Source organism: Sus scrofa, chromosome 7 (genome assembly GCF_000003025.6).
Source record: "Sus scrofa isolate TJ Tabasco breed Duroc chromosome 7, Sscrofa11.1, whole genome shotgun sequence".
NCBI lineage: Eukaryota > Metazoa > Chordata > Mammalia > Artiodactyla > Suidae > Sus > Sus scrofa.
In genome coordinates, this window is record NC_010449.5 from 96,568,291 (window position 1) to 96,818,077 (window position 249,787).

The 249,787-nt window shown below is 42.7% G+C and overlaps 2 protein-coding genes across 28 annotated transcripts; one reads left to right on the forward strand and one right to left on the reverse strand.

Annotated features, from left to right (window-relative positions):
• On the forward strand, nucleotides 16,604-54,197 carry PAPLN (papilin, proteoglycan like sulfated glycoprotein). The gene is made up of 27 exons (XM_021099491.1): nucleotides 16,604-16,991; nucleotides 18,648-18,715; nucleotides 24,358-24,473; nucleotides 25,724-25,784; nucleotides 26,052-26,154; nucleotides 28,582-28,712; nucleotides 29,475-29,598; nucleotides 30,110-30,190; nucleotides 30,294-30,466; nucleotides 30,593-30,725; nucleotides 31,286-31,403; nucleotides 32,396-32,603; nucleotides 33,093-33,275; nucleotides 33,533-33,674; nucleotides 41,884-41,964; nucleotides 42,131-42,386; nucleotides 43,395-43,515; nucleotides 43,875-44,013; nucleotides 45,107-45,584; nucleotides 46,376-46,507; nucleotides 46,620-46,744; nucleotides 47,030-47,156; nucleotides 47,761-47,898; nucleotides 48,847-48,974; nucleotides 49,080-49,188; nucleotides 51,106-51,272; nucleotides 53,489-54,197. The coding sequence occupies exons 2-27, from the start codon at nucleotides 18,659-18,661 to the stop codon at nucleotides 53,767-53,769; spliced, it is 3,912 nt and encodes a 1,303-aa protein (XP_020955150.1). The 5' UTR covers nucleotides 16,604-16,991; nucleotides 18,648-18,658; the 3' UTR covers nucleotides 53,770-54,197.
• NUMB (NUMB, endocytic adaptor protein) lies at nucleotides 55,980-230,400 on the reverse strand. Of its 27 annotated transcripts, none has more exons than XM_005666343.3 (13): nucleotides 230,172-230,400; nucleotides 189,950-190,081; nucleotides 142,170-142,254; nucleotides 114,885-115,025; nucleotides 97,611-97,685; nucleotides 91,631-91,663; nucleotides 73,855-73,929; nucleotides 71,765-71,905; nucleotides 67,007-67,211; nucleotides 63,875-64,159; nucleotides 62,208-62,357; nucleotides 59,359-59,505; nucleotides 55,980-58,064 (listed from the first exon to the last, which is right to left on the reverse strand). In XM_005666343.3, exons 4-13 carry the CDS (start codon nucleotides 115,008-115,010, stop codon nucleotides 57,349-57,351), a joined length of 1,953 nt encoding a protein of 650 aa, XP_005666400.1. In that variant the 5' UTR covers nucleotides 115,011-115,025; nucleotides 142,170-142,254; nucleotides 189,950-190,081; nucleotides 230,172-230,400; the 3' UTR covers nucleotides 55,980-57,348. The 27 variants fall into 27 exon arrangements, with proteins under 27 accessions (XP_005666400.1, XP_020955128.1, XP_020955129.1 ...); XM_021099469.1 differs by having other exon boundaries at nucleotides 63,875-64,168; XM_021099470.1 differs by lacking the exon at nucleotides 142,170-142,254 and having other exon boundaries at nucleotides 63,875-64,168.

Sequence of the window (249,787 nt, forward strand, 5' to 3'; positions counted from 1 at the left end):
AGCTGCCGGCCTGCCCACAGACACAGCAACGTGGGATCCGAGCCATATCTGCAGACCACACTATGGTTCACGGCAATGCCGGATCCTTAACCCACTGAGCAAGGCCAGGGATGAACCTGCAACCTCATAGTTCCTAGTCAGATTCGTTAACCACTGAGCCACAATGGAACTCCAGGGAACTCCTGATTTTGCTTTTTTAAAAATTCCCAAAACTCAGGGTAGTAAAAACAATGGCCTCAGCTCTTCACAACCCTTGTTGAAATTGAAGAGCAGGTTGTCCCAACAAAGCCACCATCACACTCAAACACCCCAAATCATCAAACAGCATCATCAGAATAGCACTCTCCTCCAGCAGGAAACCCCTCACATTTGTACATTAAAGATCAGCCTGGTGCTGCAGTGAGCTCCCTTGAATGTCAAAGCCGTTTCCCAGGGCCTCAGACCCCTTCAGCATTGCCCTGAGGAGGGAGTTTGCTCCACCCTAGGCCCTGGAATCTGGTGTTATCACTTCAGCCTGATCTGTGGCTGGAAAGACTTCCCAGACAGCAATTTTGCTTTTAAAAAAAGTGTTGCAGTAGGACAGCTTCATACTCAACTGTGTGGAGTAGCAAGTGCAGGGTTGTTGTGTTTGCGGTGCTGGGATGTGGCTTTCAGTGGCATCAATGACCCTCATGTGTTCATCGTCTGGCTTTTGCTTCTGCAGACACTGCTGTATATGATTCAGACAGACTATGAATACATCCTTTTTTAAATACCTTTCAAATTCTTGGTAAGATAAAATTTTGATAGATGACTGCAGATTTTCCTGTATTTGCCAAATTAATAAAGACTGCATGACTCCAGCTGTGCTAGTTTTCTTACATGATAGTATTATAATGTGTAACTCTGAGAACCATCCCGTGATTATCAGGAAACAGTTTAAAGAAACGCAATATGCAGAATTTCCCTGGCGGCTCAGTGGGTAAAGGATCCAGCATTGTCACTGCTGTGGCTTGGGTTCAATCCCTGGGCCTGGAACTTCCGTATGCCTCGGGCATGACCAAAAGAAAAGAAGAAGAAGAAGAAACAAATGTATTCTTTCCATCTTTCACTCATAATACAGTGGTGTGGATTATAGCAGGCCACACTGCTAAAGGGCATGGTATTAAATCTATTTATGAAAAGTCTCAACTATTCACAGCAGTTTCTGGAAAACATTTTGTCTAGAAAAGATCTCGCTCGAATGTAAAGACTGTCAAAATAACATACAAGATTGTATGTTGTGGCACAGTGCAGATATTTTATAAGCTAGAGAGCTATCTTAAAAATTAGGTCATGTGAATGGAAAAAAAGCAGCATTACTTTTGCTGACCTGGTGGAGCACTGATTGTTCTCTTACTCTATCCCCATACTCTACAAAGTCTTTTTTTGTCTTTTTAGGTTCGCACCTGAGGTATATGGAGGTTCCCAGGCTAGTGGTCAAATTGGAGCTGTAGCCACTGGCTACACCATAGCCACAGCCATGCCAGATCCAAGCCTCATCTGTGACCAGTACCACAGCTCATGGCAATGCCAGATCCTTAACCCACTGAGCGAGGCCAGGGATCGAACCTTCATCCTCATGGATGCTAGTCAGATTGGTTTCCACTTAGCCACGACGGGAACTCCCAAAAGCCTTTTGTTTCCAGATGGTGAATTTCTACACAATGTTGGAAATTATTGGTCAAAAATAAGTTTGTGGCAGAAAAACCAGTTGGCTCATTGTCTTCAGAAGCAGCAGAGAAGCGATAGATGTGTTCTGGTTACAGTGGCCATGGGCATCAAGAAACAAAAGCAGGAGTTCCTGTTGTGGCTCAGTGGTTAACGAATCCTACTAGGAACCACGAGGTTGCAGGTTCGATTCCTGGCCTTGCTCAGTGGGTTGAGGATCTGGCGTTGCCATGAGTTGTGTGTAGGTTGCAGACGCGGCTCGGATCCAGAGTTGCTGTGGCTGTGGTGTAGGCCGGTGGCTATAGCTCCGATTAGACCCCTAGCCTGGGTACCTCCATGTGCTGTGGGAGCAGCTGTAGAAAAGGCAAAAAGACAAAAAAAAGAAGCAAAAGTGTTCTTTCCCTCCTTTGGAAATCAGAAGCATCATTTTCTTTTATGAATCTTGTAGGCAGTGTCACTAGAGTCTGACAGAGAAGCATCATGATTTGTCCTCATCAGCTGGGAGAGGTATCTGATTATTAGGGGCCCTGGCCATGGTGCTCTTGATGAGATGAAAAATGTCCTTGAGCTGATTGATAAGAAATGAGGTTGGATTTCCTGCATCACTAGGTAAGTACCACAGCTTTGTGTAGCCTCACTCTTCTGGAGATTCTTCTATATGCCAAAGTTGGGGGACGCCTTGCCCACGGATACCTTAGGATTTGATTAAAGTGAAATGGCAGCATGGCCGAGTACAACCAAGGGCAATGTTGACTCATTGCACGATGGGGATGCAGAGTAAAGGAGGGGGTCAAAAAAGACAGGCTTTAAAAAAAATTACTTGGAGTTCCCGTCGTGGCTCAGGGAAACAGATCTGGCTAGCATCCATGAGGACTTGGGTTCGATCCCTGGCCTCGCTCAGTGGGTTGAGGATCCAGTGTTGCCATGGCTGTGGCATAGGCCGGCAGCTACAGCTCCAATTCGACGCCTAGCCTGGGAACCTCCATATGCCACGGGTGCAGAATGAAAAAGACAAAATAAATAGATTTAACAAACATTAAAAAAAATTCTTTTAAATCAAGTGTAATTGATGTTCAATGTTGTGCCAATTCTGTTGCACAGCAAAGTGACTTAGTCACACATGTGTATGTGTGTGTATATATACACGCACACTTTTTTTTTTAATGCTTTTTATGGCCATGCCCAAGACATATAGAGGTTCCCAGGCTAGGGGTTGAATCAGAGCTGCAGCCACTGGCCTACGCCACAGCCACAGCAACACCAGATCCGAGCTGTGTCTGTGATCTGCGCCACAGCTCACAGCAAAGCCGGATCCTTAACCCACTGAGCAAGGCCAGGGATTGAGCTTGCATCCTCATGGATACTAGTCAAATTTGTTTCTGCTGAGCCACAACGGGAACTCCCCTTTTTTTATATATATTCTTTTCCATCTTGGTCTATCCCAGAAGATTGGATCTAGTTCCCTGTGCTATTACATTTAGAACTAAGGTTCTACTGGACCTCATTGTCTATCCATTCTAAATGTAAGAGTCTGCATCTGTTAACCCCAAACACCTACTCCATCCCACTCCCTTCCCCTCCTCCTTGGCAACCACAAGCCTATTCTCCCTGCCCGTGAGTCTGTTCTGTAGATAGGTGCCTTTGCACCATCTTAGGTTCCACATATAAGTGACGTGGCGTGGTAATTGTCCTCTTTCTGACTTCACTTAGGATGATAATCTCTAGTTGCATCCACGTTACTGCGCATGGCATTATTTCCTTCTAAGACAGGCTTTAAGAGCAGAGTTTTCTTCCAAGCTTGAACCAAGTGTGGGGAAAAGGGAAGAATCTGAAGTGGCAAGAAGACAAAGAATACACACTAAAAACAAAATCAGGAAGGAGGAAGTTTATGGGAGACCCCAGGGTTGGTCGGCTTTTGAATTAAGGTGATGATTTACCCAGAGGGAAATCTGCTTTGCTAACTAAACCTGTTTCCATATTTCCTTAGACTGTTCCTCCTTCATTAAATGACTTGTGGAAACCATGGAGGATGATGACCTGACCTACCACAGAGGCCTTTCAACGCAGGGCCTCTTATTGACAAAAAAGAAGAGCCTCAGAAACCAGGTGTGTGGGCGTCTCAGTTCTTGGGAGAAAGGGTGACATACTCTTGCTGCCTCTGCTTGTCTTTTTTTTTCCCCCTAAAACTTTTAATTATGTAGGAATGCAGGTCAAATCCTCCTGCAAAAGAGGAAGAGATTTTGCTACCCTTTAACACACAGAACACCTGGAGGTGGACTGCGGGTAAAATTTTGATACAATTCATTTTTTTCTGTGGTAGCAGAGCTAGTCAAGAACCACTAAAGTCAAAGATATGCACACGAGGATGATTTAAAAGTGGAAGACCAGGGAGTTCCCGTCGTGGCGCAGTGGTTAACGAATCTGACTAGGAACCATGAGGTTTCGGGTTCGATCCCTGGCCTTGCTCAGTGGGTTAAGGATCCAGCGTTGCTGTGAGCTGCGGTGTAGGTTGCAGATGAGGCTCGGATCCTGCCTTGCTGTGGCTCTGGCGTAGGCTGGTAGCTATAGCTCCAGTTGGACCTGTAGCCTGGGAACCTCCATATGCCATGGGAGTGGCCCAAGAGATGGCAAAAAGACAAAAAAAAAAAAAAAAAGTTCCCATCGTGGCTCAGCGGTTACAAAATCTGACTAGTATCCATGAGGATGCAGGTTCCATTCCTGGCCTCACTCAGGCATTGCTGTGAGCTGTGGTGTAGGTCGCAGACGCAGCTCATATCCCGTGTTGCTGTGGCTGTGGTGTAGGCTGGCAGCTGTAGTTACGATTCAACCCCTAGCCCTAACTTCCATATGCCGCGAGTGCGGCCCTAAAAAGCAAAAAAAAAAAAAATAAAAAAGTGGAAGACATTGGGAGGAGATAAACATACTACCCTAATTACCTGAAATTTTTTTTTTTTTTTTTTTTTTGTCTTTTTGCCATCTCTTGGGTTGCTCCCGTGGCATATGGAGGTTCCCAGGCTAGGGGTCGAATTGGAGCTGTAGCCACTGGCCTACACAACAGCCACAGCAATGAGGGATCTGAGCCGCGTCTGTGACCTACACCACAGCTCATGGCAACACTGGATTCTTAACCCACTGAGCAAGGCCAGGGATCGAACTGCAACCTCGTGGTTCCTAATCGGATTCGTTAGCCACTGAGCCACGACGGGAACTCCCCTAATTACCTGAATTTTAAGTGAGTTTTTTAAATGCTGGTGCAACCTCTCTGGATATGGTTATTATAGCGATGAACATGTGACCTGAAGTTTGGCACCTGCCGTCAGCCTCTCCGTGGAGTAAAACATGAGCCACTGCAGCTGCCGACTCACAGTAGCCCCAGAGTGGAGCTCAGGGTACAGACCAGAATTGTCTGTGCTCTGGGAAAACTGAAAGAGCTATCTTCAGATAGCTAGATATTGTTAGGAGAAGACTTTATGGGCCCAATTGTTGAATCTCCTAATTTCACCCCAAATAAAACTTAACTTTCAGGTTGTGTGTTTTTTTAGTCAACAGACCTATGGTCTCTCAAATACCTGCCAAGGAAACAGGAAAGATTTTCTTTAGAACTTTATCCTGCACTTAGATTTTCAGAGATTTTTATCCACCAAGAAATATATAACATCAGGAAATAATTTGGTTTTGATTATTAATCAGATTTGCCTACATCTGCCATAAGGTAGTATAAATGTTTAGTGAGGTGACTGAGTTTTAACTTGCTCGAACCAGACAGATGTGAATGCGTGATTGCTTCAGATTTTCTGAGATGTTGAAAATGACCTCTGTGCCCTGAAATCTCCTTGGGAAGTCTCGTTTCTGAGACTCCTAACCCAGCGTCCTCTGCCCCCTTTCCCTCTCCATTCGAGGGTCCTCTCTGGAATAACCCAGCCAGAAACTCCTCCAGTTTGGAAACATCGTCAGGCTTGAGTACTGTGATGTCCCATTGGGAGGAAAAGGGCTTGTCTGGGTGACCTGAGGACACCAGGAGGGGGGTCTGCTTTCACTCCCTGTCTTGCTCGTTTTAGGGCAGGGCTGGGAGAAAGAAGCTAGACTCTACTTTTGTTAATGTGGCTGCTCTGCCTCGGGTTACTTCACTGGGTGCTGGGAAGTGGATTCCAAGGCTGTTTGTTGTCTTTTTCTCTTTTTTGGTCTTTTGTCTTTTTTTTTTAGGGCCGCACCTGCGACATATGGAGGTTCCCAGGCTAGGCGTCGAATCAGAGCTACAGCTGCTGGCCTTCACCAGAGCCACAGCAATGCCAGATCCGAGCCACGTCTGCAACCTACACCATAGCTCACGGTAACGCCGGATCGTTAACCCACTGAGCAAGGCCAGGGATCGAACCCGCAATCTCATGGTTCTAGTCAGATTCATTTCCCCTGTGCCACGACGGGAACTCCTTTTCATTTGTTTGTTTTTGTTTTGTTTTTAGGGCCACACCTGTGGCATATGGAGGTTCCCAGGCTCAGGGTTGATTCAGAACTGTAGCTGCTGGCCTACACCACAGCCACAGCAACGCAGGATCTGATCAGTCTGTAACCTAGAGCACAGCTCACGGCAACACCGGATCCTTAACCCACTGAACAAGGCTAGGGATTGAACCTACGTCCTCATGGATACTAGTCAGATTTGTTTCCACTGACCCATGCCAGGAACTCTCCAAGGCCGTTTGTTAAAGGCCATTGTTGCCGGAATTCGGCCTCTGTCTGCCAGTGCCGAATAAAACACAGAGACAGAGTTTTAGGTAAAGGAGACAAAAAATAGCTTTATTGCTTTACCAGGCAAAGGAGGGTCACAGCAGGCTAATGCCTTAAAGACTGTGCCCCCCCTCCCCCCGCCACTTGGAAAGAATTGCAAGGAGTTTTATAGTAAAAAGGAGAAAAACAGGTTTTCAGATAGGAATCGTGATTGGGAAACATGCATTTTTTCCTTTGGGGGAATTCCTTTTTTTTTTTTTTCCCTGCCTTTTCTAGGGCCGCTCCTGCAGCATATGGAGGTTCCCAGGCTAGGGGTCTAATCAGAGCTATAGCCACCGGCTTACACCACAGCCACAGCAACTCAGGATCCAAGCCTCATCTGTGACCTGTGCCATAGCTCACGGCAACACTGGATCCTTAACCCAGGGGCAAGGCCAGGGATCGAGCCCGCAACCTCATGGTTCCTAGTCGGATTCATTAACCTCTGAGCCACGACGGGAACTCCTCTTTGGGGGAACCTTAGTCATCAAAGCTGGAGTCAGGTGATCTTGGCCTGATCATGATGGTGGCCTTCTGGGTTATTGCCTAGAATAACAGTACTTGCAAAAAGGGCATATTGAGAGTTTCCATCGTGGCGCAGTGGTTAACAAATCTGACTAGGAATCATGAGGTTGCGGGCTCGATCCCTGGCCTTGCTCAATGAGTCGAGGATCCGGTGTTGCCGTGAGCTGCGGTGTAGTTCGCAGACGTGGCTCAGATCCCGCGTTGTTGTGGCTCTGGTGTAGGCCGGTGGCTATGGCTCTGATTAGACCCCTAGCCTGGGAACCTCCATATGCCACGGGAGCGGCTCAAGAAAAAGGCAAAAAAAAAAAAAAAAAAAAAAAAAAAGGGGCGTATTGATCAGAGATTAATTACAACAAGCTAGGGGAGTTCCTGAAAAACATCATGTGCTAATAATCTTTAACCCAAAGGCAATTATGCTCAGGGCGCCTAATCTTTAGTTTACAGGTGATTGTGTTTCCGGTGTAACTAAGTCAGGGAGAAGGACAAGGAAGGACTCTAAGCTGTTCGATTTCAAAGTATTCATTTCAAAAAGAAGCATAAGGAATATAACTTTTCTCTTAGGGGTATGAGGCGCCTGCATCACCATCATCCTCTGGGGGAAGCTCAAGGTGCAGCCAGCCTGCCTGGGGGTTAAAGTGCTATGGGTGGCATCGCCCATTGGACTTTCTGGTGATACAGGATCCTGCCCTCTAAGCCAGGGCACCCTTTTGTCAGCAGGGCCCGTGGGATGACCTAGAGCAGCCCATCCTCAGGAGTGACAGGGACCCGGGTCTCCTCCCCGTCTCCGTCCACATGTGGCAGAGCATCTTTTGGGGAACTCTTTCTAACCAACACGGATTAGAAGTCCCCCTTTCTTCACTTGTGCAATGGATGAATTCATGATTTAAATAAGTAAATAATGAAGTCATGGATTTGTTACCAGTGATTGTGCAACTTCTGTCGTCAAGAAAATGATTCACCAAGGCACTCCAAGCATTTGCTAATTGCTGCATAAATTGATTTCTGTTTAAGTCAGATGCACCAGTGAACATTTTTGTGAGGGGAGGCAGGTGATCTGACCCAGAGAGGCCCCGTCCCACTTGGAGGCCACCTGGGAGCCACTCTGCCAGGCTGGGCTGCCATGGAGTGGCCAGCAGCCACCCAGGGCTCCCTCCCTATTGGCCCCTGGGTGCTTGGAAGGCTCTGCCCGTCTTCCAGGCAGTGCTCCAGCCTCTTGGCAGGGCCCAACCCTGGCCCCTAGGGCTGGAGACAAGCCTGGCCGCACCCCCCACCAGGAACTCATCCAACCCAGCTGTTTGCCCGCAGCCCCTCCCTGGCTCACCCCGCCTCAGCCCCACCCCCAGCCAGTTTATCACAAGGTAGGCCCCTCATGATCCTGTCTCTGGCTGTAGGGGCCGAGGACCCGCTTCCCTCCATTTCCCTGAGGTTTGATGTTCCTGTGGCTCCCCCACCCTGCCCGACACACTCCTTTGTTATTCTCAGCAAAACAGCCGTCGTCTGAGACTGGATTTCTGGACAGGGAAGCTGGCAGAGGATACTGTCCCCTTCACCCTGATGCCTCTGAGCCAGATCGATGTGGGCCCCTTCACCCAGACGGCAGAGCTGTGCTTCCCAGGTGAGGGTGTTAGGCACGAGCTGGGTGCTGCATTCACCCACCCATCCCAGGGCTCCTGGGAATTGCTGACTAAATGTTCGGTGAATAAATGAAGGGATGAGTGGATTAGGGGTCCGCAGGGGGGGATTTCCATGCAGGATGATATAAACAGGGCACATGTGTGGGAACTTGATTTAAGTTAGAACAAATATCAACCAGCGCTACCCTTGTTTACAAAGCTGTGCTGGAGATTGTGGAGCCCCGGGGTTAACTGGCCTTATGTGCTAAAGAGACCCAGTGTTTATAAATAGGTGGTCAGGAATCCAAACAGGATTCCACCCCCCAGGGCCTGTGTGTGACATCTTGAGAAATGTATGGGTTTGTGCTGGGTCTGTGTGGTCAATGCCCCCGTGTTGAATGCAGGAGGAAAGCAAGGTCATGCGATTCTTAATACTTGCACTTGGCCCTGCTTTAACCAAGGAAAGCTGCAGAGGCACACACGTGCCCCATAAAACCACCATCCATCGAGCATTTGCTGTTAACCTGCCCAGACCCCCTATACTGAGCGCATCACAGCCTTGTCTTAGGTCATCCTCACCCCACCTGTAAGGAGGGCTGTCCTCACTTTACAGGTGAGAAAACGGAAGTAAAACCGAAACACCTCTGACTCGAACCCAGCTTAAACCCAGATTGGGGCATGAACCCAGGAGTTTTTATTTTATTTTTATGTATTTATTTGGTCTTTTTGCCATTTCTAGGGCCGCTCCCACGGCATATGGAGGTTCCCAGACTAGGGGTCGAATTGGAGCTGTAGCCACTGGCCTACGCCAGAGCCACAGCAACGTGGGATCCGAGCCGAGTCTGTGACCTACACCACAGCTCACGGCAACGCAAGGGATCGAACCTGCAACCTCATGGTTCCTAGTCAAATTCGTTAACCACTGAGCCACAACAGGAACTCCCAGGATTTTTTAAATTAGAATACACATCTGGTGTCTGGACTTACTGAGGCTCAAGGTAAGAGCATGAAGTCATACTAGGGCTGGCCTGGTGCTTATTGAAAGCAGTTGAAAGGTGCTAACATGTGCCAAAATATATTGAATCATCTCAGGTTTCCGTATAAGGGGCGTCTCCTACTTTGGAAGGTCATCTTTCCCTTAAATTCCTGTCCTTGGCCCTAAGGATCTTACCTTGCTGAGCTTGCATACAGGGCTCATTTTGTCTTTCACTTAATGACTTGAGGCATGTCTTGCGCTTTTATGTATGGCTTCATAGGTAAGCCTGCTTCGGTTCATGAATGTTCTGAAGGCGTCCTTGAGCTATTATTAACGGACAGTGGTCTTCCAAAGTGCCCCAGGCTTCCCTCTCTATCTTTGGTCCCTACTGGGACTCCTACAGCTGCCTGTGTAACTATCCTACTCATCCCTATCAGAAGTCCTGACCACCCACATAGCAAGAAAGTGACAGCGGCTGCCCCAGCCCCCACAGGTCTGAGGCCAGAGCCTGTGCTTATGTCCAGGATGGGCAGGGTGAGTCGGAACACTTCTCTGCACCTCTGATTTCTCAAGTGTTCTCTGGTTTCTAAAGCTGCTCAAGCAACAGAGGAGCATGAGAGACCCTGAGGGTCTAGGGCACAGCCCAGAGTGGCAGCCACAGGCAGAGATATCTCTGGAGTTTTAGAAGGTTTTTTTTTTTTTTTTTTGGTCTTTTTGTCTTTTAGGGCCGCACCTGCGGCATATGGAGGTTCCCAGGCTAGGGTTCGAATCAGAGCTGCAGCTGCCGGCTTATACCACAGCCACAGCAACTCCAGATCCGAGCATCGTCTGTGACCTACATCACAGCTCACAGCAATGCTGGATCCTTAGCCCACTGAGCGAGGCTAGGGACCGAACCTGGTCCTCATGGGTGCTAGTCGGGTTCGCCAATCACTGAGACACAACGGGATCTCCAAGAAAAGTTTTAATTTATTTCATGGTGCACTTTGTTATTTTATTCTGGTAAAATACACACGACATAAACTTGACCATCGTAACCATTTCCTTTTCTTTTTTGGCCACTCGCAGCATACGGTGTTCACGGGCCAGGGACCAGATCTGAGCCACAGTTGAGACCTATGCCGCAGCTTTGGCAACCCCAGATCCTTTAAAGCACCGTACTGGGCCAGGTTTTGAACCTGTGTCCTAGTGCTGCAGAGATGCTGCTGATCCCATTGTGCCGTGGCAGAAACTCCTCCATCATTTTTAAATATACAGTTCTGAAACTGACTGCAGCTAATGACTTGAACTTAGCCAGAACCCAGATTGGGAATTGAATCCAGCCTAAACTCAGATTGGGACTTGAACCCATGTCCTGGGACTCGAAGCCAGCCAAAACTCAGACTGGGCTTGAACCCACATTTTTTCACTCACCCTGTGTCTGGCCTCACTGAGGTTCAGGTTCTTTGTACCTCCGCACAGGAGGAATTCAGCAAGAGACAATGTGATCGGCAAGAGACAGATTTATTAAGATAGGGCACTTGTGAGAGATGCGAGGGGGCAGGCAAGGAAGCTCTGCCCCGGGGATTAGGTGGGTCTCAGTTTTCTCATCCAAGGGGAGTGGGGGTGGGAAAAGACTGCCTCTTCCTCTTTCTTCAGGTAGTAGCTCCTCCTCGGTATCCATAAGAGAGTATTTGACCCTGTTAGGTCAAACTAGGCCTGTCCTGGTGCTTATTCCAATCAGCCGAAGGGCGGTCCTCAAACTCCTGTCCTAGGTCTGAAGCGAATGCAGGCCTCGCCCCATCCCCCACCCAATGACCCGAGGCCTATCTCAGGCCTCCACTCGTCAAGCAGGCCTGCCCTGTTCTGACGGCCCTCTTGAGCAATTCTTACCTTACAGTGATCTCCCAAAGTTCCCTCAGGCGTCCTCTCTATCTGTGGTCCTTTCCTGGGACTCCTACAACTACCTGTGTAACTATCCTACCCCATCCCTTTCAGTATTTTAATAATCACAATGTTGTGTGACTGTCACCACCATCCATCTCTGGGACTCTTTTTTTTTTTTTTTTTTTTTTTTTTTTTTTTTTTTTTAGGGCTGCACCTGCAGTGTATGTAAGTTCCTGGGCAAAGGGTCAAATTGGAGCTGCAGCTGCCAGCCTACACCACAACCACAGCAATGCCGGATCTGAGCTGCATCAGCAACCTACACCAGATCCTTTAACCCACTGAGTGAAGCCAGGGATCAAACCCGTATCCTCATGGGTACTAGTCAGATTCTTAAGCCACTGAACCACAATGGGAACACCTTTTTTTATTTTTATTTTTTTTAAAGTGAGTCAAATAAAGTGTTTATTAAGAGAAAATATTCAAGACTCTTGCAAAACAGAAACTCTATATCCGTTAAACACTAACTTCCCATTGCCACCCCCCGTGCCCCTAGCCTCTGGTGACCACCCTTCTACTTTCTCTATGAATTGTCTGCTCTAGGTAACTTATATAAGCGGAATCATATATTTGCTTTTTCGTGTCTGGTTTATTTCTCTTACCACTGTTACCAAGGTTCATCCATGCTGTATGTCTGTATGTCCGGGGTTTTTTTGTTTTTTGTTTTCCTTTTTAGGGCCACTCTCGAGGCATATGGAGATTTCCAGGCTAGGGGTCGAATTGGAGCTGTCGCTGCTGGCCACAGCCACAGCAACATCAGATCCAAGCCTCATCTGTGACCTATACCATAGGTCACGGCAACACTGGATCCTTAACCCACTGATCGAGACCAGGGATCGAACCCTCATCCTCATGGATCCTAGTCGGGTTCATTAGCCGCTGAGCCACAAAGGGAACTCCCTGTTCTTTGTCTCTAGATGTCCCTTGTGTCAGTGGGAAGGGTCAGGGAGCCTATTTCTGTCCCAGCTCTGATGATAAAACTCTCCACCAAAGCCCGGGTGCTGTGACAGCCTCTTGTCTGCCCTGCTGAGCATCGTCTCAGTCGCCTTTGAGGGCCTGACTTGGACAAGACAGCGAGAAGGAGGGAAGGGGATCGGTGGGCTGAGGGCAGACTGGCACCCAGTGTTTGAACACGCTCCTTCCCCCCAACCTAGAATGACGACATCAAGGGAAGTGGCTGGCTGTTTCGGAGGTGGGGAAAAGGTAGAGAGAGAAATGGAGAAATCCTTACATGTGAAGTATTCTTTCTTCCTTCTGGATTCCTAGTGGGCTGTAGCATAGGTTGTGACTTTTAGAGTGGAAATGTTTGAATATTCAGGCTGTAAGATTTGCTTAAATGAACACCCAAGGGTAGAATGCAGTGCCTCCTAGAAGAGAAACTCCCCAAGGGCAGGACGATCTGCGTGTTGGAGCCCACGGCTTGGGAGAGCTGTGTACCTCTGTGGCTAGTGACGTAGCTTGAAAACAGCCCTGGGGTAGTGTCACCATGGACACTGATCAACGCTACAAAGCAGTGCTCTTTCTCCTCCAGAGGCTGGTGGTTAAACGTTGACCACCACTGGGTGTTTACTCTCCCCAGCCTCAGGCAGAGGAGGCACTCAGCTGTTCAAGGGATGAATAAATGAATAAGCCACCCCCCGCCCCCCAAAGAACAGGAAGGGGAGAAGAGGTGTCCTCTAAGCGCGAGGTCGACAGCGCGAGCTGGGGCTGCAGGGAGTTTTCTGGGGTAGCCCAGCGCCTGAACTTCCCATCTGGGGAAGCTGCCCAGTCTTGTTTCTTGGGTGCAGCATGCTCCTGTTGGGGCTGGAGTCTACAGAGACTGCTGGGGGCTTTTTCTAGGGGTCACATGGGTCGGTGTTGCCTGCAGGTGGTGATGGCAGTAGTCCAGTGTCCAGAAGGATGTCCTAACCAGCTCTGTTCCTGGGCCATGACCTCTGACTGTTTCTGAGATTCCAGTGTGATTCTCCAGGCTTCCTGTCCATTCCATGGGCTCCCGATGGCCTTCCTCTGAATAACTTAGTCATGTCCTTTTCTGTGGATTGTAACCAAGAACCCTGTGTGTCACGTCGGGTTAGATGCACAAGAGGTCTACTGGGGGAAATGTGACACAGATAAACCGGAGGGAGCAGGAGCAGGGAGAGCCTTTGGAATGTGGTGTAGAGCTGAGGTGTGGCAGCTGGAGGCTGTCAGTCAACCGTGCTTCCCACACAATTCTTTTGAGGGGCAACTTCAGGGCCACCACAGACCTCTGGAACAGGGTACAGTGATGAAAAGCACACACTCTTGTTCTTGCAACGTTCACCACTTGGAGAGAGAGAGAGACAAATGCATCACTGCAGTAGTTCAAAGAGCTAGGGCGAACCCTGCACTGTGGGGCACAGGTGGGAGCCGGGAAGGCTTCCTGGAGGAGGTGCATCATGGGAGCACTGAGGCTCAGTGTTTTGCCCTCTCCCTCTTCTCTCCAGCTCTCCATCCCAACCAGCCTCACAAAGAGATCTGGCTGCTTCTTTCTTTCTTTCTTTTTTTCTTTTTTTTTTTTTTTTTTTGCTTTTTGCCATTTCTTGGGTCTCTCCTGCGGCATATGGAGGTTCCCAGGCTAGGGGTCCAATCGGAGTTGTAGCCGCCGGCCTACACCAGAGCCACAGCAACGCCAGATCTTAGCCACGTCTGCGACCTACACCACAGCTCAGGCAGATCCTTAACCCACTGAGTGAGGCCAGGGATCGAACCTGCTTCCTGATGGATACTAGTCAGGTTTGTTACTGCTAAGCCACAACAAGAACTCCTAGCAGCAGCTTTATAGAAGCCAGTTACTTCCCTACCCCACCACCCTGTGTGAGGCTCAAGTGAGCTAGCTGAGACTTAAGGAGGTGACATGACCTGAGTTCACACACAATGAGAGGCAGAGCAGGTTCCCAACCCAGTGTCTGCCTCTAAAGGCGGTGCTCCTTCTGCCACCCCGGCAGCCCTGACCCCATGTGGAAGGGAGTCTGGCGCAACCAGTGAGTGGCATAGGGGAGCGCAAGGGGAACTTACTGTGGGAGAGAGAACTTACCGTGCGCTTTTTCCTGGAATCCTCTTTCTAAAGCACCATGTTTTCATGCACACCACTTTTTTCTGAACTGGGCACTGTGCTCACCATGTCCCTCTGAGGCCGTGGGACGTGAGGCTTAAAGGCAAGTGCTTGTCGTAGCCAGAGCCCAGCAGGTGGGTCCAAGGATGCGCTGTGCGCGGGTTCTGCCTGCCTCCCCAGGCTTTGGGTCTCCTCTGCAGCTGGGGTGAGGAGTAAGAAATCACGAATTCCCGTCGTGGTGCAGGGGAAACGAATCCGACTAGGAACCATGAGGTTGTGGGTTTGATCCCTGGCCTCACTCGGTGGATTAAGAATCCGGCATTAGGAGTTCCCATTGTGGCACAGTGGTTAACGAATCCAACTAGGAACTATGAGATTGCAGGTTCGATCCCTGGCCTCACTCAGTGGGTTAAGGATCCGGCATTGCCGTGAGCTGTGGTGTAGGTTGCAGACGCGGCTTGGATCCTGCGTTGCTGTGGCTCTGGTGTAGGCTGGCGGCTACAGCTCTGATTAGACTCCTAGCCTGGGAACTCCATATGACGGGGGAGTGATCCTAGGAAAGGCAAAAAAAAAAAAAAAAAAAAAAATAGAATCCAGCATTACCATGAGCTGTGGTGTAGATCACAGATGTGGCACCGATCCCACATTGCTGCGTTCTGTGGCTGTGGCGTAGGCCGGCGGCTATAGCTCTGATGTGGCCCCTAACCTGGGAACTTCCATAGGGTGTTTTTAGGGTGCAGCCCTAAAAAGCAAAAAAAAAAAAAAGAAATCCTGAGCCTTGTTGTCTGAGAAGAAGGGATTACAGAGGAAAAACAGGACCAAATCAGGAAAGCGCCTTAGCTGCCCACCCCCTTTGGCAGCAGAGAAACAGCCACCTCCCACTTCATGGGAACCTTTGACCAAGCTCAGAAAATTTCTGGCTGAGGGGGGCAGGGAGTAGGGCTTTTTAAATGGAAGAAACTATTTTCCTTTTCTAGAGAGGATTTTGGTAATCCCGCTCCCTTTTCTCTGCCAAGCTTTATCTTTGCCTAAGAATTCACACAAATCCCCAGGGGCCCCGCTGCACAGCTGCTGCATCTCCTCTCCGCTGATTGGTAAGAAATGGGCCAGATTTAACAAGCTTATCGTTTTCTTTGCCTTTTACTTTTAGGGCCGCATGTGTGGCATATGGAAGTTCCCAGGCTAGGGGTCGAATCGGAGCTACAGCTGCCAGCCTACGCCACAGCCACGGCATCGCCAGATCCAGATCCAAGCTGTGTCTGTGACCTACACCATAGCTCAACGGCAATGCTGGAGCCTTAACCCACTGGGCAAGGCCAGGGATCAAACTGCATCCACAAGGCTACTAGTTGGGTTCATTACCGCTGAACCACCATGAGAACTCCCAAGTTTATGGTTTAATAAGCATTTTGTCTGTGCATCAGTGATAGCCCAGGGAGATGAGTTGCAGGAGCTGGATGTCTGAAGAGGGGGTGAGCTCCCCACTGGTGACTTATCTTTGCCCTAAGGAGGCCTGGGGAGAAAAGCCCAATGGCTGGGCTAGGAAAGGGCCTGAAGGTAGAAGAGGATGAGGGAAAGGGACCAACCTTAGGACCTCCCCACCTCCCACGAGCAAAGGGTCCCTGCTATGTTTCTGAGTATAGGTGATTTCCTGATCCAAAACAGATGATAGACGACCACCTTGGCTGAGAAAAAGGACAACTAGGAAGGGCAAGTTACCACATTTATTGGGTTCCTGCCTTGATCCTAACTAGTGTTTTGGACACTGGCCACAGGGAGGCAAGCTTTACCCTCAGGGACCTCCCAGCTAAGTTAGTGGGGACTTAGATTCCCAGAGTGCGATGTGCCATTGAACTACAGCAGACAGAGACGGAGACTGAGTGAGCAGGGCGCCATCGACTTTGCCTGGGGTGGGGATGGGAAGGCTTCTAAAGAAGACATTTGGCAGCAGGAATTGAGGGATGAGTAGGAGTAGAGGGGTTTTCCAGAGCGCATTCTAAGCAGGGGGAAAGGGTGGCTGGTAGGTGGGAAACAGCAGATTGTGTGTGTAAAACACTCCGTCGTGGCTGAAGCATAGAAGTCAGGCGTAGAAGAAAAGCAAGGGCTGGACACTGGGGTGTGTTGTTCCTAAAGTGGTCGTGGAGGAAGGATGGCACAGAACCAGAAGGCGTGGGTACAGAGGAGATGCCAGCACCCAAAGTGAAGGGCAAGCTAGACTCAAAGGATGAAGGCATTGGCGGTCACGGAGGATGGATGTCAGCAGGCTGAATCGGGGTAGATGGGGCGGGAGGAATCCAGCCAGCCCCGTGGGGAGAAAAAGTCCAACCTCCGCAGGCGTTCCGGGCAGCCGGGCGGACCTCCCAGACTTGGGCTGGGGCGGGCACCGACGGAGCGGCCCTGCCCACACCGCGGCTCCCCTAGACAGGTAGGAGGGACCGGAACGGGTCGGGGGGGGGGCGGCCCACCCCTGGGCTGCGGCAGGAATTTGCCCATCCGGCTCTGCTCCGGGGAAGAGCGGGGTCTAAGGAAGTTGGGGCGGGGGAGGTGACCCCTCCCCTGGCTCTCAGCCGAGGTGAGCGCGGCGCCGGGTCTCCGCTCGGCCTCGCGCGCGGGTACAAAGGAAACGCCGAGGCCTGAATGGGCTGGGTCCCGGCGGTCCGCGCCAACCTTTCCGCCTTCTCTGCCTTTCCCTCCGTCGGACCCCGTTCCGACGCGGGGACCTGGGGACAGAGCGCGCACCCTCCACGGTGCTGCTGCGGCTGTGGGCCTGGATGGCCCGAGTCCCCCCGTCTGCCCGGCTCCTCACTTCGCAAGCCGCACCTCTCCGCCTCAGGGACTGTACTGGGCGCGATCCCCCGCTGGGGGATCGATCGGAAGGGCGCGCAGGGACCCTAGACTCGCTGTCCTCCTGCTGTCTCTCCCTAAGCTGTGCTCATCCCCGCCCCGAAGGCAGTCTCTGTTTTAGAGAAGCAGCATCTTGGTCTTGAGCCCTAGAAAGAGGCTTCTCAGATACCGAGGCTTCCCCTCCTCCAAGCGGCTCTTACAGGAGGGGTCGCAGAGCAGAGGCTGGGCCGAGGCGGTACGAGCGGGAAGCGGACCGCCACGGCCCTCATCCCTCCAGCCCCGGGAACCCCCGGTTTGCAGTGAAAATGATGATTACGTGAATCACGGTTGCTGCTAAATTAACGGAGCATGTGCATCGTTAGATGTGCCAGGTTATATTTAGCTGAACTTGGCTTAGATATGCTGTTTTATTCTTGTAAACTGAAGTCGTTTTATGCTTAAAAAAATTAAAGAGAACATTGGTAGAATTACAGATTTTAAAACTTAAGCATACGAGCCAGTACTTGTTTAATGTTTTGTACTGAACGGGGCACGTTGTGTGTGTCATTCTCCAGCACGGTGACACGTACACACGCACCAGACTGAACTCAGAAACTCCGCACACACTGCACGCACACACATTGTATGCACATGCACTCAGTACAGACACTCACACACACTACATTGCAACATGCACACACTCCGCCTACTCACACACAACAATGCGCGCCCTCGGCGCACACATAAACCGCTTACGGAGCCCGCTTGCGGAGCTTCTCCAGTGCAGAGAAATGCTCGCTTGGGTTTAAAGTAAGATACAATCAACATTTTAAAAGTGGTTGAGTTTTTAAGTCTCCGAGGGACACTTTTAAAACATCTTTATTAACGAGTTTTTAAACAAACGGTGTAAATTTTTTAAAAATCTCTTGCTGAATTAAAACACTGCTTGTTTTGATTCTGAACGCCTGGACTTTCAGCAAGGAAGTATTTTTAATTGCTCTCTTTTCTCCCTCTGAAACCTACAAGAAGTTACTCTTGAACTTTTAGAAGCGGGTTGCAGACCGGGCTTCCCTCCCTCACTGTGTGAGCGGCACGGCCCCTCGGCTGCGCCCCACGGCGCTCCCTCTCACCCCTCGGAGGGTCACCTGAGGGAGGGACGGGCCGCCACCGCCGCGCCGGCCCAGGAGGCGGCGGGGAGCGTGGGCTGGGTAGGGCGGCGCCCTGTCCCCGCCCGCTCCAAACCCGGCCTCTCCCGCAGGCCAGCTCGAGATGCGGCGGCTGCTGCTGCTCGTGCCCCTGCTGCTGGCCCCGGCGCCTGGGTCCTCGGTGAGTGCGACCCTGCTCCCCACCCCGACCGGACCCTGTGGCGGAGGCGGGGGTGAGGGGAGGGCTTCGCTGCGGGCTGGGGCCGCCGGCCGTGGCGCCATCCCCAGGAGGGGCCAAGGTGCCGGTAGGTGGGGTGGAGGAGGCAGTCCCGAGCTCCTTCAAAGAGGGGAGGTGGGGGACCTTGAGCACACCTGGCTTTGGGACACAGTTTGCAGAAAGGGCCATTTCCCAGCGCACTCCCCTTTCCGAAGGTGCAGTCACTATGGAAGGTCTACCAGGCTGGAAGGAAGAGGGGGTCAGTGCTGGCACCAGCCAAGGTGCAGGCCTAGGTGACCCACCCTACCAGCTGTCTGCCACCTGCCTGAGACCAAACTCAGCTGCCCCTGGGTGGGGTGATTGGGGTGCCAGCCATTCCCCACCATCCTTGGGATTAGCATCTAGAGAAGGGATGTCCACTAGAAGCTTCTGGGATGATGGAAATATTGGGTATCTGTGCTGTCCAACAAGAGAGCCTCTCAGAGTTCTCTTCATGGCGAAGCAGGTTAAGGATCTGGCGTTGTCACTGCAGGGACTTGGGTTGCTGCTGCAACCAAGTGGTGACAGTTTCATCCTTGGCCAGGGAGCAGCCAAGAAAAAAAAAAAGATATTCACTTAGTTCATGTGGTTACTGAGCACATGAAATGTGGCTAGTGCAGCTGAAGAACTGAAACTTTTTTTTTGTCTTTTTGCCATTTCTTGGGCCACTCCCACGGCACATGGAGGTTCCCAGGCTAGGGGTCGAACTAGAGGTGCAGTCACCGGCCTACGCCAGAGCCACAGCAACGCTGGATACAAGCCGTGTCTGCAACCCACACCACAGCCCACGGCAACGCCAGATCCTCAACTGACTGAGTGAGGCCAGGGATCGAACCCGCAACCTCCTGGTTCCCAGTGGGACTCATCAACCACTGAGCCATGACAGAAACTCCTGAACTGAATCTTTTTATATGATTTTAATTAATGTAAATTTAAATAGCCATATGTGGTCAGTGGCTACCGCATGAGAGCAAACTTAGCAACTGGACAGAGGGAGCCAACTGGTGATCACGGTAGCTGTTTCATTAACAGGGGCCTGAAGGACGGGGCTCCCCAAAGAACATACTTGGGTTCTGAGGAGGTACAGGGAAACGTCTAGATTGCAGGACCCACCTTTGGGGAGGGGGCCATATGTAGAACTGGGCTTGGTCCTGGAGGCTGCTCCTGCTAAGCTTCTCCTGGTGTTGACAGATGGAAGGGACAGGGGAGACCCACAGCCCTGCCCAGCCCTCTGTCATCGGCAGGAGGGCCCCTGAGAAAGGACCCAAATTGTTTGCTGCTTGGTGGTGGGGGGCGAGGGCGGGAGGAAATGTTGGCTCTGTGCAAATGTGAGAAGATGAGAAGGGCTCCTCCAATCAGGGCTGAGAGGGGCAGGCAGGGCTAGACCATGACAGTGGGCATCAGGCACTGCTCCAAAGCCCCACAAATCCACTATTGGCCACAGAGCAGAGAGTGGGCTAGAGCCCCCTTCCTCATGTCCACTCCACCTCTTGTTGGCTCCCTGGGGTCACCTGTGCCACCCCGTGGTCCTTGGCTTCCTTCTAGTTCTTGGTTGCATGAAGGTCACAGCTCAGGTGGAGGAGCCATGGTGACAGTGTCAAGAGCCTATAGAGCTACTTTCTAACAGCTGTGTGACCCTAAGCAAATCACCAGGACTTAGATGCCTCTAAATTAGGGGGTACTAACACCCACCCACAGGTTGCATGCAGGTGAAGTGAGTCAAAGTAGCCAAGGTGCAACCTGGGGTCGTTAGGTGCTTTCTCTTTTAGAAACACCTGGGTAGCCCCCCCCCCCCTTCTGAGCTCAGTGCAGGGCAGGGGTGGGGAAGGGCTGAGAACTGTTCAAACCCCCTCCACTGTCTGGGGGAGGGTTGTGATTCGAGCTGGTTCTAGTTGTGGAGGGGGGATGGAACCCCAGTAGATCCCTGTGTTTTACAGGGATCATTCTAAGTGCTTGAGCAGAATGAGTAGCTAATTAAGGAGTAATAAAGCCGAGATGCAGCCCTGCCACCTTGCCCCTGGCCACCCCCAACCCCAGGCTGGTCAGAGAAGGTTTCAGGAGGGGGGTTTCAGTCTCCTCACCTCTGCCTCTGTTCCCACCCTCACACCCATCGGGCAGGTGATCCCCTGGGAACGGTGCAACAGGAAAGGGGGCTCCTGAGTTGCCCCAGGTGAGGTGCTGAGAGCGGGAGGAGGCAGGCAAGGACAGGCCCAGGGTGAGGGTGGACTGGACCAGCTCATTCTGGCTTCACACCACCACACAGCTCATGGCTTGGGTAATTATAGAGAAACAAGATGTGTCTGTGCGGCTCCCAGGTGAATTGCTTTCTTTTGTCAGGAAGACTAGAATACAGGGCAGGGCTGGGCTCGAGGATGCCTGCCTCACAGGTGCTGGGCGCAGCGGCCAGTGCGATGTTTGTAAGGCTTGGTACTCAGAGGGTCCTGTATTCAGGCGAGTCCTCCCCTGCCCCATCCTGATGGCATGGGGTGGCTGGGTGGCAGAGGTGTCCCTTGTTGCCTTGCCTATTCCAGTAAGGCCAGCCCAGCCCCAGGGAAGGGTGGATGGGGGAGGCTCAGGCTGTTAGGAGACTGACATCCAAACAGGCCTTGGTCAGAGGTAATTAGCAGCCAGATGGAGCCCGGCAAGATGAGAAAGCAGCAGCTCCTGTGAGCTACTTCAGGAATTCTTACAGGGTGGTGACAAGTCTGTGTAGGGTGGATGTGGGTCCTTCCTGGAAAGTTACCCTCCACTCCCAGCTACCGCTCAATATCTTCCCCTTTAAAATAGGAACTGATCCAAGTGAATTTCAGTTTAAATTTCATCGAGAGAACACTTTTCTGGTTCACTGACTTTTGGAAGCTTGGCAATTTTTGGCCCTGTTAGAACAGAAGGGTAAATGATTTGAAGAGTGAAAGCTCAAACCTTTGGTCTGGTCTGGCCCTTCCTTCTTAGTTTTGTATGTGGTTAAGCAAATGTGCATGATTTGTTCTGATTCAGGGTCCTGGTTTTACTGTAAAACAAGGATAACTAGGAGTTCCTGATGTGGCTCAGCAGTAACGAAACCAACTAGGACCCATGAGGATGTGGGATTCGATCTGTGGCCTTGCTGAGTGGGTTAAGGATCCCACATTGCTGTGGCTGTGGTGTAGGCTGACAGCTGCAGCTCCAATTCGACCCCTAGCCTGGGAACCTCCATATGCTGCAGGCGTGACCCTAAAAAGCACAGCAAAACCCAAAACCAAACAAGGATAGCTAGATGTTTGGCACCAGGTGCGGGCTGGACACGTGCTGTGAGTAATCTGCGCCTGCGCAAGTCTCTGTCCTCGCCTGAGATTGTGTGATGTGGCTGGAGGCTCACAACGGGGGGAAGAGTTTGCTTTTCCATGTTAGGACTTGAGTTCCTTCTCTGGAAAATGGGAGTGTGTTTTCTCCCCTAGAGATTCTCATATGGCAATGCCCTAAAATAAAGTCCCCTTCCAGCAAACAGGACATATTTCCAGCCCACTCTGTGCCTCCTGGCAAGAAATCAGGTCTAACACCTGTCTAGCTCCTTAGGACTCATCTAGCATCCCCTTTGGTTCTCCAGGTGAGGTTGGTGGTTACCTAGTATAAGAGCAGAGGCCTGGAGTGAAGCCAACCCGCTCTTGTTCCTACGTGGCTCCCTCTCTTAGCTCCAATTTTCTTTTCCATGCCCTGGGGTCCGACAGGTTGTTCTGATGAGTAAACGAGAGACTATATGTGTAGCATGTGGGCTTCTGATGCCAGCTGCAGGGTGTTAGATCTTTCTAGTGGGAAACTGTATCCATTAGGATTATTTTCCTGTTACAGAGTCCCAAATAACAGTTCTTCAGCAAGAAAGACCTGATCTCTTGCTCACATAAACACCCAGAATCAAAAATCCAGGGATGTTTTGTCTCATGAAGTCCACCAAGCTCCAAGATTCTTCTCTCTTTGCTTCATTGTTTGAAGCTTCTATTCCCAAATTACCTCATAGTTTAGAAGGTTGCTCCAACTCTAGCCGTCACATTTGATTTCCAGCAGGAAGGAGAACAGGAAGAAAAATGATAAATGCATATGCAAGCCATCTCTTAAGGAGATACAGGCACATCTTGTTTTATTGTGCTTTGCAGATATTACATGTTTTACAGATCGAAGGTTTGTGGCAACCCTGTGTTGAACAAGTCTATCGGTGCTATTTTTCCAACAGCATTTGCCCACTTCATGTCTCTATGTCACATTTTGGTAATTCTCACAATATCTCAGATTTTCATTATTTGTTATGGTGATCAGTGATCTTTGATGTTATAAAGATTGCAAAAAGATTACAACCTCCTGACAGTTCAGCTGATGGGGAGCATTTTTAGCAATAAAGTGCTCTTTAATTAAGGTACATACTTTAAGACAAATGCTATTGCACACTCATGAGATTACAGTGTAGTGCCAACAGTTTTCATAGGCACCAGGAAATTCCCAAATCCGAGTGACTTGCTTTATCACAATATTTCCTTTATTCTGGTGTTCTGGAACCAAACCTGCAATATCTTGAGGTTGACCTGTCCTGGAGGCTGCTGCCCGACACTCTTATTTATGTCTCACTGACAAGAATTTAGTGATAGAGGAGTTTCCATTGTGGCTCAGTGGGCTAAGAACCCGACATAGTGGCTGTGAGGATATGGATTCAATCCCTGGCCTCGCTCAGTGGGTTAAGGATCCAGCGTTGCTGCAAGCTGTGGTGTAAGTTACAGATGTGGCTCAGATCTGGTGTGGCTGCGACTGTGGCTGTGCAGTAGGCTAGCAGCTGCAGCTCCAATTCAATTCAAAAAAAGAATTTAGTGATATAGCTATAGTTAGCTGTAGGGAATCCGAGAAGTGAATTTTTGCAGGGGCAGCTAGATGTCCAGCTAAGAGCCAAAGGTTCTCTTAATGGGAGAGGAGGAGGAGGGATATTGGGGGCCTCCTGGGAGTCTCTGCCACAGATTGGCAGGAAGAAACCACACACAACACCCACCACCCACAATTAGATTAAGTTCTTATTTTAATAGGCTAGTGCTACAGAAACATGGTACTGCTCGTGGGCCATGTTCCCAGCACAGGTGGAGCCCTATTTACCTGAGAACACGCTGTTCGTCCTGCCCTCTTACATCTCCCTCCTGGAAGGATGCTCTCCGCTGGTCCCTGGGCTCCCATTTAAGGGGTTTGCAGACATCTTGGTTCTCAAATCGGCCTCTGCGCAGTCAGGGGACGTCATGGTCAGGGGAGAGGTCCTCCGCCCCAGCTTGGCGGTTTCCCCACTGCACTTGGCAAATAGCTGGGGCTGCTGGTGACAGCAGCTCTGCCGGATGAGAGGGCCGGGCTGGCTCCCAGCTCCTTATGGTGAAAGCTGGCTAATTCCACAGTTGAGTACGTTCTGGTGCCTGGTGGTGTTTTGAGACTTGAAGGACCAAGGAACAGTCTCGGGCTCCTGGCAGGGGAGAGGGTGTTTTTAGGCAGAGGGTCTTGGGGGAGCCCTTGAGTGCTGAGGTGGGGTTTGGAGGGCTGACTCCCACTTCTGATGTCTCCTCCTCCAGGTTCCCAAGGTGAAGCAGCAGAGCGACAGCTGGGGCTCCTGGGGTAACTGGAGCCCCTGCAGCCGGACCTGTGGAGGGGGCATCAGCTTCCGGGAGCGCCCCTGCCACTCCCAGAGGTAGGAAGCCAGGTATTTTTTTGTTTTTTTAATAGAGTATATTTTATTAAAAAATTTTTTTATTATAGTTGATCTACAATGTTCTGTCAATTTCTGCAGGGCCAGCCTGTTAAAAGAGGGCAGGCATGAGGGAGCAGCCGGGTCTGGTCTAGGCATCCTGGGCCAGGGCCAGGCCACACAGGCAGAACCTACCAGGCAATAGATTTTTCCTGGGAGCAGTATCAGTGGAGTATTTGTTTTTTTGTCTTTTTGCCTTCTAGAGTCGCACCCGTGGCATGTGGAGGGTCCCAGGCTAGGGATCGAATCGGAGCTACAGCTGCCGGCCACAGCCACAGCAAGTGGGGATCCGAGCTGCATCTGTGACCTACACCACGCTCACGGCAACGCCAGATCCTTAACCCACTGAGCGAGGCCAGGGATTGAACCCGCAACCTCATGGTTCCTAGTTGGATTCGTTAACCACTGAGCCACCACGGGAACTCCTCAGTGGAGTATTTGAAACCAAGTCACTTCAAATACTCACATTCTGATTACAACAACCCCCTGTTTCAGGGGAGCTGGAGCCATGCTGGCCTCACCCACCCCATGTCTCTAGCTCCTAAAGCCGTGATGGGCGTGTGGCAGGTGCAGTGAATCCTCGTTGAATTAAAATGAGTAATTTTCAACAACCCTAACCTGTGCGGTTTCTCTCCCGTCAGCCTCTGTTCTGTATAGATGATTCTCACTCTGAGTGACTTATTAAGCACCTGCTGTGTGCCCCGCCCTCTGAGAGGTATTCTAGGGAGCAAAGGAGGGGTGAGGACCCTCAGTGGGTTTAACTCACTCTTCCTGGAAACTGTGTGAAGAGGAAGAGCGAGAAGATAGAATTCCGAGTGCCCTGTACTCATTTACTCCTTAAATGGCAGAATAAGCTTACCTAGCGGGGATTTACCACATCTGACCATAGCTCCAAGGGCAGAGGTTAAATCTTCCTTGGGAATTTGCTTGAAGCGGCAGAGTGGCCCCAGGTCAGACAGACTCTAGGTTAGACTTCTGGGTCTGGTTTCTCCCAAGTACAAAGAGAGCTCATTACACCCACCTCTGGCGGTTTATGTGTGCGGACACCCCCTCTTCTCCTCACCGACTCTCTGGCCCAGCCTTGCCCACCGGGTCGCACCACGGAAGCTAAGGGACCTGATGGAGAGCCCGGGGTGGGGGAGGGGGGTGTTGGGTCGTGGGCGTCAGGTCTCCCCTGTGCTCTCGCCCTGCAGGAGAGATGGGGTCTCTGGCTGCGTGGGCCCCACGCGGAGCCACCGCACCTGCCGCACTGAGGTAAGGTGAAGTCCCCGGGGTGGGGGACAGCTTCCCGGATCCTACTGGGCTGCCCTTCTGGCCCTGGGGCGCCCTCCTGTTGATGCACAGCTGGGGCTGCTCCGGAAGCCCCTTCCTCACACCACCTGAAACGAGAGCTTTGGCCCCGCAGCTCGAAGCCCCTGGAGGGGGCGCACGGGATCCCTGGGGGCCGACGCCGCCTCCCCGGGCCCAACGGGGCGGCCGGAGCCCAGGGATGGATCCACGTGCCCCCTCCTGCCCCCGCAGAGCTGCCCGGAAGGCGCCCGAGACTTCCGGGCGGAGCAGTGCTCAGAGTTCGACGGCCAGGAGTTCCAGGGGCGGCGGTACAAGTGGCTGCCCTACTATGCGGGTGAGTGACCGAGCCCCTGGCGCCGCCCCGCCCTGCGTTGTCCAGCAGGGCCTCGTATTTGGGGCATCTCTTTTGTACATTCACTTTGTATCTCACAATTCTCATTACCATATTGGAGAGTGTTATCAAATATCTTTAAAGAAAAACCTCCCATACCCCTAGCACAGCACAACGGTGGGCGTTTTGAGGGTTTTTTCCCCCTTCCCCCCCTCTATATATTTCTCCTTTTCCTTTTTCTTTCCTTTTTCTTTTCATGGCCGCATCTGGCTTTTGGAAGTTTCCCAGCTGGGGGCCGGCCGGGGTGGGGTGCGGTGCGAATCAGAGTTAACAGCTGCTGGCCTGCTTCATAGCAATTCGGATCCGCGCTGCAACCTACACACAGCCTGCGGCAACACCAGATCCCTAACCCACCAGAGCAAGGCCAGGGCTCCATCCTCACAGAAGTTCAGAACTCCTGTATACATTTTCAAACAAAGCCATGGCTATGTCTGTGTTTTGAGCCTTGTTTTGTTTGTCGTGCTCCTGAAGCATCCCCCACGTGGCAGGAGTTGGGGTGGGGGTGCAGGATCTGTGACTGGGCAAACTGCAGGCTGGGCTTCAATGGGCTTGGTGTGTCAAGAGTGTGTTTACTCAGCATCTCTAGTGTGGGAGACTGTGCTTTGAGTAACTTTGAGGGGGGTGTAGGTCATTCATTTTTAGAGCAATATAGTTCAAGAGAAAAACACTGATATGCATGCAATGAAAACGTTTTGGATGAGTCAGAAGATACCTTAGGATAATCCTTTGGAGTATTAGTTTTCACTGCTCACTGTAAATGACTCCTGGAAGCTATGGCACTCTGGGTTCCAAATCAGTGAACATTAGATCCTGTGTGTGCTGTGGGGTGGAGGAGAGAGAGGGTCTTGGCTAGGTGGAGTGGCCCCAATGCGGTGATTTGCCCTCACTGCTCCCCCTGGATCCGGAGATGAGCGTATGTTGAAAATAAGTTAAATATATCTACATTATAGAAAAACTAGAACAGAAGAAAAGGTTAAAAAGGGTCTTAGAGGGAGTTCCCTTCATGGCTCAGCGGTTAACGAAGCCAACTAGGATCCCTGAGGATGCGGGTTCGATCCCTGGCCTCCCTCAGTGGGTTAAGGATCTGGCGATGCCGTGAGCTGTGGTGGAGGTAGCAGACACTGCTCAGATCCCGTGTTGCTGTGGTGGAGGTTGGCAGCTGTAGCTCACATTCGACCCCTAGCCTGGGAACTTCCATGTGCCACACCTATGGCCCTAAAAAGCAAAAAAAAAAAAAAAAAAAACCACCAAAAAGGGGGTGTCTTAAATGGGAGCTCCAGCTGTGGCACAGTGGGTTAATAATCCAGCATCGCCTAAGTCCCTGGCCTGGTGCAGTGGGTTAAGGATCTGGCATTTCTGCAGTTATGGCATAGTTTGCAGCTGCAGCTCGGATTTGATCCCTGGCCCAGGAACTTCTGTATGCCTCAGGTGTGGCTGAAGTTGGGGGGGGGGAGGGAGGCAAAAAAAACCCTCCACCCAAGCAAACAAAAGTCATAGAGGGATGCCTTCTTTGTGGTGGAGGTGATTATAATCCTTATACACATTGTTTAAAAAATGTGTGTGTGATATCTAGATTAATATAAAAGTTGAAACAAAGACTTAAAAAATGACTTCTTTCGTAGGATCACTGCTAGTGTTCTAGCCTTTTCCACATGACTTTCTGTTTACATATTTGTCATTACTTTGCATTCTGTGATAAACACCTTTCCATGTTACTGTCTAGTCTTCATAATCATAGTTTTAAAAATTTTTTTTCATAATCATAGTTTTTAATGGTGCAGTAGTACAGTCAATATATGTAATATTCTAGTGATAGTAATTAAAGAGTAGCTGATTATTGACCTTTGGATTGTTAAAATGCTGAGATAGACTGCTTCAAGTGTCTAGTTTTTTCTTTTTCTTCTTTTTTTTTTTTTTAGGGCCACACCTGTGGCATACAGAGGTGCCCAGGTAGGGGTCCAGTCAGAGCTGTAGCTGGTAACCTTCGCCACAGCCACAGACACGCCAGATCCAAGCTGCATCTGCAACCTCCACCACAGCTCACGGCAACACCGAATCCTTACCCCACTGAGTGAGGCCAGGGATCCAACCCACAACCTCATGTTCCTAATTGGATTTACTTCTGCTGAGCCACGACAGGAACTCCTAGTTTTTTCTTATTCTGGAATTTTTTTTTTTTCCGACTTGATTCCCGAGATGCAGCAGTTGCATGGAGCATCCCTTCTCCCTGGGATGGGGGCGGGTTGCTCTAGGCCTTTCTCTCCCAGCCACATGTGTGCTTCTGACCGCTGCCTGCGCCTCACTGTTGCTGGGATGGGCCTTGAACCTTGCACGGCCTCCCTCTCAACTTTCCCCTCTTGCCTGCTGCAGCCCCAAACAAATGTGAACTGAACTGCATTCCCAAGGGGGAGAGCTTCTACTATAAGCACAGGGAGGCTGTCGTAGACGGGACACCCTGTGAGCCTGGCAAAAGGGACATCTGTGTGGATGGCAGCTGCCGGGTGAGTTGTAACCATTCCCCCGCCTCCACCCCAGCTGGCTTGGGGCTTATGGCAGGATGTCCCCCTGTCCCACTCCAGCAGGCCCAGCGGCCCTTGTGACCTTGGTGGCTTTTCTGGTGCCTTGCATCGCAGATAACCTCACGACCCTCTTACCTTTGCCCTTTGAAAACTCTAGCCCCACGACGAAGGAACCCTCTGGGTGGCCAGTTATAGAAACCCAACTACAACTACTAATTTAATGAAAATAAAAAAAACGCTAAGGGATAGGCTGGTTGGCTGTAGCTGCCTGGAAGATGCTGTTGGAAACGTCTCTCTCCTCGCCTCCTGGTTTTCCTTCTGGGTCAGCTTAGGGTCAGGCTGGTTCTTCTGATGAGGTGTGAAGATGGCCCAGCAGCTCCTGGCTTTGGTTGTCCCAGCCTGGCAACCCCCTGGGACAGGGCGCCCTATTCCCAGGAGTTCCAGTGACCTCCGGTTGCCTCTGGTTTGTCCTGGCCTGGGGCTCCCCTGTATGCTTTGAGCAAAGCATATGACCCACTGATTGGCCCAAAGCCATTGCTGGGAGCTGTGTTCGAACCCTGCAGGAGACAGGTAGCTTCCAAAGGAAAACGAGGGGCTACTGCTGGAGGAGGGGACACAGGTGCCAAGCCACAGGCCACATCCAGGGTTGACTCGGCCCCCATGGCCAGTGACTGGTTACTGCGCCTCCGGGACCTGGCGGAGCTGTGACTCCCTCTGGTCTCTCCCTTCATGTCCGCCTGGCAGGTTGTCGGCTGTGACCATAACCTGGACTCGTCAAAGCAGGAGGACAAGTGTCTGCAGTGTGGGGGTGATGGCACCACCTGCTACCCCGTCACAGGTGTCTTTGATGCCAATGACCTCAGCAGAGGTATGGGTCCCCCCAGGGTCCACAGACAGCTGAGACAAGGATCTGTTGCGGGCCCCTTCCTTGCCTGTCTCCCATGCTGGCTGGGTGGCTCTCAGGGTGCCGAGAGGGTCTGACCTGGCACTCAGGTCCTGCCTGAGAGGCCTGAGGTCCTGCCTCAGGGTGGAGGCCAAACCCTTGCCCAGGAGCCGGTGGGCCCACGCTAGCGAGGATATCTGTCCACTTTCCCAGGGACCACCTGGATGCCTCCGTATCCCTTCCCCCACCATCCCCATTGTCCCCATCGCCCCCTTCTGTCCCCTCCCCCCTCCCAGTTTGGGTGCCAGAGCCTGCCCGCTCCTCTGGCCTTTGTAAAGCTGTTTCCCCTTCAGGAACTCCCTTTCCCAATCCCCCAGCTCTGCCAGGGTCCCACCTGTCCTTCCCTGACCGCCTCTATGCTGCCGGGCACTGAGCCTGTCCTCAGGGCCAGCGCCTGCCTGTGGCCGTGGTCCCAGAGGGTCTCTGCCCCCCTCAGGCTACAACCAGATCCTCATAGTTCCCATGGGGGCCACCAGCATCCGCATCGAGGAGGCGGCTGCCAGCAGGAATTTCCTGGGTGAGGACACACTGTGGGGCAAGGCTTGGCTGTGGCAGGGAGGCGGGTCCAGCCCTGGCAGCTGACCAGGGCACAGCTGACCAGGGTGCTGGCCCCTGCGTAGCGGTGAAGAGCGTGCATGGTGACTACTACCTCAACGGGCACTGGACCATCGAGGGCGCCCGGGCCCTGCCCGTGGCCAGCACCGTCCTGCACTATGAGCGGGGAGCTGAGGGGGACCTGGTGCCTGAGCGGCTCCATGCCCGTGGCCCCACCTCGGAGCCCCTGGTCATTGAGGTGAGCGGGGCAGGTGGGAGAGGGCCTCTGGGATGAGTGGGGGGCCTGGAGAGGAGCAGGGAGAGTGGGGGAGCAGGGAGAGCCCCCCCCCCGGCCTAAGGCCTCACTGGGGACCCTCCTGCACAGCTCATCAGCCAGGAGCCCAACCCCGGTGTCCGCTTTGAGTACCACCTGCCCCTGAGCGCTCCCCGGCCCGGCTTCAGCTGGAGCCACGGCTCCTGGGGTGACTGCAGCGCCGAGTGTGGTGGAGGTGAGGGCAGTAGCCCAAGGGAGGGGGTGGGGGGTGAGGGTGGGACGTGGACAAGTAGATGAGACATGTGCATGTCATGGAGGTCACCTTGGGGAAACCCAGGGGTCGGGGGGCTCTAGGAAGGGCCCTCAGTCTAAGCTAAGAGAACCAGAGGGCCTCTCTCGGGAGTAGCATCTCACAGGAGTCGGTATTCCTTTGGCAGGAGGGCTGGGACTGGAGCCAAGGATCAGGTATCAGAGTGGGGCTCCGTCACCCACAGATAAAACTCTCCAGAGCCTCTGTTTCCTCATCTGTCAATTGAGATGATGGCACCCACCCCAGGGGGTCCTTTGAGGCTTAATCAAGGTGATACGTGCAGAGCTCCCAGTGGCCTAGTGGTTTAAGGATCTGGTGTTGTCACTGCTGTGGTGCCAGGTTTGATCCCTGGCCCGGGAACTTCCACATGCCAAGGGCGTGGCCAAAAAAAAAAAAAAAAAAAAAGGATGACCCTTGGGATGGCCCAGCAAAGGCACTTGGCGAATGCTGCCTGACCAGCTGCCCGCTGTGGTCGGGCCTCTGCAGGTCACCAGACCGCCTGGTGTTCTGCACCATTGACAACGAGGCCTATCCTGACCACATGTGCCAGCACCAGCCACGGCCAGCTGACCGCCGCCCCTGCAGCCCTCAGCCCTGCCCACACACCAAGCGGTGAGGCCCATGCCAGCCCCTGTGCCCATGCGGGACCCAAGCTCTTGAGTGGGAAGGGAGTAGGGGTGCCTAGGCTGCTTTGGGTGTTGAGCAGAGGTTGGGGAGGGGCTCCACACAGCTGTGGCTGGAGTTGCGGGGGGCAGCTGTCAGCAGGGGGGGCAATGGGGTGGTGTAAGCATGAGACCCTGGGCTGTTACGTCCATCGTTGTGAGCCCACACAGTGCCCAGAATGTCCAGGCTGGTGGCCAGAGGGTTGGGGAGGTACCGGAGGCCCCATTTGTCTGAGCCAGCAGGGGGCTTGGCAGATGCCAAGGAGTGGACCAGGGCTTGGGCCAAGGGGCCCGAGGGCATCGGCAATGCCTTTGTTCATGCACAAAGGACTTCTTACCTGCACCGGCCCAGAGTGTGGCACCTTGCTGGGGCCCAGCGTGTGTGCGGGAACAGGTAATCCACGGGCCACAGGCTCCCTGCAGGGTCGTGCAGTCCTTCCACCCCTTGGCCCTGGTGGCAGCAGGTCTCTCGGGATGGTGGTGGTCTTGGCTTTGCATGTGCGGTAAGGATGCCCTTTCTTCCGGGTCCTTGGGTCCCAGGGCCAGGCAAGGCTGCTCTATCCATCGGTGAGCACAGCCCCTCGGGGAGATGCCTCCCAACTAAGGTCAGATTCAGAGCAGTTGGCGTCTGGCTGGGGGGTGACAGGGGACCTGAAGAGGAGGAGAAAGGCAGGTTGCAGGTGAGGACAGGAAGGCTGAGAGGGAGGCAGCCAGGCCCTGTTGTGTAGGGACCAGCTCATGGTGGTGGGAATGGGCGAGCAGGGCTGGACTTGGCCTTTGTGCAGGGCTCTTTGCCCCTCATCTGTGCGGCCTGAAGCTCAGAGAATGGGCCAGGTGGAAGTCCCCCACTCCGCTCCTGTGTGCGAGAGCTGGGGCCCCCTCGGGCCTGGTCCCTGGTGCCTGCTGCCGGGCCAGCCTCACGGCACTTCCACTCCCTGCCAGCTGGAAGACAGGGCCCTGGACGCCCTGCTCAGCCTCCTGTGGGGGTGGCTCCCAGTCCCGCTCTGTCTTCTGCATCTCATCTGACGGGGCCGGCGTTCAGGAGGCCACGGAGGATGCTGAGTGTGCAGGCCTGCCTGGGAAGCCCCCTACCACGCAGGCCTGCAACATGCAGCGCTGCGCAGTCTGGAGAACGGAGCCCTGGGGAGAGGTGAGGCCCCCGCTGGGCCGGGACCAGGCAGGGGCGGGTTGGAAGTCAAGAGCTGGTCCTGGACCCAGGTAGCAGCCGCAGGGCAGGGCTGGGAGGCTTGTCCTCCAGGGATCCTGGGAGGAAAGTGACCCCCACCGTATCATCTTGGGAGCCAAGGCTGGGGCTGGGAGCAGAGTCTTGAATCCTGCTCTAGGGCTCCTCCTGCTCTAGGGTCCCAGACAGGGTAGGAAAAAAGCCCAGCACTTTGGGGACGAGGGAAGAGAGGCTTCTGGTCCCTGCTTCCAGCACCTACAAATGTTGCAGTTGCAAGTGAGGGAATTTGGAAAACGCCCCTCAGCCTCGTGTCCGCAGCCATGGTTCAGGCCATGTGACCTCAGCCTCCTTGGGCCTGGGAACCGGACATGTCATGCCAGGCTCGAGGGCCTCCAGCTGTCCTGCCCAGCCTGGCTCCCGTGGGCTAGGCCCGTGCTGACAGCCTGATCCTTACAGTGCTCTGTCAGCTGCGGTGCCGGGGTCCGGAGGCGGAGTGTCACCTGCCAGGGTGACGAGGGGTCTCTGCTCCATGCCACAGAATGCTCCTTGGGGGACCGTCCCCCCCTCACTGAGCCCTGTGTGCGTGACGACTGTCCCCCTCTCAGTGACCAGGCCTGGCATGTAGGCGCCTGGGGTCTAGTGAGTACTTCCCTGCCCCCACCCGCACCCCCACCCCCACCCCACCCCACCCCACCTCATTCCTGCTGCCCAATCCTGGTCCCTTGGGGCTCTGACAGGAGACTGCACGTGGGCCCGTCCCTGGTCTGACGTGCAGTACCAGGCATCTTCCCCCTTCCTCCCTGCCTTGTGGGTGCCCCCCCCACCAACCCCAGCCTCAGGGTCTCTGTCCCTATGCCGGCGTGTTCTCTCTTCTCTCTCCCCCCTGGGGGCCCCAGTGCTCCCAGAGCTGCAGCTCGGGCACTCGGAGGCGCCAGGTCATCTGCGCCACAGGGCCGCCCAGCCACTGCAGGAGCCTGCAGTGGTCGAAGCCTGCGGATGTGGAGCCCTGTAACACGCAGCCCTGCCATCTTCCTCCAGGTAAGGACGGGAGGGGCGGGGCGGAGCCTGGCCCCACCTCCTTTCCTGCTGTAAACCTGGCCAGCACTTCCTGCCTCTGGGCCTTTGCCTGTGCTGTGTCAGCCGCCTGGAAACGCTTCTGGCACCTAGGTGTGTGAAGCCTTTGCCACCCGCACGGTCCAGCGTGAGGCACCCTCCCCAGCCAGCCCTGTCTTCCTGGCAGAGGAAGGTCCCTACGCCACCCCCACCCCACCCCTGTAGTTCACAGTAACTGCTGTCACTGAGGTTGATTTCTTTCTGCTTCACTGGTTGTATATGGCTTGATAGGCTTACTTGCTATAAGCTTCTTGAGAGCCAGGTCCCCACCTCCTCCTTGCCATTTCTGTCCTCCAGCCCTAGAACTTAGCTAGCCGGTGGTGTAGGTACTCAGTGTTTGTTGAATGACTGGGTGATTGAGTGCAGAGCTGGAGGTGGAAAGACTCCTCACATATTGCCTCTGGCTCTGTCTCCCCGCCCCCGCCCCTCACTCCTGTCCCGGCTGGGAGAGGTGTGGAGAGCACAGAGGCCAGCGACTTACTTGGTGAGAGGATGTGTTACTGAGGGAAGGTGTGGGTCGGGGCTGAGTTCGAGGGGTGGGTGGTCGAGGGTGGCCTTCTGATGCTGCAGAGGCGTGTTTGGCCCTGATGTGCCAATGATGGGGGTTGGGGGAAGGATTCCAGTGTGGGCATGTGGCAAGGCAGCCAGGAACCAGTGGCCTGGAGTCAACAGCTAACCTGGCTTTAAATCTCCACTCCACTGCTGATGGGTGGTGTGGCCCTGGGCACGCGTCTCTCCTCTCTGACCCTCTGTCTGCCCATCTGTACCATGGGGTTAATGAGACGACTTTCCAGGCTTGTGGTGACCTCTTTCTTGGCCCAGGCCCTGAACACAGAGTACTCGATAAGCAGAGGGTGGGTAGCAGGGGTGGGGAAGCCCTGTGGGGCCCTGGGCTGGCTTCCTGGCTTCCGAAATAGGCCCTGGCCCTTGGGGTGTGCGAGCAGCAGGATGCTTGGGTTCTTACAAGTCCAGCTCCTTGGAGCCACTCAGTATCCCAGGGCCCTGGGCACCTTCCTGGAGGAGGCGGCTCTGAGCCTGGCCCAGAGAGGCCTTTGCATAGGTAGAAAGGAAGGAAACAACTTCAGGCCAGGCTGAGTTGTAAAAGAAATAACCTTCAAAATAATGTATGTTCTTTGTGGGAAATTTGGAGAAATTAGAAAAAGTGTGTGTGTGTGTGTATAGAGACTTAAATTGCCCTTGATCCCATCTGTTATTGGGACAAATCTTTAATATACTTCTTGTATGCAAGATTTTGTATTTGCTTTTGAACATTTTCGTCTCAATTTCTCAGGCCTCCACAGAAGTCCATGGTAGGTGAGAATTTAGAATTTAGGTGGCTTTTGCTGTTTTGGGTACGTAACTAGTGCCACAGTGCTTCCCGGCAAATGGGAGAAGGACTCGAGGGTCCAGAGAGGCGGCCCCTGAGGGGTGGGTGTTTGAGTGGACCCACCGGACAGCTCTGCTTCCTCCTCCTTCTAGACTCTAGAGCAGAGCTCACCAATAGACAGGGCAAGCCCTATATGTCCCTTAAAATTTTCTAAGAATTACATTTGAAGAAGTAAAAAGGAGTTCCCGTTGTGGCATAGCGAAAATGAATCTAGCTGGTATCATGAAGACGCAGGTTCAATCCCTGGCCTCGCTCAGTGGATTGAAGGATCCAGCCTTGCTGTGAGCTGTGGTGTAGGTGGCAGACTCAGCTCAAATCTGGAGTTGCTGTGGCGCAGGCTAGCAGCTACAGCTCTGATTCAAGCCCTAGCCTGGGAGCCTCTATACGCCATGGGCGTGGCCATAAAAAGCAAAATAAATAAATGAAAAGAAACAAGTGAATTTATATATTTAATAATGTTTTATTTAACTCAAAATATTTCAACCTAAAATTGATATAAAAATTATTGGATATTTTACATTCTTTTTTCACAGTAACTAGTACAGATTTTTATTTATTTATTTATAGGGCCACACCCAAGGCATGTGGAGGTTCCCAGGCTAGGGGTCGAATCGGAGCGATAGCCGCCTACACCACAGCCAACTAGGGATCCAAGCCTCATCTACAACCTACAGCACAGCTCACAGCAACGCCTGATCCTTAACCCACTGAGCGAGGCCAGAGTTCGAACCTGCCACCTCATGGACACTAGTCTGGCTCGATACTGCTCAGCCACGATGGAAACTTCCTTCACAAGATTTTTTTTAAGTGAAATCTTCACCATCCAATGTATTGTTTATACTTAACGGTTTATTGAAAGTTATGCATAGGTTACCTAGGTGTGCAGACGGCCCTGCATGGCGTTGGAGGGGGTAGTCGGGGCCCGGCTCTGCTCACTGATGAGCAGGACTCCGCAGTGTCATCCCGCCTCCCAGGCCCTTTACCTTGTGCCCTGGGAGCGTCACCTTGGAGAAAGGGCATCCGCATGGTCAGGGGAAAAGACTGAAGATTAGATTGTAAGAAAAGAAAATAGACGTCACATTTTGAAGACGTGTATTTCAGGCGCTTCATCCGTTTGTAAGACCTGCATCCGAAGGAGCTGGCAGGTTGCTTCTTGAAAGATCTCTGAATCGTGTGCAATTACTTGGTCGAGTAGGTCAGGACCCTGTCATGTGGCAGGTGGAAGCGAAAAACCCCATCACAATAGTCTCTCCAGCAGCAAATGAGCTGCGGTGAGCAGGGGAAAATGAAGCATACCAAGTGGGGGATGTCAGTCAAAAGCCAGCAGGGCCCTGAATTTCAGTTCTCCGGCCAGGCCTCCGAGACGTGGCATATCAGTGTGTGCAAAAAGGTCCTTGAGTTTACAGGGAACGGACAGGAGGGCTGTGGTGACTACATGCATAAAAATAATGCGAGACGACAAGCAACAGCAGTTATAGCTGAGAGCATTCTGTTTCTGAGCGACCAGGTGAAAGGGAAGGCACAGAATGGACGGTTCTTCTTGGGCCATGGTTTGCTACAGTCCCATTTCCAAATCATGATTTCTAAGGACAAGAATTAAAACACTCTTCTGTAAGATGGGTGATGTTTTTCCTGAGGTCGCTCCCCCTCTCCTTGTTGAGTCATGAACCTTGGTAATAACTCCTGCTACAGTCAGTGTTCTCTACCTCTTTGTTCTTTAAGGGATGGTTTCTGTGTACAAGTGTACAAAACGGTGAACTTTCAGCTTCATCTGTGTTATGGCAAAAGGATGAATTTCCTTTGGGGAGACGCTTGTTTTTTGTGAACATTTCTGTTATAGGATCGATTTAGATATTCAGTGTTTATTATTATTATTTGTTGTCTTTTCTCTGCCCTCATCCGCGGCATATGGAGGTTCCCAGGCTAGGGGTCTAATCAGAGCTGTAGCCACCGGCCTACGCTAGAGCCACAGCAACGCAGGATCCAAGCTGCGTCTGCCACCTACACCACAGCTCACGGCAACGCCGGATCGTTAACCCACTGAGTGAGGCCAGGGATCGAACCCACAACCTCATGGTTCCTAGTCGGATTCATTTCCGCTGCGCCACGACGGGAACTCCTCAGTGTTTATTATTGAGCATTGCTGTATGTCAGGTTGTAAGTACTGATTTCCTTATCTGTTTGGTTTATAGGTTAGACTAGACTAGATCATTTATTCTATGGACTAGATTGCCTCATCTTTATTACCTGAAGACGAGGTAGTCTTCTTTGTGCACTGTATCTTGATCAGTGTTTGGCACAGAGTAGGTAATACTTGTTGACACAAGCATGATCCCAGTGGGATATTAAGCCTTACCCCTAACTGAAGGGGCTTGCTGAACAGTGGTTAGTATCTAACCTAAGTAGCTTCAAGACTAACTTACCTTCTTCACATACTTTGTTTCTGGACAGTTTTCCCAGTACCATTTATGAATAGTTTACCAGCAGTAAAGACCTAAAGTATACCTAGGAATGAAGTAGTTCATCTCCAAGTGATGACACAAGGGCTCTGGTTTTATTTACTTTTTTCATTTTTATTTTTTTGTCTTTTCTTGAGCTGCTCCCACGGCATATGGAGGTTCCCAGGCTAGGGGTCTAATCAGAGCTGTAGCCACCGGCCTACGCCAGAGCCACAGCAACGCGGGATCGAGCCGCGTCTGCAACCTACACCACAGCTCACGGCAACGCTGGATCCTTACCCCACTGAGCAAGGCCAGGGATCGAACCAGCAATCTCATGGTTCCTAGTCGGATTCATTAACCACTGCGCCACGACAGGAACTCCAGGGCTCTGGTTTTAGTAGTTCCCTTTTATTTTTCTGTGATCTCTTGATGTACATGTTGTGTACACTTGTATACACACAATTACCTTTTTTACAAGATTTTGGAAATTGCGGAGTATTTATACTTTATTAATAACGATTACATAAAATACCCCAAAATATAAACTTAAATGTATAATTTACGTCAGTTCAGACGCTAAAATGTCATTGGGGTACTTGATCCTGATTTGGATGTCATCAAGTACACAGTTGAAAAAGTAGGTGCTTCTACCCAAGTTGTTCCAGACATACTGAGGTGTTTTCCAGTATATAAATCAAGTGTCAGTGTTTAAAATGAATTCTAACTCAGTACAATTTAAAATTCAGTTTCTCGGTCGCTCTGGCCACATTTCAATGCTCAGTGACTGTGAGACCAGTAGGGTTCCAGGACTGGCCCTTGGCCCTGCTTAGGGTTGGCGATGGGTCTCTCTGGGAGGGGGTGCTTTTAGGGCTGGGGCAACGCCAAGGGCCTTGGGCCTGCGGTTACTGATTAAATTTGACTAGTAGGCCCAGGGGAGCCTTTAGAAAGTTGTGGAGCTAGAAGTGACACCATGAAAGATGTTGACAATTTGACACCTGCCTAGGGTTCAGGCTGAAGTGGAGACAGTTGGGAAGCAGCAGCCTTGTGGGGAACAGGTGGGGAGCAGGCTGCAGAAATCAAGCTCCAGGGGGAGTGATGGGATGGAGGCCCAAGGTCTGGCCCAGCAGAGCCTGAAAAGATGGCAGAGAAGAGGCAGGTGGGCCTGGCAGGATGGTGCCTTTCAGGGCAACAGAGGGACAGCAGGAATTCTCAGGCTGGCTGGGGACTGTGCATGCAGGGCCGAGTGGGGCGAGATTTTGAATCAGCCTTGTGTGAGGTTTTGTCCCAGGTGGGACAGGCAACAAAGTGCAAACAAAGGTTTACTGCATATCTGCTAGAGTTTTCCAACCCCAAATTCTTATTTTTTTTTTTTTATGGTCATATATCCAAGGTATTTTTTTTTTAATTTTTATTATTTTTTTAAATAATTTTTTTTATTTTCCCACTGTACAGCAAGGGGGTCAGGTTATCCTTACATGTATACATTACAATTACATTTTTTCCCCCACCCTTTGTTCTGTTGCAACATGAGTATCTAGACAAAGTTCTCAATGCTATTCAGCAGGATCTCCTCAAATTCTTATTTTTAAAGTACCCCCTTGGAGACTGGCAAGATGTAGTCCATATGGGAATGGAATTTTCACTTTTTTTTTTTTTTTCTTTTTAGGGCCGAACTGGAGGCATATGGAGATTCCCAGGCTAGGGGTCAAATTGGAGCTACAGCTGCTGGCCTACACCACAGCCGCAGCCACATTAGATCCAAGCCGCATCTGCGATCTATACCATAGGTCACAGCAATGCTGGATCCTTAACCCACTGAGCAAGGCCAGGGATTGAACCCGCAACCTCATGGTTCCTAGTTGGATTTGTTTCTGCTGTGCCATGATGGGAACTCCAAAATTCTTATTTTTTATAACTTGATTCTACCATAGTATATGATTATTGTGGAAAATTTGAAAAACACTAACAAATAGAAGGAAGGGACCCCCCCCCCTTCTCTAGCAAAACACACACGAAGCACTCAAACTTTTGCTGTGAGCGTCTTGGGGGTATCCTGCTAATATTCTTTCGGGTATCATCTAAAACAAAATCCTGTTGTCCTAATTTTCTCTACTCAGCCTTTTGCATTTTTTTCTAACATAATGAAAAATCTAAGAACTCTGCTTTTTGTTTTCTTTAGGGCCGCACCTGTGGCATATGGAGGTTCCCAGGCCTAGGGGTCAAATCAGAGCTGCAGCTGCTGGCCTGTATCGCAGCCACAGCAACACCAGATCTGAATGGCAACTTGCAGCAAGGCCAGGTCCTTCACCCACTGCGTGAGGCTAGGGATCGAACCCACATCCTCACAGACACTGTGTCTGGTTCTTAACCCACCAAGCCACCACTGAAAGTCCTTTCTAAGAACTTCATGGAGGTGGTTAAATACCATACACCATAAAATCCACCCATTCCAATGGTGCAGTTTCTGATTTTTTTTTAAGTAAACTTACCAGGTTGGACAATAAGATGATGAGAAATTTTAATCATACAGGAAAGTTGAAGAACTGTGTAGTGAGCAGGCTTGTGTGGCCAACTTAAATATTTTGTTTTATTTGCTTTTTCATCATCTATCTCTTTTGTTTTTATGATGGGGTTTTTTTTTCTTGAGCTGAAATAATACCGTTAATGAACCATTTTAGAGTGTACACCGTGCCATTATTTGATGTGTTCATGGTGTTGTACAGCCAGCTCTGCTCTAGTTTCAGAAATTTTCATCACCCTATAAAAGCACCCTGTATCTGCTCGTAATCACTCCCCGTTAATCCCCGTCCCTGGTAACCTGACCTGCTCCGTGATCTCTGTGGCTTTGCCAGCACTGGGTGTATCATATGCAAGCAACAGCAGCCCTTTCACACCTGGCTTCTTTCACTTAGCAGAATGTTTTTGAGGTTCATCCGAGTTGTGGCATCCATCAGGACTGCATTCCTTCTGTGGCTAAATCACGTGCAGTTATATGGATGAACTGCAGTTTGTTTATGCATTCATCTGTTTGATGGGTATTTGGGTTTTTCCACCTTTGGGCTCTAATGAATAACGCTGCTGGGGACATGTACGTATAAGTTTCCATGTGGGTGTGTGTATTCCATTCTCTTGTGTTATGTAATTAGAAGTGGAATTGCTGAATTCCCGTTGTGGCGCAGGGGAAACGAATCTGACTAGGAACCATGAGGTTGTGGGTTCGATCCCTGGCCTCTCTCAGTGGGTTAAGGATCCGCGTTGCTGTGAGCTCTGGTGTAGGTCCCAGATGTGGCTCGGATCTGGTGTTGCTGTGGTGTAGGCCAGTGGCTGAAGCTCCTATTCGACCCCTAGCCTGGGAACCTCCATATGCCACAAGTGGGGCCCTAAAAGGAAAAGGGAAAAAAAAAGTGGAATTGCCGGGCTGTGTGCTAACTCTGTTTAACTTTTGGAGGAAGTGCCCGGCTGTTTTCACAGTGGCTGCCCCACTTTACATCCTCCCCAGCAGTGCAGGAGGTTCCGGTCTGTCCACATCCCACCAGTGCTTTGCTATTTCAGTCTTTCTGATTAAAGCCACCCTGGTGCAAGCGGAGGGGTGTCTCCTCGTGGCTCTGATTTGCGTCTCCTTAATGACCGATGATGGAGAACATCTGTTCACGTGCTTGCTGGCCACCTGTAGGTTGTCTTTGGAGAAGCATATGTTGAAGTTCTTGCCCGTTTTATTTTTATATTTTTATTTTATCTTTTTGTCTTTTCTAGGGCCATACCCGCGGCATATGGAGGTTCCCAGGCTAGGGGTCGAATAGGAGCTTCAGCCGCCGGCCTACACCACCGCCACAGCAACAGCAACACCAGATCCAAGCCGCATCTGCCACCTACACCACAGCTCACGGCAACACGGATCCTTAACCCATTGAGCGAGGCCAGGGATCGAACCCACAACCTCATGGTTCCTAGTCGGATTTGTTAACCACTGAGCCACGACGGGAACTTCTCTTTGGCCATTTTAAAACTAGAGTATCTTTTCATCAATCTAATGAACACGTTTGGTGTATCATTTTTTGTTTATGTAGTTGGGATCACACATAAATGCTGATTTTACGTGTGGCTTTTCTTTTTGCTGAACGTGTAACGTGAGCATTTTTGAAGACTCTTTTGCAACCCAGGAGGGGTGTTTATGAAAACACAAGTCTGTTCCTTTTCACGTCTGTGCTCCTGGCTCCCTCGGGGCCTGCCTGAGCAGTGGGGTGGGAGCCAGTGTTGGTGGGGGGTGGCCTTTGCTCTGCATCCTGACCGCCCCGGCTCCCTGCAGAGGTCCCCAGCATCCAGGATGCGCACACCAGCCCCAGGGACCCCTGGATGTCTCTGGGCCCTCGAGAGGCCCCCGCCTCAGGTGAGCAGCTGGCTGAGAGCCCCTGACCCTGGGCCCTGGAGAGGAGGTTGAGGGTGGGGTAAGTAGTTTGGGAGGGATGGAGAGAGGCAGGTCTGATGTGGACACAGAAGGAGGGGGAGGAGCCAGGTGGACCCATCCTGTGTCTTTTGCTTCCTCTTCTTTCTAGATTTCAGAGGCCAGAGGTGGGCACCCCGGGAGCAGCCGTCAGCTCGGGGTAACCCCAGAGGAGACCAGAGTCCACACCTGTTGGCCCGGGGCCCAGCCCCATCTCTGCAGCACCCCTCGTACCGGCAGCCCCTGTGGTCGGGCTCAGGGCCCCAGGACTGCAGACACAGCCCCCACGGGTGCTGCCCTGATGGCCACACCACGTCTCTTGGGCCGCAGTGGCAAGGCTGCCCTGGGGCCTCATGTCATCAGAGCAGGTGGGTGCCTCTGCCTCCTCACAGGTCAGAGAGGGAAGGTGTGTGTTGATGGCGGATGCCTGCTGGGTGGGGCAGCGTCACTGCCCAGAGAGGGCCGGGGGTGGGTTAGCAGAGCTCAGGAATGAGCCTCCAGGGGGTGTTGTCTCTGAGCTGCCCTCCTGGTGCAAAACTCAAGCCCTTGGCTTTCTCTCGCTGGGTTCCCTAACATGCCAAGTGAGGGCAAAACCCTTGCTTTCTCTGCAGAAGTCAGCCTGTTGAGATGTAGCCTGAGGCTCTAGAAGGCACATGGGGTATGTTTCTAGCTCTCAGATCCAAGCCAGGCTCCCACTCCCTCAGGGACTTGGGTGCTAAGGGCCAGGATTCTGGGGCCAGCAGTCTGGGGGTGAACCCAGCTCAGCCACCTACCAGCTGTGTGCTGGGTGACTCGGGGCAAGTTGCTTAACCTCTCTGATCTTGGCTTCCTCTGCTGAGAATTGGGAATGATGACAGCCCCTGGCCGGGTTACTGTGAGGATGCAACAAATCACACGGTGCCAGTACCTAGAAAGTGCTTGGACACAGTCCTTCCCCTTCCTTCCCAGCTCCTGGTTGGTGGAGGTGAAAGAAGATGCGGTGGGCTCCTTTGACACCCTCTTCTGCCCCCTCTCCCAACTGTTGCCATTTTATCAAAACTCCCTGGGGACCTGGCTTTTGGGCAGGCTCAGGTGAATGCTCCCCTCCTTGGTTTTGTGGTAAAAGTGTGAGTTGAGGACTTGTCAGTCTTAGGGGTTCAGTTCTGCTCACTGTGTTCCCGTCGTCCTCCCTGGGAGTCCCTAAGTGGCCCAGGGACATAGCAGAGATGGAAATCCATGCAATGGCTCGCCATCCCTGCAGGGACACAGGTCTCCCACTCGGACCCTCACTCGGGGAGCCCCAGAGCCTGCATCCTGGGATGCTGGAAGCTCAGGGCCCCAGGTAGGGTGGGGGTCAGGGCGGGTGGTGAGGGGAGGGCTCTGTGATCTCTCTCTAGGTTTGGGTGCTGCCCTGACGGGGTGTCTGTGGCTGAGGGGCCCCATCAAGCTGGCTGCTCGAGGTCTTATGGACGTGACAACACCGGGAGCAGGCCAGGGTCAAGAGCAGTGGCTTCCACAGTGAGTGTCTGGTCCCAGGAGGGGCAGGAGTCCAGGCCCCAGTCTGGTCAGTGCCCCCGTGACCCAGGCTCTTTGCAGCTTTGGCCTTGGAGGAAGGAGGTTCCCTGAAGCCTGCTGGCCTGGGCCATCTCTGGAGGGTACAGGGCTGCAGTGACAGGCCTGGGCTGGGGCTGTGGGGTTTGTCTGACATTCTCCTGGCCCCCGAAGGGCCCCTGCCGGGGTTATGTCCCATGGGTTCACAGTCCTGTCGCTCTCTCTTCCTGCCACCCACCCCACCTCCCATGCCCATCCCCGGCAGCCTGGAGCCCCCATCGAGCCAGACCTATTTCCAGCTTCCCAACCCTGAGCCTCTTCCCCAGGCCCCCAAAGCCCGCCAGCCCCAGGCCCAGCAGAATGAGCCCAGTGAGTGTCGGGCTTCCCAGTTCGGCTGTTGCTATGACAATGTGGCCTCTGCGGCCGGCCCTCTTGGGGAAGGCTGTGTGGGCCAGCCCAGCTACGGTGAGTGGATGCCCCCACTGTCCTACCTGGTGGGTGGGCTCTTGTCGCACTGTGCCCTGCGCCCCACCCAGAGCCAAAGCCCTTCCTATTGCATCAGTTATTGGTCATGTTTTCCACAAATATTTATTGATCACCTATTAGGTACCAGGCCAGAGAACAGTGCCAGCTTATTCTCGGGTCCAACAGTCTGTGGCCACCTGGCTGCTTGTGGGAGCTGGGGGAGGGTTGTCAGTGGTGATCTGTGGAGAAGGAAAAGGAAGGTCTGTCATGCCCCTGGGGCTCAGCCCCCTCCAGAGGCAGGGCGGTCAGTGCTGGAGGGAGGGCTTTGAGGTGGGAGCACGGGGTGCAACAGGGACCATCATGGGGTCAGTCAAGCGGGGTGGGCTGGTGGGCTGAGTCTGCGGGAGGCTGAGCACCTGGATGGGCTTTAAACAGTGGCCAGTCGTGCTTACGTCTGGATATGGAGAAGCTGTTCCGGGGAGGAGGGACTTTTTAATGACAGCACCTATGGCAGGGATTGAATCTGAGCCACAGCTGTGGCATTGCCGGCTCTTTTAACCCACTTTGCCTGGCCGGGGATCAAACCCACACCTCAGCAATGATCTGAGTTGCTGCAGTGGGATTCTTAATCCACTGTGCCACAGTGGGAACTCTAGGAGGGTTATTATTACAGGCAGGCTGCGAACTAGAGAAGGTTTAGAAGCTGGTAAAGGGCCCTGGGCATCTTGGCAGGACTCTGGGGGCTCAGGGTGGGTCCTGATCATGAGCTAAGTACAGTAAGGTTTAGCCCTGGGCTTGCTCTTTGTCTGTGTGTAAGGGGCCTGGGTCAGGTGGGGAAGGGGCATGCGGGGGCCAGTCTAGGGAGCTCACTGCCCTGACTCTCTGGAGGTGGACGGGGCTGGTTCTGGAGGCTGCTGAGGTCCTAGCCCGGGGCAGGTCTGGGCAGTGAGCAGACTTCATCCCCCAGGCTGGTCAGGAGTCAGGGCAGGGATGTAGGCATGTAAGCTGGGAAGGGGCTTTGTTCCTAAGTCCTGGGCAGCATTTACAGCTTCATTGCTGGGCCCTAAGACCCACATCTTCCCTGCCCCCTCAGCATACCCTGTGCGGTGCCTGCTGCCCAGCGCCCACGGCTCCTGCACAGACTGGGCTGCCCGCTGGTACTTCATTGCCTCTGTGGGCCAGTGTAATCGGTTCTGGTACGGCGGCTGCCATGGCAACGCCAATAACTTCGCCTCGGAGGAGGCGTGCATGAATAGCTGCCGAGGACCTCAGCATGGACCCCGCCGATCTGGGCCTGGGGCCTCTGGCCAGAGCATCCACAGAGATGGCGGTGGCAGTGGTCCTGGGGGCCAGCAGGAGGCCGGCCGGCATGGGACGGGGCCCAAGGTCCAAAGGAAGCCCTTGCCTTCTGGTGGCCCCTGGTGGCGAGACCGAGAATCGGGGCTGGGGGCCGTGGACCACAGACAGGCCTTTGGAGAATGGCACCAGGGCCAGGAGCTTGGGCCCAGTGCCCCCGGACTGGGCAGCGACACAAGACGACACGTGCCACCTTCCCACAGCAACTCCTACAGGTGAGGCCCACCTTCCCCAGGTGGGACTGGGGACCAGGACCCAGGCCAGGGACTGAGCCTGTTGGAGCTAAAACCCTGAGGTCAGCTGGGCCTCTCTCCCCAGCCCTAACCTGGACTCTTCTAAACATCCCAGCCGGGAGGGCCTTGTTCCGGTCACTCTGCAGATGGGGAAGCTCAGCTTCAGAGACATGAGGCTGGCCCAGGGCTGGGCAGTCCGTGGAGGGTGGTGCCTGGATCCCGCATCCGATCTTGCTGGCACAGCCCAGAGCCTGCCTAGTTGGAAAAGCTTATGGGCTTCATGACCTTTGACAAGTCATGCAACTTCTTGAAGCCTCAGTTTCTTGACCTTTAAAATGGGTGATATGATCTCTCAGGTTTAGTGTGGGTCCCTTTTGTTGTTACTGTTGTGACTATGTCATATTAATGAGAGACTTGGGAAGATTAAAAACAAAATAAGTGAAACAAAAATTTGAATTCCAAAGGGATCAGGCATGTGTTTAGTCCCTGACATGAAGCTGGCGTGGCTGTCTCTCCCCCATCTCCGTGCCCCGGGCTCTGTGCCTACACCACACTGTCGCAGGAATAGGCTGGGGTAGCACTGCCCCGAGGTGTGGCGCAGGGAGGCCGGATTCCTGAGTCCATGGACTTTGGGAGCTTGGCTTCCTGTGGGACCCTTGGCCCTGCACGTGCCCATGATGAGATGGGCACCAAGCTTTCTGTGTGGGACACAAGGCTGGAGGGCTGGTCCCTGGTCCTGGCACTCGTGCAGACCCTCCCTCCTGCCTTGCCAGGATTGCCCTGGTGGGCTCGGAGTCCTCCCTGGTGCAGGCAGCCCTGGGGCAGGTGGTGCGGCTCTTCTGCCCTGATGACACCTCCTTGGACACCAGGTGGCAGAAGGATGGGCGGCCTGTCTCCTCTGACAGGTGGGTGTAGCCTGCTCTCCCAGAGGATCTCCTGGGATGGAGGGTGAGTGCGGGCGATGGGCTGACTGTAGCTCCCAGGAGCCCGGAGCTCAAGCCCCCTCCCTTCGTTCAGGCACAAGTTGCAGCCTGATGGCTCCCTGGTCATCAGCCCCCTGCGGGCGGAGGATGCTGGCATCTACAGCTGTGGCAGCACCAGGCCAGACCGTGACTCTGGGAAGATCCGGCTTCGCATCACAGGTCTCTGTCCCCACCGAAGCCCAGTGGGATCATGTGGGCCCCAGGGTGTGGGTCCTGGCCAGGAGGGTCTGAGCCAGGGTGGCCCCACACTGAAGGGTTAGGGTGCTCCCTTGGGCCAAGGCATCCTGGTGGCAGGGACCACGTGCTCCGGTTGGGCTGGGCCGGGGTTCTTGCCCCTTGTGGCCCTCATTTCTCCACAGGGCCCCTGCTGGCCTCATGGCCCACCCCTCCTTCCACCCCCCTTTCCCCACAGCTCACCCCTTGCTTCTCCTGGCCTCATGACAGGGGATGACATGGCCGTGCTGTCTGAGGCTGAGACAAGGCACTTCCCTCAGACGAGGGACCCCAGCCTGGAGGGGGATGCTGGGAGCCTGGGGGCCGTCTCCTCCTCGCACCCACAGCCCACGACCAGGTAACAGTGCGCAGGGCTCTCCTGCTCTCAGCCACCGCCCCCACCCCTGAGGCCCAGGGGTCAGGGAGGCCGTCTTGTGGAGGGGGGGTGGTCTCCAGGCCAGTGCGTGCTGTGCACGCTTGCTGGCCCCTGCTTGGGGCTCTGCAAGGCGAGGACTAGAGAAATACGGCTCCCTGAGCTCGGTCTCTTGAGGAGGAAGGAGACCCCTGCCCAACCTCAGGCGGTGAGGTCGGAGCAGGTGCGTGGGCCAGGCCTCAGGAGCTAAGGGAGCTGAAGAAGGGCCATTTACAGAGGGGATGCAGGAGGCTGGAGGTGCCCAAGTCAAGGACCTAGTGGTAGATGTGCAGGGCAGGGAGGGGATGGTTGGAGATTCCAGGGGTGAGGGAAGACGAGAAAGCTGGAGGTGGCTTTTAGACTTGGCCCCAGATAGTTACCGATGATGGCATCCCAGCCGGAACAAAGGGGTGATGTCAGGAAGCTGAATCTGGCCGGAGAGGAAGAAGGGGCCTATGAGGCTGCGCAGAGGTCTTGTCTCCAGGCATGACGGGTGTGGGGGAGGCAGTGGCAAGGACCCCCTCATGGCTGTGGGGTGTCTGTCCTACAGGCTGCGTCTGGATCGGAACCAGCCTCGGGTAGTGGATGCCCATCCAGGCCAGCGGACTCGGCTGACCTGTCGCGCTGAGGGCTTCCCACCTGCAGCCATTGAGTGGCAGAGAGACGGGCAGCCCCTTTCTTCTCCCAGGTTTGTTCAGCTCCTCTCCTCCCCACTGTCCTGCCTCCAGCCTCACCCCACCCCTCACATGGTTGGTGACATTAGCCAGCACTTGCTCTACTCTGATGGGAAAACAGTGAACAAGAGACTGAACTGTATCTCCCTCTATTTCCAGTAGACTCACGTTCAGCTTTCGCCCACACACACAAAAAGGGGGGTGGTGGATTTTATTAACCCTTAAAAAAAAGTTTATATATTATGGCAAAAAAAGGAACCTGAACTTAATGCCACCCATTGGGAGAGGGAGCTTCAGGCATCTCCTCTGGTCAGTTCTGAGCAAGGCTCCAGGGTGTCTTGAGCGATGGGATTGCTGGGTGTAGGGCTCCATGGACACAAAATGTTTGGGTCTCTGGGCCTTTCCAGAGGGTGGATGGTGCACACAAGTAAGAGGCCAGCAACAAAGGTGACGGCTGAGGGAGGAAAGGAGACAGACACATTTCTAGCTGTAATCATAAGAGCTGACATTTATTGAGCCTGTACTGCGGATTGAGGCTTGTTCTGCAGAAGAGCCACACTGAGGCAGCTACTACTTTATCCCCATTTGGCACACACAGAAGCTTAACACTATGCAGCTCCTAAGTGGCAGAACCAGGACTGAGCCTAGTAAACAAGTGTAGCAAAAACTAGAAACTCAAGGAGTTCCCTGGTGGCTCAGTGGGTTAAGGATCTGGTGTTGTCACTACTGAGGTGTGGATTCCATCCCTGGCCTGGGAACTTCCATGTGCTGTGGGTGCAGCCAAAGTAAAGAAGGCATCTTCCCAAGCATGCCCACAGGTGGAGGGCCTGAAGGCCCAAGACTGACCCCAATGACCAACAGGGACAGCTCAGCCTCTCATCAGGGCAGGGGAGACCCTGACCATCCCCTGCCCCTTGCTGGGCGCCTTGGGATGGAGCCACCTGACTGTGCTTGGTTCCCAGACACCAAGTGCAGCCCGATGGCTCTCTGGTCATCAGCCATGTGGCTGTGGAAGACGGCGGCTTCTACACCTGTGTCGCATTCAATGGGCAGGACCGAGACCAGCGTTGGGTCCAGCTCAGAGTTCTGGGTAAGGCGGCAGTCCCGAGTGGGAGGGCAAGTGTGGCCAGTGGCCCTGAGGTCCGATGGGGCGGGATTAGCAGAGTGGTTGATGGTGCCTCCTCCTTGGGCCCAGGGGAGCTGACCATCACAGGCCTGCCCTCTACGATGACGGTGCCAGAAGGTGACACGGCCAGGCTGCTGTGTGTGGTGGCAGGAGAAAGTGTGAACATCAGATGGTCCAGGTAAGGGTCTGTTCCCGGCAGTTTGCCTCCAGGCCACTGAGGTTGTACAGCCCGAACAGAGATGGTCCACCTTTCTGCAGGAGCTCACGGTCAACACCACCTTCATCCTACTCCCGCCAGGGAGGGGCTGCAGAACCCTCATCCGCAGCCATCCCTACCCCATGGGATGGCTCTCTTCTGCGCTGGTCGGGCTCCACCAGGGTGTCTCAACCTCAGCCCTGGTGACATTGCGGATCTGACAACTTTGGGTTGTTGGGTGCACTGCAGGACGTTTAGCGACATCCAGGCCATCTGTCCACTAGATGCCAGGAGCATGTCCTCCCACGTCATGGCAACAAAACATGTCTCCAGATGTGCCAAATGTCCCCTGGGTGACAAGGCTCTCTGCTGGGCTTGAGAACTGCTGGGACTCCTTGCAGCTTTGGGGACCTCAGTGGTCTTTTACCTCAAATCTGTGGTTTTTTGCCCCCTTCCTCCTTGCAATGTGTCAGGACTAGGCTGGGCTCTGGGGAATCCTGGGAGGCAGTGATCTGAGCCCTCCAGAAACTCCCAGGCAGGGGACGGGCCCATGTCCCCCAAGCCCCGGAGGAGGTTTGCCCTAAGCATGTCTGTGCATAGAGGGCTGAGGCTGCTTCCCGTCTGGGAGAGTCAAGGAAGGGGTGGCCTTGCATCTGAGGGAAGGAAGGATATTCTCGATCCAGCCTCAAGGGTGAGGACTGGAGAGATGCTACCAGGGTGGGATGGAGGGAGGTGGCCGCCTCGGTGTGGCTTTGAAAGCGGGGGAAGCAGCGGGAGCCTCTGCTGCTTCTCAGCTGGTGCTGAGCCCCACCCTGACCAGGCCTGGGTCTGCCCGAGGCAGACATGTTCAGGACACCCCTCTTCAAGACAAACATAGAACCACTCTCCTCTGACCCGGGGTCCCCCCTGCAGAGCCCGGCCTCACAGCGCGTGGCCCCTCCTCAGCCCTCGTCCTGGGGCCTCACATCCAGCCCCCACCGTCCCACGCCTCCCGCGTCTCCTTCCTGCCTCCCTGGCCGCTGCGTCTGTTTCCCTGGCCCACTCCCCTCCTCACCCTTGTCCCCGACAGGCCGGTCTACTCGAGGACTGTCCCTGGGCCTCAGTTTGTCTTGCTCTGACTTCCCCTTGGACAGCCGCATAGACATGGAGTTTCTGGGACCCTCAGTGCTGAGACACTGCCTGGGTCCAGACCTCAAACCCGATGCCTCCTGGCATCTCACAGGCACCCCACCCCTCACCCCGGCCCTGGCTCCCCCTGGGGGGGAGGCCGCCACCATTGCCCAGGAAGCCAAGCTAGAAACCTGTTACCTTGGTTTCTTCTTCTCCCTGACCTGTGACCCTCGCTCCAGCGCCTCGTGGTGCCGCCTGTGTCGTCCTCCCGCCTGCGCTCAGGCAGCAGCCGGCCTCGGCCTCCAGGCTTCCGCTGCCCCGCCCAGACCAGTGAGCCTTTCCGAGTGCTTAGCTCACGTTCCTCCATCACCCCCAGGACCCGGTCCGGACTCCCACCCAGAGCTGAGCACGCTTCCTCCCTCACCCACTCTCCTGGCTCTGGCCGTGGCCTTCCTTCAAGCCCCCAAGTCCCCCCACCTCCCCGTCAGCCAGGCCTTGGCCAGCCGTCTTCCTCAGGAAACGTCCTTAAAAGACCTTTGCTGATGAGTGGGGCTCCTATGGGGAAAAGGGGCAAACCTGTAACCACTTAGATCAGTTGATGTGAGTTCACCTCACCTTTGCGCTATTTTGCTTTGACATTATTTTACCGCTTTGGTACCCAGGCCCCTTTCTTCCTTAAGGTGAGGGGCCATGAAGAGGGAGTCATTGGCTCTGGAATGGTCCTGGGTTCCCTCCTCTCCCTGGCCTTGGGAGGGCCAGCACAGCTTCCCAGCGTCCTCTCCCCTCTAGGAACGGGCTGCCGGTGTGGGCCGATGGCCACCGTGTCCACCAGTCCCCAGATGGCACACTGCTCATCCACAACCTGCAGGCCAGGGACGCGGGCTCCTACACATGCAGCGCCTACCGTGGAAACCAAGCTGTCAGCCGCAGCACCGAGGTGAAGGTGGTCCCGCCGGGTAAGTAAAGGCCTCTGCTTGCCCTTGAGAGCTGGCTGTGTGCCGCAGAGCACAGAGGTACAGGCTCTGCATCTGGGGAACTCTCATCCGTACCGTGCCTCACTCCGCCACTTGCTGGTTGTGTGACTTGGGCAAGCCAGTTGTCATGGGGCCTGAAATAGCCCTGGGAGAGAATTGCCAGGGCCTTCTTCCTGTGCTGGCCAGCCTGCAGCCAGGGCTGTAGCACACCAGAGCCTGTTACACGGAGGGTGTCAGTTCAGGCCTGGCTGCTTCCCGTCTGCTGGGCTGAGGGTGGAACTGGCCAGGCTTGAAGTCTGGTAGAAACGTCGCTTAGTGAGTGGGACTGACAATGGGCTTTTGGTCTGTGAGCTCCTTGAGACTGTGACTGTGGCTCACGTTCCGGGGCCCAGCCCAGTGCTCAGCCTCACCAGGGGCTCAGGTTCTCAGTGACTCAGTGCAGGTGTGCGTGAAGGCGTCCCCTTGGCAAGAGCGCCATCCTGCAGGGCGTCTAGCAAACAGACCGCTTGTCTACATACTTCCCAAACTCGTGAGACTTGAGACAGGCCAGGATGCAGACTTAGGTGAAAGAGAGCTGTGAGGAGGACCCAGATAGGCCTGTGGGTGATTAGCTATAGACATGCCTAGCCGGGAGGCCTGCTGTAATCAGAAACTTGGTTGCTGCTGAAGTCTGGTAGGGCTCCTGATGGAGTGGTGTGATGTGACCTGCCTCCGGGACACGACACTCACGGGCTCGGTCCGACCACCTTTCTCCCACCCCGTTGGATGAGTGTTGTTAATCTTTTTTTGGGGGGGGCACCCTTCTTGACTAGAGGCTGTCTCCCTCCCCTCTTTAACCGTGTTCGATCTGTTGATTGGGCTGCAGCTATCTGCTCTCACCCGTTTAAGCTTTTTGCAGTGTGTCACTGCTTGAGGCTGCCTCCCTGTGCCCTGTTCATGGTTTGGTGGTGTGTTGGAATCAGTGTTAGCGTCACTCTGGTGTAAGGGACATACTGCCACTGTGAGGATCTCTCAAGCTTTCTGCCTAAAAGCTTTTGGTGAGAAAGTATTGTAGGTAAAACATAAAGGGTCACTCACTTTTCTAGATGAGCAGGAATGAGGGAGGCTCTGGGGCCGGTTAAGTGCCCTTATTTTAGCCATGGTTACTACATCCCAGCTCCTTTTATCATCTCCATTTCAATGAGGAAACCAAGGCACGGAGAGCTAAGTGACAATTTGTCCAAAGTCCCCCAGCTGTTAGTGTGAGAGCCAGGATGCCACTCAGCACGCCCAATGTCGGTGTGAGAAGCCCAGGGGCTGCAGCGGCTGAGATCAAGTTGATACCAAAGCTATGATTTTTAATTAAAAATAAGCATAAATGGCTTTCTTACTCTTTAGGTAAATGTTGGTCGTTTGTACTCTTGTCATACTGTATGTATCAAGCCTTTGTAAAACCGTTCGCTGGTTTGGTATGGTCTTTTAGTTGTATTTGGGGAGGGAGCGTGGAGTAGGCTTTGCCCAGTCCCATGAGGTCTGATTTTCAGGGAGGTGCTGCTCAGGCCTGAGTCAAGCTGTCATAAGAGCCCCTTCTAGAAAGAAGAGGGAGGGTAACTAGCCATGGCAGTCCTAAGATGAAGCAGCAGAATGAAACTCACAGGGATTTATAAGATACAGAAGAAGCTCCTAGTAAGTAAATTCAGAGCAGAAGGCAGCCGGTGTTTTGTGCTCTACGCAGTGTCAGGTTGTCTTCCTATGACCTCACTGCTTTCCCCGGGGGAAGTGTTGGGGCTGTCAAAGGCACAGAACTCTTGAGGCTGGAGGAAACCAGCAGTGAGAGAGAAGACAGCTCAGAAATGTGTGTAGGAATGATCCTACTCTCTCCTCTTCCCAACCCAGAGGCCAAGGCAGTTGTCCAGCTCTTTAGGTCTCAATGGTCAGGGCAGGGAGTTAACGTCCAGAGATGTTTAATCACCCAGTCAGTCACTGTTTTGGAATCTGAGAGCACCGGGTGGAAGCTGCCTGCTGAAGCAAGGCCAGCTGCGGGTGAAGGGATCCCCCTGGGGGTATACTTACAGGTGTTAAAGGGTTAGAGGAACTGCACCCTTCTCGGAAGCCGGCAGTTACAGTGCTGCTTTCCTTGTAGGAAATGAGATTGTAGGTGAGAGTTTTCTTCAGCACACACGGCTTTCTTACCACCCACTCCCCTCACTGTCTTGCAGCACTGGCCACCCAGCCGAAGGACCCCAGTAGGGACTGCGTCGACCAGCCAGAGCTGGCCAACTGCGACTTGATCCTGCAGGCCCAGCTCTGCGGCAATGAATACTACTCCAGCTTCTGCTGTGCCAGCTGCTCTCGTTTCCAGCCTCCCGCTCAGCCCATCTGGCAGCGAGGACGAAGGCTTGCTGCAGCCCCAGTTCCGAGACAACGTCTAGGGCTAGGAGCGCGGGAGACCGGCTCTCGCTCTCCCCCGTCTGGCTGGCAGAGGCAGTTATCCTCCTGATAACTGGCCTGTCCAAAGCTGCTCCAGCTGTTGGGCAGTCCTCAGCAGGGTCTGCTTCCCTGACTTAATAACCATAGCTGCCTGCTGAGTTGTCAAGAATCTATTTGGATAATTTCCCTCCAGAATTTCAGTTATATAGAATCAATTCACTGTGTTTGAAAGCAAACCAGGGTTCTCACTTCATTTATAAAGCTAGGTGGTGGTGGGGTTTAATGATCTCAAAGTTAATTCCTATCTCATACAGGAACACTAGCTCCTGTTGTGTCAAAGAAGCATTCTTTGCTAGACTAGATCTCATGTGGGGTCCAAAGAGCAATTCATTGCTCAATCTCTCCCGGCCTTCTAGGTAGTACAGCAACCAGCTTCCAATCTCACCTGTGCGGCACCATTACCAGCTTGGTGGGTGTGAAAGCTCTTGGCAAAGGGGATACAATGAAAGGCTCAGGATGGGGATCCAGGATGAAAGAGCAACTGGTGCATCACCAGCTGAATATGAAGAACTAGAAAAGCTCTTTCCTTTCACCAGGAGGCTGAAGCCCTCCTCCCGAGGCTGACAAGCCGGGCCATGGGAGCTGGGCCCGCTCCGCGCAGGGACCGAGGAGCCTCTCCTCCTTAAGCAGGAATCTGTGATGCAAGGTACCTGCTGCCAGATAAAAACCAGTCTATTATTTAAAACAGCACCAGGGAGTTCCTGTCATTGGCTCAGTGGAAATGAATCCCACTAGTATCCATGAGGATGTGGGTTCAATCCCTGCCCTTGCTCAGTGGGTTAAGGATCCAGTGTTAGCATGAGCTGTGGTATAGGTCGCAGAGGCAGCTTGGATCCCACATTGCTGCGGCTGTGGTGTAGGCTGGCAGCTGTAGCTCAGATTCAGCCCTTAGCTTGGGAACTTCCATATGCTGTAGGTGCAGCCCTAAAAGGCAAAAAACCAAAAAAAACTAAAACAGCACCAGCAGGATGGGGGGTACCAATGGAGGGGAGGATGATGTAGTAACAGGGAAGTAGTTTCTGAAATGGTCCGAGTTGGAAGAAGTCATTCTTCCTCTCTCAGAGCCTCTTAATGCTTTGCTGCTAAAACAAGAGGCCCAGTTTCAATGAGCCCCTGAGTTCCTTTCCACTTTAACCTTGTTCAAGTCTTCCAGAGGACTGGCCAGGCCTAGTAGCAGAGGTCATTCTGGGACTCAGGAAAGATTGGCATTACAGGGGAAGGTGACTTTTATTACCAGCACACTGACTAGAAAAGAGATCCTGAGTCATGGGCAAGTGATATTTCTTGGTCTACCTCTCATTTAACAAAAGAAACGGGCCAGGGCACAGACCTTTTTTCCATTTAAAAAAATGGAGTTCCCGTTGTGGTGCAAGCAGAAATGAATCTAACTAGGAACCATGAGGGTTGTTGGTTTGATTCCCGGCCTCTTTCCACGGTTTAAGGATCTGGCGTTGCTGTGGCTGTGGTGTAGGCTGGCAGTAGCTCCAATTAGACCCCTAGGCTGGGAACCTCTATATGCTGCGAAAAAAAATGGAGGCCTGTTTTCACTTACCATGGCTGGTTTTGCTATACAACTTGGAAAAATAAGGGCTGCTTTCTTGCAGTCCCCTCTTCTCTAGTTAAAACTAGTATTTGGCCAATTGGTAACATCTCAGAAGGAAGTGTGAAGTTACTTAGCTCTTTGTAGAACGAGTCACAGGGTCATAGGCTGAAGTTAGAGTAGAACTCAATCTAGACCAGAGGTTTTCAACCCACTTCCAATACTGGGAGCTTTTTAAAAAGTGAACCTGGGGTTCTACTCCCCCGATTTTTATTTAGTTGGTCTGGAGTATGGGCTGGGCATGAGGACTTTGAAAGCTCCCAGATGATTATAACATGCATCCAAGGTTGCAAATCACTGCTTCGACTCCAGACTTCTCAGAATGTGAATCTTGTTCCAATGCAGATTCTGACTGCTAAGTTTGGGTGGGGCTGAGGTTCTGGATCGCTAACCAGCTGCTCCATACTTTGAGCAGCAAGAATCTGCCATTAGAGATGCACTTAGGAACAACCAAAGCCTAAAGTATGAATTGAAGAATATGGTAGTCCAACAAAAGATTTTCCAGCCATTAAACTAGAGATCTGTGGCAGCCGTGATGGAGAGAGAACAAGACCAAAAAGAACCAAAACTCACTTGCTAATAAAGAAAAGGGGAAAGAATAGCTCTTCATGGCCAAAAGCTTCTACCACGAACATTTATTTTTGTTAAAGCAGATTATAAATTCTCATCAGTACAAATATATATAACTTACATTTGATTGTAAGGCCAACGTTCAAAAGTAAAAATGAGATGGGATCTCATGTTACCAGAGGTCAAGTGGCTGCAACTGGCAATGGGATGTTCTGCTCGCCACAGGGGAGAGGGGTGGGGAGGGACACACACACACACACACAGTGCGAATAAAACCAGAATCTCCATCCCTACAACACTCATGGGAACAAAACAAAGGACAAAACAAAATCCACCAACACCTACAGGACAAACCAACACAGTAACCTGTGTTCCCCTCTGTGGATATGATTATGTCATTGTCACTAGTGTTAAAGGATTAACAGAAGGAAACTGCAGCAATATGTAAAAGAAAATACATATTCTCTAGAGAGTAGATTGATTCCATTAAAATAATGACATTAGAATTTCATTATAGGTTTAAAACCAGGACAATACTGCTCGCTCTTTATTTAAAACTACAACCTAGTGACTGTATTGGTCAAAAGCGTGATTGTTGTTGCAATGTGCTACTTACAGTGAATGATACCAAGCCAGCCAGGGATCCCGTCTGCAACTTCCAGCCCTTCCTCTTTTTACTTCAATAGGCATCAGTGATAAATCAATCTTATATACAATTTCTTACAGCTAACCCTTTTACCTTTGGCAAGATTACTTACAACTCATACAACTTTTTAATATTGAGAACTATTTAAAATATTCTAAATGCATAAAAATAAAGATTTTGGCTTTTCGATATATATTTATAATATTTATTTTTACTCAAAATGGAAGCTCAACTTTACCCCAAAAATATAGCTCTGCTGGGCAGCTACTGATGTGCCTTCCTGGGAATTCTGGCAGCACAGGCTGCCTCTCATTCCCAGCCCAAGCACAGGCCACTCTGTTCTTGATCTGTAAGAAGAGTCTAGTATTGAGAGAGGAAGCAGGTGAATGGCCTGAAATTTGAACAAAGGGAGGTCATTTTGCTTCCCGTTGTGTTTTATATTCCAGTAAATGTGCTTTGAATACAGATTCCTGTTCAGATACTTCTGCCTCTCTGCTGCCAGAGATTTATAAGGGGCTGAAGGATGAGGGGGACAAAGGGTAACATTTCCTTGACTTCTTTAGTCTAATTGCAAGAAGCTCTTCTCTAGGAATGGTTTTCTCCACTTTCACCAATCGCCTCCCTCAGCATTCTATGTCTGGACATGCTCCTTGGGACCTTTGGGATCAGTGGAAAGTGTACTGGTTGGGAACGCAAAGTTCCCTTGGCTCCTCTGACCTCCATGCCCCTCCCTTACCTAAGTAAGGACAAAATACATAAGCCATAAGGACTGCTTAAAGTTCAATTTCGAAAGTCTTCTGTAAGTCACTGGAGAAAGGGTTGGTGGGGGAGGGGTTAGTACGCTGCTTGGACTTGCTTTCTAATGCAGCCCACTGGGCTTCGAAAGGATCCACGGGACAGGTGCCTGCAGGCACCTCTGTGCGCTTGTCTCCTGAAGCCAACCTGCCATCGTCTACACCATTGAAAGCTGCAGAACCGTTGAGGTGCTGAGCAGGTGGCTTAAAGAAGGGACTGGCAGTAGCACTGCTTGTCTCGTACTGTGGGAATGTCTGCTGCTTGACCAGGCTGGGAGACTGATGGGGCTGGGCAGCCTGGGGGTGGCCTGCAGTGCCAAACACGTTGGCAACCATCTGGGAGGGAGTGATGCCTACCACAGGCACATTAGGGGCTGGATAGGGCATCCCATTAGCCACAGGATAGGACTGGGCAGGGACAAAGGCTGGCTGCAGGGGTGGGACCACACCCACTGGCATGGGCTGAGAGGTGAGGAATGCATTTCCTTGGAAAGGTGGCGCTGGCTGGGAGATGGCGGTAGGTGGAGGAGGCTGGAGAACTGGCTGCAGAGGGGCAGCTGAGGCCTGGGGCTGCTGAGCCCGGACGCTCTTGGATACCTCTTCCAACCAGCGGTCAGCCTCAGAGGGAGTGCGTCTGTGACCAGCCTGGAAGAGACCTGAAGAGACAGCACCAGAAGATTGACCCCACTCAGTCCCTGGAAAAAACAAGAGGAAGACAGAGGAAGGAATCAGAGTCTTTAGGGGCTTCTTTCTTCACCTGATAACCTTGGTTATTTGAATGATCCTAAGCTGTGGAAGGAACAAGCCTCCCGATGGGATATTTTGAGGATTTGGTAGGTGGGAGGAAAGCCTCTTATTACCAGCTGAGGAGAGGACGAGCTATGGCTCAACTGCATCGAACCAAGGTAGCTGGCTGGCATCAGAACCCCACCCCCCAAGCCCCTCTGCTGTGGCTCATTCATAGTCTAGAAGCCAGCTTGCACATACTCTAAAGGGCCCGAGTAATTCACCTTCTGCTCTGATAGGAGGAAAAGAAAATAACCAGTGACTTGGTGTTGTACTTTGTGGCCCCTGCCTGGCTTCCAGACACATGCTGTCTTTCTGGTGAACTGCCTTTTTTTTTTTTTTTTTTTTTTTGGTAATAAATGTTGATTATAGAAAAACTAGAAAGTACCAAAAAGCAAATATAAGGCTTTTTTGTAGGCCTGCCATTGCAGGAGGCAGGGTCCTGTCTTCCTATAGGTATGTCCGCAGATCCAAATCCAGGGACAGACACTCTTGAGGCAGGGCCTAGGAATCTGTATTTTATGAAAACTCTATGGGAGGTTCTGTAGTCCTAAAAACTGTCAATCTAGTCTCCTTAGTTCCTTCACCATCCCTTCTTTCTTCCCCCTACCTTTTTTTCTTTTCACGGCCGTACCTGTGGCACATGGAAGCTCCTGGTCTAGGGGTTGAATCTCGGCTGCCAGGCCACAACTTGCAGCAACACCAGATCCTTAGCCCACTGAGCGAGGCCAGGGATTGAACCCACATCCTCATGGACAGTATGTCAAGTTCTTAACCCACTGGGCCACAATGGGAACTCACATCTTTTTTGTCTTTTTAGGGCCGCAGATGAGGCATATGGAAGTTCCCAGGCTAGGGGTCGAATTGGAGCTGTAGCCGCTGGCCTACACCACAGCCACAGCAATGCAGGATCCAAGCTGCGTCTGTGACCTACACCACAGCTCACAGCAACGCCAGATCCTTAACCCACTGAGCGAGGCCGGAGATCGAACCCACATCCTCATGGATACTAGTTGGATTCGTTTCCACTGCGCCACGACGGGAACTCCCTCTCCTCTTTTCTTAATAGTTTATTTCCAAGAGGGCACACTCTTTTCCTAAAAGGACTCCTCCCTGATTTCCACTTAAGTAAATGGCTGATTTTTCGAACCAGGGTCACTTATCTGATCCCAGAATCCTCACCACCATCTGTGGCCACCTTACCCGAACATGTGGCTGCAATTCCCTTGTTAGCAGCATCAGGGGCATAGGCCCAAGGGTTGGTTTCACGCACAGGCATTGCTACGGGTGCTAGAGCAGTATGGGCTGGCTTAGCAGCAAGCACATGGAAGGCTGAGTCAGTGCCATTAGCTACAATGGGAGCAGACAACATCAATGGAGTTAATTCATGCAGGGTGTACAGGTGACCCTCGGGAGCTGGGTCAGTCAGGCCACTGTGCAAAACTGATGGAACAGATAAGACAGAAAAGTTTGTGTTGGGAGAACCATGCAATTTGGAATGGATACAGAAACCTTTTAGCAAAGAGGTAATAAGAGTTTATAATTAAAATGGCTGTGCTGATAAAATTTAATGACTTTTTAAGGAAAATATGTGTTCGGGAGAGAGGAAATGAAGACTAGAGAAACAATTTCAAATTAAGTTAAACAGAGTTGCTTTGTCTTACAAGTAGAAAAATCTATTCTACATATACCTTAGTCTTTGACACAAAGACACAGATCGAAGTATTTCTTCTTCCACTTTTCCAAAAGATCAAATTACGCCAATAATAACAATGGTGACAATCATTCCTCATTATGTGCCAGACACTATGCTAACAGTGCTTTAGTGTGCATCACCTAATTTAATTCTTTCAAAAACCCTATAAGGCTGGTATTATTCCCATATTACAGACGAGAAATTAAACTTGGTATGTTTTCATTTGCTTCACAGTTTTATAATTTGTTACAGGATTATCTCTTTTTAAAAAGACCTTTTCACCCTTGGTAATGTTTGCAGTATCTCAAGGCAGCTACTATTCTTTCCTCTCTTCCTTTACTAAATCTGCTAACCCTTGCTCCTTTACTCCAGACTTCGATTCCATCTGCTTCTACTCCTTACCCCAGCTCTTGAGATTTAGTATGCGGCAGACAAGTAGAGCCCTTCCCCTGCCCTACATCATACTCATCCCCTCTTTAGGATTCGGTAACTATGCTTCTGGCATTGGTACTGTTACCTAGGGCTCGTCTAAAAGACTCGCTCACCCACAGACTGAGAATCCCCTAAAGGCAGGGAGAGGACAATCCTCAGTTTTGTACACCCATTTCCCTGCCCTGTAAACAAGGAGAGTCGGTAGAATATAACAGGAACTATATCCAGAAAGACCTGCGTTTAAGTCCTCTGTGATCTGGGCTCCTTCACCTCTCTGAGCTCCTTTTCCTTATCTGTGATGCTTACCTCAAAAGGCTGTTTGAGAATTAGATGAGATGAGAAAATGTATGAGTCCTTACCATGATGCCTGTGGTGCTAAGTGTCCAATAAATTGTGCCTATCGTTATTAGTACAAACCTTTGTTGGATGAAATGAAAAGCCACTTGTACACATGGCTATTAGAGTTGTTTATTTTTATTTTATTTTATTTTATTTATTTTTGTTTTTTTTTGTCTTTTTGCCATTTCTTGGGCCGCTCCAGCAGCATATGGAGGTTCCCAGGCTAGGGGTCGAATCGGAGCTGTAGCCACCGGCCTACGCCACAGCTCACAGCAACGCTGGATCCTTAACTCACTGAGCGAGGCCAGGGATCGAACCTGCAACCTCATGGATCTCAGTCGGATTCGTTAACCACTGAGCCACGAAGGGAACTCCTGTTTATTTGTTTTAAAGAGATTTCCTCTTAGAGAAAAAGGATGTTCCAATTTCCTCCAATAGGAGCAGGGTACTGTCTCCAAAGCAAAACTTTTTCTGAGTTCTCTCCCCAAAGAAATGAAGAAACAGCAATTATAGAAGCTGAAATTCTAAAAGTCTGTAATTTAAGACATGTAGACTCTTTGCTGATCTTTGAGTCAATACCAACTATTAATTCATTATCTCTAAAAACAACTTTTAGTATATCTTCAATGCCATAAAGGCTAATTTTAGGATACTTGTTATAGAGGATGAAATGAACTAAGTCAAAAGAAGTACCTTTTTCTTTTTTTTTGTCTTTTTGCTATTTCTTGGGCTGCTCCCGCGGCACATGGAGATTCCCAGGCTAGGGGTCTAATCGGAGCCATAGCCACCAGCCTACACCAGAGCCACAGCAACGCGGGATCCGAGCCGCGTCTGCAACCTACACCACAGCTCAAGGCAACGCCAGATCCTTAACCCACTGAGCAAGGGCAGGGACCGAACCCGCAACCTCATGGTTCCTAGTCGGATTTGTTAACCACTGCGCCACGACAGGACTCCGAGAAGTACCTTTTTCTTTACGGGCCTCTCAATCTTGGCAACACTGATACTTGTGGCAGACAGTCCTTTGCTGTGAGGCTGGCTACTGTGTACACTGATGGGACGCTGACTGGCATCCCTCGCCTCTAGCCCGGTGTCAGCAATAACCACCCCCACAAACTACAAAACTTAAAAAATGTCTCTAGACAATGAATGCTGAATTTTCCCTGGAGGCAAAAATCACCCTAGGTTGAGAACCATTATGCTAAAAAAAAAAAAAAAAAAAAGCATAAGGCTAGAACCAATTCTAATGACTGCTGTTTTTGGAAAACAGGCTGGATACTCTGCTTTTAACAGTTAAGTAGCAAATAAAGCCGTGGATTGGGACTGTGGAAGCTCCTGATAGAATGGGATGAAAGACAGCTAGGTACGTGCAAAATGACAACTGCAGACATCTCAGGAAATGGTAAGGGGAATAAAGCACGAAGACATTGTCAAGTAAGGAAATCAAGGATTCTAAGACAAATTCAGAGAAAGTGAGTCTGACCAGCTCTTGGGAAGCTCAGGATGCCAACTTACAGTTAGTGAGCAGTGTCATAAAAGTACCAGTTTCAAAGAGAACAGCTGAGCAGGCTAGGTGGGCACCAACCTTGAAAGGCAGGAGACTGTGGTGCCACCACTGTCACTGGTTTGGTCATTGGAGCGGATGAAAAAGGGTCCTCGGAGGGTGTGCTGAAGGCATTGGTGATCTGCGAGCACAAGGAGCTGATACTCTCCGCTTCCCCTTCTACCTCTGGCACTGCAAGACAAACAGAAGGTGGCTCCAGACAGGATAGCAATTGAACAATCCTAAAACAGAACAGGAGATGCAAGGTGGCATTTGACACCGCATCTTTTATTTGTGGAAGGAAAAGTCTCAACTGTCAAGAGGGGCTAAAAAAGCAGCTTCAAAAAATTTACTGACCACTGTTCACTGGCTTTTCACATGAGAAGGTATAAAATGATAACAATTCCTTACTAAGGTCTATCTTCCTCTCTTGCAAATCCCCGGATTTCTTTATTTCCTCTCCTGTGTGACTCTGTTGAGAACTTGCTGTACTCTTTTTGTGTCAAGATGTTCAGTTAGTGAGATTTTTCTGAAAGGTATCTGTAACCTGTTTGTCTTCTGACCAGGTCTCAAGGCTGTGGTCTGAGTTAAGCTCTGGAGCCCTTCAGAAACTCTTGTCAGAAAATGGGTTAAAGTCAGGGGCACCAGTGTGTGCTCAGTACTTTTCTCTGTAATCAACTATGACAATGTCATCACTCTCATTTTTTCTCCAAAGTACCAGGTATATGAGCTGTGACAACATGAAAAATGTCTATAACATGAGTTCCAACTGTGAAAAAAGAATAGTGGTTTTTGTTTCCCTTCTGCTCCAGAGTGAAACTAAAAATGAGGTACTTGAAGCAACTGGAGTTTCGTTTTTTACAGGGGTTGAGAGGTGGAAAGACTCAGTGGTCATCTAGTCCAACTATTCTTTAGGTCTAGTTTTATCCATCAAAGAACTTAACTCTCTGTACCTCTGTACCACCACCAGTGGGAGTGCTCTATTGAGGCAGAGCTTCCTCATATTCTGTTACAGCCCCGGCTCAACATGTCTCAGAGTGAAGTAAAATAGGTTCCAATAAAAGCACTGACCAGACCTGACACTTTAGCTCCGAATCTTATGATGAGGATAGAGCTACAGGGGCTGGCTCAGCTGTATAGAGGCCACACAAAGGCCCGTGTGGCAGTTGTGAAAGGTAATGACTCTCTGTGAGCAAGCCCACTGTCTCTGATGAACAACAGGTCTTAGATTTACACAGGAGATCGTTTAGAGTTTCTTCCCTGTGGAGCCAACCAGCCACAAGGACAATGAGAACGTATCCATTTCTTTTGGTACATCCTACGGTAATGCTATTTAACTGGATATGTTTCCAAAGTCTTTCAAATTAATTCCCTGCTGGGTCCCAAATGACAGAACAAGAATGGAAACTTAAGACCCTTGATGTCTGGAAACAGGTAGACTTTCATCAGGACAAGCCACAAACCTTGCAGCTCGGGCTAGGAATTCCCATCATGACCCTGATACCTATTTATTTACAAGAAATGTACGATTCACGCCTCTCCCCATGAACCTCAGTTTTCTCCCAAAGGGAAATGATACAAGATAGGTTCAACCATCAACCAGCCTCAGAAGGAGGGGTGGCTAGTTTGAGGGGATCAGGGTTTGCTGGAAGTGATGATAATGAATTCAGTGCCAGAGCACCCAGTGAGTTAGGCGGATGCTGCATTACCTGCATTTTTTATTGGGAAGTCAGTCTTCCTCTGCATAGTGGAAGGCAACTCATTGATGCGCAGGGATAGCTGGCGTTTAAAGGGTGACATCTTCTGGCTAAGAGCAGGAAATCCTCGGAAAGAGCCTTGGCGGGCAAGTTGTTCAATTGGTGCGTGCCGGCGTGGGATGGCGTGAGGGTTGTTCATCTCCAGAGAGGCAGTGGCATCCAAAGTGGGAGAGGTGGGGGAGGATGGGGATGGGGTAGTGTTGCCAGGGGCCACTGATGAACCAACAACTGTCTTATCTGTTTCAGCTCAAGAAAGTCAAGAGAAAGAGGACCTTAGCAATGTCTTCAAATAATTTGAGCTTATACTGCTGAGGAACTCAAAACCCCTCCCAGGTCCTTTTACACATTTCCTTCCCTATGTCTTTTAAAGGACAGGTTAGAAGCAGGGCTCAAATCTATTTTTCAGACAAAAAAAAGTTTAATAATCTACAACATGTGACATGGTACATCCACTAAGACATAAATATTAGATCTTCGATTCCCATGCAGTTATTTAACTTAAGACTCTGAACAAGATAAAAAAAAAAACAAAAACAAAAAAACAGCAAAAAACAAACAAACAAAAAAAACCCCAAAACAACTCAGTACCTATGAATTCCTAATGTGAGGTCCTTTAAAGAATAACTGTTCAGGAATTCCTGTCGTGGTTCAGTGGAGACGAATCTGACTAGCATCCATGAGGACACAGGTTCGATCCCTGGCCTCGCTCAGTGGGTTAAGGATTTGGCATTGCTGTGGCTATGGTGTAGGCTGGCAGCTACAGCTCTAATTCGACCCCTAGCCTGGGAACCTCCATATGCCATGGGTGTGGCCACCCTAAAAAGACAAAAAAAAAAAAAAAAAAAAAGAAAAAGAAAAAAAAAAGAATAATTGTTCACAGTTTTCAGTCTTTTTGTGTTTGGGGGACAGGTCGTTAGGAGTGGCAGAGTCAGAAAGGTCTAAACAAGCATAAGTTTGATATCAAAGAATGTCATAAAGCAGTCTTTAAATCATGGGCAAGATGCATTTGTGGCTCATTTGAATAAAAGTATACAGAAGTAAAATTTTATTTTTATTTTATTTTACTTATTTATTGTCTTTTTAGGACCACACCTAAGGCATATGGAAGTTCCCAGGATATGAGTTGAATCAGAGCTGCAGGTGCTGGCCTATGCCAGAGGCACAGCAACGCAGGATCTGAGCCACGTCTATGACCTACACCACAGCTCAAGGCAATGCCAGATCCTTAACCCACTGAGCAAGGCCAGGGATTGAACCTGCAACCTCTTGGTTCCTCACTGCGCCACAGTGGGAACTACCCTAAGTAAAATTTTAAAATGGAGCAAACTTAGATACAAGATTATTTCCACATGAGTACCAGCTGCGTCCCACTCTGACTGAGGTAAATCTCTGCTCTCCTCCCCTCATGATCCTCTCTGTAGATGCTAGGATGCAACCATTTTGGCAGTTGCTGTGTGTAGCAAAAAATACTATTTCGTGGCATTAAAGAACATGCTTCCAGTCTGAAAATCACTGAAACACATTAAATAAGAGCTATACATATTAAATTTTCTAATTAAAATAGCATGGTATTTTTTTCTTTGGTATCCTGGCCCAATATTTATAAGAGATGAAAAAAATCACAATCAATAATTTAATTTTGAATAAAAATTTGTATCCTCTTTTTTGGCTTAAAAATAAGAGCTATTTGGGTCAGTATTAGATTAACGTGTTATTTACTTATTTTCTTTCTTTCTTTTTACAGCTGTAGCTGCGGCACATGGAAGTTCTCGGGTGGAATTGGAGCAGCAGCTGCAGGCCTACACCATAGCCACAGCAACACAGGATCTGAGCTGCATTTTCAACCTATGTTGCAACTTGCAGCAAACACTGGATCCTTAACCCACTGAGCAGGGCCAGGGATTGAACCCATATCCTCATGGAAACTATGTTGGGTTTTTACACTGCTGAGCCACAACAGGAACTCCCAGATTAATGATATTCTCTAAAATGGCTGGTTTAGAATGAAAAGAATATAGTAAAAAAACAGCAAAATTAATGTATATTAAACTAACTGTTTGATTCCAAAACCTTCCTTATTGGCTTCAACCCTAGTTATACACAATAATGCAAAGCATTTTCCCTTAGGCCTATGACTTAGTCCTAAAATATGCCCACTCAACTTTAGAGAACAGAACCTCCGGGTAACCTGAATGCTTACACAGGCAGTTCTGCTATGCTGCCTTGTGTACCTGAAAAAACTCAACACTCTACAAAACCACAGATTAAAATTAATGGGGCTATGGAAAAAAGAGTTAGGGGCCAGCTTCTCAAAATCTGTGGACATTTCTCCCTAAAGCACTAAATTAACAGTAATAATCTAATAAGAAGAGTAGCACCGAGAAATCTCTGCCTGCATTTACACCTGGTAGCACTGTCAGTGGGTTCTCCGCAGCTTAAAACTGGGACTTGTACTTTTTCCTTCAAGATGTAGGTGTTTTGTTTTTGTTTTTGTTTTTTTTTTTTTTGGTCTTTTTGTCTTTTCTAGGGCTGCACTCGCGGCATATGGAGGTTCCCAGGCTAGGGGTCTAATTAAAGCTGTAGCTGCCAGCCTACACCACAGCCACAGCAATGCCAGATCTGAGCTGCATCTGCGACCTACACCACAGGTCACGGCAACACCGGATCCTTGACCCACTGAGCAAGGCCAGGGATCGAACCCGAAACATCATGGTTCCTAGTCAGATTCGTTAACCACTGAGCCATGACGGGAACTCCAAGATGTAGGTTCTTGATAGCATCTGCTCCTCACAGAGATCAGATGCATCAGAATTAAAAATCTGTTACAGGATGCATGTTTTCCCAATTTTACTTTTAAATGTCTTTGCAGCTTCTTCAACTGTACTCTCAGCTTCCCTGGGTAGTTTAACATAACGGAAGCCACTCTAAAGGAAAAGACTTTGTTTAGATTTTCAGCTTTGTCCTGAAGGTCTTCATTTGCTAAGAGTTCTCTTTGTGAAAAACCTTGCCCCGATAGCTTCCAAACATTAACCTGTTGGGGAAAACTGTTTAAATAAACACACATTGTAGCAGAACAGACTGTACCTTTTTTGGCATCTTGGATTTGTTTCATAATCTCCTCTCTTTCTGCTTGTTCGGTGGCTGTTGTGACACGGAAGGATCCTTCTCTTGTGAAAGTGGTCCGACTGGCATCAAAAGTAGCTGTCACTCCACATTCTTTCTCCCGCTTCTGCTTACGTTCTAAACAGGCTGCAAAAGCACAGCCTACTGCATGGCTCAGTCTTTCACCCTGTACATAACAGGTTTAAAAAAGTTTAGAATTATGGTGTCAACAATTACAAATTATCTTGGGTCACAGATAAGTCTGTTTTCACACTGGCAAAATGTTAGGAATTCCAGCTTAAAATTAGAGTTTAGTATGTTAATATGCCGAATTAAGCTTAAACGAATGATTATATTGGGAAATGCTTATGATCCTTTATGGTAGGAGGCACTGGGTAAAGCGACCCTCAAGAACCTGTGCTTTGTGAGCAGCCACCAACACTTCCTATCAGTCAGGTCCCTTTGTCACTCACGTTAGCTCTGGCCACCTCCTTAGAAGAGATTGTTAAGGTTTCAAGCCCTAAGTCTGGACACACAAACCTCTATTTGCTTTTTAGAGGAATAGTAAGAATATTTACCAAGCATTTCTAAAAAACCACTGCAAATCCAGGACAAATATCAGGGTTTAGATATACTGTCAACACGTCTAGGGACAAAAGGCGTAAACTTAAAACTTCAGATTAATAAATACAAATCTAGTGATGAGAAGGAATGAGATAAAGGAAAGTTTAGTTTTCTCAAGCCTCCCTTTCTGTGTGCTTCCCCTCTGGCCCATTTGGGCCCTCGGTGATTGCAAGCTCTCTCCCATACCTTCTACTTTTTTTCTTTGGCTGCACCCACGGCATGTGGAAGTTCCCAGGCCTGGGATCAAACCTTCGCCACAGCAGCGACAATGCCAGATCTTTAACCCACTAAACCACAAGGGAACTCCCTTTCCTATCTTCTTCTAGCATTCTCTAACCCCAATTCTAACTCCCAACCACACAGAGGCAAGAGTTAAAAGTAGAAAGTTATCCACACTTTCTATTTATAAAGGAATTATGCAGATACATCTCATTTGTTTCTGAGTGGAAAAAGTGGAGGGCTTATATAAACTAAATATTGTTTTAAAAATATATTGGATTGCCTAGAGTAAATTTAATAAACTTGGTGGCTTATTTTTACCAGGGTTACCTGTATTTTATTTTATTTTTATTTATTTATTTATTTTTTTGCTTTTTAGGGCCACACCCACGGCATATGGAGGTTCCCAGGCTACAGGTCCAACTGGAGCTATAGCTGCTGGCCTACACCACAGCCATAGCAATGCAGGGTCTGAGCTGCATTTGCGACCAACACCACAGCTCATGGCAACGCCAGATCCTTAACCCACTGAGTGAAGCCAGGGATCAAACCCGCAACCTGATGGTTCCTAGTCAGATTCGTTTCCACTGTGCCGCGATGGGAATTCCTATATTTTAAACTTTATCCCTAATTGTGAAATTTTAAAATTTAGAGATGATCTAGTAACTGTTGGCATCTTTAACAGTGAGAAGAGATTTGAGAACAGGGAGCCCTTTGTGGAGTTTTCAAAATCACATCAGGTAAGCAGCTGCCCCTACATATGTTTCTGAGTAAGTTTACTGGACTTCAAACGCCCATATAGAGACACTGTAAGAGGAGGTAAATGTCTTCAATGTTTTTTCCCAAGACTTCATTTGACTGTAAACTGTAAGGTCTTATATGACTGCTTATTTAAAGACTGACAGACTCAATCTTTATGAATTCATATGACTTTCTGTCTAACTTCTTCGTAGGATGATAAAAAGGTAGGCATTGAAATGTGAAACAGGAGAGAGTACTGGTAGTGAAAGAATTTTAGAACTTGTCTGCATTTGAACACAGCCCTATTACAAAGACACAACTATAGGCCAAATTAGCTTATTATTTCTCCTAGGCCTTAGGGAAGAAGTTCTTGGAAACAGATCCCTTGAGCTCCATCTCAAACCTACTGAATGAAAAACTCCGCAGGTGAAAAAAAAAAAAAAAAAAAAAAAAACTACAGGTGGGACCAAGCCATCTATTTTAACAAGTTCTTAAGGTGATTCTGAAACGGGAACCACTGGCCTAGGACAGTCAAAGAGCTTGAAGAACCATGATTTGCCAACAGAACTATATTATTTGCCAAAAAATATAGGGAAAATCTTGAACTCTTTGGATTCTGTGAGTGCACTGTTAGCAAAATACCCTGCTTTGTGGCTTAAGGTCTGATAGGAAGAAAGCGTTGTTTAGTTCTTTCAACTCATTCTCAAAGCACTTGTGTCAAAACCAAGGAGGAGCAGCTCTAACAATATCAGCCACTATTCTGGAGCAGTTCCCACAGGGAGGCACTATGTTAAGAGTGTTTATACTCATGACCAAATTCAGTCTTCACACCTATTATCTCCATCTTAGAGAAGTGGATACTAAGACCTAGAAAACGCTAAATAACCTGCCCCAAATCTCACAGTTAGTAAGAACCAGAACCAGGACTGGAACCTATATCTGATTCAGAGCCTGAGTTCCTAATGTTTGTTTATATACTGCTTTAAAAAACCCTTTTAGGAGTTCCCGTCCTGGTGCAGTGGAAATGAAAATCCGACTAGGAACCATGAGGTTGCAGGTTCGATCCCTGGCTTCGCTCAGTGGCTTAGGGAATCTAGCATTGCTGTGAGCTGTGGTGTAGGTCCCAGACTCTTCTCGGATTCTGCATTGCTGTGGCTCTGGTGTAGGCCAGCAGCTGTAGCTCCAATTAGACCCTTAGCCTGGGAACCCCCATATGCCGTGGGTGAGGCCCTAGAAAATACAAAAATACAAAAAAAAAAAAAAAAAACCAAACTAAAAAAACCTTTTGGTCAGCATTGAGTATGGCCACCACTTCCCTTCTAGGTTAAACCTTGGCAAGAGTTACTTAGTTGTAGCCTCCATGAATGCAGAATGGCTATACTGCCTTATTTTGTCTGGACTTTATTTAGTTATTTTTGTTTTTTTCCTAGGGCCTCTCCTGCGGCATATGGAGGTTCCCAGGCTAGGGGTCTAATTGGAGCTGTAGCTGCTGGCCTACACCAGAGCCACAGCAACGTGGGATCCGAGCCGAGTCTGCAACCTACACCACAGCTCATGGCAATACCAGATCCTTAACCCACTGAATGAAGCCAGGGATCAAACCCAAAACCTCCTGGTTCCTAGTCGGATTCGATAACCACTGAGCCACGACAGGAACTGTCTGGACTTTAAAAATTCAGAAATTAGGAGTTCCCATCATGGCGCCGTGGAAACAAATCCGACTAGGAACCATGAGGTTGCGGGTTCAATCCCTGCCCTTGCTCAGTGGGTTAGGATCTGGCGTTGTGTAAGCTGTGGTGCAGGTCGCAGATGCGGCTTGGACCCTGCATTGCTGTGGCTGTGGTATAGGCCGGCAGCTGTAGCTCTTATTGGACCCTTAGCCTGGGAATCTCCATATGCTGTGGGTGAAGCCCTAAAAAACAAATAAACAAAAGGCAAAAAAAAATTCAGAAATTACATTCTTAATGCTATAGCATAGTTAATTAAGATCATCATCTAAGAGACTTGTCTTTCATGTCAGAATTTTGGGTAATTCATATGAAGGATGATAGAATTGATTATTCTCTATTTTTAAATAAAACCAAAGATTTCTACTCCATAACAATTTCCAGCATAGTCCACTGTACTGTACTTTAGTATTTCTATTTTTTTTTATTTTTATTTTATTTATTTATTTATTTATTTATTTTTTTTGTCTTTTGTCTTTTTGTTGTTGTTGTTGTTGTTGCTATTTCTTGGGCTGCTCCCTCGGCATATGGAGGTTCCCAGGCTAGGGGTTGAATCGGAGCTGTAGCCACCGGCCTACGCCAGAGCCACAGCAACGCGGGATCCGAGCCGCATCTGCAACCTACACCACAGCTCACGGCAACGCCGGATCGTTAACCCACTGAGCAAGGGCAGGGACCGAACCTGCAACCTCATGGTTCCTAGTCGGATTCGTTAACCACTGCGCCACGACGGGAACTCCTAGTATTTCTATTTTTTAATTAATTGAAAATATACTCCGAATATTGCAGTAGAGTGTCTTTGCAAATGAATTTATAAGCAGCTTTCGAATGCCAGTATTTTCTATCCAGATGAATCAGCAAACAAATACACGTAAGATAGTTCTAATAATTAAAAGTTTCAAATTAAAAATTTTCTTTTTGTCTTTTTAGGGCCACACCAGAGGCATATGGAAATTCCCAGGCTAGGGGTCGAATTGGAGCTATAGCTGCCAGCCTATGCTCCAGCCACAGCAATGCAGGATCTGAGCTGAGTCACCACAGCTCACGGCAATGCCGGATCCTTAACCCACTGAGCGAGGCCAGGGATCAAACCTGCGTCCTCATGGATCCTAGTCAGGTTTGTTATCACTTAGCCACACGGGAATTCCTCAAATAAAATTTAGTAGCCACCATCACCAGAGCACTTTTACTTTCCTTTAATGACCTTGGATCTTAGTCAATCACCTTGCTCTGAGAGCAGTAGGGTCTCACCACAAATGTGAACTACTTGAATAAAAGGAGTGAAAGCAGACTAGTTTAGGCTCTTCTAAGTGCTGTAACATCACTTAACTTGATAAAAACGTAGTGGAAACTTGCTTGGCTGAGCCAATCTGGATAGAGTATGGTGAACTGAGGCTAGTCATGATGAAATCCATGCTGTTAGACTCACCGTGTCCTTGACAGCCATGAAGCAATGACAGATCCAGCGCCGAGTTGTGCCATCACGACATATGTAAGAGAAGGCTCTATCAAAGTTCCTATCTGGGGCACAGAAAGAAACTTTTTCTATTGTCTGGTCAACTATGAGGTCCTAGAAAAAGGGAAGCACAAAGGAACAGAGGCCTTATGAGATTATTCAAACTTCTCAGAAGAAACACAGGATGCACATTTCATAGCTCAATCTGAGCCAGAGGTCTGAATACTAAGAATCTGACCTAGGAGAGATCCCAAGAGGCACTTTGCCCAGATGCTTCCCTCACCTCATCTTCATGTTCCAAAATATAGGCTTGCTGACTCCAGATTTATCATGGTAAATTCCATGTTCAATTTTCAACATATGTAAGTCAATAAATTTAATCCAATTCCCATATAACATTGATATTACATTCAATAACATCATTTCTGGAACAGTTCTGTGCATTTATTAACTTACTGATCATTTAATTTTGAGTATGACTATGCTTTTATACTTGCTGAATGGCATAGCATATACAAAGTATAAACATCATACAAAATATTCTTTAAAATCTTGAGGCTCTGAGGCTCTTCTGTGTGATAAGATATTCTAGTGGCTTAAAATCCCTAGATGCTGAGGTAGGGGCTGTAAATGCTAAAACATACAAACAAAATGGCTTTTATGAAGCATAACTATGAGAATTCCTGTTGCTCCACAACCTTTCTGGTCAATTTTTTAGAGTTTTGCAATTCTGGTGGCTCATTATATTTTGCATAATCTTGACTGCTATGAATTTCCTCTTCAGTAAAGTGATCCTTCAAGTATTTTGGATTGTCTGTCATTTTTCTTTTGATATATAAGAGTCATTTATATATTCTAAATATGAGCTCTTTATAAGCTATACACATAGCAAAATTTATTTTCTGCTCACAATGGGTCCCAGGGTGATTACTGAAAATGGGAAATAGAAATACTAAACCAATTAATGCCAGTGTTATAAGTAGCCACCAGGGGGCAGTATCACTTTCTAACTATTGTGTAAAACAATTAAAAATAAAGCCTCTACACACAACAAATTTCATCCAAAGCATTAATGAAAACTACACAAATTCTGGAGTTCTCTTGTGGCACAATGGATTAAAGACCTGGCATTGTCACTGCAGAGGTGTGGGTCACAGCTGTGGCATGGGTTCAATCCCTAACCCAGGAATTTTCACATGCCAAAGGTAGCAAAAAAAAAAAAAAAAAAAAAGATATGTTCTCCTCCTTTCAATGACATCTGAGGTTTTTGGGTCTTTTCTGAAAATTGCCTTCTTGTTAAAATTCTTACAGATTTTTGGTCTCTTAGAAAATTTTAATTAATGATTAAATGGACTTATATAAATAACACCTTATGCTCTCTAAGTGCAGGGTCTATGTCTTGTCTTATCTAGGCATGTAGGATCATGCCCTTTCAAATGCAAAATGCTACTGGTTATTTGAGATAATGTGTGGATTCTGAGTAATGTTAACCAAAGAGCCATTTACTAGTTCTTAAGATTTCACCTGAGTTTTCAGTTAATAGCAGGTTAATCAGTTCAAATATCACTTTCTGAAAATACAGTATTTTATGAAGGAACAAGAAGAAATTTCATATGTGGCCCATCATTTTTTAAAAAAATTTTTAATGGTGGTAAAAGTTCTATCATCTTTCACATCGAACTTATGGTGGTAAACATTTTTTTTAAAAAATGTCTAAGAACAAAAATAGAACTAAGATCTTTTTTTAAGTTTATATGACTTTTTAATTTTTTCCATTATAGTTGATTTATAGAACTCAGACCTTACATAAAGTATAATACGCAGTAGGCTAAACATGCTGCGCCATGCAGAGCAAAATGCTGAGAGAATTCTCTTCTATTTTTCATAAGGTAAATGAGTAACTAAATTGGTTTTCTGAATATTAAACTAGTCTCTCAGAAGGTCGTACTTTGGACAAAGTGGAAGGATACAGAGTAACTGCAACAGCTTAATGGCATTATATTTGATCATCAGGGATAGAAAAAACATGAGTGATAACATTTAAGCTTATATGGAAGTTTTACCTTAGTTTTTTCATCCACAACTCTGAGTCCATCTGCTGATACCCACAGGACTGCTTTAACCGCTTTCTTTCCAGTCTTTTAGGAGAAACCAAAAAGGAAAGGGGGAGACACACACATATACAATATTAAAAAAAAAAAAGTCATCTTCCACAGACAACATTGACTTCTGCCTTCCAAAAGTCACAAGTACAGATGGAGACCAAGTTCAGGAAAGTGCCCAAAGCCAGATATGCAAACCAAACTGCAGAAACATTCAGGAAAAAACAAGCCAAAGCCATTATTTTAGAAACACAATGCGAAACAATAAGATAAAATTAAGGGGACAGATGGAATAAAACCCAAGATATCACATTCCATAAAGGGCAAAGAATAAGTAGATTCTTTACCTATTTTGAAACTCAATCACAAAAACCAAGAGTTAGATAAATACTAAAACATAAGGAGTTACACCACAAGTAGCTTCTATGAGTGTATCTAGAGTAGAAAGTAATAAAGTCTAAATTGAGATGCTGACCATTCTACTATCCTTTGAGGCCAATGTATTTAGCAAGACCCTGAAATTTTCATCTTAAAAACCCACGATGTCTTCATCACTCCTTAAATAATCTTTAAAAACCATTATTTCTTCTCTCAGGATTAGAAGAAACTGAACTGGTTAGAGCAGAGCTAGTTTAGTTTTTAATTTGACATTAAATGCATAGAGACAGTTTGGGGACATAGGAGGATTAAAAAACTGTTGGAAAATTATTATCCTTATAAGATAAATTCTTTTTACTGGCTAAGAAGACTTTGGGCACACAAAATCACATGAGAACAAGCTGATGTATGATTTCTCCTGTGATGGAAAGAAAATGGGACAGTGGGCATTTCTAATAGTAATTTATCAGCTTCATTTCTACTACTCCAAGGATACAAGCAAAATAAAATAAAAGCAAAGTGAAGGCTGAGAATAGGTATCAGAATATCAAAAAAAGTATAGATCAAAAGGAATCTGGTACTAAAAGTTGGAGCAGCAGCCTCTAGAAGGGACAAAGAAGGATAAAGAAATGTCTACCATTCTCCACTGTACATGCCCAAACCCAGCATAGAAGGCATGGCTTTATTTAAGTGAAAGTGTTTGTGTAATCCACTCCAGGCTTCATCTCCACCACTGCAACTTTTCTGATGAGAGCCTATTACATGCCAGGCAGCAGAAATACTTGAAGAGTTCACCGTCCACTGAAAGGTGATGCTCAGATAAACAAAAATTAATACAGTAATGAGTGCTGGAGTAGAACCAAAAACAGTGTATAACAATGTCAAGAAGGAGGCATGGTCAAATCTATATGTGGAACTTGGGGAAGGTTATTCAAAAGAAAAGATTGAACTGGGTACTAAAATAATGCTTCTAGATGCCCCAGGTAGGAAGGCAAGGAAGCAGTGGAGGTAGAGGACATTCCAGTGTGGCCTGAAAATAGGGTGGGTCGGTGAGGCATAGTGGGAGATAAAGAGCAGGAAAGGCCTAGCCATAGAGGGCCGGGGATACCTGCTAAAGAATTCTATCTTAATTCTGTGGGCAATTAGGAGCTACTTGCAAAGAATTTTAAATACAATTAAACAGATTTGTATTTTTAAAAAATATCACTTCAGCAGCAGGGCGGCAGAGCAGAGGAGTTGGAAAGAGACTGACAGGAGGTAGAAAGTCCACGACAAGATTCCAAGTGAGAGAAAATGAGGGTTTAGCTCTCTTGGCTGAGACAGAGAGAGATGAGAAAGTCTTAAATGGTAAATGTAAGAGAGAAGGTGAAGACTCCTCTCTGGTTCCCAGCTTTGCTAACTGGGTGGAGAGGGTACCACTAACTAAGATAGAGAACAGATGCAAAAGCAAGTTTGGGAGGTGAAGAATAGGATTTCAGTTTTAGACAAGCGAAGTTTGTGATGTCTGTGCAATACTGAAACAATTGAATATATAGATCTAAAGCTCAGTAGAGAATTCTAAGATGAAATTTTAGTTTTGGGAGACATCAATCATGGGAGTAATAAGAAGGCCAAGCCAGGAGAGAATATCAATAATTAAGGAACTGGGAGATGGGCAGTGAAATAGCAAAAAAACCCACTGTGACGCAATGGGCTAATGATACAGCTTTTCTCTATGGTGTTTCTGGTTCTATCCCTGGCCTGGTGCAGTGGTTTAAGGATCTGGCATTGCCTCAGCTGAGGCATAGGTCGAAGATGTGGCTCAGATTCAGGCTCTGGCCAGGGAACTTACATATGCCTCAGGTGTGGCCAAAAAGGGGATTAAAAAAAAGGAACAGCCAGTGGGACAGAAGAATGAAGAGAGAGTAGGGTCATTGAAACGAAAGGAGAATGGTTTTGAGAAGAAATTGGTTCAAAATGTCAAATGTTGCAAAATGACCACGGAAGGAAAGATGTAAAATGTGCCCATTGGACTTAGCAACGAGTAAGACAAGACAGAGTGACAGGGGTTGTGGTGGTTACTTTTATCTGTCAGACTGGCTAAGCTATGGTTGTCTAGTTGTTTGATCAAACACTAGTCTACAGGTTGCTATAAAGGCATTACATCAATTGACTTTAGGTAAAAGAAATTACCCTTGATAATATAGGTGGGCCTCGTACAATCAGTTAAAGGCCTTAAGGATTAAAAACTGAGGTTCCCCCCAAGAAGAATTCCACCTTAAGTCTGTAACGTAGAAATTCTCCCTGAATTTCCAGTCTGCTGGTCTGCCTACAGATTTCAGGCTTGCTAGACCCTATAATCACATGCATGAATTCTAAAATAAATCCTTCCCTTCATATACATATATGTATATACACACACATATGTATAGATAGAAAGAGATATCTAAAAACAGAGAGAGAGAAACAGATGGTGATTCTGTTTCTCTGCAGGATTTGACTAATAAAAAAGTGAAGTCAGACTATAATGGGTTGAGAAGTAAATGAAAGGCAAGAAGAGTCTACACATATTAAATGCTCTCTTTAAAAAAGCTTTTTTTTTTGGGAGTTCGCAATGTGGCACAGCAGAAACAAATCCGATTAGGAATCATGAGGTTGTGGGTTTGATCCCTCACTCAGTGAATTAAAGATCTGGCATTTCTGTGAGCTGTGGTGTAGGTCGCAGATGCAGCTTGGATCTGGCGTTGCTGTGGCTCTGGTGTAGGCCAGCAGCTACAGCTTCGATTAGACCCCTAGCCTGGGAACCTCCATATGCCTCGAGTGCGGCTCTAAAAAGACAAAAAGAGCTATAAGGCAAGGGGGGACAGGTAGAGGATCAAGGGAGGTCCTTTTAGAATTGTGGTAAATTAGCATGATATACTAGAAACGGAATGGATTTTGGAGTAAGACAAATATAAGCCTGAATTCAATGCCACTATTTATAAGCTAAGCAAGTTATGTAATCCTCTGAGCTTCTATTTCTTTATCTGTAAAGTACTGAGACTGCAGGCCCAAGAAAGGGAAGAGTAATATATAGAACACAGTCCTCCAGGAGGCAAAATAGGATGAGGCTAGAATACAAGTTTTAGATGGGAAGAGGGTTGTCCCTTCCTTGAAATGGAGGGATGGAGTAAAGATAGATTTGTAAAGGAGTGAGTGACAAACTGAGGAAGTTCACTCCAGAGAGCCACAAATTCATCTGTAAAGGAGATGAGATCACCTACTTTACTTTGCTAGGGAGAAAAAGGTAAAGAGGCAGAGTAAGAAAGTAAAGATTTATGGAGTTCCCGTTGTGGTACAGTGGAAATGAATCCGACTAGGAACCATGAGGTTGCAGGTGCGATCCCTGGCTTTGCTCAGTGGATCTGGTGTTGCCGTGAGCTGTGGTGTAGGTCACAGATGCGGCTTGGACCCCAGTGGCTGTGGCTTTGGCGTTGGCCGGCGGGTACGTCTCTGATTAGACCCCTAGCCTGGGAACCTCCATATGCTGCAAATGCGGCCCTAAAAAGCAAAAAAAAAAAAAAAAAAAGTAAAGATTTACAATAGCAGTATTGGGACAGTATATCGTATAGTGACTCAGCAAAACTCTGGGACCAGGCTGGTGTTTGGGTTTGAATTCTGGTTCTGCCACTTACTAGTATGACCAACAACAAATTACTTAACTTCTCCATGCCTCAGCTTCTACATCTGCACAATGACACCTCCAACATAATGTCATATACCTTGTGGGATTATTATAGGGATTCAATAATATATACTGTCCAAAAAGGGACTCCTTTGAAAGTAAAAGGAGGCATTATTAAAGCCCAGAAACAGCTGTTATACTGGGGCTGTTCAGGCAAACTGGGATAATAGTCACTCTATCAACAACAGTAACTGCTCATATTTAATAAACACTTAAGTAACCTTTAGTATTTTGCAGGAAGGTGAGCTCCACGAGGGCAGGGTTTTTTCCATACGTAATGCTATATTCTCAGTGCTTAGCATAATGCCTGGTACAGAGAAGGAGTTTAATAAGTATTTGTTGAAGTAACAAATTTGCTAAATATTTGCTGTAGGGAATAGGAGACAGTTAATCAATGACTGCCAGATGGCACTGAAAATCCATGTAAGAAATTTAAATTTGCAGTTTTCTCAACATGCTCATTGGACAACTACAGCCTATAGAGTTCAGCACTGGAGGCAATAAGTAAAACTACTTCAAGGTTGGGAGACTTGAAGGTGGGAAAAATAAAAGTCATTTAACCACGTCTGCCCCTCAGCGGTGCTCTGACCACGGCAATGACATCAGATCCTTAACTTGCTAGGCCACCAAGGAACTCCAAAAGGTCATTTTAGAATGAGACTGTCCCTCGTCTAGTCTCCTTATCATATACAGCGAAATATTTTCTTAGCCCAATTAGACTATTACACAAACATCTTTTTGAGGTATATCTTTAAAATAATTTTAATGGTGTTGTACTAAAATATCAACCAGGCATTGTAACCATCATACTTCATAGCATCTGACCTCGAAATAGGGTAATAAAACAGATTAATATGAGTTCTTCCCCCGGTTCATAAATTTGAGTGCTAGTTCTTGGATGTCACTATAATTTTCCATGTTACAATTACTTCAATCAGGTACTGAGCTATTAACACTCAGACACCTGCAACTAAAATTACATTCAGACGTCCTCTCACAAATTCTATAGTGGTAAAGCTTTTGTACTATAAACTTCAGAGTTTTCATTCTGATAATATAAACTAAGATTCCTAAGCACTTCTGAGAAAATGATAAAAGTCATAGATAGAAGATCAAAGTTTTCCTAAAACTGTCTACTTAGCCAATAACTTAGGATGATAAGGCCAAAGTTAGCAAACCACAGGACCAAAAAAAGAGATAATTTAGAGTAAGTATGAAATGTAAAATTTACAGCTATCTTAGTAACACAAACACCCCTTTAAAAAAAAAGACTACATAATACCTCAGACTAATCCAAATGTGGTAGACGTAAGGTACATGTAAGATATTAAGCTTTTTTTTTATTTGTTTTGTTTTGGTCTTTTTGCCTTTTCTAGGGCTGCTGCCCACGGCATATGGAGGTTCCCAGGCTAGGGGTCAAATTGGAGCTATAGCAACCAGCCTACACCACAGCCACAGCAACATGGGATCCAAGCCGCATCTGCGACCTACACAACTCACGGCAACGCCAGATCCTTGACCCACTGAGCAAGGCCAGGGATTGAACCCGCAACCTCATGGTTCCTATTTGGATTCGTTAACCACTGAGCCACGACAGGAACTCCAAGAATTCTTTTATCACTATTGTTCCAACACTTTCTATTTTAATAATAATTTCAAGGTTATAGGTAGAATTCATACTGACTAGTGTCAATGTATGAAAATGCTTTACAACAAAGAAAAAACTGCTTATTCTTCAGGAAAGAAAATGGGTCTAACATTAACAGAACTGCAGTAAACTCTGAGAAGGATCAAGCTACCCTATGAATAAAAACTGTCAAATAAAGTATAATTTTCAGGTGACCACTCAGCTCTCTAAATATTCAAATTAGAATTTTAAAACTAATATTTCCCTCAAACATCTTTCATTATGGGTAGATATAAACCAATACGGAAATTAAGCAGACTCGGACCCTGGAGAAGATGATGGCAGGTAGTGGGTCTATTATAAATTACTAATCAATAAACTTGAACTGCAAGTAGAAAAAATGTATAGGTAATCTGAACATGAAAATGCCAGTGAAGAAACACCAAACCGCTGCAAAAGTGACATGGAATAGTAACTAAACAAGCTCAGTACACTGTAAGATCATTTCCCCCCAAATGTAAAAGGCAATGAAATAACTAATCACGTAAAGAACTGCCATCTACCTACCTATTTATCTCCAGAAGGTTTTTTTTTGCTTTTTCGGAGTAGTTCCCACTTAAAAATTTTTTTAAAGGATGGAGATCACAAGGTGGTAATAGTCTCAGTATGCTGACAGAGCCTTACAGTCACTCTTTTATTTTACACATTGGTGTTATCTGAGGAAGTACTTCAGATTCCCAGTCGAAAAAGTAAGTTTCTAAACTGTTTAAATGAGGGATTGGCAAGCTTTTTTTTGGTGAAAGACCAAATATCAAAGGCTTTGCAGGCCCTATGGTCTATGTCACAACTACTCAACTTGGCCCTGCAGTACAGAAGCAGCCACAGACAATACGTAAACAAATGGACATTAATTCGTTCCAATAAAACTTTATTTACAAAAACAGGTAGTGGGCCATACCATAATTTGATGACCTCTGATACAAATCATCAGAAGCCCTGGAAAGCAATCATTACTTAAACCTGTTTTGAAAAGACAAATCATTATACTGAAATGTTAGACCTGTTTGGAATTGTCTCTGAATTTTTTTCCTTTTTTTAAAATGTGCTTACACTATTTCAAACTGAGACCCAAATTTCAGGTGCAGTCCAACTCTAAAGTTCTATGATTCCTAAGACCAGCAATAAGAACATGCAATTAATAAAGATAGAAGTGCTATTTGGAGGCAAGACAATTGTACTGGGCATATGATAGATGACAGCAAAAAAGTGTTCTAATGGAAGCTAAAGCAAAGAAATGCTCTAAAGACACACAGAAGCACAATTTGGCATAGCTATGAAGTGTTAAGAAGCAACAGCAGCAAACAGACCAATTTGGGCAGGAAAGGTAGAACAAGTCATTCTTTCTGAGCAAGTGATTTGCCATGATATTGTGCAGAGTTCTTTCTGCTACACACCAAAGAGGCCTTCAAAGGTACCCAATGTATAAAGAATCTCTGGTCAGTCTTTCTATCACACCTACACACACAGAGATAACCTAGTCATTATGGAATAATAACAACATATTAGCAGGCAACCATGACACAGTGTGCCTGTAACAAATAAACAGAGACTTCTTTCACAGGAAACTTGGCTTCATTTTTTTAAAAAAATCTGATTTTAAGGGCCTTAAAATCTATTATTTGATGACATTTGAATTTCTGAACAGAACTGAACAAATTTTTATGTTCAAATTTAATGAACAAATTTTCTCTTATAATTCCAGGATAAAAGTCTGTACTTCCGAAGGACAAGACAATGAAGGAGAAAACACAACTTTCTATAGGATTTGAAACTGATACTACCTCCAATGGCTGCTTTGTAAAAAAAAAAAAAAAAAAAAAAAGTACAGTAACTTTTAACCTGTACTTTCTTAAGTGGGAAGGGCCTTTAAATGCTTTTCGGAAAAGATAAAGGATGGTAGCAGGTCATGAACCAAACAGCAAAGGTGAGATTTTTGGAGGCAATTTAGCTCTTCTAGTTTGCAAATCACTTTTAAGGGAAGGAGGGAACCTAGAAACTATTCTAATATTAAGCTCTTATTTCAAATGTATATATTAACAAAAATAAAAATTCCACAGGGATCTCAAATCCAACCTAATCAAAACCAAATCATTTTATACACCTCTTCTCATAGTGAAGGATTCCGCCATGCCTTGGTCATCTGTAGCATAAACTTGGGTCTTATCTTTTGTCTCCTTCTGTATGTCCCCAGATCGAATGAGTGAATGAGTTAGAGCAGGTTCTCTCTCACCCTAGTGGTCCTGTTAATGCTGTTCCTTCTCTCTGAAATGCTTTTCTCCTCTAATTGAATTTAACTGGAACTTAACAGTCTAAAATCTCAGCCTTAGGTATCATCTCCTCTCAGAAGCCTTAATCACAATCTCTCACATTTATTCTCCCTCTCTGCTCCAGCAGTACCTGTTATTATTCCACAATTTGGTGACCTTTTTTTTTTAACCTGTTTTTTCCCACTACACGGTGAACTTGAAAGCAGTGCATATGTCACTCACCAACTCAGACATTTTGGAGCAGCTACTATGGAGCACATACTATTCCAGGCATTGAAGATTTCAGCACTGAACAAAATAGGTGAAGATCTCTGTCCACAGAAAGCTTATGTTTTAGTGAGGAAGAGATAAATAAGTAAAATGAATGCTATGACAAATGGTGATGACTCCTATCAGAGGAAAATAAAGCTAGGAAGGGAATAGTGAGTGTGTCTATATGGAAGAGGGTGGCATTTGACATTTTTTTTCTTTTTAGGGCTGCACCCTAAAAAGGGAGCTTCCCAGGCTAGGGGTCGAATTGGAGCTATAGCTGCCAGCCTACGCCACAGCCACAGCAATGCTGGATCCAAGCCACGTCTGCAACCTACACCACAGCTCACAGCAATGCCAGATCCTAACCCACTGAGCAAGGCCAGGGATTGAACCTGCAACCTCATGGCTCCTAGTCGGATTTGTTTCCGCTGCGCCACGATGGGAACTCCGCATTTGAAATTTAAAATAAGGTTCTCTCAGTGACTGCCTCACTGAAAATGGGGCTTTTGAGAAAAGAATGGAAAGAGATGAAGAAGTGAGTCATGCATATATCTGGATGATGCATGTTCCAGATTAGAGGTTATAGCAAGTGCAAAGGTCTTGAGATGGAAGCAAACCTGGTCTAGGCATAGCAAGGAGGCTAGTGTGGCTGGAACAGAGGAAGCAAGAGGAGAAGATAGGAAAAAGGTCAGAAAAAAAGACTTCAGTTTTTACTCTGAGTAGGTCAGGAAGCTACTGGAGGATCTGGGGCAGTGGGGCAACACATCAGACCTGTTCTAAAAAAAAATCACTCAGGGTAATACCTTGAGAACAGATGGCAGGGGGATAATCATTAAAGCAGGTGGAAGGGAACACTAATGCAATGATTCAGGGGAGAGGAGAAGCTGGACCAGGGCAGTTGTGGTGGAGGTGGTAAGACAGGAACTGCTGATAGGACGGACAGGAAAGGATGAAACTGAGAGTTTCAGAATTTGGTTTGTGACGTGTTAGTGTGAGATACCTAGTATGAAGTATTTAATGATGATGATGATGATGATACCTGGTATTTATCCAAATGGCAGCCTGTTCTGTATACTTGGCTTACATTTATCATTTAATCTTCACAACAATCACATGAGGTTGGAATCAGTATTATCCTTTTCTAATAGATGTGGAAGCTGAGGTACAGAATGGTTAAGAACCTCTCCCAAGGACATAAAGCTAAGAAGTGGCTGAGCCAGGGTTAAATACAATCAATCTAGATCCCAAGAGTCTGTGTCCATGACCCTTATGTTATACTGCTTCTAAGATGGAAATACCACTACAGAGTTCAGGAGAGATGTCTGGAGATAGAAATGTCTAATTTCTCAGCACAGAGGTGGTATTTAATCCCATACCACTGGAAGAGATCATCAAAGGAGAGGTGTAGGTAGAGCAGAGTCCAACGTCTGAGAAGTAGGCAGCATCGTAAAGGAAAATCAAGAGAGTATGACCCCTGAACTCTCAATCAACAGTGTTTCAAGAAGCGGGAGGGATGGGCTATGTCAAATGCTGCGGATGGTTGAGAAAATTGATAGGACCACTGGAACAATCATACGATGACTTGACAACTACTGAGGGGAGAAGTCTGATTAAATTGAGTTTAACAGAGCAAAGGAGAACAGAAACTGAAGGCACCAAGAAGAAACCTTTTTAAAAAAAGATGGTTTGTTTCCATGCTAATGAATGATCCACTAGAGAAAGAAAAACTGATTATGGAGGAGAGAGATGGTAGCATTATCAGAGTAAATAAGAGCTGGAATAAGAATCTAGGAATTGGCCTCAGCTAGAAGCACAGACAGCTCATCTCTTGAATAGGAGGGAACAGGGTATATGTGCATGAATGCACATAGGAGAGTAGATGTGGTGTCATATTTGAGTTTTCTTCTGATTAATTCTACTTTTTCAGTGAAGTAGGAAGCAAGGTCATCAGCTGCAAGAGAACAGAGTAAGAAATTCTAGAGTTTTAAGGAAAAGGAAAGAGGAGTCAAACAGTCATCTAAAAATGAGAGTAAATGGACTAAAAAAAGATTTTCTTGCTTAGCTTTGATCTGGATAGCCTAGTACAGTTCCTAGTATGTTTTAGACATTAACTGTGACTTGAGGCTTAAGAACTACTGAACTTTATTTTTTGAATTTATCCTTTTAAATGTGTAGTTATGCATTTTTTCCCTCTTTTTGGCCATACTCGCATATGGACGTTCACAGGCCAGGGATCGAACTCACACCACAGCAGTGACAATGCCAGATCCATAACCTGCTGAGCCACCAGGAAACTCTTCATGAATACAAAATAAAAAAGATAACTCCAAAGGTTAACACCTTTTTTTTTTTTAATCTAGAAAAGGCCAGTGACCAGGGCATTTGACATATTAATTGATCATGTCATAGCAAATACTGATGCTAAGGATCAGTGGAAATCTTCTGATTACGTTTGGGATTGTCCCTTTTCTTCTTCGGCAATCTGCTATAACGCACTTCAAAAGGAAAAATAAACCAAAACCTAGAAGATGAATCTAATAAACTATAAGAGAAGGTAAAATTTATAGAAAGGCATGGAAATTTAAAAAGCAAAAAGGAAGCAGAGAAAAGGGGCAAGAGATATTCCCTCACTTCTAAGGGAAAGAATCTGGAATGAAGATAAGCACTAAATACAATTTGTCAAAGAAAAAATTGGGGAAATCTAAATAGAAAGTAGATGTAAGTACACTGATTTAACAGTGGTCATAAATACCGTGAAATGTTTTACTCTTGAGAATTAGGTGAAAACAATACATGCATTACTTTTCAACTATGTATTCTCTAAAACATAACTATTTCTAATGATGCCACTGCAATTGTGACAGCATAAAAACTTGAAAAATGCACTTGGCAGGAGTTCCCGTTGTGATGTAGCAGAAAGGAATCCGACTAGGAACCATGAGATTTTGGGTTCGGTCCCTGGCCTCGTTCAGTGGGTTAGGGATCTGGCGTTGTGGTGAGCTGTGGTGTAGGTTGCAGACGCGGCTCGGATCTGACACTGCTGTGGCTGTGGCGTAGGCTGGCAGCTGTAGCTCCGGTTCGACCCCTAGCCTAGGAACCTCCCTATGCTGGGAGTGCAGACCTAAAGAGCAAAAAAAAAAAAAAAAAAAAAAAAAGAAAAAAGTACACTTGGCAATACATTAACAGTATCTGTTAGAACAGATATTATAATATTTTAGGTGATTTTTTACAATTAGAAGTGGTTCCCCCTCAGTCAAATAATAGCCCAGGGATGAGTTTGCAAACTCAAATGCCGACAGGGTTAAAAGCAGATAACAAAATGAGTGAAGCAGGCTGAGTAAGGACAGTAGAGAGATGCAGGGATTGTGGCAAACAGGTGACCAAAGGGTACAACTGATACTCAGCAACCCATTGTTGCTGCATAGAAAGTATGCCATTTTGCCAGATCTTCCAATTCTTAAGAGAGATATCCCAGCTTTTATATGAAGTTTTTCAATGTTTGAAATACTGGCAAATGATTCAAATTTACAAACTGTGCACAGACCATACAATGCACGTTTGTGGGAAGCATTCAGGCCCTTGGGCTGTCTAGGGTCCACTGCATCCAACCCTTCTCCTTTCACTATAATCAAGGCCCACCTTTAATGAGAAAACATCAATGTGGGCTGGATGAAAGAACTCTGCAGGAAGTTTCAGAAAACCTTGCTTTCAGGGTAGGCACTGCCATTTACTACTAGCTGGGTGACCTCTTTGAGCTTGTTTATTCATTTGTAAAAATGTAGTTTCATGAACTATCATGTCTAATTTACTGAGCTGCTATGAGTAGCAAGTCAGGAAGTAGGTCAAAGCCCAACACAAACCATAAAGCTCTATATAAATACAAGTAAATGGCTGAGAGATGGTAGAAAATATATATTGGTCTCTGCCTGGTCCTGGAATAGAGCTCCTGAAATTCTTGTAATTTCCTAAGTGATAAGAGCCCCAAGAGCACCTTTTATCCTGATATTTGGTCTTTGACCCCACTCCCATGTCTTAAAAAACCCTTGTAAATTCCTAAGTGATAAGAGCGTCTTTTGTTCAGAAACAACCCTAGGGTGGGGCTGGGGGCTGCGGGGGAGGCTCCTGGATGAGGGTGGGTCACCGGGGATTTTCAGCCTCATCCCCCACCCTCTAAAGAGGGAAGAGGGGCTGGAATTGGAATTAATAATCAATCATGCCTTTGTGAGGAAGCCTCCACAAAACTCCAGTAGCACAAGGTTCAGAGAGCTTCCAGGTTAGCAAACACATCCACACGGAGAGGGTGACATACTCCAATTTCAAAGGGACAGAAGCTCCTGCACTTGGGACACTCCCAGACCTTGTCCTACTACATATCTCTTCATCTGGCTCATCTCTATCTTTCATCATATCCTTTAATAAAGTGGTAAACATAAGTGTTTCCTTGAATTCCGTGAGCAAATTAATCAAAACTGAGGAGGAGGAGGAGCTCCAATTTGTCACCAAATTAAAAAGAAGTTACAGGGAACCTGGGGACCTACTACCTGCAAGTGGCATCTGAAGTGGGTGAGCAGTCTTGTGAGACCGAGTCCTTATATCTATGGGATCTGACACTCTCCAGGTATACAGTGTTAGAATTGAGTTAAATTGTAGGAAATCCAGATGGTGTCACAGAGAACCGTTTGGTGTAAGGGAGAAATCTCTACACATTTGATGACCAGAGTTGAAGTGTTTTGTGTCAGCAGTAAGAGAGACAGATAGGAGAAAGATTCACAGAAGGTAGACCGAACTGAGTTTTTCTAATACGATGGCTTTAAAAAGAGACCTAATAGAGATATAAAATATTCTTAGGCCACCCTATGTTCAGTCAGTTCCTCATAAAATGGTAATATAGATTACTCAGTTCATGAATTTCCTTAAATACATTAAAATTAGAAGATCCTTTTCAAATGTTAAGTGCCACATAATTGCTTGGTATTTGCCCAGTATGCTAAATACACTAGCAGCTGCATATAATACTTCCTAAAAAGTTGAGCATATTCTTGGCTTTCCTAAAACAATGAGCAATTTTATGTAGCTAAGTTTAAAAAAAGGTATTTCAAACTCTGCTATAGAATGCAGGGAACTACATCTATTCACTTGTGATAGAACATGATGGAAGATAATATGAGGAAAAGAGTGTGTGAGTGTGTGTGTCTGGGCCACTTTGCTGTACAGCAGAAATTGACACAACATTGTAAATCAACTATGAAAACAAGGTGTTTCAGGGTCTCAGGGCTTTTTTCCTCCCTTCTCTTTTAGGATTTGTATACTCTTACAAAGGGTTAATAATACAGCCCTGTAACATATCCAGGTTTATCTGTTCCTCACTGCTAAATCTTCTGGAGGCATTGCCCGTTAACTGGAGGAACAGGGAGGTCAGGCCCCCGGCAGGATTCAGACAGGGTGATAAGGTCCAAGACACAACTTAGGGAAAAGCAGCAGCAGTTCTGGCCATGATTCAGAATCAAGGCAAATAATTCTTCCATCTACCCACTTTTATGCAAATATGTTTGATGAAATACTTCTTGGTAACTGTTAGTTGTTTCTTTATCTTGGACCATTAAACTACACATGATATGAAGGCTAAGAAAGTATCAAAATTATGAGGAAGTGCACTAGATAAAAATTCCCTACCATATACTGTTCCATGAGATTCTTCATTTTTTAGCTTTCATCAAAACACAACTGACTAGCAAACTCAACAAGCCAAATCTCTTCCACTAGACTACCTTTTTTTTTTGGGGGGTCTTTTTGCCTTTTCAGGGCCACTCCCACGCAGCATGTGGAGGTTCCCAGGCTAGGGGTCGAATCGGAGCTGTAGCCGCCGGCCTACACCACAGCCACAGCAATGCGGGATCTGAGCCACCTCTGCGACCTACACCACAGCTCATAACACTGGATCCTTAATCCACTGATCGAGGCCAGGGATCGAACCTGCAATCTCATGGTTCCTAGTCAGATTCGTTAACCACTGCGCCACAACAGGAACTCCTAGACTACTTCTTATAGATTAGTGTGAGTGTGAGTTTAATGATGGCAACTTAGAAGATTTAAAAGGCTCCAAATTAAAGTTTTTCATTTAAAAGCACATTTCTAGAAAGATTATGAGTGATGCTTTTTCCTCCCTTGGTTTTCAAAGTCTTTGAATGACTTACTGTAAATTAAAAAAACTGAATATAAATAAAATGCTTTGCCTTTTTATAAAGAATTCTTCCCACAATAACATAAGAATTCTGCATTACATCTCTATCAGATGATGAATGTTCATTAAACTTATTGTAGTAATCATTTCATGACGTATGAAGTCGAATCATTATGCTGAGCCACAACTGATTTAGTGCTGTATGTCAATTATATCTCAAGAAAACTAGAAGGAAAAAAGAATTCTGAAAGTCATACTTGTTCACATTACAGAATTGCTTAGTATCTTTTAAGGAAATCCTATAGGAGTCTAACTCACTAGTATGATTTAAATATCTCCAAATAAATAAAATGTTAGTTTGAACCACTGGAAAAGATTCTTTAAAGCTTTAACTAATAAAAAAATAAACTGACCAGAGATAAAATCCAAAATTAAATTACTACCTTTAAAGAAGAAAGATAGAGGATAAACAAGGTCCTACTGTATAGCACAGTGAACTATATCCAATATCCTACGATAAACCATAATGGAAAATTTTTTTTTTTTTTTTTTTTGCCTTTTTGCCATTTCTTGGGCCGCTCCTGTGGCATATGGAGGTTCCCAGGCTAGGGGTCGAATTGGAGCTGTAGTCGCTGGCCTACACCAGAGCCACAGCAACTCAGGATCCGAGCCGTGTCTGCGACCTACACCACAGCTCACGGCAACGCCGGATCGTTAACCCACTGAGCAAGGGCAGGGATCGAACCCGCAACCTCATGGTTCCTAGTCGGATTCGTTAACCACTGCGCCACGATGGGAACTCCCGGAAAATATTTTTTTAAGGTACATACACACACATACATAACTGAATCAATTTGCTGTACAGTAAAAATTAACATAACATTGTAAATCTTCTATACTTAAATAAAAACAAAAAAGATAGGAAAAGAAATAAGTTAGAAAGTGGAGTTCCCGTCGTGGCTCAGTGGTTTAATGAACTGGACCTGGCATCCATGAGGACACGGGTTCAATCCCTCACCTCACTTAGTGGGTTGAGGATCTGGCGTTGCCATGAGCTGTGGTGTAGGTTGCAGATGTGGCTCAAATCTGGTGTTGCTATGGCTGTGGTGTAGGCAGGTAGCTGAAGCTCTGATTCAACCCCTAGCCTGGGAACCTCCATATGCTGTAGGTGTGGCCCTAAAAAGCAAAAAAAAAAAAAAAAAAAAGAGAGAGAGAAAATGCAAACCCTGGAGTCAGATTATTTGGGTTCAAATCCTAGCTACTACCCCTTATTATATCTGCGATTTCAGGCAAATCACTTAACCTCTGTAAACTTTAGTTTTGTTACTGTAAAACAGGGAAGAATAATCATTTCAGGGTTATTTTTAAGAATTGAGATAATTCATAGTTTTCTCTCTCGCCATATAAATTTACCATGTAACAAGATGCAGCAAAAACAGCTAAGAAGCCAGTGTGACCCAGTTCAGTGATACTGTAGATGCACCATGACCTAATTATATACAGCAATGAATACTGCCACCTTGGAACTGATTCTCAAGTGCAAACTATCTTCGTTTTCTAAAATCATGTTAAAACCTTTTAAAAATTAACGTGTTTTTTCTATAAACCAAATCAATATTTTCTACAACCTAGGCTTCAGAAACAAGAAAGACTGTTTTATTAAGTAGACAAATTAAAAACCGATCACTTAGAAGACAACTAAAATTGCATTTGTATTTTAATTGTGGTGATGTGAAATTGCTTTGAGAAATTCTATTTGGAAAAGAATGAGTGCTCCACAAAAAAATCTGCTTAACAATTATAGTGGCTATTTATAACGATTCAAGTGTCTACAGGATTATTTCTTTCTAGATATAGATCTCACATTCCATGGTCCTGTTAATTTAACTCAAGCTCAAAATAGCTACTAAAATTTTTTTTGTAAAAATAAAAAATATGTCTAAAAAATTTTTCTTTGTGACAGATGTGGGTAAATTACACAACTTTTAATTTCACATTGATAGAAGTTACTGAATTAAACTACTCAATCTAAAATCCTTCAAACTTATTTACGTTAGTATAAAGGTGACCTAAACAAGAACATGTAAAAAAAAAAATGGGTTATGACTAAAATATTTACTTGAGGAGGAAATGGGAACTAATCATTCTTTAAAACAAATTTCCAAAGTAACAAAACCACCCAGTGGAAAACCAACTGCGATAGGATTTTTATAAACAAACTTTTAGTAATGTATACTCAGTTATTCAATGAGAGTAGTTTTTTTTTTTTTTTTTTTTTTTTCTTTTTAGGGCCACACATACAGCATATGGAAGTTCCCAGGCTAGGGGTGAATCAGAGCTACAGCTGCCAGCCTATACCACATCCACAGCAATGTGGGATTGGAGCTGCGTCTGCAACCTATACCAAAGCTCATGGCAATGCCAGATCCTTAATCCACTGAGTGAAGTCAGGGATCAAACTCTCATCCTCATGGATACCAGTCAGGTTTCTTACTGTTGAGCCACAATGGGAAGTCCCAAGAGTAGTTTTTTTAAAAATACTGTCTCAGTCTAAATTATTTTGCAGCACTTCCTCAAAACTAAACAATGATAAATTTAGACACAAAAATGTTAGAAATGTATTTATTTTTGTATTGTCATCCTATATATTCTTAATTCTAAGGAAATCTGAACACTGAACAATCATTCTTTGAAAAATATCTACATAAAGAACATTCCATATATGACAGATATTTGGTAGACTATTCATTAAGACAGTTTTTCTCAGACTAGCATTCCAAGTTAAAAGTCATAGGATCCCCAGAGATAAGTTTATGTACTTTTACTTACTTGCCCTGAAATTTAATTTTAGTTGAGAAAAAGTAAGAGCAATGAATGTAAAATTTGGGATACATTTAATTTTCACTTTAATTTCTTCCCATTTCTCTGTCAATACTGAGCACTTAGTAAAACTAACTTGTTAAAAAACTCAATATGCTAATATGAACAATTTTGCAAGATCAAATTAAATTTCTTTTAATGCCTCGTCTTGAAGAGGCAATTCTTTTTTAACCTACTTGATGTATTTACTGGACTTTCCTATGTATCATCATATTTAGGTAACATTATAGATAGCAGCTTTCCAATTCACTAAATTCCACAGTCAGATCAATTCCTGTATTATAAAGAAACCGAAGATGTAGTCCTTAAAAAAAAAAAAAAAAAATGTCAGTGCTATACTAGGGGTGTAACTCCTTATAAAGCAAGCACGAATGTGGCATCAAACTTACTTTTCCAAAGAAGCCTTTGAAGAACTTCCTTTCCTGGAGGAACAGGGGGACAAGTCGAGCGCTATTATTGTATGGGCTAAATGTCCCAGAGTTTCAGAGCAATAAGCACATAGAGAGTTTGGATAAAGGGCAAAGTAGAAGGGGAGGGAGTGAGAGTTTTAAAGAGTTATCCATATAAGGAGTGACAGGGGGAAAGGAAGGGTGTGTGAAAATGCAATGAAACATACTGTATGGCCTAAGAAGTCAAGGAGAATGAGTAGAAACCAGAACCTGTATCCATGCAGAGAAAGTAATTAGTTCAGTATTCTCTATTTACTTTAAAACAGAGATTATTCAAATTTGGCAGCAGAAAAAAAGATTAGGACATACTGGTTTGATGGGATTTGCATTTAAAATTTCCTAATAGTGAATGATGGTAAATAGATTGGTTCCACATATATTTTCAATTTGAAATCAGTGGTCAAATATGTGGAAGTCACTAATTAAAAAAACAGTCCACATTCAAATGACCACATAGTAACATTAAAAAATGCCACATATAAAATTAAATTAGGAGTGTGCAGGAAGGGTCCTTGTCAGACTTTTTTCTTGTTGAGGCCAAAATGTCACTTAGAGAATCCTTATTTATGTGTAAGGATTGATTTGTATGTATGTGTGTGTTGACCAATTTCACAATAATCATGAGGAAATAATAGATATGTTCTACTTGAAACACAGAATAAATCTCATTGTGTGGATCAATGGGTTTGGCAGCATCTCTGGAGTGCTGGGACGCAGGTTCCATCCCTGGCCCGGGACAGTAGGTTAAGATGCAGTGCAGGTTTGCAACTGTGGCTTGGATCTGATCCCTGGCCTGGGAACTCCACATACCACCGGGCAGCCAAAAAAGAGGAAAACGAAAAAGAAAAAAAAAAAAAGGAACACAAGGCCAATGCTTTCATTGGAGCTGAGAAAACAAATACATCTAAGAACCAAATCACACCTGTGAACCACAACTGAGATTTGAGCAACTGAATGGTTTTCTTTTTAAATGCTGTTTTAGAATAAAGAAATTTGCATTGCCAGTTAACAAGCATACAATTGTGAAACTATGTAGGTAAGAGAGACAACTATTTATGGTCCCAGCACCAATTTGTAAGCATATACGAACTTTGAAAACTGACCACCATTTAATATCTGAAGAACTTATGCAAAGTAGATGAGTTCTAACTCACCCACGCTAGCTTAACTTTAACACTTCCTATTGGTTGAATAATACTTTAAGACTTTACCTTTTATAATCCTTTTTTTTTTTTTTCTTTTTGGGGCTGCACCGGCAGCATATGGAGGTTCCCAGGCTAGGGATCAAATTAGAGCTGCAGCCGCTGGCCTACCCCACAGCCACAGCAACCTGGGATCCAAGCCACATATGCAGCCTACATCACAGCTCATGGCAACGTCAGATCCTTGATCTCTGAGCAAGGCCAGGGATTGAACCCGCATCCTCATGGATCCTAGTCGGTTGGCTAACTGCTGAGCCATGAAGGAAACTCCTATAATCCATTTTTAATATTGAATAAATGTCTAGAAAGAGATAACTATAGAAATTTGACTCCCTCAGATATTTTATAAACTCATTCAATACTCTGAAACACTGAATAATTTGTTTCCTTTCTAGGTTTTGAAAATCACAAACAGCATCGAATGTTTCCAAAAAAAACGTTTCGAACTTAAGGTAGAAATATAATAAAGTAATTGGGGTAGACTAAGCTTATTTCTGCTGCCAAGTTTGGTGAGCCTAGTTTTGTTAGACTTCTACCTAACCACCAATTTTTAAAGATGCAGCCAAAGTTAAAAGATTCACCATTGTTTAGAGACATGGAGGTGAGGGAAGGAGATCCGTTAGTAATTAACTTAGCTCCCAGGAAAGCTCTAGTTAAACATGGAGTTTTGCTTTCTTTTCACAAAAGATCTCAGCTGTTAATGAAAAAAAAGTTGATGTGCAAGATGCATAAAAAGACAGTTATTAGGTTAGAGAATAACATTAATTTTTTTAAAAGAAAAAATTTTGTTATGATTCTTTTACCTGCTAAAACAAGAACATATATTAAAACAAATATCGAATAGTGAATAAAAAAACCAACATATTAGAAACTGATTGTATAATGAACTAGTCTAAAACCAAGACAGAGATGGCAAGACAATTACAGAAATAATGGGAAGAAAAGACCTTTTAAAAAGAAAGACATCTTGGACCAGTGTCAAGCAAGATAACCAAAGGCCTGATACACTTTTTATAAAAGAGAATGATAAATGTCAGTACTCCTCACCATGCAACCATAAAGGCACTGAAAATGGGCAACAATCTAAGTCCTTAAGTGGCTAATTCATAAAATTATGCCACAAAGTAAATGAATTGAAAATAGCTATAACAAATTTTATGCATATAAAGTAAAAAAAAAAAAATTCTCTGAGAAGTATGTGTTGTTTAGTAATAATACCTTTTCATTTGAGAATATTAAGTATGCTGATACATTCTAACTGAACTTAAAGTAATCCTAAATTGTAAGGGACTACTTTGAGGAAAAAAAATAAGACTTGCGAATTATTCTGCTTTCTCAATCCCCTATAAATTTTAAAAAATACTAGAATTTTACATTTTTAGTTCAAAGATCATTTAAGTGACAGGTTTAAGATGTTTGTTTCTGTACTTAACTAGCACATATAAACTATATAGTTCTTTAAATTTTAAACCTTTTTTGGCATTCAAACTTGCTTCAGATATGCTATTTTTTAATCTGAAGGCATGCAAACTTTTGCTTTCATTGATTTGAAATTCTAAGAGAAAGATCTATATATAAGAATAAACAAACATAGCTTCTTCATACAGCATTAGAAAGGGTTTTGATAGAAGTTTCATTGAGTATAATAAATAGGAGACTGGCACTAGCCTCCCAAAAATTCAATCTCATTTTTAAAAGTATGTGTTTACCTATGCAAAATTATTATGGAACACTTGCTCCAAATCTCTTGGCTAGGGTTAGTCTGAAAAATTTCAAAAGAACTTCCTGAATCAAAAGTTCAGAGATGGGGAGTCCCCATCGTGGTGCAGCGAAAACGAATTCGACTAGGAACCATGAGGTTGCAGGTTTGATCCCCGGCCTCGCTCAGTGGGTTAAGGATCCAGCACTGCCGTGAGCGGTGGTGTAGGTCGAAAACTTGGCTGGGATCTGACATGGCTGTAGCTGTGGTGTAGGCTGGTGGCTACAGCTCTGACTCAACCCCTAGCCTGGGAACCTCAAAGTGCAAAAATTTAAGAATGTCCAGAAAAGCAATCAATAAATATAAAATTTCATTTCAGTCAAAAAAGACCACAAGAAGGAGTTACCATCGTGTCTCAGTGGAAACAAACCTGACTGGTATTCATGACGATGCAGGTTTGATCCCTGGCCCTGCTCAGTGGGTTAAGGATCCAGCATTGCCAAGAGCTGTGGTGTAGGTTGCAGACATGGCTTGGATCTGGCATCGCTGTGGCTGTGGTGTGGGCCAGCAGGTGTAGCTCCGATTCCACCCCTATCCTGGGAACTTCCATATGCCTCAGTGGGGCCCTAAAAAAAGCAAAAATTAAAAAAAAATTTCACTCAATTAAAGAATCAATATAAACACTACAGACAGTGATGGAGTTTCTGCTGTGATGCAGTAGGTTAAGAATCCAACTGTAGCAGCTCAGGTCACTGTGGAGGTGCAGGTTCCATCCCTGGCCCCGGCGCAGTGGGTTAAAGGATCCAGGGTTGCCACAACTGTGGTATAGGTCACAGCTATAGCTCAGATTCAATCCCTGGCCCAGGAACTTCCATGTTGAGAGTAAAGCCATAATCCCCCCCCAATTAAACAGTGAATAGGGGCTATCTCTGGGGTTGCAAGAGATTTTCATGTACTATTTTTATTTGTATTTTGTATAATGAACTATGAAGACGGTAAACAGATGTTTTTCATAAAAAGTAGGATAAAGGAAAACCAGACAGTTAAGAAGACTGTTCATTAAGCAACTAAATACCACTTCTTAATTATCTTCTGGGCCAACTGAAACCATCCCTAGCTTTTCCTTATTTAAAGAATAAACATGAAGCCATACCCTGAATTAAAAGACTTTCTAAAGGCTCATTCCACAGCGACCTTCTGAATGTTCACTTATGTATGCTTTAAGATTTTAACAACTAAAGTTTGTTTCAGGTCAATCTAGTCTATTCATTGATTCATCTAATGTTTTCAGTCATTATTATTATTATTGTTATTATTTTTTTTTTTTGTCTTTTTTTTGCTATTTCTTGGGCCGCTCCCGCGGCATATGGAGTTTCCCAGGCTAGGGGTCTAATCGGAGCCGTAGCCACCAGCCTACGCCAGAGCCATAGCAATGCAGGATCTGAGCCACGTCTGCAACCTACACCACAGCTCACGGCAATGCCAGATTGTTAATCCACTGAGCAAGGGCAGGGACCGAACCTGCAACCTCATGGTTCCTAGTCAGATTCGTTAACCACTGTGCCACGATGGGAACTCCCATTAGTATTATGTTTAAAATATTCTTTAATGACTAGTTGGGCAAATCATTGTATTACTTTAAAAAATGTTCTTAGATAATCTTATATTCCTAGTGAACTTAGAATTATTTTGTTAAAGAAGAGACTGAATTTAAATTTCTAGGAAAATTATATTATCTGAGGCTATATTTAACTGGGGAATACTTCAGGTAGACATGGCTAGTCTATAAATTAAAAAGTTCCTTTAATATTAATGATGATTAAAAGGAGAGTACAAATAGACTAAGAAGGGCTTCAATCATTTAAGAATTTAAATGACCCAAATCTGAGGTAAAGGGTATATGTATGCACATGTGTCTATACATTATTTTTTTTTTTTTAGTTTTTTGTATACTATACTCAGTTATTTTTTTACCTCCTTTCCCTTCTATAACAGATTCAGACATTCATTCAAAAATATAATCCACTTCTCTGAGTTGGTTATTTCCTTTATTTTGTAGCTTTTATATTGAGGACTTATATAAGAGGTCATATAGAATGTACCAAGAAGCAGAAAAGTTTTGATTATGAAGCAAATTGAGGGGAAAAAAAAAAAAAAGCACTCATTAGTAGCCAAACCTGTGGCAGCCCACTATACCAGCAAACCCAAAGCAACATGTATTTAATGCTGTTTGGGGCAAGGGCATGCAGAAGTAATGCTTAAAGCTTTTAAAGCTTTCACAGAAAGGGGGAAAAGGCCACACACTGGAGAGAAGGAAGACTGTAAAGAGGGCTGTCAGAGTTTATGAAATATTCTTCAAACCTATCCAAAACATGAATTTAACACTTTAATCTGAACCCATCATCCTCTCCTTGACATGTGCCTGGAGGTGTACTATGACATAATTGGCAAAGTAAACATTCATTCTGCAAAAGAATTCTCCATTTCAAGTATGCTGAAGTTTGTGCAAAAGACAGAGGAACATATTTTTTATGTTACAGGGGTGTGGAAAAGGAAATTGGGGAATAGCAGTCATGATAAGTCTTCACAAAATACAAATCTTACAGCCATCAACACAGATATGTCTATTTTCTACTTTTTCCTGGAAAGCTATTTCTTAGAGTGGACTTAAAATCAGTAATTTATAACCAAATTATCACAGTTAGGTTAAGACACTAACTATAACAGTTTTATCCTGGTTTTAGCATACTATTCATCTATAAGAACTCATACCATTTGTTTACTATGGGTTCTAAATTCAAAGTATCTTTTAGATCATAGCAGGCCTAAATTTTTGTCTTTTAAACCTATATCTTTGGATGGACAACATGAGATGCTCTTTATTAGTGAGCCCACATCTTCTGCCTTAAGAGAAACATTGTTCTTACTGGATAGTGGGTCACCAAAATTTACTGAGCACTATCTTTTGAGAAAATATTTATAGCATATAGATCAACACTGGCAACTATCAAATACATACAGCTTTTAATCTTTTTACAGCATCTTCACAGATGTGCATTCCTCTTGATTCATCAACTTCTACATGGCCAAGGTACTGTAGAAAGAAGAGAAAAGTTAGGGTTATTGCTATGATTACTGAGCAGCTAATACATATATGGTTGGTATTACATGGTAGAAAATTGAGTATTAAAATTCTTGCACTAAAGAAACTCATAGCCATTTTAGAAGAGTTAAGGTAATGTGACTTTACTTATGCTCATCATCCTCATATGAATGAGATTTGGAATAAACATCTCAAAGAATTGTTACAGAGGAGTAGGTGAAAAAGTACATGCTAAACACCAAATGTTACCTGAATCTACTGGACCTGAGGCATAATAGCCTGTACTAAACACAGTTACTATGTCTCTAGACACAAAAAAATCCTAAAACAAAGTGTGTGTGTGTATACTGAAAAAGGCACAAATAAAAATAACAGTTACTTAAGAGCTGAAGAGATCACGTATTCCTGTTATGGAAAAAACATTAGGAGTTCCCGTCGTGGCGCAGTGGTTAACGAATTCGACTAGGAACCATGAGGTTGCGGGTTCGGTCCCTGCCCTTGCTCAGTGGGTTAAGGATCCGGCGTTGCCGTGAGCTGTGGTGTAGGTTGCAGACGCGGCTTGGATCCCGCGTTACTGTGGCTCTGGCGTAGGCCGGTGGCTGCAGCTCCGATTCGACCTCTAGCCTGGGAACCTCCATATGCCGCGGGAGCGGCCCAAGAAATAGCTAAAAAAAAAAAAGCAAAACATTAGGGGAGGACAGAAAACTAAAATGAATTTTAAAGTAGTACATCTGAGCTTTAAAAGATGTGTAGAATTTGTTTTTTTGTTTTGTTTTGTCTTTTTGCCTTTTCTAGGGCTGTTCCCTCGACATATGGAGGTTCCCAGGCTAGGGGTTGAATCAGAGCTGCAGGTTGCCGGCCTACGCCATAGCCACAGCCACAGCCATGTGGGATCCGAGCCACGTCTGCGACCTACACCACAGCTCACGGCAACACCTGATCCTTAACCCACTGAGCAAGGCCAGGGATCGAATTCGAAACCTCATGGTTCCTAGTTGGATTCGTTAGCCACTGAGCCACAATGGGAACTCCAAAAGGATGTGTAGAATTTGAAGTAGAAATGGAAAGGTCGGGAAATTTTAGTTAGGTATAATTTAACAAAAGCTACAGGTGTGGAACAGAATAACTATATATCAGCAAGTATTCCTTCTGGGTAGAATAAGAGGCATATGCAGCTGGGAATCTGAACACTGGAATGAGGCAATGGAGAACTAACCAAGCCTTTTTTTTTTTTTTTTTTTTTGGCAAGTAGTAATATGATTCAAGTTTTACCTTTGTATGGGAAATGTTGAATGGACTTTCAATTAATTCTTTGGTTGATTCAGCTTTAGAAAGTATTCTTTCATGTTCTGTTGAAATTTGGCTTTTTTCAAAGCATATTACACATTGTCTTTTTTGGTCACACCCGTGGCATTAATAATACATTCTTAATTTACTGGTTCAATGAGTACAAAAAAAAGTACTGGGAAATAGTAAAATTTCAGTTCTGATATTTTAAAAAATTCTGACATCTCATTCTGGGCGCCTTGCCATATATACTGTCGATTTTTAAAAATTTGTTACTTTTTAAATTTATTCTCTATCCTTGAACACTGACTCAATGCTAAATTTTTTAAAAATTATGTTACCCTGCACTTTCTTTTTGTTCTACTGATACTTCTATTTTGATAAATGCTATATTGATCACTGCAGTTTAAGAATATATTTTAGTATCTGTTTGGGGCATGACCACTTGCACTAATTTTTATTCCACAAAATTTTCCTGGTTATTTCCCACATTTATTCTTTGGAATCAACCTTGAAATAATTTTGTTCAGTTTCTGCCCAATAAAACCTTTGGAATTTTAATTAAGATTACCTTAAATTCACTGGTTAATTTGAGAAAACCTGACATAATACTGACCCATTCCATCTAACATTATTATTATTTTTTTTTTTTTTTGTCTTCTAGGGTGGCACATGGAGTTCCCAGGCTGGGGGTCGAATTGGAGCTGTAGCCGGCGGCCTACATGCCAGCCACAGCAATGCCAGATCCGAGCCGTGTCTGCAGCCTGTACCATAGCTCACAGCAATGCTGGATCCTTAATTCACTGAGTGAGGCCAGGGATCCAACTGGCATCCTCATGGATGCTAGTCGGGTTCGTTAATCTAATACTATTTATTCAAGTTTTTTATGTCTCTGAAGTTTTGTGGTAGCCTTAAAATACACTCTTGTACATTTCTTTCTAGAGTAATATAAAGTATTTAATAATTGTTGTTATACCATGAACTGGTTTTGCCCATTATTTATGTATATATATGTGTATATATATATTTTTTTGATAGACTTTACTTTTTAGAGCAGTTTTAGGTTCATATAAAGACTGAGCAGAAAGTACACAGAGTTCCCATACACCCTCTGCCTTCCCTAGGTTCCCCCACCATCTAAATTCCACACCAGAGTGGTACATTTGTTTATCCATAGTTTACTAAATAAGGGTTTACTTTTGGTGTTATAAATTCTATGGGTTTTGACAGATTTATAATGACATGTATCCATCACTGTAGTACCATAAAGAAGAATTTCACTGTCTTAAAGATCCTGTGCTTCACCCATCATCTCTTCCTCTCCCCTAACTTCTGGCAACCACTGATCATTTTACTGCCTCCACAGTTTGCCTTCTCCACAACTGTCATAGAGTTGGAATCATACAACATGTAACCCTTCCAGATTTGCTTTTCTCATTTAATAATACACATTTAAGGACCCCCCCTTTTTAAAAAATCTTTATTTTTTCTTTTATAGTTGATTTACAATATTGTCAATTTCTGCTGTACAGCAAAGTGACCCAGTCATACATACATACATTTTTTTCTCACATTACCCTCCATTATGTTCTCTCACAAGTGACTAGATCCCTGTATTTTTTCATAGCTTGATTGCTCATTCAGTTTTAGCACTGAAAAATATCCCATTGTCTTGACATATCAGTTTATTTTTCCATTTATCTACTGACACCTTCCCTGCTTCCAGATTTTGGCAATTATTAATAGAGTGGCTATAAACATCAGTGTGAAGGTTTTTGTGTGGACATACGTTTTCAACTCATTTGGTTTGAGTGTGATTGCTGGGTCATTTGGTTACAGTGTGCTTAGTTTTTAAAGAAATATTCTAGTCTTCTGAACTGGCTGTCTATTTTGCATTCATACCAGCAATGAATGAGAGTTTTGCTTTCTTCACAATCTTACCAGCATTTGGTGTGGTCAGGATTCTGGATTTCAGTGATTCTAATAGGTGTGTAATTCACTATATTTTTATTTGTGTATAATTTTTCTTTTCCTCTCTGGTTGCTTTCATGATTTTCTTAGTTTTTGATATTTGCAGTTTCATTCATGTGTTTGAGAAAGACTACTTTTCTTTAGATTTATTGAGATATAATTTATGTACCTTATAATTCACTCTAAGTGTACCCTTGAATCATTTTTGGTATAAACATTAATTTTTAAAAATTGTGATAAAATACATATAAAACTTGCCACTTAAACCATTAAATATATAATTCAGTGGTATTAATTATATTCATAATATTGTATAATTATTACCTCTACCTATTTCCTGAACTTTTTCTTCATTGCAAACAAACTCTGAAACTATTAAGCAATGAATCCCAAGGTCTCCTTTCTCTCAGCTCCTGGTAATCTCTATGAAATTGCCTATTCTAGATATATCATATAAGTGGAATCATACAATATTTGTCCTTTCCTATATAGATTATTTCACTTAGTATGTTTTCAAGGATCACCCATATTGGAGCATGTATCAAAACTTCATTCTATTTCATGATGGAATAATATTCCATTGTATCTATATACCACATTTTGTTCATCCATTCACCTGTTGAAGACACTTGGGTTATTATGAACAATGGTTCAATGAATGCTGATATATAAATATCTACTTGAGCCCCTGCTTTCAATTCCTTTAGGTATATGCCTAAGAGTAGAAATGCTGGGTCATATGGGAGTAATTACGTTTAGCTTTGTGAAGAACTGACAATTGTTTTCCACAGTGTTGTACCAATTTACATTCCTATCGAAACAATTCCAGTTCCTCCATATGCTCATCAGCACTTCATTTTTCCTTTTTCTTTTTATGGCCACACTCACAGCATATGGAAGTTCCCAGGACAGGAGTCAAATTGGAACTATAGCTGCCAGCCTAAGCCACAACCACAGCAACGCCAGATCTGACCCGCATCTGTGACTTATACCGGAGCTTGTGGCAGCACCAGATACTTAACCTGAGTGAGGCCAGGGATCAAACCTGCATCCTCAGGGATACTAGTTGGATTCTTAACCCACTGAGCCACAATGAGAACTCTTATTTTTCTTTTTCCTTTTTTTAAATTATACCACTCTAATAGGTATGAAGTGGTATCTCTTGATTTTGTTTTGCATATCCCTAATGAGTCATGATGCTGAGCATCTATCTTTTCACATACTAGTTGGCTATTTGTTTATTTTCTTTGGAAAATATCCAGTTAAATACTTTGCTCATTTTTAAAATTGGGTTTTAGTCTTTAAATTACTGAATTATAAGGGTTGTTATATATTCTGAATATAAAAACTTTAGATATATGACCTTCAAATATTTTCTGCTATTCTTTGGGTTGTCTTTTCACTTTATTTTGATGCATAATTTTTTTTTAAGTGGCCGCACCTGTAGCATATGAAAGTTCCCAGAATAGGGGTCGAACAAGAGGTACAGCTGCCAGCCTACACCACAGCCATGGCAATGCCAGATCCGAGCCACATCTGTGAACTATGCTGGAGCTTGTGGCAATGCTGGATCCTCAACCCACTGAGTGAGGCCAGGGATCAAACCCACATCTTCATGGACACTATCTTGGGTTTTAATCTGCTGAGCCACAGCAGGAATTCCCTGGACTTTCAAATTTGTTCATCCATGTTTCCTCACCTCTTTTACATGTTTTTCTTTATCACCTGTGCTGCGTCCTGGGTAACATCATCAAATTTATCTTCCAGTTTACCAACTGCCTTTTCAGGTAGGTCAAATCCACTATTCAATCTATCTACTATGTTCAATTTCTTTTTTTTTTGTTTGCCTTTTTGCTATTTCTTGGGCCGCTCCCGCGGCATATGGAGGTTCCCAAGCTAGAGGTTGAATCGGAGCTGTAGCTGCCGGCCTACGCCAGAGCCACAGCAACGCAGGATCTGAGCCGCGTCTGCAACCTACACCACAGCTCACAGCAATGCCGGATCGTTAACCCACTGAGCAAGGGCAGGGATCGAACCTGCAACCTCATGGTTCCTAGTCGGATTCGTTAACCACTGCGCCACGACGGGAACTCCTACTATGTTCAATTTCAATAGCATATTTTTCATTTTTAGAAGCTCAGATTTGATTTTTTTTGTCAAATCTGCCCATTCCTTTTTTCCCAGTTTAATTTTTTTCTTATGGTTTGAATTCATTTTTTATGTCTCTTTTTTTTTTTTTTTTTTTGGTCTTTCTGCCATTTCTTGGGCCGCTCCCACGGCATATGGAGGTACCCAGGCTAAGGGCTGAATCGGAGCTGTAGCTGCCAGCCTACACCAGAGCCTCAGCAATGAGGGATCCGAGCCGCATCTGCAACCTACACCACAGCTCACAGCAACTCTGGATCGTTAATCCACTGAGCAAGGGCAGGGATTGAATCTGCAACCTCATGGTTTCTAGTCGGATTGGTTAACCACTGAGCCATGATGGGAATTCCCTGTCTCTAATAATTTTATACATACACATATTATAGTCTACTCTATAGTCTATTATTTCAAGTTGACCTACTATATATTAAAGATTCTTACAAATGCAGGTTATAGTGTATGAAGTCTAATCCATCGTTTCAGTTTTTCCTGGGAGACTTCCTTCCTCACCCAAGGTGAGTAAAGGCAAGCTCCGTTTTTTCGCTTTTTTTTTTTTTTTAGCTTTTCCTTCTTGTTCTCTATTTCATTGATTGTAGAGCCCAGTGAAGGTTCTGGTTCCATGCTGGGTTCACAGTCCTAATACTCTGCTTTTTATAAGTCTAGGATCTTCAAAATGAATGTTAAAACCAAAGGCTCTAACCTTTTAGGCTGCTCCATCAGCTAACATGATTTCTGCCTTGTTCTCAAATTCTCTCAATTTCTGGTAACTGGAGAGATCTGTCTTTATCGAAAGCTCAGCTATGATTTAAGAGAAAAAGTTTATTTGAAAATGTAATTAGCATTTCTAGATATCTGTATTGGGAGTATTTCTATGTTAGCCTAATCCACATTCTGCCAGGATCAGAAGACCTATAATATTTCCCAACTAAACTAATTACTGATTTTAGTCCATCTTATAAGAGCCAAAATGCTAAAAATTTCTATCATTTGAAGCAGTTTTTTGGTTGATTCTCTTGGGTTTTTCAGATAGACATCATCTGCAGAAATGAAAAAGAAAATGTTGTCTGGGGAGTTCTTGTTGTGGCTCAGCAGCTTAATAACCCAACTAAGTGTCCATGAGGATGCGGATTTAATCCCTGGCCTTGCTCAGTGGGTTAAGGATCTGGCACTGCAGCAAGCTGTGGTGTAGGTCGCAAACGCAGCTCAGATCCGGTGTTACCATGGCTGTGGTGCAGGCTGGCAGCTGCAGCTCTGTTTTGACCCCTATTCTGGGAACTTCCATATGCCACAGGTGTGGCTATAAAAAGAAAAAAGAAAATGTTGTCTGGATTTCCCACATTTACAGTTTTTATTTAGTTCCTTATCGAAAGCTATTTATTACATTTCTAAATCAGTGTTGACCTGCATTCTCATGGTTACCAGTCGGGATTATTACCACTGAGCCACAACAGGAACTCCCAGAATTGAATAATATTTTTAATGCTTCTTTTTTATTTAGATATAATCAACATCATATAAAATGAATGATTTTAAAGTGAATAATACAGTGGCAGTATATTCACAATGTTGTACAATCACCACCTTTATCTAGTTCCAAAATATTTTATTTACCCCAAAAGAGGGTACCTATTAAGCATTTGCTTCCCATTACCCCTCCCCGCAGCCCCTAACAATCACTCTGCCTAAATGGATTTACCTATTTCGGGTATTTCATATAAATGGAATCATATGATGTGACTTTCTGTGTCTGACTTATTAGCATACTGTTTTTGAGATCACCACATTGCAGTATGTATGAGTACTTTATTGCTTTTTATAGCTGAGTAATATGTATTTCCATAGTTTGTTCCAGCCTTCCATTGAAGGGCATTTAGGCTGTTTCCACCTTTTGGTTATTGTGAATAGTGGTGCTACAGACATGAGTGTACATGTATTTATCTGAGTAACCGTTTTTGATTCTTTTGAGTGTATACCTAGCAGTGGAAGTGCTGAGTCATACGGTAATTCTATGTTTTGCTGTTTGAGAAGCCACTGAATTGTCTTTCACAGAAGTTGAACCATTTTCCATTCCCACTGGCAATATAAGAGGGTTTTAGTTTCTTCCTCAACACTTGTTTTCCTTTTTGTTTTTTGTTTTTCAGTATAGGCATCAAAGTGGGTGTTCCACTGTGTTTTTGATGTGTATTTCCTTAATGACTAATGATGCTGTGTATCTTTTCATGTACTTGTTGGTCATTTGTATATCTTCTTTGGAGAAATTTCTAATCAAGTCCTTTGCCCATTTTAAAATTAAGTTCTTTCATATATTCTGGATACTAGATTCTTAAGATTTCCAAATATTTTTTTCCCCAGACTATAGCTATCTTTTCAGTTCCTTGATAACATCCTTTGATGCACAAAAAGTTTTTAATTTCAATGAAATCTATTTCATCTATTTTTTTCTTTTTTTGCTCATGCTTTTAGTGTCCTAAGAAGGGCATGAAGATTTACCCCAGTTTTCTTCTAAGAGTTTTATGGTTTTTACTCTTATATTTAGGTTGCTGATCCATTTTGAATTAATTTTTGTATATGGTCCAGTTTCATTTTTTTTTTCCATGTGGAAATCCAGCTGTCCCATCACCATTTGCTGAAGATACTATTCTTTCTCCATTGAATGGTCTTGGTATTCTTATCAGAAATCAACTGGACATAGACGTTTAGGTTTATTTCTCTACTCTCAATTCTATTGCTCTATATGTCTGTCCTTATGCCAATACTACAATGTTTTGATTAATAGAGCTTTGTATTACGTTTTGAAATCAAGAACTATGAGTCCTTCAACTTTGCTTTCACTGCAATTGATAAAGTCCTTTTCTTCCTAGGCCTATCAATGTGATGAATGACATCAAATTTCCTAATACAGAAGTTGCCGTTGTGGCACAGTGGTTAATGAATCCGACTAGGAACCGTGAGGTTGTGGGTTCGATCCCTGGCCTCGCTCAGTGGGTTAAGGATCCGGCGTTGCCGTGAGCTGTGGTGTAGGCTGCAGACGCGGCTCAGATCCTGAGTTGCTGTGGCTCTGGTGTAGGCTGGCAGCTTCAGCTCCGATTCAACCCCTAGCCTGGGAACCTCCATATGCCGTGGGAGCGGCCCAAAAAATGGCAAAAAGACAAAAAAAAAAAAAAAAAAAAAGTCCTAATACTGAATCACTTGTGGATTCCTGAGTTAAACCCTATTTGATCTTTAGTATATGTATCTTTAGATCCTATTTGTTCTATTTTTCTGCCTACTTTTTCATCTATATTCTTCAGTGGAGTTGGTCTATGATTTTTTGTTTTTATGCCATCCTTGTTAGGCAACCTTATCAGGCCTTTGTTAATGCCATTAAGAAAATCTGGGGAGTTCCCATTGTGGCTCAGTGGTAATTAACCTGACTAGCATCCATGAGGATGCAGGTTAGATCCCAGGCCTCACTTAGTGGGTTAAGGATCCAGCATTGCTGTGAGCTGCAGTGTAGGTTGCAGACGTGGCTTGAATCTGGTGTTGCTGCGGCTGCTGAGCAGGCTGGCAGCTGCAGCACTGATTTGACCCTTAGCCTGGGAACTTCCACATGCCTCAGGTGTAGCCCTAAAAAAGGAAAAAAAAAAAAAAAAAAAAATTGGAACCTGTCCCCCACCCCCATATGCTCTGGTATAGTTAAATAACATAAGAGTTATTCTTCAAGGTTGTGAAAGAAAACTGACCTGTGAAGTCATCTATACACATTCTTTTTGGGGAGATAATTTTGAAATTTTAATAACTTTTCTTTATGGTTGGGGGGTCTATTCAACTTTTACACTTCTACTTTAGCTAATTTTAAAAATGCCTATTTCCTAGAATATTTTTTTTTCTTGTTAGGGGCAAATGTGCCTTATGGAAATTCCCAGGCGGGGGTTCGAATTGGAGCTGTAGCTGGCAGCCTACGCCACAGTAATGCAGGATCCGGGCAGCCTCTGTAACCTATGACACAGCTCATGGCAACACTGGATATTTAACCCACTGAGCAAGGCCAGGGATTGAACCCATTATCATCATGGATACTAACTAGTCTGGTTCGTTACTGTGGAGCCACAATGAGAATTCCTCTTAGAATATTCTTAATCTAAATTTTCAAATTTATCAGCATAAACTATATAGTATTCACATACTTAGTCTATGATTAGGCCTACTCCCTTTCTTATTTCTAGTATTTATCTGTGTTTTCTTTCTTGTTCTTTACTGATGTTCATTCCTAATACTACCTCCAAGTTGTTTTAATCTCTCCATTTCCATTTTGTGTTAATAATAAAATGAGAAAGTAGGGTTTTATGATCTCTGATTTACCTTCAGGTACAGAGAAATGAACAGAGGTTTCAAAGTGTTCCCAAGAGATTTTAATCTATCATCTTAATCAGTTCAACCAGTTACATATGGGTATTTATGCCAGGAAAAAAAAAAGAAGGGAAGACTTGGTGGAAAGAAGAGAACAAAAATATCACATGTATGGACTGACACTTAGACCTAAATCTATTTTATTTATTTATTTATTTTTACATTCTACTTTTTTATTTTTTATTTGGTCATTTTTATTTTTATTTCTTTTGTCTTTTTGCCTTTTCTAGGGCTGCTCCCATGGCATATGGAGGTTCCCAGGCTAGGGGTCCAATCGGAGCTGTAGCCGCAGGCCTACACCATAGCCACAGCAACACCAGATCTGAGCCGTGTCTGCGACCTACACCACAACTCATGGCAATGCCAGATACTTAACCCACTGAGCGAGGCCAGGGATCGAACCTGCAACCTCACGGTTCCTAGTTGAATTGGTTTCCACTTCGCCACAACAGGAGCTCCCCATAATCTATTTTAGAAATGTGGAGATGGAAATCAGCCTTGTGCCTTATTAAGACTATGAAAAAACATGCCAATTGAAAAAAAAAAAAAAAAACCATTACTAAAGAGGTCTCTTTTCTTCTGAGACACTATCTCACTGAAGAACTGCAGCTGATTTATGCTTTAATGGCTAAAATATTCGACACTGGGACTTTTGTCTGTGTGCCTTTTCCAAATTCCCTCTGAGTAAGGGACTTTTATTCACAAAAATGTAGTTCAGAAAAACCAGTATGAGGAATTTCATTCTTGGATGAATTAAGCCATTTTTCCTTTTCTTGAAAAAAGTTATTTAAAAAGTAGATTTCCCTCTGCTTTGGTACTGTTATCCATGAGAAGAACTGCAGAGCTCTGATGTGAGAGACTGTACAGTCAGCAGTTCCCAACATTAATAAAAAGTGGCATAATCATTAATTTATAAGGAGCTATAAGGCACACTGTCACAAACACAGTGCCCATATTATACAGCAAATACAGGATGCAGATGTGCAAAATACAACATCAAAACTTGTTTGGAGTCCTAAATCAAAAAGGAGTAGTTAAATTAAAATGGACGATTCTGGAGTTCCCGTCGTGGCGCAGTGGTTAACGAATCCGACTAGGAACCATGAGGTTGCAGGTTCGGTCCCTGCCCTTGCTCAGTGGGTTAACGATCCGGCGTTGCCGTGAGCTGTGGTGTAGGTCGCAGACGCGGCTCGGATCCTGTGTTGCTGTGTCTCTGGCGTAGGCCGGTGGCTACAGCTCCGATTCAACCCCTAGCCTGGGAACCTCCATATGCCGAGGGAGCGGCCCAAGAAATAGCAACAACAACAACAACAACAAAAGACAAAAGACAAAAGACAAAAAAAAAAAAAAAAAAATGGACGATTCTATGAGTCTGGAGCACAATTACATTTTTTTTTTTTTTTTTTTTTTGGTCTTTTTGCTATTTCTTGGGCCGCTCCCGAGGCATGTGGAGGTTCCCAGGTTAGAGGTCGAATCGGGGCTGTAGCTGCCAGCCTATACCAGAGCCACGGCAACTCGGGATCCAAGCCACATCTGCAACTTACACCACAGCTCACGGCAATCCCGGATTCTTAACCCACTGAGCAAGGCCAGGGATTGAACCCGCAACCTCATAGTTCCTAGTCGGATTCGTTAACCACTGAGCCACGATGGGAACTCCATCCTGTTGGCTTTATTTCTTAATTATCTTTCAATTTACTTTATTTCTTTTCATCTCCATAGTCACCACACTAATCCAGTCTCCCACTTTCTCTTCTCTGGATTAGTAATCTTTCACCAGACTCCTTATAACCACTATGGGCTACCTCCAAATAACTGCTAACCTTGTTTGGGAAGATGAAAAAATTCTGGACAGTGCTAATGATTACAGAACAGTATGAATATTTTTTTTTTTTTGTCTTTTTTGTCTTTTTTTTTGTCTTTTGTTGTTGTTGTTGTTGTTGCTATTTCTTGGGCCGCTCCCACGGCATATGGAGGTTCCCAGGCTAGGGGTTGAATCGGAGCTGTAGCCACCGGCCTACGCCAGAGCCACAGCAACGCAGGATCCAAGCCGCGTCTGCAACCTACACCACAGCTCACGGCAACGCCGGATCGTTAACCCACTGAGCAAGGGCAGGGACCGAACCTGCAACCTCATGGTTCCTAGTCGGATTCGTTAACCACTGCGCCACGACGGGAACTCCATGAATATTATTAATAAATTTTATTATATATATATTTTACAAGAATTAAACAAAGAAGGGGGAGGGGGGAAGAGAAGGAGAAAGAAAGAAAAGAAAAGAAGAGAAGAGGAAGGAGAAGAAAAGGAAGGACAAACACTCCATTTAATGGATTACCATTATTTGAAAAGTCCAAAATTCTTAGCTTGGCTCTATTTCTTTCCAGGTTCATCTCATATAGCTTAGACTACAGCCTTTCTTTAGCTCCTTGATGTCATTCTTTTCTTCCACCCCCAGGGCCTGTGTACACATAATTCACTTTTCATATATATATTTTTTTGTCTTTTGAGGGCTGCACCCGCAACATACGAAGGTTCCCAGGCTAGGGGTCTAATCAGAGCTGTTGCCGCCGGCCTATACAACAGCCACAGCAACGCCAGATCCTTGACCCACTGGATGTGGCCAGAGATCGAACCCAAAACCTCATGGTTCCTAGTCGGATTTGTTTCTGCTTCACCATGACAGGAACTCCACTTTTCATAATTTTGAGATGCTCTGCCTATCTTTGCACCTAATTCACTCCTACTCAATCCTTAAATATCCGGTCAAACTTTACTCTCTCAATGAGGAGGCCTTCCCTGATCCTCTAGTCTAGGTCAAGTCTTCTTTGTTACATGCTCTTACAAAACCAGATTCCCTTTTTAAAAAGTAATTATCCTGATTTGTAATCATATATTATTAATACAAATACCTAATTAAAGTCTGTCTCTCCCACAAGAAGACTATAAACCCTACAAGAGTAAGAACTATGTCTTATTTGGTTACCCCTTAGCATCTGTCTGGCACACAGCATGTATTCGAAACAATTTACCAAATACGTGAATATAGATCTACCTTCTGTTTTTAATAGTGGCAGATAATTCCACTAAATGGATACCATAATTTCTTTATCCAATCCAGAAGGACAGCATTTAGCCTGTTTTCAGGTTTTTGCTATTACAAGCAATGCTAGAATGATTACTTGTGCCAGTATATATCTGTGAATATACTTGAATGTACTTCTTAAATGTAAAATTGCAAGTCAAATGAAATGTGCACTTAAAATTTTAACTGATATTTCTACACTGCCCTCCTATGAGGTTGCAATGTATACTCCAAGCAATCAGCAATGTATAAGAGTACCCACTTTCACATACTTAATGTTTCATTAATACTTAATAATCACAATTAACCTACTATTTGGCTGGCAGTTGGGGTAGTAGAGAAGAGTGTTAGGTTTTATGTAAGAGAGGTCTTTTTTGCTTTTCATATTTTAATATCATACTAAAGAGTTAAAATTAAGTATTTAAATTTATTATTCCTATAAAAGAAGTTTCTGCAGATGAGGTGAATAGACAAAGCTAACTGATTAAGAAAATATTTAGTCATTGACAGGCTGTGGAAAATTTGTGTATTTTAAAAATCATGTTATCAATTTAACCTAGAGAGTCTAAAAATCTCTTAATTACCACAAAAAGACACACACACACAAAGAATATTCACACATAAAGATGTACAAAAAACATTGAGAACTATGTCTAGATACTTATATTGTAACAGAATGAAGGGTGGGGAAAAAATGTATACATGTAAGTGTATCTTGGCCCCCATGCTGTACAGCGGAAAAATAAATTAATTAATTAAAAAAAAAAGATCCAAGAGAATACCTTATACTTGTGATTTCAGAAGACCTGAGAAACATGGACCTATGTATCTATTCCCTCTAACACTGAGGCGATGCTGTTTTAACAAGTACTTATTTAAAGGCCCTTTGGATAGGAAGGAAAAGCAACAATAACACCAAACTAAAATCCAAGTTTTGACCTCATCCTTCTTGGCCTATGATAGCTTTCCTGCTGTTCTACACTGGAGAATATTTGTGCATGATTGTAAAGCTTGCGGCTCCCAATTAAATTTCAAGGTCTGAAAGCAACAGAAATAAAAGCAAAAATAAACCAATGGGACCTAATCAAACTGACAAGCTTTTGCACAGCAAAGGAAACTAAAAAGAAAACAAAAAGAAAACTTACAGAATGGGAGAAAATAGTTTGAAATGATGCAACTGACAAGGGCTGAATCGCTAGAATATACAAGCAACTTACACAACTCCACAGCAAAACAGCCAACAACTCAATTGAAAGATGGGCAAAAGACCTGAATAGACATTTCTCCAAGGAAGATGTACAGATGGCTAACAAGCACATGAAAAAATGCTCAACATCACTGATTAATTATTAAAGAAATGAAATAAAAACTACCATGAGATACCACCTCACACCAGTCAGAATGGTCATCACCAATAAGTCCACAAATAACAAATGTTGGAGAGGGTCTGGAGAAAAGGGAACTCTCCTGCACTGTTGGTGGGAATGTAAGCTGGTACAACCACTATGGAGATCAGTATGGAGGTACCTTAAAAAACTGTACATAGAACTATCATATGACCCAGCAATCCCACTCTTGGGCATATAGCAGGACAAAACTTTCCTTAAAAAAGACACATGCACCCGTATGTTCATTGCAGCACTATTCACAATAGCCAAGACATGAAAACAACCCAAATGTCCATCGAAAGACGATTGGATTAGGAAGATGTGGTGTATATATACACTTTGGAATACTACTCAGCCATAAAAAAGAACAAAATAACGCCATTTGCAGCAACATGGATGGAATTAGAGATTCTTATACTAAGTGAATTAACTCAGAAAGACAAATACCATATATCACTTATATCTGGAATCTAATATACAGCACAAATGAACCTTTCCACAGAAAAGAATATCATGGACTTAGAAAATAGACTTGCGGTTGCAGAGGTGGAGGGGGAGGGAGTGGGGTGGATTGGGAGCTTGGGGTTAATAGATGCAAACTATTGCCTTTGCAATGGATTAGCAATGAGATCCTGCTGTGTAGCACTGGGAACTATGTCTGGTCACTTGTGATGGAGCATGATAATATGAGAAAACAGAATGTATACATGTATGTGTAACTGGGTCACCATGCTGTACAGTAGAAAAAAAAATTTGTATTGGGGAAATAACAATTAAAAAAATAAAATCAAAAATTAAAAAGAGATGTACAAAAAAAGAAAGAAAAATACTAATACTTTATTTTATTTTATTTTTTTTATTGATTTATTTTTGTCTTTTGTCCTTTTAGGGCCACGCCCACGGCATATGGAGGTTCCCAGGCTAGGGATCTAATTGGAGATATAGCCGCTGGCCTATGCCACAGCCATAACAACATCAGATCCAAGCCACATCTGCAACCACCACAGCTCACGGCAATGCCAGATCCTCAAACCACTGAGCAAGGTCAGGGATTGAACCTGTAACCTCATGGTTCCTAGTTGTATTCGTCTCTGCTGCGCCACAATGGGAACTCCAACACTTTAAACTAAATTTTTTTTCTTCAAGATATTATTAACATTTTGGTCTGGTTCCTTCTATTTTTTGTCCTCATACTTACCTTACAGCATGCTTATATAACAAAAAATTACTTCTTTTCACTAAACAGCTTGGTACGTACATTTCTTCCATGACCTTAAACAGGGCCCCTTCTTCAGGCTCATGTAGCAATAACAAAAAGCACCTACATGGCACTCCCTTCTCTAGATCTTCACTATGTTCTTAACCTCTATAAGCTTCCAGTTTCTGATCTGACAAATGAAGGCATTAAACAACCTCTACCTATAAAGGTCACAAGATCGAAGAGAAAAATCCCTCTTGACTTAACTCTTTTGATTTAAGATTTTCTAAACACACCTGTATTTAAGAAAGCAGAGTCCTGCTGCCTCTGCCCCACCACTTAGCATATCTCACTAAAAATAATTTGATTCTTGTGATTCTTTCTTTTTTTTTTTTTAATTTTACGGTTGTACCTATGGCACATGAAAATTCTCAGGCCAGGGACTGAATCCGAGCCACAGATGCCATCTATGTCCCAGCCAACTGTAGCAAAACTGGATACTTAACCCAATGCACCAGACCAAGGATAGAAATCACACCTCTGCAGCAACCTGAGCTGTTACAGTTGGATTCTTTTTTTTTTTTTTTTTTGTCTTTTTCTCTTTTTAGGGTTGCACCCACAGCATATGGAGATTCCCAGGCTAGGGGTCTAATCAGAGCTACAGCTGCCAGCCTATGTCACAGCCACAGCAACTCGGGATCCAAGCCACATCTGCAACCTAAACCACAGCTCACGGCAATGCCAGATCCTTGACCAGATGAGCAAGGCCAGGGATCGAACCCAAAACCTCATAGTTCCTAGTTGGATCCGTTTTCACTGCACCACCATGGGAACTCCTACATTTGGATTCTTTTTTTTTTTTTTTTTTTTTTTTGGTCTTTTTGTCTTTTTGCTATTTCTTGGGCCGCTCCTGAGGCATATGGAGATTCCCAGGCTAGGGGTCTAATCGGAGCCGTAGCCACCAGCCTATGCCAGAGCCACAGCAACACGGGATCCAAGCTGCGTCTGCAACCTACACCACAGCTCACAGCAACACCAGATCGTTAACCCACTGAGCAAGGGCAGGGACCAAACCTGCAACCTCATGGTTCCTAGTCAGATTTGTTAACCACTGCGCCACGACGGGAACTCCTACAGTTGGATTCTTAATCTCCTGTGCCACAATGGGAGCTCCTGATTCTTGTGGTTCCCTTTATTTATTTTTTTGTCTTTTTAGGGTCACACCTGTTGCATATGGAGGTTCCCAGGCTAGGGGCTGAATCAAAGCTGTAGCTGCTGGCCTCCACCACAGCCAGATCTGAGCCACGTCTTCGACCTATACCATAGATCATGGCAATGCTGGATCCTTAACCCACTGAGCGAGGCCACGGATTGAACTTGGGTCTTCATGGGTAACAGTCAGATTCATTTCCACTGAGCCACAACAAGAACTCCTCTTGTGATTCTTGATAATTCAGGATTTTTAGGTATTTTAGGATTGGTATTCTCATTAGAAGTGATCTTATTTGTAGTGATTTCAGATTACTATACCAGAAATTTTTATTTAAATAGAAAGAGAAAAATCATCAATTGTAATCTATTTTCCTTCTTATTAATTCTACCATTGAAGCAAAATATAAAGGAATTAGCTCTTAGAGAGTTCTCTTTTAGCTGAAATTGATGGAATTTCACACACAATAAGCTATCAATTCTTTTCCAAATCTAGATCTACAGAAACACAAGCTCTTACCTTAACTGGGAAGCTACATTTTCCAGTACGAACTCCTTCTTCATCTGTCTGCCACTGATGTGGACGACTGGCCTCTGGAACATAAACATCTTTCTTTCTCCTAAAGCTTTGCCGTAGTTTATTCATTTTAATTTTTACAATCTGTAGACAGAGTAAAAGAAATATGAAAAAAGTTGTTATCTTGTCACATATTTAAAGTTTGGATTGCCATCCTAATAAAAACTACCATCCCAAATTAAAGATTTTGTTTTAGGGGGAAATGAGCAGTTAACATATTTCCTCTTAGAATAGCTCTAAGTTCAAGCAAACAAATCATTTCACTTTTTTTTTTTTAGGGCTGCACCCAGGCTAGGGGTTGGATCAGAGCTGTAGCTACCAGCCTATGCCACAGCCACAGCAATGCCAGATCTAAGCTGCGTGTGTGACCTACATGGCAGCTCATAGCAACACCTGATCCTTAATCGAGTGAGCAGGGCCAGTGATCAAACCCGCATCCTCATGGATACTACTCAGGTTTGTTACCTCTAAGCCACAATGGGAACTCTTCATTTCATTTTTTGAAAAGACAATTATAGGAGTTCCTGCTTTTACTCTTTCTCTTGGCAATAAGTCTGATTTTATCTCCTTAGTGTATCTTGAATTAACTTAGCTCACATACCGCATTAGTTCTACTACCTTTATTTTTGCTTAAATCACTGGAAAAGCCTAATAACTTAATGGTCTCTGCTTCCCAGAGGTCCATTTCAATCTGTTCTGACTACTGCCAGAGAGCTTTCTAAAAACAAATCTGACCATGCAATTATTCTGCTTAAAATCCTTTAATTGCTTCACACTACTTTCAAGATAAAGTCCAAATTCCTAAGCATGGCAAGCACAGTCCTTTTTCATCAGGCTTTACTCATGAACCCCATTCACATGCTAAACTCTAGTCAGACTAAACTGCTTACAGTTCTCCAAATAAGGCACGCTCTCTTGCAGAGCCTCTGAACATGTTCCTCTGCTGAGAAAAACTTTTTCTATTTGCTCTGGATTAAAGTCTACTCATCTTTAAAGAGTCAGCTCAGAGTCTTCATAGAAGCTAGCATGTTTTCTGGCAAGCCCCTATCTGGTCTGGTTCTGTCCATTTCAATTCATTCCCACCCTCTGCTTACTTCTATTACTGTACTCAAACTTTGCAGCAATTTTCTATTTTCTTTATGGTAGGCTGTACTTCATTTGTTTAAGATCCTGCATCCTAAAACAGTGTCTGACATATAAAGGGCATACTACAGATCTGAAGACATGAAAGATAAAATAGATTCTATCATATTAGATGATATTTACTAAATAGGATAAATGTAGACATATAAGGCCAGAGAATCATCAATGTTCGAAGAGACTCCATTTAATAGTAGGCCAATATCCCACTGACAAAGGAACCACTGACAACTTTCCTTAAAGAAAGATATCCAATCTCTGTTCAAATAGCTCTAGTACAAGTTTATTTGCTCTTTGAGCAGCTATTTATTGTTGTACCATTTTACTGACCAATAAGAGAAGTGACTGGAAGTGTGAACCAATTTGGGGGGGGTCCTAAATACCATGTCACTTTCAGTACAAAAATGGTTTGCTATTAGCATTTCTACCAAAAGTATTACATATCAGTGATTCTTTTTTTTTTTTTTTTGTCTTTTTGCCATTTCTAGCAAAAGTATTACATATCAGTGATTCTCTCTCTCTCTTTCTCTCTCTCTTTTTTTTTTTTTTTTGTCTTTTTGCCATTTCTAGGGCCGCTACCAAGGCATATGGAGGTTCCTAGGCTAGGGGTCTAATCGGAGCTGTAGCCACCAGCCTACACCACAGCCACAGCAACACGGGATCCGAGCCTCGTCTGTGACCTACACCACAGCTCACAGCAACACTGGATCCTTAACCCACTGAGCAAGGCCAAGGATCGACCCCAACCTCATGGTTCCTAGTTGGATTCGTTAACCACTGAGCCACGACGGGAACTGCCCCATATCAGTGATTCTTGAACTATGTTTTAGGTAGCTCTTAGGATTTCTATAGAGGAGACCCAGGGATCACCAGTTGTTTGGGAGGAAAGAGGAGGTTAGAAGACTTGGCACAACTCTCAGGAGGGGCTTCAGGTCCCTGTCACAGTTTTAAACAGACAAGGTCCACTTTCTCTGACTTAATGTTAGGGTTCCGTGTAAAAGTTTAAAGAAAGTGTTTCGATGCTGGAAATTTTTTGAAAATTACTGATATAACACTAACAGTTCTAGGAGTTCTTGTTGTGGCACAGCAGAAATGAATCCAACTAGCATCCATGAGGATGCGGGTTTGATCCCTGGCCTTGCTCAGTGGGTTGGGGATCCGGCACGTTGCCGTAAGCTGCAGTATAGGTTGCAGACTGGCTCAGATCCCAAGTTGCTACAGCTGTGGCATAGGCTTGCAGCTGTAGCTCCGATTTGACCCCTAGCCTAGGAACGTCCATATGTTGTGGGTGTGGCCCCAAACAGCAAAATACTAATAATAATAATGACAGCTCTAAAATGAACTTGGCAAAATGAGAATGCATGGTAATACCTTGCTTGTTACTTCTTAATGAGTAACTACCACTGGCCTGTAAAATCTAATAATTAAGATAATAAGTAATACATCCAGGGAGAAACTAAACATTCTGTTTTCAAGTAATCTATATATAATGATTTTGCTTACAAAGAAAAAACAGATAACGAGAAAAAAACAGAAAACATTAATTCAAAGTAACATTTAGTATTGCTTCTCAACAAGGTTGAACTTTACTCCCAAATAAAGAAAACAATACCCCTTCTGAAAGTCCTCGTTGAACAAAGGTAAAGAATGTATTTTTGTAAGTAAAAAAACTAAGAACATTTTGTCCTACAAACTAAATTTCTAAAAAAAAAAGAAAGAAATCCTCATTCTATTAGAATTTTCAAAGGTCACTTGAACTAACTGCCAAATTCAGAAAATCTTTTCAATTCCCATTCCTTAAATGCTCTGCAAAATTTGACACCACAATACGAGCTCTCCTTTGTACACTTCTTTCCTCCCTGCCTTATCCTGCCCCAATACTCTGAGTTCTCATCTTTGCCTCTGTTTCTACTGATGACTTTGAGGGCTTCCTCTATGTTCTCCCTTCCGCTGAGGGTATCAGTCCTCAATCGGTGTTCTCTTATTTACATTATCACCCTTGGAGAAATAATCAACACAAACTAAAACATGATCATTTCCCAACTGTATTTTGAAGTCTTGCTCTTTTATTTCAAAAAAAATTTTTTTTTCGGTCTTTTTGCCTTTTCTAGGGCCGCTCCTGCGGCCTATGGAGGTTCCCAGGCTAGGGGTCGAATTGGAGCTGTAGCCACCAGCCTACACCAGAGCCACAGCAATCCCGGATCCTTAACCCACTGAGCAAGGGCAGGGATCGAACCCGCAATCTCATGGTTCCTAGTTGGATTCGTTAACCACTGTGCCACGACGGGAACTCCTATTTCAAATTTCTATGTTTGGGTACAATGATGGTGCTGCAATCACATTAATTTAAAGTTAGGAGTTCCCGTCATGGCGCAGTGGTTAACGAATCCGACTAGGAACCATGAGGTTGCGGGTTCGGTCCCTGCCCTTGCTCAGTGGGTTAACGATCCGGCGTTGCCGTGAGCTGTGGTGTAGGTCGCAGAGCAGCTCGGATCTTGCATGGCTGTGGCTGTGGTCAGCAGCTGCAGCTCCAATTCGACCCCTAGCCTGGGAACCTCCATGTGCCGCAGGAGCGGCCCAAGAAATAGCAAAAAGACAAAACCAAAACAAAACAAAACAAAAAACTTACTATGTGCTGGGTGAGCCCTGTTAGTAATGCTAGTGCATATAAGAATTAATACGACAACCTGTCTTATGTGGCTCTCTCCCCTAGTAAAAGGTTAATTTCTGCACTACATGGAATTTGTAATAACAGCTTTATATAGAGTACGGCCTAGAAGTGGTGTAGGTTCAAGAAACATTTCCTACAGGAGATATTGCCCAAGTTTTAAAAGAACAAAAATTAACCACATACTGAGGGGAGTAAGAGGGAAGAGATATTTCGGGAAGGAGTTCCCATCGTGGCACAGTGGTTAATGAATCCGACTAGGAACTATGAGGTTGCGGGTTTGGTCCCCGCCCTTGCTCAGTGGGTTAACGATCCAGCGTTGCTGTGAGCTGCAGTGTAGGTTGCAGACGTGGCTCAGATCCCGCGTTGCTGTGGCTCTGGCGTAGGCCGGTGGCTACAGATCCGATTTGACCCCTAGGCTAGGAACCTCCATATGCCGCGGAAGCGGCACAAGAAATAGCAAAAAAAAAAAAAAAAAAAAAAAAAAAGAGATATTTCAGGTAGAGGCAACAGCATCAATAAAACACAGACTGATGGAATCTATGACTTGAGTCAACATGATGCGGTATGCTCCAGGAAATTATTTTGCCCAGGATGAGAGGACTGTAAGCCAAAAATACCTAAAACTAATTAATCTGGGCAAACAATTTGTCCATCAGGGCAAGTAGTTCTCCTGACAGGATAACAGATTGCTTCAAGAACCTTTTCTTGGGAGTTCTCTTGTGGCGCGGTGGATTAAGGATCAACAACTGTCACTGAAGCTGCTTGGGTCACTGCTGTGTTGTGGGTTGGATCCCTAGCTCAGAAAATCCCACAGACCTTGGGTGAAGCCAAAAAAAAAAAAAAAAAAAAAAAAAACCCAACCAACCAAACAAAAAAAAAACCCTCTCTTATGCAAATCAAAACATGAAAACATTAAAGAGGTATCACCTCATACTGATCAAAATGTCCATCATTAAAAGTCTACAATTAACAAATGCTGGAGGAGCTCCCCATTGTGGCTTGGATTAAGGACCTGACTTTGTCTCTGTTTCAAGATGCAGGTTTGGTCCCTGGCCTCACCCAATGGATTAAGGATCCTGCAGTGCTGCAAGCTAAGGTGTAGGTTGCAGGTGTGGCTCAGATCCTGTGTTGCTGTGGCTATGGTGTGGACCACAGCTGCAGCTCTGATTCAACCCCTGGCCAGGGAACTTCTATGGTCAGAAAAAAGATGCATATGCATAGCCATAAAAAGAAAAAAAAATTGCTGGAGAGTGTGTGGAGCAAAGGGAACTCTCCTACACTGTGGTGAGAATGTAAGTTGGTACAACCACTATGGAAAACAGTACGGAAGTACCTCAGAAAACTAAAAATAGAATTACTATATGATCCAGCAATCCACTCATGGGCATATGTCCAGACAAAACTCTAATTCAAAAAGATACACGCACCCTTATGTTCATAGCAGCACTATTCACAATAGCCAAGACACGGAAACAACCTAAATGTCCATCAACAGATGGATGGATGAAGATGTGGTACATATACAAAATGGAATACTACTCAGTCATAAAAAAGAATGAAATAATGCCATTTGCAGCAGCTACAGATTATCATACTAAGTGAAGTCAGCAAGACAAAGACAAATATGATATGATATACATATATGCAATCTACAAATATGGCACAAATGAACCTATTTATAATATAGAAACAGATTCAAAGACATAGGGAACAGATCTGTGGTTGCCAAAGGGGAGGAGGGGAGGCAGAGGGATAGACTAGGAGTTTGGGTTAGTAGATACAAGCAATTATATTTAGAATGGATAAACAACAAGGTCCTACTGTATGGCATGGGAATTATATCCAATCTCCTGGGATAGACCATGATGGAAAAGAATATGAAAAAGAATGTGTGTATATATGTATGTGTGTGTGTGTGTGTGTGTGAATATATATATATATATTTTTTTTTTTTTGTCTTTTTGCCTTTTCCAGGGCTGCTTCCCGTGGCATATGGAGGCTCCCAGGCTACGGGTCAAATCGGAGCTATAGTCTCCAGCCTACACCAGAGCCACAGCAATGTGGGATCCGAGCCGAATCTGCAACCTACACCACAGCTCACGGCAATGCTGGATCCTTCACCCACTGAGCAAGGCCAGGGATCGAACCCGAAACCTCATGGTTCCTAAGTCGGATTCATTAACCACTGCGCCACGACGGGAACTCCAAAAAAGAATGTATATTTCTTTTGGAAATAAAAATTTTTGGCAACAATGGATGGTGCTTTTTTTAATCCTAGGGTTGATTCATTTTTTGCTCTTGAATTATCCATTATTAACTACAGAAAGAATTAATTAGGGAGTTCCCATTGTGGTGCAGCGGAAATGAATCCGACTAGGAACCATGAGGTTGCAGGTTCCATCCCTGGCCTTGCTCAGTGGGTTAAGGATCTGGCGTTGCTGTGAACTGTGACATGCTCAGATCTGGAATTGCTGGGCTGTGGTGTAGGCCTCCATATGCCACGGGTGCGGCCCTGAAAAGACAAAAAGACCAAAAAAAGAAGTAAATTAATTAAATTTTAAAAAGAATGGATATATGTGTATAACTGAATTACTTTGCTATACAGTAGAAATTAGCGTAATGCTGTATATCAACTATAATTTAATCGATTACAAAAGAAAAAAGGTTTGTATTTCTTGGAAGGCAAAATATATTTTTCACTCAGCACCTAGTGTATTTGTTTACATCATTTTAAAATACGTATAAAAGACTTCAAATAGTTTAAAATGTATTCAACAAGTATTTATTGACTGCCTGCTATGCTATGCTGCAGTAAACAATATAGGCCGAAAACTCTGCCTCTATGAAGGGATTAGAAAATAAATAGCTAGATTATTCACAGTAGTGTGATGATTGACAAGATTCAACTTTGTAAACTCCATGTAAAACACAGCCACTATTACAAATTACTTAACACTTATAATTAAATGAGTTACTTTAAAACAAAGGTAATAAATATTAAAAACTCATCACTTTTGTTTTACACATTTTACTATTATCTACATTCTTGGAGTTATTTAGGATTTTGTATCCATCCAGTAGAAATATTATGTAATGCTGGGCTATTGCACATTTCTTCCCAACGTCATGTTCAATGACTTCATGTTGATGGCTTGAAATCAGCCATGGTGAAAGTCTTTACACTATGGAATTTGGCAAAAACTACCAATCATTGCTTGATTTACTGTTTTATGACTATGCTGATCTAAGAAACAGATGGAAAAAATGTTACAATGCAGAATGAACTTAAAAGTGTGTGGTGTCTACTTTGCAAAACAGTTTGGTAGTTCCTAATTAACAACAGAGTTACTACATGACCCAGCAATTCTAATCCTAGATACATAACTAAAAGAACTGGAAACTTATGTCCACACAAAAACTAGTAAATGAATGTTCGCAACAACATTATTCAAAAAACAAAAAGTGGAAACATCCCAAAAATCCACTAACTGATGAAGGGCTAAATAAAATATTGTGTATCCATACTATATAATATTTTTGGCAATAATAAGGAATGAAGTATTGATACAGGTTACATCACGGATGAACCTTGAAAACATTATAATAAGAGGAGAAGCCAAATACCAAAAGCCATATATTATCTGATTCCATTTATATGAAATGTCCAGGATAGGCAAGTCCATAGAGACATAAAGTAGATTAGTGGTTGGGAGGGTCTGGGGGTAGGACGAGATGGAGTAACTGTTAACGGGCATGGGATTGCTTTCGGCAGTGACGAAAATGTCCTGGAATGAGATAGTGGTAATGGTTGCAAAACTCTGTGAATACACTAAAAACGTCTAAATTGTATACTTTAAAGGGCTAAATTTTATGGTATGTGGTTTATATCTCATTAAGGCCATTATTTAAAAAGATACGGAAAACATATAATAGTTGCTCCAAGAAAAAGTGTGTGGCGTCTATAACCATTACATTAGGAATAGAACAAAAAAATCTGAGGAATTACACTTCTAGTATTTGAAAAATACTAATTCTGCAAATCTCTCACGTCATTGACAAATGAGTGAAATTTTGACACACATTTTCGTTGTTTCATTTGCATCTTACTCATTAAAAAAGCAAAAATACCAACCATCATTCATGTTGGAATTACACTTGGAGAACTAGCTGTCAAACATTTACCCACAGGAGTTCCCTTCGTGGCTCAGTGGTTAACGAATCTGACTAGAAACCATGAGGTTGTGGGTTCGGTCCCTGGCTTTGCTCAGTGGGTTAAGGATCCAGTGTTGCCGTGAGCTGTGGTGTAGGTTACAGACACAGCTTAGATCCTGCGTTGCTGTGGCTCTGGTGTAGGCCGGTGGCTACATCTCCGATTAGACCCCTAGCCTGGGAACCTCCATATGCCGCAGAGGCGGCCCAAGAAATGGCAAAAAAACAAACAAACAAACAAACATTTACCCACATACCACCAACTATGCAGTATGTTAAAGGGTGGTAAATGCTCTGCAGAAAAAAGATGCATATGCTTAAGAGGGGGATCGGAAACGCTGGAGGCAGGGATGAAATTTTAAATCAAGAAATTAACACTTGAGCAAGGAAGTGAAGAAGATAAAAAAGTAAGCCATGCACTTTTAGGATGAGAGCTCCAGAAAAAAATGTAATCAATGCAAAGCCCCTAGGGGGATAGCTTGCCTAGTGTTTGACAACCAGAAAGGTCAGCATGTCCAGTGCAAAATGAAGACAAAAGAATAGGAGACATGAGACCAGACGGGTTACATAGGGCAAAGCGATGTAGAACCATGTACGCCAAACACTTTGATTTTTCCTGAGAGAAATGGGGAGTCACTGGAGGGTTCTAAAAGGAAGTACACATTTTACATTTGGCTGCTGGGTTAAGAATGAGTTGAAGAATGAAAGCAGGGAAAAAATTAGGAGGCAGCTATAATAATCCAACAAACGATGGTGAACTGGATCCAGATGGTTAATGGTGGAAGTGCTCCTGAATCTTGTTTCAGCTCTAGGAAGATGCATTATTCAGTGATCTGTTGAAATCAGATTGAATCTGCTGAAATCAGACTTAGACTATTTAAATTCTACTACTAGAATTAAAGACAGTTTTCTAAAACAAAGTATTTACTTAACTGTTTCAAATAGGAAGTCTTATCTATAATATCAATCAAAAGATCAGCTAAAGGGAGCTCCCATCATGGCTTAGCGGTTAATGAACCCGACTAGTATCCATGAGGACTCAGTTCGATCCCTGACCTTGCTCAGTGGCTTAGCTGTGGTGTAGGTCGCAGATGTAGCTTGGATCTGGTATGGCTGTGGTTGTGGCACAGGCTGGCATCTACAGTTTCGATTCAACCCCTAGCCTAGGAATGGGAACCTCCATATGCCGTGAGTGCAGCCCTAAAAAGACAAAATAATGATAATAAGATCAGCTAAATTATCATACTTTTCACGATAATTAACCTCATGCCTGACAAGATAAATAGATTTCCTGAACAATATCTAAATATATGAGTGTACGAATGATTACAGGCACATCCAATAATTTGCTCTACACAGAAAAAAACAAAAAAAGGAGAAATAATAAATATTAGACCTCTACCGTGAATGGTACAATAACAGGTGTTTCATGTGCAAGTTTACAGATCATTAAGAAATTATGGGAGTTCCTGTTGTGGCTCAGGGGAACCTATGAGGACATAGGTTCATTCCCTGGCCTCGCTCAGTGGGTTAAGGATCCAGCGTTGCTGTGAGGTGTAGTGTAGGTCACAGATGAGTGAGTCTGGATCTGGCATGGCTGTGGCTGTGGCATAGGCCAGCGGCTCCAGCTCCAATTTGACCCCTAGCCTGGGAACTGGTGCGGCCCTTAAAAAAAAAAAAAAAAGAAAGAAATTACAGTCTCTAACCACAGGAAACCCACATTTAACGGAAGAAATAAAACTAACTGTAGGATCAGTTCCTAAATGCTCCCTGCAAAACATCATATACAAAGAATGGCAAAGTAAAACTCTCAATAAAACAAAGCTTTCTAAATGAATTATCTATAAAAAGTTTCATCTAACTTGTACTCGCCAACTAGGGAGGTAACCTAAAAGAATCTTCTTTTATGGCCTATTCAATCATGTACAGTGTACTACTACCACGTCTTTAAACAAGCAAAAATTCTCTAATAGAAAATAAAAAAACAATAATTATGTTTTGCATTGTAAGCTACAAACTGGAAATAGCCTCATCTGTTGGAAAAATGTAATAAAACTAAAAAAGAGGAAGAATTATTGTGACAAAGAGTATAATTTGTAAAAATGGCTTATCAATGTAGCATATGCAGTCAGCTTTACAGTTACGAAGTTGGATTATTTTATTTATTTTTAAATTTTTATTTATTTATTTATTTTGCTTTATAGGGCCACACCCACAGCACATGGAGGATTCCCAGGGTACAGCTGCCAGAGCTACAGCCGCTGGCCCACGTCCCAGCCCCAGCCTCAGCCATGCCAGATCCGAGCTGCATCTTCGACCTACACCATAGCTCACAGCAATGCTGGATCCTTAACCTGCTGAGCAAGGCCAGGGATCAAACCCACAACCTCATAGTTCCTAGTCGGATTGTTTTTGCTGTGCCATCGTCAGAAACTCCAGATTATTTTAATATTAAAAAATTTTAATAAGATCTATTGGTCAATAACTCTATAACACTACCTTTTTCTTTTTTTTTTTTTTTTTTGGTATTTTTAGGGCCATACCCACTGCATATCAAGGTTCCCAGGCTAGGGGTCAAATGGAGCTGTAGCTGCCGACCTACACCACAGCTCACAGCAACGCTGGATCCTTAACCCACTGAGTGAGGCCAGGGATCGAACTTGCATCCTCATGGATGGTAGTCAGATTTGTTTCCGCTGAGCCAAAACAGGAACTCCGAAATTTTCTTTATAGTGGTTATTTATACGGGAACGGATTACTGAGGAAGAGTGTAAAAAAATCTCATTATTTTTTTTTCTTTGGCCACGCCTATGGCATGTGAAAGTTCCTGGACCAAGGATCAAACCCAAACCACAGCAGTGACAACATCACAGCCTTAAATGCTGGGTCACCAGGAACTCCCCCAAATCCAACTTTTAAAAGTATGGTTTAAGTATTCTAGGAACTATATTTTAACCATCCCAAACAAAACACTGGTCTAACAAAAGAATTCCCTCTAATCTGTGAATGTTTGTGAAAAATATCATCCACCTGAAAATGAAAGACAAGCCACAAACGAGGAGAACATATGCCACACACATAAATAAAATATTAGGAGTTCCCGCTGTGGTACAGCAGAAATGCATCTGACTAGTATCCATGAGGATGTGGCTTTGATCCCTGGCCTTGCTCAGTGGGTTGGGGAGGTGGCATCGCTGTGAGTTGTGGTGTAGGTCACATATGTGGCTTGGATCCCATGGTGATGTGGCTTTGGCACAGGCTGGCAACTGCAGCTCTGATTCATCCCCTAGCCTGGGAACTTCCATATGCCGAGGGTGCGGCCCTAAAAAGCCAAGCAAACAAACAAATAAATATTAGCATCTGAATAGTTAAAGAATTTCTAAAATTCAATAAGCAAATTAAATAGTTTAAAATGGAATATCAATACAAAATGGGCAAAATATACAACATTTTACAAAAGAACAGAAACAACCAATAAACACATGAAAAAAATGCTCAACACAATCAATATTCAGCAAAATGCAAATCAAAAGGATCTGGCATTGTCAGAGTTCCCACTGTGGCAGTGAGTGAAAAATCCGACTGCAGTACCTGGGTCACTGCAGAGACGCTGGTTTGATCCCCAGCCCAGTGCAGTGGGTTAAAGGATCTAGTGTTGCCACAGTTGTAGCCTGGATGATATTCCTGGCCTGGGAACTTTTACACACCAAGGGAGTAGCCATTAAAAAAAGAAAGAAAGAAAGATCTGGCACTGTCACTGCAATGGCTTGGGTCACTGCTGTGGTGCAGTTAGACCCCTGGTCTGGGAACTTCCATACACCGCAGGTGCGGCCAAAACCAAACCAAACCAAACCAAACCCCAAAAAACAGACTAAATACACCATTTCACATCTATCAGTTTAAAAATATTAAAGAATAAGACAATAAAATATGGGGCAACAGACACTTTCATATTCTTATAGGAGCCTAAACTGGAGCACATAAATAGGAGCACAGCCATTTCGGAAAGTAATCCGGCATCATCTAGGAAAATTGAAGATGCACATACCCTTACAACACTCAGCAGTAACATTTCTAGGTATGTATCCCAGAAACACTCTTACGTAAGTTACAAGAAGGTGTGCAAGATAATGTCTGCGTGGCTTTTTTATTGTTTGTAACAGTAAAATAACAAACACTACAATCTAACTATCCATCAACAGAACAGAGAAATACAGAATATTCCATATTAGAATACCATGCAGAAATTAAAATACCTTAATAAAAAGTAAATTTAAAAACTCAGAAAGTGAATTAATCAAGAGAAAAAGGGAATTCCCTGAAGGCCTAGCAGGTAAGGATTCATTGTCAGGCTCAGTCCTTGACCCAGGAGCTTCCACATGCCATGGGCATTGCCAAAAAAAGAAGTCCACAAAAAAACAAAAAAACTATATCAATAAAAAAAGTAAAAATGAATGATCTACAGCTATAACAATTAACATGGATAGGTCTCACAATGACAAAAAAAAAAATTTTTTTTTTTTTTGTCTTTTTGCCATTTCTTGGGCTGCTCCCGCGGCATATGGAGGTTCCCAGGCTAGGGGTCAAATCGGAGATGTAGCCACCAGCCTACGCCAGAGCCACAGCAATGCAGGATCCGAGCCGTGTCTGCGACCTACACCACAGCTCACGGCAACGCCGGATCGTTAACCCACTGAGCAAGGGCAGGGACTGAACCCGCAACCTCATGGTTCCTAGTTGGATTCGTTAACCACTGCACCACGACGGGAACTCCGATAAAGAAAAATTTTTTATCTTATGATTCCTTTACACAAATACTAACAACAACCAACACTCAGGAATACTGTCTGTGCACCAGGCACTGTACACTGTGCACTTTACACATAAGGACTCATTTCATTCTTAAAACAGCCTTATTAGGTAGATTCTATTTTCACCCTCTGTTTCATGGATGAGGACAGAAGCAATGAGAAGTTAAGTAATTTGTCCAAATTACATGGTTAGTAAGTAGCAGATCTGCATGGAGCCAGAGTCTGTGCTCTTAGTCCCCCAATGTTATATCTCAAAAATATCCAAAACTAAACATGATAACATTTAGGGATATGCATATAATTAGCAAAACTAGAAAGAAAAAAACAATAAACATAATTAAAGGCAGAAAAGAAAAGAAAAGAAAGAGAAAGTGGGACATAACTGGGAAAGGTTCACGTGGGAAGGTCAATGAATTTTTTTTCTTTTTTGGTTACCCCACAGCATATGGAGTTCCTGGGCCAGGGATCAGATGTGAACTGCAGCTGCAACCTACAACAAAACTGCAGCAACGATGGATCCTTTAACCCACTGTGCTACAGAGGATCAAACCCGTGTTCTGGTGCTCCTGAGATGCCACCAATCCCATTGCACCACAGCAGGAACTCCAGTAATGATCTAATTTTACTTATAATTTATTTTATTGAAGTATAGTTGATTTATAATGTTAATTTCTACTATACAGCAAAGTGATTCAGTTGTATATACACACATATTCTTTTCCATCAGGGTTTATCATAGGATACTGAATATAGTTCCCTGTGCTATACAGTAGGACCTTGTTGACTAACCCCAAACTTCCAATCCATCCCTTGCCCCCTCCTTGGCAACCACATGTCTGTTCTCTGTTTCACAGATAAGTTCATTTGAGTCATATTTTAGGTTTCACATATAAGTGGTATCATATGGTATCTGTCTTTCTCCTTCTGACTTACTTCACTTAGTATGAGTAATGCTTTAATTAAAAAAAATTTTTTTCCTGGCTGCATGTACAGCATGTGGAAGTTCCCCAGTCAGGGATCAAACCCACACCACAGCAGCAACCCAAGCCACTGCAGTGATAATGCTGGATCCTTAACCTGCTGAACCACAAGGAAATTCCCAATGCCCTAATTCTTTTTTTTTTTTTTTGTCTTTTGTCTTTTGTTGTTGTTGTTGTTGTTGTTGTTGCTATTTCTTGGAGGTTCCCAGGCTAGGGGCTGAATCGGAGCTGTAGCCACCGGCCTACGCCAGAGCCACAGCAACGCAGGATCCAAGCCGCGTCTGCAACCTACACCACAGCTCACGGCAACGCCGGATCGTTAACCCACTGAGCAAGGGCAGGGACCGAACCCGCAACCTCATGGTTCCTAGTCGGATTCGTTAACCACTGCGCCACGACGGGAACTCCCCCAATGCCCTAATTCTTAAGCTGAGAAGATACACAAGTTTTCATTTCATTATATTCTATAACCTACATATGATACATGTACTCTTTTGTATACATCAACTCTTAAAATCTTTTCAGGATAGAAATGGAGAAATACACACATACAATTATGAGACATTTAACAAAGGGTAAGAAAAATCACATTTAGTTAACAAAACTTAAGTCTCACCTTAACTTTAGGCCCCTCTTGTATATATTACAAAGAAGATTAAGCAAGACAGGGTAGGCTTTAGAAAATTCACTATGGAGGAAAAAACCCAAACACTACAGTACATATTTAATATACATAGGAAGTAAGACAAGACACAGTCAGGAAACTTGACACTATGATTGTTTCCCTTTAAAAAAGAAAAAAAATAAAGTCAACTTAGTGAAAAATTATAAATTTAATCTGATTGTTAGAACTGTATTACTTGGCTCCAAATTTAACAATATATAAACTAAGATATAAAACCAGGGATACCATTCTGAATATCTGAAAAAAATAATAAATTCACAAATATCCTCAGATTAGCTAAACTTCTATTTTCAGGAGACTCTAATCTTACAGGGTTGAATTCTAAAGACAGCACTAAAGGCAAAAATCATATAATTCAAAATAACATTGGAAATACCTTTTTTTTTTGGCATGCTTATGGCATGAGGAAGTTCCCAGGCCAGGGATCAAACCTGCGCCACAGTAGTGACCCAAGGCACAGCAGTGATAATGCTGTAATGCTGGATCCTGTAACTGCTAGGACACCAGGGAACACTAGGAATACCTTTTTTTTTTTCTTCTTTTTTTGGTCTTTTTGTCTTTTTGCATTTTCTAGGGCCGCTCCCATGGCATATGGGAAGTTCCCAGGCTAAGGGTCCAATCAGGCTGTAGCTGCTGGCCGGCATACTCTGGAGCCACAGCAACTCGGGATCCAAGTCACGTCTGCAACCTACACCACAGCTCACGGCAATACTGGGTCCTTAACCCACTGAGCAAGGCCAGGGATCGAACCCGCAACCTCATGGTTCCTAGTCGGATTCGTTAACCACTGAGCCAAGACAGGAACTCCACACTGGAAATACTTTAAATCATCCAAAAAGTACAATACAACACTACCTTGCAATAAATCCAACACAGCCAAGGATTTTTTCCTATATGGAACAGTTTGCTGTTTTCAACTGAACACAACTGAAGTAGCTCATTTATGTTTAGGAGCTATGCTGTGAGAAAAATACCTATGCAGCACTAGAACCACATAGCACACTCATACTCTGGGAGGCACAAAAACGCTTTATAGTTGGAGCTCCCACTGTGGCAAAACAGGATCGGCGGTGTCTTGGGAGCCCTGGGACTTGAGTTTGATCCCTGCCCTGACACAATGGGTTAGGCATCTGGCATTGCTGCAGCTTCGGCTTGGATATGATCACTGGCCCGGGAACTCCATATGCTGCAGGGTGGCCAAAAAACACTGCATAGTACCATCACATTGAGAAGAAGGAATAGCAGAATTAAATTGTTTTTAACTCCCACTTTTATTTTTCTACTCTCTGAACAAACGGTTGAATGTGAGTATATCTGATTCAGAATTCTACAGGGACAGTTACAAGAAATATAAAACCTATTGATCGTCCATCTGCCAATAATAAATAATAATGTATTTGTTCCATGATTAAAAATCTAACCTGGAGTTCCCGTCGTGGCGAAGTGGTTAACAAATCCATGACGTTGCAAGTTCAATCCCTGGCCTTGCTCAGTGGGTTAACAATCCGGTGTTGCCGAGAGCTGCGGTGTAGGTTGCAGATGCGGCTCAGATCCCGCAGTGCTGTGGCTCTGGTGTAGGCTGGCAGCTACAGCTCCAATTCAACCCTTAGCCTGGGAACCTCCATATGCCACAGGAGTGGCCCAAGAAATGGCAAAAAGGCCAAAAAAAAACAAAAAACAAAAAACTAACCTGAAAATATCATATATTAAATTATCATTAAAGGAGACTATTACACCCAAAGTATTTTGTTTTTGAATTTTCTTTTCTTTTCTTTCTTTCTTTCTTTTTTTTTTTTTTTTTTTGCTTTTTAGGGCCACGCCCTCCACACATGGAGGTTCCCAGGTTAGGGGTCAAATCGGAGCTGTAGCCACCGGCCTACGCCAAAGCCACAGCAATGCCAGATCCAAGCTGCATCTGCAACCTAAACCACAGCTCATGGCAACGCCAGATCCTTAACCTACTGCCTGAGGCCGGGGATGGAACCCGAAACCTCATGGTTCCTAGTCAGATCCATTTCCGCGGAGTCACAATGGGAATGCCTGAATTTTCCTTCTTTGATTTTCACTTTTTTTACCATATGGAACTTGCTTTAAAATTTAGAGCGAAGAAAAAAAAATCCTTTTATTTCATCAAGCTAAAAGTAAATGAAAAAAAACATAAGGGATTTTAGACTCTTAGCATGGCCAAAGGACTTAAAGGTAGGTCATCTAGTCAATCCCTTACTAGATCAATGAATCCTAAGAATTCTGGACTTAAATATTGGTCTAAGAGGCATAATTTGCCCAACAGGAAATAATTTATAACTTTTTAAGTTTTACCACTAGTTCAGTGTCCTACTTAGGCACTGAGTCAAGTGAGCCGTAACAAAGTATAGCTTCATCACCAACAGTGAAATAAATATGCCTGGTAACTTAGATTACAGGACTAATAAAATTCGTCTTAAAAAGTTCATGATCAGTTTCGTAAGAAAGTTATCTTACAAACAGAGTCATGGAGAAGTAGAGAAAATAAAGGGTTTATTCGTTTTTTTAAACTGACTTATTAAATGAAACATTCATTCAGCTCCTAGGTATAATCCTAGGTGTCAGTAAATTTGAAATTTGTTTACATTTCACTTCCACTTTTAAAAAATGCTTAGCTAGGGGTCTAATGGGAGCTGCAGCCGCTGGCCTACGCCACAGCCACAGAAATGCTAGATCCAAGCCCCTCCTGCGACCTTCACCACAGTTCACAGCAACACTGGATCCTTGACCTACTGAGCAAGACCAGTGATCGAACCCACAACCTCATGGTTCCTAGTTGGATTTGTTTCCACTGCACCACGACGGGAATTCCCAATTTTTTTTTTATTGGTGTGTTTCATATGTTAGGATGTCGTGAATACTGTATGGCCTATTTCAGAAAAACCTGCTGTCTATGGCATTTCCAAGGAAAAAAATTTTAAGAATAGAATAATTTTCAATAGCTAAAAATTATTTCGTCAGCTGTGAAACCAAAGGTTTAAAAAAACAGTAACAAATTGAGTCTGGCCTGCCCTAAAGATTGGTATTAGAGGAGAACACTGTCACAGTTTGAATGTCCAAGCTCTCCAGCCATATAATAATCCTCAGCCCTGATTACCACTGAGGCCAAGTATTCTTGATCAGGGCACTATGTACCCCACAGGCTCTTCAGATTTAGCAATGACCTAAGATTATGTACAAATGGTGAATGCACATGTGTTTGTGTATGTTCTGATGCCAGATTCTTCAAGTTCAGTTGGGATCTCAAAAGATTTTTTACCATAAATTTAAGGACCACTGATTTAAACAGCATTTCGTGATTGTTATCTGTCTTAATTTTAGGTTTCCACCTCACTAATTTTCATCTTCCCACCCATCTCAACCACAAAACTCTTTTTTGTTTTGATACTGGCTTCTTTATTCACTCCTTAAAGATAAACGGAAAACTAAAGATTCATAAAACGAGGAAAGACTCTATCTACTTAAAATTGCAGTCAATGGTAGTAGCTTCAAAAGCAGAACCTATACGTATTTATAAAACATTTTTTAAGAAGTTACGGCTTCTATACTTATCTTTATCTTTTAAGGTATGTTAAGAATTAACAGAAAAAAATACATATGACCATCACCCCTAACTCCACATCAGACATACATAGAGACTGATTTTATTGAGATGATGTTCCTTCAAGAATTAAACCTTTACTTCTAGAACAAAATGGTTTTCCTCTGATATAACAAGGACTGATTTAGCAAGGAACATCTTGATGAAAAAGGGCAGAAATGCTGAGAATGCTAGCCTACTTTTTAACTGACTTTCCTCCTCTAAGCATCTGTCAAGTGTGGGATGAGAAAAAGGTGCTGGAATCTGGAGAGGCAGACTAGAATAAAAATAATTTGGTTTCAAGAATTTCAGAGACAGAGAGACAGAAAATGCCACTGGGAAAATTATAGAAATAAGGTTAAAAACTGCTCTGCTCCCTTTTACTGACAAATAACTTCACAAAAGATCTAATATATCTCATTTCTTCAATTCTTTAACGCTTTCTGATCTGACTTTTTCCTTTCCTTCACAACCCTCTCCCCTTATCTAAGCCATCACCACAAGACTTCTAAACATATCTTAAATCTGTCCACTGCTCTTCATGTCCACCATGATCCAAGATGACTTCTTCTCCTGACAAGTATTTATTTCTACTTCCTCTACTGTCCCCCTCTAATCAACTGTGTACAAAGTGGCCAGTGTCATCTTTAAAAATGGATCATGGCACTGAGTAATAGTTCATGGCTTCCCAATGCATCTTCAAATTAAATCCAAACTTAACATTCAGAGAGTCAGTATAACATAATAATTCACACTGTTCAAGTGCTTGGAACAGTGAGTGGCCAGCACTTCACAAATGCACTGTATATGTTAGCATATTGAGATACAGCCCCTGCCTGCCTCTCTCACCTTGAGGTGGCACTCTCCTCGATTACTGTTCTTTCAGTTAACTGCAAGCTCTTTCCCACTCTGGGCCTGATGTTTCCCTCTGCCCGAAAGGCTTTTCTCTCAGACCTTTCAAGAACTTCTATCTTCCACTCATACTTCAAGTCTCAACCTAAATGTCACATCATTAATGAGTTCTTCTTCTCTCTTTCTAAGCACCACCCTCAATAATTATTGTTGTTAATACTTGTCTCATTCCCTGCACAATGCTTTATAGTTTTAATTACTTTTTTTTTCTCTCATTGGTTAAACTCTTTCTTAAACATCATCAGATGACTAAACGTCCATCCAAAAAATTCTCTAACTTAATGTAGGAAGCACTGGGTTCTAGTCTTTATTATATCAATATAATTAACTAATATAGGTATTAATCTCCTCTCACCAAGAAGCTAAAAAACTGGTCACGGGTATAAATGTGTTATAGCCTATGCTGTGATTCTTATACCTACACATTTCCCTTAATTGTTAATTAAATACAACCCAGTGTTCAACAAAGTATTGTGCTAGGTGCCAGAAGAAGAGGAGCCAGGAGGAGAAAATAAGGATTATTTCCTCCCTTAAGGTCTTGAACGATATAAGTATAGGATGGGAGAGACCAAAAAAAGGGGCATCTGGGAGTTCCCGTCGTGGCGCAGTGGTTAACGAATCCGACTAAGAACCATGAGGTTGCGGGTTCGGTCCCTGCCCTTGCTCAGTGGGTTAACGATCCGGCGTTGCCGTGAGCTGCGGTGTAGGCTGCAGACGCGGCTCGGATCCTGCGTTGCTGTGGCTCTGGCGTAGGCCAACAGCTACAGCTCCGATTCGACCCCTAGCCTGGGAACCTCCATATGCCACGGGAGCGGCCCAAGAAATAGCAAAAAAAAAAAAAAAAAGGGGGGGGGCATCTGAAGTAGAGAGAGGGGTAGAATGAAGAATCATGCTATGTATGTAAAAATGTATATTTCGTCAAAGCTGACACCATCAATTGCAAGACATAACATTATTTCATATTCCAAAAGATAAAAAATGCTGCCAAAATTAACTGTTAATAATCATTCATCGATTATGAAATATCATCAATACTAAGATGCATCCCAGTATGAGAGATACAACCCAGTTTAGACATGTTAAAAGTGTGAAGAAAAAGGAAGAGGAGAAGGGAGAAGAAAAGGAAAAGAAGGGGGAGCGGGAGAAGAAAGAAAAAGAAAATTACCATTCTACAATTAAGGCAAAATCATTCTATTTGAGACTTCCTCAAAACATCTCAATGATACAGAATATTGGTTATTTATTACATTTGCTATCAGGAAGGGGGGGGAAATGCCACTGAAAAGACAGGTCCCAGAGCAACCCTTCCTTTTTTATTGTTTCCATTAGCCTTGTACATGTCTGCCCATCTCTTTATTTTTAGCTTTTCTAAATCACCTTGTGTCTCTCTTATATACAGCATAGTTGACTCATACTTTATAAAACAAACTGAAAATCCTTTGCAATTTTTTATTTTTGTTTTTTGGTCTTTTTAGGGCTGCATCCGAGGCATATATAAGTTCCCAGGCTAGGGGCTGAATCGTAGCCACAGGTGCCAGCCTACACCACAGCCACAGCAGTGCCAGATCAGAGCTGCATCTGTGACCTATACCACAGCTCACAGCAACACCAGATCCTTAACCCACTGAGTGAGGTCAGCGATTGAACCCACATCCTCATAGATACTAGTCAGGTTTGTTACCGCTGAACCACAATAGGAACTCTCCTCCCCCCCTTTTTTTTAAGGTGAGTTAAATATTACAAAAAGATAAAGCTTTTAAAATCCATGTATTTTAAAACTCCTAATTGACTTGTGGATCCTAGGTAATGGCTTAAAGAGACAAGCTTATGAAAAGCATAACAGCAAATTAAAAATCTTAAGTATCTAAAGTAATTACATTTAGAATGGATAGACAATATGGTCCTTTGTATAGCACAGGGAACTATATCCAATCTACTGGGATAGACCATGATGGAAAATAATATACATTAAAAAAAAGAATGTTAAATATCTGTAGTTAATAATTAAAATATTCCATTTCAAACCTCATGAGCCACTTACAAATATATAGTTTTAAACACTTATATTAGAAAACATGACTATGTACAGCACAGGGAAATGTGTGTGATTGGGGCACTTTGTTGCACAAGAGAACTCGATGGAACACTGTAAATCAATTTTAATTTAAAAAAAGAAAACAAAGGAGTTCCTGTCGTGGCACAGAGAAGTTAATGAATCTGACTAGGAACCATGAGGTTGTGGGTTCGATCCCTGGCTTTGCTCAGTCTGTCAAGGATCTGGTGCTGCTGTGAGCTGTGGTGTAGGTCACAGACACAGCTCGGATCCTCAGTTGCTTCGGCTGTGGTGTAGGCTGACGGCTACAGCTCCAAGTAGACCCCTAGCCTGGGAACCTCCATATGCCGTGGGAGTGGCCCTAGAAAACGGCAAAAAGACAAAAAAAGAAAAGAAAACAAGGCTAATAATCAGTGAATTAAACATCTATCTGAAGGAATCAGAAATACAAAAAAGCCAAAAAAAATTAGAATAAAATACCACTTCCAGTAACATATTAGGCTAGAAAATTCATCCAATTCTCTCACTGAAAACAAGTAAAAGTGATGGATAAAATTTTATTTCAAAAAATATTAAAACACCGAAGAGCTTACAAGATAGTAAAGAAATAACCAGTACAAAATCTATGAGAAAGCACAAACTCAAAAGAGATAAGTGGCATGAAAAAACTGTTTTTGTCCTGTAGACATCTGCCTAATTTTATTGTTACGGGTTTGACTATATCCTGGCAAAGAACAGAAGTCAAAGTCCAAGACCTACCCAACATGGAAAAAATCTATTAGAAGACCCTTTCTTCATAAAGCTGGAACCCCCACTAAAAGTTTTATCCTCAGGAAAAGAGTAAACCAGAAGTAAACCCAGTCTACGCATTCCCACATGGGATCTCCAAAGGACTACAAAGAAATCTGCCTTCCTATTGCAGAAGAGAACAAGGATTCCTAAAAGACTGTAAAGACAAGTAAGCCCACACACATAACTGCAACTGAAACTCACTTCATTTGGGTAGTCCAAAACCTCAAAGTATGAATTTAGTCACCAAACTGTAGTATCTGGGGAAAAAAAGCAAAGGTAGAGTTCCCACTGTGGTCCACTGGGTTAATGATACAGCTTGTCTCTGTGGTGCTGCCAGTTCGATTCCCAGCAGTGGGTTAAGGATCTGGCATTGCCCCAGCTATAGTGTAGATCATAGATGCAGCTCGGACTCAATCCACGGCCTGGGAACTTACATATGTGGCCAAAAAAAATGAGAAAAAAAAAATCAATGGTAAATCTTCTTGAAGCAAAAGAAAAGCATTTCCTTCTTAGGCCTCAAAGAATACACAAAAATATTTTTTCCAGGGACAATAGCAGTTCACATTTAAAAGGATAAATAAAAACAAATTTATACCTAGGTACAACATATGAAAAGACAAAAAACTAAAAAACAGAGCTCAAAAGCAGCCAGGTGTAAAAAGGGGGGGGGGGCAGATTCACTTAATTATTTGGCAGCTGATTTATCAATAGCAACAACAGAAACCAGAAGAGAGTGGAATTATTTCTTCCAATGGCTACAAAAATAACTGCTACCCCACAATTGCATACCTAATGAAATATCTATCAAGAATGAGGATGATGGAGTTTCCTGGTGGCTCAGTGTTTTAAGGATCTGGCATTGTCACTGCCGTGGCACCAGTTCGATCCCTGGCCTGGGAACTTTGGCATTCAGTGAGTAAGGCCAAAGGGGGAAAAAAAAGAATGAGGACAATAAAGACTCTTTCAGACAAAAATTTTACAACATAAAATCCTATTTTAAAAAAATGCTAAAGAAAAATAGTTTCAAAAGAAAGAAGGGGCATAGTTCCCGTCGTGGTGCAGCAGAAATGAATCTGACTAGGAACCATCAAGTTGTGGGTTTGATTCCCGGCCTCGCTCAGTGGGTTAAGGATCCAGCGTTGCCATGGGCTGTGGTGTAGGTCGCCGATGTGGCTCAGATCTGGCTTTTCTGTGGCTGTGGCGAAGAAGGCCAGTAGCTATAGCTCCAATTAGACCCCTAGCCTGGGAACCCCCAGATGCTGCAGGTGCGGCCCTAAAAAGACAAAGAAAAAGAAAAGAAAAGAAAGAAGGTAACCCAGATGGAAAAATCCGAAATCCCTAAAGGAATCAAGAACATACCAAATTGGAATTGACATCAAATATCAGGCTCATTTTCACCATATAAACTGAAGAGTTAGAAAAGCCATTTGATGGAGTTACTATTGAGGCTCAGCAGGTTAAGAATCCTACATACTGTCTGTGAGGGATGAGGGTTTGATCCCTGGCCTCGATCAATGGTTTGGGGATCTGGCGTCACTGAAAGCTGCAGTTCCAACTTGATGCTAGGCTGGGAATTTAAATATGCCACAGGTGCAGCCATTAGGAAAAAAAAGAAAAAAGCCAATTGACAGCAAAAGAGAAAGAAATAGATTAATAAAGGAAAGAGAAAGAAGTAAGGTGCTAGTAGTATTATAACCTCTGGTTCCAGCTGTTCTTAAGGCCTAATGAAATCCTGTCCTTGGAAACTGGGAGAGACCCCAGTGTCTTTATATTAGAGTCTACTTTTCCCTTAAAAATGAAGAAAGGAGAAAGGTCATAAATTAATGAAATTTAAAACATATAATATAGAAAATCAAAGTCAAGCACTGGTTTTTTGATAAGACTAAGAAAATAGATAAAACCTCTAGCAAGACTGATAAAGGAAAAAAGGGAAGGTACAAAAATAGCAGCAATAAAAGAGATTAAATACTTAGAAAGCAGAAATTTAAAAGACAACAAAAAATATTTTAAACAATTTTATGCCAAATACTTAAAAAATTCAGACAAAATGGATGGATTCCTAAAAAATGGAAAAAAAAAAAAAAAACCTTCTGTAAACTGAATTAACTAGAAACAGAAATCCTCAATAAAACTATTTAGAAAATTGAATACATGTTTCCTTACAAAATACTAGGCTCACACCTCTCCCCCCTGCCAAAATAAGGCAAAGACAGTCAAACCGAAGTTCAACTAAACTTTCAAAAGGTACATTAGTCCAGTCTTATGTAAATCCCTTCAGGGAGAGGGGGGGATTGTTCTCCACTCATACTCCTGGGGTTGGCATAATCAGGATACTAAAATTAAGGACAAACTATAAGAAATAAAATTTAAGGACCAATTTCATCTGTGAACACATGCAAAACTTCTAAATAAAATAGTAATAAATTAAACCCAACTATGTAATTTTTAAAAGACCATCAGGATTAAGTTGGGTTCATTCCAGCAATGCAAGGGTGATTCAACTTTAGAAAATCAATAAATGTCATTCACCACATTAACAGAATAAGGGAGGACAACCATACGATCATCTTCATAAAGGTAAGAAAAGCATCTGATAAAATTCAATACTTATTTTTCACACACATACAAAATCTTAGCCAAAGAACAAGAGAAAAGTATTTAAACCTCGGAATATCTATCAAATATCTATAGCAAACATTATTATTAATGGTGAAACATCAGGAGCATGTCATTGTAAAAACTAAGTGCAATATAAGAATGTCCACTATTGGAATTCCTGCTGTGGCACAACAGGATTGGCAGTGGTTCTTCAGCGCCAGGACAAAAGTTCAATCCCTGGCCTGGTACAGTGGGCTAAAGGATTCAGCGTTGCAGCAGCTGTGGCATGGGGTCAGATCTGATCCCTGGCCCAGGAGCTCCATATGCCACGGGGCAGCCACAAAAGAAAAAAGAAAAAAAGAATGTCCACTATTAACACTGTATTGAACACTACATTTGAGGTCCTAACTAGCATAGTAAAGCAAGAAAAAGAAAGTGTAAGCACTGGAAAGGAAGACACAGTTGCAATCATCATACTTTAGTAAGGTAGGCTAAACAGATCTACATACCAAGAAACTTGTATCAGCCAATAAAAAATGAGAAAATATACTACTTACAATAGTAACATGAAATAATGTATCTAATAATTAAGAGATTTGAAAGAACTTTATGGAAAAAAAGAAACTTTACTGACAGATTATTTTTTTGTCTTTTTGCCTTTTCTAGGGCCGCACTCCTGGCATATGGAGGTTCCCAGGCTAGGGGTCCAATCGGAGCTGTTGTTACGGGATCTGAGCCGTGTCTGCAACCTATGCCACAGCTCACGGCAACGCCGGATCCTCAACCCACTGAGCAAGGCCAGGGATCAAACCCGCAACCTCATGGCTCCTAGTCGGATTCATTAACCACTGCATCAAGACAGGAACTCCTGAAAGATATTTTTAAATATCTAAATATCTAGATAACTAGAACTAGACACATCATGTTCAAGGACAGAAAGGCTCAATAGCATAAAATAAAGAAAATAAATTAAATGCACATGTAGATTAAAAGCTACTGAGATCTTGGGCTCGTATAAATCCTGCTTTTTAATAATAGCTTTTGAGTTTTTTTATGTAACTTAACCCAAATTACTCCCTTTTATGGATATTTTTTCAATTTGTATGAACTTATTAGGCACTAATTATAGGTAATGTACTTTAACTAAATTGCAGCAATAGGAGTTTCTGTCATGGCTCAGCAGAAACAAATCTGACTAGCATCCATAAGGATGCAGGTTCGATCCCTGGCCTCACTCAGTGGGTTAAGGACCCGGCATTACTGTGAGCTGTGGTGTTAGTTGCAGACACAGCTTGGATCCTGCGTTGCTGTGGCTGTGTAGGCCAGCAGCTACAGCTCTGATTCGATCCCTAACCTGGTATCTTCCATATGCCACATGTGTGGCCCTAAAAAGACCAAAAAAAAAAAAAAAAAAAAATTGTAGCAAGAGTTGTTATGGTACTTCAGAATGTTGACAGCTACAATGAACAAGTATGAATGAAGAGAACATGATCAGTACGTGGCTGATTTCTCGTTAAATGTGCTATGGTCCCATGAGTTCAAAGGTCAATCAGATTCCACATTCACCATAATGTAAATTCTAATAACCACTCCTGCAAGTGATGAAATATTGCCAACATTTTATGTATGTTTTCGTTCTTGATAATCAGCTATGAATACTGCCAAAAGCAAATATTCCTTAAAAGTCACCTAAAAATGTAAAAACTTATTCTGAATACAAATTCTACTTACAAGAGGAAAACAGACGAAACACATTTCTAATACAATAATCATATTGGGCTCAAAGGGTACCTCCAGTGGACCTATGTGTCATCCTTATACATATAATACCCTTGTATATGTAAGACCTATAAGCAGTTGTCCAGTCTGCTTTACAAGAGACCTAAACTTGATCAAATGTATGATTTTCTTTAGGTCTAACTTACTCAAATTTAATTTTGATTTACTTAAGTTTCGTGATATATTACTGCTTAAACTTTGCTTTATCCAAATTTCCTAATAGTGAATTAGAAGTAATGATCATCTGCTTTACTGGTGGCTAGGAAATGATCACACTAAGAGGTAACATTTACTGAATGTTTACTGTGGGAGTTCCCGTCGTGGAGCAGCAAAAACGAATCTGACTAGGAACTATGAGGTTGTGCGTTCGATTCCTGGCCCCGATCAGTGGGTTAAGGATTCAACATTGCTGTGAGCTGTGGTGTAGGTTGCAGATGCAGCTTGGATTTGGCGTTGTTGTGGCTGTAGCGTAGGCCAGGGGCTACAGCTCCGATTAGACCCCTAGCCTGGGAACCTCCGTGAGTGCAGCCCTCAAAAAGACAAAAAAATAAAATAAAAATTAAAAAAAAAAAAAAGTTTACTGTGTATCTGGCACTGTTATAGACGCTTTGTAGACATTAAAGCATTTATCTTCACAACAACCCTCTCAGGTGGACAATAATATTATCACCATTTTACAGATAGGAAAATTGAGGTACAGAAAAGCTGAGTTACTTTCCAACGTCACACAACTAAGTAGAGAACCTTAGGGATTCATGCCCAAGTAGCTGTCTCCAGAGCCCAGACCCTCAATTAGTATATTATACTTCTTTTCATAATATTTAAAAGATACATGCAATTATTATGGATGAAAAAACTCACCATTAAGTAATTTATCAGTAAGAGAAATAACAGTTAAGCAATATCAATATCAATACAATTTAACATAGGTTGATACTTCACAGCTATTTCAAAGTCTCATGGCCGTGATTAAGAGTTTTGAAGTTGGACAGACCTGGCTCTGAATCTTGGCTGTGCCCTTTACAAGCTGTGTGACTTTGGACAAGTTTCGTAACTTCACCAAGCCTCAGTTTCCTCATCTGTAAAATGAGAATAATAAACATCTCACAAAATTGTTGTTAGTAACATAAGTATTGCTACATTACATTGATATATGGTAAATCCAAACAAAACCAGGTACACAAAGTAAAAAGAGAAGGTTCACAATTTCCCCCAGGAAACATTACAGTGACATGAGGATGACCACTCCAAGTCATCAGAGCTACTATAAGAGCCACATACTAACAGAGAACCACAATCTCCTCTAATTCATAATAAATAACTTCCCTGGATAGAAGTCAAATGCCTAGAGGTAAATTACTGGATCTCTGAAAAATGAAGAACTATATGTACAGAAAGCGAGCCAAACAGGTAAGATAAAGTTGTTTGTTGACAACAACCCCCACAAATCCCATTCCACACATATCCTTTCTAAGATTAGTAGTATTCAAGGGGCCCAAAACAGGAAGAGCTATTTCAAGGAAAAGTGATTCCTGGCACTGGTAGGAAGGAATTTTTTTTTTCCCCATTTTTGGCCACCCCGCAGCATATGGAGTTCCCAGGCCAGGGATCAGATCTGAACCACAGTCCTGACCCAAGCTAAAACAATGCTGGATCCTTATTCAACTATGCCGGGCCAGGATTGAAACCACATCCTAGTGCTCCCAAGATACAGCCAATCCTGCTGTGCCACAGTGGGAGCTCCAGAAGGAATTTTTGTAAGAGAAAAACATAAAGAAATATACATGTCACCAAAGTAGGGTAAAACTACTGTTACCAATAAAGAGTGATTGTGTCCATTTATACCTGGCATTTTACTAGTTAAAAACAAGTTAAAGTGTCATTACTGCTGTCTTTAGAATCTCAATAAAATAATTTTATTTCTTTTTTTTTGGTCTTTTTGCCTTTTCTAGGGCCGCTCCTGTGGTATATGGAGGTTCCCAGGCTAGGGGTCAAATCGGAGCTGTAGCCACTGGCCTACGCCAGAGCCACAGCAACGCGGGATCCGAGCCGCGTCTGCGACCTACACCACAGCTCACGGCAATGCTGGATCCTTAACCCACTGAGCAAGGGCAGGGATGGAACTTGCCATCTCATGGTTCCTAGTCGGATTCGTTAACCACTGTGCCACAACGGGAACTCCTCAATAAAATAATTTTACAGTAAATAACCAGATTTCTATCAACACCTGCATTTACCATAATATATTTATTTGTGATAAGGTTAGATTTCTCTGAAGGAGGTGATTTTAGCAATACAATACAAAAATCTTTTTAAAAAAGGAAAAACAGGAATTATACAAAAATCTTACAGGACAATTTTGTTATACAGCTCATTAATACTATCACCAAGGTGAGTTTTTATGAATGTCATCAGTCTAATAGTATGGATTATATTAATAATTACTATTATTTTTTGTCTTTTTAGGGCGCACCTCCCAGGGTAAGGGTCAAATCCGAGCTGTAGCTGCCGGCCTACACCACAGCCACAGCAATGTAGCATCTGGGCCATGTCTGCAACCTATAACACAGATCATGGCAACACCGGATCCTTAACCCACTGAGCAAGGCCAGGGATCAAACCCGCATCCTCATGGATTCTAGCTGAGTTCATTACCACTGAGCCACGACAGAAACTCCTATATTATTATTAAAAGGACATGTTACATAAAAATAATTATTAAAATGTGTGTTCACTGTAGCTCAAAAGATTTAATATAAAAACTCCCACCCCTCAAAATATTCCCTTTAAAAAAATAATTGCAAAAATAGCTTCAAATTTTCTTCATAAATTTGTAACATTATCTGTCTGGAACAAAGGCAATCTAATTTTTACAAAGCACTTTTCCCCCCAGGTCACCCCTTGGCATATGGAGCTCCCAGCCAGGAGCATCTGCGGCATTGCCAGATCCTTAACCCACTGTGCCGGGCTTGAACTGACTGAACTGACTGAACTGACTGACTGAACAGACTGGGAAGCTGCTGATTCCATTGCTCCACATCGGGAACTCCCAAAGAACCTTTGAAAAGAAAACCTATTCGTTTTTTAGGGAATGTTCAGGAAATCCTTAAAGTACCTATTTTATAAATGTTTAAGGAAAAGAACAAAGACATGAGGTGCTTAAGATTGCTAACCTTGACAGAAATCCAAACAAGAAAAAAGCAGGTACCTCTGTATCTTAACAATTTGGAGTTTTTCTACTTGACTGGCATTTCCATCACTGCTCTACTTTCTTTAAATGATGAGAATAATTTTTTGTCCTTTTTAATGAGTTTTATAAATTCAGTAATGTCAAGTTGGTTCAATCACAACTCAAATATATGAAAAAACTTTAATTGAGGAATTATCAGGTAAAATTTTATGTTAAAAAAATTACAAATACCACTAATTATTTACATTTTACCCCTTTTGTTTTGTCATTCTCTCTCTTCCTAATACATTTTTTTCTGAACCATGTGAGAGTGAGTGGCGGACACTGTACCACTTAGCCCTCGATATTTCCATGTATTTTCCTAGGAATATAGAAATTCACTTAGATTAAGTACAGTAGAGCTAACCAAATTGGTGTTGTATCAATGTTAAAATTTCTATTATATAATTACAGTCCACATTCAAATATCATTAACTGCTTTTAAAATGTGCTTTAAAGCTACTGATTTCCCCACTCCAGAATCCAATTCAGAAGAATGCACTGCATTTAGCAGTAATGTCTTTTTAGAATCGAACATCTGGAACAGTTTCGCACTCTATGTCTTTTAAGACCGATATTTTAAAAGAATACAGACCAGTTATTTTTTAAAATGTTCTTCAATTTAGGTTTGTCTGATAGTCTCTCACGTTTAAATTCAGGAGATGCATTTTTGTATGAATGTCACAAAGTAATCTCAATACATCATATCAAAAGCTGCAAGAGGCTGAGTGGGTCTATTACCAGTGATGTCAACTTTCATCACTTGGATGAGGAGTATCTGCCAAGTTTCTCCATTGTAAAGTTACTGTCTTCCTCTTTGTAATAAGTGAACATCTTGTTAGGAACTACCATGAGAATATGTAAATAGCATATTCCTCATCAAACTTTCATCCAATAGTTTTGGCACCTGCAGATCATTTTTGTGTCAAAGTACTATTTAAAAAATTTTATTTTTTCTTTTTTAGCCACATCTGTGGCATGAAGAAGTTCCTGGGCCACGGATCAAACCCACACCATTGAAGCGACCTGAGTGGCTGCAATGACAATGCCAAATCCTTAAGCCACTGAGCAACAAGAAAACTCCTAAAAGCACTATTTTTATTGTTCCAAAAAGATTACCTTCTTTTTTCTTTTAGGGCCACACCATGGCATATGTAGGTTCCGTGGTGGGTAGGGGTCAAATCAGCTGTAGCCGCTGGCCTATACCACAGCCACAGCAATGCAGTATGAGAGCCAAATCTTCAACCTACACCACAGCTCACAGCAACACAGGATCCTTATCCCACTAAGCAAGGTTAGGATATCAGTCATGGATATTAGTCAGATTCATTTCCACTGAGCCACAATGGGAACTCCAAAGAGATCATTTTCTAATTTCAACACTTCTACACTAATTTGTAATTTTAAGGAAGAACCTTCCCCTCTCCCCAGCTTGGTAATTTATTCCTTCACATACTTATATTTGTACGGTTTCTATTTTTTCAAGAGGTTATAATCTATAACTATCATTATGCATTTGGCCAGTGGCTGCTTCTCTAAACTGGTTCTTGTTTGTTTTGACATATCCCATCATTCTTTGACAAACTTCTTACTTTCTAAAACAATAATACATTCTAGCTCTTCTTATACTTTTCCCTGTCTAGTTTTTCCTGGGATCAGACATTTCTCCAAGGAACTCTGGTTTCCTCCAAGTGGAGAATGGTTTAAGAACCAACATATTGAAGTTAGGTGTGTTCATTATAACAGCTTCTGTTAGCAAACAAAGCTGTAAATACATACACACATACATGTATATATACACACACACACACACATGTCTCTAAGAGAAATATATGTAAGCATATACATGCATACATGTATGCTTCTCTATCTTTAAGTAAATATTAAAAACCATGAGTTTGGGAGTTTCTGTTGTGGCTCAGTGGGGTATGGACCTGACATCTCTGTAAGGATGTGGGTTCAGTCCCTGGCCTGGCTCAGGGGGTTAAAGATCTGGCATTGCCATAAGCTGTGGCACAGGCTGCAGATGTGGCTTGGATCCTGTCTTGCCATGGCTGTGGCGCAGGCTCCAGCTGCAGCTCAGATTCAACCCCCGGCCCAGGAATTTCCATATGTGCAGGTGCAGCCATAAAATGAAAAAAAAAACAACAACAACAACAACAACATGAAAAACAAAAACCCTATAAACAACCATGAGTTCCTAACCTCCAAACATCATAGGGTTTATTCAACTCATCTCTTCTGTATATATTTATATAAAACTCCCTTCTCCAACAATGAAGAACCTTGCTCCCATTATCCTCAATACAGTTATTTGTTCAATCCTAAAATAGAAAATAGTTTCAAAATTGCCAATTCATAACATTACAAAAAACAGTCTACTAACTAGTGTTTGTTATATGTATTTGTTTACAGTACTTTTTATATTGAGTTTGAAAGTGTACTCTGCTCAAATGTTACCTGGGTTACTTATCTTTCCCCCTTCAATATGTTTACATTATTCATTTGAATCACAGTTAAGTTCATTTGTTTCTATTTATATTTTAGGGTTTTAGCTCATCTTTATTTATCTTTATTTGCTGATTTTGTCTTGTTTAGTATCTAAAACATTAGCATGACAATGTTTTCTCATATCCTGAATTGATGGCATATGCAGTGGTACTCTGCATTCTCTCTGAACCAACGGTTGGTTGTAAGATAGCATTATAGTTTAAAAGCGTATTTCCCATAAGAAAGGAGCCTTTCAGAAGCCAAGTATATGTATCTACCACCACTCCCACCGAGGCCCAGATGTTTTCTGGGAATTACTATTTCTAGAAATAGAAAAAAGAATAAAATGAAATGGGCAAACTCTAGTCCAGCAACCTCATAGATCATTACTTGTAAAACAGTTTTCAAACTATGCCACTTAGAGAGATGCCACAGGGTGGAGAGGGCAGAACTCCCAGTCCCTGACCTGACTTGAATTAAAGCTGCTATGCTTTTATTAGTATAATTTATTGGGTTTCAGCTTGAGATTTTGTTCATTCAACTCATTCAGCAAACATTTACCGAGTTTCTACGTTGTCCCAGGTACTGTCTAGGCGCTTCAGTAAAAAAAGCTTTCATTCATGAGACTTAAAATTCTAGATGTGGGAGAGACAAACTATACACCTAAATAAAACATATAGTTAGTTAAAAGATAAAAGTTACAGAAAAAATTCATCAAGATAAAAGGGTTCAGAAGTAAAAGGGTCATGGAGAAGGAACACAGTTTGCAGTATTAGATAAAGTGTTTAGTTTAGGTCTCACCGAAAAGCTTCCTTTTACATAAATAATTAAGTTTTGAAAGTCACTAGGAGAGAGAAAGAGCAGCCTAAATTTCCAGCTGGTGCCAACGCTTTGTCTACAGGTCTAGGGACAGACTATCAGAAAAAAGTCATGAAACATTTATCTTTCTTCTTTCATTGAATTGTAGCCAAAATCTAGAAAACTTAGGTTGGTTTTTCTCTATCTAGACCCTCTACTTTGTAAGTAATTACACATTTCTCTTAGATTCTGGCAAAGGGCTTTCCTATCAGTCTCAAAAACAGAAATATTAAGATTTTATTTTTCTTCAAATGATTTTAATGGGAAATTGGTAGAGGCAGTATCAGGGCCATTAACCATTCTTTTAGACCTTTAAACTACATTGATTTTTATCCTATCCAAGTACCACTATCACTCCCCTATTTTATAATCAGTAAAAGACTAAGACACCTAATCCTTCTCTGTTGTGCAAATTACAGCACTCAAATCCTAAACAAAGGAGTTTGTTTGAACCAAAGTACATAACTTTATAATAATAACAGGTAACAGTTAATCAGCTCGTAATATGTGCCAGCTACTGTTTTAAATGACTTATGTAGGAGTTCCCGTTGAGGCTCAGTGGTTAACAAACCCCACTAGTATTCATGAGGACGTGGGTTCCAGCCCTGGCCTTGCTCAGTGGTAAGGATCTGGCATTGCCACGAGCTGTGGTGTAGGTCCCCAATGGGGCTTGGATCCCGAGTTGCTATGGCTGTGGCAAAGGCTGGCAACTACAGCTCTGATTCAACCCATAGCCACCTGGGAACCTCCATATACTGTGGGTGTGGCCCTAAAAAGACAAAAAAAAAAAAAAAAAAAATGACTTACATGTATTACTTCTTTTATACATTATAACCACCTTATGTAATAAGTACCATCAGTACCTTCCTTTTATCAATGAAGAAACTGATACATGGAGAGGTCAAATGACCTGTTCAGGATTACAAAGCTTCTAAGTGACAGAGCTGGGACTAAAAAAACATGCAGTTTTGCCATTAACTGTGCACGTTAAAGTGACTCTCAAAAAGTCTTTACATAGGAGTTCTATGGCTCAGTGGGTTAAGGATCCGGCGTTGTCACTGCTACAGCTTGCATTGCTGCTGTGGCGCAGGTTCTATTTAAGGGAATGGCTAAAAAAAAAAAGAAAAAGAAAAAAATCTTGGAGTTCCTGTCCTAGCTCGAGTGGGTTAAGAGCCCAACTGGTATCCATGAGGATGCAGGTTTGATCCCTGGCCTCACTCAGTGGGTTAAAGGATTTGGCATTGCTACAAGCTGCACTGCAGGTCACAGATGAGGGTTGAATCTGCCATTGCTGTGTATGTAGTGTAGGATAGGCCTGCAGCTGCAGCTGCAGCTCCAATTCAATCCCTAACCTGGGAACCTCCATATGCCACAAGTATAGCTCTAAAAAGACAAAAAAAAATTTAAATTCTATCTTGCTAGATTTAACTAATTCGACCTATAGCGGGGAAAAAAAATTTTTGACTTAAATGCTGTCATCCAATATATAGACTATTTTTCAAAGCTTTAACTGAATACTTCATCAGCATGCCATGAAGAGAGATCCAATGAAACTATCAATAAGAAAAATGTGTCTAGAAATACTAGCAAATCAAATCCAACAGTGTATAAAAAGAATTATATACCATAACCAAGTGAGCTTTATCTCAGGTATGCAAGGCTGATTCAAGATTTGGAAATCATTTAATGTAATCTATTACATTAACAGATTAAAAAGAAAAATCACATGTTCATATCAAGAGATATACAAAAGGCATATGGCAAAATCCAAGACTCATTCATGATAAAAACTCAGCAAAGTAGGAATAGAGAGGAACTTCCTCAACTTAATAAGGAATAGCTATAAAAATCTACAGCTAACATCTTACTTAACTATGAAAAACTAGAAAGCTTCCTGATAAAATCAAGAACATGGTAAGGTGTCTCCCCTCACCACTTCTTTTTAACACCATATCACCACTCCTAGTAAACACCATTAACTAGGAAATCTTCATTAATGGAAAAAGACAAGAAAAGGAAACAAAAGGTATACAGTTTAAGAAGGACAAAATAAAACTGTCTTTGTTCACAGATGACAGAATCATCTATGAAGAAAATCCGAAAGAATCACCAAAAAAGTCCTAAAACTAATAAGCAACTAAACTGTAGCTCTGATTAGACCCCTAGCCTGGGAACCTCCATATGCTGCAAGTGCAGTCCTAAAAAGAAAAAAAAAAAAAAAAAAAAAGCGATTCCAATCAAAATCCCAGCAAGTTATTTTGTGCATATTGAGAAACTCATTCTAAGATTTAAAGCCCCCAAATAGACCCACATAAATATAGTCAACTGATCTTTGACAAAAGAACAAAGGCACTATAATGGAGAAAAGATAGTCTTTTTAACAAATGATTCTGGAACAACTGGACATCCACAAAAAAAATTGATACAGAATTTACAATCTTCACAAAAATTAATTCAAAATGGATCAGAGATCTAAATGTAAAATGCTAAACTATAAAACACAGGAAAAAATCTAGTTGACCTAGGGTATGATACTTTTTTTTTTTTTTTTGTCTTTTTAGGGCCACATCCAAGGCATATGGAAGTTCCCAGGCTAGGGGTTGAATTTGAGCTACAGCTGCCGGCCTATACCACAGTCACAGCAATGAAGGATTTGAGCCTCGCGCCTGAGTACTTCACCACAGCTCACGGCAAACTGGATCCTTAACCCACTGAGTGAGGCCAGAGATCGAACCTGCAACCTCATGGATACCAGTTGGGTTTGTTAACCACTGAGCCACCAAGGGAGCTCCTGATATTGATTTCTAAAACAGACCAAAAGAAAGCAACCAACAAGGGATTAATCTCCAAAATATACAAACATCTCATACAGCTTTACATATACAAAAAAAAAAAATTAAAAAAACACTATGTAGTATATCTGAAGCTAATATAATAATGTATGACAACTATATTTCAACAAGGAACAGTCCAGCTTTCTAAATCGTATCTAAAAACATGTCTCAAAAGACTAATATTTTCTCTTCCTATATTAGACAAAAACATCAAAGTGCTGCTGCTTATTCTAGAATGGTTTTTTTAAATGTAGTTTGTAAAAAACACTGTGATTTGAAAGAGAGAACATATCTTCATTCACTCAATAAATTATGTACTGAGAACCAACCATACTGGCTTTCTTTGATGGCTTAAATCTCTCATGCTTCTTTTTAACTCAAGTTTTCTAATTCATAGTTCTAACAACCTCTTACTTTTCCCTAAGTTAATTCTATTCACCCTTCAGAGCTCCTGCCCAAATATCACTTCCTCAGAGTAGCCATCCTTGATCATCCCCTTCATCTAAATCTTTATAATAAACTCATAACACTCTCTCCTCTACTGTTTATCACAAGTGTGTTCTTAGTATCTTTCCTCCCTATGGGAATATAAGCTGCATTAAAGCAGGATCTTCACATGTCAAGAGCATTGCAATGATTATTATATGCTTAAAATTGTTTATAATATTGCTTTATTATTAAAATATTTAATAAACGATTTAATAATAAGTAGAGATAACCACAACAAATTATTATAGAGTAAATTATATCAGACCAATGCTCTTGGCAAGAAAAACTATAAAAACTGGATTTAAAAAAAAAAAAGAAGAAGAAGGCAGCCAGGATGTGAGAAGCCAAAATATTAGTGAAAAAGGAAATACAGAGTTAAGTCTAATATTCTCCACTACTATTCCCTCCTGAAGCAACTAGCACTGGACTAGAGCTTTCAGCATTCTTACAGGGCTGCAGAGGCAGAAATCAGAGTTCAGGGCTTAAGAAGAGAGGCAGGATTTGAGGGGCTATGATTCCAAAGAAAAGGCAACCCAGAAAAAAAGTGAGTCTGAACATCCTATACTGCTTTTGCTCTCAGGGTATTTACTGAATCCTAACCCGTGTGGGGGCAAGTGGCCAAAAACCAAGCAAAGTGTCTATTTTAAAGCAAAAAACATAAGTAGAACTTCTGGTAGTCTCACAATGCTAAGCAAAGAAAAATTACATTTTAGGGCCTGCCAAGATGTAGAAGCCTTGGCAAACATCCCGGGATTCTATTTGATACCTCTGAAGGACAGCACTCTTGGACTAAGGGGAAACTGGATTTAAAACAGCCCTTAAGAAGCCTAAAACAAAGCCTCAAGTCATCTCAAGCCTGTATCGAATCAAGGTCGTCTGTTCCTACTTTACCAAGAGAAGAAAATTAAATCCTCTCTAGAGAACACTATCATCACCAAGAGCCCCTGTAATTTCTCATACACGGTGTTTGACGTTCATTTTCAAAATTACCAGGAATGCTAGGAGATAAGACCAAATGACTGAAAGCCAAGAGAAAAAGCAGACAATAGAAAAAGACCAAAAGGGGGTCAAGACATTATAATTATTACAAAGAGGCTTTAGGAGTTCTCATCGTGGCTCAGTGGTTAACGAACCCAACCAGCATCCATGAGGACTGGGTTCAATCCCTGGCCTTGCTCAGCAGATTAAGGATCTGGTGTTGCTGTAAGCTGTGGTGTAGGTTGCATATGCACTCAGATCCTGCATTGCTATGGATGTGGCTTAGGCCAGCTGCTACAGCTCTGTTTCGACCCCTAGCCTGGGAACCTCCATATGCTGTGGGTGCAGCCCCTCCCCCCCCCCAAAAAAAAAAGAGGCTTTAAAATAACTGTAATTAGCATGTTCAGGAAAACAGATAGTAAGATGAGAATTTTACCAGAGAACTGGAATCTATAAAAACAAATGAAAAATAATAAAATGGAAATTCTAGAACTAAAAAATACATAACAAAATTAATAATAAAACAGATGTGTGTGGGAGTTCCCTTCATGGCTCGGAGGTTAACAAACCTATCTAGGATCCATGAGGATGTGGGATCAAACCCTGGGCTCACTCAGTGGGTTAAGGATCTGGCACTGCCATGAGCTGTGGTGTAGGTCACAGATGTGGCTCAGATCCCATGTTGCTTTAGCTGTGGCATAGGCTTGGCAGCTGTAGCTCTGATTCAGCCCCTAGCCTGGGCACTTCCATATGCTACAGGTACGGTCCAAAGAAACAAAGAAAAAAAACCAAATGCATATAATAGCAGATTGGACACTAAATGAAACAGAAAACAGGTCAACAGAAAATATCCAGATGAAGGACAGGGAGAAAAAAAAAAAAAAAGATGGAAAATACTGAAAAGCATGAGGGTAGATATACAGGATACAGAGACACTTCTAATATACAGATATCTAGAATCCCAGAAAAAAGTGAGTGAAGAGGGCAGAAGCAATACTAAAAGAAATATTCCAAACCTGACAAAAGACACCAAGCTACAGATTCAAGAGTGTCTATGGAGGAGCTCCCATTGTGGCACAGCAGAAACGAATCTGACTAGGATCAATGACGATGGATGAAAGTTCGATCCCTGGTGTCGCTCAGTGGGTCAGCAACCTGGTGTTGCCATGAGCTGTGGTGTAGGTCGCAGACGTGGCTCAGATCTGGCACTGCTGTGGCTGTGGTGTAGGCCAGTGGCTACAGCTCCAATTCGAACCCTAGCCTGTGAACCTCCATACGCGGCAGATCCAGCCCTTAAAAAAAAAAAAAAAAAAAAAAAAAAAAGAGTGTCTATGGAATACAAGCATTTTAAATACAAAGAAAATCACCTAAAAGCCTTACTGCAAACTAATGAAAACCAAAGACGTTACCTCTCTAACAAAAGCAGTGGAGTCTGAAGGCAATGGGATCATGTATTTAAAATGCTGAAAGAAAATAACTGCCAACTTGGAATTCTATGCCCAATGAAAATACCCGTTAAAGGTGAAGACAAAATAGGAGATGGGATTAAGATGGAGGAATAGAAGGACTGGAACTCAACTTCTCTCCTAAAAACAACAAAATTCACAACTAAAGGCTGAGCACTCTTCACCCACATGGACTGGAAACCTTAAAAAAGATATCCTACTCCAGAAGAAAAAGAGGAGGACACATCAAGAGGTAGAAGGGGTGATTTTGCGATATAAACAACCCCATACCTCCTGGGTGGGAAGCTCCATAGACTGAAAACTAACTGGTTCACAGAGACTCACCTACAGGAGTAAGAGTTCTGAGCCCCACATCAAACCCTCACGTGGTGTGGGGATCTGGCACAGGGAGAAAGAGCCCCGGAGCATCTGGCATTGAAGGCCAGTGGGGCTTGTGCATAGGAGCTCCACAGGACTGGGGGAAACGGAGACCCCATTCTTAAAAGGCGCACACAGGCTTTCACGTGCACTGGGTCCCAGGGCAAAGCAAAGTCTCCATGGGAATCTGGGTCAAACCTGACTGCAGTTCTTGGAGGACATCCTGGGAAAACAGGGGTGAATGTGGCTTGTTGTAGGGGATGGACATTGAAAGCAAAGCTCTCGGGAATATTCTCTGGAGGTGGCCATTTAGGGAAAATCTGGCCCCACCCCTCAGTCAGCTGCTGAGAAGCCCCAGGGCAAACAACAATCCAGGTGGGATCACAGCCCCGCCCCTCAGCAAACTGGCTACCTAAAGACCCCTCAGGCACACAGCTGCCTCTAATCCTATCCAGAGACTAAGCCCCACCCACCAGAGGGGTTAGAATCGGCTCCACCTACCAGTGGGCAGGCATCAGGCCCTCCCATCAGGAAGCCTACAGCAAGTCCCCCATACTGACTTCAGCCACAGGGGGGCAGATATCAGAAGGAAGAGAGGCTACAACTCTATTATCTGTAAAAAGGTCACACACCAAAAACCTATAAAAATGAAAAGACAGAGAACGATAACTCAGATGAGGGAGAAAGGAAAAACCACAGAAAATCAGCTAAGAGATGAGGAGATTCTCAGCCTCCAGCAAAAAGACTTTAGACTGTTGATGCTGAAGATGATGCAAGACATTGGAAATAAACTGGAGGCAAAGATGGTAACTTACAGGAAACACTGACCAAAGAGATACAAGATATAAAACTTCAACAAGAAGAGATGCAAAATACAGTAACTGAAATAAAAAATTCCCTAGAAGCAGCTAACAGCAGAATACAGGAGGCAGAAGAATGAATAAGCAAGGTGGAGGACAGATCAGTGGAAATTATGGATGCAGAACAGAAAAGAGAAAGAAGATTGAAAACAAATGAAGAGAGTTTCAGAGAACTCTAGGACAACGTTAAACGCACCAACATCCGTATTATAGGGGTGCCAGAAGGAGAAGAGAGAGAGAGAAGGGGACAGAAAAAATATTCCAAGAGATAATAGCCGAAAACTTCCCTAACAGGGAAAGGAACCACTCAGTCAAATCCAGAAAGCGCAACGAGTACCATATAAAATAAACCCAAGGAGGAATACACTGAGACACATATTAATCAAACTGACCAAAATTAAAGACAAAGAGAAAATCTTGAAAGCAGCTAGGAAAAAGAAACAAGTAACATACAAGGGAACCCCAATAAGGTTATCGGCAGACTTTTCAGCTGAAACTCTGCAGGCCAGAAGGGAGTGGCATGATATACTTAATGTGATGAAAGGAAAAAACCTCCAACCAAGATTACTTTACCCAGCAAGTCTCTCATTCAGATTTGAAGGAGAAATCAAAACCTTCACAGATAAGCAAAAGCTGAGAGAATTCAGCAACACTAAACCAGCCTTACAACAAATACTAAAGTAACTTCTCTAGGCAGAAAAGAACAAGAGAAGAAGGAAAGAAAAAAGAGCAGCAAAAACAAATCCAAAGTAATTAATAAAATGACAATAAGAACATATATATCGATAATTACCCTAAATGTTAATGGACTAAATGCCCCAACCAGAAGACACAGACTGGCTGAATGGATGGATACAAAAACAAGATCCATATATATGCTGTCTTCAAGAGACCCACTTCACTTCTAGGGACACATACAAATTGAAAGTGAGAGGATGGAAGAAAATATTTCTTGCAAATGGGGATCAAAAGAAAGCTGGAGTAGCAATACTCATATTAGACAAAATAGACTTTAAAATGAAGAATATGGGAGTTCCCGTCATGGGGCAGTGGTTAACGAATCCGACTAGAAACCATGAGGTTGCAGGTTCGATCCCTGCCCTTGCTCAGTGGGTTAACGATCCGGCGTTGCCATGAGCTGTGGTGTAGGTTGCAGACGCGGCTCGGATCCAGCATTGCTGTGGCTCTGGCGTAGGCCGGGGGCTACAGGTCCGATTTGACCCCTAGCCTGGGAACCTCCATATGCCACGGGAGCAGCCCAAAGAAATAGCAAAAAGACAAAAAAAATAAAATAAAATAAAATGAAGACTATTTTAAGGGACAAAGAAGGACATTACATTAATGATCGAAGGATCAATCCGAGAACATGATATAACAATTTTAAATATCTACGCACCCAACACAGGTTTCACCACAATATATAAAGCAACTGCTAACAACCTTAAAAGGAGAAATCGACAATAACACAAAAATAGTGGGGGACTTTAACACCCCACTTACAGCAGTAGACAGATCAACCAGACAGAAAATCAATAAGGAAACACAGGCCCTGAGTGATACATTAAACCAGATGGACTTAATAGATATTTATAGGACATTTCATCCAAAAGCAACAGAATACACATTCTTCACAAGTGCACATGGAACATTCTCTAAGATTGATCATATCCTGGGCTACAAATCCAACCTCGGTAACTTTAAGAAAATTGAAATCATATCAAGCATCTTTTCCAACCGCAACGCTATACGACTGGAAATCAACAACAAGAAAAAAAACTGCAAAAAACACATGGAGACTAAAGGTGAAGACAAAATAAAAAGTGCTTTTGGACAAAAACAAAATATTCACTACCAGTAGACTCACACTAAAAGAAAATAATCAGGAGTTCCTGTCGTGGCACAGTGGAAATGAATCCGACTAGGAACCAGGAGGTTGCACATTCAATCCCTGGCCTTGATCAATGGGTTAGGATCTGGTGTTGCCATGAGCTATGGTGTAGGTTGCAGATGCAGCTTGAATCTGGCGTTGCTGTGGCTGTGGTGCAGACCAGTGGCTACAGCTCCAATTACACCCCTAGCCTGGGAACCTCCATATGCTGAGGGTACAGCCCTAAAAAGACCAAAAAAAAAAAAAAAAAAAAGAAAAGAATCAAGTGAAGTAAAAGTCATAAAGACAAATGTTACATGTTATTACTTCTATGTGAAATCTGAAGATTATAAAAATGAATCTACATACAAAATAGAAATAGACTCACAGACATAGAAAACAAGCTATGGTTTCTAAAGGTGAAAGGGGTGGCTAAATTAGGAATAGGGAATTAAAATATAAAACCTGGGGAGTTCCCACGGCAGTTCACTGAGTTAAGGACCTGACTAGTATCCATGAGGATCCAGGTTTGACACCCGGCCTTGCTCAGTGGGTTAAGGATCCAGTGTTTTTTGTGTGTTTTTTTTGTCTTTTTTTTTTGCTATTTCTTTGGGCCGCTCCTGCGGCATATGGAGGTTCCCAGGCTAGGGGTCGAATCGGAGCTGTAGCCACTGGCCTACGCCAGAGCCACAGCAACGCGGGATCCGAGCCGCGTCTGCAACCTACACCACAGCTCATGGCAACGCCGGATCGTTAACCCACTGAGCAAGGGCAGGGACCGAACCCGCAACCTCATGGTTCCTAGTCGGATTCGTTAACCACTGCGCCACGACGGGAACTCCAAGGATCCAATGTTGCTGCAAGCTGTGGAGTATGTCACAGATGCAGCCTGGATATGGAGTTGCTGTGGCTGTGGTGTATGCCAACAGCTATAGCTTGGATTTGATCCCTAGCCTGGGAACTTCCATGCACCATAGGTGTGGCCCTAAAAAGACAAAAAAATAAAATAAAATAGATAAAAAAACAAAAGCTGGAGTTCCTATCATGGCACACTGCAAATGAATCCAACTAGGAACCACGAGGTTGAGGGTTCGATACCTGGCCTTGCTCAGTGGGTTAAGGATCTGGTGTTGCCGGGAGCTGTGATGTAGCTGCAGACACTGCTCAGATTCCACATTGCTGTGGCTGTGGCTTAAGCCGGCAGCTGTAGCTCCGATTCGATCCCTAGCCTGGGAACCTCCATATGCTACAGGTGCAGCACTACAAAGCAAAAAAAATAAAAATAAAGGCTAAAAACTACTCCATATAAAATATATAAGCAACAAGGATTTACTGTATATAGCACAGGGAACTATATTCAACATCTTATAATAATCTATAATGGAAAATAATCTGAAAAATATATATATATACATATGGAGATGAATCATTTTGCTATACACCTGAAACTAGCACAATACTGTAAGTCAGATATACTTCAATTAAAAAAAGTTTTAAAGAAATTATCTATGAAGAAAGAAAATAATCTCAGATGAAAGAACGGTAACACAAGAAAAAATCAAGAATACGAAAAGGAGAAAATGTGAGTAAAATTACATAATTATGAATTATTTAAAACAATAATAAAGTGAAAACAAAGCAAATCTTCCCAAAGCCAACCAACCAACAAAAAGCAAAAAAGGGGAGTTCCCGTCGTGGCACAGTGGTTAACGAATCCGACTAGGAACCATGAGGTTACGGGTTCGGTCCCTGCCCTTTGCTCAGTGGGTTAACGATCCGGCGTTGCCATGAGCTGTGGTGTAGGTTGCAGACGCGGCTCGGATCCCGCGTTGCTGTGGCTCTGGCGTAGGCCAGTGGCTACAGCTCCGATTCGACCCCTAGCCTGGGAACCTCCATATGCCGCAGGAGCGGCCCAAAGAAATAGCAAAAAAAAAAAAAAAACAAAAAAACGAAAAAGGGAATAATAAATGGAACAAACGAGCTGTAAGGTTATCCTCCAGAAAACAGTACTACAATAGTACAGTAGACTGTGTACAAAAATTGCAAAAATAATTCCTCCCATTCTTTATGCACACTCCTTTACAATGTGACTCTGCTACTCTTCCTATCAACAGGTGGAATCCTTTTTCTCTACCTCTTGAATTTGGGCTTGGGCACATGGCTTGCTTTCATCAATGGGACATTAGAAAATATCTTACAGCAGACTTGAAAGTGCTTGCACATTGGGATTTGTCCTCTCTTGCTACTCTTAGAACTTTGAGCCACCAGGTAAATGAATCTGCCTGTTGGAAAGGCCAGATGGAGAACAAACTCCCCATCCTTACCCTGGCCAAAGGCTTACCAACCAACACATATATAAGTGAAGCTATTCCATACCATTCGGCCCCAGCCAAACCACCACCAGGTCACAGAGACCAATACAGCCTTAGCCAAACTGCCAATCCACAGAATCATGAGCTATTAAATGATTCACTTTAGGCTATTAAGCCTTTTATGAATTAAAAACTGATACAGAACTAATATATGTGAATAGATCAGTGGTTCTCAAACAAGGTTGATTTCGCTCCTAGGAGACATGTGGCAACGTCTGGAGACATTTCTGATTGTCACAACTGGGTAAGAGCTATTGAAATTTAGTTAGTAGAGACCAGGGATGCTGCTGAACATCATACAAGATCTCCACGACCAAAAAATTATCTTCCTGAATATGTCAACAGCACCAAGGTTGGGAAACAAAAAGAGCAAAGAATGAAGAATGAGGCAAACTTAGAACAATCCTATTCAACTGAAATTTCTACAGTGATAAAAATGTTCTTCTTCTGTGATACCCAATATGGAAGCCACTAGCCATGTGTGGCAAGTAAGCATTTAAAACATGACTAGTTTCATGGAAGAACTAGTTTTTAATTGTATTCAGTTGTTTTGTTTGTTTCATTTTAGGGCCACACCTGAGGCATATGTTCCCAGGCTAGGGGTCGAATTGGAGCTGTAGCTGCTGGCTTATAACCACAGCCACAGCAATGCAGGAACCAAGCCATATCTGCAACCTACACCACAGCTTACGACAATACCAGATCCTTAACCCACTGAGCAAGGCCAGGGATTGAACTTGTGTCCTCATGGATGCTAGTCATATTCCTTAACCACTGAGCTACAACGGGAACACCCTGTATTCAGTTTCAATTAATTTACATTTAAATAGCCACATATGGCTCGTGGCTTCTGTATTGAACAGCAAAACTCCAAAATTTAGAAGCTAGTGATACTGAGATAGTGAATATTGGGTTAGATAACAATGGAAACAATGAGTTTGATAAAGTCAAGATCCACAATCACTTGCTACAGATAAATATTCCATTCTTGTTTTGTTTCAATCTCTAAATTCTGAAATGTACTACACTGATAAAAGTATAAACTGAAAAAAACTTTTAATAAATTTATCATGTCTTACAAAAAAAACAATTATTCATGAAATGCTGACTGACAACCTTAACTAGAGGGCTTTTCTAGATTATTAGCATGCAAGTCCTAAGAATTTCCAAAACTTTTTTTTTTAAGTTTAAAGTGATCCAAGAAGAACTGCTGCATTTTATAGAGGCTTTCAGTTTGTACCAAATGAATAGCTTTTAATCAAATCATTTCAGGTAATTAAATATTCATTTACTCCCCTTTCTTATCCTCTTCTCTACTCCAGCCTATCCTCCACAAGAGAAGGAAGAAGCTGATCCAGTGCTGGTACAATTCCACAGATTTTTCTTTAACTTGTCAGTATTAAGTAGGGCAGTTTTCTGCTCTATTGGGTGTTTTGGCAATAGGTTTTCTTACTAGAATACAGTGACTACTCTGCCTGGTAAGCACATACCACAATGAAAAAAAGACTTTGAATAAGTCTTCTAAGCGAGAACAGCCTGCCTAATCTCTAAAAGAAAATCCCTGAGTCTTAACCGAATGCTACTATGAAATTCTGACAGCAAAATAAAACAAAACAGAAATAAAGAAAATTCTAATTCACAATTTGTTCTGTATGGTGAAGTCTAAAAGATTTTAAAGGTCTTCAGCCTTTAAAAAGTGTCCAGCAACCCACAAAAATTTTGTTGAGATTCTGATATGTGTTCAGCCCAATTCCAAAGACTATGAATCAAAGGTAATAAAGACACTTGATCTATCAGTTGTTTTATTAAGAATTCTAATAGAAGAAACCCCATCATTAAAACTAAAATTATGAAAAATTCTTCCTTGTAACATATAACTTCCTTGTGAGGACTTTTTAAGTGAGAAATGACTTAAAACATTTAATGACTATTACGGCAGAAAGCAAGTTTGGTGGTTTATTAGAGTAAATTATTCATATATAATTAAGTTACGGTATTTATTTTAAAAATTAGTATTGTCTATTGTGGGTTTGAGAACTCATTTTTAATCATTTGGAAATTAAATATTATTATTTATTATTATTATTATTTTTTTTTTTTGGTCTTTTTGCCTTTTCTAGGGCTCCCTCGGCATACGAAGTTCCCAGGCTAAGGGTCTAATTGGAACTGTAGCTGCCAGCCTATGCCAAAGCCACAACAACACAGGATCCGAGCCGCGTCTGTGACCTACACCACAGCTCACGGCAACACCGGATGCTTAACCCACTGAGCAAGGCTAGGGATCAAACCCGCAATCTCATGGTTCCTAGTCGGATTCGTTAACCACTGAACCACGACGGGAACTCCATAAATTAGAGAAGAAAATTGACATGTATACATTCAATCAGTTAATTTATTTCATATCAACCAAAAGTTCCGGCAGAGGCAAGAATAATATCCCCTACCAAGAACAGCGGTTCAGAGAGTTCTCTTGTGATACAGTGGGTTAAGGATTCAGCATTGCCACTGCAGGGGCTTTGGGTCACTGCTGTGGTGTGGGTTCAATCCCTGTCCTGGGCACTTCCATATGTCATTGATGCAAAAAAAGAAAAAAGAACAGTGGTTCAAAAGAAAGGTCGTAACAACTATATTCAGGGGATTTATTCTTCAGAAAATTCCAAAGATTTTGATAAATTCCAGAAAAATAAAATGGAAATCCTGCAAGCCAGATCATTTATTTTTGGGGCAGGGGGGCTTTTTGTCTTTTCAGGGCCTCATCCGTGGCATATGGAGGTTCCCAGGATAGAGGTCTAATCGGAGCTGTAGCCGCCAGCCTACGCCACAGCCACAGCAATGCCAGATCCGAGCCGCATCTGTGACCTACACCACAGCTCATGGTGTAGATCATTAACCTTAACCCACTGAGCGAGTCCAGGGATTGAACCCACAACCTCATGGTTCCTAGTCAATTTTGTTTCTGCTGTGCCACAACGGGAACTCCAAACCAGATTTCTTATTGATGTGACTACAGAACACACTTAAGCACACTAAGAATAAATCACATGAAAAAATGTATTGTGGTCCATACTCATATTGCTATATAAAGTATGCTGGCATTCACTTCACCATATTGCACTTACTGTTGGAAGGAAAATATTTAGAAATACAGGAGCATTCCAGGTATACTATAAATTCCAGGGGAAAAAAAGGCTAGAAATTCACTCACATTCATCTTTACTTAAGAACTGAAATAAAACACTGCTAGACTTTTTATTTTCTTAAAGAAGTTTCAGCTGAAAAGCTAACCATTCTCTTCTCCACTATCGATGTCAAAAATAGATAAAATCAGAGCTCCCACCTTGGCTCAGAGGGTTAAGAAGCTAACTGAAACAGCTCAGGTTGCTGCAGAGGTGTGGGTTTGATCCCCAGCCCAGCGCAGTAGGGTAGGATCTGGTGTTGCCACAGCTACTGCAGAGGTTGCAGCTGTGGCTCATATTAATCCCTCGCCTGGGAACTTCCATATGCCATGGGCGAAGCCAGAAAATTTAAAAAAAAATAAAAAATTTTTAAAAAGTAGATAAAATTAAATTTAAATGAGTACAATTTTAAAATCTGAATGTCCAAATATACAATGAATGATTAAATAGAAAAAATTCCCATCATGGTAACAAATTAACAAGTTCTCATCTTATATACTTACTCCTAGACAAAATGTCATAAAGTTAGCTCATTAAAGTAAGGAACTGAGATAGAAAGAAATCATTTTCAAGACCAACAAAACCACCAAGAGATATATGAGGTTTTGCTTTGTCTTTTCATTTATACATAAAGTAGTTGAAGAGAACAAGGTAGTTAATTTACTACATGTCCAATTAAATTCTATTCAATTCTAACTCAGTTCCCAAAACTTTGTTTTAGTCTTAAATTCCTCAGGATGACTAGGCTAATTGTGAATCCTGAAAAGATTATGGAGCTAGTAAGCTAATAACAGCCATTAAGAAGACTCAAATCTGCTGGAAGTGGGTGTATGTACAAAATCTGCTTTATTCTTAAGATCAATAATCACCTTAAGAGAACTCTAAAGATGAAAAAAAGCTGCTTAGAGATAAAAAGCCACTGAATTAACGATAATTCTGTTCTCTTAATATTTCCATTTCTGCTGTTTTCTTATGTCCCAGTATCACTGAAGAAGAGTTCTTCTAGCTCTACAGTATAGTTTTTATAATTTTTCCTTTATTATCAGTATTATCCATCTCAGAATCTATTTTTCTGTTCATTTAAAATCCCACCATGGGGAGTTCCCCTTGTGACTCAGCGATAACAAACCCAACCAGTATTCACGAGGATGCGGGTTCAATCCCTGGCCCCAATAAGGATTCGACATTGCTGTGAGCTGTGGTGTAGGTCACAGACACAGCTCGGATCCTGCATTGCTGTGGCTGTGGCATAGGCCAACAGATATAGCTCTGATTCAACCCCTAGCCTGGGAATGTCCGTGTGCAGCAGGTACAGCCTTAAATAGAAAAAATAAATAAATAATCCCACCATAATCCTCCCCACCACCATTAACTTGTTCAGGAGAGAGAGAAAAATTCAAAGGCATGTTTAAAAAAAAAAAAAGCATAGCTGGTATCATGGTAAAAACTAAGAGTTTGATATGGCACACTTTTTGTTCTTTAGATATTTTTCTCTGTATACCACATCTCCAAGAGAACTGTAATATAGTGACAGAATATTGGACTTGAAGTGAGATGACCTGTGCTAAAAACATGACTACCTCTTTCAAACCACATGATTTTAAAAATGTCACATGATGTCTCTGGCCTCCACTTTATACATATCTTCCCTTTTTATTTCACATGGTGGGAAAAAAATTAAAGCTAATGCTATTTTTATGTCATGGATAGGGAAATATACACATGATGAAAAAAAACAGTCACTGTTAATCAGGGGACCATACTGTATTATCTCCTGATTTCCACTGACATTCATCCTCTCCAATATACTACCTTCAACTATATTATCAGCAGCTCTGTAGCTCTGATTCCACCCCTAGCCTGGGAACCTCCACATGCCGCCGGTAGGGCCCTAAAAGACAAAAAAAAATTATCTATCCAAACCATGGCATACAATGTAGCTTTTAATTTGGGGGAGGGGGAGTCTTTTTTTTTCCCCCCTGTCTTTTTAGGGCCACACCTGCGGCATGTGGAGGTTCCCAATCTAGGGGTCTAATCGGAGCTATAGCGGCCGGCCTAGCCACAGCCACAGCAAAGCAGGATCTGAGCTGTGTCCGAAATCTACAGCACAGCCCACAGCAACGCCCGAACCTTAACCCACTGATCGAGGCCAGAGATCTAACCCGCAATTTCATGGTTCCTAGTTGGATTCGTTTCCACTGCACCATAACGGAACTCCCTTTTTTTTGTTTTGGCACAGGTCATCTGACCTGTCTTCTTTAATAAGACTGAGTTCCTTGAGGACGAAAACTGAATCTTTAGCATTTTTATACTCTTGATACTTGCAAGAGGTCCCTGGCACATAGCAGGCCCTCTCTACAATGCTTGTTGGATGTCCACATTTAAACTCTACTTTTCTGCTTATCAGATACCTCAGACAACTTTTTAAACCTCTCAGACTCAGCTTCTTTTTCAGCAACAATGAGGACACAAAACCAAGACCTATCTTATAGCATTGTGTGGGGGATTAAAGCTCCATGTATTCGACGTGACCAGCACATAGAGAGTATGCAAACAATGCTACTTTGCTTTCCTTTCTTCTGATGACAGCGCAAAATTAAAAAATTAGAGAAACTTGGGAGTTCCCTTGTGGTGCAGCAGATTAGATCCCTGGCCCAGGAACTTCCACATGCCACATATGTGGTCAAAAAAAGAAAATTAGCAAGAACCATCTCCTTAAAGAGAACCGAAATGCTGAAAATGAACTGTACAGACAATAACCTTATAGAAATTTAAATTTTAAAAAATAATTTCCAGATGTGCTTGTTAGGGAACTTAATAAAAACCACTAACTATTCTAGGAGTTCCCATCGTGTGGCTGTGGTGCAGGCCAGCAGCTGTAGTTCTGATTTGACCCCTAGCCTGGGAACCTCCATATGCCACAGGTGCAGCCCTAAAAAGACAAAAAAAGAAAAAAGAAAAAACCCACTAACTATTCTAGTGGTGAAGAGTCCTTCTCATTTCTATTTCAGACAGCTGTGAGCACTGATGATCAAGATCAGTGGTGCTCAAGCTTTAGCATACATCAAAATTGTTAAGGCATAATTGCTGGGCCTTACCCCCAAGGTTTCTGACACAGTAGGCCTGGCGAGAGGCCTCGGAATTACATTGTTCACAAGTTCCAAGATAATGCTGATGATACTGCATATCCAGGGACCATATTTTGAAAATCACTGATACAGTTAATTCAGCAATCAAATCCAAAATCTTCACCAGGGACTTTTTTTCTAACACTATGGGAAATATCACCTCCCTCTCTCCCTCCCTCCCCCTCCCCCCCTCGGCAATTATAAAACCAATACAAACTGGGGTTGCTTTCAGCCTTTTCCCCTGACTACACAAAGAAAGCAATCTGTCTTAGAAGACAAAGAGGCAGAGAAGAACAGAGCTGAGAAATAAAGAATACAAGTGAGAGCCCCCACAGTCATCCGAACCCCTAAATCTCGGCTAAATCAGATTTGACTCTGAATTATTCAATTACTTAGGCCAAAAACTCTTTTTCTTCCTTTAACTGGGTTTCTGACCACAGCTATTAGAGACCTCACTAAAATTATGGGAAGCAGAAAGGGTAGAAGAGATGAAGACACAAGGCTCTAATAAGACACAGCTGTCCATGACAATACTTGAAAGTGAAAGAGTGAATCTGGTGGGGGTACATGCCCATGGCATGTGGAAGTTCCCCAGCCAGGAATCAAACCCTCACCACAGCAGCAACTGAGCTGCTGCAGTGACAACACTGGATCGGAATTTGAAAGTCAATTTTTAGATGACATTCCGTTTTACCTAAAATCCGTAATCCGAAAGAAGCTACCACATTTAGTGTTTTCTTGGAAACTGACTTCCTGGCTAGGATCAAAACCCTCTTCACAAGTTTACAAGTAGGCTTCAATGGATACCACAAGAAATTAGACGTTGTGCACTAGTCAATATCTACCCTCGCTTATATTAGCTGTAGTTTAGAGTGAACAAGGAGCTGTAAATCTAGCCACACAGTGTCATAAAATTTATGTGGCCTATAATATCAACAAATAAAGTGTGTGATTTATTCCTCCATTTACTTATTAAGTGTCTATTACATAAAGATACCATGATGAACATATCCAACACACAGAGGTTCACACAAGAGAGAACCCGATTTAGGAGCCATCTATATACTGAGATAACAATGGAAGCCAGGAAATTGGATAGTCTGCCAAGGAGAAGATGTTCTGCAAAGATTCTTAATCTGATTCATAGATAAGCTTTGGGGAAATCTATAAAGCCTCAAAACTGCAGGTAAAGTTAAAGAGACACATGCATTTTTCTGGTAAGAGAGGCCATTGCTTATGTCAGAATCTGAGAGGAGGACAAGACCCAAAAAAGGGTTAAGAACTACTGGTGTAAGATGAGGAAATTATCAAAGGAGAGACCTATGAAGAACACTTACATTAAGAGAAACTGAATCTCAGTTGCTAAGTGCCTATGAGAATTGTGCAATGCACTTTATATATCGTATTGCACTTAATCCTGATATGCAATAATCTTGAGAGATGGGTATCAGTAGCTAGCTCAGTTTTGCAGATAAGAAAAATGAGGCACAGAGAATTAGATGACTTGACTAAGGCTAAGGACCTTAGCCAATTTACCACACTGTAGTGGAAGGTAAGATGGAACATCAAAGAATAGAGGGCTATCATTCCAACTCCATGTTCATCATTTCATTTCTTTTCTTTTTGTCTTTTTAGGGCTGCACCGAGACATATGGAAGTTCCCAGGCTAGGGGTTGAATCAGAGCTATAGCTGCAGGCCTACACCACAGCCATAGCAACGTGGGATTCAAGCCGTGTCTGCAACCTACACCATAACTCACAGCAAAGCCGGATCCTTAACCCACTGAGTGAAGCCAGGGATCAAACCCAGGTCCTCGTGGATACTAGTTAGGGTGGTTGCTACTGAGCCATGATGGGAACTCCATCTTCATCGTTTCTTTCAGAGCAGTACCTCTGAGAACTAATTGTTCAGGTCAAGAACATACACTTTGGAAATATCAAATAAGAACAAAATTAACAAAAGTTTAATAAAGAATTAAATTATTAAAGGATTAAATTATCAAGTTACATAATCTGGAAGCTTAGCAATTTGGCAGGCACTGTTAATGCCATCATAAAAATTAACAGTTTGACTCCAAAGCAATCATTCTAGAAAAAAAATTCACTAAAGGATGAAGGTTGGAGTAAGGGCCAGTTTCAGTATTTGCAACTGCTCTTCAATAAAAGTTCAAAATGAAAAAAGACTAATGACAATAATTGGGGCCACTAAAACATGGCAAACCTGACTAAACTATACTTCTTTTCACCAATACTTGTAAATTCTGGCTCTTAATTTAATAAGTCTTTAAATAAAGTACTTCCAGGTTATTGTCTATGTGAACCAAGAGGAATCACAAGTCTTGTGGGGATCTTTTCGCTCCTTTTAACAGTCTGGCACCTAAGTTAGTAGCAACTTTCACAACAAGCAGGTCTTCTTACTTTTTTTTTTTTTTTTTTTTGGCCATTCCCGAGGCACGTGGAAGCTCCCAGGCCAGGGATCAAAACTGCATGGCAAATGGCATTATGTCATTCTTTTTTTTATGGCTGAGTAGTATTCCATTGTGCAGCAACATGGATGCAACTAGAGAATCTCATCCTGAGTGAAATGAGCCAGAAAGACAAAGACAAATACCATATGATACCACTTATAACTGGAATCTAATATCCAGCACAAATGAACATCTCCTCAGAAAAGAAAATCATGGACTTGGAGAAGAGACTTGTGGCTGCCTGATGGGAGGGGGAGGGAGGGGGAGGGATCGGAAGCTTGGGCTTATCAGACACAATTTAGAATAGATTTACAAGGAGATCCTGCTGAATAGCATTGAGAACTTCGTCTAGATACTCATGTTGCAACAGAAGAAAGGGTGGGGGAAAAATGCAATTGTAATGTATACATGTAAGGATAACCTGACCCCCTTGCTGTACAGTGGGAAAATAAAAAAATTATAAAAAAAAAAAAAAAAAAAAAAACTGCATGGCAGTTGTGACCTGTGCCACAGCTGCAGCAATACCAGATCCTTAACCCACTGACTGCACCACACAGGAACTTCCTAGGGTAATTTTTTTAAGGTCTTCATACATTTTAAAGTGGTATTTCAGAGTGATATAACATGCCAGAGGTAAGGAAAGAAGCATGATCTAACAAGTCATAATAGGGATTAAAGGTAGGTATTCACAGGTATAGCCACATATATGCTAGATGTGTTCAGCAGTAAAGGCATGATTGCTTTTTTTTTTTTTTTTCCTGTTTCTCAGCTGTTCTCTTCTTAAAAGTGTAAATAACATTAAAATATTTTGCTGAAGACAATGCAGGTGAATTGAGTTCTAGGATGGATAAATGAATACAAACACGACTAAAAAATATTTTTAATATAGCTGTTTTTCTTTATATGGAAAAAGAACCTAAAATGAAGTTGATGTAGACTTCAGGTAGGAATGGAAACTAGTACAGGTTTTTTAGAATACAATTTGGCAACATGGACCCAAAGACTTTTTTCTTTTTGGCGGTGCCTGCAGCATGTGGAAGTCCCCAGGCCAGGGGTTGAACCCACACCACAGCAGCAACCCAAGCAGCTATAGTGACAATGCCGGACCCTTAACCTGTGGCGCCAGAAGAGAACTCCCAAAGACCGTTTTTTTTTTTTTTTAATTTTATGGCCACACCCGCAGCATATGGAAGTTACCATGCCAGGGATCAAACAGCTCCAATTGACCCCTAGCCTGGGAAACTCCATATGCTGCAGATGCAGCCCTAAAAGGACAAAAGACAAAAACAAAAAAACAAAAAAACAACGGTGATGTAGGAAAATTTCCAAAAACATGGGAAAAGGGTCATAATTTTTATTGTGAAATGAAAAGTTTAAGTTATAAAACTGTGTATATGATATTATTAATAAACAAGAAAACATATCTGTGTATGGGTATATGAATTTATATATGTATGAATAAACAACAGAAAGATATAGCCAATATTTTTGGCCATGCTCACAGCATGTGGAAGTTCCCTGGCCAGGGATCAAACCCATGCCACAGCAGTAACTCAAGCTGCTGCAGTGACAATGCTGGATCCTCAACTCACTGTGCCACAAGGGAACCCTGATATAGCCAATATTTATTGCAATAACCTCTGAATTGGAGTATTAGAGATGATCTTTTCATATCTGTCCATTTGTATTTTCAAAAATACCTACAACTAATAGGTATTATTTGGATAACTTTCTTAGTCAGCATACAGGGGAAATATAAGTGATATCAAAATAAACAAAGAGATGTCCAATCTCATTCTCATCCACAGAACTGTAAATTCAAAAAAAATACTCCTTTACTCCCATCAGACTGACAAGAGTAAATATCAAATGGATAATATCAAATGTCAGTGAGGATTTAATGAAACAGGAACACTAGTACACAGCTAATGGGAGCACAAATTGGGCAACCATTTGGAAAACAATCTGACAGTATTTAGTGAAGTTAAGTATGTGTTAGCAATTTCTTTCTTCATTATATATTAGCAAGAAATCTTTGTACAACCTTTGCATCAACAGAGGATATGTACAAGGAAGTTCATAGTAATACTATCAGTGTTAGTAATTTTTAGGCCATACCTGGAAATCCATTATTAGAGAAATGCAGAAGTAAAATGTAGAAATGCCGATAAAACACAATGTTATACAACAGTCAGATTTATACATGTTTAAATCCTTTTTTTTTTTTTTTTTTTTGTCTTTTTGCCTCTCCTAGAGCCGCATCCTGCGGCATATGGAGGTTCCCAGGCTAGGGGTTGAATCGGAGCTGTAGCCACCAACCTACGCCAGAGCCACAGCAACGCAGGATCTGAACCACGTCTTCGATCTACACCATAGATCACGGCAACGCTGGGTCCTTAACCCACTGAGCAAGGCCAGGGATCAAACCCGCAACCTCATGGTTCCTAGTCGGATTCGTTAACCACTGCGCCACGACAGGAACTCCCCCCCTCCCCTGCTTTTTTTTACATGTTTAAATCTTAAAACCATGTTGAGCAAAAAAGAATGAAATTCCCAGCATAATACCACTGAACCAAGGTCCCCAAATTCACCATGCATAACCAAAAACTCACCTTCACAACTAAATTTAAGTCTACAACTATAAATATAATAAAATTCATTTAGGAGTTCCCTTCATGGCTCAGTGGTTAACGAGCCCAACCATGATCCATGAGGATGAAGGTTCAACCCTTAGCCTCGCTCAATGGGTTAAGGATCCCACATTGCCATGAGCTGTGGTATAGGTCACAGATGTGGCTCAGATTCCACATTGCTGTGGCTGTGGCGCAGGCCTCCAGTTGTAGCTCCGATTCAACTCCTAAGCCTAGGAACTTCCATATGATGGGTGCGGCCCTAAAAAGCAAGGCAAAACAAAACAAAACAAAATAAAAAATAAAATTCATTAAATCAAAAAAAAAAAAGCCTTGGAGTTCCCATTGTGGAGCATCGAATAGACCCCAGCCGAATAGACCCCAGCCTGGGAACTTCCATACGCTGCAAGTGTGGCCCTAAAAAGGTAAAAAAAAAAAAAAAAAAAAAAAAAGACTAATTCCCCACCTATTATATGGAACCAGGTCTTCTGTGTGGGTGCAAGAGCAACAACAGCCAGAGCATCTAGGAATGGAAAGCCTCTAGGAGCAAAAATTCTGAGGGAAACATTTCTCTCCAGTCAATGGAGCCCTGCCTTCAAGTGGGCAAGCCAAACTCCATTGTTTTCTCTTTTTTTTTTTTTCCCTCTCTCTTTGTTCTCAGCAGTTACTCCATAAAGTTGTTTATGAACGCTTGAGCTCACTCTCAACCTGTGTAGGTATAGATCTGATGCTAATTAACACAATAAAAACTTTGAAAACTGAGAAAACCCAGATCCCAGAGTGACCAGTGAGTAGAACACACATGGGATAAATCTGAAAAGCACTGACAAAGCTCTGAAAACTGAACTGACACTGGAACCACAACCCACAGAATGGTAAAACAAAAATACCAACATTTTTCAGAGATGTAAAGAAAACCTAGAATATCATTACATAATACTCAGAATCTCCAGAATACAAACCAAAATTAATCAGTATAAGAACCACAGAGGAGTTTCCGTCATGGCACAGTGGTTAACAAATCCGAATAGGAACCATGGGGTTGTGGGTTCGATTCCTGGCCTTGCTCAGTGGGTTAAGGATCCGGCGTTGCCTGAGCTGTGGTGTAGGTCGCAGATGCGGCTGGGATCCCATGTTGCTGTGGCTGTGGTGTAGGCTGGCATCTACAGCTCCGATTTGACCCCTAGCCTGGAAACCTCCATATGCCATATGGGAGTGGCCCCAGAAAAGGCAAAAAGCAAAAAAAAAAAAAAAAAAAAAAAAACACAGAAATCTTGGAGTTCCCATCATGGCTCAGCAGAAACGAATCTGACTAGCTACCCTGAGGCTGCGGGTTCGATCCCTGCCTCACTCAGCAGGTTAAGGATCTGGCATTGCCGTGAGCTGTGGTGTAGGTTGGCAGCTGCAGCTGATTCGACCCCTAGCCTGGGAACCTCCATATGCTGCAGGTGTAGCCCTAAAAAGCAAAAAAAAAAAACCCACAGAAATCTTATCTCATGTGGGAAAAGACAATACCAATAAAGAAATGGACTCTAATGCTGTAGTTATCTCACAAGCACCTTAAAGCAGCTACTGTAAAAATGCTCAGAACATCAACACTCTTGAAACAAATATTAAACCAGAAATCATCAGCAAAAGAATAGAAAATTTAGAACTGAAAAATAAAATATCAAAAGCTTTGAATAAGAGTTCAATGTCCTTTGAATTAAAATATAATTTTCTCTCCCTCCCATTTTAATATTTTCAAAAAATCAAACTACTGAAATATGTCCAGTCTAAAAAAGAAAAAAGATTTCTGGTTGCTAAGGAGGAGGGGGAGGGAGTGTGATGGATTGGGAATTTGGGGTAAACAGATGCAAACTATTGCCTTTGGAATGGATAAGCAATGAGGTCCTGCTCTATAGCACTATGTCTAGTCACTTATGACGGAATATGATAATGTGAGAAAAAAAGAACGTACACATGTATGTATAACTGGGTCACTTTGCTGTACAGTAGAAAATTGACAGAACACTATAAACCAGCTATAATGGAAAAAATAAAAATCACTATAAAAAATAAAAATTAAAAAAGAAAAAAAGAAAAAAGAGAATAAAAAACACTCAGAAATCATTCATCTCACTTAATCTACAAGCAGGCACCTACCTATCATTCTTCTTCCTCATCTTTAGCTAACCCCTTTATGTAGATTGACCTCTTTTCAGACTCCAACTTGCCTAAAATCCTATCTAATCTTCAGGACAAAGCTCAAATGCCATATCCACAAAGCAAGTGAGAAAGAACACTTCTCACCTATGAGCTCAAGAAGTACTATAAATTGCACGCTGAAATTTGGCATCTATGTTAAGAAACATAATTTCTTTTTTATGGTTATTTATAAGTTCCATCTTTCTAACAGATTTAAAATTCTTTTAAGATTATAAGTTTGGTTCCCATCTCTTACCTACTCCAATATCCTCACTGAATTGATTAATACAAATTAATCAATGGGGGGGGAGAGTGAGGGGAGGGGGAGGGAGAGAGAGAAAGAATTAATTCTGCATCTAACAGTAACAAAAAAATTATCCAAATCTTGATAACCTCTGGATATAGGAAAATCATATCAAGGGGGTTAGGGGAAATCCCAACGATAAACTTTTTTTTTTTTTTTTAGGGCCGCACTCATGACATATGAAGGTTCCCAGGCCAGGGGTCAAACTGGAACTACAGCTTCTGGCCTACACCACAGCCACAGCAACACAGGATCTGAGCTGAGTCTGTGACCTACACTTCAGCTCACAGCAACGCCAGATTCTTAACCCACTGAACGAGGCTAGGAATCAAACCCAAAACCTCGTGGTTGCTAGTTGGATTCCTTTCTACCACGCCATGATGGGAACTCCCCCAATTATACACTTCTAAAGAGAAAAAAATTTAACCTAACCTACTTAACCTATAGTGAAAGGCTAATCTCCTACTTTAATGTTTTAGTGAACTCAGCTTTCAAATATTGATTTTTCTCAAGATAAGACATATATAAATTTCTAAATTTCACTTAACAAACAGTTGGTGGATATATCTGCTTAATAAATCAAATCACTATTGGTTATCACTATTATTGTTTACAATAAGTAACACTTACACATGCCAAGTGTTGTTCTAAGGTTTTTAGATGTATTTTCATGTAATCCTTAGACCCATGAAAGTAACCGGCGTTTTGTTGTTTCAGGGTTTTCTTGGACCACACCTGCAGCATGTGGAAGCTCCCTGGCCAGGGATCAACCCCAGCCGCTCCAGAGACAATGACAGATCCTTAACCCACTGTGCCACAAAGGAACTCGAAAATAATTATTTTAATAATATATAGGTTAGGGTTATATTTCCACAGAATTTTATGTAGTATTTTTTAACACAGACACCAAATTTCAGACAGATAACTATTTTGAGAACCTCTGGTTCAGAATGAACTAAAACTACACCAACAGCCACTGAGGAACTTCTAAAGTCTCTTCCTATCAATGAAAACCATTTTTATTCATTTAAGAAATATTTACTCAACATTTTTTCTGTCAAATCCACATAAAATGTTACATAAAATAGTAGGAACATGCCCTCAACAAAGTTATAGTATAATAAGGAACATACAAATAATAAAATATCCTACAGGAATTATTAAGACAAATTTAAGTTTGGGCAGGGATAAAAATATCTAGGGAGGGAGCAGTGTCTAAACAAAGTAGAAGCATGGAACCTAAGATGAAAGGACTTGGGTTACAACACCAAACTAAACAATTCATTCATTCAACTTACATTTACTGAACAGTAACTCTGTACCAAGCACTGGATAAAGAGCTAAGTCTTGTCTCTTAAAACAGTTTAGTTTATACAGAGAAACAAACACAAAACAGGATCTGGCATTGCTAGGCTGTGCCACAGGCCACAACTGTGGCACAGGTTTGATCCCTGGCCCAGGAACTTCCCAGTAAAGCTAATTTTTAAGCTGAGTCTAGAACAACAATCACTCCTGGTGCTAAATTATAAAATGATCCAAAAAAAAAAAAAAAAAAAAAAAACCCTTTTTTTCTTTTTTTAATTCTTTTAAGGGCCACACCCACAGTATATGGAAGTTCCAAGGCTAGGAGTCGAACCAGAGCTACAGCTGCCGGCCTACACCACAGCAACAGCAACATGGAGCCACTAAAATATTTACTCTAAGAGGATATCTGAAAACTATTTTAAAAATCACACTATATGAAAAAATTAAACCTCTTCCTATGCTCTACTAACAGTGGTTAAGAGAGATCTCTAGAGCCAGATTTTGCTTGGGTTCAAGTCACTGCCCCTTTACTTACGGGAATATTTGAGCTTCAGGTTCCTTAGCTGCCAACTGAAGCTAACAACAGTTCTTATGACGCTTAAATGAGTTAATACAGGTAAAGGATTTAGAGCAGTACTTGGCACACATGTGATATAGAGGTATCACAGAAGATGAAGTGGTTAAATTGACTTGGGTAAGCCAGGAGCAATTCAGAGGAGTGATTTAGCTGGAGCATAAATAAAATATTATAGTACACCCAGGAGGCCAAGGTGGGCAGGAAACAGCATTCTAGGCAAAGAGAATAGCTGGCAAAAGCTCAAAGGCAGACTATACTAAAGGAACTACAAGGAATTTGGTGAGAATAATCTAAAAGGAAGGAGTGAGCTGTAAACTGAAGGGGTAGCTAGGAAGCAGATAAAGCTTAGGCCCATAAGGTAGGGCTCCTTAAACACAACATTTAGAAATTTATTTTATAAGTAGTAGAGATAATTATGAGTGGTATAATCAGACCTGTGACTTAGGATAATTACGATTATTTTCTCTTTTCTGACTGTTCTAGAATAGAACAGTTACCTCCAAGCTTTTTTTATCCTGTATCCCATCACTAAAAAATTTTGAGCATATCCTTCAATCTATGTGTATTTATACTATATCTAGACACTACTACAGTCACATATTAAACACATAAGTAGAAAATCTTTAAGGATGAGATGATTAAATATAATAATAGCCAAAAGTAGAAACAACCAAATCAGGAGTTCCCGTCGTGGCGCAGTGGTTAACGAATCCGACTAGGAACCATGAGGTCACGGGTTCGGTCCCTGCCCTTGCTCAGTGGGTTAACGATCCAGCGTTGCCGTGAGCTGTGGTGTAGGTTGCAGACGCGGATCGGATCCCGCGTTGCTGTGGCTCTGGCGTAGGCCGGTGGCTACAGCTCCGATTCAACCCCTAGCCTGGGAACCTCCATATGCCGCGGAAGCGGCCCAAGAGATAGCAACAACAACAACAACAAACAACAACAACAAAAGACAAAAAAAGACAAAAAAAAAAAAAAAAAAAGAAACAACCAAATCTCCATCAACTGATAAATTTTTTAAACATGGTATATTTTAAATTAAATGGAATACTATTCAGCAATAAAAAGGAACAATGCCAATTGATACATGCTAAAATATGAATGAACCTCAAAAACATTTGCTAAGTGAAAGAGGCCACACATAAGACCACATATTGTATGATTCCATTTATATAAAATCTCCAGAAAAAGCAAATTTTTAGAGACAGAGACATTAGGCTGAGGCTGGAGGTAGGAACAAGAATTGACTGAAAATAAGCACAAGGAATTTTTGGAGGAGGGTAATGAAAATATTCTAAAGCTGAGTTGTGACAGTCACATAACTTTGTAAATTTACTAAAATCACTGATCTATACACTTACGACAAGTGAATTTTGTGGTATATAAATTACAGGCATGGAGTTCCCATCATGGCACAGTGGTTAACGAACCTAACTGGGAACCATGAGGTTGAGGGTTCGATCACTGGCCTTGCTCAGCGGGTTAAGGATCCGATGTTGCCATGAGCTGTGGTATAGGTTGCAGATTCAGCTCGGATCCCGCGTTGCTGTGGCTGTGGTGTAGGTTGGCGGCTACAGCTCCGATTCGACCCCTAGCCTGGGAACCTCCATGTGCCGCAGGAGTGGCCCCAGAAAAGGCAAAAGACAAAATAAATAAATAAATAAATAAATAAATAAATTACAGGCATACCCTGGAGATACTGCAGGTTCAGTTCTAGACCACTGCAATAAAGCAAGTATCACAATAAAGTCATACAAGTTTTTTTTTGTTTGTTTTGTTTTGTTTTGTTGCCTTTCCTAGGGCCGCTTCTGTGGCATATGGAGGTTCCCAGGTTCGGGGTCCAGTTGGAGCTGTAGCCGCCAGTCTACAGTCACAGCAACGCGGGATCCGAGCTACATCTGCGACATGCACCACAGCTCACGGCAACACCAGATCATTAACCCACTGAGCGAGGCTAGGGATCGAACCCACAACCTCATGGTTCCTAGTCGGATTCGTTAACCACTGCGCCATGACAGGAACCTCAAAGTCATACAAGTTTTTTAACTTACCGGTGCATATAAAAGTTACGTTTATTATATGTGGAACAAATGAACAAGCCTAACAAAACAGAAACAGAGAGAGAACAAACAGATGGCTGCCAAATGGGAGAGGGTGGGTGAAGAAAGAAATAAGTGAGGGAGATTAAGAGGTGCAAACTTGCAGCTGCAAAATAAATGAATCATGGGTATGAAACATGTAGTACAGGGAATAGAGTCAGTAACTTTGTATGGTGACATATTATAAGTAGACTTATCATGGTGATCAATTTGAAATGCATAGAAATATCATCATGTTGTATAACAGAACTAACATAGTGTTGTAGGTGAAATATATTTCAAAAACAAACTCATAGAAAAAAGGTTAAATTTGTGGTTACTAGAGGTAGGATAGGGAGAGGGAACTGGATGAAGACTGTCAAAAAGTACAAACTTCTAGTTACAAGTACTAGGAATGTAATGTACAGCATGACAAATATGATAACACTTTTATATATCATAAATGAAAGTTGTTAAGAAAGAATCCTAGGAATTCTCATTACAAGGAAAAAAACTTTTTAATTTCTTTTTTTTTTTTTCTTTTTTAGAGCTACATCTGCGGCACATGGAAGTTTCCAGGCTAGGGTTCTAATTGAAGCTGTAGCTGCTGGCCTACACCACAGCCACTGCAACTCGGGATCTCAGCCACATCTGCAACCCACACCACAGCTCACAGCAACAGTGGATCCTTAACCCACTGAGCAAGGCCAGGGATTGAACCTGAGTCCTCATGGATACTAGTTGGATTTATTACCACTGAACCACAAAGGGAACTCCTAATTTCTTCAAGTTTGTATCTATAGGAGATGACGGATGTTCACTAAACTTAACTGTGATAATCATTTTATGATGTATATGAGTCAAATCATTATGCTGTACACCTCAAACACTGAATGTAAATTATATCTCAATAAAACTGGAAAAGAGCTATGTTTACACTATACAGTAGTCTAAATGTTTATAATGCACAACAGCATTATGCCTAAGAAAACAATATACATACCTTAATTTTAAAAAAGTACATTGTGGCTCAGCAGAAATGAATCTAAATAGTATCCATGAGGATGCAGGTTCCATCCCTGGCCCTGTTTAGTGGGTTGGGGATCCAGCATTGCCGTGAGCTGTGATATAGGTCGTAGACACGTTTCGGATCTAGCTTTGCGGTGGCTGTGGCTATGGCGTAGGCTAGCAGCTGTAGCTCCAATTCAACCCCTAGCCTGGGAACTTCCATATGCTGCATATGCGGCCCTAAAAAGCAAAAAGCAAAAAAAAATACTACAGTGCTTGGGCCAGGTGTGGTGGGGGAAACTCCACTGGGCCTGGATATCAGATTTCACTTGGTGTTGCACTGTCTGCAAAGCCCAGTAAACATTTGTTCACCAAACATTTGCTTTGCACCTCACTGTAAAATGTCTTCCTCCTCCTTGAAATCACTCCCAAATTTCTCTTTTGTCTTTAGCTAAAGATGATTATTTAAGGTGCAAGATTCAGCGATTTTGGTGAGTTACTCAGTTTTCTTGGATCTTCTCTATGTATATATGCTATTAAATTTAATTTTCTCTTATTAAACAAAATTTAAAAATAAAAACGCTATATTGCTAAATGTGCTAACCATTATCCGAGCCTTTAGAGAGTCATAATCTTTTTGCAATAACACCAAAGATCCCTGATCACAGAACACTATAACAAATGTAATAAAAATGAAAATGTTTGAAATATTGTGAGCATTACCAAAACGTGACACAGAGACATGAGGTGAGCAAATGCTGTTGGAAAATGGCAGCAAAAGACTTGCTCCATGCAGGGTTGCCAAGAATCTTCAGTTTGTAAAAAAAAATGCAATATCTGTGAAGTGCAATAAAGCAAAGTGTAATAAAATGAACTATGCCTATATTGTCAATAAATCTGCCTAAAAACAAAAAATAAATATAATGTAAAAACCTTAATACAGATAGCTATGCAAAGTAAGTTCCTAATAGACTAGAAAACAGGCTGGAAGTAAAAAGCCTGCTTAGGGGCCTATTTGACAGCTGAAAGACACCGTGGAGATCTGAATTTAAGACTATGACAGTGAGAATGCTATGAAAAGCACTTGCTTAAAGTTAAAATGCAGAGTAAGACTACTAAATTATCCACATCAAAAATCATTCTAACGGAGTGGAGTTCCCGTCATGGCTCAGTGGTTAACGAGTCCGACTAGGAACCATGTGGTTGCAGGTTCGATCCCTGGCCTTGCTCAGTGGGTTAAGTATCTGGCATTGCCTGAGCTGTGGTGTAGGCTGCAGACGTGGCTCAGATCCCGCATTGCTGTGGCTCTGGCGTAGGCCAGCGGCTACAGCTCCAATTCGACCCCTATCCTGGGAACCTCCATACACCACGGGAGCAGCCCAAGAAATGGCAAAAAGACAAAAAAAAAAAAAAAAAAAAAAAAAAAAAAATCATTCTGAGATTCTGAGGTTCCATTTAGCAGGTACATATTACACTAAAAATGAAAATATCCTTTTTGATCTTAAAATTCCGAAGACCAGACCCAATCAATACCAATCTAAGTTTTGCTCTGGCAAGAGTTAATTTCAATACAGTAACCTAAGCTCTGGGAAATTCCTTCTTATGACACTGTCATCACTTCACAGACTTAACTTTGCCAGGTGCTCAAGCCTCTATTCTCCTTTATTTTTTCTTAATCAATAAGTCATGAGTCAGGTAAACTGTAACTTGCTGGAAAATGGTGCGGTTTTATGAAATAAATAACTAGGTTCTCTTTTTTGTCCTTTTTTTCTTTTTGGCCATGCCTGTGACATGTGGAAGTTTCCAGGCCAGGGGTCAAACATGTGCCACAGCTGCAACTCAAGCCACAGCAATGACAACCCCAGACCCTTAACCCGCTTACATGGTTAATGGACTCAGAAAAAAAACATTTCTCATTCAATCATATTTTTTAAAATAAATATTAATTAGTATTAACATATTTAAAAAGATGAGATACAATTTAAAGAAACATCAGTATCAAAATACCCCATTAGGGGTTCCTGTTGTGCCTCAGCAGGTTAAGGACCCAACGTTGTCTCTATGAAGACATGGGTTTGATCCCTGGCCTCGCTCAGTGAGTTAAGGATCTGGCATTGCTGCAGGCTGCAGCCTAGGTCACAGATATGGCTCAGATTCAGTGTTGCCATGGCTGTGTCACAGTATCAAAAGGCAAGACCTCCTTCAAAGAAGTAGAAAGATATTCCAAGCTCTTGGATTGGAAGAATTAATATTGTTAACATGGCCACATTACCGAAAGCAATCTATAGATTTAAAGTTACCCCTATCAAATTACCCATGATATTTTTCACAGAACTAGGAAAAATAATCCAAAAATTTATATAAATAAAATTGTAACAGACCAAGAACCGCCAGAACAAACCTGAGGGGGAAAAAAAAGTGGAGGCATAACTCTCCTACATTTCATACCATACTACAAAGCTACAGTAATAAAAACAGTGCAGTATTGGTAAAAGCAGACGTATGGATCAATGGAACAGAACAGAGAACTCAGAGATAAACTCATGCACCTATGGTCAATTTATCTTTGACAAAGGAGGCAAGAATATAAGAAGAGAAAAAGTCCCTCAGCAAGTGGTGCTGGGGCAGTTGGACATTTGCATGTAAATCAATGAAACTAGAACACACGCTCACACCATGCACAAAAACAAACTCAAAACGGCTTAAAGACCTAAACATAAGACACAACACCATAAAACTCCTAGAAGAGAACATATAGGCAAAACATTCTCTGACATAAATCACACAAACGTTTTATTAGGTCAGTCTCCCAAGGCAACAGGAATAAAAACAAAACTAAACAAATGAAACCTAATCAAACTTAAAAGCTTTGGCACAGCAAAGGAAACCACAACCAAAACAAAAAAAACAACCTACGGAATGGGAGAAAATATTCACAAATGATGCAACTGACAAGGGTTAATCTCTGAAATATACAAATAACTCATAAACTTAACAACAAAGAACCAAACAACCCAATCAAAAAATGGGCAGAGACCTAAATAGACATTTATCCAAAGAAGACATACAGATGGCCAGTAGGCACATGAAAAGATGTTCAATACCACTAATTATTACAGAAATCCAAATCAAAACTACAATGAAGTACCACCAAACACAGGTCAGGATGGCCACCATTAAAAACTCTAAAACTAACAAATGTCGGAGAGGATGTGGAGAAAAAGGAACCTTCCTTCACTGTTGGTGGGAATGTAAATTGGTGCAACCACAATGGAAAACAGTATGAGGCTCCTCAGAAAACTAAAAATAGAATTACCATCCCACTCCTGAGCATCTATGTAGACAAAACTCTAACTCAAAAAGATAAATGCACCTCTATATTCACTGCAGTACTATTCAAAATAACCAAGACATGGAAACAACCTAAATGTCCATCGATAGACAAATGGATCAGAAAGATGTGGTACATATATACAACAGAATACTACACAGCCATAAAAACGAGTGAAATAATACCATTCACAGCAACATGGATGCAGCTAGAGATGATCATACGAACCAAGCTAGCAAAAAAAAAAAGACAAATATATGATAACATTTATATATAAAATATCTAAAATATGGCACGAATGAACCTATCTATAAAACAGAGACAGATTCACAGGCATAGAGAATAGACTTGTGGTTGCCAATGGGGAGAGGGGAGGAAGAGGGATGGACTGGCAGATTGGGGTTAGTAGATGCAACCTATCACATTTAGAATGGATAAATAACAAGGTCCTACGTATAGCACAGAGAAATATATCTAATCTCCTGGAATAGACCATGATGGGAAAGAATATATACAAGAATGTATATATGCGTATAACTGAGTCACTTTGCTGTACAGCAGAAACTGGCACAACACTATAAATCAACTATACTTTAATAAAAAATAAATTTTAAATTTTAAAAAGGAAGACCTCATTGGCAAAATGCAGATAATAGCATGGCTCTATTAAACACTGTAAATAATTAAATATTAAAAAACAATGTCCTATTCGATGCCGCACTAGATGTTCTAGCTAGACAATTAAGAAAAAGAGAAGGAATCCAAGTTGGAAGGGAAGTAAAACTCTCTCTATTCTCAGATATCATGATTCCATGTATAGAAAACTTGAAAGAATATACACACACAGAGTTCCTGTTGTGGCTCAGAAGGTTAAGAACCTGACATAGTGTCCATGAGGATGTGGGTTCAATCCCTGGTCTCCCTCAGTGGGTTAAGGACCCAGCATTGCCACAAGCTGCAGTGTAGTCACAGATGTGGCTCAGATCCAGCATTGCTGTGGCTATGGTACAGCTCCAATTCAACCCCTAGCCTCAGAACTTCCATATGCCACGGGTGCGGCCATAAAAAAAAAAGAAAAAAAAGAATACACTCATACACACACAAATGTGTGTACCCAAATACTGAAGCTAATACGTGAAAGCAGCAAAATTTCCAGGGTGCAAGACAAACATAAAAATCAATTGTGTTTCTGTGTAAGGTTGACCCTTGAACAAGGAGGTTAGGGGCACTGATCTTCCATGAAGTCAAAAAGCCACATAAAACTTTAGTCTACCCTATATAACCACAGTTCCCCCCGTCTGAGGTTCCACATCTGTGGATTCAACCAACCCTGGATCTCACAGTACTGAAATATGTATTCGTTGGAAAAAAAAAATCCGTACATAAATAGACCCTTGCAGTTCAAAGTAGTGTTTTCTTTTTTATTGAAGTATAGTTGATTCACAATATTTCAGATGTACAGGAAAGTGATTCAGTCAAACCCATGTTGTTCAAGGGTCAACTATACTAGCAATAAAATATCCAAAAAGGCAAATAAGAAAACAACGCCATTTACGATAGCATCCAAAAGAATAAAATACCTAGGAATAAGACCTAAATAAATGGAAAGACAAAGCACTGTTGAAAGAAATTAAAGACCTAAATAAATGGAAAGACATTCCATATGCTCATGAGTTAAAGAACTTAATATTGTTCAAATGGCAATATTACTCAAAGCAATTTACTGATTCAATACCATCCCTACCAAAATTCCAAGTTTTTTTTTTCTAAAACCAGAAAAGCCACTCTTTTCAAATTCATATGGCATCTCAAGAGGCCCCAAACAGCCAAAACTATCTTGAAAAAGAACAAAGTTAGAAGACTCACACGCAAAGCTACAGTAATCAAATAGTATGGTACTGACATAAGGATACATATACAGACCAATGGAATAGAACTGAGAGTCTGGAAATAAACCCACATATTTACAGCCACCTGATATTCATCAGAGATGCCAAGACTATTCAATGAGGGAAAGAACAGTCTCTTCAATGAACGGTGCTGGGTCAGCTAGATAACCACATGCAAAAGAATGATGCTGAGCCCTTATCTCACATCACATAAAAAATTTAACTAAGCCTTACACCAGATACAAACATTAACTTGACACGTAAGACATAAAACTATAAAACTCTTAAAGGAGAACGCTACATGAATTTCTGTTGTGGCGCAGCAGAAACAAACCCGACGACTATTTATGAGGATGCAGGTTCAATCCCTGGCCTCACTCAGTGGGTCAGGATCTGGCATTGCTGTGAGCTGTATGGTGTAGGTTGCAGAGGCAGCTTGGATCCAAAGTTGCTGTGGCTGTGGTGTAAGCAGGCAGCTGTAGCTCCAATTTGACCCCTAGCCTGGGAACTTCCATATGTGTTGGGCACATCCCTAAAAAAAAGTGAAAAAAGGAAAAAAGAAAACACTGGGGAAACTTCATGAAACTGGATTTTGGGAATGATTCCTTGTATATGATACCAGAATAAAAACAGATTAATCAGGCTACATCAAAATTTAAAACTTCTGGAGTTCCCGTCGTGGCGCAGTGGTTAACGAATCCGACTAGGAACCATGAGGTTGCGGGTTCGGTCCCTGCCCTTGCTCAGTGGGTTAACGATCTGGCGTTGCCGTGAGCTGTGGTGTAGGTTGCAGACGCGGCTCGGATCCTGAGTTGCTGTGGCTTTGACGTAGGCCGGTGGCTACAGCTCCGATTCAACCCCTAGCCTGGGAACCTCCATATGCCGCGGGAGCGGCCCAAGAAATAGCAACAACAACAACAACAAAACAACAACAAAAAAGACAAAAGACAAAAGACAAAAAAAAAAAAAAAAATTAAAAACTTCTGCTCATCAAAGGACTTAATCAAAAGAGTCAAAAGGCAACCTACAGGAGAAAATATTTGCAAACCTTGTATATGATAAGAGGTTAATATCCAGAGCCCCAACAATGCAACAACAAAAAACCAAACAACTTGATCAGAAAATAGGCAAAGGTCTTGAAGAGATGTTCTCCAAAGAAACTACATTTATATTTGCATAATGGCCAAAAAACACATGAAAAGATACTCGGATGGCTCAACATCACTAATCATTAGAGAAATACAAATCAAAACCACAACGGGAATTCCCATCGTAGCTCGGCGGAAACGAATCTGACTAGTATTCATGAGGATGAGGTTTTGATCCCTGGCCTCATTTAGAAGGGTTAAGGATCCGGCACTGCCGTGACCTGTGGTGTAGGTCACAGACGTGGCTTGAATCCCGCGTTGCTGTGGTTGTGATGTAGGCCAGCAGCTGCAGCTCTGATTCGACCCCTAACCTGGGAACCTCGATACGCTGTGGGTATGGCCCTAAAAAGACAGGGAAAAAAAAAAAAAAGCCACAATGAAATATCACTTCACACCTATTAGAAAGACTATTACTGAAAAACAGACAGAAAATAACGTCTGTTGGTGACCTCGATATGCTGGGAACCTCGATACGCTGTGGGTATGGCCCTAAAAAGACAGGAAAAAAAAAAAAAAGCCACAATGAAATATCACTTCACACCTATTAGAAAGACTATTACTGAAAAAAACAGACAGAAAATAACATTTGTTGGTGAGGATGTGAAGAAAGTGAAACTCTTGTGTGTTGTTGGTGAGGATGTAAGATGGCAGCCACTGTGGAAACAGTATGGCAGATTCTAAAAATTTAAACAAAATTACCACAATTCCACTTTTGAGTATATACCCAAAAGAACTGAAGGCAGGGGTTCAAATATCTGTACACCAATGTTCATAGCATTATTACTGCTTTTGGCTGTGCCCACAAGTAGAAGTTTCTGGGCCAGAGATCGAACCACTGCCACAGCAGTGACAATGCCAGATCCTTAATCCCCTAGGCCAGCAGGGAACTCCCCATAGCAGCATTATTCACAACAGTCAAAAGTTGGAAGCAATGCAAGTGTCCATCAAAAGATGAACAAGGAGTTCCTGTCGTGGCGCAGTGGAAACAATCCAACTAGGAACCATGAGATTTTGGGTTCAAACCCTGGCATTGCTCAGTGGGTTAAGGATCCAGCGTGGATGTGAACTGTGGTGTAGTTCACAGATGAGGCTGAGATCCCAAGTTGCTGTGGCTGTGGTGTAGGCCAGCAGCTACAGCTCCAATCAGACCCCTAGCCTGGGAACCGCCATATGCCACAGGTGCGGCCCTAAAAAGACAAAAAAAGAAACCAAAAAAAGATGAACAAACACTAAAAATGTGGTATATGCAGACAATAGATTATTATTCAGCCTAAAAAAAATAAAATTCTAACACATGCTATAACTTGTACGATCCCTGAGACATCATGCCAAGTAAAATAAGCTAGTCATGAAAAGATATGATTCCACTTACATGAGATATCCAGAGTGGTCAAACTCATACATAGAAAGTAGAATGCTAGTTGTTAGGGGGTAGAGGGAGCGGGGAATAGGGAGTTGTTGTTTAATGGTTAAAGAGTTTCAGTTTTGCAAGATTTAGAATTCTGGAGATTGGCTACACAACAATGTGAATGTACTTAACATTACTGAACTCTACACTTAAAATGGTTAATTTGGTCAATTTTATGCTATGCCAATCACTTCCTTGCCACAAATTTTAAACATCTTTATTAAATATTTCATATACAAAAGGTACCTTTTAATAATGGGAGGAGCACACAAGAGGAATATCACAACTTGTGTTTTGCCAAAAACCTGAATAAGCATGAACTGAATGCTTTTTTTTTTTTTGACTTTTTAGGGCTGCACCCACAGCATATATAAGTTCCCAGGCTAGGGGTCGAATCAGAGCTAAAGCCACCAGCCTACTCCACAACAACATGGGATCTGAGCAGAGTCTACAATCCACCCCAGATCTCATGGCAACGCTGGATCTTTTATCCCACTGAGTGAGGCCAGGGATCGAATCCGTGTCCTCATGGATACCAGATGGGTTCAATATTGCTGAGCCACAACGGAAACACCCTGAAAGCTATATTTATTATTTTTATTTTTTTGTCTTTTGCCATTTTAGGGCCACACCGGAGGCACACGGAAGTTCCCAGGCTAGGGGTTGATGGGAGGTGTAGCCACTGGCCACAGCCACAACTGCACCAGGTTGGAGCCTCTTCGGTGACCTACACCATAGTTCACGGCAACACCAGATCCTTGACCCACTGAGCGAGGCCAGGGATCAAACTCGCATCCTCATGGATCCTAGTTGGATTCATTTCTGCTCACCACAACTGGAACTCCTCTTTTTGCATTTTAAAACAATATTTACATAGCCATTAATATTTACAAAAGAAACTTTTCAATTACCTCCTTCCATGAACTGAATAAAGTACCACAGACTAAATACCACCATATTTGCAATTTCTATAGGGTGTTTTAAGAGGTTCCACTATTTGTTTTCATGTCAGAAAACAGTATCTCCAAAAGACAAATAAAATAAAATTAAATTAAATAAAAAAGAAGTTCCTGTTGTGGCTCAATGATAAATGAACCCAACTAGTATCCATGAGGACGAGGGTTCAATCCCTGGCCTTGCTCAGTGGGTTAAGGATCTGGCATTGCTGTGAGCTATGGCGTAGGCTGGCAACTACAGCTCCATTTCAACCCCCCAGCCCGGGTGTGGCCCTAAAAAGACATATGCTGTGCGGGTGTGGCCCTAAAAAAAGACAAAAGACAATAATTAAATTAAATTAAGTTAAAAAAAAAAAAGAAAGAAAGCAGTATCTCATTCACTTAAGGAATTTTTAACCCCTCTAGCTTTGGTCTTTTGGAATGGAAGCAGGATAAAGTATTCTGTAAACCTAGAAAAGATGTTATCAGTAATTCACCTATACAAACTACTTAAAAGCAAAAGTGGACTAAAAAATGCTCAAAACAAAAGAGGTGGCAAGTTAACTGCTTAAAGATTTTACATATATTTGTATATTTATGCATATATTTTGTTGTTATTTAAGAGACAATATTTTATACTACTATAAATTATTCCCAATCTATTTCTACTAGAAACCATTAGTCTTGTTTTGTTTTGGGGTTTTTTGGCCTTTCTCATGGCAAGTGGAATTTCTTGGGCCAGGGATCAAACACACACCACAGCAGTGACCCAAACCACAGTAGTGACAACACCAGGTCCTTAACCTGCTGAGCCATCAGGGAACTCACCTTGTTTTCAACTGCCAAAGCAAAATAAAAAACAAAAACAGCTTTCCCAATTATTGCTTTTGTTTTTCGGGTTTTTTTTTTGGTCTTTTTGTCTTTTACGGCAGACAGAGGTTCCCGGGCTAGGGGTCTAACAGGAGCTGTAGCTGCCGGCCTACGCCACAGCCACAGCAATGTCAGATCCAAGCTGTGTCTGCAACCTGCACCACAGCTCACAGCAATGCTGGATCCTTAACCCACTGAGCAAGGCCAGGGATTGAATCCACAACCTCATGGTTCCTAGTTGGCTTTGTTTCCCTGCGCCATGACAGGAATGCCTGAATTATTGTATTTTTTAAAATATACATATATTATTTCACTAATTCAGTCCATTATTATTCACAGTTGAGAGCAAACTTCTGGGATTACCTCTACTGTCATAACAGCTGGCTCACTCATTTTCCATTGTAAAATATCTACCTGTGAGTAGTGGGAAAACAGCAGTGAATGAACTCTGCTGAATTAGGCTCATTATGACATAAATCACCTAGGAATAAGAAAGCTTGAGAGCATGAAAATTTTCTAGGTCTAAGAGATGAGATGCTTACTCGCTAGAACTTACTTCCCAGATATAGTGAATGGAGCAACAGCCTCATGTAATGTTTGAAGGATTATCCAAAAACATTATCCCATTACATCCAGAAATCGAGTATTAGCTATATTCAAACCTTCCACAGACCTACATACTTTTATATAATTACATAAATGCAATTTATGTAATTGATGAGTAAGTATGATCAATAAGACAATAAAATATTCTCTAACTTTCAAGTTTTCTTGTCCCAGTGACAAAAATTTTTTTAATATTTACCAGATATTTAGCAGGTAAAAAAATCCTGAAAAAGATTACAACTTTTTCAGTTTTCCTTAAAAAAAGCAGATAGACAAAACAAATGCACATGATGCACATGATGATAACACTGGCACTAGTTTCTAAAATCTATCATGTTGGAAACCAGTTTCTGAAATAATTCTCAAATTATTAAACAAGAAAAAAAAAAAAACTCAAGTAGACTGAACAAAAATAACTAGCATTTTTTCAAAAGCAAAAAACCTGCACTACGAATCTTATCTTGCAACTTTATAAAATTTTTTCTCTACTTTTGATTATAGCACTATGCTATTTTGTTCATACAAAATTCAAAATCTATTTCTTGTTTAGACATATCTTCAAAATCATATTCTAGTAGATAAGAGCAAAAAAAACTTATTGGACCCATACACCATAATTTCCTGCAAATTTCCTTCTTTTTCATTTATTACACCCATGTTTATATTCTTTTTCTTAAAAAGTAATACAAGGAGTTCCCTTCTAGCACAGTGGGTAAAGGATCTGGCACTGTCACTGTGGCTGCTTGGGTTGCTGCTGTAGCACACGTTCAATCCCTGGCCAGGAACTTCTTCATGCTGTGAGCACAGTCAAAAAAAAAAAAAAGGAATGCAAATTGTGGTAGATCATTTGGTCCAAAAATGGCTACAATGGCATTCATTCCATGTGCCCTTTTAATCTGATGTTGGTACTCTTCCCTTCAAGTTGAGGGTTGTCCAGCCTCTCCTCTGAACCTAGGTAGACCTTTAGGACTACCTCAACCAACAGAAGAGAGCAGGTAACACCACATGACTTCCAAAACTAAGTAAAAAATGCCATGTAACTTCACCTTGCTCTCTGAGATGCCAAGCAGCCAAACAGAGAGGTCATGTGTAGGTATTCTGGCCTACAGCTCAGGCCCCTGCCAAGAGCCAGCATCAACCACCAGATACATGAGTGAGCAAGCCTTTAAATGATTCTAACTTCCAGGAGTTCCCATCGTGGCGCAGTGGTTAACGAATCCGACTAGGAACCATGAGGTTGCGGGTTCAGTCCCTGCCCTTGCTCAGTGGGTTAACGATCCGGCGTTGCCATGAGCTGTGGTGTAGGTTGCAGACGCGGCTCGGATCCCGCGTTGCTGTGGCTCTGGCATAGGCTGGTGGCTGCAGCTCCGATTGGACCCCTAGCCTGGGAACCTCCATATGCCGCGGGAGCGGCCCAAGAAATAGCAACAACAACAACAAAAAGACAAAAAAAAAAAAAATTAAAAAAAAAAAAAAATGATTCTAACTTCCAGCCATTGGACCACCTCCACCCCTCCAGCAACCCCGCCTCACACCACTTGTTAACAGAGATAAGATGTCCCCACCAAGTGAACCTTGCCCAAATTGCAGATACATGAGCAAAATGAATGACTAATATGTTTCAAATCACTGAGTTTGGGTAGTTTGTTATGCAACAAGAGATAAGTTCATAAATACAATTTGGAAAATGCACAAAAAGAGAAAGAAAAATTTTTAATTAGCCTAAGTTTTACCACTGTTAACATTTTGACACGTTTTATAATCAAAAAATTATTTTTGCCCCACTCATCTAGCATTCCAAATGCTTTGCTTTTACCAGGATAAAGGGTTAAATTTTTAAAGACAATCAACTGTTTGCATCTAACAAAAAAACAAGACAGAAGAATATTACCATTTATCCTTATCCTTACCATCTCTTTCGCTTACCTGTCCTAAGTGAGGTGTCTGAGGATGGCTGGCCCACCAATATTCCAATCTATGGATGTGGGTCAAGACGGTGGGTTGCAACAGCAGTTGCACTGGCCCTCTTCCCTGGAAGAAGCTGCCTTAGCCCCGAATCTGAAATTTTCAAGGAAAGAAAAAGCTAAATAAAGACATCTCTCTCTCTCTTGTTTTATTTTTTGTTTTTTGTTTTTCTTTTTTTTCATTTATTACACCCATGTTTGTATTCTTTTTCTTAAAAGTAATACAAGGAGTTCCTTTCTAGCACAGTGGGTAAAGGATCGGGCACTGTCACTGTAGCTGCTTGGAAGTTAGCTTATGGAAGTTCCCAGACTAGGAGTTGAACTGGAGCTACAGCTGCCGGCCTATACCACAGCCACAGCAACGTGGGATGTGAAGGGCGTCTGCAACCTATACCACAGCTCACAGCAACGCCGGATCCTTAACCCACTGAGTGGGGCCAGGATCAAATCCAAGTCCTCATGGATACTAGCTGGGTTCGTTACCACTGAGCCACAACGGGAACTTGAAAACATCTCTTTTTAATCACTTATAAATTCTATCTCTCGACTGAATGGGGGCTGATAGAGTGGGATGAGATTACACAGAAGTGAATGCACAGGTATCACTAAAATGGAATTGGGTAATACGGATTCAGTCCAGCTCAGCTGCTGCTGGTTTTTTTTTTTTTTTTTTTTTTTTTTTTTGCTTTTAAGGACCACACCAACAAAGGTTCCCAGGCTAAGGGGTCCAATCGAAGCTAGAGTTGCCAGCCCATGCCAACAGCAATGCCAGATCCAAGCCGAGTCTGCAGCCTGTACCACAGCTTACAGTAACGCCAGATCCTTATCCCACTGAGGGAGGCCAGGGATCGAACCCCCAACCTCATGGTTCCTAGTCAGATTGTTTTCACTGCGCCACAACGGGAACTCCCAGATCAGCTGCTTAATAGTCATATTATTTTAGTGAAGGTTCTCTGTGCCTAATCTCATCACATGATGAAGACTGAGGGATCAGGATAAAAACTGGGGGCTGAGAGACAGAAGGCCTAGGTTCTAAAGTCCGTGATAATTCTGCCTTGCTGTAAGAACTTTGATACTTCTCTAGGTTCAGACATATCATCTCTAAAAGAAGATATATTAGATAATAGTTCCTGAAATCTAATTCTTGAATAGGTGCCAGCAACAATCAAAAAATGGGTTTAAACTGTGCTTACTCTGACATTGTCCTTCCTGTTTTGGTATTAAAATGGTTTCTTTTATGAGATGATGTGATAGATAGTAGTTGTTGTGTTTTAAATACCCTATATAGAGTCAAAATCAAAAGCTGTAGCCCTACATAAGCAATCTAAAATTCTTTTTATAATTCTAGTGTGTGAATGATTTATCTGAGCTTCAAAATCCCTTTTATTTCTAATATTCTACTCAACTAACAGTTCACAACTTCACTCACTATTCAACTAACTACTTAACTAACTGTTATTAGGTACCTAATTTGTGACAAGTACTCTACTAGTTGCTGGAGGACCACAGAAATATTTAAGACTAGTCCTTACTCTAAAAAATCTCTCAATCTAACAGGGAAACTGAAATTTGAAACTATAATTTCAAATACAATATAATGGATTAAGACTTCAGAGAGGTTTTGCACCTATGAAAGACATACAGGAGGTAGAACAGTAGAATGAATGAATTTTTAAATTAAGTAGGATTTTAGACTGAGTTTTGTGGTTTCATGAGAAATTATCTCTTTGAACCTCAATTTCTGTATTTGCAAAGTGGGAATGACGGCAGATACCAATGAGTTGTGGTAAATAGACAAGACACTTGAAATAAAGGGCCAATCCACCTGAAAGTTTGGCTTATATACCTTCCAGAAGACAAAATAAAAATGAACATGTATTAATGATCGGGCACAAAAGGAGTTATTTACAACACTGATTTACTCAGGTAGTACCTTTCTCTACCAGCCTAAGTAAATGGACACAACCAAGTCTGCTGCATTTTATATTCCTAGCACCTAGTACAATGTCTTATAAATAGCAAGTATCAATAAGCAGTTTATTAGTAATGGAACTAGAGATTATCATGCTAAGTCAGCAAGAGAAAGATAAACACCATATGATATCACCTTTACGTGGAATCTAAAATATGGTGCAAATGAACCTATCTACAAAACAACACGGACATAGAGAACAGACTTGGGGTTGCCAAGAGGGAGGAGAGAAGGGAGAGGGATGGATTAGCAGTTTGGAGTTAGAAGATGCAAACTCTGACTTTTTTTTTTTTTGTCTTTTGTCCTTTTAGGGCCGCACAAGCAGCATATGGAAGTTCCCTGGCTAGGGGTCTAGGCCAGAGCCACAGCAATGCCAGATCCAAGCCGTGTCTGTGACCTACACCACAGGTCACAGCAACGCCAGATCCTTAATGCACTGAGCGAGGGATCGAACCCACAACCTCATGGTCCCTAGTCGGATTTGTTACCACTGCGCCACAATGGGAACTTCCAAACTATTACATTTAGAATGGATAAGTAACAAAGTCCTACTGTATAGCACAGGGAACTATATCCAATCTCCTGTGACAGATCATAATGAAAAGAATATAAAAAATTAATGTATACCTAGGTATAACTGAGTCATTTTGCTGTACAACAGAAATTGGCACATTATAAATCAACTATGCTTTAATAAAAAATAAAAATAGTTTATTAGGAAAAAATTACTTGTCGAATGGCTTCTCTTTTTTATAGGAATTGAAGTTACGGCAGCTTAAAGTAAAAATTCTTAAGATTTTTATTCAAAACGAATTTTTTTCTTTTTTGGCTGCCCCATGGCATATGGAGATCCAAGGCTAGGGATCAGATCCAAGCCATAGCTGTGACCTGTATCACAGCTGCACCAAAACTGGACCTTTAACCCAACTGCTCCGGGCCAAGGATTGAATCTGCATCCCAGTGTTGCAGCAATGCTGCCAATCACATTGTACCACAGTCGGAACTCCCAAACTAATTTTAAGTGTATATTTTAAAAGCTCAAATCTGTCATATTCAAACCTGGATATGCATGCCTGGGTGTGTTTTTTGGTTTGTTTATTTTTTGGACATGCCCACAGCACATAGAAGTTCCTGAGCCAGGGATCAAACCCTCAATTACTTTACATTTACATTACTTTTTCATTTATCTTATATTTCAATTACATTTCCAGGCATTACTATCTTGACTTTTCAGAATATATAGGCAAGGCTTATATGGTTCTAAAGGAAAACTGAGTTAAAAACTGGAAGACATTAGAAATGTATTTTCTATGGACATCTACTTTCAGATAATTACATACTTCAAAACCCACAGAATAAGAACAGCTGAATTTCATTTCCAATAGATGCTCTAACAAAGAAATTTCAGATGTAACTTCCAAAATATATTTTTAGTCTCCAATGTGTTTCACTTCATTTCTTCTTTGGTTCTGATTCTAGAACAGACTATAATGTTTTTGATGTTTTACTTTCAGTTTTAACAGCTATATTAAAAGAGATCTAAATACTGAAATACCAATAGGTATAGTAAATGCTTTTCAAATATGCCAGAAATCACACTGGGTACGTTACCACTGAAAACACTTGACATGTATTTGATCATAATGAACCAATGGAACATTTAGATTTTGTCCATGATTACATTTCATATCTTTCTGCCTCTATAACAACACAATAACTAGTCTCCTTACTATACTGTAACTATTTTCAAGGAAACCAGTTACACTAACCAAGGAGCCATAATAAATTATGAGTGTTAGTAGTAATTCTCCAATATATTCAGAATGGAACAAACTAGGTGCTATATTAAAAAGGATATATGAATATATATTACTTCTAAAATAAGGGAGAAAAAAGGAAAAAAAATCTAAACTTCCAAACATACAATCAGAAACACTGGCATTATGAATTCACAAACTAAATAAAAGGTTGCTGATTCAAAAATTTGGCTTGACAAATTTTTCACTATGGATAAATGTTTGATAGCCACTGGGCATTTTATACCACCTCCAAGATTAAGAGTCTTCTGTTAATTCTATGAAGATAAATGAATTCCGAGGTTAGACTCCTCTAGGTATCATGAGAGGAACGGATCAGAGAAAGGCAACTTGAGTACATTTAAGCTTTATTCAGACTTGTAAAACAAATTTGAAATTTCAACACAGAATACGCCTATGGAAAAAAAAATTACACCTTTTTTTTTTTTTTTTTTTTTTTTTTTTTGTCTTTTTGCTGTTTCTTGGGCCGCTCCCACGGCACATGGAGGTTCCCAGGCTAGGGGTCGAATCGGAGCCGTAGCCACTGGCCTACACCAGAGCCACAGCAACGCAGGATCTGAGCCGCGTCTGCAACCTATACCACAGCTCACGGCAACGCCGGATCGTCAACCCACTGAGCAAGGGCAGGGACCGAACCCGCAACCTCATGGTTCCTAGTCGGATTTGTTAACCACTGCGCCACGACGGGAACTCCCTATACCTTTTTTTAAAAAAAAAACACACTAGAGGATTCAATCCCTGGCCTCACTCAGTGGTTAAGGATCTGGCGTTGCCATGAGCTGTGGTGTAGGTTGCAAACCCGGCTCAGATCCCGAGTTGGCTGGGGTGTAGGCCGGCGGCTACAGCTCTGATTAGACCCCTAGCCTGGGAACCTCCATATGTCGCGGGTACGGCCCTACAAAAAAAAGAAAAAACACACACGATAGAGTTCCCATTGTGGTTCGGTGGTAACAAACCAGACTAGTATCCATGAGGATGTGATGTGGGTTTGATCCCTGGCCTCATTCAGTGGGTTAAGGACCAGGTATTGCCATGAGCTACGTTGTAGTTCACAGACATGGCTTGGATCTGGTGTTGCTGTGGCTGTGGTGTAGGCCAGCAGCTGCAACTCCAATTTGACCCCTAGCCTGGGAACATCCATATGCTGCAGGTGCGGGCCCTCAACAGACAAAAAAAAAAAAAAAGCAAAAATCAAATTTAAAAAAGAACAAAAAAATTTATAAAGCACTTATTTTTAATTTTTTTTCTTTTTACTAGAATCACTATGCCAGTTAGGGTAAGTATAAAGAGGGAAGAAAATCTTCCCAATTACAAATTCAATTCTCCTAGTCAATATTTAACTCTTGTAAGTTTTATTTATCTGACTAGATATTCACTTTTTTTTTGGTCTTTTTTTTTTTTTTAGGGTCACACCTGCAGTATATGGAAGTTCCCAGACTAAGGGTCAAATGGGAGCTGCAGCTGCCAGCCTACACCACAGCCATAGCCACACAAAGATCTGAGCTGTGTCTACATTTTACACCACAGCTCATAGCAACACTGGATCCTCAATCTCAAGGCCAGGGATCAAACCTTCGTCCTCATGGATACTAGCTGGGTTAGTTACTGCTAAGCCACGACAGGAACTCCTGTCATATCATATCATATCATACCTGTCATACCTGAAGATACTCATCTCTTTCACCTCCGAGTATCTTTTCAAAGATTTCAGACCTCCGAGTATCTTTTCAAAGATTTCAGACCTATCTACCATCCAACCTCAATTCAAAAAACAAGTGTTGATTACTGTCTTAACACCCCCTCTTTACACATGAACATTAATAGCTCATAATTTCATTTTGCCAAGGCCAAGTTCTGAGTGATATGTTGCTCAGAACTGCAAGCCTGTGCAGCATGACCCCAAATAACTCCTCTCAAAATGGTAGCAGGCTATTCTTTTCTCTTAATTGTATACTATTTCCTTGCTACTCAAAAGTGTGGTTCACAGACTGATGTAGTAGCACAAGCATCACCCAGAAGCTTGTTAGAAATGCAGTATTATCTCAGGCCCTACCTTAGATCTGCTAACTTAGAATCTGCAATTTACAATTACTTGAGATTAAAGTCAAATAAATTCCCATGTAAATTAACACTCTTCCTCCTCAGGAAAAAAAAAAAAAAAGATAGAGACTGTAAAAAGAATGAAGAATTCAAGAGAAAACATCTGAATACGCACATTAGCAAGTCACCAGAAAACTGGAGAATAAACTATTGAGACCTGAGCTTTAAAGAATATGTTTAGAGTTCCCATCGTGGCGCAGTGGTTAACGAATCCGACTAGGAACCATGAGGTTGCGGGTTCCATCCCTGACCTTGCTCAGTGGGTTAAGGATCCGGCCTTGCCGTGAGCTGTGGTGTAGGTCGCAGATGCAGCTTGGATCCTGCACTGCTGTGGCTCTGGCGCAGGCCAGTAGCTACAGCTCCAATTAGACCCCTAGCCTGGGAACCTCCATATGCCACGGGAGCGGCTGTACAAAAGGCAAAAAAAGACCAAAAAAAAAAAAGAATATGAAGTTTATGGTTAAGTAAAAAGGGGAGCCCAGGTCTGACATCACAATAGATTATCAAGAATAGAAAGCCCCAACCAACCCCATCCTGCCCCTTGCATCCTCAGAGAACGATCTAACTCTGGCATAACTCAAAATATTTAATTAAGGCATACCTAGGGAATTCATCCCATCATGGAGTGGCAGATACTTAAGGGCTGAATCCAAATTTAGTGCTAGCTGAAATTTTATTGAGCTCAAGAGCCAAGTGTTTCCAGGTATAAGAACAGTTGCACTCTCAACTCATGTAATGCTGACCTCTGACACACTTTTTTTTTTTTTTTTTTTTTTTGTCTTTTTAGGGTTGCACCTGCAGCATACGGAGGTTCCCAGGCTAGGGCTGGAATCAGAGCTGCAGCCGCCAGCCATGCCACAGCCATAGCCATGTCAGATCCGAACCAGGTCTGGGACCTACCCCAGTGTTCACATCAATGCTGGATCCTTAACCCACCAAGCAAGGCCAGGGATGGAACCTGTGTCTTCATGGATGCTGGTCAGAATCATTTCCACTGAGCCACAACCTGAACTCTGAGCACACTCTTTAAGCAAAGGAAAGCCAGATCAACATACCTGTTCTCCAAAGAAAACCAAGTCAACTACCTTCAACTGTGAAAAGTCATGTATGAAATCATTTAGGGCAGTCATACGAAGAAAAAGAGAACAGCATCACATGTAGCAAGGGTGAATACTGATTCTGTTTTTCTTGGTCAACTCTCAGAGTTTGTGTGGGGGAGGGTGGTCAGCACTAAAAATGTTTCAAATTCATTATTGTAAAGAAACACTTGTGCACTTGGACCTGAGGACATAAACAAGAATATATATATATATATATATATATATATATATATATATATGCATTTTTTTTCTTTTTTTTTAATTGGCCACATCTTCGGCATATGCAAGTTCCGGAGCCAGGGGTCGAGCCACAGCCACTGTAGAAGCAACGCCGAGTAGTTATGTTGTGAGCCACACAAGAAGTCCAGGAATATATTTGTAATAACAACAAAATGGAAAAAGTAAATGTCTATCTTGAAAAGATAAATTGTGGTATAATCATACAAGTAATATATGTATCTGAAAAAATGAACCACTGTTACACACATCTATATGGATAAATCTTAAAAAACAGGAAGTTCCCATCGTGGCTCAGTGGTTGGCGAATCTGACTAGGAACCATGAGGTTGCGGGTTCAATCCTTGGCCTTGCTCCATGGGTTGAGGATCTGGCGTTGCCATGAGCTGTGGTGTAGGTTGCAGATGCAGCTTGGATCCTGCATTGCTGTGACTGTGGTGTAGGCCAGCAGCTACAACTCCAACTGGACCCCTAGCCTGGGAACCACCATATGCTGCAGAAGCAGCCCTAGAAAAGGCAAAAAGACAAAAGAATAATAAATAAAACACTTCATAAAAAAAATCTTAAAAAACATTACGTTGATTAGCCAAAGTAAATAAGTATATACAGCATTGTTCCATTTTTATAGTTTTAAAAATAAGCAAAACTAAACAATATATTTCTGAAATACATACGAATGTGGTACACTTAAGGAAGGGAATGACAAATACCACCAAAATAAAACCCTGAATAGTTTTATCCCTCGTAGAGAAATAGGTGGATGGAAAGAAATCAAGGAGAAACATACCACAACATCACTAATGTTCTAGCTCTTAAACTGGGTGGTGGGTTAACAGCTATTTTTTTTTTTGTTTTTTGCCTTTTTGGGGCCGCACCCACAGCGTATCGAGCTTCCCAGGCTTGGGGTCGAATCAGAGCTGCAGCTGCTGGCCTACACCACAGCCACAGCAACGCAGGATCCAAGCCGAGTCTGCAACCTACACCACAGCTCACCGCAATGCCGGATCCTTAACCCACTGAGCAAGACCAGGGATGGAACCTACATTCTCATGGATACTAGTCAGATTTGTTTCCACCGAGCCACCATGGGAACTCCAGGTATGGTTTTATTATATGCTTCATTACTTGCTTATACAGTAAGATCTTCTTGTCTATACATCAAATAGATCATAAGTGGAAAGAAAAAACAAAAATGGAAGAAAGAGGGAAGGAAAGGAAAGGGAAGAAGGAAGGATGGACATCAACAACAAAGGTCAACATGAACCCTCCTATCTCCTCCTGGAAAGGCCACATAGATTTCCATTAAATATGGGCTCATTTGACAACTCCATTAAAATAAAATTTTTTGCTTTGAGAGCATAAATCTGAAATGAAATGCAAGCAGGTAATTAATCTTTCCCCGGTTTTTAAAAATTAAGATAATGCCTAATGTAATATAGGAGAAAAAAATAGTAATTTAAATATTTTAGTGTAAACACTCGAGTATAACAATCCTAGAAGTCATACTAACAAGGAAATAAATACTTGCTCCTACACCTAGAAATGCCATGAACATGACAGGTACAAATGAAGACTGACACAAATGAGCTGTGTTGGGAAATCAAATATCATAAGTAACAATTCCACTGATAATATGATTTTCTGAAACAGCAACTCTTATAATAGCTCTGCTGAAACAAAGTACAATTTGCCCCTGGTTACTTAGTAGTTACTTTACCGGAAAATGGTGTCTATTAAAACCACACAAAAAAGTGGAGTTCCTGTTGTGGCGCAGCAGAAACAAATGTGACTAGTATCCATGAGGACATGAGTTTGATCCCTGGCCTGGCTTGGTGGTTAGGGGATCTGGTGTTGCCCTGTGCTGTGGTGTGGGTCACAGACTCGGCTTGGATCCCACATTGCTGTGGCTGTGGCGTAAGCCCGCAGCTGTAGCTCTGATTCAACTCCTAGCCTAGGAACTTCCATAATGCTTCGGGCACAGCCCTAAAAAGCAAAAATAAACAAACAAAACCATGCAAAAAAGTACTTTGTGTTTAAATGTAAAACAAAATTAGGATCAGGTAAGTACAAACAGGTTTTTCACCTACAAGAAGGTCTGGGGAAATGTTCAAAATTCCTGCAGAACTATCTCACACTTTGTGGGATGTATGGCATTCCTAGAACCTGCTAAATGAATGCCAATGCTACACCCACCCCACTTTAATCACTGTGGCAACCAGAAGTGCACCCACAAAGACCCAAGCACATCACTGAGGAGGTACTGACCCCACTGAGAATGAGTGACTTCAAGAAAGGCTGGGTCCTGAGTTCCCAGCATGGCGCAGCAGAAACAAATCCGACTAGGAACCATGAGGTTTTGGGTTTGATCCCTGGCCTCACTCAATGGGTTAAGGATCCGGCATTGCTGTGACCAGTGGTGTAGGTCACAGACTCGGCTTGGATCTGGCATTGCTATGGCTGGGCATAGGCCAGCAGTTACAGCTCCAATTCGACCTCTACCCTGGGAACCTCCATATGCTGCAGGTGCAGCCTTAAAAAGCAAAAAAAATAAATAAATAAATAAGAAAGGTTAGGTCCTGTCTCCCAAAGCAATAGAAATAAAAACAAAGGAGTTCCCGTTGTGGCGCAGTGGTTAACGAATCTGATTAGGAACCATGAGGTTGCAGGTTCGATCCCTGGCCTTGCTCAGTGGGTTAAGGATCCGGCGTTGCAGTGAGCTGTGGTGTAGTCACAGACGCGGCTTGGATCCTGAGTTGCTGTGGCTCTGGCGCAGGTCAGTAGCAGCAGCTCCAATTAGACCCCTAGCCTGGGAACCTCCATATGCCGTGGGAGCAGCCCTAGAAAAGACCAAAAAAAAAAAAAAAAAAAGAAAGAAAAAAACAAAAATAAACCAATGGGACTTAATCAAATTTACAAGCTTTTGCACAGCAAAGGAAACCATAAAAAAAAAACAAACAAACAAAAAAACACAAAAAGACAACCTACACAATGGGAGAAAATAGTTTCAAACAACGCAAATGACAAGGGCTTCATCTCCAAAATATACAAACAACTCATACAACCCAACAGCAAAAAAACAACCCAACCGGAAAATGGGCAGAAGACCTGAATAGACATTTCTCCAAAGAAGACATACAGACGACCAACAGACATGTGAAAAAATGCTCATCACTGATTATCAGAGAAAGGCAAATCAAAGCTACGAGGTACCACTTCACACCAGTCAGAATGTGGCCATCATGAGTAAGTCTACAAATAAATAACAAATGCTGGAGAGGGTGTGGAGAAACCCTCCTACACTGTTGGTGGCAATGTAAATTGGTACAACCACTGTGGAAAACAATATGGAGGTACCTCAGAAAACTAAATATAGAACTACCATATGATCCAGCAATCCCACTCCTGGGCATATATCTGAACAAAACTTTCATTGAAAAAATACATGCACCCCTACATTCACTGCAGCACTATTCACAATAGCCAAGACATGGAAACAACTTAAATGTCCATCGACAGGTGAATGGATTAAGATGTGGTTTGTATACACAATGAAATAATACTCAGCCATAAAAAAAGAACAAAATAATGCCACTTGCAGCAATACAGATGGAACTAGAGACTCTCACACTAAGTGAAATAAGTCAGCAAACAATAAATACCATCTGACATCACTTATATCTGGAATCTAATATATGGCACAAATGAACTCATCTACAGAAAAGAAACCACACTCATGGACGTAGAGAACAGACTAGTGACTGCCAAGGGGCGGGGGGGGGGGGGGGGGACTTTGGGGTTAGCAGCTGCAAACGACTGCATTTGGAGTAGATAAGCAATGTGATCCCACTATACAGCACGGGGAACTGTATCTAATCACTTGTGAAGAACATGATGAACGATAACGTGATAAAAAGAATGTATATAAATGTATAACTGGGTCGGTTTATTGTACAGCAGAAATTGACAGATTGTAAATCAACTACAATAAAATTTTTTTAAATAATTTTAAAAATAAATTAAGATTAAAAAAAAAAAAAAGGCTAGGTCCCTGTGTGGACTCCAGACGCCTCTTATTTTTCTTGACATCACAAAGCTGAATGTAATGATAAAGTCTAACCAATTTCTAACTCTGGCAAAGGAGGACTCCTCTTACAGTTAAGAAATTTTTGTTAGGGAAAATACAAAGGCAGACAAAAACCTAAGGATAATCACACTAAAAAAAACTGAAACATCAAATCAAAGGTTGGCAGTCTTGGAGTTCCCATAGTGGCACAGCAGAAACGAATCTGACTATGAACCAAGAGGTTGCGGGTTCGATCCCTGGTCTCGCTCAATGGGTTAAGGATCCGGCATTGCTGTGAGCTGTGGTTTAGGTCTCAGATGTGGCTTGGATCTGGCGTTACCGTGACTGTGGAGTAGGCCGACAGCTGTAGCTCTGATTAGACCCCTAGCCTGGGGATCTCCATATGCCAAAAGTGCAGTCCAAAAAAATCAAAAAAAAAAAAAAAAAAAAAAAGTTGGCAGTCTTTTCACCCATGTGATGGCAATCGTTGAGAACAAGATTGCCATTCTGCTAAAATACAACAAATGTCACAATCAAAAAACACTGTAGGAGTTCCCGTCGTGGCGCAGTGGTTAACGAATCCGACTAGGAACCATGAGGTTGCGGGTTCGGTCCCTGCCCTTGCTCAGTGGGTTAATGATCCGGCGTTGCTGTGAGCTGTGGTGTAGGTTGCAGACACGGCTCGGATCCTGCGTTGCTGTGGCTCTGGCGTAGGCCAGTGGCTACAGCTTCGATTCGACCCCTAGCCTGGGAACCTCCATATGCCGCGGGAGCGGCCCAAAGAAATAGAAAAAAAGACAAAAAAAAAAAAAAACACTGTAACACTCAAAGAGTATGTTATAGTTTAAAAAGCATTTTTATTTAATTTTAATATTTATAGCAATTCTTTTCAAGTTATTTTTAGGGAAAACAATCTCAAAAAGGTCAAAGTCACAGAGCTAGTAAACTGACAGAGACAGGACTTTGAGTCCTCTGATTTCAAATTCTATGTTCATTCTTCCAAACTATATCCTGCTTCACTACAGTCCAAGATGACAATATATTTCAAAGAAAATTTGTCCATTAGTACAACAGAAATATCAATGTCAAAAGATCAATATAAAGGCCCCGATCTATTTTGACACATGACAGTTGACTTATATTACATATATCAGTTATTTCTCAATATGAGAAATTTTTTTTGGCCACAACCACAGTATATGGAAGTTCCAAGGCCAAGGATCAAATCTGAGCCACAGCTGTGACTTACACCACAGCTGTGGCAATGCTGGATCCTTAGCCCATTGCTCCAGGCTGAGGATTTTTTTTTTTTTTTTTTTTTTTTGGCTTATTGGCTTTTTGGTATTTCTAGGGCCACTCCCATGGCATATGGAGGTTCCCAGGCTAGGGGTCTAATCGGAGCTGTAGCCACCAGCCTACACCAGAGCCACAGCAATGAGGGATCAGAGACGCGTCTACAAGCTACACCACAGCTCACAACTACGCCGGATCCTTGATCCACTAAGAAAGGCCAAGGATCGAACCCGCAACCTCATGGTTCCTAGTTGGATTCATTAACCACTGCACCACGACGGGAACTCCAGGACTGAGGAATATTTAAATGTCTCATCTATACTGAAAAAGAAAAGTCCAAGAAAAATACTGAAAAAGAAAAATGAGAAATTTTAGCAGTTACCATGGCATACAATGTCTAATTATTTCCTAATAATGGAAAGATTCTCAATCAGAATCCTAGTGAATCTTCTATTTTATCACACATTTCAGAATCCCACCATAGATTCTGACAATTAAATAGTTAACGAAGTCTTTTAAAAAAAATCTTTTAGTTTGGAGAGAAATGCATAACCATTAAGAACTTTGTAAAATCTCAAGGTGTTATTAAAGTACCACTAATATAAGCAATACAAGCCCACCTCAGGAAACAAGAAAAAGCTCAAATAAACAACCTAACTTTGCAACTAAAGCAGCTAGAGAGAGAACAGACGAGACCTAAAGTTAGTAGAAGGAAAGAAATAAAGATCAGAGCAGAAATCAATGAAATAGAAACGAAGAAAACCATAAAAAAGATCAATGAAACGAAAAGCTGGTTCTCTGAAAAGATCAACAAAATTGATAAATCCCTAGCCAGACTTATCAAGCAAAAAAGAGAGAGGACTCAAATCAATAAAATTAGAAATGAAAAAGAAGTAACAACAGACATCACAGAAATACAAAGGGTCATAAGAGACTACTACATGCAACTATATGCCAATAAAATGGAAAACCTAGAAGAAATGGGCAAATTCTTAGAAAGGTACAATCTTCCAAGACTAAACCAACATGAAATAGAAAAGATGAATGGACCTATTACAAGAACTGAAATTGAAACTGTGATTAAAAAACTTCCAACCAACAAAAGTCCAGGACCAGATGGCTTCACAGGCAAATTCTATCAAACATTTAGAGAAGGGCTAACACCTATCCTTCTGAAACTATTCCAAAAAATTGCAGAGGAAGGGATACTCTCAAACTCATCCTATGAGGCCACCATCACCCTGATACCAAAACCAGACAAAGATACCACAAAAAAAGAAAACTACAGGCCAATTTCACTGATGAACCTAAATGCAAAAATCCTCAACTAAAGACTAGCAAACCGCATCCAACAATACATTAAAAGGATTGTACATCATGCTCAAGTGGGATTTATCCCAGGGATGCAAGGGTTCTACAATATCCGCAAATCCATCAGTGTGATACACCACATTAACAAACTGAAGAATAAAAACCATATGATCCTCTCAATAGACACGGAGAAAGCTCTTGACAAAATCCAACACCCATTTCTGATAAAAACCCTTCAGAAAGTGGGCACAGAGGGAACCCACCTCAACATGATAAAGGCCATATATGACAAACCCACAGTGAACATCATTCTCAATGGTGAAAAGCTGAAAGAATTCCCGCTGAGATCAGGAACAAGACAAGGATGTCCACTCTCGCCACTACACTTCAACATAGTTTTGGAAGTCCTAGCTACAGCAATCAGAGAAGTAAAAGAGATAAAAGGAATCCAAATTGGAAAGGAAGAAGTTAAAACGATCACTATTTGCAGATGACAGGATACTATACCTAGAGAATCCTAAAGACTCTATCAGAAAACTGTTAAGAGCTCATCCACGAATTTGGCAAAGTCACAGGATACAAAATTAATGCACAGAAATCAATGGCATTTCTATATACTAACAATGAAAGAGCAGAAAGAGAAATTATGGAAGCAATCCCGTTTACCATCGCATCCAAAAGAATAAGATACCTAGGAGTAAGCCTACCTAAAGAGGCAAAAGACCTGTACTCTGAAAACTATAAGACACTGATGAAAGAAATCAAAGATGACACAAACAGATGGAAAGACATACCAGGCTCTTGGATTGGAAGAGTTAATATGATCAAAATGACTATACTACCTAAGGCAATCTACAGATTCAATGCAATCCCTACCAAATTACCAAGGACATTTTACACAGAACTTGAAGAAACTATTTTAAACTTTGTTTGGAAGCACAAAAGACCCAGAATAGCCAAAGATATCCTGAAAAAGAAAAATGGAGCTGGAGGAATCAGGCTCCCTGACTTCAGACTCTACTACAATGCAACAACCATCAAAACCATATGGTACTGGCATAAAGACAGACATATAGATCAGTGGAACAGGATAGAAAGCCCGGAATTAAACCCACGCACCTACAGCCAACTAATCTATGACGAAGGAGGCAAGAATACACAATGGAGACAAGACAGTCCTTCAATAAGTGGTGCTGCAAAAACTGGACGGCCACATGGAAAAGAATGAAATTAGAACACTGCTAACACCATACACAAAAATAAACTCAAATGGATTAAAGACCTTGATATAAGACCAGACACTATAAAACTCTTAGAGGAAAACATAGGCCAAACACTCTCTGACATAAACAAAAGGAACATCTTCTCAGATCCACCTCTTAGAGTAATGACAGTAAAAACAAAAATAAACAAATGGGACCTAATCAAACTGAAAAGTTTCTGCACAGCAAAGGAAACCCTAAACAAAACAAAAAGACAACACACAGAATGGGAGAAAACCTTTGCAAGTGAATCCACTGACAAGGGATTAATCTCCAAAATTTATAAACGCCTCCTACAGCTCAATCCCAAAAAAACAAACAACCCCATCAAAAAATGGGCAGAAGATCCAAACAGGCAGTTCTCCAAAGAAGACAGACAGATGGCCAAAAAACACATGAAAAGATATTCAACCTCACTCATCATTAGAGAAATGCAAATCAAAACCACAATGAGGGACCACCTTACACCAGCCAGAATGGCCATCATCAAAGTCTACAAACAATAAGTGCTGGAGAGGGTGTGGAGAAAAAGGAACCCTCTTACCTTGTTGGTGGGATTGTCAATTGGTGCAACCACTGTGGAAAGCAGTATGGAGATTCCTCAGAAAACGAAACATAGAACTAACATTTGATCCAGCAATCCCACTCCTGGGCATCTATCCAGAGAAAACCAGGACGTGCAAAGACACATGTACTCCAATGTTCATTGCAGCACTATCTGCAGTAGCCAAGACATGGAAACAACCTAAATGTCCATCGACAGAGGAGTGGCTCAAGAAGACGTGGTACATATACACAATGAAATATTACTCAGCCATTAAAAAGAACAAAATAGGGAGTTCCCGTCATGGCGCAGTGGTTAACGAATCCGACTAGGAACCATGAGGTTGCAGGTTCGATCCCTGCCCTTGCTCAGTGGGTTAACGATCCGGCGTTGCCGTGAGCTGTGGTGTAGATTGCAGACGCAGCTCGGATCCTGCGTTGCTGTGGTTCTGGCGTAGGCTGGTGGCCACAGCTCCGATTAGACCCCTAGCCTGGGAACCTCCATATGCCGCGGGAGCGGCCAAAGAAGTAGCAAAAAGACAAAAAAAAAAAAAAAAAAAAGAGAACAAAATACTGGCATTTCTAGCAACATGGATGGACCTAGAAATTATCATGCTAAGTGAGGTCAGCTATAAAATGAGATACCAACATCAAATGCTTTCACTGACATGTGGTATCTGAAAAAAAGGACAGACTGAACTTCTTTGCAGAACAGATACTGACTCAAAGACATTGAAAAACTTATAGTCTCTGGAGGAGACAGTTTGGGGGTTGGGGTATATGCTTGGGCTGTGGGATGGAAATCCTGTGAAATCAGATTGTTATGATCATTATATAACAACAGATGTGATAAATTCATTTGAATAATAAAAAAAATAATAAAAAAATAAAGTACCGCTAATATAGTCACTACATAGACACAGTCTCTGAAACACGTATCTGAAGTTCACCTGAGAATAACGTGATGGGATAACATACTGAATTAGTTCTCGCTCATGCCTGGTAGACCAACTTTTAAAAGTGGCATTGTGGGAGTTCCTGTCGTATCTCAGTGGTTAATGAATCTGACTAGGAACCATGAGGTTGTGGGTTTTATCTCTGGCCTTGCTCAGTGGGTTAAGGATCCCGCGTTGCTGTGGCTCTGGCATAGCCCAGCAGCTACATCTCCAATTCGACCCCTAGCCTGGGAACCTCTATATGCCGAGGGAGTGGCCCAAGAAAAGGCAAAAAAAAAAAAAAATATATAGTAGTATATGGAGTTTCTGTTGTGGCACAGTGGAAACGAGTCTGACTAGAAACCATGGGGTTGTGGGTTCGATCCCTGGCCTCGCTGAGCGGGTTGAGGATCCGGCGTTGCCATGGGCTGTGGTGTGGGTCTTGGACGTGGCTCAGAGCCTGCATTGTGGCTGTGGCTGTGGTATAGGCCAGCGGCTACAGCTCCGATTCGACCCCTAGCCTGGGAATCTCCATGTGCCACGGGAGCAGCCCCAAAAAGACAAAAAAAAAAAAAAAAAAAGTAGTATATGATAATCTATAACTTATGCCTCCACTGATTTAAACCCAAAAATCCCAAGAAAGAATACTGACATTTTGTTGGGGTTTTTTTGGCTGCACCTGCGAAATGTGGAAGTTCCCAGACCAGGGACTGACTAGGTCCCAGTTTTGACCCAAACCATGGCTGTAGCAACACCAGATCCTTAACCTGTTGCACACATGGAAATTTCCTGACATTTCAATTTTTTTTTTTTTTCTTTCTTTTTTGGCCACCCCACAGTATATGGAGTTTCTGGGTACAGCAACACCAGATCTTCTAACCCACTATGCTGGGTGAGGGATTGAACCTGCGTCCTGGCACTGCAGAGCCGCTGCCAATCCCGCACCACAGCAAGAACTCCTGACAATTCTATTTTAAAAGAAAAAAACCTGGAGTTCCCTGGTGGTCTAGTAGTTAAGATTCAGTGCTTTCACCGCTGTGGCCAAGGTTCAATCCCTGGTCTGGGAACTGAGATCCCACATCAAGCTGCTGCAAGCTGCAACCCAAAAGTAAAAAAATTTTATTATGCTTCTGAATTTATGGATAAAATTTAACAGACTAGAGCAGAAGTTTTTAGGGGCTACAATATGCAAGTATAGGAATTACCATTGTGGTTTAGCAGTAACAAACCCAACTAGGATGCACAAGGATACAGGTTCAATTCCTGGCTTCACTCAGTGGGTTAAGGATCTGGAGTTGCCATGAGCTGTGGTGTAGGCTAGCAGCTGCAGCTCCAATTTGACCCCTAGCCTGGCAACTTCCATATGCTATGGGTTCGGCCCTAAAAAGACCAAATATATAGATAGATAGAAGACAAACCAGACAGACAGATGCAAGTGTATTAGTTAAACCTAAACACACAAATTAAAAGTCTCCCATATTTTTTCCCTTTTTTGTTCCTCCTTCCCAAGGAGGATCTTTACCTCAGTTCTAACTACAGCTGTTCAAGCCAAAAAACCTCTACCTCAAAATCACCTTTTTCCTCCCTCATGCACACTTTAAACATTGTTTTACTGATCTAAAATTCACTCCATTATAACTTCAATAATCTCTATGATAGTCACACATACTGCACTGACTTTTTTTATTATTAACTAATGGAAAGTACATGCAATAGAGCATAAAAGAATATCAACTACCAAAACATGGCAAATACAAAGAATAAAGCACTGTAGCAGTTCATTATATTGAAAAAAAATTTTAAATTGCTCCTGGAAAATCTCCAATTCAAAGCTGTCAGGGCACAGATTAAAATTCGATTTAAATATCTCATCCAAAAGCCTCAAAATATGCCATAATCCTCAGACACATTTGCAGAAATTTCAAATAACAATTGTCAGACAGACAGCTAATTATCTAAACACCGAAATAAACAAGGAATTCTAGGACTGACTTGAAAATACAATAGCTGCCATATATAGAGAACTGACTTTATGCTATGTATTGTCCTAAGAATTTATATACCAATTTATATACCATATTCATCAACACAAATACTAAGAAGTAGGGGCTGTAATTCCAGTTTTAAAGGTAAGAAACCATGGTTTTGAAAGATTTTAAAAGGCTTCTAGTCAAGATGGTACCATAAATTTGCCCAAATAACAATTAACATATAAATGTTTCAAATATACAAATAATGCATAGCTGGCTCAAGCAATCATACAAATGTCTCTCAGGCAGTGGTAAGAGACATAAATGTAAAATGATAAGAGGTGCTGAAGCCAGAGGCCCACTGGGGTCCTGGTCCAGAATCAGGCAGTGGCAGTTGGAAGTCTGGCTTCCCAGAAGAAAAAGGACAAAAAGTGCTCCACATGAGACAGAACTAGGCCAGAGCTATGGCTGGGTAGAGCTCCCACATAAAGAAAACAACTTAGTGGTGCAGCGGAAACAAATCCGACTAGGAACGATAAGGTTGCAGGTTGGATCCTTGGCCTCGATCAGTGGATTAAGGATCTAGCATTGCCGTGAGCTGTGGTGTAGAATACAGATGCAGCTTGGATCTGGCACTGCTGTGGCTGTGGCACAGGCCAGCAGCTGTAGCTCCCATCAGACCCTTAGGCTGGGAACCTCCACATGCCACCGCTACAGCTCTAAAAAAGACAAAAGACAAAAAAAAAAAAAAAAAAAAAAAAAAAAAAAAAAAAAAAAAAAAAAAAAAGAAAGAAAGAAAAAAAAAATCCAGTGTTGCCATAGCTGTGGCTCGGATTCATTCCCTGGCCTGTGAACTTCCATATGCTGTGGGTACAGCCACAAAAAGAAAAAAAGAAAAAAAAGAAAGAAAAGAAAACAACTTGGAGTTCCCTCATGGCACAGCTAGTTAAGGATCCGGCGTTGTCACTGCAGCAGCTGTGGCAAGAGTTCAATCCCTGGCCCAGGAACTTCCACATGCCACAGGCAAAGCCAAAAATAAAAACAAACAAACAAAGAAAAAAGGAAAGAAAACAACTTGTCAGCTCTGCCTAGGGCTTTGGCTTATAGAATATAACCCCCAGGAGGTTGCAAGATATAGACAAAGCTTCAAAATCAAGAAAGAAACCAGGCCACCTGCTAGGTCTGTGACTGGGTCTGCAGTACCCACAAATGTCATTAATATTTCTGAGAGGCAGGAACTCTAAGCCTAGTTCTAAAATTGGGGTCCAGAAGCAAGTGGGAAACTACTATACAAGGAGAGAGGTGAACATAAGAGAGACAATGAAAGTTAGCTGAGTCTAAAAAATAGAAGACAGGAATTTCTGTCGTGGCTCAGCAGAGACGAACCTGACTAGGATCCATGAGGACAGATGCACGTTCGATCCCTGGCCTCGCTCAGTGGGCCAGGGATCTGGTGTTGCCATAAGCTATGGTGTAGGTCGCAGAAACAGCTCAGATATGGCTGTGGTTTAGGCTGGTGGCTCCAGTTCTGATTCAACCCCTAAACTGGGAATCTCCATATGCTGCGAGTGCAGGCCTGAAAAAGCAAAAAAAAAGAATAGAAGACAACTAAAGTGGCTGTTATATTCTGGGTAAGACTCCATTATCCATTTGCTGAATGTATAACTTTGTTTTTGTTTTTGTTTTTGTCTTTTTAGGGCAACACCCTTGGCCTATGGAGGTTCCCAGGATAGGGGTCAAACTGGAGCTATAGCCGCTGGCCTACAATAGAGCCACAGCAACACCAGATCTGAGCCAGGTCTGAGACCTACACCACAGCTCAAGGCGACACTGGATCCTTAACCCACTGAGCGATGCCAGGGATCAAACCTGTGTCCTTATAGATACTAGTTGGATTAGTTGACCACTGAGCCACAACTAGAAATCCATGAATGTAGAACTGTTAAGACTGTTTACAATGCTTAAATATCCCTCGGTGTTTGTCAGATAAATTTTCATTACTTAAGGTAACCAGAAAGAACCTAATACTCTTTTTTAAAAATTTTTTTTATATTTTTTTATCTTTTTAGGGCTGTACCTGCAGCATATGGAGGTTCCCAGGCCAGAGGTCAAATCAGAGCTGCAGCTGCTGGCCTACAGCACAGCCACAGCAATGCCAGATCCAAGTCACATCTTCAAATTACACCACAGCTCACAGCAATGCCGGATCCTTAACCCACTGACTGAGGCCAGGGATCAAACCTGCATCTTCATGGATAATGAGATTCATTTCCACTGAGCCACAACAGAAACTCCAGAACCTAACACTTTTAAACCTTTTCTACCTTCCCAACAAATAATCATGATAATCTGAAAAGATTATCTTTTTTAGCACAGTGAAATTGCAAAACCCTATTTCTAACTGGTAGCCTTTGACAACTTCAAAACGATAGCATCCAGTTTCTCACTATTAAAGCAGAGTGTCTTTATATTTGTGCACTACGTCTACACAAACTTTAAGTAACATATTATCTCTCAAACGCAGCCTTCCTATTATCAACCAGACACAGCACTTTCCTACCACTAGGAAGGGAGTGGTTTCCAGCTTTAGGATGACACAATCAAAAGGGTCTGAAAAAGAATTAAAAATAGTCTCTAGGAAGAATAACTTGGAATTGAAGTTCCCGTCATGGCGCAGTGGAAATGAATCCAACTAGGAACCATAAGGTTGCGGGTTCGATCCCCGGCCTCGCTCAGTGCGTTAAGGATCTGGCATTGCCGCGAGCTGCCCGGCAACTGTAGCTCCGAGTTGACCCCTAGCCTGAGAACTTCCACATGCCGAAGGTGCTGCCCTAAAAGTGGAAAGAGAGAGAGAAAGAGAAAGAAACAGAAAGAAAAAGAAAAAGAAAGAGAGAGAGAGAGAAAGACAGACAGACATAGAATAAAAAGTGTGCTTTGATAAAACAAGCATCAAATTAGTAACCCACTACTTAAATTCAAGACATATCTCTGCCACTAACTAGTTGTGTGACTTGAGCTAACCTAACCTAGGCTTCAGGTTCTTTATCTGTAAAACAAGGACATTTTATAAGTCTCTTGGGCTTTACTAATTCTAACACTGTAACATTCTTTTAAACATATAAGAATGTTTGCTAAATGAAGACAAATTTCAGCATTTCATGTTTTCTAGAGCTTCAAAGAATTTTACAAATGCCAATGATGCTTGTCCACCACTCTTTCCTTCCTAACATAAGCAAAATTTAAAAACAAAATAACATTTTCTAGAGATAGCTTTCCAAAATACTTTCCAATATGGTAACATATTATATGCTAGAACTTTAACTGAATATAATTTATATACACTAAGATTTACTTTTAAGTGATCACTTCTGAGTTTGAAAAACACACAGTCATGTAATCATCACAATAAAGATACAGAATACAGACGATTTAGAACACTACAGAAAAAGTCCCTCCCGCTCTTTTGTAGTCAAATTATCCCCCAACACCCTTGCAACCACTAGTCAGTTTCCTGTCTTTAGTTATGCTTATTCCAAAATATCGTTAAAATGGAATCATACAATACGTGGCCTTTTGAGTCTGGCTACTTTCCTTTAGCATAATGCATTTGATATCCACCCATGTAGTTGCATGCACTACCAAATAGCATTCCATTTTTATGACTATACTAAAGTTTACCAATTCACCAGCTGAGGTATATTTGGGTTTGTTTCTAGTTTTTGGCATTAGCGTATAGGTTTCTGGTAAGTTTTCATTTCACTTGAATAAAAACCCAGGAGTGAAATTATTGGATCACTAATGGTAAGCGCATGTTTAACTATATATAAGAACCTGACAAACTGCTTTTCAAAAAGACATACTAATAATAATAAATAAGTTTTTTAATGGTTTTAAGGAAAAGTAAGTTTAGACTGTCACAAATTTCATAGAAAGATCCTCAATAAATGCAGGTATTCATCAGAGGAAACTATTTTCCTGTATCCTATTTATAGAAAGTAGAAGTTAACAAAGGATGTTGTTTTGATATTTTGATAAATATCCATATTTATCAAATAGACAAAAAGATTTTTAATAAACTTTAAAATATATTATGTTTGAAATGACACTCTATAGGTCACTAACTCTGGGTGTGTGTGTGTCTATCTGGCTAGAAAGTAGGTTTAAACTACCTATTTATAATGGAAGATTCCAAGTGGTTAAGTTCTGCATAAATAAGAAAGGCAGTATAAAAGATTTGATCTTTCCAACTCACTTGTTCAAATGATCCTCAGAAATAATTCTTAGTTGTTAGTAAGACTACCTGTTCATGAAACCTTCCACTTTCTCCATATCAATCCCTTGGTTTCTCTCTTTTTTATCCAGCTTAGATTTCACAGTACATTAATTTAATCAATCATTTCTTGAACTCAATTCAGTGTCTCCCATGTCTCTCTTTCACTCTCTTAGCCAAACTCCAGGACTGCAACAGAGCAGGAGAATATTAAAGAAAATTATATAACCAGGCAGAAATGGTTACTGTCATAAACTGACAATCAATAACTTCAATCAAGTTCACAGTGGGGCCAGACAAACCAAAAGGTCAGAGTTTCAAGCAGAGAAGGGCCAGGCAAGGAGAATGGCGTGGGGCTCACACTCAAAAGGCCTGAACTCCCCAATAGTTTTAGGGGGAAGAATTTTTATTGACAAAATTTGCAGGGAGGGCTGCAGGGTGTGTGACCTTCCTCTGATTGCTTACTGATGAGTTAACAGAAAGTGTTCCAGAAATCTCAATCATCAGCTTTCTGGTTCCAACCAGTCTGGGGTCCAGTGCTCAGCCTGAAATTATCACCTTCCACCAGGGTGGGGGCCTTAGTTCCTAGAGAACTCACAGATAGGTATGTATCAAATTGCTATGCACATCTCTCCAGGAAGAAGGACTCTGTCCCATTGCTGTGCTATGGTTTATTTCTGCATGCCCTCACTCCCCCCAATTAGCAACTGTTTGAATCTGCCCTTTGGAACACAGGGCAGGTCTAGTAGGCTAAAGGCTTTTCTTCTTACAAAGGCCTCTGTGCCTGGGAGAGCCCCAGAGGGTCCCACCTGGTTTCAATACAGCTCTAAAAGCTCCTGGAGTTGTTGCTTTATACATTTTCCTCAATTCTTTTTTTTTTTTACTCAAATGAATTTATCACATCTGTAGTTGTATAATGATCATAACAATCCAATTTCACAGGATTTCCATCCCATAACCCAAGCACATCCCCCCACCCCCCAAACTATCTCCTCTGGAGACCATAAGTTTTTCAATGTCTGTGAGTCAGCAAAGAAGTTCAGTCATTCTTAAACATCTCTGCAAAGAAGTTCTGCAAAGAAGTTCAGTCATTCTTAAACATCTCACCTCTCCTCTTCATTTCCTCCCATTTCTTTTAATTTGACACTTTAAGAAAATGGAAGCCATGGAAGTTCCCTTTGTGGCTCAATGGTTAAAATGAACCTGACTAGGATCCATGAGGACGGATCCCTGGCTTCACTCAGTGGGTTAAGGATCCAGCGCTGCTGTGAGCTGTGGTGCAGGTTGAAGATGAGGCTTGGATCCTGAGTTGCTGTGGCATAGACCAGCAGCTGTAGCTCCAATTTGACTCCTAGCCCAGGAACTCCCATTTGCCATGGGTGTAGCCCTAAAAAGCAAAAAAAAAAAAGGGGGGGGGGGGAGAAGAAGCAGCCCTCATATAAGAAGACAGTTGTATCAAAAGCCTGGAAAGGAGTTCCCGTCGTGGCTCAGTGGTTAAAGAATCCGCCTAGGAACCATGAGGATGTGGGTTTGATCCCTGGCCTTGCTCAGTGGGTTAAGGATCTGGCATTGCCGTGAGCTGCGGTGTAGACTGCAGACGCGGCTCGGATCCTGCGTTGCTGTGGCTCTGGCGTAGGCCGGTGGCTACAGCTCTGATTTGACCCCTAGCATGGGAACCTCCATATGCTATGGAAGCGGCCCTATAAAAGGCAAAAGACAAGACCAAAAAAAAAAAAGCCTGGAAAGATATAACAAAGAAAAAAACATTCAAAGCAGACCAAAAAACCTTAATGAAAAGACAAAAAGGGAGAAGTAAAGGGTATATAAGACGAGGTTAAAAACGCTGCAGAGTTCTACTGCAACATTTCATGATGGCAGTTAGGAAACCAGAAACAAAATTTTCACTGAGTGTGATATAGTATTCAACTTTATCCACTATAAAATGAAAATTGATGTCCTTTCCAGGTCTAAATTCCAAATGACGCAGCTTATATAGTTTTAAAGTAAAGTGTGCTTGGAGGTTCCCATGTGGCGCAGTGGGTTAAGGATTCAGCGTTGCCACAGCTATGGCCCAAGGTGTAACTGTGGCATGGGTTCAATCCCTGACTCAGGAACTTCCACATACCATAGGTGCCCTGCCCCGCCGCCAAAAAAAGTAAAAAAAAAAAAAAAAAAAAAAAAAAAGTGATCATTAAAAGGATGTTTCATCAATTTCATGTGGAATTTATCATGACTTTTAAGGTGGTTTAAACTATCTGTCCAAACAACAATTTTTCAAAAATCCTGCTCTTTCCAAAACTGTAATCAAAAGGGAGTATGGAATGGGGCGAGGGAGTTCCCTTCATGGCTCAGCAGTTAACGAACCTGACTAGGGATCCATAAGGATATGGGTTGGATCCCTGGCCTGGCTCAGTGGGTCAAGGATCTGGCACTGCTGTGAGGTGTGGTATAGGTCGAAGATGCAGCTCGAATCCCGCATTGTGGCTATGGTGTAGGCCGGCAGCCGTAGCTCCAATTGGACCCCTAGCCTGGGAACCTCCATATGACACGGGTGCAGTCCTGAAAAGCAAAAAAAAAAAGAAAGAAAAGAAAAATTTAAATATTTCAATACCAAAAAAAAAAACCCCAAAACCTTTAAAAATCATCTAGTCCAATGCCTTCACTTCACTAAAGAAGAAACAAAGACCCAGAGACGTTAGAACATTCAGCTAAATCATAGCGTGGCAGTACAGGAATTAAATGCACATTTCAAAAAAATTTTTAAATTAAATAAATAAATGCACATCTCATGATTTATTCATTTAAGAATTTACATTTTCTCCTTTATTACACACAAAATGCTTCCCCTTTCCATCCTCCGCAATTTCTTTAAGTTACCCATGATATCAACAATGACACCAAATCAGAAGTGGAGGAAGCTACAAAAGTTGTGGTAAAGGAGAAAGCCAATACTTCTTTCATTTTCTTCCCTCTTTCAAAGAAATTGGCCAAAAAACATAGTATTCCCCTCAAACATTAATCTTATCTAAAGACAAACTAATGACAAAGAAAGACTTCTATGGTGTCAGTATGCAGGGGATTCAGAAAGAAAGAAAACAATTTTAAGAACTGATTCCTGTGTCAACACATTATAAATATCTATGAACATCAAGTATTTAGATAGTGCTGTTATTAGGCCCGACATTTTTCAGACACAAGTTCCATCAACCACATATCTCACTCAGTTTGTTTCCAGAGGATGTTAAACATTTACATTTAGAGATTTTCACAAAGACCAGTTGAACAAACACTGCTGAAGTCTGTTAGTAAATAGCCTCTCCAATTCCAAGACTCAATTAAGGTAAGAGAGAAATGACATCTTCTCTAGGAAAGTACTCAATCTCAGGTTACTAGGGTTGTCTACCATCTGTTAATTCAGATAAAACTTTCCTTCTATAATCATCCCACTGGGATACATGACAGGAGTATTGACAGTGAAGAGAGAAAGACTGCCAAGTTAGAAATCCCAATTTAATCTCTGGCCACCACTACCACACATAATATGCTTTAAAAAGAATGCAAAAATTGACTGCATTTGACTTAATTACTTTAGCACTGAGAGGTAAGAAATATGAGTCCACTACTTGCTCTCTATGATTTGGGACAAATTGTTAAACCTCTGTATTTCAGATTCCTCAACAAGAAAATAAGTATAACAGCAGCATCTACTATCAAAGGGGTTATTGGGAGGATTAAATTAGTGCATATAAAGCTCTTACAGCAATGCCTAGAATATACTGTTAGCTGCTGCTGGTATTATTATTACTATTACCTGATACCCTTACTATTAGTTCTCATGTGTGGCTCAAATACAGAACAGTTTTTGACCCAGATCATGCAATTTTAATGTTCCTGAATCAATGATTCAATATACCAAATTCAAAAGGCAGTTCTACAAAACACTTCTGAAGTCTTCCTTTTGAATCATTTAGTTATCAAAGTTCTTACAAATATTAATCAACATCAAATGTCAACTTAACTCTAAAAAAACATATGAATTATCACTATGAAATGGAACTTCTGAAAAATCTTATACTTGAAATAAATGTTTTTCATTTTACATTTAATTACAAATTAATCTCTGATCTTACAAATCAGGTAAGTCCAGATCCTTATATAGTAATAAAACACACTGAACCTTTTATTAAGGTATTTACTCTCAATCTGCAAATTTGCCTATGTTAAAGATTTTAACAAAAAAAAAAAAAATTTAAGTGCTCACCATCTTTAGTCATCTGGAAATCACAAATTAAAATCATTCTAAGATATCACTTTATACAAACTAGAAGGGCTAAAAGTCAAAAAGACTAACAGCCTAAGTGGTGACAAAGACATGGAGCAACTAGATTTCATACACTGCTAGCAGAGAACCATAAACTTACAGATACATCTACCCTGTGATTCAGTAATTCCACTTCTAAGTATTCAAGCAAGAGAAATGAAACCTATGTTAACAAAAAGACTTGTACAAGAATGTTTATAGCAGTCTTATTCATAACAGGCAAAATCCAGAAATAAGGCAAATGGCTATCAACAAATGGCTATCAACGGCTATTTCCAAGGCAAATGGAAAAACAAAGTGTAATATATTCATAAGACGGAGGACTACGCCATCTAGGAAGTTATCTGTTGTTTACAAAAATAATTTGAATTTACTACTCAATGAGGATATCTTATTTTTATTTTCTTCAAATTCTGTTTCATTTTGAAATGTATCTTAGGAGTTCCCTGATGGCCTAGCAGGTTAAGGATCCAATGCTGTGGCTCAGGTCACTACTGTGGTGTGGGTTGAATCCCCGGCCAAGGAACTTCCACATGCCATGGGCTTGGGCACACACACACAAAATTATATGTGTGTGTGTGTGTAAATGTGGACAAATATTTGGGTTTAGCAAGAGTCACCAAAGTTTTGTTTTTTTTGTTGTTGTTGTCTTTTTTTTGCCATCTCTTGGGCCACTCCCACGGCATATGGAGGTTCCCAGGCTAGGGGTCAAATCGGAGCCATAGCCACCAGCCTACGCCAGAGCCACAGCAACGTGGGATCCAAGCCGAGTCTGCAACCTACACCACAGCTCATGGCAACGCCAGATCCTTAACCCACTGAGCAAGGCCAGGGATCGAACCTGCAACCTCATGGTTCCTAGTCGGATTCGTTAACCACTGAGCCATGACGGGAACTCCAAGTTTTGTTTATAATAATTGGAAATTAATCTAAATGTGAACACTGGAAATGGGCTGCATAAATGATAATATATCCATCATTGGAATATTCTTTAGCTGTTTTAAACTGTTTTCAAATAATTGTAATGATATTAAAATGTATGTTAACAAAAGCAGTTCCAAAATTATGGATATAGTAAAATATGCATGATGAAAAATTAAGAGACAATAACTGTTGATGTCATTAAAAAATTAATAATTAAGGGCCTACACCATAGAAATTATTATTATATTTCACAAGTGTCTGGGCTTCATTGTAAGAACACCAGTGATAACCCCTCACTAACTAGGTCTACTGGAGGAGAAAATAAAGACCAAAAGAATAAGAACATTCAGTAAAGGAATACACCATTAGTGTTATCTCAAATACGAATAACAAACTATCAAATGAAGTCAAAGTCCTCCAGGGTATGCTAACAAATCTATAAGTAAAAGTTACAGAATTGAGTACAATGCAAATATATACTAATTATGTTTAATTTGAGCTAGGGAAAATAGTTAGATGATCTAGTGATTTTCCACAAGGACTGAGCTCAGCTCTTTTACAAAGCAACAAAAGAGGGGAAAGACACAGCAAGAAGTCAAGCCAGCAACCTGATTTCCCAGGAAATTAGCTCTTACTTGGCAAAGTACTGGCCTCATATTCCAAAGAAGTATAACTCTAAAAATAGAGATAAGACACATAAAATTCAAATACTCTGTAAAAGATGTATACTTTTCCCTTTGCTTGTAAGACCCTCCAAGAGAATGATTAATGCCTATTAAAACATAGGGAAAAAGTTAAAAGCCCAATTTAGAGTTAAATGTTCTATAGGTAAAGAATAAGTTTCTTGGAGTTCCCGTCGTGGCTCAGTGGTTAACAAATCCGACTAGGAACCATGAGGTTTCGGGTTCGCTCCGTGGACTTGCTCAGTGGGTTAAGGATCTGGCGTTGCCACTGTGCCACGATGGGAACTCCATTCTTGCAACTCTTAACTGCTTCCCTTAGCACCATGGCCCCAACTGCCATACTAGACTAAAAGGCCAACATATTGCTATTTTGAAGAATTAGTAACAAAGCAGAAAATTCTATTAAGCTTTTATAACAAACCAATAAACAAAAAGTAATGGTCTCAACGAATAATGCTGAGACAATTGGATAATCATATGAAAAAGAATTGTTGTGTCTCTTCTCCACACCATACACAAAAATTAACCCAAAATGGGTCACAGAACTAAATATAAGTGCTAAAATTTGCATAAACTCTTAGAAGAAAACATAGGCATAAATATTCATGACCTTGGATCAGGTGATTGTTTCTTAGATATTATACCATAAGCACAAACCTAAGTGTTTGATCAAAATGAAAATGTTCTGTGCTTCAAAGGAGTGCTTCACCATTAAGAGAGTGAAAATACGAAACACATTTTGGGAGAAAATATCTGCAAATTAAATATGTAACAAGGGATTTATATTCAGAATATGTACTTTTTTAATAATTCATAACTCAGTAATAAAAGATCTCATTTTTTAAATAGGCAAGAGATTCAAATAGATATTTCTCTGAAGAAGATATAAAATGGCCAATAAGCCCATGAAAAATTCTCAACATTAACAGCCATCAGGAATATGCAAAATAACATCGATAAATCTCAATTAGGCATAGTGAAAGACACCAGACCTCCTTCTCAAAAAAGTGTTTTATATACACATAACACAATTCTCTTTATATAAAATTCTAGAAAATGAAAACTATAATGACAGCAAGTTGTTACCTCTGGAAGTCAAAAACAAGAGATGGATTACCAAGGGGCATAAAGAAATTTTTAGAGTGACAACTATGTTCCTTTTTTTTTTTTTTTTTTTTTTTGTCTTTTTGCCTTTTCTAGGGCCACTCCTGCAGCATATGGAGGTTCCCAGGCTAGGGGTTGAATCGGAGCTGTAGCCGCCGGCCTATGCCACAGCCACAGCAATGCGGAATACGAGCTGCATCTGTGACCTACACCACAGCTCACAGCAATGCTGGATCCTTAACTCAATGAGCAAGGCCAGGGATCAAACCCGCAACCTCATGGTTCCTAGTTAGATTCATTAACCACTGTGCCACGACAGGAACTCTGTTCCTTATCTTGACTGTGGTATATAAATAAAAACTCATCAAACTGTAAACTTTATTTTTATTTTTTTAGGGCTTCAGGTGCCGAATATGGAAGTTCCCACACTAGCAGTCAAATTAGATCCATAGCTGTCAGCTTACGACACAGCCACAGCAATGCTGGATCTAAGACTTGTCTGTGACCTAACACCACAGCTCATGGCAACACCAGATACTTAAGCCACTGAGCAAGGCCAGGGATCGAACCTGCATCCTCATGGATACTAGGCAGGTTTGTTTCTGCTGAGCCACGATGGGAACTCCTAAACTGTAATCTTTAAATATGTGCAATATCATTATATGTCAATTATACCTACTTTTTTTAAAAAAACATATGCCATGTTGGGGGAACAGAAGTATAGTAAGGTTTCTGAGATGGCACATTTGGGTAAGAAAAAGGTAGAAAGAGTAGGCTGAGAGCCTTTAAGTATGATGAATCTTTTTAAAAGTTAAAATATTAGCTGCTCCCCACATGGTAATAGCTGAATTTTCAGCATCTGCTGAAGGAGCCGACAGTCAAAGCAATCAAAGCTCCTATGAATTCAGTAAAAATTTTAAAAATCATCTCAACATTTGAATATTCTTCAGCTATAAATGTATATATACACAATAGTAATAAATTCTAAATATATATTAAGCATAGGTGCAATATTTAGAATTTATTTCTTTTGCCTATGGTAATATTTCATGAGCAAATGGGATTTGAAAACGATTTACTAACTGCAGAAAACATCCACCCCCAATCCAGAGAGTTGCAGGTAATAGACCAAGAACTGCTGATAAGGATATTCAATGCCAATATTAAGTTAATATTTAAATTTAGCTTAAAAAGTAGTCAAATAAATATATCTAATTGGTTCCATAGCACACTTCATAATCCAAACAATTTAGGGATTAGTTACAACAATGTTAATCTGGGTGTAAATAATTAATATATTGTGGCTGAAAGGCAAAAAGTACACACAGCCGAATGACAATAAAGATTCAAGGAGTTCTCCTTGTGGCTCAGTGGTAATGAACCCAACTAGGATCTATGAGGACACAGGTTTGGTCCCTGGCCTCATTCAGTGGGTTAAGGATCCAGCGTTTCTGTGAACTGTGGTATAGGTGGCAGACGTGGCTCTGATCCTACGTTACTGTGGCTGTGGTGTAGGCCAACAGCTGCAGCTCAGATTGGACCCCTAGCCTGGGAACTTCCATATACTGGGGGTTTGGCCCTTAAAAGAGAAAAAAAGAAAGAAAGAAAAGAAAAAATATTCAGGTTTTTCCATAGATTGACTGACTAAAAATAAGACGAGAGAGTCAAGAGGAACTCAAGATTGCTTTCAATGTCTAAATGAAGTTTGTTTCGTAGTTCAATTTAATATACGCTTCTTATATAGTCCATGCAAAAAAAAGCACAGAAAAGTCTTTTGCCTCCTGTTTCATTCGCTTTCCTGCCTATCTTCAATCATAGATCCTTACAACAGTAGCTAACATCTACTGAGCATTCACTATTAGCTCAGTAGTGTTAGATGCTTTACACAAACTTTCTCATATAATTCTCAGAAATTTATTTTGCAGATGAGAAAACTGAAGCTAAATTAATTTGCCTAAGGAAGTAAGCTGGATTTGAATTTGGGCAATAGAAGTTCATTTCGTTGATGTCATAAACTCAACCCCTAATGAGGATCTCCCCATCATTCATTAGAGTACATTTATGTATTCCAGAGAATACCAAAAACGATAAAGTCCTGACTTAGATTAAACCTAGTATCACAAAATAAGTTTTTTTAAAAATTCTCAACAATATGATAAAATACCGAGCTGTATGGCTTCCAAAATTAAGCTAGAATATAAGAAAAAGAGATAATAAGAAATGAACACCTTTTCCTTTTTATGAAGTAAAACTGATTTACAATGTGTTAATTGTGGCTGTACAGCAAAGTGATTCATATGTATATATATCCTTTTTAAAAAATATTCTTTTCCATTATGGTTTACCATAGGACACTGAATATAGTTCTCTGTGCTATAGAGTAGGACCTTGTTGTTTATCCCCTCCATGTATAAGTTACATCCACTAAGCCCAACCTCCCAATCTACCTGTCCCCCAACCCCTTCCCCCTTGGCAACCACAAGTCTACTCTCCTGTCCATGAGTCTGTTTCTGTTTCATAGATAGGTTTATTTGTGTCATTGTTTTTCTTTTCTTTTTTTGGTGGGGGGGGGGAATGCTTGAGGCATGCAAAGTTCTCAGGCCAGGGGTCAAACCTGAGCCAGAGTAGTAACCAGCACCAGTAACCAGTGACAATACCAGGTCCTAAACCACTAGACCACCAGGGAACTGCCATTTGTGTCATATTTTAGATTCCATACATAAGTGATATCATATGGTATTTGTCTTTCTCTTTCCAGACTTCATTTAGCATGATAATCTCTAGTTGCATCTATGTTACTGTAAATGGCATTATTTTGTTCTTTTTATGGCTATGAATGGTATTCCACTGTATATATGCACCATACCTTCTTTATCCATTCATCTGTCAATGGGCTTTTAGGTTGTTTTCATGTCTTGGCTATTTTGAATAGTGCTGCTATAAACAGAGGCATGTATGTACTTTTTTTTTTTTTTTGCTTTTTAGGGCTGCACCTGTGGCACATGGATGTTCCCAGGCTAGGGATCAAATCAGAGCTACAGCAGTTGGCCCATGCTATAGCCACAGCAACTTCAGATCTCAGCCACATCTGCGTTCTACACCATAGCTCACAGCAATGCCAGATACCCAACCCACTGAGTGAAGCCAGGGATCAAATCTGCATCCTCATGGATACTAGTCGGATTCGTTTCTGCTGAGATACAAAGGGAACTCCCTAGAACTAATTTTAAATCGTTAAATCTACAATGGTCAATTGTTTATTCTAGTAGGTTAAGAGTTCCCATGTTGGAGTTCCCAGATCAGGCACTATACTACAGATACGACGTGTGACCACACGACAAAACATTAGCTTTATTTACCCCGTTTTAGTCTAATCTACCAAACTAAACCAACCACAAAAACAAACTAAAGTAGCAAATGCTTAAAATACATGGAAAATTTTTATTTTTATTTTTATTTATTTATTTTTCTTTTTAGGGCCGCACCCATGGCAAATGGAGGTTCCCAGGCTAGGGGTCTAATCGGAGCTACAGCTGCCGACCTACACCACAGCCACAGCAATACAAGACTCAAGCCACGTCTGTGACCTATATCACAGCTCACGGCAACGCCAGATCCTTAACCCAATAAGCATGGTCAGGGATCGAACCCACAACCTCATGGTTCCCAGTAGGATTTGTTTCCAATGCACCATAATGGGAACTCCAATACATGCAAAATTTTAAAGTCAACTCCAGTTTTTCTAACTGCCATATGCTTACAATCACAGTATATGGGATAACAGCCCTTCCTAAAGACAGATCTATAGTAGGCTTAATGTTGTTATAATTACTAACAATTAATATCACCATGTATTGAGTGCCCTCTACAAACAAGGTACTATATAAAATGCTTTTCGTTTAATTCTCACACCACTTGGTTAAGGAGTATAGCATAAGTTCCATTTTACAGATAACAAAACTGAGGCTATCAAAGGTTTAATAAACTACCCAATTAGTCAATTAGTAAGTGACAGAGCTGGGATTCAAAAATATGGTCATACAATTATAAAACTTGGATTTTTTCCCATTCTATCCATTCTTTCTCAGAACACAAATGAGGAATGCTTTTTTCAATTTCATAATATAGTAGTTACTAGAGTTCTCGTCGTGGCTCAGCGAAAATGAATCCAACTAGGAACCATGAGGTTGCGGGTTCATTCCCAGGCCTCGCTCAGTGGGTTAAAGATCCGGTGTTGCAGTGAGCTGTGGTGTGGTCGAAGATGTGGCTCAGATCTGGTGTTGCTGTGGCTCTGGTATAGGCTGGCAGCAACAGCTCCAATTAGACCCCTAGCCTGGGAATCTCCATGTGCTGTGGGTGCGGCCCTCAAAAGACAAAAGACAAAAAATAATAATAATATAGTAGTTACAAATAAACCTGTCATCATCAAGCTATTTTATGATTCTGTGAGATTCTAGGTTGGAAAAAAAGTTTATAATGATTAAATCATACTGGGAGCTAAAATTCCTGATAACGAAGTTGGCTACATTAAGAATAATTAAGTAAAAAATCCTCATTAATTATGCAAACCGGCACCACATAACACATTTAAAAGGGACCTGAGGAGTACTTGCATACAACAAAAACATCACTTTTTCTAAGGTCAAAGGTAGCCAAGGTCAATCTTAAAAATAAAGATATGGGAGTTCCCATCGTGGCGCAGCAGAAACAAATCCGACTAGAAACCATGAGGTTGCAGGTTCGATCCCTGGTCTTGCTCAGTGGGTTAAGGATCTGGCATTGCCATGAGCTTGGTGTAGGATCTGGATCTGGCATTGCTGTGGCTGTGGCAGAGGCCATTGGCTACAGCTCCGATTAGACCCCTAGCCTGGGAACCTCCACATGCGACGGGTGAGGCCCTAAAAAGACAGAAAAGACATAAAAAAAAAAAAAATAAAAGAAGATATGAATTCCGCTATTTTCTATGTTCTTGGCTTCCCTGACTTTGCCTTTATTCAGAAGCCAAGCAGTGTTCCACAGCTTTAAATCCCTCTTCCTCGCTAACTAAACTGGAAAAAAATCTGATAAAAATCATTCTCCTAATTAATTATATATACCTAATATAAATAAGTCACCACAATTAAAATTTTGCTATCTAATGAGAGAACTCAAGACTTTTGATCCTGAATGCAAGGAATCAGTAAGCAAGTAGGGAGAAAGAGAATTCTGGTAGGGAGAGAAGGGGAAGTCACCGAACATTAATTATTAATATTGCAGTTCCTTGTTTAATCCATGTAAGATAACTGAGTCTCTTCCTACTGCCTAATCCCAGCCTCCATTGAAAAGGAAAAGTGGGAAGGCTTGGCCTAGTTACAATTGCTGGGCTCCTATTCCCAAGAGCTGGAGAATCAAAGACGAGTGTCCAGCCTTCTAAATCCACATGGTCCTGCCCAAGCTCCCACCCTTTCGGACTAGCAATTCTCAGTCTATTCATTTGTATTCTGACATACTTTCCTGAGTGGAAGAAAACAAAGGAAGGGTATAGCACCAGAACAAAAAATACGGCCACGGCAAGACTGTTGCAAAGAGGATCATCCTCCTTACATATGTCACTCCAGGAAAACTGCCAAGAATGGCTCTTTCCTCTAGACATACTTCCTGCAGATCCTCCAGACTCCTCCTTAAACACATGTCAGTATTCTCCTCATTCTCCCTTAGTCTCAAGCCTCCTTTTGTCCCAAGATTTCCAAGTGCATATTTCATATTCTCAAAAATATATGGCAATATCATAGTGGCATCTTATTTATCAGTACCTGTGTCTCACATCTGGACAAACATCCTAAAATCTTATATAGAATTTCCATCTTTAATAATGAGATTTACAATATATTATTGAATTTAAAATTTCTTTGCAAATAAATTTTTTTTTCTGGCTGCATCCACAGCATACAAAATTCCCAAGCCAGGAATCAAACCCAAGCCTCAGCAGTGACAACGTCAGGTCCTTAACCACTAGACCACCACCAAATTTTTCTCTTTATTTGAAAAAAAAAAAAAAATTTATATTTCTTTGCAAAAAAAATTTTACCATAATATCAAGATAAAACATAAAAAGATAGCAAAAAAAATTTTTTTAATTTAAGGAGTACAATTGTTTCCTTTCTCCCTAGCCCCACCAAGTAAACACATATCAGAGCTCAGAAATCGGCAGAATTCAAGTTCCATTCCATAGAAATAAAAATGTATTAAAAAACACAACAGATGTATTTTGGCGAATACAAAATAAAATGTAGCTGTCCGAGTACTCTATTAATAAAAAAGACTTTTTCTTAAGGTAGTAAGTTTACCAAGCAACCTTTTTCTGATAAAAGCAATTCTCTCAGCAAACTAAAAATGAGACTTAGGGGATTTGTACTTTTATAGAACTAGATCTTCAGGCAGTAACGTTAGGATTTATTACATGGGTAGTTGGAGAGCAAGAAACAGAGAAAGCAGATCAGAAGCTATTTATGAAAGACTTTACTGAAACTTTACTGAAATAAAAAATCATTAGTGTTAATTGAACTTCCAGTTTTTAAAATAATTTACCTGAATAATCTTTGAAATGTGAAATTGAGCCTCACTAAATTGTACAGTCAGAAGCAGTTTCTTTGGGATTTAAAAACCACCATTTTTTCAACTACGGATTAACAAATCTCACTGTAAAAGACGAGCAATCAGAGCAATTCGTAGATAAGTATGATTAAATTATGGGTGAATAATAAGTCAAGTGAATAAAGTCCATTTATTAAAAAGCAGGCAAGTAATCAAACTGGCTAATGTTCATGATTATGAAAAAAAAAACCGAACTTTTACATTTTTCCCACACTCGATTATCAAGATTTTACATTCCTCCATCAGATAGTAAAGAATTGAATAACCTATACAAAAGTGCCCACCAACTGTACAATGACTTAAAGAAAAGCCATTTTGGTGGTAGGGATACTTCATTTATCAATACAAGGAATTCAAAGCCTTCACCCTTGAAACTTTGTCCCCCAAAATTAGTGAATTTGTTTTAAGAAAGGACCACTATGTTTTTCAACTCAAACATGCAATAATTACATGTTCTGTGTCTTCCAAATGAAAATTAAAATCATAACAAAACATAAAAACTTTCTGAGAGAAAAAAAAAAAAACTATCTAAATTTCCTGATGCAAAGCTACACTAAAAGTTTCTTCACAATCTTATAAAACATTCATGAAAGGGTTACATAAATCTCCTGGATTAAAGTTTTAAAAGAGAGCAATAAGAATCTCAACGGTTTTCAACACTGCTTTCTCTGTTCTTACATTGATTAAAACAGATATAAATCAACTCTTCCTAAATATAAACCATCTAGTCTTACAGAAGAAAAACTAAACCCACAACGAAACAAAACATGCATATATATTCTTAAAATAGCTTAAAATAAGTACTGTAGGTTACATTTAGATCCCTCAAACAAGTTACATTTATAACATATGCCACATCCAGTTCATTTTCAAGAGAGAAAACCATCAAAACAAAAGCTCCTGCTAAATAAACTATTTACTTTGTAGTTAAACTCTATCCCAGGTGCATTTTACTGTCAAGTATTATCATTATTTCTAACCTCTTCAAAAACCCAGACATCTAAAATATACAAGTCAAGTGTATCTGGTTCTCTTAAAAATGCTTTTATATTATATATTTTACATTAAGACCACGAAAAGCTTTAAAATACCTTTACTCTAAAAAGGAAACACCCTTTTGCTTTCCTCTTTTTAAACGTGTCTTTTTTGGTTTTTGCCTACTTTCTATACATGAACTGTTCTCAAACCAGTCTGTTTCAGTGTTAGTTGTTTACTGTCAACATGTCTGTATATACTTAGGTTTTTTACAAACAGTCCTTTATAGTACAGCGGTAAAAAAGAAAAGGTAACCAAAACGGCACAAGTGAAACAAAAGTGGACCACATCAAGAAAGACCATTCAATTTCATTTCTCTGCCTCAAATTCCCTTTAGTCCTCACGCCAAAGAGCCTCAATATCTAAAAGAAGCACAACACCATATGTGATAAGGCAAACACAGGAGAAACCAGATCAGAAACTGAAGAAACCTGATAGAATGTATCACCACCTGAGAAGAATTACCACAAAACAAAAAATAAATAATAAACCCAGTCCCTGAATGCTCCTACTGAAGGGTTCCAATGCATGGCAAAAAGAGTTTTTTATATCTCTTTTGACTATGAGAAATACATTTTACATTCTGATCTAGTACACATGTGTGAACTAAATTTCCCAAAACAATATTTTCCATTACCATGTGAAATGCTAGTCAATTCTTTTCTATTTAATTTCATTTTCAAAACTGGTGGTAAGACCACTAAATTGATTTTATAAATTACTAATGAATCATAATCTACAGTTTGAAAAACATAGACTTAGGACAGGGTTTCTCTTATATTAGGTTTTTGGGTTTTTTCTTTTGCAAGTTGCTTCTACTCATCCCTAGCAGGGCAGACAGGTATTTTAAGGTTGGTATTATTACTCTTTTCAAAAAAGCAAGAGGTTCTTGAAGTGTGGTCCCCTGACCAATACAAGCATCACCTGAGATAAATGCAAATTCTCAGACCCAAACCCAGCCCTAACTGAATCAGTAGAGCTAGCAGACTGCTGTTTAACAAGTCCTCCAGGTGATTCTGGTGCAAATCAAAGTTTGAGAACAACCGCATTAAGGAATTCAGGTCTTCCTTTATCTTCTACACATTTGATAATCCAGTACACAGTGCTTACTCTGTGCCAGTCATCAGCCTAAAAGTTCCACAAAACATTAACTCACATGAGAAAACAACCCTTAAAAGTAGGAACTCTATTATACAGATGAAACTTCAGCACAGAGAGAGGTTAAGTTGTCGAAGCTAGGTGGTGGAACTAGAATTCAAACTTATTTTTAAATTGACATAAGTAAGTCTGTCCTCTTCATGCCCCTCCTCTTGCTGATCAAGTCCGCAGTCCTACTCCTTTATCTCGGCTACTCCTTTTCCCATTCAAATCTCCCATCCTGCCAACGTCCTTATTTTCTAGCATTATTGCTGTCGTCCTAAAACAAATTTCTAAAGCAATGGAATGCGAGTCACAACCTTGCTCTTAAAACACTTTCTCTGATCCTAGATGGCATCTTAGTATTGTGAAGCTGAAACTTCTATTTCTTAGGTCCTTACAACCTATTAAGGGCCCTATGTTAATTTCTCATATCTACGGTTCTGGCCAGTTTCCACAAGACCACGCTTCCTGGGCAACTTTCTGGCTCCTTCCTACTACGCCCTATCTTCTACTCCCTTCCTACAAGGAAACTACTTTTCCCCGCCTACCCGTATCATTTTCCTTGATTTAACTCCAGCTGAGAGAACTTCCACTCCTCAGCTAGACCCCTCACCCTGACGTCAAACCCAAGCTACCCCCATGAGGATTTTTTTTCCCCTGATCTCTTGTGGATCCTCAGACCCAGGAGTTCCCAGTCTGATCTAGGATCTTCCATCCCAGACCAGCGGTGGGGGGCAGGGCGCTCCGGTTCCTAACTTGTTCAAGATCTCCATGGGTCAGACCCTCCGAAGATCCGTAACAGTCCAAGAGCGCTTCTCCCTCGGACAGCCGCCCTTCTCAGGAGGGTGCTCAGCCCCCTCCCTGTCTTTCCTAGACGCCCTTTCTCCGACCCCGGCTGCTCCCAGTACCCTGGACCCCGACCTCCCTCGGTCTCTCTTCTCTCTCGAACCCAAGCCACTCCCAGTCTACGGCCCCCCGAGCCCCTCCCCGGCTTTCTCCGCTCGGGCCGCTCCCGGGATTCCCTGTTTCCACTTTTTCCTCGCTCCGAAGCTGTCCTGGGTATTCCCGAGTCACCCTGCCCTCGGACCAAGTCGTAACCCGCCATCCCCTCTCTAGGAGCCCAGTCGCTCCCGTCTCCCTACGGACCTACCCCTCACACACCCGCAGCCAGTCAGTGCCCCAGACCCGAGCGGCTGGCTGGGCGTCCCAAGGAAGCTCCCGGCCCAACTCGCTTGAGTCCGGCCCCAGCCTACCTTGCCAGCGCGAACTCCGCCGCCGGGAGCCGGGCGGTTCTCGCACTAGCCCAGTCAGCGCGAACTCGCGGCCACCGCCCCCGCCCTGGCCCCGGCCCGGGCCCGACCCGGCCTGCAGCCCAGGCCCCCTTCCGCAGGCCTCCGCCTCCGGATGACCGAGCTGGAGTTTTCGCTCGGAGATGGCCCTCAGCCTTCAGGCCCGCGTTACAGGCACTCACCTGCCGCTATCCTCGACCAACTCCAGCGCCACTGCCTCTACCTCGGCCGCCGGCAGCCACCAAGCGCCACCACCTCCCCCATGACAACAGGCCCACCCCGTTTCACACTTCCTACCTCTCCATTGGATAGTGGTGATACAGCTCTCTGCTCTTATTGGCTTAGTTTACCCGTCCGTCATAGCTTCCTTACCGCCCCTTTTCCTGGACCCGGTATTAGCCCCCTCCCGGACCTGGACCGTCCCAAGCCCAGCTTTAGTTGTAATTGGTTGACGGTTGGGCAGTTCGAAATCCTGATAGGCTGCAGAAAGTGTCTATTAAATCAACCTGCAAGGGATGTGGCGGCGACTGTTGGTTCGAGCTTGGGCAGTTTGGTTGCGCAGTAGAAAGCAAGGAAGGGGCAGGCGCTTATTGTCGGAGGGGAAAGGTTAACTCTTTGTTGTAAAATTGACTCTGTAAACATCCCTTTCTCCAACTTCCTCTCTGTAAGGAGAAACTTACCACTGCCTGCTCACCCAGAGGGCAGTACTTACCAACAGCAACATCAGAGTTGGCGTTTAAAGACTCATTAGCGGCTTCTTGAAAGAAAAGCACGTAGATGAAAATTTCCTCCTCTTCGCTTGAAGTCCTAAGGTGCTCAGTTACCTTAAAGTTCATCTCCATGCTAAAGGGCAAAGAACCACCACTGAAGTTAGTCCACTTTGGTTGCAGTTATAAACGTCGTTAATGAATTGAAGTGGTATGTTGAGAGTTCTGCAGCTTTCAGACGCAGCGCTGGATGTCTCCTGCAAGGGACCAGGCAACCATCAGCAAGTTTGGACTATATGGGCCACATTTTACCCTTGTGATGCTCTGAAAAGGAGAATTCAGCTCCCCGTAACTTGCTTTCTATGCTCAGCAGTTCTTAAATAGCCCTACTAGATGTGTGTCAGATACTTTAAAAGCTTGTCTTTTTTTCTGAACCTCTCTTCCCAGCAGTCTAAATTAAGACCATTGAATGAATTGCAGTTCTTTTCTCACATGGCACAATGTACAAGAATAAATGATTGCATTTTTTATTCATTTGGGTACAAATCACAGTAGGCACTTTTGAGAAATCTGGTGTTGCTATAAAAACTCTTGTACTCCTAGAAATATATCCACCATTAGCTTTTTGCTTTTCTTTTTCATTTCTGCCCACTCTGCCTGTTCATAAATAACAAAATGCTCACCTAATTACCCTTTCAGTTTCTAAATCAGATTTAAATGTACCCTCCTCACAATTCCACCTATAACATAAACCCCATGGGTCATGAAACATACTCAAGGATGGACTGGAACAGGTTGAGGATGTACTTCCCTCTTAAACAGCACTTTATGGTTGGGGACTTGCTGTGGAACCAAGAATCTGGACTTTGCTCCTTACTTCTTCCTGCTAACTCTTTGTTCCATATTTCTTCTATTTACCCTTCTTTCCTTTGCCAGCAAGCAATAAGAAGTCTAAAACTGCATGGTTTGTTATCTCCCTCAAAATTGTCTATTTTCTAACATATATTTTTAGTCACGTTTAAATAAACTACATACTTCCATCACCAAACTAAGAGGAAATTATTCCTCCAGCAACTCTACGTAACAATAAGATGTCTTTTCCTAGTTATTTTCCGGAACTTTCCTCCCCCTTCTCTCATCTTCACCTTCCAATTTAGAAATAACCTCCCCTTCAATTCAATGACTCATAAAAAGCCTGTAAAAGGAAAGTGGAAAAGCCAAAATAACTTTAGTGATGTCTGAATCACCCAGTTGAGGGAAAGATCACACATTGACCAGGATAAGATGGAGTCCAAGGCTTAACAAAAGCCTGAACTAACATCCCATAATAAAAGAAGTAACATGTAAATGTGAAGATGCTCCAGTAAGAAGGAGATATCGGTATGTCCCTTACACAGCTTTTTAATGTATTACCAGCAGCTTTCTTCTCTCTAGTCTTGGCAGTGTGCCCTACCTACCTACCAATTTTAGGGCAAGTTGAAGGCAATTAATGTTCTGGCAGATAGGAAACAATAACGTCATAGGAGGGCATGGCCATTATTATGGTACTTTGGGTAATAATGGCTCTTGCACAGCCGTGGTGACTATGTGCCATAGAGAACATAGAATTAGGCCAGCCTCACTAAGAGGACTTGCCATCTAAGTTCAGGAACTCAACAAAATTACTATAACAAAACTAGGAAAGTTGCCACAAAGGTCAGCTATTCCTTCTATTTCATACGCTAAAAAAGAAAAAAAACTATTCATAAATGTTTTTGCTCATACATGTTTATACACTTATACCACACCCATTCCTGGTGAAAAATCAGTTAAGAAAAATGTAAAATACACACATACAATCCAATAAGAAGAGAGAAAACCTTAAAGAAGGAAGGTTTTGTGTTTTTTTGTTGTTTTTTTGTTTGTCATTTTAGGGCTACACCTGCGTATATGGAGGTTCCCAGGCTAGGGGTCAAATCAGAGCTGCAGCTACTGACCTACACCACAGCCACAGCAATGCCAGATCCTTAACCTACTGAGCAGGGCCAGGGATCAAACCTGCATCCTCGTGGACACTAGTCAGATTCATTTCCAGTGAGCCATGATGGGAACTCCAAGAAGGAGGGTTTTCAGGAATGTTCTTTGATCCAAGAGAAGGGCTACTATGTTATTGGCGCCCATGCAGTACCGCTTATACGCTACATTTTGATTTTGCTTGCATAAGGTAAACTTATAATTACTCCAACCAGCTTCTGCTTTCTTTCCCGTGTTATGTGCTTCTCCATCATCCTCAAGTTCCACTCTTAAAAAGCAAGAACACTGGAGTCAGGGAGTCTGCAGCTTTGTGCTGCGTGGTTGGCTGTGGAAGTGGTGCAGATGGTATCTGTGGAGAGCCACTTGAGCAAGACCAGGATGGCAGGTATATTAAAGGCAAAAATAACCTTTATAAGTCCTGATTAAGTGGAAAATGATGGATTCAGAGTGATGTCCCAATATTTAAGGTACGGTTTGTTTTGGGCTCTAATGTTGTGCCACTTTTTGTTTTCTTTGCTACTCCTGCTTTTTTCCCCATCGTATCACTTTTCAAGGAAGTAGAATCCATGTCTCTTTTTTTTATATAAGCCTTTTAAAAAAATTTTTTATATTACTCAATGAATTTATTACATTTATAGTTGTGCAATGATACAGCATTTCCATCCCAAACACCCAGCATTCTCGTACCCCTCAACCACTCTCTTTTGGAAACCATAAGTTTTTCAAAGTCTGTGAGTCAGTATCTGTTCTGCAAAGAAGTTCATTGTGTCCTTTTTTCAGATTCCACATGTAAGTGATAACATTTGATGTTGGTGTCTCATTGTGTGACTGACTTCACTTAGCATGAAAATTTCTAGCTCCATCCATGTTGCTAAAAATGCTGGTATTTCATTCCTTTTAATGGCTGAGTAATATTCCATTGTGTATATGTACCACATCTTCTTGATCCACTCCTCTGTCGATGGACATTTAGGTTGTGTTCATGTCTCGGCCATTGCAAATAGTGCTGCAATGGAGTACATGTGTCATGTCTCTTTTCATTTCTATTTTTGTCCAGTGGGGCAATCTCACTATGCAAAAGCTCCATTTGGGTTTGTTTGTTTTTGGATTTTTTTTTCCTCCCTGGTTTTTACACACAATTCCAAATAGACTAGAGAAACAAACAACTGGTGGAGAAGAAAATCACTCGGATAAGCTGACAAGGGCAGCCAGAGTTTGCTACTGCTAGCAGTTAGGGGTAAAGCCATGAGGGTAAAGCCATGATTTTTTTTTTTTTTTTTTTTTTTTTTTTTGCTTTTTTGGGCCTCATCGGCAGCATATGGAAGTCCCAGGCTAGGGGTCGAATCGGAGCTAGAGTTACAGGCCTATGTCACAGCTCACAGCAACGCTGGATCCTTAACCCACTGAGAGAGGCCAGGGATCGAACCCACAACCTCATAGTTCCTAGTCAGATTCTTTTCCAGTGGACCATGACAGGAACTCCAAAGCCACAATATTTGATAAAAGATGGTTCCTTGAGTTTGGGATCCCTGAAAGTGGAAGCTGACAGGGATGAAGAAATTGGAGAGAAGGGAAGAGAGAGGCAGCGGGAGAGAGGGAGGGAGGGAGAGAAAGTCCTATGGAGAAGAGGGTAGTGAAAGCAAGAAAAAGAGTCAAGAGGCCGTGATCACAGTGCTGAGCCAGCTTAGAGTTCTACCCCCACTTCCCGGCTATGGACTTTATACCAGGTTGCATAATCACACAAAGTGCAGCCTCTGCTCTGCCACTGGCTGAAAGGAGAATGGGGCCAGAACTATACCCTATGGGACCATTGATCTACTGCCACCTGAAATCCTCCCTGAGCTCAAAGACTGCTGCTCCGGTACCAGGGCAAAGCTGACAAGGAAGGATCAATTCCTGCAGCTAGCAAATAAGTGCAACTTCATTTGATTTCATAAAGGTGACCACTAGCATGAAGCTTTGGATATACAAAGAGAAAATTTCTTGAAGATGTTTTTGCCATCCCAAACTGGGGAGCGTCCATCAAAGGGAAGTGCCAAGCTGCTTTCCATGCTGGAACACAGTTCTGGTTTCAAAGTTCAAGGCTGTTTCATGGATGGGAAAAAAGTCCATAGAAGAGGATGCTCTTTCAGGCAGAACCATTTGCTATCCAACTCTAGGGCTCTTGTGATTTTTATTTATTTTTTTATTGTAGTTGATTTACAATGTGCTGTCAATTTCTGCTGTACAGCAAAGTGATCCCGTTACACACATACATACATTCTTTTTCTCACATTATCCTCCATCATGTTCCATCACAAGTGACTGGATACAGTACCCTGTGCTATATGGCAGAATCTCATTGCTTATCCACTCCAAATGCAGTGGTTTGCATCTACCAACTCCAAACTCCTAGTTCATGCCACTCCCTCTCCTACTCCCAGTCAGCAACCATAAGTCTTTTCTCCATGTCCATGAGTTTTTTTTTTTTTTTCTGTAGATAGGTTCATTTGTGCCATATATTAGATTACAGATATGTAATATCATATGGTATTTGCTTTTCTCTTTCTGACTTACTTCACTTAGTATGAGAGTCTCTAGTTCCATCCATGTTGCTGCAAATGGTGTTATTTTATTCTTTTTTATGGCTGAGTAGTATTCCATTGTGTATAGGTACCACATCTTAATCCATTCATCTGTCATTGGACATTTAAGTGTTTTCACGTCTCGGCTATTGTGAATAGTGCTGCAGTGAACTTACGGGTGCGTGTATCTTTTTTTTAATGATTTTTATTTTTTTCCATGATAGCTGGTTTACAGTGTGCATGTATCTTTTTCAATGAAAGTATTATCCAGATATATGCCTAGGAGTGGGATTGGTGGATCATATGGTAGTTCTATATTTAGTTTCCTGAGGTAGCTCCATACTGTTTTCCATAGTGGTTGTACCACTATCTTTAAATAGCACACCATATCTTCTCTTTGCTCAATGCATGCATTTTGAATCCGAGTGTTTTTACCCCTCTACCCACCTTGCATAACACAGGCAAGATGACTTTAGTGCTTATAAAATGGATGGGCTGCAGCTCTCAGCTCTGCCATTGTGCTTCTGAATGGAGCCCTTGGTTACTATCACCAGATCTGTGGGTGGACCAGCCATTCTGCAGCAGGGAGTGGACCTCTCAAAGCAGTCAGCACCATTTAAAGTTTTGTCCATCCCTGTTTTACACACACACAAAGAGTTTCCTGGAAACATGGCTATGCTCCAAGGATTTCAGAGTAAAATGCCTTCTAGAACACCAGTTTCCCAATCACTTGGAATCTCATAAGAAAGTAGATTTGAACTCAGACTCCTTTTTTTCTTTTAGGGCCACACCCATGGCATATGGAGGTTCCCAGGCTAGGGGTCAAATCCAAGCTACAGCTGCTGGTCACAGCCACAACCACAGCAACATGGGATCCAAGCCATGTCTTCAACCTATACTAGAGCTCATGGCAACGCCGGATCTGAGCCAAGCCAGGGATCGAACCCACAACCTCATGGTTACTAGTTAGATTCGTTTCCACTGCTCCACAATGGGAACTCCTTGAACTCAAGACTCTTGAACTTAAATGTGTTCAGATCCTGGCTCTGCCATTTACAGCTGTGTGACTCTGGGAAAGCTGATTCATTTACCTAAACTTCAATTGCTTCACCTACAAAACAGGGTATGTATTAGTTATCTCTTGCTGCATAACAAATTACCCCCAAAACTTAAAAAAACACTTATTATTTCTGTTTCTGTGGGTCAGAAATCTGGTGCAGCTTAACTGGATCCTTTGGCTCTGGGTGTTTCGCAAGGCTGCCATAATCTCAAGGCTCAACTGGGATGAATCTGCATCCTAGCTCACTCATATCTTTGTTGACAGGAGTCCTTCACTCACAGGCTTTAGGCTAAGGCCTTGGATCCTAACGAGCTATTGGTTCAAGGCTTCCCTCAGTGCCTTGCCTTGTGGATCTCTCCACAGAGCATCTCAAAACCATGGCAGCTTACTTCACCGGAGTAAGAAATAAGAGGGCAAAAGAGAGGTCCAGTAAGAGTGAGACTGCTAAAAAGACAGAAGTCATTGTCTTTTGTAATCACAAAAGTGACATCACATCACTCTTGCCACATTCTGTTCTTTAAAAGCAAGTCATTAGGTTCAGCCCACACTCAAGGAAAGGATGTAAATACCAGGAGGGGGATCATTGGAGCCAGCCAGTTTAGAAGCAGCCTACCTTAGGATAATAATAATGATATTAATATCTAGTGGCATTTTGTTTAAAGAATAAATGAGAGAATATATTCAGCTCAAGACCTGGCACATATTATGTACCTAATGTATACAATAACTATTATTAAGTTATTATTATTGAGTTATATAATGACTGGTTTTCTCTCCCTCCTAGCTACCAGGAAGAAACTTTTATGAGCAATAAATGAGATAATCCGCATAATTCAGGAAGGACTTGATACATAACAAGTGCTCAGTAACCATTAATTATTATTATTAACATTATATGAATGTGTGATATCTGGTTGCCTCTCCAAGTGCTGGAAGGATATGCTATGATTACGGTAACTTTCCCAGAATGGTCTCATTTTCAAATATTTTCTCGTTTATCTATGTGTACCCTATATTTGCCAGACCATAATTCCAGATTTGGATTTGTTCAAAAAGTATGAACAACAAAGCCACAGTCCAGTCTAATTTCCTGCCTGCCCAATATTAAGAAAGGTATGCTCAAAATCAGCAGGAAGAAGCTGGTCACTGTGCAGTCTGTCAGTTCTTAACTGAGGATGAGAGAAAGGGGGAATCCTGCACAGGCTCTATGGAGGGAGGAAGGGCAGTCAGGAGGGGATTTTTTACACTTGGACTGGGAGCAGTTAGAATCAAGAGGCTGAGGAGAGAGCAATTTTGCAATTAGAAAGTTGGAAGAAAATGGAGTTCCTGCTGTGGCGCAGTGGATTAATGATCCGGCTCGTCTCTGTGGCGCTGGTTTGAGCCCTGACCCGGTGCAGCAGGTTAAGGATCTGGTGTTGCCACAGCTGTGGCATAGGCTGCAGATGCAGCTTGGATTCGATCCCTGACCTGGGAACTTCCATATGTTATGGGTGCAGCCAGAAAGGGGTGGGGGTGGGGGGAAGTTGGAAGAGAAGGGTCCAGTTTGCAACATGAGAGAAAGATTACTATGAGGTGAGAGTGACCCAGCAGGACTGGGTTGAATGGCTTCCTTAAAAGGGAGGAGGATATTAATGACTGGCCTGTTGCCAGAGAAAATGAGGAACTACAATCAAGGAAACCCCATTACTTTGGCTTTGAGTCATTTCTAAGGGCTCACTCGTGATTGTTATATAAGGAAAATGGAGTGGAGGGACGCCTAAAGTATAAATAATTTCTAAGCCAAAAAATACTAAGAAAGACAAAGGTCCAAGTCCATAGCTCACCTCATCTTCTCAGGCCAAGGTTATCTCCTCAAATATTCTCTCTCACTCTCTCTCTCCTTCTCCCCCTGTCCCCTCTCCTCGTATTTGTACATGTTCTTCTCTTTCGTCTGAGTTCCGTGGAGAAGAAAAAACTATCTTTGCGAGGAAATGCCTTAGGGTCCTTTAGACGGAAATAGTTTACTTATCTGGAGTCACCGTCCCAAGGAGTTTCTGCTGTGGCTCTAGACCATTAGTGCTCAATAAACACTCACAGAGGATGACAGGTACAGCTCTGCTTCCAAATCTAGTCACCTGTGCAGCTGTGAGTCACACAGCCTCCCCCCACCCCGCCCGATTTTCTGAGATGAGCTGCACCAACCCAGACCCCCTTCTCCTCTGGGCATGTTCCCAGGCATTACCAGATTTGTACACAGAAAGGCTCAAAGCAGAAGTTGCTGGGAAAGCTCTGTGAGGTTAAAGGAAAGGTGTAGCAATATCAAGTTCCTCTTCCTGTCGCTCTTTTCTTCTAACTCGGTGTTTCTTCTGTTTGAGAAAGAGGAGACTCAAAAGAAAATCTCAATACTTCTCAGTAGCCAGAGAGGACCTGTGTCTGCTTTTTTGCAGGATGGCCAATTTTAGAAGGGAAAGGAGGGCTGAGGAGATGAGCACTTGCCCCCAGGAAGTCTGCCTACACAATAGGGATGGTGTGTTTATTTATTCAGCCCTTTCCTCCAGGCAGCCGGCGTGGTAGCCATTTCATTTTGCCCTCAGGAAGTGTATTTAGTGGTAGGCTTTCTTTCTTTTCCTGTTAGTTTCCTGCAAAAGGACAGCAGAGCCTTCTCAGAGCAGCAGCTGATAAGAAGGCTGTTGTTGCTCAAGTGAAGGCAGACCCAGATCATGCCAAGGACACAGAGGATAGAGCCTGGGTGCGAAACAGAAGAAGCTGACTTTCACACCTATTCCCCTCATGCCATCTTCCTCCCTGAAATACTCTCTCTAGTGGGATACAGTAATTACATCTTCCACTTGGGTAGAATTTCACACTTCCCCAAGGTATCATCACACTGTACAGAAGCAGAGTCAGAGGCACTATATTTGATGTAGCCTGGGAGTTACTTTAGAGGGTTAATATGAAGAGGCAGCTTTGGGTTTAACCTTATGTTCTAGGGAAATTATACAAATAGCATAAGTTTACCTGATGTTGGATTCCATTAACTAAGCTCCTACTCATCCTACAGATCTCACCTTCAAAGTTACTACTACAGGGGTCGCCTGCTGACGTCCCCTCTCCCAGCCACCCCTGGGTTAGGCGCCCCTCTTCTACACACTGCGCTTCCATCTTGGGTACACACATCCCACACGGTAAACTTGTACTGTGCCCATCCCTCCTGCAGCATTGCGATACCGGGAACCTCAGGCATTCTGCTCAAAGCTCCTAGCATTGGAGCCTGACCCTAACTAGTTCACTCAATGTTTAGTGAATGAATGAGTCAGGGGTTGTCTCTAGGAGCAGCCTTCCCACCCCACCCCATCATTTATTCTGGGTGGTGCTATGGGAGTTATAAAAAAAAGATGTGCTAATTATCATATAATGATCACTAGTGGTTTCAGTAATTAGTAGGCAAAAGCACAGTGGTGGCATGTGACTGAATAAAGCCCTCCGCCGGTGTGTACAGGGCCTTCCCTGTGTTATGAATTTGGAATCTCACTGCCTGTCTACGTTTGGACTCCCATGGAAAGACAGGGCCATTCCTTCGGTTGCCAACACCGGGGAGAGGGAGAACTCAATTTCCCCTGACTCAGTGAAAATTAAATTCAAAGGTACTGGCATTCCTGTTGTGACTCAGCAGGTTAAGAACCCGACATAGTGTCTGTGATGATGTGGGTTTGATTCCCGGCCTTGCTCAGTGGTTAAGGATTCAGCATTTCAGCAAGGCTGCTTTGAGTTCACGATGTGAACTCTGATCCCACAGATCCCAAGGTGCTGTGGCTGTGGTGTAGGCCAGCAGCTGCAGCTCCGATTCGACCTCTAGCCCAGGAACTTCCATGTGGAGCAGGTGCGGCCCTAAAAAGAAAAAAAAATTAACCGCCGGCCCAGTGGTGGCCCTCGCTACTTCCCGCTCAGGCTCCGAGATGGATTTCCCCATCAAGGATCTACACTGAGTCATCTCTACTCCAAACAAAAAAGAAAAAAGTTAACTCCCTCAGGAGGAGCAATGAAAGCAAAGACCCATCCTGCAAATCATCCCTTTGGGGCCAAGATTCATGGCCTCGGCTCCCCTCCTTGGGAACAAGAGGTCAAACTGAGAGAAAAGACAAGACTTTTCCTTCCCATTTCCTCCTACCTTAAAAGCTCTTGGCCTGTGGTTTACTCCTCTTCTGCAGAGGGGAAGTGAGGATGGAGATAGAGAAGGAGGAAGAATAAGCCACAGGACACAGCACTTTGATTGCCCTGAGATTGTGGGGGAGCTGTAAATTGGGATGAAGGATGACAAGACATGACGAACCCTGGAGATTCTTCAGCAATCTCACATCCCAGACAGACAAGGCACAGCTCAGTTGCCAGGACACAGGGAACCAGTAATGTAGTCAGTGGAAGGTGATGACAGCAAAGCAGCAGGCAGATCTGATGCACAGGCCCCTGGGAAGAACTATGCCCCACGGGAGCAGCACAAACTGCTGCAGACTGGGTAGTGAAGAGAGGGGCTGGGCATTGAGTGCGAGACCTTGAATCACGAGGCCCACACTCTATTTCCAGCTCAGCCATCAGTTGACAGAAGGACCTCAAGCCGAAGATGATTGTCAGCGATGTGGCTTAATCAGCGACCCTTGGGATGGGCAGATATTTGTAAAATGCTTTGAAATCTCTAGATGAAAAAAAAAAAAAATGCTGGGGAAAGCTGGTATTATTTGGAGTGTTGATTCATTAAGGAACCAGAGCATCTTTGATTTCCTGTATTGGAATCAGAGGCCACAGTGTTTTCATCCTGGGTGCACCAGTCCCTAAAGATCTGTTTTCTAATAACCTCAGTTGAGAACAAGGTCATTGTTGAGGTCTGTAAGGAATAAAACCAAAAATCTCATCCCTGGAGTATGAGAAATTTTCCAACCAGGCGCTATTAAGTTTTCTGTGCAAGCAGATCCTGGCCAGACCCAACTTGCCTGGAGGGGATGTGTGGGTGGTGATATGATTACACTTCTCCCTCTCTGTCCTCCAAAGCCCTCTCTCCCCTCTCTTTCTCTTTTTCACATGTGCATAAATCTACTTAAAACTTCAACTTACCAGAAGACATTTGGAGATTCCAAGATGATCACCTCAGTTGGGGCTCTTCACTTAGCTCCCCCTTTTTTAAAATGATTTTTATTTTTTTCCATTATAGTTGAATTACAGTGTGCTCCCCTTTTTAAGCCTCTTTTTTTTTTTCTTTTAATAAGGAAGTGGTTAAACCAGACCCTTTTCATTCTACTTGGCAGGTATGTTCCCCCGCTATTCTACTTTTTTATTCACTCCCTCGTACACTTTACTATAAATACGTCCGCTCCACTACCCCCTCTGGTCTCTGTTCCACAAACCATCCAGATTTTTCATTCCAAAGGGATATATTAGTCAATGAGTTCTTAGGTGAAAGTATATTCCCCTTCCTGGTCTCTCCAAAGCTAACAGGATGACTAGATTCATAACAGGACTTTAACCCAAGCCTGCAACAAGTGCTTACCTGTCTCAAATGACCTAAGCATCAGCAATCCCAGGTCAGATTCATCACAGGGACCGATAATATTTTTCTGCTATTGCACAAAGTAGACAAACGTTGTCTAAGTGATGCAGAATGGATCACTTAATAAAGCCAGAGCTGCTTATAAACCAAGAAAAATCTCAAGCTTTAGGGGGAGAGCTAAGCTAAGCCTATAGTATCGCCCAATAGCATGAGTAAGATCAACATGAATTCTGCTTTCAAATCCCCAAATCCTAGGATTTCAATGTTATTTACAAACTTCTAGTAGAGTTAAGATGAGCACTGATTAAACAAGAATACTTCAGAGCTCCCCTGTGGCTTAGCAGGTTAAGTACCCAGTGTTGTCACTGTGGGGCTCAGGTTGCTTGCTGCGGTGGAATGGGTTTTATCCCTGGCCCAGGAACTTCCACATGCTGAAGGCACAGCCAAAAAAAAGGAATACTTCAAGCTGTAACTAATAAACGAATGGAACACATTATCCAGGGAGGAAATGTGGTCAGAATACAAAAATGATTAGAGCAAATTTATGAATTGCAGAAGTATATATGAGTGAATCAGCCATTTTTCAACACTGATCCTACATCACAGTCCCAGGTCCCTGTCCTGGTTCCAAGGATTCCACTTGATTAGGTTGGAGTAGGGTCCAGGGATCTGCATTTTATTTTTGCAAAGCTCCTCCAAGTAATTCTAATTCATAACCAGGCTTAAGAATCACTACTTAAATAACTTTTCCTCCAAGGTAAGAAACTATTAAATGGATTATAGGTCTGACCCAGTCTGGTAATCCTTATGGTCCTAATTGTCAATGGTCCTAATGCTTGGTTAGTCAATATCAACCAGGAGACAAATAAAAATTGGTATCTTTGTGACATGGAACAAACTCTAAACTAGCCATTAGACTCTGGTTGCACCAATCAAATCTAGTAGTATAATAATTCCCTGGCCCGTGGCTCATTTAGAAACTTCTACAAGATCTGTGAGATTTTCCTGCCTCAGAGATGAATCAACTGGAGCTTTTAGAAAAAGTTACTGGAGTTCCCGTCACCACTCAGTGGAAATGAATCAGACTGAGGATGAGGGTTTGATCCCTGCCCTCGCGCAGTGGGTTAAGGATCTGGTGTTGCCATGAGCTGTGCTATAGGCTGCAGATATGGCTCAGATCTGGCATTGTTGTGGCTGTGGTGTAGGCTGGCAGCTACGGCTCCGACTGGACCCCTAGCCTGGGAACCTCTATATGCTGCAAGTGCGGCCCTAAAAAGACAAAAAAAAAAAAAAAAAAAAAAAAAAAAGAAAGGAAAAACTTACTGCCTTTGGAAAGAAATATTCAAATCTGCTTATCAGAACACAGTGCAGACTTCTTTTGTGAGTGTGTGTGTGTGTGTGTGTGTGTGTGTGTGTGTGTGTCTTTTTTTGCCTTTTCTAAGGCTACTCCTGTGGCATATGGAGGTTCCCAGGCTAGTGGTCTAATTGGAGCTGTAGCCACCGGCCTACACCAGATCCACAGCAATGCCGGATCCAAGCCAGATCCAAGCCCTATCTGCAACCTACACCACAGCTCATGGCAACACCAGATCCTTAATCCACTGAGCGAGGCCAGGGATCGAACCCACAACCTCATGGTTCGTAGTTGGATTCGTTAACCACTGTGCCACAAAGGGAACTCCAAGTGCAGACTTCTTTAAACATTTCCCTTGTGGCTCACTATGCACAGTGCTTAGAATATTAGGCATTTATTCATTCAGTAAATATCCACTGAATTAAAATTAGACACATACTCTGTGCTAATAGTTTGTTGCCAAGGATATAAATAAGTAAATAAGACAGTGGTAAGATAGATGTGGTCCCTAGCTTCATAGGTAACTAATAGGCTCTCAGAATTTTTTTTTTTTGGTCTTTTTTTTAGGGCCACACCCGCGGCATATGGAGGGTCCCAGGTTAGGGGTCTAATTGGAGCTGTTGCCACCGGCCTATGCCACAGCCACAGAAACGTCAGATCTGAGCCGCATCTGGGACCTACACCACAGCTCACGGCAACGCCGGATCCTTCACCCACTGAATAAGGCCAGCGATGGAACTCACATCCTCATCAATACTAGTTGGATTTGTTTCAACCAAGCCACGACGGGAACTCCCAGGTTCAGAGTTTTTGAATGAGTGAATGAATGAATGAAACTTGAATCTCAGTTCTGCAGCTTCCTGTGCATCCTGCACAAGTCAGGGAATCTATCTGACCTCTGCTTCCTCATGATTGGGGCAATAACCACCTTTCATTCTTCTCAGACAATTAGAAATCATATGTTCAAAGAGTCACTGGCACTGTGGCTGGCATAAGGTAGGTAGGTAAGTACTCAACAAATGGGAATGGGAATGGTACAGGGCTGTTACTCTGAGAACAGGTAAACAGAAGCTCCCAGGATCCAACTTGTATAGTCAGACTGCCACCTGGTGGTGAAATTAATCTTTCAAAAAATAGTCATAGGAAGGAGGAATTATTGTCACCATTTTACAGTGATATAAAAGAAATCTAAGAGAATTTAAGTGATTCACCTAAGGTCATATAATTAATAAGCAGTAGACTATTGGACTCAGGCATGTTGACTTCCAAACCAGTGTTCTGTTCACTATACCACACTACCCAGCATTCTACACTGCTGGGTCTTTCATAGTCATGAATGCCTTTCGATTTAGATATTTTAGAAACACCTTAACTGAGATATAATTAACACACCATACAATTCACCCATTTAGGTATTGATGTACTTTTAGTTTTTTTTTTTAATTTTTAAATTTTTTATTTTTTTTGTCTTTTTGCCTTTTCTAGGGCCACTTCCTGCAGCATATGGAGGTTCCCAGGCTAGGGACCGAATGGGAGATGTAGCCGCCGGCCTACGCCAGAGCCACAGCAACGCAGAATCCGAGCCAAATATGCAACCTACACCACAGCTACCAGCAACACCAGATCCTTAGCCCACTGAGCAAGGCCAGGGATCGAACCCGAAACCTCATGGTTCCTGGTCGGATTCGTTAACCACTGAGCCATGACAGGAACTCCTATGATGTACTTTTTAAAAAATATATTCACAGGATTGTACAATCATCGCCACAATCTAATTTTAGAATATATTTGTTCCCCCCAAAGAAACTCCACTAAGAAGTTCTCCTGTGGCATAGTGGGTTAAGGATCTGGCATTGTCACTGCAGCAGCTTGGGTCACTGCTGTGATGCAGGTTCAATCCCTGGCCCAAGACTTCCTCATGCTGCAGATGTGGCAAAAAGAAAAGAAAAAAGAAAAAGAAGAAACCCCATTAGCAGTCAATTCCTATTCCCTTCTCCAACACTCTCTCCCCACCTCTCCCAGCCCTAAACAACCACTAATCTACATTCTGCTTCTATAAATTTGTTTATTCTGTAATCTATGACATCAGAGGCAAAAATACACAATGGAGAAAAGACGGTCTCTTCAGCAAGCGGTGTTGGGAAAGCTGGACAGCTACATGTAAATCAGTGAAATTAAACATGCCCTCACACCACATACAAAAATAAACTCAAAATGATTTAAAGACCTAAATATAAGACATGACACCACTCCTGGAATAGAACATAGGCAAAACATTCTGACATAAACCACAGCAATATTTTTTTGGACCTATCTCCTAAGGCAAAAGAAACAAAAGCAAAAATAAACAAATTGGACCTAATCAAACTTAAAAGCTTTTGCAAAGCAAAAGAAACCATAGATAAGATGAGAAGACAACCTGTAGACCAGGAGAAAATATTTGCAAATGATGCAAATGGACAAGAGGTTAATTTCCAAAATATACAAACAGTTCACACAACTCAATATCCAAAAAACCAAACAACCTAATCAAAAAATGGGCAGAAGACCTACATAGACATTCTCTAAAGAAAACATAAAGATGGCCAACAGGCACATGAAAACATGCTCAGTGTTGCTAATTATTAGTGAAATGCAAATCAAAACCACAATTAGGCATCATCTCGAATGGGTCAGAAGGGCCATCATTAAAAAGTCTACAAATAAGAGTTCCTACCGTGGTGCAGTGGAAATGAATCTGACTAGGAACCATGAGGTTGCAGGTCTGATCCCTGGCCTTGCTCAGTGGGTGGAGGATCTGGTGTTGCCATGAGCTGTGGTGTAGGTTGCAGATGTGACTCAAATATGGCATTGCTGTGGCTCTGGCGTAGGCCGGCAGAAACAGCTCCTATTAGACCCCTAGCCTGGGAACCTCCATGTGCAGCGGGTGCGGCCGTAAAAAGACAAAAGATAAAATAAAAAAAAAAAAAGTCTACAAACAGGAGCTCCTGCTGTGGAGCAGTGGGTTAAGGATCTGGCATTGTCTCTGCAGTGGCAAGGGTTCAATCACTAGCTGGGTGCAGTGGTTAAAGATTTAGCATTGCTGCAGCTGTGGCGTAGGGTACAGCTGTGGCTCAGATTCAATTGCTGCCCCAAGAACCTCCATCTACTGTGGGTATGGTCAGAAAAAAAAAGTCTACAAATAATAAATGATGGAGAGGGTGTGGAGAAAAGGGAACCCTCATATACTGTTGGTAGGAATGCAAATTGGTGCAGCCACAATGGAGAACAGTATGAAGGTTTCTCAAAAAACTAAAAAGAGAATTACCATAGGATCCAACAATCCCACTCCTGAGCATGTATTTGGAAAAGATGAAAACTCTAATTAGAAAAGATACATGCACCTCAATGTTCACTGCAGCACTATTTACAAAGTCCAAGACATGGAAGCAACCTAAGCATCCATCAACAGATGAATGAATAAAGAAAATGTGGTATATATACAGAATGGAATACTACTCAGCCATAAAAACGAATGAAAATTTGCCATTTGCAGCAACATGGATGGACCTAGAGGATATCACACTAAGTGAAGTAAATCAAAGACAAATATTACATGATATCACTTATAATGGGGAATCTAAAAAATAATACAAATGAATCTATGGAAAACAGAAACAGACTTACAGACATAGAAAAAACTTATGGAATTCCCATCGTGGCGCAGTGGTTAACGAATCCGACTAGGAACCATGAGGTTGTGGGTTCGGTTCCTGCCCTTGCTCAGTGGGTTAACGATCCGGCGTTGCCGTGAGCTGTGATGTAGGTTGCAGACGCGGCTCGGATCCCACGTTGCTGTGGCCCTGGCGTAGGTCAGTGGCTACAGCTCCGATTCGACCCCTAGCCTGGGAACCTCCATATGCCGCAGGAGCGGCCCAAGAAATAGCAAAAAAAGACAAAAAAAAAAGAAAAAACTTATGTTACCAAAAAGGAAAGAGGTGGGGAAGAATAAATTAGGAGTATGGGATTACCAAATACAAACTACTAGACATAAAATAGACAAGCAACAAGGATTTTCTCTTTTTTTTTTTGGTCAGTCCTAAGGGATGCGGAAGTTCTCGCTCAAACATGCACCAGAGTGACAACCTGAGCCACTGCAGTGGCAACACTGGATTCTTAACCCACTGCCATGAGCATACTCCCAAAGATTTTTATTATTTATGTATGTATGTATGTATTTAGTTCTTTAGGGCTGAATCCGAGGCACATGGAGGTTCCCATGCTAGGGGTCTAATGGGAACTACACCTGCCGGCTTATGCCTATAGCCACAGCAATGCCGGATCCAAGCCAGATCCAAGCCCTGTCTGCAACCTACACCACAGCTCATGGCAACGCCGGATCCTTAACCCACTGAGTGAGGCCAGGGATCAAACCCACAACCTTATGGTTCCTAGTCGGATTCATTTCCGCTGTGCCATGAAAGGAACTCCCCAAAGATTTTCTTTATGGCACAGGGAATTATATTGAGCATCTTGTAATAACCTACAATGGAAAATAATTTGAAGAAAAAAACCTGAATCACTTTGCTATATACCTGAAACTAACACAATATTGTAAATCAACTATCATTCAATTAAAAAATTTATTGATTTGAAAAACAAACAACCCAATTGAAAAATGGGCAGGAGAAGTGAATATACATTTCTCCAAAGACATACAGATGGCCAACAGGCACATGAAAAAATGCTCAACATTGCTAATTATCAGAAAAATGCAAATCAAAACTGCAATAAATTACTACCTCACAGCGGTCAGAATGCCCATCATTAGTAAGTTTACAAATAGCAAATGCTGGAGAGGGTGTGGAGAAAAGAGAATCCTCCTACACCGTTGGTGGGAATGTAAATTGGTAAAACCACTATGGGAAACAATATGGAGGTACCTCAGAAAACTTAATATAGAACTACTGGAGTTCCTGTCATGGCGCAGTGGAAACAAATCCAACTAGGAACCATGAGGTGGGTTTGATCCCTGGCCTTGCTCAGTGGCTTAAGGATCCGGCATCATCATGAGCTGTGATGCAGGTCACAGACCTGGCTTGGATCTGGCATTGCCGTGGCTGTGGTGTAGGCTGGCGCCTACAGCTCCAATTAGATCCCTAGCCTGGGAACCTCCATATGCCACAGGTGCAGCCCTAAAAAAACAAAACAACAACAACAACAAAACTACCGTATGATCCAGCAATCCCACTCCTGGGCATATATCTGGACAAAACTTTCACTGAAAAAGATACATGCACCCCTATGTTCACTGCAGCACTATTCACCACAGCCAAGACATGGAAACAACCTAAATGTCCAACTGTAGATGAATGAGTTCAGAAGAAGTGGTATATACACAATGGAATATGACTCACCCATAAAAAAGAACAAAATAATGCCACTTGCAGCAACATGGATGGAACTAGAGACTCTCATACTAAGTGAAGTAAGTCACAAAGAGAAAAACAAATACCATATGATATCATTTATATCTGGAATCTAATATACAGCACAAATGAACCTATCTGCACAAAAGAAACAAACTCATGAAGAACAGACTGTGGTTGCCGAGGGGGAGGGGGAGGCAGGGGGATGGACTGGGAGTTGGAGCCATCATGGATGCCTGCCAAGTCCCTTCCTCCAGGTTTCTCCTGTCCTCCTCTTCACCGGGAAGTTCTTCCCTCTTCCAGTCACTCTAAGCTCTATACTGGTTCTGAGCTGTGCGACTACTGCAGCACTCCCCGCCCCCAAACTCCCACAGCACATCTGCTGTGTACTACGCAATTCCTACCAGACTAAGCATATTGTCTTTGAAAGGTTCTTGTAAGTGTGTCTTATAAAACCCCTTGTACACTCCTCAAAGACAAGAGCCATTTCTTCTGCCATGGCTACATCTCCCACAGTGCAGATGGCCTAATAGACCCTCTGTTTGGCCTTGCTGACTGACGGAAGAGTTCAGTTCAGCTCTCTTGTTCCTGTCAGCGATGCAGAGAGCACAATAAGGTCCTTTCAACACGAAATGACAAAGTCAAAGATAGAGGGGCTGAGAAAGTACCCATACAGAATTATTTATTGTCTCAAATGTCTCACAGCAGCCAGATCCCAGAATCTTCAGATTTGATATATGTGATGGTGCTTTTTTGGATTAGTATTTCACTTGGATGAAATGGGTAACTTGAATAAAAGTCAGGAAGAGGGAAGATTTTCTGTTACATAGGGAACTGTTATCTCCTAAAATTCTTTTTTCCCTTGTGTCTCATAGCTGCTAGGTGTTCACAGTGGGTGTTATTGTTTTTATCATCCTGATGATAACAATGCCACCAGAAGAGAGGATCTAATTAGAGGAAGGAAAAATGGAGAGGGAGATTCATACTGCATTTTTTTTTTTTTCCTGGCTGTGCTCACAGGATGTGAAAACTCCTGGGCCAGGGATTGAAACTGAGCCATAGCAGTGACTCCAGCTACTTCAGTCACAATGCATGATCCTTAACCCACTGAGCCACGGGAGAACTCCATGTTGCCTTTATTTTAATCACTGAATGTCCCAAAGCTATTTAGGGT

Bases quoted from the DNA above. Each gene is read 5' to 3' on its own strand.
- NUMB (XM_021099471.1), bottom strand. From the start codon at position 115,010: ATGAATAAACTACGGCAAAGCTTTAGGAGAAAGAAAGATGTTTATGTT. The intron at 67,212-71,764 runs GTGAGTCTAACA...TGTTATGTACAG, and splicing joins TCATGGCTGTCAAGGACACG to GGTGAAAGACTGAGCCATGC. The intron at 64,169-67,006 runs GTACAGTCTGTT...GACTTTCTTGAG, and splicing joins AATCCAAGATGCCAAAAAAG to CTGAAACAGATAAGACAGTT.
- PAPLN (XM_021099491.1), top strand. From the start codon at position 18,659: ATGCGGCGGCTGCTGCTGCTCGTGCCCCTGCTGCTGGCCCCGGCGCCT. The intron at 30,726-31,285 runs GTAGCCCAAGGG...GCAGGTCACCAG, and splicing joins GTGTGGTGGAGGTGAGGGCA to ACCGCCTGGTGTTCTGCACC. The intron at 45,585-46,375 runs GTGAGGCCCACC...CTGCCTTGCCAG, and splicing joins TCCCACAGCAACTCCTACAG to GATTGCCCTGGTGGGCTCGG.